The sequence below is a fragment of the Leptodactylus fuscus genome, chromosome 1, assembly GCF_031893055.1.
Source record: "Leptodactylus fuscus isolate aLepFus1 chromosome 1, aLepFus1.hap2, whole genome shotgun sequence".
NCBI lineage: Eukaryota > Metazoa > Chordata > Amphibia > Anura > Leptodactylidae > Leptodactylus > Leptodactylus fuscus.
Window position 1 is genome coordinate 238,578,172 of NC_134265.1, and position 239,613 is coordinate 238,817,784.

A 239,613-nucleotide genomic window follows, 5' to 3' on the forward strand; every position below is an offset into this window, starting at 1 on the left:
CTCAGTGCCAAAATCCACCCTTCCGCTCCCTGTGTGAACGGGGTGATACTTGGGTTCAGGATTTTGGTGACATGACCATGATAACACAGAAAGTCTTTTGAAATCACACAAAAAATGCCAGGGTTTTGCTGCAATTTCTGTAGAACTACATTAGAAACAAAGTGGTTCTGTGCAAACCAGGGCATCTTTTTAGGAATTTGTCACTTCTTGCAGTCAGGAAAGGTAATATTAATATTTTTAGCTATCTAGTTAGGGCTTCGAATGCCTGGGAGATAAATCTAAAGCTGGAAGATAATCTCTGGCTTTGGTTTTCCTTGATCTTCATCGACTAGCACACAATCCCTCCTATGCGGTTTTCCTGCTCTATGAGCTGCTTTCTTGCTTGCTGCTCAATCCTTGTCTCCTGCCTTTCATTCTCCTGGCTCACCTGTTATATAACCTTTGACTCTTCAGATTGTCAGTGTTTTTTGATTTACTAGCCATTTATTTGCTTAAACCCCCTTTCTGACTACTGTTGAGCCTTGCCATTCCATTGTACCATTCTAGTTTATTAGAAAATGCTGGTCATTGTATCTGGTTACTTTATTGTATTCTCTCTGTCTCCCTCCGTTCCTGTTATTTATACACTATGAATACACTGGAAATTTGTCAAGTGTTAGTTATCCTTAAGGAAGGAAATATTACCTTAGAGAGAGATTCCCTAAAGCCTAGACTACTTTCTACGTGTTCTGTAGATCATATTTCAGCCAATTGGCAGGGCATGATTAATGTATCTTGGAGTCCATACTGTATTGGTTGATATAAAATGGGTGTCCCCATCTAATAAATGACCCGCCATCAGACATTGTTGCACATTTTTATACATGTGTTGCCCAAATGCTTTTTAGCGTAGAATCAGATCCAGCCTTTGGTCCTTGATGATTGTTTCATACAACTAACCTCAATAAATAAGAAAGCCAGTGACAAAATACTGTTAACCGGTGTACAAATAATTCAAAGATACAGAGCCTAACTCACACTAATTCTCTAATTACATAAATGCAACTCACTACATACAGGAACATATACGTCTGTACTGTCATTAGTTACATGGAAACACTAGAGATGAGCGAACACTGTTCGAAACGGCCGTTTCGAACAGTACGTACCTGTAGGAATGAATGGAGCCGGCCAGCACGCAGACCTTGCCGGCGGCTGGCCACTTAACCCCCTGTGTGGCTACGTCCATTCATTCCTATTGGTGCATGCTATTCGAAACGGCCGTTTCGAACAGTGTTCGCTCATCTCTAAAACACACACATACTAAAAGTAGGTACAAAGTCATACACACATTTGCATATGGACATATAAAGTTTTGCAAAAGTATTCATCCCCTGGGTGTTTTTTTTTTTTTATTTTTATTTTTCTATTTTGTTGCATTATGACCTGGAATTGAAATGGATTCTTGGGAAGTTTCTACACAACATGACTATCACATTCTTGTGGGGTTTTTTTTGTTTTTTTTTAATATGACACAAACAATAATTAAGACATAAAAATAATATACATAAGTATTCACCCCTGAAAGGCAATACTCAGTGAAGCTACCTTGATATTTTTTTTTTTTCCAAGCAAAACTGTTCCAATTCTTTCAACTTACATGGGTTATGTTGGTGTACAGCAGTCGTCATGTCATTCCACAGATTCTCAATCGGATTGGAGTCTGGACTTTGTCTAAGACTTTGAACAGTTTCCCCTCAACCTTTTTCTCCCACAGCCATTTTGAAAATCTGTTTCACAATCACTGTTTCTCAACATAACAACATTTTTATTCTTCTCATCAAGGAAACATATGAGAGCTCACGTTTTATGGGATAGGTTGTAATTCATAAACTTACCATTTAACGCTCCATATGTTGTACTGGGAAGCTGGAAACAATTCAGAATGGGGTGGAATTAGAGTAACTGCATTTGAGTCACCATATTCTGACAACTGTAATTTTTTATATTTCTGTATACGGGGCTGCATCAGGCATCTGTTTTTGTGTTTTTATTTTTATATCTAATCAAGTGAAAGGGGGTTGGGATTTGAAATATAGACAGGCAGAGTGCTGGGGTCACTGTATATCTGTCCCAGATTCCTGACCTATGTAACCCAGCGATAATAAGGAAATCATGGCTGATTTTCTGACCTTAGAAAAGTCCTGCATTCATGGTCGTATTCCCTGGCAACCGATCAAGACAACAGCTTGTGACTACAAGACATTTAGAGAAAATCGTTAAAACCCTGCAAAATGTTTAATTACTTATATTTGCAAACATGTTTAACTTTTAATTATCTACAAATTATAAAAATGTTATCTTCATGGAAATATCCCTATAACGCTGGGTTCACACCAGAGTTCAATCTCCGTTTTCAGGTTTCCGTCTTCTGTCATGCCGAGTCCGGCCGTGAGTGGCGGTGAGCATTTTATGTGCTCTGCGGCTAAACCTTTTTTTTTTTTTTTAAAACTGGACACAGAGTAATGCATATCTGACTCTGTGTCCGGTTTAAAAAAAAAAAAAAAAAAAAAAACGGTTTCGTCGTGGAGCGCATAAAATGCTCACCGCCGCTCATGGACAGAGACTTTTCAAATGAATGGGCTTGAAACATACCGGCAGGTTTCTGTCTCCTGTCCTGTTTTGTGCAGGAAACAGAAACCTGCAGAATGGAGTACGGCTGCAGATGTGAACGAGCCCTTAGGCTGTATATTATTTTGCTTATCCTGTGCCTGAAGTAAAGGTTTATTTATTTTGCTGATTTTTAAATAAAGCGGTTTTTGCTGCATGATTTGTGTCCCTGTCTCTGACTGGTTGGGTCCACACCACTGCTTCTACTGAGCTTCCTTTCCCATAATATATACACAGTCCAGTCACATTAATGTGACCACCCCCTACTTTTGACGTCAACGTTAAATAACCAATCGCAGAAGGCACATGTCATCAGCCATCTGAGTGCACTCATCATTGTGGAAGGTACGATGGATCAACACAAGTATGCATCTATCCTTGCGGACCATGTTCACCCCTAAATGCGAATTGTTTTTCCTCGGGATGATGGCATCTACCAGCAGGACAATGCGACATGTCATAAAGCTCGCAGTGTACGTGCGTGGTTTGAGGAGCACCAGGATGCGTTTACTGTACTCTCTTGGCCAGCAAATTCTCCGGACTTGAACCCAAATGAGAATCTGTGGGACCACCTCGATCGGGTTGTTTGTGCCATGGATGCTCAACCACGTAACCTAGCGCAGCTGGCGATGGCTGAACATCACAACATCCCCTCTCTTCCTGCACGTCTCGCAGCGGTCTGCTCTGCGAAAGGTGGTTATTCTGGATTTTGACAGGTGGTCACATTAATGTGACTGGACTGTTTATTTTTATTTTTAGATCCCCTAAGGGTCTTGAACCCCAGGTTGTCTGATCACTAGTAAAATGCATAGAGTTCTATTACAGCCTGCCATAAGCCATAGAACTATACTAATGGTAAGTCTGGTAACTTTCAATAGGATCCAGACTGTCATATTAATGGATTGCCCCTCTGAATTTCATTGCAAAGGCTGGCAATCATCACAAACATGAGGCACAAAGATTCCTTGCTCACAGAAGTAATAGGATGAAACACTTTCATAAAATATAACTTTTAATAATAAATAGTTAAAGCAAATACATTCTCAGTACCTTCAATCTAAATATAGATCGTATCAGAACAAAATAGATTACTGATTGCTGTATGGTTCCTGACCAGATGTCCTACTAAATAACACACAGTCACCCTGATACTGCTATGCCACTATGGTGTGTAGCCTAATAAACCTTAAAGAGGACCTTTCATATCCTCATGAAAGTGCTACTATAGTTATGAGCCATCTTTACCTTACCAGTACTTACTATGATCATGCTGGGAATTGTGCTACTTCACTGCTCTATATTATAGGATAGATATAGGATAAGATTTTATATACTACTAGAAAAACGACAGTACCCTTTCCCGGTATATGCCACGGTGGAGGAGATATAGGTGCCGTTATTTTCGGCACTGATATCTCCCCATTGTCATAAGGGCATTCCTCATAGCTCAACGTTATCGCTGGACTGTGAGGAACTCCCCCCCCCGACAGTACTGTAACATAGCCTTGTACTGTCAGAAGGGAATTCCTTACTGTTCTGCGATGACGCTGAGCATTGCCCATTTTTCGGTCACAATGTGACTCCACAGCATGATACAGAAATCTTTGGTTGAGCAATAGGAGTCATGGCCAAAGTTTCCATCTAGCCCTATAGTCTTATGAGTAATATGGAGTGCTCCCCTAATAATTTTACATTGTTTCATGTATCATCTTTACTGTCCAGATTTTGTTGTAACAACTGAATGGGCCCCTTCATTCCATGGGCCCCTGTACAGTCAAAATGGCTGCACATGTGATATGTCCACCCTGTACTGACGACATGTGACAATTTGATTGCACACAGAGGAACTATATTCAACTGTATTATCAGATTACTGAAGTTAATTGGATAGACTAGACTCCTTATTTAAGTTTTTTTTTTTGTGGCGTAACTAAACTCTTGTGGGCCCTGGTGCAAATTTTAACACAGGCCCCCTCCCTACAGCATACTCTTGATAGTGATGGTTACCAGTGCTGCATTAGTATTGAATACTTGAAAGGGATACAACTACAGTACCCACAATTGCTGTTATCAAGATTATAGTAAATGGGCAGGGCATCACCTAGAATGGAAACAATACTGGGAGCTATGTGTTCTGTTAAACGTCTGATCTGTGGGGTCCTAACAAAGAAATCTAAGAGATCAGTGAAGGTCTAACACCCGAGGCTCTTTCTTATCAACTATTTAAGGGAACTGTGGTACTTTTGCAAGTGTTGTGACCCCTTCACTATTTACATTGTACAGTAGCTGTTATATAATGATTGTGTAATGTAATGACAGTCTGTAATAATAGTGCATGGCTACTATAAAACGGGGTGTGATGTAAATAGTGAAGGGGCCCCACACAGTATAATATCTTCCCCACACAGTATAATATCTTCCCCACACAGTATAATATGCTTCATAGTGGCCCCACATAGGACAATATGCTCAGAGTGGCCCCACACAGTATATCTTCCCCTGAGATCCCACACAGTGTAATGCCCGACAGTGTTCCTACAGAGTATAATATGTTCCACAGTGCCCCCCACATGGTATAATATGTTCTATGGTGATCCCCACATGGTATATGTTCTCCACAGTGGCCTCGACACAGTATAATATGTAGGAACGGATCAACGTGATTTAGAGTGCAGCGGCTCGGAACCGACAGCCCAGCCATGCACCCCAGAGCTCACCGCTGTGGCCTGTGAATGGGCCTCAGTGGTCACGTGGGGCACAATCACATTTCCCAGCAGTGACCCCCGGGGTGTGCGACGTCAGTCGCAGCCCGGAAGAGCCCCGAAGAGGATGCTGGGAACCCTCAGAAGCCCAGGAGAGGTAAGTATAAATATTTATTTTAATCAAGTCCCCTGGGTATGCCAGGCCCTTTCCACTAACAGTATGTATAGCGGTTGGGAAACCACGCTTTCCCCGATCACTATCATGGTTCTATGGAGCCCCGGCCATCTCCAGCTCACCACAGGCCCAAAGCCACTCTGGCACCATCAGACGCAACCCCTGCGACTGGGGTCATTACGCCCCTAGCTACAAATGGCTGACTAGGGACATAGCTAAGCTAAGTAATTGTATTGTAAAGTTGACATGCAAATTTGATAGGAGATCAAGTTAGCCAAGAGAGTTTGTTGACACACATTGATTTCATGTTATACATCATAAAAAACTAAAATTGTAATACTGTAAACATTATAGTCGCTGTATAGGTTGAACTGAATGCACAAATAATGAATCATCAATATGCTGCATAGTTCTATCCTTCAGCTCTTTAGCATGCATGTTCTATAGAGATGTCAATGTTAATCTTTCCCTTTTCTAGTTTTCCTCACTCACATGCTGTTGTAAGCGTTACATTATATTTCACATTGTAATCAAAGCTTTCATGCTTTGCAAACTGCAAGCTCCAACATCCCAAGGTATAGAACTGGAGGTTTGCCAAGTCATTTTCTAAATATGGAATTTCAAGCTAGAGGAAAGAAGTATCCTTTTCACTTGTGACATCTAAGCTTGAGTGGTGTTATAAATGATCACTTAGTATACATTATAGCAGTGATTAATGCATGTCTCATCATGTGCTTGCAGTCATATGGGAGACAGCTTTCTACCATATTTTACCATATCTGTCACGCTTTATTTCTCAAACATTCTGTTGAAAGATACAGTATGTGTTTTCATGTATTAATACTGACATATAAATACATTCATGTATTTATCCATATCAGGGCCGTTTTAAGACATTAGTGGGCCCCCACATAATTTAATGTTCCCTCTAGTATCCAAACTCACCTAACCACGTTCCCTCAAAGTTGCTGGCTGAAACCTGAATAGTGGAGGAGGGAGCTGATACTTCAGTGCTCTACCATTGTATTGAACTTTATCTGTGTCCTAACTCACCTAACCCCCTTGAAGTAGAAATTGCTACCTTTCACCCCAAACAGTGGCATGCCACCTGAAAAGTGAGACTGTCTTGCTCCATCTGTGTAAGTTGAGGGAGCACACACTGCTATAGGGTACTGTGATATGGTAAAATTGGGGTAAAAATATTTTAATACCTTGAGGAGGTTCTCTCATGGGATAAAATGTTTTGCAATAGATAGAGAATGGGAAAAAAAAAAGATACTCAGTAGCCAATACCCCACTGATCTTATATCACATTATTACATACTGTACATGTAAATACGTTTCACTGTGTATATGTTCCTATATTTTACAGCTTGGCTTAACTGACCACTGCACCCTGCAGTACTGCTGTGAGATATAGTAACTGTATGAAGAAATGGGGGTCCTCTAGGAAACAGTTATGCTGGGGTACAGTGGACTGACTAGATGCAGGAAGACTCCAGTCAGGGCTAGGGACAATTCTTGCTAGTTTCTGGGGTTTTAGCATTTGTAAATTATGGAGCAATTCTGATTTTGTGAATGTTCTAATATTTTTCACTTGCACTTCTTATTGACTTGAAGACTGGTGTGTTTCTTCAATAAAATCCATTAGATACAAGTTGTGATGATCCTTTGCACTGAGGCTGTGTCACTGTGTACACCCAGCTTTTACAGGCTCTTTCATATTTGATTGACTTGACCAGAAGTGGGACTCCGGAGGAATGCGACAGCAGCTGATGAACCGGTGAAGAACACACTTTGCCAGAGTTGTGTCTGAGTATACACAACACCATTTGGTAAGTGAACATTTGACCCTAATGGAGAAGTGGCATTTACCTACTTTATTGCACATGCATTGTACGGTTTTTTGTTTTTTTTTTTCCTTCTAGGTATCTGGTTAGGGACACAGCAAGCAACATTAAATGACTGCACCACTATACAGAGTGCACTGTTCTTCTAATTACATCCTGGAGAATAGATTTGCATATTTTTTTACCCAGAATCCCTAGCGGAGCAGGAATGACTTGTAAGTCTCGTACTGCCTATGTAGGCAAACACTCTCCCTGATGTGTACGATTATCCCCTGACCCTGGTCTATAGTCTCCCACTCTGCCAAATCAGTATCCCTACGCTATGCTGAGGATGGCCCAATAGGCCGAAACAGCACTGTCCATAGCTGGGAATCTGTCCCTTTTGGGATAGAAATACTAATTTGGCAAATAAATCCTCATCATGATTAAAAATACTTTTTAACTGAGTCAGGCATGATGTTAAGGATGCTGCCCTCTAGAGGGCTGCGTACAAAGTGCACTGTTCTCCTAATTACATCCTGGAGAAAAGATTTGCATATTTTTTACCCAGAATCCCTAGCGGAGCAGGAATGACTTGTAAGTCTCCGTACTGCCTATGTAAGCACTCACTCTCCCTGATGTGTACAATTATCCCCTGCACCACTATACTAATAGAAGTGGGCAGACGAGAACCCATAAAAAGGAGAGTGCAGGCCATCATACATGGTGCTTTGTAGTGAAGGTTTGTACATATGACCACCTGGACCTGATAAACCACAGTGTCTTGGTCTTCTGCAGTGAAACGGCAGAAGCTGTATGCAGAGGAATAGTGCTGCCTTTAGATCAGAAGATTGTGGCATGGCCATGGGCCTGTGTATTACTGTGGAGTAGGTCACCTTCAGAGAACATCATTCAGAGCTGCTATGCTAAGAAGTGAACAAGAGACTCAGTTAGGGAAGATACCACCCCTTACTATGTATATTATATTAGTTACCTACCTTGTCCACACAGTCATCCAAACCTGCTAATAAATAAAGACAAAACACCAGCATTGTTTTCTGGGGCGGGGCCTGACCACGGTCTGTAATGAATGCCTAACCTGTAAGCTCTGTTACGTTCGTCTCCTTATTTACCATATTTCAGTGATCATTTGTACAGAAAATGGGTAAAATCGGACATGACAAGTCTGCTGACCCTCAAGAATCCAGAGGATTACATCAACACCAAGCTGTGATGCAGAAATTTCTCAAAAAACAACTTTTCAACTCACCTGCCTCAGCCCCAAAGATGGCGCCAGATGATACCTCAAGCATCGGGGACACCGGGATAGACTCAGACGGAGATAGCTCACAAATGGACTCAAACTCTGCTCCAATATCCAAAGGCTTCTTGCGTAAAGTCCTCTCACAAGCAATGGCTCCCCTGGTCAGTGAGTTTGCAGAGTTCCGTGCTGAATTGAAAGCCATGAGCCGCAGAGTGGATGCGCTGGAGAATGGACAAAGCGAGGTGCTGAAAGTCACTACCTCAATAGCTGATCGTCTTGACTCCCACTCGGCTCATCTAAACAACACATACCTGGTGATGGAAGATCTTGAAAATAGGAACCGGTGGCGTAACTTCAGGATCAGAGGCTTACCCGAGAAGTATGCACCGGACTCCCTTTTGGACATGGCTACAGCCATCATTTTCACACTCGTGGGCGAGTCCTCCATGGAGAAAAGGTCCATAGAAAAATTCCATCACGCTGTCCGAACTAAACCAGGTCCTGATGAACCACCGAGGGATGTGGTATGTGCACTGCTTTCCTCTTCCCACACATCGGAGTTGCTCAGAGCCGGCAGGGACCGGGCAGATCTCTCTTATAATGGATGCAATATCCAGGTCTTTCAGGACCTGGCACCTTCTACCCTGCAAAAACAAAGAATCTTAAAGCCTCTTTTGGTCTCACCTAGGCCTGGCTCGTTCCCTTCGGTATCTCTATTCTAAAGAACAGGAGGAGATACAATGTCCACCAACCTAAAGATCTAGACCATCTCTGGGAAGTGCTGGAAATCTTCCCTGTGGCCTTACCTTCCTGAATGCCTGTTCAAGAAGACCCAATCTAGATGCCTGTCTTCTCCACTGGAGGTTTGGATTCACCTCACACCCAGGGTAGATTCAAGTCCCCGAAAGGGAGAACAGCGGCTTTGAAACAGCAGGAGGCTGCAACCAATGATCGTTGAAAACACCAACATTGTTGCAGCACTGCTGCATTTCAGCTCTAGGTTACTACAGTCAAATCTGATCAAAGAAGATTGGAGACTCCATTTACTGAAGGACTGATTTAAAGGGTTATTCCCATGAACCTAATCATATCTATATTTGTAGATAATTAAAAATGAAATATTTTTGCCAATATAAGTAGTTAAAAATTCTGCAGTGTTTTAAAGATTTTCTCTAACCATCTTATTGGTGACAGTCTTTTGTCTTGATCAGTTGCCAATGGATATGACCACAAATGTAGAAACTTTATATGGTCTGAGACTTGTCAGAAACCCAGCCATGATTTTCTTATTGTATTATTTAGAGAATATCTTTAAAATTCTGCTAAATGTTTAATTGCTTACATTTGCAAAAATTGTTAACTTTTAATTATCTACAAATTTAAAAATAGTTATGTACATGGAAATACCCCTTTAACTGCCCTAACTCGGATCTGTTTAGGCAGGCTTATGACATGACTAAGGGTCCATTCACATGGAGTTTTTTGGCACTGACTTTGACTCTGAATCTATGTGGGAAAAAAAGCCTCCCACTGACTTCTACTAGTGGAAAAAGGAACCTATTGAAGTCAATGGGAGGCTTTTTTTCCACGTGGATTCTGACACTGATTCAGCGTCAAAATCTGCACCAAAAAACTCTGTGTGAATAGACCCTAACATTTCTTATTCTAAGATCTCCTTCCTACTCTATTCCTTGGAATCTGACTCTTCTATCTAGAAGTTACCCTCTGATCCCTGCACTTAGTATCTGAATAATCCTAAATACCAGATGGTGACGGGCTCATACAACCTCAATTGTATGACCTTATTTATTACCAAGATGGATGGACCACTGTAATAAACAAGCCCTCTTTACTTTTATATCTCCCTATTTCCTTATAGATTGTAAGCTTTCACAAGAATGGCCCTCACTACTCGTTTGCTGTTATTTCCTTGTCACATTGTAATGTCAAACACTGTCTATGTACCCTCTGATTTGCAAAGTGCTGTGGAATATATTGGTGCTATATAAATATGAATATTATGATTATTATTACTATTTCCATTCTGAGCATTACCATCTACGTATAGAACATTTTACAACCATGTTTTGGGTATTGCCGTGTTTAGGAGAAATTTTGCAACAAATTATATTTGCTTTTTATTCTTTAACCGCTTGTGAAACTGAAGAACTTGTGGCCAAAAGGAAAGTTTATTGTAAAAAAAAAAAAAAAAAGTAATTTTTTCATTTTCATGCCCAATGGTAAAACATTCTGTGAAACACCTATAGGGTCAAAATTCTCACTATACATCTGCGCATAAATATAGAACACTGGGTAGGGTTCGGCACTTGGGAAATAAAGCTTAAAGTAGCCAAAAAGACTTGTGGTTACATAAGAAGGTAATAGTGCTATATACACTCGTGGACAAAATTGTTGGCAGCACTCGATTAATAAAAGAAAAACCCACAATGGTCACAGAAATATGCAAAAAAATATTCATATGCTAATTAGGCTTCAACATGCACTCCGGAAGTCTCAGTGAGCACACTCTCTGCTATGTGTGTGTGAGCGCAGGGAGATGAGTCATCAGCAGCAGTGGAGAGGAGTGCTCGCTGATAACTTCCTGTGCACGCTGAAGCCTAATTAGCATATGTATAAAAACGGGCTCATTCAAAAACTACTAAGGTGATTTACACATTAGGTATTCCTGTGTCTGAAAACGCCCGCTCTACAAATCTATAAAAATATTTTTCCCATACGGTAAAAACTGTAGCAGGAAGAAAAAAAATCAAAAGTGCCAAACTGCCATTTATTCACTGTTTTGCCTCTCTAAAAATGTGAAGAAATAGCAATTCCCCAAAATGGTATAACTGAAAAGTACATCTGGTCCCACAAAAAAAGACGCCCGATGCATCCCTGTATACAGAAGTATAAAAAAGTTACAGGTGTCAGAATCTGACTTTTAGAAATTAATTTTTATTTTATTTTTTTTTTTTTTTACACAGTTTTGGATTTTTGTTAAGGGGTTAAAATGTAAATAAAACCATATAAATTTGGTATCTACAGCATTGTACCAAAGCATAGAATACAGGTGACATGTCATTTTGGCTGCCGTAAAAACAAAGCCCGTGAGAAAGTCGCACAAATGCACTTTTTCTTCAAATCCACCCCCTTTTGAAATTTTCTCCAGCTTCCCAGCACATGTTACAGAATAATTAATGGTTGCAACATGAAGAAAAATTTGTCCCGTAAACAATCAGACCTCATATGGTTCTGAGAGCAGAGAAATAAAAATGGTATGGGGTTTGAAAGGAGGGGAGTCAAAAATGAAAAAAGAAAATCAAAAAATGCCTGCGGTGGGAAGGGGTTAAGGCCACCAGAGTGCAATGTAAAAAAAATTGCTCAAATTTCTATGTTATACAAATGCCCCAGTTATAGGTATACAGTCCAAAATTAAATGTACATTGCTGACCTAGAGTTAATTTTAGCATGGATTATTAGAAGGTCGGGTAAAGTTAATCATTCGCTGTATACACAGAGGATATCCCTGCGGACAAATTCTGGTCTAAAAGGATAATGTGATCAGTTCAGTCTGAAATATCTGGAGTGAAGTCAGTGCTTGCTGTGTAACTAGGTTCTGTTCTGCCAGCTGAATGCCAGTAGCATGTGTTAATTTCAGTAAAAAAAGCTGACAGTCAGTGCTGCAGTATTTAGAAATGCTGAGTTAGCTGATACACAAGTCCAAATTGGCAGCTAAAGAGAAAGGGAGGCGTCGAAATTGGCTTTAAACATGCAGAGCTATTATCTCTAAACTTGTTATATTGTTACACAGACAAGAGCTAAACTTTCCCTCTCTCACCGCCCTTTACATCTGTCAGTTTTTCCAGCACAGCTAATATGAACTATAAAAGCAACATTCTGTGCAAAGTAATAACAATGAAAATATACACAGATGAATGTACATGAAAACTCTCTGAACTCCTAGATACATTGGAAATGATGAATAATGAAATGATAAAAAATATTGCCAAAAGCTAATACTATATGTAATAGGCACCACTGAGCACCTACTGGCAGCAGGATGGTGGCAATACCAATTCTCACTGCGCAGAAACTTCCCTCTACAGGTCACGTGTTTGTCAGACAGAGGACAAACACATGATACCTGGCTGCACATGGCAGTTCTCCCCTGTACTGCACGAGCTGAGCTACAGCAGTTCTTCATAGAAGAATACCAGCAACAGTTGAACAGGTCTCCAAAGCTGCAGCCACAAACAGCAAGATTGTGCTGTCACAGCAGATGCACTACCCATCATAACAAGGTCCAGGCTCCCCATTACCAAGTGTTGACTGAAGTGTGCCAGTGTTCCCTGGACTGGCTGACATTTAGGCAGAGGTGTCCCTCTTCTCTCTTTACATTGTTCATATGGTTCTCTTGGCTGGCCTGGCCTCTCTCAACCAGCCCTCCAGAAAAAACAAACCTCGGGCTCTTACAAACTGTCTCTCCATCTTGCTCCCGATGAAGCAGGGGAACAGCCTATAAATAGTGCGTTATCCTCTGCCCTGGGTAGCCTGACATCACAGGGTCACACCATGGTTGATATGATAACAGTGGGAGAATTAGCTCTGACTGCATAGAGTGGCACCAGTATTATGTAGCAACTCCTTGGCGACATCTGGAACATTTTAAATGACTGGTAGGGAACCAAGTGGCTCTATAGTAAAGTATTGCCATGGAAGCCTCAAGAAGGTCATGGCAATCAAACAGCTCCCAAAGTCTCAAAGTGCAAAGCTATTTAGTACAAAAAAATAAACCAGTACATCACCAAATCCCATGCTGCTCAGACTCCCCTTACCCCCTTTCTCGTCAGGGGCATACTAGGCAGCGAGCAAGAAACAGCAAGCTAGCAGCACAATGGTGAGGGCTCCTCTTTGACGGGCAGCATGAGTGGTAGGCCTTCACCCAGCACAGGGGTGCCCAATACGTCGATCGCGATCTATCGGTTGATCGCAAAGGACGTATGGGTCGATCGCGGGATGCAGCCAGGGATCCCCGGTGTCTGCTTGTTCACAGCGCAGGCTGAAAGTTATCTCCGGACACTTGCAGGAGGGGCCGCCGCAGCCCTGACTGTGAACGAGTGTAAGGCCCTTGGACTCGTTTACAGTCAGGGCTGCGGCGGCCCCGGCCTGCCAGTGTCCGGAGATGACTCTCAGCCTGCGCTGTGAACAAGCAGCCCCCCGGCTCCCTTCATCCCTAAGAGCGGGGAGCGCATCATCCCCCGAAGCTGCTGCTGCCCAGCCTGCAAGTGCCCGGAGTGCTTGTTCACAGCGCAGGCTGAGAGTCATCTCCAGATGACTCTCAGCCTGTGCTGTGAACAAGCAGACACCGGGGATCCCTGGGCAGCTGCCTTGCTTCCATGTTGTGGGCATTCTGTGGCTTCCCATCATGCTGAGCGAGAGCTGTTACTAGGCAACCACAGAATGCCGCTGCCTCCTGCTCTCACGCGCCGCCCACCAGCCCCGCCCACCGGCCCCACCCACAAGAAGTGAGTAGTAGATCTTTGGACTTGGTCATGTTATAAAGTAGCTCACATGCTGAAAAAGTGTGAGCACCCCTGACCTAGCAGAACATTGTGGGAACACTTTTGGGAAGGCCCTTACCTGTTCCAGTATGACTGTGACCCAGTACACAAATAAGGAACATAAAGGCATCTTTGATTGATTTTCGTGTCAAAGAACATTCCCTGACCTCAACCCCATCGAACACCTAAGGAATGAACTACAAGAAGATATTGCGCCCTGACTAGGCTACCTCGTAGCCCAAACATTGGGACACCATGTCTCATACTTTCTTAGTTAGAGCCTCCTCCCCTCCAACTGTGTTTACATGGTCCATGCGAGTGAGGGGATACCTGGAGCAACAATGCATTAAAGAGGACCTTTCACCACTTTTGGGCACATGCAGTGTTATATACTGCCAGAAAGCCGACAGTGCGCTGAATTCAGCGCACTGTCGGCTTTCCCGATCTGTGCCAGGTGTAAAGAGCTTACGGTGCCGGTACCATAGTGCTCTATCGTCAGAAGGGCGTTTCTGACAGTCAGTCAGAGACATCCTTCTGCCTCGCGGCGCCTATCGCGCTGTGCTGTGGAGCAGGGAGGAACGCCCCCTCCCTCTGCTCACACAGGTCGTCCATAGACGAGCATTATCAGGAGAGAGAGGGGGCGTTCCTCCCTGCTCCACAGTACAGTGCGATAGGCGCCGCGAGGCAGAAGGACGTCTCTGACTGACTGTCAGAAACGCCCTTCTGACCATAGAGCACTATGGTACCGGCACCGTAAGCTCTTTACACCTGGCACAGATCGGGAAAGCCGACAGTGCGCTGAATTCAGCGCACTGTCGGCTTTCTGGCAGTATATAACACTGCATGTGCCCAAAAGTGGTGAAAGGTCCTCTTTAAGTGGCACACTGTGACTGCAACTGTATGTAAAGTTTACTGCAGGCTCACATTTTAAAGAAGCAACAGTGTGATATATTCAAGAGGTTCTACAGCAGATGTGAAGTGTAAAAATTAATTGCCATGAATTCATAGTAGCTCAGGTTCATCCTATGATTTCTCTGTAAATTAATTCACTATTCATTAGATCAAGTCTTTTTTAGGCTTGTGGGCTTCCTTCATTGCACAAGTTTGGGTGTTTGGTGAGTCAGATATACAAGAAGCTGCTCTGCAGGTTTTAACAAGATGGGACATGTATTAAATGATTGTCACTACCAGCTTCATAATCCACTACTGATTATATTATACATGACTAAGAGCCACAACTACATGGTGAACCTCATAATACTGCCTACTATCCATACAAGCAAAATAGAAATCTGACCTTTCAGCATTCAACTCCCTGAGGCTAAGGCACCACGCACCAAATTGCTGTTTCCACCACAGTCAAAACGCTGAATTTTCGCAATGTGGCACCCTGGCCTTAGGGTAAGGCTTAATTTTGCAGAAAATCTGATTTTTCATTGCAGATTTTGCTGCTTTTAAAGCCAGGAGTGGACTGAGCAGAAGGTAAAAGTATAAGACCTTCCTAGATATTACCAATTCCTTCTTTAGCCACTGCCAGGTTTGCCTCAAAAAAACACAGCAAAATTTATAACAAAAAAAGCATTGCTTTCTGTTGCAGAGTTTTCTGCAGTGTTTTGAGCCAAAGCCAGGAGTGGATTTAGCATAAGGAAGACATATAAGTCCTTCCTTTATATTTCCCATTCCATCTGAAGCCAATCTTGGCTTTGACTTTAAAGGGATTCTACCATTAAAAAATCTTTTTTTCTGTGGCTAACACATCGGAATAGCCTGTAGAAAGGCTATTCGTCTCTTCCCTTTAGATGGGATCTCCGCCGCGCCGTTCCTTAGTAATACCGGTTTTTACCGGTATGTAAATTAGTTCTCTGGCAGCGATGGGGGCGGGCCCCAGCGCTGAAAATGCGGTGAGGGCGTCCCCACCGCTGCCCGAGAACAGGATCCTGCGCTGCCGCTATCTTCTGCTGGATCCTCCCCTTCTTTCTTTGTCTTCGTCGCATGCGCGGCCATAGTTCCGAGCCCGCAATTGCGCGCATTCGCATTCGGCTCTACTAGTGTCAGAGCTGACAGAGGTGAAGCCGCCGAAGAAAGACGAAGAAAGAAGGGGAGGATCCAGCAGAAGATAGAGGCGGCGCAGGATCCTGTTCTCGGGCAGCGGTGGGGACGCCCTCATCGCATTTTCAGCGCTGGGACCTGCCCCCATCGCTGCCAGAGAACTAATTTACATACCGGTAAAAACCGGTATTACGGGGGGGCATGGCTTGGCATGCACGCGGGCGGCAGCTTACCTTAAGAGCTCCGCTCTAGGCTCCGGGACTTGGGCTATTTTCAGTGGCGAAATGGGCAAATCCCGGTCACAGCGCTCCAAGGGGGATTCGTCTGCCCTTCCTCCATCTGCTGGGAAGATTCCAACCTTCTTCACCCCGCGGTCGGGGCGGCGGGGACCCGTTCAGGATGCGGCCTACTGTCCGCCGCCGGCGCCATCTTCCTCATCGGCGCGTGTGCGCCTGCGCGAACTGCCCGGCTCCCTCTCCTCCTCTATGCCGGATCTCCGCTGCCAGGACTCGACCGCTCCGGGGCCTTCCACGCTGCCCGCAGTAGGATCACAGGTACCTGCGGCTGTCTCTCCTGCTCTGGCCCCAGCCGGTTCCTCCTCTGAACCTCCCGTGCTCCGCATGTGTGATGCTCCACAGGGAGCAGCGGCGTCAGCGGCACCACTGCTCTCTGCTCCTGCTTCCCCACCATTTGACCCCAGGTCCACTCCTCGGACCCTTCAGTCCTCACCCCCACATCTCCACCGTTCCATATGGCCTCAGGGGTCCCTGGAGGTAGCATCTGAATGGGGTGCCAGCCCCCATCCTGGACATCACCTCTCCCCACCGGCTGGCCTGGACCTGGTATCCGCTGCTCCTGGCCCTGATTTTCCCTCCGTGGCGGGTTCGCTCCCCCCAGCTGCTGGTGAAGGGGCACCTGGATCTACATCTCCCGCTGTGACCCTCCGTGCGGAGGCCCCTGTTTTTGTATCTCACCTTCCTCCACCTGAAGAGGCTGCTCTGACTCTGCGGAAGTTTCCAGAACTGCAGGCCTTATTAGCCCTAAGCCGGAGGGACATGGACAGTCTTGCTTCTGATTTAAAGAGCACCTGCGTGTGGTCCAAACGGACATTTCTGATTTACAACAACGAGTACAGGTCCTGGAGGATTCACGATCTGCCACTTCCTCCTCTCTCGACTCCATCCAGCAGCAAATGGCGGTTCACTCCGCGCAAATTTGTAATTTGGTCTCTCACATGGATGATATCGAGAACCGCAACCGCCGCAACAATATCCGCATTCGAGGTCTTCCAGAATCAGTTCAAACGGCGGATCTGGTTCCGGTTCTGTCTGGCATCTTTAATTCGCTGTTGGGGCGCCCTCCTGACTCTCACATTGAGATGGACCGTGCTCACCGGGCTCTCCGCCCCCGCAGTGAGGACCCCGGTAAACCAAGAGATGTCATTTGCCGGATTCATTTCTATGCTACCAAGGAAGCAATCATGCATAAGATTAGAGATGTTGGCACAGTGGACTTTGAGGGAGCCTCCCTGTCGATTTACCCGGATCTATCCAGATACACTCTTCGGCAACGCGCAGCCCTGAAGCCTTTCCTCTCCCTCCTCCGGGAACGTAAAATTCCTTACCGCTGGGGTTTTCCATTTTCATTGCAAGTCCGCCGGGGTGACCGACTGCGCTCTCTTGCCCATCCAGATGATCTTCCGAACTTTTTGCGATCCCTGGGTTTGCCACCTTTGCAACTTCCTGACTGGTCTTCTCTGCTTGCTGATCCTAATTGGTCCGGCCCTTTTCGCCTGCAATGGGATGCTGCAGAAGACTTAGGTGACTCCGGCCCCCTGCGTCCTCAAAGGCCTCAACGTCAGCGTAGACCCTCCTCTGTCCGGGGGTCCCAGAAGTGACTATCTACGTTGCACTTTGGTTGTCTGTGACCGGACTCTGTGAGTTTGTTCCATGCCCTGTTTCATTGTGATGACTTTTTCTAGCCTTACCTTTTATATGTTTTTGCCCACACTTATATGTTAATTGCTCCAGTCCTCTAGCCGCTTCCTACTTCTTGTATGTTACTAGTCTGTTCAGATGCCCGTGTGTCGGAGCCAGAGCTGCTCTCTCTCCTGCTTGTGCCTTTCACTCTTCTTTGTGTGTTTCTCTTCTGGTGCTCTGTCTTTGGCCGCGTGGCTTGCCTTCTTTGTCCCCACATAGCTTTGTCCCTGCAGTGCGGGGTCATTTGGAGACTTGTGCTCCTGTCGCCTAGCTTTCCCCCGAGGGTACCCCGCAAGCCCTCTTTTTGTGTTCTTATTCAGTGTTTTGTGTGAGGTCTCTAGCTCTCTTGAGGTCTCTGGTCTTTAGTCTTTGTGTGTTCCTCGTGTAGTTTGGTCTCCCTCCCTTCCCTTCCGTTCTTCCCTTCTGTGTCTTATTTGTTCTTTGTTCCCCCCTAATGTCGGATATAACTGTCTCCTCTTTCAATGTTAAGGGGCTCAATGTCCCTGAAAAGCGTTCGCAAGTTCTATACGATGCCCATAAACGTAGGGTGCAAATTTTATGTTTGCAAGAAACTCACTTCCTGGCTACCTGTACACCCACGATTAAGAATAGATACTATCCGCAATGGTTCCATAGTAGCAGCGCTTCGGGTAAGGTTAAGGGGGTGGCCGTCTTTTTCCATAAAAATCTCCCCGTGAAAATCTTAGATTCCTTAGTGGATAGTGATGCGAGGTACTTATTTCTTATCTGTGAAATTTCAGGTGTTGTTTATACGATTGCTAATATTTACGCTCCCAATGTTGATCAGGTTCCTTTTCTGCTGTCTGCCCTGTCTGCGCTCCAGTCCTTCGCCAGGGGTCACATGATTGTCTGCGGTGATTTTAACCTCCCACTTAACCCTTTGCTAGATACCTCCACGGGTAGGTCCCAGATTTCTTATGGCGCTCTAAATAAGGTTCGGAAGGTGTTGAACGCCTTGCTGTTGTGTGATGTTTGGCGAATCCTCCACCCGACCGACAGAGACTATTCCTTTTTCTCCCATCCTCATGGTTTGTACAGTAGGATTGATTATATCTTCTTTTCTCATAATCTTCTTTCCTCTGTCTCGGCGGCCTCGATTGGTGTTGCCTTCCTCTCTGATCATTCTCCAGTTTCCTGTGTTTTTCGTTCACCTGTTGCCAGCTCGCGGTCTAATACTTGGAGATTGAATGAATCGCTCCTTCTTGATCCGCAGTGTTTGGCGGAGCTGAAGCTTTCTGTCTCTCACTTTGTACAGGATCACTCTAGTGACGTCACCGCCCCATCGATACAGTGGGAGGCGTTGAAATGCGTTCTCCGCGGAGTGCTGATGAAGCATGGTGCGCGTCTAAAGAGAGAGGCTGGTCTGAAGCTTCGCTCTCTCTTGAGCGATCTGGCAATTTTAGAAGCTCAGCACAAGCGTACGCTCCAGCAGGCGACTTTGGCGTCTCTGACTGCTACGCGTCAAGAGATTAGATCTCTTCTTGAACGGAAACATCAGCGGCTTCGTCTATTAGGACAGCGCTCATTTTATGAATGGGGTAACAAAGCGGGCCGCCTGCTAGCGCGGGCAGTTCGGGAGCGCCATGCAGCCCAACATGTCATGGCTCTCAAATCGCCCTCGGGCTCTATCACTCATACCACATCTGCCATTGCCGCGGCCTTTCAGGAGTATTATAGTTCCCTCTATCATTTACCCCCACCGGGTCAGGTCCATCCGGCTCCTGCCACTGGAACCTCTCTTTCTCAATATGTCGCTAGTACTGCCCTTCCGTCTCTGCGTCCAGAGGATGTGGCTGTTCTGGAGACTCCCTTTTCTGCAAGTGAGCTAGAATTGGGTATTGCCTCCCTCCCCGGGGGCAAGAGTCCGGGCCCTGATGGTTATACAGCACGGTTTTTTAAGGTGCTTAAGGCTGACTTGGCGCAGCCGCTCCTGCGCGCGTTTAATTCCTCTACCTCTGGGGTCCCCTTCCCCCCTGCTTTCCTCCAAGCCCATATTACTGTAATACCTAAAGAGGGCAGGGATCATTTGCTCTGTGCTAATTATAGACCAATCTCACTCCTGAATACTGACGCTAAGCTTTATGCCAAATTGATTGCCAATCGCCTGGGCCCGTTCATGGGAGAACTTGTACATCCTGATCAGGTGGAGTTTATCCCTTGTAGGGAGGCCCGGGACAACACCCTGTGGGCCTTCTCTGCAATTCATCAGGCACAGCGCTCTCGAACTCCTATGATGCTGTTGTCTCTCGATGCGGAGAAGGCTTTTGACGGGGTGGACTGGAAGTTTTTAGAGGCTACCTTGACTCAAATAGACCTCGGCCCAGCCATGCTCGCGCGCATTCAGGCTCTCTACAGTTCTCCTATGGCTCGGGTCGGGTGGCATCTCTTCCACTCCTCCCTCCCACACTGTCTCCCTTCTGTATGGTCTCTTGCTGGACGGGGCTGAGGATTCGCTTCCGTCATTTACTGGTGGGTGGGAGAGGGAGTTGGGGGCCTCATTCCCTCCTGATGTGTGGTCTTCGGCATTTCGTGCATGTCATACTTTCTCTATATCATGCAGGGCGCAGGAGACCAATTTTAAGATACTTTCCAGGTGGTATCGAGTTCCAGCCCTCCTGCATGATATTTACCCCTCCACCTCTGATAGGTGCTGGAGATGTCTATCCGACCGCGGCACGATGTCACACGTTTGGTGGGGATGTCCTCTATTACGCCCTTTTTGGACTGGGGTCAGACAGGTTATTCGGCAGGTGACGGGGATTGACTTGGAGGACGACCCAGCCCCGCTTCTTCTTTCCCTGTTCTCCCGGACGTTTTCTAAACCTACCCGTAGACTTCTCGGATTCTTGTTGGTGGCAGCTCGCTCTGTCATTCCCAGGTTATGGAAGTCCACGACCCCTCCCTCGCTCATTTGCTGGCTGAATGAGTTTCTAGCTCTTCGAACGATGGAGACCCTGGTTGCTGAGCTCCGCCAAGATGATACTAAGCATCAGCAGACTTGGCTCCTTTGGAACCATTTTTACTATTCTGCCGACTTCCGTTCCCTCTTCCCTTCTGTGTCCCCTGTGTAGTGTCCCCCTGTGCGTTTTGTCTGTTCAACATGTACCTATTTCCTCTGATACTTGATTTCCAATTGTTCTGAGGTTTTTACATATGCTTTGTTTTTCAGCTCTGCTGCGCCAGAGCGTTTGCCCGTTTTGGTTATTTGTTTCTCTTTATTCGTTTCTCACCTTGTACCCCCCTTTTTCCCTGTCCCCTCCCCCCCCTTCACCCCTACGTTCCGCCTTTATTTGACTCCTTTGTTTTTTTTTATTCCCCCCCCCTTCCCTCCCCCCTTTCCCCCGGTTTTTGTAAAAATTTGTAAAACTTTCAATAAACTTTTAATGTTGAAAAAAAAAACGGTATTACTAAGGAACGGCGCAGCGGAGATCCCATCTAAAGGTAAGAGACGAATAGCCTTTCTAAAGGCTATTCCGACGTGTTAGCCACAGAAAAAAAGCCATAGCCTCTTTTTGATTTTAGTTTTTTACTCCCTACCTTCCCATAACTTTTAAATTTTTCTTTTCACAGAGGGCTTTATTTTTGCAGAACAAATCGTACTTCCTAATGGTACCATATGATGTACTAGAAAAAATTTCAAAAAGGAATAAAATTTGAGAAAAACTGCATTTAACAAATTTCTTACAGGATTGGTTTTTACAGTGTTCACTGTGCAGCCAAAATTACATGTTAGCTGTATTCTGTGGGTTGGCACAATGACAGTGATACCAAATTTATATAGTTTTTAACATTTTAAACACCTCAAAAGATCCAAAACTTTGAAAAAAATAATTAAAAAATCTAATAAAAATATAGGGTTACATAAGGCATTTTTCATGGGACCAGTTAGGCTGCATTCACATGGAGTAAACGCTGGCGTTTTTTGTGTGTTTTTTGCACATAGCGCCGCGTTAACGCCGCGTATACGCCGCGTTAACGCCGGGCAACGCCACCGCTAAATAGCGCGGCGTTAACGCGGCGTATACGCGGCGTTAACGCGACGCTACGCGGCGTAAACGCGGCGCTATGTGCAAAAAACACACAAAAAACGCCAGCGTTTACTCCATGTGAATGCAGCCTTATACTTTCAATTTATAGCATTTTGAGAAATGTCTGATATGTCTGATGTTTTTTATTAAAATTTTTATGGGAGGCACAATGTCCAAAAAAACAGACACGACACTCACCTTCTGGGAAAAAAAAAATTTCATATTTTTTTAATTATTTTTTGGATGCATGGATACCTTTTGTGTGTTTTACTTTATTTATTTTTATGTCTCATCTAAGGAAAGGGGATGATTTGAAGTTTTATTTTTTATACTTTTATTTATTTACAATAAAGATTTTTATTAAATTCAATATTTAATATAACCCACTACTGTCCCGCACTTTAAAGAGGTTGTCCAGTATAATTTTTTTTTCTAATTAATCCAGGTGTCCTCCCAGTACGGCCTAGTCCTGCTGCTCCGCTGTCTTCTTTTGCCAAAAGCCCACACTGGATGTAACGTCCCATTTCGCTTCCCTTAGGCAGCTGATTGGCAGAGGGAACTTCCACTGGAAGAATACAGCGTAGTGGCTTCCGCACATCGCTGGAAGAAGCCGTAGGAGCAGATGAACTGGGAGACGCAGGAGGACCCTGGAGCAACAAGGACAGGGGAGTGTGCTTTTTTTTCACTGCCCCCAGCTTATTTAAACTTTAAAAGGGTTGTCCATTTTTGCCTGGACAACCCTTTTATCAATGGTCCCCATACAGTATAGGGACCAGTGAGGGGGCCACTGTATGGGGGGGACCAGTGTATAGGGTGGGGGGACAGGTAAGTTGGCTACTGGGCTCAATGGGGCCTGTGGCCTACAAGCCTGTGAGCTTTAGAACAGGAAGCCTTCTCCCTGGTTTTGCGATCAGGTTATTAAAACTGGATCGAAAACCGAGGAGAACCTGGCTGCATCCCAGAGATAAGTGGAATGGGGTCTTACCGCACCTCCACTGCCTATTAAATAAGCAGTGGGGGTCCGATAGGGCCCACTAAAGGTACGGGGCCATTCCAACCCTGCATACAATGGATGTGCAGAATCTCCTGTAGCCAAACTGCCATGGAAGGAGAGGGAGTAGACTTCCACATCCTAGGTAAGATGGATTTGACCTCCACTAATAGAATACCAATCAGCTTACATATAGGTTTTTTCAGCTTATGGGGAAAGATAGAAAGAAGAAAAGGGGTTGGTTCATCCTCCAGCTCACCTCCGGTGACGGTCTTAACAAGTCTGTGGATGTCATTTGAGAAAGGGTGCAGTAGAGGGCATTTACACCAGATGTGTAGCATCGTACCCCGATCAGCATTACACCTCCAGCATCAATCTGGATCATTTCATGTAGTATAGAAGGAACTCTGTACCATTATGAAAAAATTATCTAATGGAAAGGAAACCCCAAACTCCCCCTCCCAGACCACTGTTTAAGCCAGCAATGGGTCATATTTTATGTCTTCGAACAAACCATATATAAGTTTGATGGGATGGGGTGGCATAGAGGGGGAAATGCAAAGATGTTCAAATGTTGACAGAGGTCTGTGAAGATTTTTTGATTTTTTTTTTCAGGGAATTATAGAAATAGTGTAATTGCACATGTTGCCAGTAAAAGTTAAGGTTTCTGGAGGATACAGACCAGATTAAGGGAATAAGAAGGATGCGGACAAGGCGGTGAGGGTGAAGTGTTGAAGTGGGTTTTTTTGTGTTGGGCCTCCAGAGTATTAAGAGTCTGGAGAAGTGATATTAATTTCAAACCCACCACCACCTTAGAGGGAGGTTGAAGGTTAATAGAGCATGTGACATGTGTGGTATGGTCAGAGAGAAAAGCACTGCCTATCTTCAATGCGGTAACTTGTGGCAGAAGGGCGTGGGGGAGGAATATAGTGTCCAGTCTGCTGTATGAGTTATGGGCATGTGAGTTAAAGGAGTAATTCTTCATCTCTAAATGCGCCAGACATCACACAGCAGTATGGTGTGTAGGAGCTTGCGAAGCTTATTAAGAGCATTATAGGGGACTTTGGTCTTACCGGAGGTACTTTTATTTTCAGATCCCCTATGAGTCTTGAACACCAGGGCACCTGATCACTAATACAAAACACTGTAACTCTAATGAATTGCAATGCATTGTAAAATACCTAGACTTGTATTAAATGCTGTATAGCACAGCCTGTAATAGCACCCTACTGAAGAAAAGCCTGGAAGCCTTTAATAGGCTCGACTGTCATAGTAATGGATCGCAGCCACTAGATCTCATTCTGGAGGATGGAAATCACAGTGAAAATGGTGGTACCTATGCACTACTGGCAAAATCGTGCCTTGGTCAGGTTTGACTGAGAAATCAGTAGAGTGAATGCCCGCAATCAGCACAATATAGTGGAGACCTGGTGACTATGGTGGCCACTCAGCTCCTGTTGGGAAAGAGTTAAAAAAATGCAACAAAATAAAAACTCAGCAAATTGAGACCTAATTCTCAAATGGCCTGTACAAATAAACTTTAAATGCTGTAAAATGAAAACTTATGAAGTTTTTTGATATACTTAGGGTGTTATTACACAAGATTTGGCAGCCACAGGTAATTCTTTGGCTTTACTGCTAAATGCCAGGCTGTACCTGGACTTGTTTCAAAGTGTAATACCAGCTGTAGCATGGCAAATAGCAGTAATTCATGCTAATAGTCATGTAATAGCACTCTTAAAGATTCCTCACACTTTGGGGTACATACATGAAATAAAGTTTTCTATATTCACTTCAGGACAGCTCATTTATAAAAAATTGTTTAATAATTGGAGGTTCATTCTAATCCCCTAACAGTAAAAGAAATTAAAGTGAGACCACAGCCTGTAGAACCTCCCTACCAAAAGTAAGGTAAACTTGTAACTTCAGGTTTAGACAGGAATGCTTAAAAAAAGATGCATGGAGAATTTCATGTGGCCACATGACAAATCTGGGCTAAAGATATGTCAGCCCTTTCCATGTAGGAGGTAGCCACTTCCCAGGTGGAGGAGCACCAAACCCTTCCAGAGGGGGAAGAGAATAGGAGAAATACACTAATGAAATAAATTGTCTAATCCATCTAGCAACGGAAGAAGTTGAATCTTTAAAGTTAAAGAAACTAAACAATACTAGGAGCTGCGTGATGTAGAAAACAGCTGTTCGGCAGGGTCTTAACAATCAAAAAGATGTATGACATTAGTGGGGATCCAACATCTGAGGCCCTGCTGATCAACTGTTTGACGATACTATGGTGCTTTTGCTCTGTGACTCCTTTGCTATTTACATTGCACAGTATCTGTTTTATAATCACCATGAAATGTTACTATAGCCTGTAGTAATAGTTCTCAGCTGCTATAAAAAGATAATGTGTGATATGACTAGTGAAGGAACCCCACACAGTATAATATGCTCCACAATAGCCCTCCACATAGTATTGTATGCTCCACGGTGGCCCTCATACAGTATTATATGTTCCACAGTGGCCCTCACACAGTATAATGTGCTAGATGTGCTAGACAGTGACCCACACACAGTATAATGTACTCCACAGTGGCCTCCACATAGTATAATGTGATCCACAGTGGACCCACACAGTATAATATGCTCCACGGTGGTCTACACACAGTTTAATATGCTCCACAGTGATCTGACACACAGTATAATATGCTTCACAGTGGCCCCACACACAGAGTATCATATGATCCACAGTGGTCCCCACAAAGTACAATATGCTCCACAGTGGCCCGCAAACAATATAATATGCTCCACGGTGCCCCCCTCAATATAATATGCTCCACAGTGGCCCCCACACAGTATAATGTTCTCCATAGTAGCCCACATATAGTATAATGTGTTCCACAGTGACCCCACGCAGTATAATGTACTCCACAGTAGCCCACACACAGTATAATGTGCTCCACAGTGACCCCATACATTATAATGTGCTCCATAGTGGCCCACACAGTATATAATGTGCTCCACAGTGACTGCACAGAGTATAATATGCTCCACAATGATCGCACACAGTATTGTATGCTCCACAGTGGCCCCACACACAGTATAATATGCTCCCAAGAGGTTCCCTAGAGCCACTTCAGGTGAACCCAATAAATCTTCGGTGATATTGATATACCACAGACCCCAGAGTATAACAAATAGAAGCCCAGGGAAGTTATTATACTCACCTTGCCTTAGCTTTCCTGGGCATCCTCATTACATCCAGCTCTCTTCCGCTTCTTCTTTGGTCCTCTTCTTCCTGCAACTAAGGTCACACGCCTCAGATATCATGCACCTCAGGTGACCTCTGGGACCCAATCACAGGCCCCTGCAGTGATGTCTGGGGCGCATGACCTCAGTCACAGGCTGGAAGAGCCCCAGAGATAATGCTGTGGATTGTCAGAAGCACAGGAGAGGTGAGTGTAAATATTCTTTATTTTTAATCATCTCCCCTGGGCTGGTATCTATCTGAAAGGGACCTGGTGACATTTTTAGGAAGTCTACTGCTTTCTATCTGTTGTTTTGAAAACACATCTTTGACCAAATTCGACTAACAGCATGAGTCTGTATGATGAAGGTAGCTGGGGCTCTTAGTGAAGTGGAGTAGTGTAACAGAAAGCGCAGATGTTGTGGTAAGGATGGATTGCTACTTGTCTTTTTAAAGCAATGGTGAGGCTCTGTTCCAAGTATCATGAAGCTCCTTGAAAGAGGTTGTACAGTTTTGTTTCTGTGCTATGGAAATTAATCTATAAAAGGTTCTCACAAAGTGAATTGAACTTAAAGCTCTTTTTTCAGTGTGGCACCTAATCCTTGTGCAAAATGTGGGATATTTTTCTAAAATAAATTCTATATGGATGTGCATGGTTCAAACAATTCCTCTACAGTGTTTTTGTAATTGCTGCTAACATTTAGGTCTAAACATTTTTGGTTCCTCTTCATTAAGTGGAACATTTATGCTGCTAATGTGTTACGTGAATATTAGTAAAACTATTAGTAAAACTTTACGACGGTCACATGCTGTAGTCACCGATTGTACAATTGTGAAATTAAAGAGGCTGTCCAGGTGATTTAGAGTGTGAGTGAAAGCAACACTCCAATACCCACATACAATATCCAATTTCCTTTGATATCAGAGAGGGAAGGATCAGACACATGGTGAGCATCATAAAAAAAAAGGAAAAAAATGCGATAGGGAATAATTTTTTTCCATACCACCTCACAAAACATGGAATAAAAAGTAATAAAAAGTTATATGTACCCAAAATGTTACTAGAAAAAGTCTAGCTTGTCCCACATAAATAAGCGCTCAACCAGCTTAATTAACAGAAAAATAATAAAAAAAAAAAATCTTATGGGTTATTATTCTACATAATTAGTACCACATAAAAAAAATATATTATATTTTCATCAGCTTTATAAGTAGGATTCAGACAGGATGAATTTCATGAACATAAATGAAAATATTTCGATTCATAGGAAGTAAAAATTTTCATGAAGGAGAAAATTTGAAACACAAAGTATAATACTAGGAGCAGATAAGTCACTCTGCCTGTAATATAAATGAATCATTGGCACAGGCTCTACAATTGGCAGGCCGCAACATGAAACACTGTGTCACATAAATCTTTGTTCACCTCTGCACAATTGTTTTCTGTTGCTCTGCTACACGCACCACCATGAAAATATAAACATGATAAACATGAATGGTGTGAAATGGGCCCGTGGAGTTTCCATGATCTTGCTCTGAATTCTACCAGACAAAATAATACAGCATGCTGCATTATATTCCTGACATTTGTGAATGGACCTGTGATGGAGATCATACAGTTGCCAAAAATGATATTCTCTATATACACTCTACTATTGATTTAAGTTTGTTAAAAGGTTAGGATTGATGTTTCTCAATTTGCATCTTTCTATACAGTGAATAAATAAAAAAGTAAAGTGTACACAAGCTTGTCTATACATGTAGTGGTTTGTGCCAGTGAGTGTCTGAGCAGGAGATCATAAGGAAGCATGTGATGAATGCAAACAGCTGGCTGGTTGTCAACAGGATCCACCCAACTATCTTAGTGAATCTTTTACAAGAAAGGTCCTGTGGAACTTGTCAGGCGAGACCTCTCTGCTATGAAGGGCTCAATCTTTTACATATAATGCATACTTTTTTTCTGACCAGTTTTACAAGCTCAGTCCATGTGAAAGCTACATATGGCTGCTTTTCATTTTCAGATTGGCTGCTGAATATAAGCATATGCACCTAGCATATCCTAGAAAGTCAATCCATGAGAAATTTTGACTCACTATTCCTGACACACATACAAATACCAAGCCCCTGCACACCTTGTAGATTCTTCTCTGGACACTCTCCTCTCTTTTACAATGGCTGTGACATTGTTATCCAATCCACCCTATATCGCAGTCATCCAAAACCTACAGACCATGTGCACCCACATTCTTTATACCTGCTACCTCAGAAACCTACTAAATAACCTGCTGGGCCTCTGCACCCAGCTGTTCAGTTCTTAGCATACCATCCTCCACTGGTCGCTAACTGGTCGCTAACTGGTCACTAGCCAGTGTCGAACTGGGATGACTAGGGACCACCAGTGGAACTGTATGGGGAACAGTGATGGGGATATTGTATTGTGTGGAGATAATGATGAGGACTTGCATCCTGTAGGGGGGATAATAAACTGTATGAGGTGTATTAAAAGGGGTTGTCCAGTCTTAATTTTTTTATGGCCTATCCTTAGGATAGGCCATAGCTACCTGATCAGTAGGGGGCTCACACGGACCCCATCAGCTGTATGGAGCCACTTCCAGCTCTCGTTCTGTACGCAATACAGAGCAAGAAGGAGAAAGCTCCATCCGTTGTATAGCGGCCAGGTGATGTCAGCTCAGCTCCCACTGATATCAATAAGTGCAGAGAAGCAGAGACAGTGCCTAGCCCCTATACAGTGGACAGAGTTTTCAGCTTCTGGCCCCATATTGTGTACAGGACGGCGCCAGAAGTGGCTCCATACAGCTGATTGGTCTGGGGCCTGGGTGTCGGGCCCCCCCTATCGATTAGGTGTATATGGCTTATTCAGAGGATAGACCATAAAAAAATTAAGCCTGGGCAACCCAATTAATATACCCGCCTAATACCCCGCTCTCTACTGTCAGGAGGGAGGTGCCTGTCTGTTCCAGCCCAGGACCACCCACCTGACACTACAGAATCTAAATAGCACATTGGCTTCTGAAATTATCAGCAATGATTACTCAAGAACTGTGGTGACTAGAGAAAAAAATCCAAATGCACTGGGGAATAAATGCACTGGGGAATAAATGCACTGGGGAATAATACTGAAGTATGCAAAGAACTAGAGTTGTGGAGCTGGTGAAAGATTCTCTTTAACACCATTTTTTTCCATTTAGTATAAAAATAATTTGTATAAACAAAATAAAAATGCTACAAATAGATCTTTACAGCGTGTACTGTGTGCAAACTTGGTATTTTATGACACAGCACAGGCTTAACTAACTTCCTTACAACTTTACCTTGAAATAACAGTTAAAACATATGAAGCAATGCTAACAAATAAATGCTTCAGAGATGTGAGGTTCTGTAGAGAATAGAAAAGTATTAACAATGTTATTCCCTTTGGCAGTCGTGGAAGATTATTCTAGAGTTTGCTTTAGTATTGAGTTTCTTTTGTATTTATACGGTATAGCATATCTTTTTTAGGAATAGATTATTTATTGTTGAGTTACTGAGCAAATATTGCAGAATAATTTAATGAATACTTGTCGGTACACTTTGTCCTGCAATACCCAGACATGAAGAGTGTGTGACTGTGACTAAAACAGAAATGTAATTATCAGTCACTCACTTGTACAGCTTCTGGGCAATAAGTTATGATTTAATATGGAAAAGATCTAGATGTGATATGTGAACACAGACCTAGTGTACACACCAGACTTATAAATAGGGATAGCCAGCCAAACCATTACTGCTTACTATATTGTGTGTTTTTTTGTATCTGACATAAGCAATCAATAGTACATTCACAGTACAGGGCTGTCATGAGTACAAAAGTAAAGCAAACAAAAATAAAACAAATAAAAAAGTTTATACTAAGGTTTAGTTCACAGAATCCGGAGCAAAATGCGCCGGCTTTTGCACATCGCACTTTTCAGATTTTTATTTGATTACAATTTTGAAAACCAGGTATCAATTTCATTCCAATTCACAATTATCTGCTACTTTGTGTTGGTCTATCACTTAAAATCCCAATAAAATAAATTTAAGTTTGTGGTTGTAAGGTGACAAAATGTGAAAAAGTTCAAGGGGGATGAATAGTTTTGCAATTCACTGTAAACTTGGAAGTACATGTACATCCTGACATGTGAGCCCCCTGATTGTCGAGAAAGCTCAGGAAATTAAATTAGTATCTTTTAGTAAGTAGAAATACAGAATATATATTGCTATTGGGTTGGGGGGCTATTTGGTGAACATTTTTGTAATATACTTAACCTATCTGACTGGGTTTTTTTTGTTTTTAAACTGCAGTTTTTATTAATTTTTTTACAAAGTGAAATAGGTACAGGAAAATAAACAAGTAAAAAATCAAATAACAAACAGATCAGTAGTTAAAACAAATTAAGGGAGGGAGGAGGGGAGGAGGAAGGGAAGGAGGGATGGAGTCACAGACTACGAAGAGTAAAGTAAGAGTCCCAAGATGATCAGACTGCCTGGAAGGCATCCAAGGTGTGGTTAAGGGAGGCCGTGAGATATTCCATAGCGCGGACATCTTTTACCCTAGCGACAAAGTCCGCTCCTGTGGGAGGTGAGGCCCTCTTCCAATGGAGGGCTATGAGTGTTTTAGCCGCTGTGCATATATACAAAAACAATTTAGAGGTTTGCTTGCCTAGATGGGGGGGGGGGGAGGGGGGATTAAGCAAATAAGTAAAAGGATCAAGCGGGACACCTTGATTAAGAAGAGCGTCAGAGAAAGATTGGACCTCAAGCCAGAAGGGATGAATACCGGAGCAGTCCCAGAAAACATGACATAAGGAGCCAATGATGGTCTGACAGCGCCAGCACAGGGGGGAGATAAGTAGCTTGTATTGGGTCTCACGAAATGAAATACAAGTAGATGACTTGGCTGCATAGGACCAAATAACCTGCCACTGGCTGGGTGAGATCTACCTACCCAGGGCTTCAGCCCATTTAACCATATACCGGTGGGAAACCAGAGACTGCCCCTCAGGAGGGGAGAGAAGTCTATAGATAGTTAAAATGAGACCTGCCATAGAGGTGCCTGCTCAACAGACCTTCTAAAAGGTGGTAGGCGTTGAGACCCCGAGAGAGCCAAACTGGGAGAAACAAAATGCACAATCTTCTGATAATGAAACCACTCTGTGGATGGCAAATGCAGGGTAGAGGTAAAGTAGTCAAAGGGCCTGAGCTCCAAAGTCAGCGGACCGACCAAATCAGCTATGTGAAAAAGGCCCAGTGCACTCCAGGGCCGCACTATAGAAGCTGTGAGCCCCCCAGGGAGAAGCGGGGTATATAGGAAGCAAATCATGGAGGAGCAAGATTAGGATAAAGAGAAGATCTTGGAGCAATCAAGCCAAGTAGCATGTGTAAAGCGAATGGGGCCTAGGAGGGGGACTGAAGGGGAAGGGGGGGGGGGGCGGGACCACAAAAATGAATTGGGATGAATCGGTGCTAACCAGAGCTTTTCAATTTCTACCCATTTCGTGTAGGCCTTTGAAGCAGCCCAAAATGGAATGCAACGTAGGTGAGAGGCCCAGTAGTAGTGCAGGATGTGTGGGATCTGACTGTCTTTTAATATAAAACTGCCTGAAAAGTTCCTGCTTGCAATGCTCTATCTATTACCATCCTACTAATATTATAAACTAGCTTTTACCCGCGACTTCGTCTGCGGTGAGTTGAGTATTGGGCGGACACAGACGTGTGAAACTGTAAAAGTGCTTTAAAAAGTTTGGTGGGCTAGCAAATGTGATTTGATGTGTTATATTGTGTATGTTGTGATACAGACAATGTGATGTGTTATACAGCCTGTGTACAGGAGTATATACTGTATGTATCAGGTACTGTATATAGCAGTGATAGGAGATACATGTAATATATAGTATATACAGCCTGTGTACAGGAGTATATATGTATCAGGTACTGTATATAGCAGTGATAGGAGATACATGTAATATATAGTATATACAGTCTGTGTACAGGAGTATATATGTATCAGGCACTGTATATAGTAGTGATAGGAGACACATGTAATTATATAGTATATACAGCCTGTGTACAGGAGTATATATGGATCAGGTACTGTATATAGCAGTGATAGGAGATACATGTAATATATAGTATATACAGTCTGTGTACAGGAGTATATATGTATCAGGCACTGTATATAGCAGTGATAGGAGATACATGTAATATATAGTATATACAGCCTGTGTACAGGAGTATATATGTATCAGGTACTGTATATAGCAGTGATAGGTAATACATGTAATTATATAGTATATACAGCCTGTGTACAGGAGTATATATGTCTCAGGTACTGTATATAGCAGTGATAGGAGATACATGTAATATATAGTATATACAGTTTGTGTACAGGAGTATATATGTATCAGGCACTGTATATAGCAGTGATAGGAGATTCATGTAATTATATAGTATACTGGAAAAGGAGAGTAAACAGGATGGCACTGCTAAATATACGGATGTGAGTCCTAGTAAGCTGGAGGTATATATGAGGAATAAAACCTTTTGTATTGAGAGCCGTGGGGGTGCTCAACAACCAGAAATAGAGCACTGTGGCAATAACAAAATAGTAGAAAAATTGGAAGGGCACTCACCCACATCGAGGCTCGTCTTTGTAAAAAACTTCTTTATTTGAGGCAATACATATCTAAAAGCAATAAGTGCAGGGAGGGAAGAACAGCATGCAAAGGCAAAAGGCAACAGCCGTTTCGCGCAGCTATGTGCGCTTTCTCAAGCCATAGAATGCAAAAAAGGTAATACATGTAATATATAGTATATACAGCCTGTGTACAGGAGTATATATGTATCAGGCACTGTATATAGCAGTGATAGGAGATACATGTAATTATATAGTATATACAGTCTGTGTACAGGGGTATATATGTATCAGGTACTGTATATAGCAGTGATAGGAGATACATGTAATTATATAGTATATACAGCCTGTGTACAGGAGTATATATGTATCAGGTACTGTATATAGCAGTGATAGGAGATACATGTAATTATATAGTATATACAGCCTGTGTACAGGAGTATATATGTATCAGGTACTGTATATAGCAGTGATAGGAGATACATGTAATTATATAGTATATACAGCCTGTGTACAGGAGTATATATGTATCAGGCACTGTATATAGCAGTGATAGGAGACACATGTAATTATATAGTATATACAGCCTGTGTACAGGAGTATATATGTATCAGGTACTGTATATAGCAGTGATAGGAGATACATGTAATTATATAGTATACACAGCCTGTGTACAGGAGTATATATGTATCAGGTACTGTATATAGCAGTGATAGGAAATACATGTAATTATATAGTAATTATATAGTATATACAGTGATAGGAGATACATGATGCAAGGAGATGGACTTCGCAGCAGTGTTGAAAGGTCCTCTTTAACCTCTTAAAGACTGAGTCAATTTGCATTTTTGCTTGTTTTTTCCTCCCCACCTTCAAGAGCCATCTTTTTTTTTTCAGTCCACAGAGTCACATGATAGCTTATTGTTTGTAGGACAAATTGTATTTTGTAATGACACCATTCAATATTTCAAGCTTTCACTGTGTGATAAAAATGGCATGTTACCTGAATTCTGTGGGTCAGTACGATCACGGCATACTTTTAAAAACTTTTTTTTTCTTCTTTAACTTTTATGTTCAGACCCCATAGGGACCTTGAACCCTAAGGGGTCTGATTGCTCACACTATTCAATGCAAAACTAATGCATTAAAGTGAATAGTAAAATTCATTCACGTCTACTACACGCTGCATAATAGAACTATGGCAATGACAAGCCTGGTAACCTTCATCTGTCATGGCAATCAATCACTCCCTCCGATAACGATTGATGGCAATCGGACAAAGATGGTGATGCCCGTTACGTATGTGCACTTTAGATGCCACATTAGGGTTCGGATTCCGCATCAAAATGCGGGACAAAAAACTCTGTGTGAACCCGGCATAAAAGTGAGTCTGCCACTACACTACACAAAGGCTTGGCAAAAGTTTGGGTGGTGTACATCTTGGTGAGAAATCGTTGATGGCTAGACATACTTCTATGATGCACTGGAAGACACACACAGTGAACAAACTCTGGAAAGCCCATCAGCTCATCCTCTTTATTAACTCTTGTTATTTTACACTATAAATTCGCACTGTTGTTCACTGTGCAGATGAAATATATTTAAATAACATCATACATTTATTCTATGGTCAACATAATTACAAGAATACCAAATGTATGCAGTTTTTTTTATTTTTTTTATTTATTATGTTTATTTGTATAGCATCATTATATTCTGCAGCACTTTACAGACATTGACAGTCACTGTCACATATGGGGATCACAATCTACATCCCCTATCAGTATGTCTTCTGTAAAATGACATGGACTTGCATTCTGTTTTGTACTTCTGCTTGCTTCATGATTGAAGAACCTTTGACATGGACACCCAACTACATCTTAAATGGGGTGTCCTGGATACCTGGAAATTCCTAATCTAAACACCCTCCCCCTGCTACTTTCTAAATAACATAATCAAAGGGGTTGGTCACCTTCAGACCAATATTGAGAGACAAATGTTATGATTTGTTTAATAAAAAGTTGTACAATTTTGCAATGCAATTGCATCTATCAATTCCTCACGGTTTTCTAGATCTCTGCTTGCTGTCATTCATTCTGTTACCTCTAGTGGATAAAACTCTGACTATGGTCATGTGATTTACGGTCCATGGTCATGTGATGAGCACACAGGTGCCGCTCGTTACAGTCACAGCACAGTAATCAGATATCTGCCTGGTAATGAGCTGTGCACCTGTGTGCTCATCACATGACCATGGACAGCAAAAAGTTTATTGGAAAATTGTATAACTTTTTATTGTACAAACCATAACATTTGTCTCTCAATATTGGTCTGAAGGTGACCAACCCCTTTAATCAAAGATGTATATTTACCCATTTCCCTGGACCGCCTCAGGGACATTTTCTGATTATCTGGTGCTGATCCGTTTCCCCATTTCCGGAAACAGATTGTCACTACTACTCCCCCCCCCCGTCTACCCCATAATACAGTACTTACCCTCCACGCCTCTTCTTGAAGGATGGCTTCTCCTTCTTTACTGAATCGGCAGGCGCATGCTCCTCCCCAAGTGCTGCTCTGTTTACTGGTGCCGATAATCCACCTCAACTATACAGCTTCCACATGCGCTATAAAGACCAGAGCAGTGATGGAGAAAAGTGTGTGCCGTCTCACAGGAAGGCAAGTATACTGCATAATTGGGTTGGGGTTGGGCTGAGTAGGTAGGGAAGGGCAGGATAGATAGAAAGACAGGGAAGGAGTGTATGGGAGGGGGGGAGAGAGGAGGTAGAGATAAAGGGAGAGAAAAAGGAGAGGGGGGAGTAAGGAAGGAGGAGTTAGTGAGGAAGTTACATAGCAGGAAGCTGAAGCAAGTAAACAAATGCAGGAGATACCAGGAGCTCCCAGAGACACCCAGAAATTCCTCAAAACAAGGCTAAAGGTATTTGGGTGCATTTATTAACCCATTAATAGCTCTGACAATTTTTTTTTTTTTTTTTTAAAAAAAACATTTTTTGCTTGGAAACCCCCTTTAATCCATTCCTAAAAGTTGCCATTTTCTGACACCCGTAACTTTTTTTTTTATATATTTCTGTGTACGGGGATGCCTAGGGTGTCTTTTTTGGAGGAATATCCATTTTGGAGGATTATCCATTTTGGAGGAATATCTATTTCTTTGATTACTTTTTATCCAAATTTTTATCAGAGGCAAAACAGTGAAAAAAACAGTTTTTATAGATTTATAGATCGGGCATTTTCAAACACAGGGATACCGAATATGTATGTGTTTCACTTTATTAAAATACTTTTATAAGTATTCTAGGGAAAGGAGGGTGATTTGAATTTTTAATACTTTTTTTTTTATATATTTTTTATACTTAATTTTTTTTTTTTTTTGCATTTATCAGACCCCCTTGGTCTTGATCCCTAGGTGGTCTGATCACTTATGCAATGCATTACAATGTTAATTCATTGCAATGCATTGCAAATTACCATCGCTTCTATTGTGGGCTGCAGAGAATAGCCCGCAATAGAAACAAATTACAAGCAGGCCTTGGAGCCTTCAAAAGGCTCCCAGCTATCATGGTAATGGGACGCTGGCCCCGCAACTTGCTCCAGGTACTGGCGATCCCCAGTAAAATGGTGGCGCCGGCAAAATGGCGCCTTGGTCAGTTTTGATCAAGGAGCAGAGGGGGTCAATTGTATTATACAGCAGACATCCGGCAGCTACAAAGTGGTATGACATGTTTCAGATTTGTCTTTTGTTTTAAACAGTTTTCTATGAACATAACTAGATACAGATTCTACATAGTTCATGGATTCTTGAACTTTTTTGTTTGTTTGTTTGTTTTTTGATTGGCCAATGCAGACAAGGACTTTTAGTGGTCACCCTTGCTACCTCTCGTGTCACCCCCTCTACCTCATAGATTGTAAGCTCTTGCAAGCAGGGCCCTCAGCCCCATTGTGTGAACCCCACAATTTGTAAAGTGCTGCAGATTATATTGGCCCTATATGATAAAATGTATTATTATTATTATTATTAGTCTGGGACTTGTCAGAAACTAAACTATGACTTCCACATATCCATACCTCCCAACTTTTGAAGAACCGAAAGAGGGACAAAATGTGCGGCGCGCGTAATTTTAGCCCCACCCACTTTTGTGTTGACTCCGCCCACTCGTTAATTTTTCATGTGCCCGCACACAGTATAATCCTCCTACAGTCACCCGTAAATTATGTCCCCCCTCTATCTCTCCCCCAGTTTCATATACACCCTTCATCTGCCCCCAGTTTCATGTCCCTCTTCCATCTCTGCCCCAGATTCATGTCCCCACATCTCTGCCCCCAGATTCATGTCCCACATCTCTGCCCCCAGATTCATGTCCTCTCCATCTCTGCCCTCAGATTCATGTCCCTCCATCTCTGCCCCCAGATTCATGTCCTCTCCATCTCTGCCCCCAGATTCATGTCCCACATATCTGCCCTCAGATTCATGTCCCTCCATCTCTGCCCCCAGATTCATGTCCCCCATCTCTGCCCCAGATTCATGTCCCCCATCTCTGCCCTCAGATTCATGTCCTCTCCATCTCTGCCCTCAGATTCATGTCCCCCATCTCTGCCCCCAGTTTCATGTCCCTCCATATCTGCCCCCAGATTCATGTCCCCACATCTCTGCCCCCAGATTCATGTCCTCTCCATCTCTGCCCCCAGATTCATGTCCTCTGCATCTCTGCCCCCAGATTCATGTCCTCTCCATCTCTGCCCCCAGATTCATGTCCTCTCCATCTCTGCCCCCAGTGTCATGCCGTCCTCTCCTTCATCTGCCCCCAGATTCACGTTCCACCTCCACATTAAACTTACCTTCTCCTCCGCTCCCTCGCCGCTCTCTGCCCGCCTCTCTCACTGACACATGCGGCTGAAGGAAGGAGCTGACACAGGTCAGCTCCTTGCTTCGCCGCTGCCCGCCTCTCTCCCTGACACATGCGGCTGAAGCTGCTCGCGTGTTCGCTTCGCCGCTGCGTCTCTCTCTCGCTGACACATGCGGCTGAAGCGAGGAGCTGACCTGTGTCAGCTCCTCGCTTCACCGCTGCCGCCGGCTCCTGGCTTGTACATCGCGTCTACAAGCCAGGAGCCGGCGGCAGCAGCGAAGCGCAGAGCTGACACAGGTCAGCTCCTCGCTTCAGCCGCATGTGTCAGCGAGAGAGAGACGCAGCGGCGAAGCGAGCACGCGAGCAGCTTCAGCCGCATGTGTCAGGGAGAGAGGCGGGCAGCGGCGAAGCGAGGAGCTGACCTGTGTCAGCTCCTTGCTTCAGCCGCATATGTGTTCAACTCAGATCTGCGTCCTCTGGACGCAGATCTGAGTTGAAATCGGGACATACCTCCCTCCAACCGGGACCGCGGGACATGTCACCCAAATCGTGACTGTCCCGCGGAAATCGGGACGGTTGGGAGGTATGCATATCAGGCAGGGACACAGAACGGGAAGGTAACCTGGCCATAATAAGTACTGTAAGTCATGGCTGGTTTTCTGGCAGATCATAGAAAGCATTTATGGTCAAGACTCCAAAAGTCAAAATTCTAATTGCAATATTTGTATAAATTGTACATGTGTGTATTGTTTGACTTGCTCAAATGTCTCCAGGAAAAAAAATAAAGTGATATTTCCCAATATCTTGTAATTGTTGTCTCCAAACGGTATGCTCTCTCCATTTTCTCAGATTTTAATTTTATTGTAGTTTGCAAAAAAAAAAGTTAAAGGGGTATTCCCACGTCGCATACTCACCAGTCTTCGTTGCTGTAAAATCTTCTGTCTTCCTGCTTTGTTGCGTCATTGGTGGAGGGGGTTACATATGCAAAGCCAGCGGTGAGATACCGCTGGCCCTGCGTGCACGCTCATAGATGGTGAGACCAGACTAGCCTTCAAAATGCGAATACAGACCCGGCATCCTCTCTATTACAGCGGATGCCGGGTCTGTATTGGCGGCCCCTTCCCCCCAAAGGGTAAACTACCCCCCTCCAGGCTTGCTCCCGTGCACTTAGCCCCTCCTCCCTCCCCCCTCAGAGCAGCAGATACATCACTTGACTTATGACCAGATAAGTCAAGGGATGTGTCAAAAAAAAAAAAAAGAATAAAGTAAGATAGTGGACAAACAAAGCAGTTTTGCTGAAGCAGTGTATTTAGGAAAAGTCTTACATCCACATTAACAAGCAGTATAGATAGGATCCTTGTGATGGGACAACCCCTTTAAACTTCTCCTCGCAGTTCTGCAGCCACCAATACTAATAGCCAGTATTTTCTAGGCACTGCAAAAGGACTGTTGTCAGTCATGCACAAGCTCTAGACTTTAATGTGACTGATCACAATAGCCTCATGCAGGGTAGAAGCTGTGCAGGACTGAGCTAAGTGGGGTGAGGGGTGTAGATGTAGTAGAGCTGTGTGAGGTGAGAAGATAGAAGAGTTGTGTGTGTGAACCAAGATGATCATGGACAGTACACAGCTGAAAAGCAGTACAAAGGATAGTATAGAACTGAACTTTTGTCACATTTGGAAAGAACAATAGTGGGGGGTCCCATGAGTCTCACCCAATAGGGGGTAAAAGTTTTACATTCTAGAGTATTATAGGTCTTTCTATTTCTGGCATGTCATTTACCAGTTGGGGTTCATATGCTGCTGGCTCCTGCCGAGGATGATGCCATCTGCTTCCAGCTCCATACACTGCTCCCAACAGCTGAGGTGTTACTCCACCGTATTTTACAGTCCCTCACATTGTGGGAAAAACTAAGCAGCATGTTAATTTTACCCGAAGAAATGTTTTTCTTCACCAATTAGAAATGTAATGAAGGGTGCATTTTGCCCCAAAGGTCAGTTCACACTGATTTCAATATCTATTCACATGGCCATATTCCTGACTGTAGTCAATGTTGCTGTCAAAGCAACCTCAGTCACATGACCATGACTTTTTCTTTATGTACATTCATTTTCTGTACTGATGCACCGAATAAAAGTCTGAAGGGTCAATATTTATTAGGTTTTCCTTGACAGGTGAACCTGAGCTGCCCCTCCTTAAACACTGGCCACAAACCTTTGGATTACTACTAGAGATGAGCGAACAGTGTTCTATCGAACACATGTTCGATCGGATATCAGGGTGTTCGCCATGTTCGAATCGAATCGAACACCACGTGGTAAAGTGCGCCAAAATTCGATTCCCCTCCCACCTTCCCTGGCGCCTTTTTTGCACCAATAACAGCGCAGGGGAGGTGGGACAGGAACTACGACACCGGGGGCATTGAAAAAAATTGGAAAAAGTCATTGGCTGCCGAAATCAGGTGACCTCCATTTTAGACGAATAGTGGATTTCAAATCCGGGTCATATGAGAATGTGAACTTTGTGACTATGAGACAGGGATAGCTGTACAGGCAGGGATAGCTAGGGATAACCTTTATTTAGGGGGGAATGTTATTAAAAATAACTTTTTGGGGCTCTATCGGGTGTGTAATTGTGATTTTTGTGAGATAAACTTTTTCCCATAGGGATGCATTGGCCAGCGCTGATTGGCCGAATTCCGTACTCTGGCCAATCAGTGCTGGCCAATGCATTCTATTAGCTTGATGAAGCAGAGTGTGCACAAGGGTTCAAGCGCACCCTCGGCTCTGATGTAGCAGAGCCGAGGCTGCACAAGGGTTCAAGCGCACCCTCGGCTCTGATGTAGGAGAGCCGAGGGTGCACTTGAACCCTTGTGCACCCTCAGCTCTGCTACATCAGAGCCGAGGGTGCGCTTGAACCCTTGTGCACACTCTGCTTCATCAAGCTAATAGAATGCATTGGCCAGCGCTGATTGGCCAATGTATTCTATTAGCCTGATGAAGTAGAGCTGAATGTGTGTGCTAAGCACACACATTCAGCTCTACTTCATCGGGCTAATAGAATGCATTGGCCAGCGCTGATTGGCCAGAGTACGGAACTCGACCAATCAGCGCTGGCTCTGCTGGAGGAGGCGGAGTCTAAGATCGCTCCACACCAGTCTCCATTCAGGTCCGACCTTAGACTCCGCCTCCTCCGGCAGAGCCAGCGCTGATTGGCCGAAGGCTGGCCAATGCATTCCTATGCGAATGCAGACTTAGCAGTGCTGAGTCAGTTTTGCTCAACTACACATCTGATGCACACTCGGCACTGCTACATCAGATGTAGCAATCTGATGTAGCAGAGCCGAGGGTGCACTAGAACCCCTGTGCAAACTCAGTTCACGCTAATAGAATGCATTGGCCAGCGCTGATTGGCCAATGCATTCTATTAGCCCGATGAAGTAGAGCTGAATGTGTGTGCTAAGCACACACATTCAGCACTGCTTCATCACGCCAATACAATGCATTAGCCAGTGCTGATTGGCCAGAGTACGGAATTCGGCCAATCAGCGCTGGCTCTGCTGGAGGAGGCGGAGTCTAAGGTCGGACCTGAATGGAGACTGGTGTGGAGCGATCTTAGACTCCGCCTCCTCCAGCAGAGCCAGCGCTGATTGGCCGAATTCCGTACTCTGGCCAATCAGCGCTGGCCAATGCATTCTATTAGCTTGATGAAGCAGAGTGTGCACAAGGGTTCAAGCGCACCCTCGGCTCTGATGTAGCAGAGCTGAGGCTGCACAAGGGTTCAAGCGCACCCTCGGCTCTGATGTAGGAGAGCCGAGGGTGCACTTGAACCCTTGTGCACCCTCAGCTCTGCTACATCAGAGCCGAGGGTGCGCTTGAACCCTTGTGCACACTCTGCTTCATCAAGCTAATAGAATGCATTGGCCAGCGCTGATTGGCCAATGTATTCTATTAGCCTGATGAAGTAGAGCTGCATGTGTGTGCTAAGCACACACATTCAGCTCTACTTCATCGGGCTAATAGAATGCATTGGCCAGCGCTGATTGGCCAGAGTACGGAACTCGACCAATCAGCGCTGGCTCTGCTGGAGGAGGCGGAGTCTAAGATCGCTCCACACCAGTCTCCATTCAGGTCCGACATTAGACTCCGCCTCCTCCAGCAGAGCCAGCGCTGATTGGCCGAATTCCGTACTCTGGCCAATCAGCACTGGCTAATGCATTGTATTGGCGTGATGAAGCAGTGCTGAATGTGTGTGCTTAGCACACACATTCAGCTCTACTTCATCGGGCTAATAGAATGCATTGGCCAATCAGCGCTGGCCAATGCATTCTATTAGCGTGAACTGAGTTTGCACAGGGGTTCTAGTGCACCCTCGGCTCTGCTACATCAGATTGCTACATCTGATGTAGCAGTGCCGAGTGTGCATCAGATGTGTAGTTGAGCAAAACTGACTCAGCACTGCTAAGTCTGCATTCGCATAGGAATGCATTGGCCAGCCTTCGGCCAATCAGCGCTGGCTCTGCCGGAGGAGGCGGAGTCTAAGGTCGGACCTGAATGGAGACTGGTGTGGAGCGATCTTAGACTCCGCCTCCTCCAGCAGAGCCAGCGCTGATTGGCCGAATTCCGTACTCTGGCCAATCAGCGCTGGCCAATGCATTCTATTAGCTTGATGAAGCAGAGTGTGCACAAGGGTTCAAGCGCACCCTCGGCTCTGATGTAGCAGAGCTGAGGCTGCACAAGGGTTCAAGCGCACCCTCGGCTCTGATGTAGGAGAGCCGAGGGTGCACTTGAACCCTTGTGCACCCTCAGCTCTGCTACATCAGAGCCGAGGGTGCGCTTGAACCCTTGTGCACACTCTGCTTCATCAAGCTAATAGAATGCATTGGCCAACGCTGATTGGCCAATGTATTCTATTAGCCTGATGAAGTAGAGCTGAATGTGTGTGCTAAGCACACACATTCAGCTCTACTTCATCGGGCTAATAGAATGCATTGGCCAATCAGCGCTGGCCAATGCATTCTATTAGCGTGAACTGAGTTTGCACAGGGGTTCTAGTGCACCCTCGGCTCTGCTACATCAGATTGCTACATCTGATGTAGCAGTGCCGAGTGTGCATCAGATGTGTAGTTGAGCAAAACTGACTCAGCACTGCTAAGTCTGCATTTGCATAGGAATGCATTGGCCAGCCTTCGGCCAATCAGCGCTGGCTCTGCCGGAGGAGGCGGAGTCTAAGGTCGGACCTGAATGGAGACTGGTGTGGAGCTATCTTAGACTCCGCCTCCTCCAGCAGAGCCAGCGCTGATTGGTCGAGTTCCGTACTCTGGCCAATCAGCACTGGCCAATGCATTTCTATGGGGAAAAGTTAGCTTGCGAAAATCGCAAACTGACAGGGATTTCCATGAAATAAAGTGACTTTTATGCCCCCAGACATGCTTCCCCTGCTGTCCCAGTGTCATTCCAGGGTGTTGGTATCATTTCCTGGGGTGTCATAGTGGACTTGGTGACCCTCCAGACACGAATTTGGGTTTCCCCCTTAACGAGTTTATGTTCCCCATAGACTATAATGGGGTTCGAAACCCATTCGAACACTCGAACAGTGAGCGGCTGTTCGAATCGAATTTCGAACCTCGAACATTTTAGTGTTCGCTCATCTCTAATTACTACTTCTACTGAGGCAACTCTGAGAGGTGGTGACCTGCTGGTATCCCCATAGTTGATTCCAGATCAACTACAGCCAGAGCACCTCTAGAGATGGCAGCTATGGAAGCTGCCATGATGCAGATCCCCTCTGAGTTGTTTGGGGCACAATCAGTGTCGGACTGGGGTGTCTAGGGCCCACCAGTGGAATTATTTCTAGGGGCCCACCATCAGGACCCTGCAGACCAGTGATACTGAGACAGGGCGGCTACAGGTAACATTTCGGGAGCCATGCTGCTCACCCACCATACACTGTGCACCACTTCACTACCTAAACCCACTGCTACACCCTGTAGGGCAAATGAACAGCGCGGCTCCTAGAAATGTTACCATTACCTGCAGCCACACTATCCTGGAAGAGCTGATCTGCAGAGGTCCTGGCTGTTGTATCACCGCAGACGTAATATTGTTGGCCTATCCTAAGGACAGACCATCAATATTCGAAAGGTGGATAAGTCTTTTAAAGATTTGTCCAGGAATTGGAACAACGCATGAGCTGGGCGGGAGGAGTAAAATAAAAAAAATAAGTAAGAAGCATACTCATCTGTCCTTGGCGCTACGTTGTCTGCTGCCAGTGTCTACTCAGTCTCATGCTGCCGCCTCCTTGCTGGGAGTCCTGCACCTCATGTGACTGCTAAGAACAATTAGGTACAGGATTTCCAGAAATTAGGCGCTACCATGAGACTGAACAGACACAGGCAGGGAACAATGGGGTGCTGGGGACAGGTGAGAAGGCTTTTTTTTTTTTTTTTTTTTTTACACCCACCTGGCAGCCGCCACAGTGATCGCTCCAGTTTGTGGACAACCTCTTTAAGCTAAAGCCTCACACTGCAGAAACACAGCGTTTTTGGCTACAGCAGAAAAAAAAAATTATGTGTTTAACAAAACAAGCAAAGTGAGTGAAATATAAGCAAATTGACCTCATCCACACATTGCAGGAAAAAACGACGTGGAAGATGCTGAAAACTCTAAAATGCGTGTTCTTCTAAAAACATGGCCGGTTACTTTCAGCTGCACAATCAGGAGAAAGTGCCGGGAAAATGCATCAAAAGCTCAAAGAAATACACTGTGGAAAAAATACATTGTGCTTCACCGCTATTTTTTTCAGCAGTGCTTTTTAGCTGCGTTTCGCTGTTGGGCCTCATCCTTATTATCTCAATACATTGTGTACTCCACTATAAGGCTAAGGCCCCATGTAGCAAGCCGTAGCAAAAAAAGCGCTGCGGGAAAACCCCCGGCCGCAACAGGTTTCCTCTGAGGACTTTCTGCCTCCATTATACCTATAGGGACACTGCAAGTGATTCTGTAGGTATAAGTAACATGCTGCGATTTCCAAAACCACAACAGTATTGGAAAATGCAGCATTTCCGCTTTGTGTATTTTTCTGCAATGTGTGGATGGGATTGCACACACTATATACCTACACACTCATAGATATACATTCATATACCATATATAAGCCATATATACACTTATATGAATGTATGAATACTATATATACATATACACATTATTATAGCATACTGTATATACACACATATACCTGTATACAAACATACAGTCCTCACACAGTATACAAGTCACATACTTTAACCCTTAAGTACTATCATGGTGTCTATCATAGTGATATGTGTATGGTAGTGGTGTATGATAGACACCATGATAGGACTTAAGGGTTAAACAAATGTGCACATATACATATTAAATATTACATTTTACCAAAAAAAGAGAAATATATACTCACATTTGTGAAGCAGCAGCAGACTCCTCTGTCCCCACACGGTCCGGTCCGATGTAAGAAATGACTCACTGCTGGGAGGGGGAGGGGAAGGAAGTCCCGGCTGCAGAGAGACCGCTTCTAAAAATTGCAGGGAGAGATGCAGCTGCCCCTGGTGTGCTCCCGAGTCCCGATGTATACTTTCCCTATGTTAATAGGGAAAGTATAGCACTGGCAGGAGGCCCCTCTGTGCCAGTGTCGGGGCCCTGGGAAACTGCCGGCAGCCGGCCATCTTTAGTAATTACAGTGCTGCCGGCAGCCTGGGGCCCCAAACTGATAGTCAAGGCATGGGGCCCACCGGGGGATTCACCGGTTCCCCGGCGGGCCAGTCCGACCCTGGGCACAATGTAGAAAAAAATAACCTAAGTACCACACCTATATAATAAGTTCTAGCCTTACCACTTGGTGACACAATAGACATGTACAAAATATCTGATTCTGAACCAGGGAAAACAGCCCAGCCCTGATAAGTGGTTAAAAGGGATGTTAGCCAATATACTCTTCCATAGATTTCTGCTTGCTTCCAGTGGATGATCAGTCCTTGGTCATGTGATGACGCAAGTGTACAGCTTGTCATATCACAGTAACCAGAATAGTCTTGTAAGGAGCCGTGTACTTGTGTCCTTCACATGACAATGGTGCGATTTATATCAATTCAAACCAAATAGATCTACAGGCCAGAAATAAGGGTTAAATACAACATATATAAACCTATCCTAACCTGAAATCTCAACACTAGCAACATTACAACATACAGGAAGAATAACACAACGTCATTGAAATTTGGAAAAATACAAATATACAAATTGCACACGACAAGAACACCCAAATGAAAGCTAACATTGAGTGGATATTATACCGTACAAGTCAAACTGGGCTATATGGTCCAGCAGCCATGGCCATACAATCACAAAATGTACGTTAATAAAGACCTAACCGTATATAAGGAGAATGTAGAAAAGCAGAGCATGAAATCTGAATCTGTACACCAACCATTTTAGGATAACGGCTTTTTCATCAACTGCTTTGTCTGGGAGGTAGCAATCCAGGGTAATGGTCACTAAAATTGCCACTCATCTCACCCCAGACAACAGCAAATTGTTTGAGCTGTATGTGTGCTCACACGGTGGGCAGATGCATCACACGTTGGACCATGTGATTATGTACTGTGGTTTAGTGTGCTGGACATATGCCAAGGTGCACTGTAACCGACACTGAAGAATGCAGGTACGTTATACGTAGTGTCCCAGTGTTCTTCAGCTTTGTGACGAAAGTTTAACCCCTTAGCGACCCTTGACGTAACTGTACGTCATGGGTCGCATGGGGATGTATAGAGCGAGCTCACACGCTGAGCTCGCTCCATACACGGCAGATGCCGGCTGTATCATACAGCCAGGACCTGCCAATAACAGCAGCGGTCGGTGCCCGAGCCGATCGCTGCTGTTAACCCTTTACACACTGCGGTCAAACGCGACCGCAGCGTGTAAACAGCGCCGCCATGTTTCCCCGATCGCCGCCCTCCTGAACGTCACATGAGGGCGGTGATCGGTTGCTATGACAGCCGGAAGCCTATTGAAGGCTTCCAGGCTTGTCTCTGCCCGAGATCTATTAGACGATGCCAGAGGCATCGTCTAATAGAAGTGCTGGGATTCTGCTATTCACTGCAGTACTGTAGTATTGCAGTGAATAGTATGAGCGATCAGACCCCCTAGGTTTCAAGGTACCTAAGGGGTCTGATCATAAATGTAACAGAAGAAAAAAAAAAGTTTTTAAAAGTATTAAAAAAATAAAAAAAATATAAAAGTTCAAATCACCCCCCTTTCCCTAGATTAGCTATAAAAGTAATTAAAGAACATTAAACATAAACATATTAGGTATCCCCGCGCTCCAAAATGCCCGAACTATTAGAATATTAAAACATTTATCCCGTACTGCGAACGGCGTAGCGGCAAAAAAAATAAAAACAGCCAAAAAGCGTTTTTTTCAACACTTTGCCTCCTATAAAAAATTGAATAAAAAGTGATCAAACCATCAGATCTTTCCCCAAATGGTATCAATAGAAATGTCATCTTGTCCCGCATAAAAAGACACCACAACCAGCTCCATACATGGAAATATGAAAAAGTTACAGGTGTTAGAACATGATGACACAAATTTTTTTTTCTATTTTGCAAAGTTTATCATTTTTTTAAAAGTATCAAAACATTTCAAATACTATATAAATTTGGTATCACCGCGTTCGTACTGACACGTAGAACACAGGTAACATGTCATTTGTACCAAACAGTGAACGCTGTAAAAATTAAACCCATAAGAAAATGGCGCAAATGCATTTTTTCTCCAATTGCACCTCATTCTGAATTTTTTTCCAGCTTCCCAGTACATTGCACAGCATATTGAATGATGCCATTACAAAGTACAATTTGTCCCGCAAACAATAAGCCATCATGTGACTCTGTGAACTGAAAAATGAAAAAGTTATGGCTCTTGAAATGTGAGGAGGGAAAAACGAAAATGCAAAACCAAAAAATGGCCTGGTCCTTAAGGGGTTAAAGGGGCTCTATCACTAGGAAAAGTCATTTTTAACTAATCACATCTTTGCATAGCCTTTAGAAAGGCTATTTCACACCTACCTTTAGTATGTAGATTGCCTCAGTGGATTCTGAATAAGTCTGTTTTTATTCATATGCTAATGAGCCTCCAGCCAGCTCAGGAAGTTCTCAGCAGCCTCCTCTCTTCTATTATCTTCTATGTGTGTGAAGCAAACAGGAAGCTGAGTCATCATCATCATCAGCAGCAGCAGCAGCAGTCTCCCATAGAAAACAATAGGAGAGGTGTGCACGATATATCGTGCACCAGTCTAATTAGCATATGAATCAAAATGGACTTATTCAGAAACCACTGAGGCAATCTACATACTATAGGTAGGTGTGAAATAGACTTTCTAAAGGCTATGCAAAGGTGTGATTAGTTAAAAATGACTTTTCCTAGTGATAGAGCCCCTTTAATAGTCCCACAGTGGGGAAATTTCAGTATGTTACAGCAGCATAGTAATACAGATACAGGATAATACACAGCAATATATTACGGAAGTAGACACAGATATGCTGAGAAGAGAAGATACATTAGGAGTCCATAGCAGCTAACGAACAGAAGAAAGAAAGAAGGAAGACTTCATAATCTTAATCATTAGTTTTCTGTTCGGAGTGATCTTCGCTTGGTCTGATGTAGATTATAAAGCCTGATCGCGGTTGGAAGGAAGGACTTGCGATAGCGCTCCTTCTCACACTTGGGGTGAAGCAGTTGGTCACTTACAGTGCTACCAAGTGCCATCAAGGTCTCATACATGGGGTGGGATTTGTTTTCCCGCATGGAGCTCACCACGGACAGTATCCTTCTGTCACCCACCGTTTTGCACTGCCTAGCAGCGGCCAGAACAGAATCATGGGCAGGTGTGTAAAAAAAAACTATTTTCAGCTGCTTATTGCAATAACACAACAAGTAGTCAATAAGGTTCTGTGGTCTCCTTGAGTCACTGCTGTTGTAGAGGTCTTCGCCTCCGTTATTTAGATCTCTTGGCGGACCTGAATGAAAGAGAGCTTGAGGCTAGTGTGAACTTAGCATAACCATGTTAGTATTCCATATATTTACCTGTTGTGTGTACAGAACTACTGTTTATAACTGTAGGGGTTGAGTCTGGAGACATGGAGGTGCTACAATTTAGTCAACACAACGTCAAGATATTGTATTTATGGCTCCTTTTTGCTTTGCCTTTGACCATTATTATACTGTATACGTGTGTGTGTGTGTGTGTGTGTGTGTGTGTGTGTGTGTGTGTGTGTATATATATATAAATATATAACACAATACAATCTGCCAGAAACTTGTGCCTTGTGTAGATGGAAAATGTCCTTTTATTGGAAAAGCAGTACACCACATATTGGTTCTCACAGGAACTTTCCCAAGTGCGAGAACCGATACGTGATGTGCTGCTTTTCCAATAAAAGAACATTTACTGTTTACACAAGTAACTGGCAGATTGAATTGGTTTTTTTTCTATTGGAAACCCTGTTGGCTGTAGAGGGGTTTCTGCCATGCAATTTATGGGACAATGTCCAGATTTGCTGGTGCTGCTACAAATACATATCTATCTATCTATCTATCTATCTATCTATCTATCTATCTAGGATCTGGGGGTGCTGGCTGTTTTGCCCTGACACAGACTCCAAGGTAACAGTCCAAGTGTTGAGTTCTACTCACTTCAAACACACGGTTTATGCAGCACAAAAGAAAACATCACTCAAAACACTGCTAAAGGTTTTAGCACTAACAGACCTTTTTTTAAAATTCATTCTTTGCCCGAAAACCTTTTTAATAGTTTATCAGTTTAATAGACCTAACAATATATAAAGTATCAGTTTTCATAGAAGACAACTAGAGATAGGCGAACTCCCCAAGATTAGTTTAGTTTTAGTTTTGGGTGGCTCGGGTCTCTGCTTCACTTCGGGTCGAACAAGTTTAGGGACTCTTCAGACCCCAGAGGCCCAGTAGAGGTGGCAAAAATATTTTAAAAATTCATACTCACCTTCCGTTACCCTTTTTTGGGCCTCCTCTTGGCATCCGACACTTTCTCTCCACTTCCATGTGATCACTAGTGACTCAAACACAGCCCTCAGTAGTGACTCCAGATGTATGATGTTACCAGTTCCGTACACTGTGAGGAATCGTTCGCCACTGTGAGGAGTCTAATGTGCCACTGTGGGGCATAATAGAGGCTGCAGGGGCCGTTGTGGGGCATAATAGAGGTTGCAGGGGCTGTTGTGGGGCATAATAGAGGTTGCAGGGGCCGCTGTGGGACATATAAATATATATATATATATATATATATATATATATAGGGGTCGGGTGCATGGAGAAGTGAGTCAAAGATGTCTGTGTTGCAAAGTTTACAGAGTCAAGTCACAGCTGGAAGAAGTAGTCATGGCAGTCCAATGGGAAGAGATGGGAAATGTGGGAAGACGTCTCCTGTGAGTAACAAATTATTACTGTACTGTATTCACTGTAATGTTACCACTAGCACCCCCCCCAGCGCCGCACCTCCCATGAGGCGACCTGAAGCGAGCGCTTCAGGCGGTGCTATGCCAGGGCCTCAGGGAGGGCGGCATTTTTGCTAACCTAAGCCAGTCCAGGACAAGCTGTCCTGGACTGGCTTAGCACGGAGCGGTGGTTTGGGGAGGTCACTGGAGTAGCACTGCTCCAGCAGCCTCCCCTCATGCTCAGGCAGAGCGCAGGCAGTCTCCGGGCCTGCTCTCTGCCGGTGAACGGCGCTAAGCCCCGTCCCTTCGAGTCACCACGCCCCCTCCGATAAACCACGCCCCCGATCCGCCCCCTCCCCCGGCGGGGGGAGCTTTCTGTACTTCGCCTCGGGCGGCGAAAGAGGAAGGATCACCCCTGCCCCCCCTCCACCCTCCCGCTTCCCGAGGTGGACGATCAAAAGACGACCAACCCCACCCCCCATATTTAGTCCGGGGGGGGGGGGTGAGGGGCATCATTTCATCGTCCGCCTCGCCTCAGGGAGCAGAGGCTAGGTTCACCACTGAAGGGGAGTGAGAGAGAGAGAAGATTGCAGTAGTCTAGGCTAGAGATGATGCAGACATGAGCCAACATTTTTGTAGACTCGGGTTTGAAGGAATAATAAATGTTTTTGACTTGCAGGAGTAACTGTATTTAAATTTGTAAAGAATAATAAGCTTTTTTTTCTTTATTTATTAATATATTTATCCTTAATATAACGCCCTTTATGGTATACTAAAGTTGTTGTATTTAAAATGGAAAAAAATAAATAAAGAAAAGGAACAAGGTAATAGAAAAGAAAATGAAGATTTTTAGAATGTTCTCAAAACAAGAGATAAAGCAGTTATTTTATTACCATCTATTTATATAAAGCTCCCTAGGGAGGGAGGGATAAGAGAGATGGAAGAGGAAAGTGTGGAGAGGTACACAGAAAAGTACATTATTGAGAAACAAAAAATGTTTTACAGATGACATTTTCAAATATTGACATAATTTATTAATTGTATTTGTAAATATAAATATTTTTTAAATTTTTCAGAGTTTTTTCTAGTATGTAGCTAGTTTATCAGTCAGGGACATAAATATAAATGTAAGCTGCCTACTGTAAGGAAATCATGGATCTTCTGTCCAATCTCTAGCTTAGATATCTATTGATTGGTTCATTCTACTCCTATATTGCAGCTCTTACAGGAAAAATTGCAATTGTTATACAAATATTTTTAGCCATTCTTATTTTACCTGCCCCATCTTATCGACAGCATGTTGGAGAAAAAGGTTCTGGCATATACCATGCACCTCAACGGAGAAAAGCTCCAGCTAAAAAGAAATTCTATGCAATCCATCAGTGATCAAAGTTAATAGTTTATCAGTATGAGGCGGCATTCACACTTGCGCCGTGATTCCGGTGATATTGCAGGAAAAACAGCTTGGGGACAACTTCCATACAGTCATTGTAAAAAACCATTCATTTCAATGGGTTTTTAAAGCAAATCTTTAGTGCCTCTCTGCCGTGAAACCGTTTTTGCACGGACACAAAGTCCTGTATGTCCAACTTTGTGTCCGTGCAAAAATAATAACGGTATATGACCCCAGCCCCACACAGAGTAGCCTCCGATAATCTTTACTCACCTATCCACACTCCTGTCATGGTCACCCTTTGCTGCCAACTCCATGGTGCTTGCGCTGTAGCCGCCGCTTCTACACTTACGACACAATGTTGAAGAATGTTGGGATGTTACACACGGTGTCTTAGCATTCTTGAGTGGTGTGACATAAGTGTAGCAGCAGCAGAGAGTGGCCTGGACAGGTGAGTAAACTTTATCTGCAGCTGCAAGGCGCCCTGAGCTCCCTTCTGACCAACTTCTTAGCTCCACTGCCTACACTTCTAAGTCAGCCACTGAAAGGCCACGCTTGGTGAGTTTTTTTTTTAAAGCGTCCTGTCTTGGGCTGGTTTAGGTTAAATAAATTGTCAAAATTTCATCCCCCTAGGTTGTCACAGATAGTGCTGCCTTACTTCACTTGATTATAGGTAGAGATGAGCGAGTACTGTTCGGATCAGCCAATCCGAACAGCACGCTCAATAGAGATGAATGAATGCACCTGGTACTTCCGCGTTGACGGCGGCCGGCCACTTAACCCCCTGCGTGCCGGCTACGTCCATTCATTTCTATGCGAGCGTGCTGTTCGGATCGGCTGATCCGAACAGTACTCGCTCATCTCTAATTATAGGTGTGCAACACTTATTCACTTCCACGAGCCTGATGACTTGGGGTAACCTTTGATTCTATCCTATCCTTGAGGCTAAGGCCCCACGGGATGAATCTGCAGCGCTAGAGCACTGTGGGAAAAACTGCGGCAGGAACGCATCCCGGTTATTCCTGCAGCACTTTAAGAAAAAAGTTCACAGAGTTTTCCTTCACGGACTTTCAGTTACCATTATATCTACAGGGAAGCCAACGCCGTTTCAGTAGATATAATTGACATGCTGTGATTTCCAAAACCGTGCTGATTTTCGCATGTCCGCGCTGCAGTTTTTACCACAAAGTGGGTATAGGATTCACACAAATCCCATCCACTTTGCAATTAATGTAAAACGCCGCGATTTTTCCAGCAGTGTTTCCGACCGATAGGGTCCCGGCCTAAGGCCTCACATCCAAACCCTCTGCACCTTCTATTGCCTCCAACTGAAGAATATTCATGGAATCTGCCCTTTCTTCACCCCTGAAACCCTCCTACTCTGCTCTCATCTACTGTTTACAAAACCAACCATACATCCCCCATACTCTGGAACTGTATTGTATGTAAACTCTGAACTATACAGCACAATGGAATCATTATAACAAATAGCACATTTCTCTGGAAATCCAGGTTGCAGTTTTCTGTGTTTGCAAGGCGTGCACTGGTGTCAGAACTAGCCTAACAGTGTGAGGCCCATTATTATTATGCACCTTTTGTCACCTGTAATATTATCCACTTGACATTATTACACAGCAGGGCTAAGTCTCCCCCTCTGTGAGGAACCAGCAGAGAGCTGTACAATTACCAGTATATACCAGTGAGCTCCTGGCAACCTCCCCTTGGAAGTCTCCAATGCATTACCCTTCAGTGGAACTATTCCCCAGTGAGCCGAGCACAGCCCTCTCCAGCTGTGAGCAAAACTCCGCTCTCATTGGTCAGCTTCAGGTTCTGCTCCCGCCCCTCCCTACCCATTCTGTCCAATCACATCATGACTCCATTGACAACTCTACAGTGTACGGTGGCTGGAGCCCCTCAAGCGTGTAATGACACACTCGGCCATGCTGCCAATGTATGAGCTAAAGACACCGTAACTGACGTATCATTCGGTTCACTGTCACCCACCCCGTGAAGGGAGCAAGTGGTTTAGCCTAGAGACAGGAATGCGGGCTAGTATCCGCCATTCCTTGGTAACCACGCCCCTTTCGCTGTAGGCGTGTCGGACAGCGTTTGGAGGGCGGGGCTCCAGTGTGGACGAGCGCTGCTGCAGCCAGAGACGTGCAAGTACACGGAGGCTGAGGGAGCGCTGGACTCGCATGCACTGCCACAGCTACCAGAATGTGACTGACCGGAGGAGCGGTGCGAGCGGGCACTAGCTGTGGTACCGTCGCCTAGGTGGGACATAGGCAACACCTCATGGACACTGGACGTCTGGTGTGAGAAACTTCGCTATGGCTGCCCAGTCCAGGTATGGGGCTAGTACTACGTGCTGTGTCAGCTTGTATGTCAGTCTGCCTACGTCACGATAGGTCTGTAATAAGGGCCATTATTTATACGGGCTGGGGTGCTGCCTCTATCTACTGTCTGCATTTTATAGTGGGGGGAGGGGGCGGCTGCAGGAGCCCTATTAATTCGTGTGTGTAATACTTGTCATACGTCAAGTTCTGAAGCTTGAGGTGACAACTAGTCGGTGGATGGCTAGCCTGGGTGTCTGTGGGGCTCTACGTACAAATGACCCCCGGCGGGGGCACTGATAATTAACCCCTTCTGTCCTGGTGGCTTGGCTTTAACCAGGGGCTGTAAAGTTAGCAAACCTTCTGTATAAAAAAAACACAATCTGTGTACAGTGTGAACAAGGCCAGTGTTTACTCATCTCTTATTTTGGCTACTTTACTTTCAATACATCCTTAGACTTGTTGTAACCCTTAAGACATCTACATATCTAACAACTTGTTTTAGGGAAAGCTTTACTTTGCTTGAAAGTCTGTGTGAAGTTTGGAAACCAGCCCTCGGCAATTAGATGTGCCTCATATGTGGCCATGTTGTCCCGTCAGGGGGAGCAGGTTCCAGAAAATAGGCACTGACTCCAGTTCTCCATGACTGGAGAGGGGGGGGGGGGGGGCACTAACTTGTCAAGCATTGGATGATCACTGTTTGCCAGTGCACGGTATACTTCAGATTATATTCTGAGAATTCAATATAATGTATTTTATACACAACTGTGGAGCCCGTAGAGTAGCTAAATCGAAATACAACTTCAGAATATAGAAACTTCCAAAGGGTTTGGATTTAGGGGTATTAGATTAATATTATTTATGGAAAGTGGTAGTCGCGTCACCCCCTCCCCTCCAGTAAATAGTATGAGTGTAGTTTTAAAGGCCCCCTGACAGCTGGAGAGTGGGGCACTGTGCTCCTGACTCCATATATCCAGGCTGTGGTGAGTGAGAGCTTTGCTGACCCAGCAATTACCTATTTGCTGCCTTTTATAGAGCTAGCAGCTCTCAGCCTTTTCTAATGTCACTGGTGACCTCCCCTCCCCCATCCAGTGACCTAGAAACTTTAATGGCCAGTTGAGGTTACCAGAAAAAGTTAGACAGATGGCACATTACCTTGGTCAGTCATGCAGCTTGGGCCTATCCGTCACTCACAAAAACACTTCCAGGAGGCCTACATAGACTGCAGTTCTAGTTACAGCATTGAATACTTATTACTGTTACAATACTTAAGTTGCTGTTTAGAAAAGTGCATTTGCTAGTGTTATTGGAACTGTTCAGCCCGATCTTCCTAGTTCATAAATAGAATAACTATACTACCGTGCAAACTGACTAGATAGTGAGCGTGAGTATATGAAACATATATAGAATATATAGAGGTATTATTAATTCCTGGTCTTTCAAACTTTGCGATAACTCTTCTATTTTATTTAGTGACTGACCACTTTGGACACGTATCTATTAGAAAAATTAGAAATGGGAGAAGATCTGACTTGGTGCCTACGGGGTATTACAGGACGACCTATCATTTGGATACTTTATTAGTATAATAAATGGAGTCTGTCAGTAGGACAATCGCAGTATCTTATAGTGTTCCTTACATACTATCCAAATATACCTTTATCATTCAACATTGCAGGTCCATTATTGAATTAAAAAATAGCTGTTTATGTATATTCAAACTAGGTGAAAGGGGCTTTGGGGCGTTTCTTATCTTCTACTAGCTTTGCTCTGCTCTGTAGATTACCTCTCCTAGCTGCGCCCATCTACTCCTGGGGAAGGGCTATCTATGAAGGGATGGTGGGTAGAGCTGGGCAGCAGTTAGGGGAGGTAACGCAGCACAGGGTGAAGCCTTCAGGAGATAACTGCTCCAAAAGACATTTTCTCCTAATTTGCATAACACTAAAACAGCTATTTTCAACTCCAATGCTGAATAAGCAAGTATACTTAGAAAGTTCCTAAGGTGCACTACAAGGTGCTGGGACTACTCTGAGAATGATTTTCCTGCTGATAAGACTTCCTTTATACTCTTTCCACCATAGCTGATCAGCTGTTCTAAAGAACCGCAATGCACTGGAACTAGCACTACTCTACAAATTGTGTTGCAATCTGGAAGGGAACTGCAAGTTTAGCCCTGTTGTATTGTCATTCGTATTTTTAAAATGGTTGTAAAAAAATAAACTATGTGATATGTAGCTCTCAATTGAACTTGTTGTTTATGGCTGATTGATTTATTTATTTTGAGGAAAGGGGAGGTGGGAAGATCGGCCTGTTGAGTTTTTAATATGTCTGATCATTTCTTGACAAGGGACAGAACTTTAACAGCAACCTCTACTCCCTCTCCAATGAAATGGTTGGGAGAGGAGGGTTTTGTCGTATTTTAAAGGTTTTTTTTTTTTTTTTCGTGGTGGGTGGGAACACTACAGGTTAGTGAAATTTTCTAACAAGTTGTTTATACACTTTGAATTTTTTTTTCCCCATCGGTCACCATTTATACTCTCAAACGGTATCTTGTAACTTAGGTCTGTGAATTGGGGATTACATCAGTATAACTTTTTAGACTCTGTGGTCAAGTTAGTAAAACCCATCAGGCAAATGAATGGACTGGCAGACCTCCAGATAAAGAGCTGTCGACCGCCTGTGTAATGTCCTATTGCGACATATGGACAGGGGTTGCCCTAATGGGCCAGCACTTTCAGGTTGAGAGAGATCAACTGGATCAGAACAGAGTAGACCATATGGGAGAACTGGATCAGAACAGAGTAGACAATGTCTCTTGGGAAAGGTAAGATTCTGGTAAATTACATGGTTAACAAACACGTGAAGCAAATTTTATAACGCTGGTTCTGTTCCAAATATTTGCATAATACAAATGTCTTTATCCTCCTCACCTTACCTTGATATTCCGCTACAGAAACAGGATATACCTTCATCTATGCATAGGTTGCAATGTTAAGAATGTTCTCTTAGCTTCACCATATAAACCTTTCTTAAGTTTGCCATAAGCACATGATATTTGACAACAGATCCTTCTGATTGTCATGCTTCTTAGGTAAACTATGCCAGTCACAAGAACCTCACCTGAAGCCTGGTTTTGGTAAGCAGGCAGGAATGTATTTGTTTCATGTACAGCAGCCTCTCTTTTTCGCATCGGCTTCCTGAATAGCTGAGTATATACTTTAAAATATCGTGGTGTGGCATGTTGTACGGCAACTATATATCTCTCCTGAATTACTTTGTTGATCTTGATCATAAATTGTAATATTTCCATGTCTGATTTCCCATCTTAAGAGTTGCACATTAGACCTGTGTGCATTATTCGGAAGCACTAGAGTGCAGGATTGTATTAGCCCACCCAAGCACTAGAAGGTACTACAGTGAGGTGGACTATAAAGCACAGTACTTAACCCCAAACGTTTAGCAGGTAGCATTCTTATTTACAGCTTATTTCAGAGCCAATCACATTTCACAAGTCTATTGGAAGGAGAGTTGCTGAAATCTCCCGACTAGTATACCTTTTGCAACACAAATTTTGTATAAATCAATAGTACAATTGAATATTAAAAAAAAAAAAAAAAAAAAAAATTGTACTAATTCTTATTCTTATTAGAAATAAATCCTCTTTCCCTTATGGTGAATTGGCATTCACTCTGAATTCACCAATATATTTGAATTGGTTACTAAGTACCGGTGCCCATAGAAACTTGTGAAGAAGGGAGGTATAATGAGAGAGGAGCCAACAGACACCCACTTCTGAGTGAGGGAATTAGAGAGCAGAATCTCAGCATCTTGTCTCCACTCCACTCTATTCCCCTCTACCCGAACATAACATGTCTAGAAAACTCTTAGACTTGGCTCCAGTCTCTTGCTGTCTATGGCTTTGACTATGCTGAAAAGCATATCACTAGAACATACAAAAAATGTGAATTGATGAATTAATGAAATATAATTTCCCATCCCGATGGCCCAAAGGACTTGAAATTCCTAGGTGTTCATATTCCCTCTAACCCAAACCAGATCTTTGATCTGAACTATGCCCTGCTGCTCAAGACGGTCATGGATGATTTTCGTCAATGGTCTGGATTGGCCTTATCCTGGTTCGGATGGATCAACATCCTTAAAATGGATCTCCTGTCCTGCTTTATTTACATTTTTCAAACACTCACTTTGAACATGCCCTGCACTTTCCTTATTAGACTCCAGAAACTTACAGGCTCTTTTATATGGAATAATTCCCACTCCCATCTTAGTAGGACAATCCTCACCCAACCTAAGTTTCTATCTCTGTGGTGCTTGGGAAACATGCAGCTGTTGCCATAGGCTAGATCTGCACCCAGTATAGATAGTAATCCACTTTTGGTAGCAACTTGCATTTAGAGATAGGGTTAATTTGTATAACTAGGGCTCCAGATCATTTTTTTTTTTTGTTAACATCCGTTTAATGGATGCAAAGAAACAGATGAAAACGAATAGGCATCTGTTTACATAGATGTCAATGGTAAAAAAAATTTTTTAAAAAAAATCTGTTTTGGTCTAATTATTTTGAAGGACAGGAAAATATAGTATGACCGCATGTGAACAACCATAGTGTGGTTTAGTGTGCTATTCAGGATTAATTTCTGCCCACGACGATGATTTACACTGTCCTGTGTGTTGGCCGACAGCCTGGTCTGCAAAACTCAGGACAGGTCCTATTCCTGTCTGGTTTTGCCTCTGTTCTCCATGGCTCCTATTCATTGGGTGGTGTGCTGTTCAATCACAGCCGACAGCAAGGACATGATCATGTGTAACCGGCCTATACTATATTTTTATTTACTTTTGTGTCCGTCCAAAAAAAAATGTTGTTTTTTTTAAAAAAACAAAACAAAACATTCTTTGTAAAATAATGGCCATCGATTTGCGTTCCTTTTTTCATCTGTTAAACGGGTGTAAAAACTGATCTGAGCAGAGCCTTACCCTGACTATTTTCATTCAGTGGAATCTTTAACCTTCATATATTAAACATCTACAAAAGCAGAACAGCAAAGAACTATGGATTTTTAGGAAGAGCGTCTCTATTTTTTACTTTTGCTTGTGGTCTAAAATATGGAGGCCAAATCTGGCAATTTTTTCTCCAGACTGCAGACCACATGGACTTCCTGTAGCAAGACCTTGGCAGGCATCCTTGTATTTGCTGCTATGATTTAAAGTTTGTGGTTTGGGCTTATTTAAAGGGTTTAATGTTCATCATTTTGGTGATTTAAATGAAGAGCGATGTAACTCGTAGATCTAAGAAGACATGTGCATCTAGCTAGCCATGTTCAAGGCTAAGGACGGCCTCAGTGAATTGATTATATTTCCAGTGATGTCAGTCTACAAGAGTGGAGAAAAATGACTTGGAGATCTTAGATCCTCAGTGTTAATCTGTGGCTTCATCTCTTCGAAGCTCCAATGTCATTTTCATGCAGTACAAAACCTGTTGATAACCTGGAAATGTATATTTGTCAACCTCCCGGTGAAGAAAATGAGGCTGGTCTTCACAGCGGAGTGCTGTTCATGATCTGTGAAAAAAATGGAGCATACTTTGCTTTTTGAGAGATTGGAAATGTATCTCCAATTTCACCGTCCAGACTCTTGATGGTTATTGGGGCATATTTTTAGTTTTTGCGATTGGTCACTTGTGAAATAATGCCTGATCACAGTAGAGTGATGAAACCTGACTACATGCATCCAACCACTTTTTCCATCCTTTTACATGTTTTTTTTTAAATGACAATCTATTGACTTTTGGTTCATTCAGATGCACAGGCATGTGACAGTGAAAAAAATATATGGTGTGACAGCAGTGTGACCTTGTGTTAGCAAATCTGGAAGGGACGAAGAGCAGGTAAATGATATGTGAAACAATCATATAAGCACTTTCTAAAGCCTAAGCTAATACTTTGCCTTGCATTGGATGAAACAAAGTTGATTTTGGTTCCTGTGTATAGGTATGTTATTTAGGCGCAGTCGTTGTAATCCAGTTGTTCACAAGTTGTCCTTGTGACTGGACTGATGAATATTTATTTGACTTTGTGTGTATCAACTGAATAAGTAGGGAAGGACTAGTAGTGGATGAGCTAGCTAGAGAGACAGGGAGGGGGCGCGAGGAAGGGAGAGAGGTGTGATGGGTTAGTGAGGAAGTTACATAGCAGGAAGCCGAAACAAGTAAACAAATGCAGGGGATACCAGGAGCTTCCAGAGACTCCTAGAAATCACTCAAAACATGGCTAAAGATATATGGGTATATATTAACCCATTAATAGCACTAACAGACATTAAAAAAAAATTGCTTGGGAAACCCCTTTAAGTACAGAATATTAATTATATATACAGTAAACATTCAAAACATTTCAATGCTACCTCTGAAGTATTTGTGATTTCTTGAAGTTCATGTGCTGGAAATAAAAGCAAGTGTCTGTATCTGAGTGATTTTTGACAAGCGCCAAATTTGCAAGGCTAGATGTTTTGTTAAAGCATCTCTTTGTCAGGTTTGAGGGATGTGACAAAAAATTCAAGGTGTTAATGTTGCCTCCACGTTCCTCAAATCTCAATCAAGCATCTTTGTGCTTTGCTGGAAAAACAAAGACTGGTCCATGGAGGTCCCATTTAGTGTCACAGAGCTGAAAGGGATCCTATCATTAAAATGCAATTTTTTGTGGTCTAAATATGTGGTCTTAAGAAAGGCTATTCTCCACACCGCCGTTTGGTATAAATCCTGGTATTCTTTGGTATGAAAATGAGTTCTCTCACAGCACTGGGGGCATCCCCAATGCTGCGAGAGAACTCTCCAGTGCCGCCTCTATTTTATTTTCGAATGGCCTCTTCACGTGTCTTCTTCCGGTGCTTGGGTGAAACTTCTGCGCGCAAGTCGACTCTGCTGTTGGGCCTCGGGCCGACTCTGCATGCCTGCCTGGTGTAAGTGGCCATTTTCTTGTGGCCGCTTACCTTGCTTACTGTGAAGAAAACTCTGCGGGCTTTCTGTGAAAAGCACTGCAGGAAAAAACAACAATGCGTTTTCACCATTGTTTTCTTTTTTTTTTCTCACAGCGCCTTTTTGCTGTGGCTTGCTATGTGCAGTCTTAGGGAGCCTTCACAAGGAGTTACGCTGCGCTCATTCTGAACGTAAAAAGTAGCTCCCATTGACTTGAATGGGAGCCGGCATACGTGTGCTACCCATTGAAATCAATGGGAGGCCTTTTTGGTACTTTTCCCTTATCGAGCCAGCATCGCAGTTCAGCATCAGCATCGGGACATGCTGAACTGCTCATTACTGGCCCAATGCTGGCTGGCACTGGAGCTGTGTATAAAAGAGCAGCGGATCACAGGATGCCAGAGAGGAGTGCCCAGACCCTGCTCTCACTCGCGGTGTGGAGAGGATGGTGGAGCCCGGCCTGGTGTGAGCGGTGTGCCACCGTGACAGATGCTGTGTGCGTGTCACTGCAGCCGCAGCATCAGGGCGTGACGTCTAGAAGTCAACCCAAAGCTGCTCCTTTATACACAGCTCCAGTGCCAGCCAGCATCGGCCCGATAAGGGAAAAGTACTAAAAAGGCCTCCCATTGATTTCAATGGGTAGCGCACGTATGCCGGCTCCCATTCAAGTCAATGGGAGCTGCTTTTTACGCGCTCACTCTGAACGTGTTTTTACGTTCAGAATGAGCGCAGTGTAACTCCGTGTGAAGGCTCCCTTCACCTTAAAGAAAACCTGTCAGGTGCAGTTTCTACTCATAAATGACTCCACCATGTGCAGCATCAAGTAATGACCTTTCGTGTGGTGCCCCTCACTAAGCTTTCTGTTGCTGAAAAGTCAAGTGATAAGCTTTTACAACCTGTTAGCGCTCGTATGCCGGCTCCCATAGAAATGAATGGAGCTGCTTTATACGCCGCTTTTTCTGAACGTGTTTTACGTTCAGAATAAGCTTCAGGAAACGTAGTGTGAATGCACCCTTAGATCAGCACATGCAAATTTTCCTTAACTATTCACAGTGGCAAGTAGCAGCTTCATCTAGTCATTCAGTCGTTCCCCTAACTTTACCCCCTCAGGTCCACTAAACTGATATTGCAGTGTGTGAGGGATTGCCATGATAGCTAGGGGGGCAATCAGTGACCTTGTGGGACAGTAACAAAACTGGAAAAAAAAAAAAAAAAAGTTAAAAAATTTCACCATTTAAAAAAGAATGTAAAGAAATTAAACATATCAGGTGTTGCTGTGTTCAAAGAGTTGTGCATATCAGAAAATGGAGCCAATCAAAACTACAGCTTGTCCCACAAATATAAGCCCTCGCGCAAAAACGTATGCAAAGTTATGGATGTAAGAATATGGTGCCTCCTAGCAAATAGTTCATTTTCTCAAAATGGTGCTTTATTCAGCGATAATGGTAAAATGTAATAAAAGCGATATAAATATAGTATTGCTGTAACAACGATGACCCAATAGCAAAAAAAATGTAATATTTAACAGAGTAAAAAGCATACCCCCCCCCCCCCCCCCCACAAATTACAGAATTACTTATTTTAACACAGACCTTCCGAAAAGCTGTTAAACGCTAATCCAAGCACATGTACCCAAGGCCAACTAAAAGTACAACTCATTAGACAAATGTCGACAGAAAAATATAGAAGTTAAGAATTTTGGAAGGCAGAGATGGAAAATATGAAAAAGTGGGTGAGTTTTCATGTCCAAACTGAGGCAGGATCCCTATACCTTACAGATAGAGATGCAGTTTGGCTACAATGTACTCTACATAAGGGGGGAGTTTTCTTTTATGATCAGGCTATAGTCATGGCTATGTCCTGTGAAGGTTTATTCAGTCAGTTTGATAGAAAAGCCTGACTTTGTACACTTATCTCAGCAGCTCCACTTTTTACTGAACCTGCCAAAGAGTCTCAGAGTGGCATGGAAAATTACTATTCTCTCCAAGTGGAAACTGCTGAAGTAGGCTGGCCCAGCTAAAGTAAAAGACAGGGCATAAAAAGTAAATGTATTGTACTTTGTGTACCCGTAGCATCACATGGTGGCGGGCAGGCTATAGGACGTCATCAGCGATTGGACATTGCCTATCACTATAGACACCAAGCCTGGGTAATGTTAGTTGTAATATAATATATAATGTTACATGTTTTCATCTGCAGATAACTCTCCTTTGGACTAAATAAACAAATCAATAGTCATACATAAGTTTCTGTGTTGTAGGTTGACTTATTCTAAAGGAAATAAAGTATTAGCAAATATCTGTATCAAAGCAAAGCCTATAGTTTATTGCCCCATATGCATATTTGGTGGTCAGTGTGTAACAAATTCTTTGCCAAAAGTCTTGATCAATGTTCTGCGATGACATGAACTGCCACTTAAAGAAACTGCATGTGTAGGGAAACTTAGTCTTAGGCTGCCTTCACACAATGTATTTTTTTGCGCGTTTTTTACACATGTAAAAATGGCATTGAAGTCAATGGGAGCCTGAATTTTACACGTGTATTTTGACAAAATCAGCTCGCGTTTACATCATGTGAAGGCAGCCTTAAACGTCACTAGATTTATTGTAGTGTCTAATGCTGAATAATCTGTTAAATCTGTCTAATCAAACTTCACATCAAGCCATTGTTGGCTTAATGTTCATAAAAAAAATGTTCCAAAATTTTTCAGTTCAAAAAAAAATTTAAATTTAGTTGTTCCTCCCACTCCAGACTTGATGCACTGGAAATGCCTGCTCAACCAATTGCTGAGCAGGTATTTCTAGCCTGTTCCTGTTTTTTGATCAGAGACCAGCAGGGACCTGTTAAGCATTGGAACAGCAGTGGTGTGGAAGATCAGTAAGGTAAACAATGCTTCAAGGATGTTTCAGGAATTTTTATTGGTAAGGCATCTTCAAGATATGGCCTCAATAAAAGATCTGTGTGAGTCTAACACCTGATATCCATACAGATCAGCTGTGCTTATGCAACAGTAATGTAATTACAGCCTTTTCTGTATATTATATATAGCCATAAGTTTGTATTCTACCCCTGCTACAAAGAATTTTGTTTTGCCAGACCCTTATACAGGCCTACTTGCTGGACCCAGCCTTATTGGCTGAGCCAACAAAATTATTAAGCTTGGGTGGTTTCTGGGATGCCATAAGATAAGTGAATTGCTTTTCTCAGTAGAGAGAAGTTCCATAGATTTGTGTACACCTCCCCCTGGGATTGCATGGTGATGGTGGTAAACTCTGTTGCCTTGCAGCATTGAAGATTCTAGGCTCAAATCCAACCAACATCTACAGAGAGCATGACTCCTCATGTTTGCATGGGTTTCTCCAAGCACACACCAAACGCATACTGATAGAGAATTTAGATTGTGAGCCCCAGTGTGGAGCGAGACTAATATAAGTGTTGACATGTTGAACATAAGCATTCTGACTTTCATGGAGTGTTTGACAGATCCTTTAACTCCAATATCAGAAAGCTTGACTTTTCTTTTGTGTTAAATTGATCAGATTCAAAGCATTACAATGAGTATATCATTATAGCAGGTGTTTTTGCTGATTTTATGTACATTACATTGGTAGCATGGATTTTCTCATTGCATTATGTTTTAATTGCTGAATTTTCTCACTCTTGGGAATGTGCTTTGTAACATCTGTTGCTTACATTGCCAAACTGCTAAATTAAGACCTGTCCTTGAGGGAAGGGAAGCATATCCTTGTAAATGGAGCCTGTTTTCTTTAAAACCCTACAAAACCTGCTGTTATGAGCTTATGTTTTGTACTTTTTAGTGAGTTGTGTATGTGGAGAGATCTGTTTTAAAGGGAAGCTGACATGTTAATTTGCTATACTAAGCCACCATCAAACCCTAATGGATCTGTGATTGTGCCCCAAACATTATATATATATATATATATATATATATATATATATATATATATATATATATATATATATATATAATTTTTTTTTTTTTTTTAACCTGTTTTCTCTATATGGTTATTAGCACTACTATTTTGACTGAGCTTCTCCTCTGCTGTATTGAAAGAATTTAGTGATATATGCTTTAGAAGATAGCAATAGTCTACAGCCAACTCGTTGAGGTCTATGAGAGAGTTTTGTAGATGAAAGCCTCATCCACACAGCAGTGCGGCGCTCTTTCATGGCTGAGCATACACATGAGTCTATTGAGGTATCTGTAAAAATGGCCCGATAATTTTTTATTTTTTCTCTCAGATTAACAGTCGTAAATAGATCCATTAAAATCTTGGGAGTGTGTGCTGGCTGTTAATATGGCCAGCTGTGGCCCTAGAATCCAGTTTAGTGAATAAGCCCAAACTCTGTGTGGCATCTATTCAGTAGTGGATGTTGGCCAGTGGTGGTATCTGTAGAGGTGTGAGCTATCATTATCCTACCTGTCTTGCTTGTGATGTAAGTAAAAACTTTTTTTTTTTTTTTTAAGGTGCAATTTTATGTAAGCTAAGGTCACTATATTGGAGTACAAAACCTGATAGAAATAGCAATTAGTGGAGATTGAGTGTTGAAAGATATTGCACCTTAAAAAATAAATAAAACTAGCCTCTGCCCGCAACTTCGTCTGTGTGTTGTTGCTGTTGATGGTTCGCCTGCACCGACGTTTCGGCAGCTCTCAATCAGTACCGTTGCTGAATTTGTTCCTTGCGCCATACCTGTGATTGTTCCGGCATCTCAGCAGCTCGCTGGGTTGCCATATAATGACCGTGTTGTTAGCGTCGATAATCCGCCTGATCCAGTATTTCGGCTGCTCTTATTGCTGCTTGACGTCTAGCTTGCTCAATCCTCCTCAGCTCCGCTTGAGGAGAACTGACTTCTGGCTACCTTCATAGATCTGGGTTTTTTTTTTTTTTTCGAATTTTGTGTCAAATTAATTTTCTTTTTCCTGGCATGTTTAAAATTGGGAAACTGTCAATTTGGATTAAATGGGTTTTTCTATCTGTGTCTCATCATGCTGCCCAGAGGACACAGAACACTTATGGAGATCAGATAATATGCAGATGCATGGCCAGAATGGAATCCGTGTTATCTGTGTTTTTACATGGAGAGATAACAGACCAGGTTTTATTAGCAACCTGCAATTAGCTGATTTTCCTGCAGGCAAGAGTAGTGTAATATAGTATATGAACATAAATTCATAACAGTCGGGAAGCCATGTCATTTACCAGGATAAAAAGTAGCCTATGTGTTAATCCAGGTTACAAACTATCTGTGACAAATTTCATCCAAATCCTTTCAGCCGTTTTTTGCCTGATTTAGCAACAAACACCTAAACTTTCACATTTATAATAAGTGGAATTAAAAAAAAAAAAAGACATGGAAAATTTTAAAATATCAAGAATTTCTTAGTTTCTTATAAAAACATGGTTTAAAAAAAGGCCATTTCCTTTGCTGTCAATTTCCCTTTGCAGAAAGTAATATCCAGTCACTGGCTTCCCCATAAGTTTTAAAGAGGACCTTCCATTTCCTCATGAAAGTACGGTTTTATATAATTCATATTTTATATGATAAATATCAGTGCTCTGGTGCAGGAGATATCGGTTAGTTTCGGCACCAATATCTCCCCACTGTCAGAAAGGCGTTCCTCATACCTCAGTGTCATCTCTGGGCTGTAAGGAGAGCCCCTGCCCGACAGTACTATAACGTAGCAAGGACTTTGTAGATTCTGCGTGGGTTTCCTCCCATGCTTCAAAGACATAAAGGTAGGGGATGTAGATTGTGAGCCCTATATGGGACAGTGAATGTCAATGTCTGTAAAGCGCTGTGGAATATGATGGGGCTATATAAGTAAGCAGACTAAATAATAGCCTTGTACTGAATTCAGCGCACTGTCTGCTTTCTAGTGGTACATAAAACTGCACTTTCATGAGGATATGGAATGTCTTCTTTAAAGGAGTTGTCCAAATTATTTAATAAATTTATCTGTGGTACGGATTGGTGTAAAACAGCGAAACAAGTAATACTTTTAGGACTTCTCTTATTTTTTAGAGTGCTCACCTCTGGTCCTTCCCACCAGTGAGTGGAGCAGTGACTTAGATCACTGCTCCACTCAGTCCAAGTCCAACCTATTACTCTACAGTCAACAACACTGTGTAGGGTTATAGATTGGACTTGATGGACTGATATCTTCATCCAATCTCATCTACTGTGTAACTATGCCACTTCTGCTGCAATCAAGTGCTGTATACAGGCATGTCACAATCACAGTTACAATAGAATAACTTAAATTGTTCCTCTGGTGCCCATATAACTTTAGTAGCTGTTTGCCAAATGCTTTCCTGTCAAATATGGATATGTTTTCGATAGGGAAGAGAATAACCCAATACCAGCCAACTTGGACAGAAACTTAATTTCTTTGGGAGTGAAAAAATTAGAATAAGAAACCCAACTTGCTCAGTCTTCATTTTCAGAACATTTGATGATGAGGAAGAGATGTGACAGCCCTGTACATATTATGCTCCCAGTGCTGCTAAAACGGTCTGGTTTGATTGACTCTTCTCTTGTATATAGCTGCAATTTCTAGTAGTAAGATCACGGTACCAAAACCTCTCTGAACTAGTCTGAAACGCAACTAGATTACAAAAGCATGTAGTGCAGGGTCACAATCCCATATGTGTTAACTAAAGGCATGTTCACTTCTTCATCGGAGGCTTCACTAGGTGCATCCATTGCAGAGTCTGCTAAAGATAGGTGACAAAGTCCTGCATTATAATCAGTAGGGTCTCTTAAGATCTGATGGTGTCCATCATTTAATGGCTATCTTGGGGTTTTCCTTTTTTCTGTTACTATAACTGAACTGAACAGAAAAATGGATATCCAGCACAGATGTGATATTACCCTTAGGTCAAGTTCACATCTGCAGTGATACAAACGGATCAGTTTAAACACCCTAACATAGTCCATAGGAGAATCTGCCAGCAAGTGTTCAAATCCCAGTCTTCATTGTCAAGCGAGGGAAAAAAACAGGCATTTCATGGTAAATGCTGATCATATAGACTGTCTATGTTAATATGTGGATGTTCTGGAGACACTCTTTACATATACAGACATCACATCTGCGCCGGGGAGTCCGTTCTGCAGGTTTCCGTTTCCAGCACAAAACTGGGCAGGAGACGGAAACCTGACGGCATGTTTCAAGCCCATTCATTTGAATGGGGTTGAAAAGTGTCTGGCCGTGCGCACCGGTGAGCGTTTTATGCTCTCTGCAGCGAAACCGTTTTTTTTTTTTATATCCGGACACAGAGTTGGACATGCAGTACTCTGTGTCCGGTTTAAAAAAAAAACTGTTTCGCCGCAGAGAGCATAAAACGCTCACCGGTGCTCATGGCCGGACTCTGCATGACAGGTTTCCTTCTTCTGCATGCAGAAGACGGAAACCTGAGAATGGAGACTACTTGTGATATACGAGAAGCCTGAGTAGTGATGGTAAAAATGCTGTTTTCAGTAAATGCAGCCATATTGGAAGCCTATCAATGAGTCTTTCAGATGTTTTTTCTTTTGGCTGAGGGAGTTATTATAGGCAGCAGTGACGTGTGACCGGTCCATGTGATTAATGAGGAGTCAGCTGTAGCCGTGTAAGCCTCTCAAAGTGGTTACCATGGCAGTATGAAGCTGCATGGTACTCCGAGGCTTGACTGACCACAGACGGCTTCACCCGTGCACGCAAGCACGATCACTCTCATGTGTGACATGAGTCACCATGTGGTGTGCTGTGAAGAGATGTGCTGAAACATATCAACTTTTCTTATTGCTGCTAATATCTGTTTCTTGCGTGGTAAACTATGTATAGGAATTTCACTTCACACTATAGGGTGAACTCACAGCATGTAGCAGAACTCCACTGTTATGTTGTCCTATTACCGTATATACTCGAGTATAAGCCGACCCGAATATAAGCCGACCCCCCTAATTTTACCACAAAAAACTGGGAAAACTTATTGACTCGAGTATAAGCCTAGGGGGGAAATGCAGCAGCTACTGGAAAATTTTCAAAAATTAAAATGGTCGGAGTTTTTGGGTGCAGTAGTTGCTGGGGAAGCGGAGGGGGTGTTTTGGTTGTCTGTCTGCCCCTTCCCTGAGCTTGAGGACTGTTTTTTTTCTCCCCCCACTTGGAATTCAGCCTGGCTGTATATAGGGTATCTGCAGTGTTCCTATTAATCCCTTCCCGACGGAACAGGAGCACTGCAGATACCCTATATTCAGTAGACCGGGCACTGTCAGACACAGGGATACCTAATGTGTATGTGTTTCACAGTCATTTTCTACTTTTATATGTATTCTAGGGAAAGGAGGGATTAAGAGCGTAATTTTTAAATCTTTTTTTTGCACTGTTTTATGGGAGATTCTACACATTGATATTGTGGCTGGTCATAGGCCCCTACCACCCTCCTAAAAAAAAAAAAAAAAAAAAAAAAAAATATTTTTTTTTTTTTTTTTTTTTTTGCTGACTCGAGTATAAGTCAAGGGAGGCTTTTTCAGCACAAAAACTGGGCTGAAAAATTTGGCTTATACTCGAGTATATACAGTATATTATAGACTTTCAGATAATATCTGCCTAAAATGGGCAAAACCCAAAACAGCAAAAAGTGCCCCTAAACCTGAGAATCTGAAATATGAATACGTCCACTAAAATGGGACTACCCTGCAGTAGCCAGCATAGTCATTACTATTAGGCCTACTTCACACGAGCATGGAATAGCGTATTTTGGTCCTGATTTTGACGTGGGAAGCCGCGTCAAAATCGGGACCAAAATACGCCTGCAGTGGCTTCCTGCTCCGGAGAAGGCCCAAAATGAATGTGCCTAGTTCGGAGGGTGCAGCTGCGAGGCGGACACTGCAGCTCAATGAGCCGCGGAATCCGCCTAAAGAGAGGCTGCTCATGGAAAAAGGATCCGTAGCGGTCTCCGTAGACCACCATTGTGAGGGGGCGGATTATGACGTGGTTTCCGCGCCAAAATCCACCCCCTCTGTCCCTGTGTGAACGAGCCCTAAGTCTACAGTGTAAACACTGAAGAGGATCCTGAGTGAGACCCCCACATAACATCAACATCCCCTAAGACCCTCTTTAGGCCATACTTTAATATCCATGTGTGGGTTTTTTTTTTCTTCCCTTCTTGTATGGGAATGGGTCATTGAATAAAGTTTGTGTTACACCTCTGACTGTTGTTCAGCAGGAATATAGATATTGTAGCTGAACTGTTCTTATCTAACCACTACAGATTAACTGTACCCAGCTGCTGTTTCCCTGATAAACTTAAAAAGGCAGCAGGCTTTGATAAGTCCCATTAGCTGATGTTACAGTATTTTAGGGTATTAGGAGTTTGGTTACACTTATTACCGTCCTTTGTTCATCTTTTATGTTTGTGGAGTTTTGGATATTTTGACTGGTCATGTTACTTCATGCTGGGGTGTATGAGGTGACTTACCAAACATGAGTTGGAACATCCTTTTTTACATAAGAGCTTCAAAATAGTCCACTAAAATCCTTTTTTTGTGTCATTTAAATGACAGGCTTTTTTTTTTTTTTGTGAAATCAGGATCTAGATTGAGGAATTTTAGCGATTCCTGGGACAGAATGTATTTGATGCTAACAAATTAATAACTATTAATAAAAAGGTGTAGCTTTAGTAAAGTTGAGTTATCTGGATGTAAGGTGGCCGTACACATTGGATTGATGTTGAACCAATGTCCACTGTTTGAGGTTCTCCCATCTCTTCTATTGGAAATAAGCTGCCATCACTGGTTTACTACATTCTCTCCATTCAGAACATACTGTATGCACACTCTGCAGAGCATGTATTTGTATGGGGGAAGGATTTGGATTGTCATTGATAGCTGCCTAATGTACAGGATATGTCCTTGTATAGTCATTACATGTGAGGATGGACTCCAGCCAAGAAAAATGTAGATGCCTAAGTTGCCCATCAGATTTGTAGGGAGTGGGTTATCCCCCTCCGATGGGTAGCTACTCCCTCGTAGTGCAGAAAACTTAATTTTCCAAACATAGGGGGACTATATGCCATCAAGATGACTAATTTTAAAGGGATTCTACCATTAAAAAACTTTTTTTTCTAGCCTTTAGAAAGGCTATTCATCTCCTACCTTTGGAAGTGATCGCCGCCGCGACGTTCGTTCGAAATACCGGTTTGTACCAGTATGCTAATTAGTTCTCTTGCAGCAATGGGGGCGGGCCCCAGCGCAGGAAATGCGATGGGGGCATCCCCATTGCTGCATCCCCATTGCTGCTCGAAAACAGACTCCAGCGCCGCCTCTGTCTTCTTCTGCATCCTCCCCTTCCTTCTTCGGCTTTCTACAATTGATGACCTATCTTTCAAATAGCACGCTCCCAGAGGAATTAATGGATGCAGCCAGTGCCGTCGTCCGGCCGCTTAACCCCCTGCGCGCCATCTGGGTCCATTCATTCCTATGGGAGCGTGCGATTGGAAACGGCCATTTCAAATAGTAGTCACTAGTTATCAGGATAAGTGCTAAATTAAAAAAAAAAAAACAAAAAAAAACTGCAAGAAATAGCAGAAATAGTATGACAGTGATAGAGGTCTTTTTTTTTTTTTTTTTTTTTTTTTTTTGTGTGCGTGTTTTTGCTTTTTTTGCTATTGACCGTTTCTTCTTCACAGATGATAAATTTCTTACTCTTCTGCTACCATTAACTTTTGTATACAGTTTGGGAATGGAAACCAAGCAAGTGTAATATGATTTTATTAAGCAGAGTGGCAATCTATTACAATTGTTATAGCATGTGTGGATGTAAAACTGTTTTCTGGGATAACTGAAAAACTCACTGGGGCTGGGGTGAGATAAAATTTAAACTCAAAGGTTTAAAAAAATAAATAAATAAATTAGTAATCTACCCTCAGCCCTATTTCTCTTCTGAGTGTATAGGACCGCTTTAACAGGCCAGAGAAAGATTCAAATTCAACAACATGACACGTTTCTGGACTGTAGCACCCCTTTTTCAAGGGTGCTTTATCCCAGAGACGCACCATGTTGTTGGATTTAAATACTTTGTACTCTCAACCTAGATGAGCGTGGATCTTTTTTTTTTTTTCCAGCCTTTAAAAGCAGTTTGAGATTGGTCCTATATTCTCTCTTCTTACACCTCTTGCGGTGATTGTGGATGCTGCTGCTCCTCTGTACCTGGGAACCGTCACTGCACTTTGTTTGGTTTTGTGTGATCTGGTAATGGCCTAGGTGAGGGATCACTCTACAATGTGCCTACTTCTATTGGTGATGTCATTACGGATATGTCACCAGCGCCAAACATGTGACCGTCTGGGCCACTGATTAGCCAGAGCACTCGCCTGAATCCTTGCACTTCTAGTTTGAGCAGACCGAGGAGTGGAGGCACACCAACTCAAACCCCAGCCCACAGTTTTTTCACTTATTTTGCAAAACAACTTTAGACTGAAGCCAATGTTACAGAAACAGATTTTGCTGTGTGTTTTTGAGTCAGACAGGAGTGAATTTCATGGAAATGTCTAAGAGCTTCCTTTACATTTTTCCATTTTTCTTCAAGTCACTCCTGACCGCAGCAAAATCTTCAAAAAAATAAAAAAATGCTGCTTTTCTGCAACCTAGCACATTAGCCTCAAAAAGAGATCTGTAAATTAACTGTTCATATTTTTATTTTCTCAGCAGCTTATACAATGAAGAGAGGAATTTACTCCGCATCAGAGAACGGGAGAGACGAAATCAGGAAGTTCTTCAAGAAAGAGACCCTTTCACTGACAATGCTCCACTTTTTCCAGAACCTTACAAGGTATATTTTCATATGATATAAATGGGTAAATTCATCCAAATACTTAGAGGTCACTTGACAGTCTACTATACCAGATACATAAGTGATTGTTAGGCATATTTTGCAAATGAAACAAACATATTTACCCCCACAGTTACTTAGCAGAGCAGCTGCAGTTTAGTTTGTCGAGAAGTTAAATAGACAGGTTTGCTATTTCCTTTGGGAAATAAAAAGGCTCTAGAGAGTTAGCAAATAAGGGGAAGCTGATGTTGGTAAGATCATACAAGTCTTGAAGGTACTCTGCAATCTCTTTAGTGTCTGGCATTGACAGGTCACCAAATTTTCTTTTCTTTTATTGAACATGTTGACCCTTGATCTTATTGTGTATATTACCATGTTTTAATTGAGAATGCAGCCTGATCTTAAGATCCCATTGGGCATGCGCTGGTTTACTTCTAAACCTCTCAAGTGTAAACTTGATGCAGCCTGTGTATGGTGTAAGAAGTGCTATTGATATAGGAGTTGTCTGTTAGAGCTGTGAATGGTGGATATACACTCAGGGAACTCTTCAGGCTGCAGCTGGGCAAATACCGTATATACTCGAGTATAAGCCGACTATTTTACCACATTTTTCATGCTGAAAAAGCTCTCCTCGGCTTATACACGAGTCAGGGTCCACGGAGCACAGAAAACTGGAAGGGGGAGGTCCTTTAGTGCTACTGCACTGTGATTGGCTTGTCATGAGGTCACATGAATGTGATGTCATCAAAGGTCCTGTAGCTACTGGTATGTAACATCTGCAGATAAGGTTGAGTCTAAATCCTAGTAGCTCCGCCCACACCAGAGTCCGATCACATGGTCATGACATCATCAGAGGTCCTTTAGCACACTAGGGTTTAGCATCTACCCTGCAGATGAGTGGCCAGGATTCATTGTGTCTTATGGAAGATGTCTGTTGTATGGAGGAGAGGAAGCTACAGTAAAGTGGCACACACAGGGACCTTCCTTTAGTTACTCTGCCTATTAATGTCATGCATTTGGGGTTATTAATTTAGTTTCAGTAACTCCCTGTGCCTCACATTAATAACAGTTAACCCCATTATATCCCTCATATTAACCCCTGTGTGCCCCATATAAGGGTTACTAATATGTGAGACACATTTTCCAGCCGGGTCAGTGGGCCCTCTTTTTCCACTGTCTAACCTCAGTTCCTAACTTGTCTCCTTAATAAATGGCTGACTGTTATTGGCTGATAAAAGCATTAAAGCACCTCTAATTCAGGGGGAAAAAAAGATTGTATTCTTATAAAAGTAAATATGCAACAAACTCTGTGTCTAATTATACAATATCAATAATTGTATAATTAAATAATCATATTTTGAAGGCGGAGTTGGTAAGCTGTTACAAACTGCATCCAGAATTGGCCACTAGAAGCTTCATTGCTTCTGACTGACCATGGCTGTCAGCCTTTATGAAGGAGGAGTCTTACGCAGACTGTGGGAACCTAGGAGTCAGTTGGTGGTCTGGCCTTACCAACTCCACAGCCCTGCCATACACCATGATAGTCTCATAATTAGTTGCGCCAAAAAGAATCCTACTTTTGTTGTCTTGGGGGAAAAACTTTTTTTGTTTTTTTGTTTTACAGTTAGTGTTCTATTAACGCTTATTGTTCCTTTTGTCCCCTTAGACAAGCAAAGGAGACGAGTTATCTAGTCGTATACAGAATATGCTTGGTAATTACGAAGAAGTAAAGGAGCTCATTGGTGCAAAATCACATCAGGACCTTATTGGCATCCCAGTTTCTTCGCAGGGACGAACTGATAAACGCCCAACTTACAGTAACACTAGTAGGTCTATGGGTCCTACAAAATCATCAAGTATGTCTTTGGGGTATAGGAATAGACCCCATACAGCTCCTGAGCTGTCTTCTGGGGACCCTGTAAAAGTTCACATCCAAAACCGTAGTCTTCAGAATAACAAAACACTGGAGCAAAGATCTGGAACTGTGTCTGTGGAAAGAAGTGTAAAACAAGGTCATGATCAACGCTCTGCAGAACAGCCCTCCTCACCAGCATCAATCTTGGCCCTTTCCCCACTGCTGTCATCCTTGTCTCCTCCTATTGAGCCCTTGTCCCCATTACATTCCAGCCACCAAATTGATTCCAAGCCACGCAGCGGACAAAGCCATGAAAAATCTTATAGCCGTGCCACCAAGTCCCCAACTCTGACAGACCCAGCTAACAGGGAAGGTTCATCCACTGTTGCCAATGTTGTGCCTTCATCACAAGCTTTCCCAACCTATTTGACTTCAAAAACAAATATGTTGCCTCCAAAGCCCACGGCTTATGTGCGTCCTATGGATGGTCAAGATCAGGCTCCTACTGTTTCTCCAGATCTAAAGCCACTACAAGAGGAGTATAGTGAACAGTCTTATGAAAGTCACATAGATCTGAAACTGAATGCCAAGGACAAGCTTTCCAGAGTGGAAATGGCTTCTGAACATTTAGAGGTAGGTTGTGGCAATTTGTTTCACCATAATCTTTTATTACACAGATTTGCAAATTAGGGTCTGTTCACCCAGTGGAATCTGCTGCTGTCTTTAGGTGGATTCTGCCTCTCAGTGGCAGATTTTGCATTGATTCAGTCTCCCTTTTGTATGGAGACAGAGATCACCGCAGAATGCAGGAAAAAAGAAACATTCTGCTCAGTCTTGATGCAGTTTCTGTGGCTGGTTCAGTTATAGTTCTACGGCTTAAGGGTGAGTTCACACGATGTAACGTGGAGCGCAATCTGGCATGTATACACGTGTCAGCAGTGTATTTCGCACTCAAAAAGATCCCATTCATTTCAATGGGAGTTACGAGCATATACACCGCGTTATTTTGCGCCCGTGATTTTGCGTGATTTTGATATATAGGTTCACATTCATCTGGGCTTAATCAACAGCAAAACTTTCTCTTTACATTTTCCATAGTATGAGCAATAACTGTAACAGTTTGACATTTAGAAACTAGATAAAGACATGTCCCCAGATATTTATCACTAAAATTCAGTATTGTGGTATGTAAAAATGGGACTGTCCTAAAATGTTCATTTATTGGAATCAAGGTAAACTGATCAATTAGGGCTTATTCAGATGAGTGTACGAGCTGTCGCCCATGATAGAACGGCATAGATGGCATCTGTGTGCCGCCAGTGCAGCAGCTATGCTTCTGCTACCACATTCATTGGGGATGGTGATCATGGCTGCAAAATTGGACAAGAATAGAACCTTTCCTGAGTTTTGCAGCAGAGACTGTCAGCCTGCACATTGATCATTGAAATCAAGGTCATGTGCATGGACCAATAAAAATTTATGGATTAGGGTGCTATCCAGGAAAAACCCAGATGGCACACTGTCGTGTACATTCGCCCTTAATGGTGATTTAGGTCATAATTGCCCAGCCCTAAGTAATAGTTATGTCTTGTTTGTTGGTATGTGTGATTTGTCAGTTCAACTAGGGTGTATGGCTGGCTGTCATATATATATATATATAATGAATGAATTTGTGAAAGGATGTGGTTTAAAGGGGCTCTATCAGCAAAATTATGCTGATAGAGCCCCACATATGCGTTAATAGCCTTTGGGTGGGCATGCACGGCATCATATTTAGCCACACCTACATCTTCTTGCTGCGATGTCCTTGGGTCCCATCTTCCTCATCATCTTCTTCTTCCGGCGTCATTGCTTGTAATCCGACGCAGTAGTAGGGGAATTCAGCATACTGAGCATGCTTAGTTCCCCTGCTACTGTTCCCCTGCTTCTCCTCGGATCCTGTCTTCCTCGTCTTCAATCATGCACCAGCGCAGTAGCTGGGGAACTGAGTATACTCGCTACTGTTCCCCTGCTACTGTGCCAGCATGGTATTACAAGCAATGACGCCGGAAGAAGAAGACGAATACATACCAATCAGTTGTACCATTCAGCCTCACATGGAATGCATCAGATTGAACTAGAAGCTGAAGGAGCAGTCCTTTGTATATCAGCATAGGTGAAGTATTGCAGCTCTGATCCTACTTAAAGGGTACCTAGCTTTTCATCAGAAGTTGAAACATCTACAGGGTCTTGCTGGCCAGTCTGTTCTATGACTGTATAAGCCTTCATGTGTGGTGTTCTATCAGTTCTAACTGCTGCTAATATCCCCACTGTGGTTGCAGCACATTTTGCATTTCTCTATGATGCAGGGAGCATGTATAGTAGCAGTTTGCCCTCCCATCTATTATACTACTAATTTTCTTTACATGTTCCCATCAATTACTACTACTGGTTTATTTATATGCAATTCTACCAGAAGTAACTAAAAGTAAAGTATCAAACGGCTGAGAAAATCCCAAGTGGACATAATTTAGTAGGCCACAGTCACTGGACTCCACATTCAGGTTCTGATGCAGCTAAAAAGGTCCTGTTACAGAAAAAGATTTGAACACAATCTGGAAACCTGCTTAATGTCTGACCAACATCCCATCAGCAATAACTCAAGCAGGAAGTCAGAAGTGGATAGACTCTCATTACACTGCAGACTCTTCTCTAAGCAGAACTGGTTTCTGTCTAAGCCTGCAGAGGCTGTGAACAATGACTTGCACTCTCCCCTCTACTTCCTTTGTTGCATCTTGAGCTTATTGAATCCAAAGACTGGACTGTCCCCAGTAAAAGGAGTCAACAGCAAATTAGCAAGAAGGGAGACACTTAGTGGCAAAAACTTTTGCAAGGAATTTCAGGTAATATCCTATCTTTCAGGATTTCTATTCATATTATTTAAGTTGGTGCTGTGTGACTGAGACTGCAGCTGTTATTTTAATTATTTTTACTTGTATAGGACCACAGTGCTTTACAAACTTTGGCGATCACTGTGCTATATAGGGAACGTCTAAATTCATGATTTGTGTAGGTGTTGGAGGAAACCGGAGTACCCAGAAGAATCCCATACAAACACAATGAGAATATACAAACGCCTTGTTCAGATTTGTACCTAGGACTAACCCAGTACTAACCATAATGATGCATATGAAGTGTGCACTTGGGTTATATTTTAATGCTACATGTACAGTGACACCCACACTTATGTGAATGTAAAGTAAACACATTTATCTTCTTATTGAAAATATCCAGGTGAAAATTTTCCCAGTGCGGTCTAAAATGCATGCTAACATTCATATTCTTAACATGCTTCATATAGACATTTCTATCTATCTGACACTAGGGTAGGGTTCACACTACCGTTGAATTCCGTTATGAAGGTGTCCATTTAAAAAAAAAAAAAAAAAAACTATCATAACAGTGGCTAACAGTTACTGTCTGTTATAAGTCCGTTGCCCATATAACAGTTACTGTCTGTTATAAGTCCGTTGCCCATAGACTTCAATATTAAAAAATAAAAAAATGGACACTTGCATGTAGGATTTTTTTTGTATGCCAACGGACTTGGGTGTAAACAGACACTAACGGACACACAATAAAATCCCATTGAAATGAATAGAAATTTTAACGGACTACTGACGAATCAACTAGTGTCCATTGCTGAAATCTTGTAACGGGCAATAGCTATGGACACTGCTGACAGTCACCAACGGCAGTGTGAGCGCCCACTTACCAAATATTGAACCATTAAAGATAGAGAGGTGCAAAAAGCCATAACAAGTCCTGACACAAACTGAAATATATCAGGATTTAGAAACCAATCCCGGCCACTTTGTGCTAGTTATCTAGTTTAACTAATGGCCTATAAAAAGGTCTCTCCATTACTAAGGTGTCACAGAAGAAACTTCTCAAGATTGGTAAAACCAGAGAGCTGTGACCTTATTGTTACAAAACATACTGATGGAATTGGTTATAAACTACTGAAGGTGCCAGTGAGCATTGTTGGGGCTATAATCTGACAGTGGAAAGAACATCATTTCACCATAAACTGGCCATGACCAGCTGCTCCCCACAAGATTTCAGACAGAGGAGTGAAAAGAATTAGAAGTTTTCCAAGAGCCAAGGACTACCTGTGGAGATTTACAGAAAGACCTGGAATCCACAGGTACAATAGTTTCAAAGAAAACAATAAGTAATGTGCTTAACCTTCATGCTCAACACGCAAGACTCCTTTACTGAACAAAAAGCACGTTCAAGTCTGTTCAACAACACGTAGACAAGCCTGTGAAATACTGGAAGAATATAGTCTGCTCAGATGAGACCAAAAATGATCTCTTTGGATGCCATAATACACACCATGTTTGGAGGCCAAAAGACACTATGTATCACTCCAGAAAACACCATTCCGACAGTGAAGTTTGGAGGTGGGAACGTAATGGTACGAGGCTGGTTTTCAGTATACGGCACTGGCAAACTTCGTATAATTGAAGGGAAGGATGAATGGACAAATGTACTGAGATTGTTGATTAAAAAAAAAAAATTAAAAAATCCTCCAACTACCAGGATGATGATGATGATGATGATGATGAAAAAAGGGTGGACATTGCAACAAGACAATGATCCCAAACACACAGCCGAGGAAACTCTCAGTTGGTTTCAGAAAAAAAAAATGTAAGAGGAATGTATTGGCAATTTTAGTATTTTTGTTTTGTTGTACTTTTTTTTTTTTTTTTTGTAATTTTCTGTACATGATTGTGGTCTGCCATTTTGACTGAGCTGCTCATCCTCTGTTACCAGCTATCAGTGATATACTTTACAGCATAGTCATAGTAATTGGCAACAATAATCTAGAGTCAACTCATTGAGGTTTGCACTGTCAGGGAGGGGAGTAGATAATCTGTAACATATTGTATTGTCAGTAATGGATTCAAAGATGGGTGTTATCTATAGAGGTTTTATCTTCTGTTGCAATCCTGTCTCTTGTAAGGCTGGATTTACACGACCGTATTGATTGTACGGTCCGCAAGTTGCTGATCTGCAACATAGACACCGCAGACGTCCGTGTCCTACAGCACTCACCCATAGTTCTATGGGCAAGTCCGTGCAGTGCCGCAATTCACGGCCATTATGGACCTGCTCTATAAATTGCAGACCTCAATTGCGGCCCAGCACACCACGGATAAAATATCCGGTGGTGTAAGAGGCCGCATTGAATATAATGTGTCCGCAATTGAAAACCCTTAATTGTGGGCCATTGGCGGACTTGCATTACAGCCGTGTAAGACCAGCCTAAATGAGAACTCGTTGGTATCTGTTGGGCTATTATTAGGCATGATGATCAGAGTAAAACTTGTAGGATATAGTACCTTTTTGAAAAAGAAATATAGATAATACGTTTGGTTATACACTCACCGGCCACTTTATTAGGTACACCTGTCCAACTGCTCGTTAACACTTAATTTCTAATCAGCCAATCACATGGCGGCAACTCAGTGCATTTCGGCATGTAGACATGGTCAAGACAATCTCCTGCAGTTCAAACCGAGCATCAGTATGGGGAAGAAAGGTGATTTGAGTGCCTTTGAACGTGGCATGGTTGTTGGTGCCAGAAGGGCTGGTCTGAGTATTTCAGAAACTGCTGATCTACTGGGATTTTCACGCACAACCATCTCTAGGGTTTACAGAGAATGGTCCGAAAAAGAAAAAACATCCAGTGAGCGGCAGTTCTGTGGGCGGAAATGCGTTGTTGATGCCAGAGGTCAGAGGAGAATGGCCAGACTGGTTCGAGCTGATAGAAAGGCAACAGTGACTCAAATAGCCACCCGTTACAACCAAGGTAGCCAGAAGAGCATCTCTGAACGCACAGTACGTCGAACTTTGAGGCAGATGGGCTACAGCAGCAGAAGACCACACCGGGTGCCACTCCTTTCAGCTAAGAACAGGAAACTGAGGCTACAATTTGCACAAGCTCATCGAAATTGGACAATTGAAGATTGGAAAAACGTTGCCTGGTCTGATGAGTCTCGATTTCTGCTGCGACATTCGGATGGTAGGGTCAGAATTTGGCGTCAACAACATGAAAGCATGGATCCATCCTGCCTTGTATCAACGGTTCAGGCTGGTGGTGGTGGTGTCATGGTGTGGGGAATATTTTCTTGGCACTCTTTGGGCCCCTTGGTACCAATTGAGCATCGTTGCAACGCCAAAGCTTACCTGAGTATTGTTGCTGACCATGTCCATCCCTTTATGACCACAATGTACCCAACATCTGATGGCTACTTTCAGCAGGATAATGCGCCATGTCATAAAGCTGGAATCATCTCAGACTGGTTTCTTGAACATGACAATGAGTTCACTGTACTCCAATGGCCTCCACAGTCACCAGATCTCAATCCAATAGAGCATCTTTGGGATGTGGTGGAACGGGAGATTCGCATCATGGATGTGCAGCCGACAAATCTGCGGCAACTGTGTGATGCCATCATGTCAATATGGACCAAAATCTCTGAGGAATGCTTCCAGCACCTTGTTGAATCTATGCCACAAAGAATTGAGGCAGTTCTGAAGGCAAAAGGGGGTCCAACCCGTTACTAGCATGGTGTACCTAATAAAGTGGCCGGTGAGTGTATAATTAACCTCAAAACTTAATTTAACAAAATGCAGTGACATTTCTGAGATGACCACCCAAAATTGCATTAAAAATGGTCTTCTAGGATAGTGGTCTTCTCAAAACAGTTGTCAAAACTGAAAATTTACCACGGCCTGGTAAAGGGGTGGTCTTTCAGAAAGGTATCACTATAGATTATTTTCTGGTGACACATTCCCTCCAAATTAGTACACAGGAATAATTCTAACCATTTAATGAAAGATTTATCCATCGGTGTCAATCTAGTGGTAATGACCAATTCCAAATGCATGTGCCATCACTGTCTGTAGGTAATGGCTTCTTCTTACTCCCATCCATTATTGTAGCTTTAATGTAACATGACCTGCACTGGATGCCCTAAGTGAGTCACTCGATAAATTATGAGGTTATTGCAGGTTTTTTTCCTCTCCTGTGACGTTTCCGGTGACTAGTCTGCTTCACTTGATTTCCTTTTCTCAAGACAACACTGGTTCACTGAAATTTCCACATAAATATGACTGAAAAGGAAGGAGGAAGGAACCTATGGACTGGATATTGCACACTTGTACTTCTTTGTGTTTCCTTTGCTATTCAGCTTTTAGCTCCATGGCTGCCGGAATTTGTGTGTAGGTAGAGAATGTTCTTGGAGCATTTTATTGAGCTCATGTCAAGGAAGTCACTGATTCCTTTGTTTCATGAAAGCAGCCCCTAGTGTAAGAATACTATAGATCAGTAGCAGCTGTATCTGCATTCTGTACATATCATTGTTTTTATTGCTCTGTATCTATGATAAAGAGAATTATCCAGCTTTGTGAATAATCTCCATTAAACATATGCTCCCTTTGGTGTATACAGCAACTATGCGGACCTTTATGCCTCCATGGTTACAACTGTGAATGAGCTCTAATTCATTAATAGACCATTTTTACAGAGAACAATTGTTTATAATCTTGTGGCTGTTCGTTTGCGTTGTCGGCTGTAACATCTCTCCAGTTTATTGAAGATTAGCTAAATTGTGCTGACACATGAGCAAAGGCATAAGAATAGATATCATATAGATATAATAATAGACATATTTGTGTTCTGTATGGTAGAAACCGTGATAATACCTACTCTGGTCTGCTTAACTGAAAAGCTGACTGAATTATTTGAGAAGATATGAATATCATCTACAAATACTACAGTGGTTTTTTTTTTTTTTTTAATTGTGCTGTTTGAAATCTGCGCACATTTTATGTAACCATTGTTAGTCATTCCCGCAGAACAATAGGGGGTCAGAGGAAGCGAATGTGACAGTGAACAACTGTGTGTACTCCTAACAACAACTAATACAACAATGATACAAGTAACAATCCAAAGGTTAGAATTGATCCAAAGAGTATAATATCTAAACCCAGTTGGATTTCCTGGATAAAATAGACTGGATTAGTCACTGAGGCCTCCAAATCTGTTCTCCGGCTGTCCAGCAGACTAAAAGCTAATCTAACCATCAGCAGCAGTCTCTGAAATGTTTAATATGTATATGCAGATGTAGCAGAGCTGATTTTGGGAATTATGTCACGCCAAGTGCCATTTGCTGGAGATTTATATATTAAAAAAAAAAAAAAAAAATCTAATTTTCAAGTACCCAACTCCATTCTTTGGCATATGGAAGGAACAATACAGCCGAAGCATATTTTTTTAGCGTCATGTAACATAAAAAAATCAGGTCAAATGGTGTGGGATGATTGAAGAGTGCTATTTGTTGCAAACTGAGAGGGACAGAATCCTTGAACTGAGAAACCGTGGTTTGTCATTCTACCAGATGACTTTATGCCTAGGCCAAGACATCAGCACCGTTCACTGTTGGGAGAATAAAGATGACCTGGTATGCCACATGTTTCTTGTGCTACTGGGCCTAAAGGCGCTACCATGGCCTTTGGCATCTCCAGACTTGTCTTACATCGAACATACCGTATTTTTCGGACTATAAGACGCACCTAGGTTTTAGAGGAGGAAAATAGGGAAAAAAAATTTTGAAGCAAAAACTGGTAAAATATTTAATATATGGGAGTTGTAGTTTTGCAACAGCTGCAAGGCCACATTGACAGGTGACCCTGCAGCTGTACGGGGATGTATAGGGCGTTTTTCTTGCGGGGCCAGCTGTACTTTTTAGTTATACCATTTTGGGGGATATCTATTGCTTAGATCACCTTGTATTGAAAAAAAAAACAGGAGGTGATTTAGAACTTTTATTTATTTCATATTTTTAAAGCTTTTTTTTTTTTTTTACTATTTTATTCCCCCCCGGGGGCTTGAACCTGCGGTCACTTGATCGCAAGTCCCATAGACGGCAATACAACTGTATTGCCGTCTATGGGACATTCTGTCTATTAGTATTACGGCTGGTCATAGAGACCAGCCGCAATACTAATACAGCAGTGACAGGCCCGGGAGCCTCATTAGGCTCCCGGCTGTCACCCGAACAGGTCGGCTCCTGCGATATCGCCGCGCAGGAGCCGGCCTGCAACCTCACAGGTACGGGGCCGGTGGGGACCGGCCCCGGGGGAGAAGGGGCCACGGATACTGACCCGGCATCCGCTGTACTAGAGAGGCGGATGCCGGGGAGGGATAGACGCCGGGGCCTGAGACATCGCTGCCCTGCCCTGCATGAAGCCAGCGGCGGGGGGACGGAGGAGCGGAATAGCATCACTCCTCCCGCTGCTGGCTTCATGCAGGACAGGGCAGCGATGTCTCAGGCCCCGGCACCTGTAATGGCGTCTATCACTTGCCGGCTTCCGCCTCTCTATTACAGCGGGTGCCGGGCAGCCACCTTCAGACTATAAGACGCACCCTTCTTTTCCCCAAAAATTTTGGGGAAAAAAAGTGCGTCTTATAGTCCGAAAAATACGGTATCTGGTACATCATTCGGCATTTGCAAGGGGAGCGGCCAGCAGCCAATCCTGATGGATCTTGTGTCCAAGTGCATTCAGCATGGCATAATATTCCTTAGACAATCGTGAATAGCCTCACTAATGGCATGCCTAGGTGTGTAAGTGCATGAGTTTGTATGTGACGCTCCTACTCGATACTGAATAAATCTGTTTTATTACAATGTCTATCATCCCAGTGCTTTCCTCCATTCCAAGACTTTTCCTTGTTGGCTTTGCAATTTGTGTTGATGTGTAGTATTAGCTGCCACATTGGAAATGCAGTCCAGTCAGTGGGCACCTACAACAAGAGCTACATTGTAGGAAAAGGTAGAGCATAAACCCTCATGTGCTGATCTATACATCTGTGCATTCTTGGTTTAGGGGTTAGGGGCTGTCTTACTCGGTGACACTTTCATGAGTAAATGTTCATACAGCTATAGCTTTCAATCCCACTGGACATGTAAATCCATATTGAGCATCAGTCTAGTTGCTACAATAACTATACCCAAATTGCCCTTCTGATATATGCGCTCCAATTTATTTATTTTTTTTCTACATTTACATATATACACGAGTGCAGGCAGATGTGGAATGTTTCACCCTCAGTTCAACTATGTAAAGTATTCATCTGCTGCAGTGCTGGAAGTGTGTATATATATATATATATATATATATATATATATATATATATATATATATATACAGTCCTATGAAAAAGTTTGGGCACCCCTATTAATCTTAATCATTTTAAGTTCTAAATATTTTGGTGTTTGCAACAGCCATTTCAGTTTGATATATCTAATAACTGATGGACACAGTAATATTTCAGGATTGAAATGAGGTTTATTGTACTAACAGAAAATGTGCAATATGCATTAAACCAAAATTTGACCGGTGCAAAAGTATGGGCACCCTTATCATTTTATTGATTTGAATTCCCCTAACTACTTTTTACTGACTTACTGAAGCACAAAATTGGTTTTGTAACCTCAGTGAGCTTTGAACTTCATAACCAGATGTATCCAATCATAAGAAAAGGTATTTAAGGTGGCCAATTGCAAGTTGATCTCCTATTTGAATCTCCTCTGAAGAGTGGCATCATGGGCTACTCAAAACAACTCTCAAATGATCTGAAAACAAAGATTGTTCAACATAGTTGTTCAGGGGAAGGATACAAAAAGTTGTCTCAGAGATTTAACCTGTCAGTTTCCACTGTGAGGAACATAGTAAGGAAATGGAAGACCACAGGGATAGTTCTTGTTAAGCCCAGAAGTGGCAGGCCAAGAAAAATATCAGAAAGGCAGAGAAGAAGAATGGTGAGAACAGTCAAGGACAATCCACAGACCACCTCCAAAGAGCTGCAGCATCATCTTGCTGCAGATGGTGTCACTGTGCATCGGTCAACTATACAGCGCACTTTGCACAAATAGAAGCTGTATGGGAGAGTGATGAGAAAGAAGCCGTTTCTGCACGTACGCCACAAATAGAGTTGCCTGAGGTATGAAAAAGCACATTTGGACAAGGCAGCTTCATTTTGGAAACAAAAATTGAGTTGTTTGGTTATAAAAAAAAAAAAAAAAAAAAAAAAAAGGCGTTATGCATGGCGTCCAAAAAGAAACAGCATTCCAAGAAAAACACTTGCTACCCACTGTAAAATTTGGTGGAGGTTCCATCATGCTTTGGGGCTGTGTGGCCAATGCCGGCATCGGGAATCTTGTTAAAGTTGAGAGTCGCATGGATTCCACTCAGTATCAGCAGATTCTTGAGAATAATGTTCAAGAATCAGTGACGAAGTTGAAGTTACGCCGGGGATGGATATTTCAGCAAGACAATGATCCAAAACACTGCTCCAAATCCTCAGGCATTCATGCAGAGGAACAATTACAATGTTCTGGAATGGCCATCCCAGTCCCCAGACCTGAATATCATTGAACATCTGTGGGATGATTTGAAGCGGGCTGTCCATGCTCGGCGACCATCTAATTTAACTGAACTTGAATTGTTTGTCCAAAATACCTTTATCCAGGATCCAGGAACTGATTAAAAGCTACAGGAAGCGACTAGAGGCTGTTATCTTTGCAAAAGGAGGATCTACTAAATATTAATGTCACTTTTCTGTTGAGGTGCCCATACTTTTGCACCGGTCAAATTTTGGTTTAATGCATATTGCACATTTTCTGTTAGTACAATAAACCTCATTTCAATCCTGAAATATTACTGTGTCCATCAGTTATTAGATATATCAAACTGAAATGGCTGTTATAAACACCAAAATATTTAGAACTAAAAATGATTAAGATTAATAGGGGTGCCCAAACTTTTTCATAGGACTGTATATATATATATATATATATATATATATATATATATATATATATATATATATATATATATATATATATATATATATAGTGCTCATCTGAATTTGAAATGTTTGACATTCTGTGTTCGTAACCATTTTTTTTTCCCCATGCCCTGATTCCTTCTACCATGTCGGTCCCCTCACCTCCAATGACTACAATGACATGAAGCTAAAATGATTTCCTCTTCCACATAGCTCTTCGGTAATTAAATTTCCAGGCCTATATGTCACTTGCAGCTGTGATTTCATTGTTGGCAGCGCCTATGCTTGGCAACAATCTGAAGCTGAGGCTTGTCTCTTGGATAGACTAGGTGCTGCGCTCCTGCAGCGGAATAGAATAATCCTCAGTGGATAGCTGTGCACTGACTCACGTGGACTTTAACTATGTGGGCCCAACTGCTTTTTATAGACTTTCTCAGATGTTAACTAGTAGATTATTGCACAAGCCAAATCACATCGGCTTCAAGCTTTCCTTTTTTCCTATCTTCAGAGCTATAGTCTTATAAAGTGCAGTATCCTACCACTTAAAGGGGTTGTCCCATCTCAAGGATCCTATCTATACTGCTAGCTTATGTGGATTTAAGATTTTTCCTAAATACATTGCTCAAGCAAAACTGCTTTGGCCGCTATCTGAGATTCTTCACTTCATTGTTAACACTGTGTTTCCATAACCATGGACCTGGGGATGATCTTATCTCTCCGCCCAGGACAAGTGACAAAGCTCCCTGCTCTCAGGAGGGAAAGGGGAGTGGAGTGCTCCATGCAGCTTGTATTTCTGAGCTCTTTATCTATGGCTCTTCCAGTTATCAGTCGGCTAATTTAATTTTGCTGATAAGGGCTGACACATGGAATCCATTAAACACAGACCTAAAAGTCAGTATATTGCAAGCTGACTCATGGTCCTGTAGCATGTAAGTTTGGGATTCTCCTCACCTAACAAATCCAGCTCTGCTACATCAGCTTCATATTGTGCATCTTCCAGTGATGCTGTGCTAATTTATTTACAACCATCCCTCATTACTGACTGCAAACATGCACTGCTATGAAGAGAGCTAGCAGAGCTGGTTTTGTCTTTGAGATAGCAAGTGAAACCCTGCCCACCAATTTACTGAGAAAACCAGAAAGTGAACGGAGCATATAGCCTGCATGGTGGTGAACAGGTGAGTTGGGAATACATTTGGTAGCTGTCATCTTATTTCTTGCTCAGATAAAGACCTATGTTTCATTACTCGCATGAGGCATAATTCGTACAGATCTAATATCTCAAACACTGAATTTCTTTAATTTTTGAAAATCTTCTGTTCACAAAGATTCAGCATAACCCCCCCCAAAAAAGACTTGACTACACCTTTTGCAGTTGGAATAGTCTTCTCTTGTATATTTCAGGGGGCAGCTAAATGGCACCTCATGTGCTTGACCAAGGGAGTCCCAGCAGTTCTCCATTAGCAATTTGTTGGTGTAATACAACCAGTAGTGCCAATAACTATTACAACTGAGCTCCAGCAATTGGCTGCCCCATTCTAGCAGTGTATGTGGTCATTTGGTTTAATGCTGAAATTCTGTGGCTATCTTTATTACAGCTTGATGGATACAGACAAATACCTTTTTAGAACAATTGACAGTTCTGTCCATGTGAACAGTTGCATAGGTGGGCACAAGTGGCCATGGCTCTGTGGTTATAAAGGTTGTGTTGGCACATGTCACAAGGTGTGATATGTACTGTGTATTGTGTTGATCTATACATATCTCTTTTCATTGTGTAGTTGTTGATTTGGATGGTTCTGGAAACCAGATTGCGCAATGACTCTTGATAGGCATAACTGTGCTGCTCCTAAGAGAATTTGTGTGTTGGCGTTGCCCAGGAGGGAATGGGTCCACTATTTAAGGGCCTGTTTCCATGCGTTGAAGGAGTTGTCAAACAGCTAGCATTCTGGTATCTCTGTATAGCTGACATATTTACTTTGTAATGGGTTTGGCTGACCAACTTATTAGAAAGTGTTTGTGTCTGTGCATGTAATGTATCTTTTGTTTATGGTGAACTGTCATTAGAAATCCTTTTATTATGTGTTCATATTGACTAATAATTATTACGACAGTGAGCAGACAAAAATTGTTCTCCCATATCACCTGTCACTAACATTGTCGACCAATGATAGATTACTTTTTTACCTTGACTTTAACAAAGAAATTTTAATCCCATTGTTTTTCTGTAGTTTGAAGTTGGTTGTCCACCAGTGAATTGGCACATATGAACAGGCAAACCAGGTTTAAAGAGGACCTTTAACCATCTCCACTAACTCCAGCTATTTCCATCATTTTAATGGGCACTGCACCACTAATTCCATGTTTTGTCTCTCTCTAGCATCCACCATTCTCCAGCAATAAGTGCTGTTAGTTTTAGGCTCCTGTCTGACACTACCCACCTAATCGTTTTGGTGCCTGATATAGTATTTAGGCTCTGTACTAACAGCATTGGTTCCTCCTGAATGGTGATCCTAGAGATGGTGAAAGGTCCTTCTATCTCCACCCCAGATCTACATTTGACACATTTGTCAACTCATGCCAGAAAGCTAGCATAAATTTCACAAGAAATCTATCTAAGTTCTCACACCATCTGGGGACTTTATTAAAAGGGGTTGTTAGGGATAAATAGAAATCCCTACACTACTCTAAACACCCTCCCCCTCCTGTTTTCTAAATAACATCATTTATCAAAAAATGGATAGTTAGCCATATCCCTTAGGTGGTCCCTGGGGCAGTCCCAGGTACATTTTCTGATTCTCCACTGACTATCAGTTTTCCCATTTCCAGAAACAGTTAGTCACTACTACTCTCCCCCCCCCCACCCCCTTCCCCCAATCCACTCCATTATACTTACCATCCAGGCTGCTTCTGGTGAGACTGCTCGTCCTCCTCCTGTAATGATGCTGTCTGTGTGCGTTCTTCTCCACTGTGTGCGCTGCCAGCAGTAATTCACCTCTACTGAGCTTCCACACATGCGCAGTAGAGGTGGATCATCGCTGCTGAGGAGGAGTACAGAAGCAGTGCAGTAGGAGCTGTCGTGAGTGAAGGGTAAGTGTATAATATGAGTCGGGGATTGGGCTGAGTAGATCGGAAAGGGTAGGATAGTTACAGAGACAGGGAAGGGGGAGTAAGGTGAAAGGAGTTAGTGTGAAAGTGTACATAACCGGAAGCTGAGCATGTAAACAAATCCAGGAGATACCAGGAACTCTCAGAGATGCCAGAAATAACTCAAAACACTGCTAAAGGTATATGGGTGTGATAAGGTCAAAGCCGTGTTTATGACTAATTGACCAATAATCCTGGGTAACTGTCGTCGTCCTAATTAATTAGGCTGAGTGCTAGGTGGTAAAGAAGTCACACCACTCATTATGTTAGTATTAGTTCCTTTCTCAACCAAGAAGCAAATACTGACACACTTTTATTAAAACAAGGTGGGGTCAAATAGTAGCAGAGAAAGGAAGAGAGATGATAACGTAAGTTTTTCATATTCATTCCTGATTGGTATGGTACATCTCAATCAAACAGAAAAAGTTTAAGCAGTTCCATATATAGTCAGCTACTCCCGATCCTGCGTGGTAACCTTGGGGAGCTGTCTTCTGGCAATAAGCCAAGCATTTGTTTTCTTGCACCCACCCTGGATGCAGGCACCATCTTATCATATAAAATGATACCAGTTTCAAGCATAAGCAACTATATCTAGCATTCAGCTTCAAAGGATAACAATGTTTTTCATACATTACATGATTATAACCTTGACAGGTGCATTTATTAACCCATTAGTTGCACTAACACTTTAACCCCCCCCCCCCCCCCCCGAAAACCCCTTTAAGACTGATGTAGGAAACTCTAGTCTTATCACCCCCCCCCCCTTCCCCATTTAGAAGTACTCCAAATAATGGGCATTATATTGTGGTCACTGCTCCCATCCCATATCACTCGTGACTGTAGCTTCAGTGCCATTATTTTTCTTGCTATTAGGTGTATTATGCACTTGGGGTAAGTTTTCTTGGATGCGTCTTTGTTCGACATGCACCTAAGAAATTGGAGTATGCTTGGATAATATTTGTGTCACGATCTGACAAACAGGTTTTTTGTTTAAGGGCTTGGCTGTGGAAATAATGATGGTTCACTGCATGCTGAAGTGATGACGGTGGAAAATTATCTAGATATTCAGCATGCAATGCTGTTTTGGACTAAGGCCCCACGTTGCAGAAATGCAGTTTTGGTTTTTTGTGTTTTGTTCTTTTTTTAACCAAATGCAAGTATAGCTGAAAAAAGAATGGGAAATATAAAGGAAGTAGTTCTACATCTTCCTTCTTCTCAATCCACTCCTGGTTTCTGCTAGATAAGTGCAGGGATTCACAGTAAGGAGCCAAAATTTGTTAAAGGGATCCTATCATCCAGACGACATTTTTTCTAAGTATCACGTCGGAATAGCCTTAAAGGCTATTCTTCTCCTCCTACCTTTCGTTGTCTTCTCCGTGCCGCCGTTTGCCTACAATCCCGGTTCTTGTTGGTATGTAAATTAGCTCTCTCGCAGCACTGGGGGCGGGCCCCAGCGCTCAGACAGCACTGGGGGCATCCCCAATGCTGCGAGAGAACTCTCTGCAGCGCCGTCTCCTCTTCTTCAGCAGAGTCATCTTCAGCCTCTTCTTCCGGCAGTGGCTTGTAACTTCTAAGGCCTCTGGCCTTGGGCAGAGCAGACTGCGCATGCCCATAGGCCACGAGAAAATGGTCGCTTGCATAATATTGTAAGCAGCCATTTTCTCCGGGCCTGTGGGCATGCGCAGTCTGCTCTGCCCAAGGCCTAGAAATAAGAAGACACCGCCGGAAGAAGAGAATGAAGAGGCTGTTCCTGACGAAGATGGAAGCGGTGCTGGAGAGAGTTCTGGGCCGCCCCCAGTGCTGTCTGAGTGCTGGGGCCTGCCCCCAGTGCTGCGAGAGAACTTAATTTACATACCGAGAGAAACCGGGATTTTAGGCAAACGGCGGCACGGAGAACACAACAAAAGGTAGGAAAAGAATAGCCTTTCTTAAGGCTATTCCGACGTGGTACTTAGAAAAAATGTCATCTGAATGATGGGATCCCTTTAAAGTATAATGAAAAATGTATTAGAGACAAATTCTGCCAGAATATAAAATGTCAACACTTTAAGACTCTATTTGTGGCCTCTCCTGTGTCCTGATAAACATGCCAAATCTAAAGTATATTCTAGGTCACTTACCCAGGTCATTCTGCTCACTGTAGAAGGGTGCAGACACAAGATGTGCCGAGTTCCTACTGACATCTCCGGCTGCTAAGTGTGCTGTTCCCATGGCTTCCTAGCAGGTCAGTGTCAGGTCATTGCTAAACCAATAAATTATTCTGTCAGGGGAGGAGGCAGCAGAAAGCGTAGGGAAGGTGCTGGGCACACTGTATGCTTGAAGCCCAAATCCAAATACTAGAACATCCTGCAATACTTGGTTTATCTCATGCAGACTCAGAATTGGTATGTTCTGTTGTTCTTTCTGTGTTTTTGTTGTGGATTCTTTTTTTTTTTTTTCTTTGTGTATATTTATCTTATCGAACATCAACCACTTCTAAAATGTTGGAGCCAGGTAATGTATGCATTTGTCAGACTGGTTTATTGTTTTGCCACTTACAGTGATGTTATCTTGCTCTAAACGTCTATGGATTTGCAGTACATTAAAAAACCTTTAGAAACCTTTTCTAAACTAGAAAAATCCATAGTGCAGTTAATTTGCTTGTAAGGCCCTGTTCACATCTGCACATAGGTTTCTGTCCGAAGAGTCCACTTGGAAATTTAGTCAACATAAGAAAGCGGTTACCAAAGGAAAACTGTGGACCCCATAGACTATAATGGAGTCCGTGTGGTCTCTGCATAAAAACGTGGAGAGAAAAGTGCTGCTTGCAGGACTTTTCTCTCCACATTTTTCATGCAGGGAGGGGAATGGAATGGCCTAAGAGATAAGATAATCCTTTAATAGCACCACGGTGGGGAAATTTCAGTATGTTACAGCATAGTAATACAGATACAGGATAATACATAGTAATAAATTACGGAAGTAGACACACATAAGCCAAGAAGAGAAAATCTAATAGGAATCCATAGCAGCTAAGGAAGAGAAGCAAGAAGGAAGACTTCAGAATCATTTAGTTTTCTGTGCGGCCTAGTTCACATCTGCGTTCGGTATTCCGGTCGGGAAGCCCGCTTGGAACACTGAACGCAGATGTGAACCAGGCCTAAGACCTTTAGAAAAAATGTGTTGGGCTAATCTCAGGAGATTAGTCTTGTGAAGTTAGCCTGGCCGTTTCGTTCAGATCGAACAAATCCGAACTCCAACTGCTATTATACTTTGGAATTGAGATCTGCTTGGGAATTTTCTAGGCATGCTCTGTGTAGGGAGAAGGGGGTAGATAAGCCATGACATCCATTGTCAACTGACATCTATTGCATTGATGGGTGTTATTGGTGTTAATATGCCATCTTGTATCACTTGACTCAATTGTCGGTCTTCCATCCTGTCTCCCCTAACAGCCATGGTTGAAATGCTTAAACGTTTTTGCTGAATGTGCAGCCTTGAGATAACTTCAAGGCTGAAGATAATATTTTCAGGGCGCTTAGCCATGTTCCTGGGTGTGTGGCCACAGTGTCCTTGTATGAAATTCTGCTTGTTGCTGTGAAGGCCGCACCTGGTGGCTAGCGCATTTCCACATGTTTTTATGTTTAATATAAATTTAGCTTATGCATATTAATCTTGTAATGTTGGGGCCCTCTGTCAGAGAACTGTGGATGTCTTGTATGGTGGTAAGAACCAGTTCTTATTAAAAATGTTTTATGAGATTTCCAAGGTCTACATAGTAGGGTGAGCTAATATGGTCAGATGCTAAGATGGCAGATACCAAAATTACAAACGCCCTCCCCACGATGTCGTCTTCCGTCCTGGGTTTCAATAATCTAGGCATGCGCAGTCGGCTCTGCCATCAGGCCTCGGGCAGAGCCGACTGCGCATGCCCACGCCACAAGAAAATGGCCGCTTACACAGTAAGCTGGTGTGAGTGGCCATTTTCTTGTGGCCGTGGGGCATGCACAGTCTACTATTCCTGATGACAGAGCCGACTGCGCATGCCTGGAAGATTGAAACCCAGGACGAAAGAAGTCGCAGGGAGAGGCTGTTCCAGGAGAGAGGTCGCGCTGGAGAGTTATCTCGTAGCATTGGGGACGCCCCCAGTGCTGCGAGAACTCATTTGCATACCGAAGAAAACCCAGATTTCTACCGGATGGTGGCACGGAGAAGACATCACTGCCATCTGTACAGTCTCCCCCTCTCCTTCTGTCTCTACCCCCTTCCCTCATAGATTGTAAGCCCTCGCGGGCAGGGCCCTCTACCCCACTGTGCCAGTCGGTCATTGTTAGTATTACATCTACCTGTATATTCTGTGTATTGTATGTAACCCCCAAATGTAAAGCACAATGGAATTAATGGTGCTATATAAATAAATAAATAATAATAATAATAAAGGTAGGAGAAGAATAGCCTTTCTTAAGGCCATTCCTACGTGTTAGTCAGAAAAAAGGGTATCCAATGATAGGATCCCTTTAATACAACTTTATACACAGTGAAAGAGCATGTGTCTCTAGAATATATATATCTTATATAGTTTTATTGGCGCAACAGGAAAGTACTTCCTAAAACTTAAAATGTTGTGTCCGATCTGAAGGAGCCTTATATTTAAGAAAGTGGCTTCCTGCTTGACTATTGACCATGCTATATTTGCAGAGTGGGACTATTTTCTTAATTCTACACTGGCGTGCCTGTTTGGTTTTCTACTTTGTCTCCAAGTGGCGGAGTGTAGCCAGCACCTTCAGTAAACATACTGTACTACCACAACAGCTGACATATAGTGCCCTATCTATACAGCTGCAACAGGATGGGTTGTCCTCCTGCAGTGGTAATAAACTGATAAGACATTAGTTTATGGTCATAAATGCACAAGCAGCAAGCAAAAGGTAATCCTGGGTGGTTGCAATTGTTTAATGAAAAGAATATTTATTACCTTAGAATAGGTAATAAATATGTGATCCTTGGAGGTCTGACACCCAGTAGTTTGGTAGTTTGGACTGGTCAAGCGAAATGAAATCTGTCCAGTCTGTTTTCTCTGAAAGAGGTTTTAGTTTCAAAGGTATTTATGGTAATAGTCCATGAATATTCAATACAAGGATGCGATAAGAGGAATACAGAACACTGTAACAAGGATAACAGTGAGACATAAAATAAAACAAGACAATAAGTAAAAATGACATTGGGAAACAATAGCGAACATGAGAACACTGCAATAGAAAGAACCAAGAGACTAGTGATAAAGCGACCCTGCTTAAAGGGATTCTACCATTAAAAAAAACTTTTTTTTCTAGGTAACACATCGGAATAGCCTCTAGAAAGGCTATTCGTCTCCTACCTTTGGAAGTGCTCTCCGCCGCGCCATTCGTTCGAAATACCGGTTTGTACCGGTATGCTAATTAGTTCTCTCGTAGCGATGGGGGCGGGCCCCAGTGCAGGAAATGCGATGGGGTTGTCCCCATTGCTGCTCGAAGACCGACTCCAGCGCCGCCTCTATCTTCTTCTGCATCCTCCCCTTCCTGCTTCGGCTTGACGTCAGATGCCTGCGCAGTACGCTCTGTTCGGCGAACTTGCGGTGTCGGCACTATGGCCGCGGGCATGCGCAATACGTTTGGCGAAGTTCGCCGAACAGAGCGTACTGCGCAGGCGTCCGACGTCAAGCCGAAGAAGGAAGGGGAGGATGCAGAAGAAGATAGAGGCGGCGCTGGAGTCTGTTTTCGAGCAGCAATGGGGACGCCCCCATCGCATCTCCTGCACTGGGGGACGCCCCCATCGCTGCGAGAGAACTAATTAGCATACCAGTACAAACTGGTATTTCGAACAAACGACGCAGCAGAGAGCACTTCCAAAGGTAGGAGATGAATAGCCTTTCTAAAGGCTATTCCGACGTGTTACCTAGAAAAAAAAGTTTTTTAATGGTAGAATCCCTTTAAGGGCTATAAAAAAAAAAAAAAAAAAAAAATAGAAATCCCACTTAATAGGAAAGAGCAGATTTAAGTTGGAGGTAATATGGAAGCCCTGGTATATCGGACCGATTGATCCCAGGATCACAAATTTTATCAGAGTGAGCGGGCATCCGCAGTTTTTATTTTATTTTTTTTAAAGATGCATTATGGTATCCACACCGTATCACATGAATCAGTGAGAGGAATGGCTTCCTCCAGTTGTAGGCAATATGGAAACGTGCTGCCATAAGGATGTACTGGAGCAGCTTATGTGGGGCAGATTTAAAACTGGCTGGCTTAAAGAGGACCTTTCATGACCTCAGGCACACATGTTTTTATATACTGCTAGAAAGCAGACAGTACACTGAATTCACTGCACTGTCAGCTTTACCGATATGTGCGCTGGGACTGGAGATATCCTTGAAATTATAACGGCAATGATCTCTGTCCACTGTCAGAAGGGCGTTCTTGACAGTCTAGCTGGGCTGTGAGGAACGCTCCTCCTGACAGTACTCGGGGGCAGAGATTGGTGCCGAAACTAACAGCACTGATTTTATCCAGCTCCGGGGCACATAATGGGAAAGCCAACAGTGCGCTTTCTAGCGGTATATAAAACCGCATGTGCCTGAGGACATGAAAGGTCCTCTTTAGAGATGAGCGAGTACTGTTCGGATCAGCCGATCCGAACAGCATGCTCCATAGAAATGAATGGATGCACCTGGTACTTCCGCTTTGACGGCGGCCGGCCGCTTAACCCCTCGCGTGCCGTCTACGTCCATTCATTTCTATGCGAGCGTGCTGTTCAGATCGGCTGATCCGAACAGTACTCTCTCCTCTTTAAGGCTTAAAATGAACATTGGGGGAGATAATGGAAATGTTTGTCCAAATGACCACTGTGCTATGAACAGCTGACCAGAAACAGTGGGCATGCAGGCAGGTCCACCAGATATGGAGAGTAGTGCTTTAGGTATTGCAACTTCTAAAACATAGAGGTGAGACCATAGGATAAAAGCTATGCAGTCTATGGGGCACCAAATAGGTCCAAATGAATTTTCAGAGAGGAATCATAAGAGTGACCTGCCAACTACCCTTGCTGATGGACGTGCTGTAGTGATTCAGTGGGCTGGAGTTAATGTTGAATATTTGCCTTCTTGCCCCAGATGCCATGATCGCTATTGATCCAGGGGTTAATCGGCTGGAATCGAAGTATCTTCTAACTGCAGCAGTGACAGCATAATAGTGCGCATCTAAAGAGTTGCATAGGTTAATGCCTAGATATGGTAGGAATTTATCCCTTGTTTTGCGGTGCCTTGAGGGACATTGCAATGTAATATTTCAGACTTGGATGTGTTAAGTTTAAGGCCAGATAGCTGTGTGAAGCGGGAGAGACTGTTGCATGTTTTGAAGAAAATAGCTATACATATAGATCCACCTAATCTTATACTGTATCGAATGTCTTTTGATTAGTTTTAGGCTCTATTTACATCTGTAGGGTCTCTTGAAACTAGTTTGTCATTCGCTGCATCAAGGAGTTACAAATCACCGCCATACCCCTTCATTATACCGCAATGAAACATAGTAAAAGTTCAGTCTGGTTGTGGCCAAAATCACCTTAACATGTCACCTCCTGCAAAAAGTTGTCACTTCACAGCACTACAAGATTATCATAATGTGTTACATGAGTTTAATTCTGATTTAAAAATATGTAACGTTTCCCCTTAGATATTTCATAGTCATGTAACACTGTCCGGGTGGTGAGAAATAGACCTGAGTTGGATATACAAATGGCACAAGCTGGCAGAGTGTTTTAGCCTCCTCTGCCGCTTCAGTAGTATCAAATACGTATGTATATACTAGTAGGGTTATATGTTATACTTTCTGCTTAGAGGTGTGTGTGTGTGTGTGTTTTTTTCCCCTCATTATCTAGCTGAATTGTTTGGCTGCTGGCTGGAAGCAAGCAGGTGTTTTCTTCCTGCACTGTGCAGTTACTAAGGAGGTCCCATGGGCACTGCAGCTTTCATCACCTCCTGCCCCTCCCCGGCTAAACGCTCACTCACTTAATAAAATTCAAAGAAGCTTCCGAGCTGACCTTGGGGGCATTTCAGAAAAATGGGTGTGTTTAGGTGTGCGTTGTGCACGCTCACCATGTCGTCTTCATACTAGTCAGCGAGCTGCCAGAGGGACAGATGTTGCCAATTTCAAATATACAGAGGGGAAGGCAAATATTGCTAAGCAACCATTTACTTGAGAGAGCATTTTTAGGAGCGCAGCCAAGGGAGTTATGCCTGGGAGCTCAGCGAGCCTTCTCATGGCCCTGCCTGTGCGAGGGAAGAGATTAAAAGTTCTTTCCTGTGAAAGCTACCGTGGAGCCGCCAGGAGAAAGGCTAACCTGTTGACACTTATTAGGACTGACAAGTGGGCTGCTGTGGAGACGCACAAAGCTTTTGGCCATGTAGGAGGGATGTGAGACATGTTCACAGAGGTAAGGTCTTCTTTCTGACTGCTCAGATGTCACACACACACACTGCTTGCGTTTCAACACAAGGATCTCTCTTCCTGGCTCGAAGGTCCTGTAAATAGACTTCTGTTGCCTTTGCCTTGCTCCTGTGGGTGAAACATATGGTAATAAAGGCTGGTTTAGAAGCAAATAGCGTGATTTTGATGTTTTGCTTGTCACTCCTCCCATGCACAGGGATTACTGGCTACAAACTCTTTGTGTTTTATTACATTTGGTGGCTGAGCATAAACAAAAGTCACAAGCAAGCGTGTACCAGAGTATGTACGGTCTATGGGGACTGTGACTGTTGTCTGACTTCAGTACCCTTCTATGTACATGAGTGGTTAGATTTGTTACCTGTGCACGAATGGAGTCGGGGCAGTGTGTCTGCATTTATGGATATTTATATCTTGTATGACATATCTGCGTTTTGTAAAAAATAAATAAATAAAAAGTCCACAGAGAGTACAAGTCCCTCTTATAGTAATCTCCAGAGTAGCAAAGCACTGAGAGCAATTATCAACATGTGCTTCACAATGGCTGCTAAGCTGTACCAGCAGGCACCTGGTGTAGAGTCCCCGACTTCTTCATGGCACATCTTGTGTTTTCAGTAGAAAATCACTGCATCATATATCATCGTACTACTGACCAGTGATTTCTGACTTGCCCATAGGGTTTGTGTGTTCTGAATTGTGTCTTTAAAGAGAAGCGGTCAGCAGCTTGCGTAATATTAAATGAGAGGTTTCTACATAACACATAATTGCTATGACGTATTTGCTGCCCTGATGCTTTCATGTGCGTTCAATGTTTGGATGTGTGACATTTTCAACTTAGGCGGTGCTACATTTTTACACTTATAGTGTAACCAATCTGAGAGATGGCTGGAGGCTTATATTTCTATTGTAAACTGTTTTCATGTTTACACTGATTCTGTTCTATAATTTTTCTGTGATGCCTCAATAAAAGCTGTTTTTGGTTAAAAAAAAAACAAAAAAAAAAACTACTAGTGTGAGCAGTATGGTCATTTGTGACATATAAGACATGTTAACAAGGGTTAAGCAGTTAGCATGTTAAATAGAAATGGCGCTTTAGTATTTGGAAAAACTCATAAAATCCACAGAAAGAGCTTTTCCATTATTTTACTGCGTGTGGTTCAGTTTTATATTGTACTCTCTTTTGAACATCCCAAATGGTTTTGCCAAAAAGTCTGAGTCACTCCTGCAAGGCTTGTATACCTGTTGTGTGGAAGAGTAAGAGAAGCGCTCGCATCAGCCTGTGAATCGCGTGTTTCTGCACCACACCTCCATTTACCACACATTTAAGAAGCATAGCATACATTTGTTTCCATGGGAAAGTGTTACCCCAGTGACTTCTTAGTAAACCTGTGAGACTGCTGCATTAGCTATGTGGAAGAGGACATGTACGCCGATCACTGTAATGTAGAACTATTCTGAACAATGAAACCATTACTTGTTAGTAAAAGGAAAAAACCTAAGGGATCACTTTTCCTTCAATAGTCTGAGGGTCTTGCCAGTTATAGGATTTAGGTAGGAACATTTTAGCTCCTTGGGCAGCTAATATATTCCTGACACTTATTCTTTTTATTGGATTCTGCTAAGCAATAGCTTTTGTTTCCTCTTCAGGTTGACGCTTCATGAAAAAAATATACTGTGTGTAGGAATTTATGCGCACTGCGCTTTTTTTGTAATATCAACTGAATCCTATATAGACATAGAGGGACTGGGAAAGTGCCAGCCACTGGAAATTCTACCTTTCTGAGATGGCTCATCAATAACAATATTTAAAGGGGCTCGATCAGCAAAATTATGCCGTGTGAGCCCCACATATGCCTGAAAAGCCTTTTTAAAGGTTATACCGCTAATGGTATTTTAAAAGCGACCCCCCCACACACACACACACACACACACGTGCACGGTATCGCTCCCTCTGGAGCGCTACTTCGCACGCTTCGGCGCCATTTTTGTCAATGGAAGTTCGCAACCATACTACGCATGTGCAGTACACTCGAATAGTTCTAAGGGGAACTGAGCATGATCAGTTCCCCTTAGAACTACAACAAAAATGGTGCCGACAGAAGACAGAAACCTGGCAGACAGTGTCTGGCTGTGAGCGTTTTATGCTCTCTGTGGCGAAACCAGTTTTTTTTAACTGGACACAAAGTCCTGCATGTCCGACTTTGTGTCTGGTTAAAAAAAAACAGTTGAGCCACAGAGAGCACAAAACGCTCACCCGCGCTCACGGCTGGACACTATCCAAACCCATTCAAATGAATGGGTTTGAAAACTGACTGCAGGTTTCAGTCTCCTGTCCAGTTTCTCGGGCAGGAAACACAAACCTGCAAATTGGAGACCGGGCGCAGATGTGAACCTGCCCATACAGTTTGGAATCTTTTTTTTTTTTGTACCAAACCACTTTTCTCTTAAAACTGTTTGCAAGCGGACAGATACCAGACACATATGTGAACCCAGCCTTAGTTCTCTAGATACTTGGCTTATGGAGTCTGTTCAGCCATGCAGAAAAATACAATTCAAGTTTTTATTTATGACTGTGCATCTGTGAATTTGCTTTTATTAATAGAGGACCCACCATCTCTCCCAACATGTGTTTTAGTAATTTTGCAGCATCTTTTCTTTAGAAGTTTGTATTTTGCCGTTTCTTTGACATTCCTCCGTAGAAATTTATGAATAAATTGAAAACTGGGTATTGCACCCTACACACAATACAGTGAAGGCCACACACAATGAAAACCAGGGCTATGCAGGCCAGCTTTGGGTGGAGAATGAAAAAATATCTACCATCTCAACTCTAGACATCTTCAACATCTTCAAAATAGTTTATTCATTATTTTATATTAAACAGTTACCATAGTTTGTTGTATACTTACTTTTACATCAAGTCAGTCACCTAGATTTTTGGAGAAGTAAAGCAGCTTTGCTGCATCTGCCCTGATCCAAACACTGCTGAGTGTTGTAGAAATTTCACATTTGAAATTTATACAAACTACCCCAAATGTTGTTTTTTTTTTTTTTCTTCACCTTCCTCCTTATGGCTCTTCAATCATTGGGCTATTGTGTTTTTTTTTTTTTTTGTGTTTTAACTCATGACGCTAGGTTCACACACTCCTATTTTTTGGGTCCATCAGAAACACCGATGCAGGTGTTAACATAGCCCTACATTGCAGTTTATTTACTTGGCATGTGAATAAGATTTTTTTAATCCCCATCCGCTATGCTGCAGCTGTAAATCGTTGCAGGTTATGTTCCTCTCCTGTAATTATTTTACACATTGTGTCCCTAGCCTTGCACTGTCCAGGCAGTGCTACCAGGATTTTACTACTTAGACGCACCTTTTTGGGATGGAGGAATGGTATCATCCAGTCAACAGTGTAACATATTTCCTGTAAATAGAGCATTTCATAGTGCCCAGGTTATTTTGAGGGGGACTGGCTGGTTATTATGCAGGTGAGCTAGGGCACTTCAAAAGTCTTACATTTTGGATCTGTTTGGAGGAAAAAAATTAATATCCTTTAAAATAAAAAATGAATTTGTGGGCGTGCATACTGTGTAAACAAAATACACAACTTTTTTACAATTATTATTATTTTAATTATACCCCAGCGCTCTAGTCAGTTTATGATGTGAATAGCGCTGCCATCCGTGAGTGTATAACGCCTACTCCACTGATAAGGCGATTCTGATAACATGCACTAATCAAAAACTGGACTAAAACTACAATATTTCTTATGTGCATAGATGACACGCAAAATTCTGAATTTTTTTTTTAAAAAAGCAATGTTCTACCTAAAATGGTGGTTAAAAAGAATGTCACCAAAAATGAAATTTAAGTTTCACACCACTTTGTAAGATTTAGCTTCCTGCCTTCCTTACCTTTCCTATAAGTGAGTGGGTTACACGTATGCATGCAGATACACACCAGCCAGTCAATCAGTGGTGAAAAAGTTGCTGCTTTCAGAATATAGCGATTCAGAGAAACTCTTGGATTGTCAAAGTTTTATTGTGTGTTCACCAGCACATTCACGCAGGGAAGTTTTCTGTAAAGAGCATACAAAGGTTACAAATGTTCCCAATATTCAGCCAAAGCGGCAGCCCCATCTAATAGTACTGTAAAGAGGGTTTTCCAATCCGTAGGGTAGTAAATCAGTCTTGTATACAGTGTTGGCCAAAAGCATTGGCACCCCTGCAATTCTGTCAGATAATACTCATTTTCTTCCAGAAAATGATTGCAATCACAAATTCTTTGGTATTAATATCTTCATTTAATTTGTCTTCAATGGAAAACCACAAAAAGAATTGTCAAAAAGCCAAATTGGATATAATTCCACACCAAACGTAAAAAAGGGGATGGACAAAAGTATTGGCACTGTTTGAAAAATCATGTGATGCTTATCTAATTTGTGTAATTAACAGCACCTGTTACTTACCTGAGGCACCTAACAGGTGGTGGCAATAACTAAATCACACTTGCAGCCATTTAAATGGATTAAAGTTGACTCAACCTCTGTCCTGTGTCCTTGTGTGTACCATGTTCTCTGGTCAGATGAGACAAAAGTAGAGTTTTTTGGGAAAAGGCATCAACATAGAGTTTACAGGAAAAAAAAAGAAGCCTTCAAAGAAAAGAACGCAGTCCCTACAGTCAAACATGGCGGAGGTTCCCTGATGTTTTGGGGTTGCTTTGCTGCCTCTGGCACTGGACTGCTTGGCCGTGTGCATGGCATTATGAAGTCTGAAGACTACCAACAAATTTTGCAGCATAATGTAGGGCCCAGTGTGAGAAAGCTGGGTCTCCCTCAGAGGTCATGGGTCTTCCAGCAGGACAATGACCCAAAACGCACTTCAAAAAGCACTAGAAAATGGTTTGAGAGAAAGCACTGGAGACTTCTAAAGTGGCCAGCAATGAGTCCAGACCTGAATCCCATTGGAGAGATCTCAAAATGGCAGTTTGGAGAAGGCACCCTTCACATCTCAGGGACCTGGAGCAGTTTGGCAAAGAAGAATGGTCTAAAATTCCAGCAGAGCATTGTAAAGAAACTCATTGATGGTTACCGGAAGCGGTTGTTCGCAGTTATTTTGTCTAAAGGTTGTGCTACCAAGTATTAGGCTGAGGGTGCCAATACTTTTGTCTGGCCCATTTTTGGAGTTTTGTGTAAAATGATCAATGATTTGACTTTTTTTTTTTTCGTTCTCTTTTGTGTTTTTTCATTGCAAGCAAAATAAATGAAGATATTAATACCAGAGTTTGTGCTTGCAATATTATCTGACAGAATTGCAGGGGTGCCAATACTTTTGGCCAACACTGTAAATGTTATTAGTTTTGGTGCTTGATATGCTATGTAAAGGGAGTGTCAGCACAAAATTGATATATAAACTAATAACAGTACCTTGTAGGTCTGCCATGGTGGTCCGGTCTTGCTGCTCCGTTTTTGTTTTTTTTTTGTTTTATGTTGGAAGTCCTTGTCAGCTGTGACATCCCATGTCCCTCTCCTTAGACTGCTGATTGACCTTAGCGGTGACTTCTGATGGGGACTTTTTCTGGAAGAAAGCATGAGAGCTGCAGTCCAGGACTGCATTGGGAGACACCGTAGCAACAGAGACCACCTCTCCCAACCTTTAATAAAAAAAAATAAAAAATAAAAAAAATAAAAGTGCTAGACAACCCTCTTAAGCAGGGGTGGGCAATTAATTTTCCCATGGGGCCACATGAGAAATTGTAACGGTTCTAGAGGGCCATGTGCACAGCGGCAAATTTAGCTCGACCCACTTCTCCGCTGACTCCGCCCATTCTCAATCATTTTTCCATGTGTCCCACAAAGTAAAATCCTCCTACAGTCACCCTAACATTATACACCCCCCACATTATAACGTTTCCCTCCAAATGTCCCACAGTATTAAGTCCCTCTCCTGGTGCCCCAGTATAAACTAGCGGGGACATTAAACTGGGGCAGCTGGAGGGAGACATTAAACTGGTGGCGACTAGAGGCAGATATGTCCCCCTCCAACTACCCCCCATGGTTTAATATCCTACTCCAGCTGCCCCAGTTTAATGTCACCCTCCATCTGTCCCCTAGTTTAATGTCCTCTCTCCGTGTGCATTCAGTTTAACTGCATCTGCCTCTAGTTCCCCCCTCTTGCTCACACATGATGTCTCTTCTCTCTTTATCATCCAGCAGCCTCCATTGCCAGGAGCTTGCATCAAGCACACAGTCCCGTGTGGCTCCGCCCACTAACGAATCATAGCCTATCCTGGTGATAGGCTGTGATAACATCATCACAGGTCCTTGAAAAAAACCTCAACTAGCTATGCGGGCCAGATAGAAGCAGAGGGCTTGATGTGGCCCGCAGGCCGCACATTGCCCAGGTCTGCTCTTAAGGGACATTGCTTCCCTTTTATGGGCTTCACTATCTGCTGCTGCTCAGCTCCACCTCTACATCTCTCTCCGTGGCTTCAGCATACAGTACTAACTGTACTGTACATGTCTAATGACATAGTGCATCCAGAAGTGAAGGAATATGGCTTACTTCATCTATTTTGCATCTATATTAAACTGATCTGCTAAATGAATGTTAAAAACAGTGTGAGTGGCGTCGAGAGATTAACCCCTTTGTGCTTTCAGGTTGTCAGAGGTGAGCTGAGTTCACTTGCCTAAGCACTCGATAACACAACTCTAAGTGTATGAAGTATTTGAGCTTGTGCACTTTGCAGAACAGAGTAATGCTGAGCATATATTTGAAGGGCAGATCTGATAACACTTTATAGTGATAGGGTTCTGTTTAAACCAAAGGAACATTCTAGTCTTTTGAAATAAAAAGTGAAGAGCACTAAAGCTATTTCTTTTGGCAGATCCATCCCCTTTCCACTTGCAAAACTGGCAGTGACTATCTCTTGTTAACACTTAGCAGGGTAGCTTACTGATATGCAAAAGACCTAAAAATCAAATACTACACCCCCATGAAGGTTTTTTTTTTTCATGATGGAAATGTAAACACGACCTTGTATATTATGGAAACAGCCCAAAAAGGATCATTTTGCACTTTGCCCTGAAGGTGAATCAACAAGAACTTGGAACAAAACAAACTCGTTTCTACGTAACATTTTAAAGAGAGACACTGGAAAAACTTCAGCTGCATCAGATCAATTGATAATGGAATAATCTGACTTTCCAATACAATTTGTAATTTTTGTTTTTTTCCAGTAGCAATGGTGGGGGATATGTAGAAGATTAGTTTATTCATTATTATACACTAAGGTAATGAGTATACTCTGTAGCTTACTTTTAGAAAGGTGGCACCACACCCCTTACAGATTTGTGAGATCCAGTATGAATAGGGAAAGATATCCTATCCCAGTAAAGGAGCAGATTGTGATTTATCTACACCCTGAAAATCTGGATATCGTATAACGCTGCTTATAATTTAAGTGTACTGTAAAATAGGTAATAGCTCTTCAATAGAGGCTGGTCAAATGCTTACCTGGACGACAGCTATTTCTCCCTCCCCCATACAGAAGCCTTTCAATGTGTCCAAAATGAGGCATAACTCCCTCCAACATGCTTGATTTCTTCTTTTTCAGAGGATCTGTGAAAAATGGATGTTAGACGGGTGCAAATCGACCTGTTGCACTCCTATAAATATGGATTTGGCGAGTAAAGAACGTCCAAACTTGGTCAAGTGTGGATATCTGCAGTGAGGTCAAAGGGTATCTTGGTTAGCTTAAAGGGCTCCCATAGAGAATTTGAATAGTTACACCCGGGCTTTTAGGCAGTAAACCCAGGGTTTCTGGGTTCCTAGTCACGTGATTGGAAGCAACACCTGATTCCCGCTTCCTCCCTTCTCTATTGGGTAAACCTTCATTCATACAATGGACAGTTGTGCTATATCTAATGTCGATATCTAACTTCAAAGGGATTCTCATGACGCTAACTCCTGTCCATATGCCTTGTTATGGACCATATGTAGTGATGTATAGTATTGTAAATACTTTTATTTGTACGTTTTCGGTAGTGACGTATCACCCACTATATTTTCTCTTTGTCTAAGAGCCTGCGTAACAAAAATGGGGAGTTGCCATTTTTCGTTAAGATTTTGTTGCATTTGATTTTCTATATGAAATAGTGAAAAAGTTAGTGGTTCCCCAGCTAAAATTAAGATTCTTTTTTCAAAAACAGAGACTTTCTTAAACTCTTATCCTGCAAGATTTATATGAGAGCTTATACAAAATCTCATTCACTGCAGGCACTGTAAAAAGCTGCATTATTCTGCTATGCAAGTCCTTAACTGCTAGGGTCTTTACATGTTTAGAGTTTTGCATGAGTGAATTAAAGAGGAAAGAGCCATCTATCCTTCATACTTCCGGGTTTTGTTTTGTTTTTTGAGCCATACCAGCTTTTGGCTACAAGATCTGCATACAACCCTAAAGTATTTATAATCAATCTGAATATCTTTTTGTTTTGAGTCGGAGATGAAGTAGCAGAGGGGCAAAACGCACTTCAGTGTGCAAGGTGGAGGTCGCTGCCTAGTTGTTGCGTTATGGCTGTATACATCAATCTGAAGTTCATACAGACCATTTCAACCACACTGGTCATTTATTGGGTAAAATCTTCTAATCCAACCAATGACAGACTGTCATGTGGTTTATTTGAGCCAAAGTCAGGTGGATTTAAAGGGGCTCCAACAGCAAAATAAGCAAAATTATGCTGATAGAGCCCCACACATGCGTGAATAGCCTTTAAAAAGGCCATTCAGGCACCGCTAAAGTTATATTAAACTACCCCCCCCCCAGTTTTTAAAATAAAACCCTAAAAAAGAATATGATCAACTTACCCATCGTGCACGGTGGGCAGACATTCAGGGTCCGCCGTCTTCTTCAGCCATGCCTCCTCTTCCAGCGATGTCCTCGGGTCCCGTCTAACTAGCTAACTGACATTGTTAAAAAATGGCGCGGGTGCATGCACAGTAGCATGCTGCTACTGCGCATGTGCCTGCGCCATTTTTTATCAATGTCAGTTCATGAGTTAGACGGGACCCGAGGACATCGCTGGAAGAGGAGGCGTGACTGAAGAAGACGGCGGACCCTGAATGCCTGCCCACCGTGCACGATGGGTAAGTTGATCATATTCTGTAAGGGTTTTATTTTAAAACTGGGGGGGGGGGGGTAGTTTAATATAACTTCAGCGGTGCCTGAATGGCCTTTTTAAAGGCTATTCACATATGTGTTGGGCCCCTTTAAAAGAAATGGACATCTCCTTACTGAATCCACTCCTGGTTTTGACCACTCCAAATGGCACCAACTCAAAGCAACAAAAAACTCAGTGGGGTAGTTCATTCATGCCTTGTGCGCCCGTTTTCTGTTGTACAAGGCATGAAAAGTGTTGTTTTTTTTTTGTTGTGTTTTTTTGTGCAAGTTGGCTTTGTGCATAAAAAAATTAGGGTCCCCCCCCCTTTTTAGAATTTTTGTGCCACCGTTGCCATTTTACTGGAGTGTTTGTAGTGAGCAGTTCAAAAGAAGTCAATGATACCTGAAATTCAAATTTCAGGTAGGTGCATGGCCTGATGGAGAATTTATCTCGATTTATGAGGAAGTGTGCCCCTTGACATAAATGTGCTGTACACTTTGCTCGTGCAGGACATGTGGTGTTGAATGTGCCAGTCTTTATAAATTGGCTCCAGTTGGGTATCTCAAGCCTTACTGTAGATTTGGGAACACAAAGTCCTGGAAGGAAGGCTGCAGAGACGCATCTCAAAATCAAGTAGTTGTTTTTCCAGTCCTGTGTCGGCTTTTGCATCCTTCATCTTTCCACATCAGTTTCAGTGAATTAGATGAGAAAGTGGAGTAAAGCGTTAGGTAATTACATGCAATTATCTGCAGATGTTCACTGTATGCCCATGGGGTTTATCTCAGGTGGAAAACATAGCAGCTACAGCAGAATAATGGTGAGAGAAACTACTGCCTGATCCATCCAAAGCTTGTACAGAAATGCCTAGTCAAGGAATGCTTAAGACCAGAAGTGACCTTCTTAATGCTTTACAAATAATGGCAACCTAGACTTTGCTTACTTATGAAGCCCCATCATATTCTGCAACACTTCACAGCACTGTCCTAGTAGAGCACACAATCTAAATGCCCTATCAGTATGTCTTTAGAGTGTGGATGGAAACCTACAAATGCAATATAGTCCAATAGGGAGAGTCTGAATAAAAATTTCTTTGCGGGGAAGAGAGATCAAACAATCTCTTATGACGTTCTATCGAACATCTGCCAAAGTAACACGTGGACTGAAAATATGAGAGAAAAGGCAGGAAAGGAGAGCAGCCTAGGCAAGGACAAATACTGTATGAAACGTTTTTACAAGTGTCAGGTTTTGAAAGGGAAAGTGTTTAAAGACAGGTATTTTCTGGAACATCCAAAACTGGACAAACTAGTGTTTGCTTGAGAAGATGTAATGCTACATGTACCTCGTATACTACATCATTTGCATTGTTAAAAGATGGATACAGTAAATGTTTTAAATGTATCCATGTTTTACATACAGATTTTCTTGTGATTTCACTCTGTCGTGAATCTGGGACATAAACTGACATGGATTTAAGATCTGCATCAGAGGCTAATTTCCACTGTAGGTGTGTTGTGTGTGGTTTTCTCTTTTTTTTCCTCCATTTGGGTGAGATTAGTAGTCTAATTTAATATTCTACAGACTTCCCACCTTCCCACCTGTTAATCTGGATGGGAAATACGTAGTGGATCCATCCCAACTGAATATACTTTTTTTTTTTTTTTATAACTTATTCACTTTTATACATTTACTTTTTCCTTTTTCCACTGCTAGAAAGGAAGCATTAAAGGGAATGTAGCATAGTCAGTCTATTTTTAGGCTTAGCGGCCAAAGTGAGAATTACAAGGTGTGGCACAATAATAATAATATACTTCTTCATTATAATATTTTTTTAATATAGTTGGTGACAGAAAATGTAAACAAAAAAAAAGTATTACTATGGTAAACTTGGTTAAAAATTTAGGTAACTTAACAAAAGCCCCACATTGCATTAACGTATAGTTTGTTTTTTTGTTTTGTTTTACTTTTACTGTGTTTTGTTTGAACCAAAGTCGGGACTGGATTTAATACACTGTCTACCAATAAGTATTTGGTCACCTTTGGTCCAAGCAGCACGAGCGGCAATTACAGCCTCAAGCCTCCGGGGCATGCTTTCCATAAGCCCTTGTATGACGGCTAGTGGTATTTTATTCCATTCGGCTTGGATAAGAAAAGTTCTTTCACTGATTTTGGACAGTTGCTGCAGCCCTTAGTTCGGCGATCCAGCTCGTCCCAGAGGTGCTCAATAGGGTTCAAGTCTGGGCAGGCCAGTTCAGTCAGTTAACCTGATTGTCACTGTACCAAGCCATGGTAGACCTCGCTACATTACAGCTGGCGTTGTCATCCTGGAAGTAACATTGGTCTGACCCATAGAACCCCCATAATGTAGGAAGCACACTGTTATCTAGAATAGTGAAATATTCATCGGCATTGAGTTTACCGTGCACTGGGACCAAGGGTAGCAGTCAATACAAGGAGAAACACCCCCAGACCATCAATCCACCTCCGCCAAACTTTACTGGGTGTCCAAATGCTTATTGGTAGACAGTGAAGAAGGATAAGAACTAAGTTCTTCCTTTTTTCTTTTTTTTCTCAATTCTTTTCAAGTCACTCCTGACAAAAACTGCAGCAAAATCTGCAACAAAAAAAACACAGCTTTTCCTAAACGTGGGGCTTCAACATCGAGAGTTTTCAGATATTTAGATTTTTGTAGACTTTTTCAAAAAATTAAACATTTTTACAAATGTAAGTGAAACTTTGCAGAGTTTTAAAGATTTTCTCTAAACATCTTAGTGGTCATAGGTCTTACCAATGGATATGACCATAAAAGCGGCAACTTTCTATGGTCTAGTACTTTTTAGAAACCCTGTTGTATTTTTTTTTTTTTTTTTTGACATGTATAGTTGTACATCCACAAGATAATTTTCCCACAATCAGCAAATTATGGCTAAGTCTCTGACAAATGCCATACCTTAGAAAGCTCTTGCATTTATGGTTGTATCCATTGGCATCTGATCAAGGCTGACTGCTAAGATGATTTGAGAAAAATCTTCAAAGCCCTGCAAAATATTTTACTATTTTTGCAAAAAATGTTCATGGGAATGTTCATGGGAAAACCCCTTTTAAGGACAGACCATCAATTTTAGATCAGTTTGGGTTTTACTTAGATGACGCTGGGTTCACACCTGCGTTTGGGGTCTCCGTTCTATGGTTTCCGTCTTCTGCATGCCAGAAGACGGAAACCATAGACCGGGTCCGGCCGTGCGCAGCGGTGAGCGTTTTAGGCTCTCCGCCGCGAAACCGGATTTTTTTTATCCGGATACAGAGTACTGCATGTCCGACTCTGTGTCCGGATTATAAAACCCGGTTTCGCGGCGGAGAGCCTAAAACGCTCACCGCCGCGCACGGCCGGACATCTCTCTCACCCATTCAAATGAATGGGTGAGAGAGACTCCTGCAGGTTTCCGTATCCTGCCTGTGTTTTAGGCAGGAAACGGAAACCTAAGTACGGAGTGCCGGGCCGCAGATGTGAACGAGCCCTGAGCTGGAGCATGCAGCTTCTGAAATTGTTTAGGGCTAGTTCACACAGAGTTTTTGGCAGTTGATTTTGATGCGGAATCCGCCTCAAAATCCGCTGCCAAAAACTGCTTCCATTAACTTCAATGGGAGCCGGTGCTAGCGGAAAAAAGAAGCGACGTGCCCCTTCTTCCCGCGGATTCTGTGACTGACTCGTCCACGGTGCGAGACTCCTTCCCGATTAGGCCCATTCTTTCGGGTCTAATCCGGAGCAGAATGCCGCTGCACTGCATAGGCATTATGTTATGGCTAGCTGTGCAGTATGTTTACACGCGGAATCCATTTTCTGCCGTGTGAACATACCCTTACAGGGCAGGTGTTACACTTCTCACTTTCTGTACTTTTAGTAGCAGTGATTATTGGTACTGCAGCCATGTCCCATTCATCTCTATTAAACAACCCTGTAGTGCACATAACCATTACTACTAAAAGTTTGGCAAGCGATCAGCCCCTTGAAGGTTAACAATTCTGGAAGATGTACAAATGATCACTGGGGTGTTTAGTCGGATAACAAGGGATGGTGCTGTCAAAAATGATCTAATAATAATAATATATATTGTAAGACTTACGTTAATCATATTTTAAGAATTCTTAATAGCTTTATTTTTAATTTTCCATGTCACGATCTATATTTAAAAAAAAGAACTGTAATTTTCACTCTACCACTATGCCTAGACTAACTTACTAGTTTGTAGGGATTTTCATTGCAGCAATCTTCTCACTTTACTTTGTTCAAAACCCATACCATAATGATAGAGGATCACACCTTTACAGCTAACACCCTCAGAGATCCTTATTTGCATCCACTACTGAGAATAGATGCTACAGCTTACCTGCTCCTCTTCCCTACACAGAAAACTCTTTGACCTATTGGCGGCACTCAAACATACATTACACTCCTGTTGGTACTCCGCACGTAGGTACTCCAGTTTCCTGTGTAGATGGTTTAGTTGGTTCTTAGACAATGTACAGGTTTCTCTGACACACGAGTCAGTGTTGTGGCTCTTAAATCTCACGTGGCTTGTGTGTGAAAGAGGACATCATCTGTTGGGCAACCTCATTACCTATGTCTCCACAAGCCATGGTGCTATAATTCCTGTATCCCTAGAGAATATAGGTTCAGTGTAGGTGTATGGCAGATAAAGGATGGTAAAGCCTGATGGGCTATTTGAATGTTTATGCGCTTTGTGTGCTTTGCACTTCACACTTTTTTCTTCCAGTGTCTCTTGCCTTTAGGACATAAAGTACAGCAGTTTTGTTTGATCCCATGTAAAAGTGTTTCTGTGCATTCTGTAAATAACTTATCCTTTGTTGTGTGACATTGATGCCTTTGGTTCCAATTCTTGATGTGGCATAAACAGCAGTTTTTGGAGTTGAATTTACCACTGGAAATCTAAGTCACAAAAACTGTTAATGCAAATGACATAACCAACAGCCCAAAATACACTACTGCATACTAATTCACATTTCATCCCAGGTCATTCATATAGATAGAGATATATCAAGTGCCTTTCCTTCAATGTAGATGTTGCAATCTGATTTTCATCTTTTTCCTGATGTTTTTTTCTTGTTTTGTTTCAGACCTTCACTAATGAAGCCCATTGTGTTGAAGACATTTTGAAGGTATGTACGTCACAAATACTTGATTGTAATGTATATGTGGCTGCTGTAGCCAGAGAGTACATGCTAGAAAGAAGTTGAACAATATACATAAAGTGAATTTGATTATTAATCGGCAGGATTATGTATTATATATGTATGCTTATGTGTGTGTATATATAACACACGTCATTAAATGCCAGTAATCCACTGGCATGTGATGTAAATAACACCTGGCACCTGACAAGGGGTAGGATATATTGGGCATCAAGTGAGCGGTCAATTATGGAAAAAGTGTGCAATGGTTAGTGGCTACTATTAGTGGCTCAAGAAAAGATGTCTGATGAATAGACAAACAGGTCATTTTCACCCATTGATGGACTATTGGAGTAACACAATTGGTCTAACTGCACATAAGAGCTACTCAGGCACATATTGCTGGGAATGTTAATGCATCGCCAAAAAGTGCCTACAATGGGAATGTAAGCATCAGAAGTGGACCATGCAACAATATAAGGAGGAGGCTTGGTCTGATGATTTGTGTTTTCGTTTACATCAGTTGGGTATGTACATCACCTTCCTGGGGAAGAAAAGATACCAGACTGCACTATGGAAAGAATGCGGACTGATGGAAGCAACGTGGTATTCTGGGCAATGTTTTTCTGAGAAACCTTGAATCCCAGCATTCATATTAATATTGCTTTGATACATGCCACTTATCTAAACATTCAGACCAAGTAGACCTCCCCATGGCCATCGTATTTTTGAAAATCAAAAGCTTATTTTAGCAGGCTGCTCCCTGTGACACTAAAATTCTTCAAGAATGTTTTCAAAATATGTTCAAGCTGTTTACATGTCTTTCAAAGGGGGTATCCACTTTCTAATATTGATGGTTTAATTTTAGGTCAGGTCATCGATATTGGATCTGCAAGGGTCTGACACCTGGGACCCCTGCAGATCAGCTACCGTGGGACAGCGTGGCTTGGTAATATTTACACTGGTGTACAAAATGTAACGGCAGCTTTAGGTACTGCCGCAGTATTCCATACACTCCCATCCAATACCATCCCATGCAGTTCTTCAGTACCTAATGCCAGCCTTGCTACACTTTGAACAGCATGTTGGCAGTGCAGATCCCGGCATGTAAACATTTACGGGAGCCAATCTGTCCTGGAGTAACTACACTGCAGGGCATCCTATTGTCACTGATCTTATATTGATGATCTAACTTAAAGGAATTGTCCAGTTTCAGGCCAATGTTATTGTTTGTACAATAAGTTGTACAGTTTTCCAATATACCTTCTGTATCCATTTCTAAATGAGTCCACAGTCATGTGATATACAACTCGTTACCAGGCAGATGTCTGATTACTGTGCTGTGACTGTAACGAGCTATGCACCTGTGTGTCCATCATATGACCATGGACTGATTTCTAGCCACTGGGAGTAAGCCTAATGAATGACAGAAAGCTAGAAAAAATCTAGAAAACTGGGAGGAATCGATACAGAATGTATAATGGAAAATTGTATAACTTTTTATTATATAAACTATAACATTGGTGTCTTAATATTGGTCTGAAAGTGGACAAAGACTTTAGGAATAGGCCATCAAATTTAGAAAGTGGATGAGCTCTTTCACCCTGTACACAGTTTTGGATGAGTCCTGCTCTGGGCTTGAGTAAATTGCATTACAATTCATCCCGAGCAGGATACATTCAGGGACACTGTCACTTTAAACATTTCTAACTCCAGACCTGTGGGGCCGAGAATCTTGGTCCTATTTTAGCGTGATCACTGGTTAAAGGGCTGCATATACATTCAGTTTCACTTTCACCAGTGTGCAGTAGATCATACACAGATCACTACAGGGGAGGATGTACCTGTACTTTTGTTCATATCAGGACCCCCTTCTTCCCACATTAATAACATTTCTGTTTAACCCCTCTATATGCTCTGGTCAATACTGACCACAGCACCTAACTTGTTTTACAGTAAAATAGACCCCCCCTTTGTTAATGGGAGAGGGGACGGAATGGTACTACTATATCAGCAACAACACCTAAAATAAATTTAGTATGTTATTCTGCATGATAAACACCATAAACTTTAAAATGCAGATGCCAGAATTGATGTCTGTTCTTCTCACCTCTCAAAAATGAAAAGTAATACAAACTGATGAAAAAGTCTCATATGGCCATAAAATACAAGGTCTTGTAAAGCTACATTGATAGAAAATGTAAAAAGTTATGAAAGGGGGAATGCACAGAAGGGTAAAATGTGTTAATCGCTAAATGGATATAAATGTACATAAGGCATTGGAGTGGTGTCAGTAATATTGAGCCATGAACTCAAAGACGTCAGTGACCTTTTTGGGAGGGTTTTTAGATTTTAGATGTGACCGTTAGGGGGTTGAAGGACCTGCTGCTAATGTCTTGGTGCCAGGTACCACAGGTTATCAAAGGTATAGCCTAGGACAGGGCTGTTTTGGTTGCACGAGGTGGCTATACAGTATGTACAGTCCTATGAAAAAGTTTGGGCACCCCTATTAATCTTAATCATTTTTAGTTCTAAATATTTTGGTGTTTGCAGCAGCCATTTCAGTTTGATATATCTAATAACTGATGGACACAGTAATATTTCAGGATTGAAATGAGGTTGATTGTACTAACAGAAAATGTGCAATATGCATTAAACCAAAATTTGACCGGTGCAAAAGTATGGGCACCTCAACAGAAAAGTGACATTAATATTTAGTAGATCCTCCTTTTGCAAAGATAACAGCCTCTAGTCGCTTCCTGTAGCTTTTAATCAGTTCCTGGATAAAGGTATTTTGGACAAACAATTCAAGTTCAGTTAAGTTAGATGGTCCCCGAGCATGGACAGCCCGCTTCCAATCATCCCACAGATGTTCAATGATATTCAGGTCTGGGGACTGGGATGGCCATTCCAGAACATTGTAATTGTTCCTCTGCATGAATGCCTGAGTCGATTTGGAGCAGTGTTTTGGATCGTCTTGCTGAAATATCCATCCCCGGCGTAACTTCAACTTCGTCACTGATTCTTGAACATTATTCTCAAGAATCTACTGATACTGAGTGGAATCCATGCGACCCTCAACTTTAACAAGATTCCCGATGCCGGCATTGGCCACACAGCCCCAAAGCATGATGGAACCTCCACCAAATTTTACAGTGGGTAGCAAGTGTTTTTCTTGGAATGCTGTTTCTTTTTGGACGCCATGCATAACGCCTTTTTTTTATAACCAAACAACTCAATCTTTGTTTCCAAAATGAAGCTGGCTTGTCCCAATGTGCTTTTGCATACCTCAGGCAACTCTATTTGTGGCGTACGTGCAGAAACGGCTTCTTTCTCATCACTCTCCCATACAGCTTCTCCTTGTGCAAAGTGCGCTGTATTGCTGACTGATGCACAGTGACACCATCTGCAGCAAGATGATGCTGCAGCTCTTTGGAGGTGGTCTGTGGATTGTCCTTGACTGTTCTCACCATTCTTCTTCTCTGTCTTTCTGATATTTTTCTTGGCCTGCCACTTCTGGGCTTAACAAGAACTGTCCCTGTGGTCTTCCATTTCCTTACTATGTTCCTCACAGTGGAAACTGACAGGTTAAATCTCTGAGACAACGTTTTGTATCCTTCCCCTGAACAACTATGTTGAACAATCTTTGTTTTCAGATCATTTGAGAGCGGGCTGTCCATGTTCGGCGACCATCAAACTTAACTGAACTTGAATTGTTTTGTAGAAAGAAATGGTCCAAAATACCTTCATCCAGGATCCAGGAACTGATTAAAAGCTACAGGAAGCGACTAGAGGCTGTTATCTTTGCAAAAGGAGGATGTACTAAATATTAATGTCACTTTTCTGTTGAGGTGCCCACATTTTTGCACCGGTCAAATTTTGGTTTAATGCATATTGCGCATTTTCTGTTAGTACAATAAACCTCATTTCAATCCTGAAATATTACTGTGTCCATCAGTTATTAGATATATCAAACTGAAATGGCTGTTGCAAACACCAAAATATTTAGAACTAAAAATGATTAAGAGTAATAGGGGTGCCCAAACTTTTTCATAGGACTGTATATCTGTAGTATGACAGATGGAGCCAATACCATCTCAAGAAGACTTCTGTTCTATAGAACTTTTAAGTGTAAAGTGCAGATTTGAGATCAAATTGTAGAGTTAAATAGGATCTGTCATTGCATCAAACTTTGCATAGAAGTATAGTACAGGCACTTATAAAACTTTATAAAAATACCTGTTTCTGTTCTTCTCAGGCTGTTTCCCTTCTCGTCCCCTCTCAGCTAAATTTATTTTCACTCTTAAAATTTTGCTAAATACTTCTCAAGAGCGACTGCAGGTGACATAACTCAGATTACACATGTAATCTATAAGAAGGTGAAGTAAGGGGCAAGAAGTGGATGAGATAAGACAGGTTTTAGGCCTCATGCACCGTCAGTGTGCTAGCTGTGCTTTTTACCAATTCTTTTTTTATGGCCCCGTACACAAGAACATGTATTTTCACTGACCCATGTATGAGGCAGTGAACAAAACGGTCCATTTTGCGGCCTGTGCTCACTGACCTCGATGAATGGGGATGTGGAGGCACAAGTGGCACACGTGAATGTCGTCCATGTTCTATTCAATCACAAGCCGATGTCATGCACACAGTTTGATGCTAGGGATAAACAAAAGCTTTTTTTAATGACAACTACAGTACTTTATTCATAGCATACATGTAAGTATTTCTCTCTATATATCCCACCTGTTACTGGGGGTGTTTCTGAGTGAAAGAGACAGGGCAAATTGGAGCAGATTCTTCTAATCTTCTTTGTGCAATGTACAGTGCCTACAAGTAGTATTCAACCCCCTGCAGATTTAGCAGGTTTGCTAAGATGCAAATAAGTTAGAGACTTCAAACAAGAGCAGGATTTATTAACAGATGCATAAATCTTACAAACCAAAAAGTTATGTTGCTCAGTTAAATTTTAATAAATTTTAAACATAAAAGTGTGGGTCAATTATTATTCAACCCCTAGGTTTAATATTTTATGGAATAACCCTTGTTTGCAATTACAGCTAATAATTGTCTTTTATAAGACCTGATCAGGCCGGCACAGGTCTCTGGAGTTATCTTGGCCCACTCCTCCATGCAGATCTTCTCCAAGTTATCTAGGTTCTTTGGGTGTCTCATGTGGACTTTAATCTTGAGCTCCTTCCACAAGTTTTCAATTGGGTTAAGGTCAGGAGACTGACTAGGCCACTGCAACACCTAGATTTTTTCCCTCTTGAACCAGGCCTTGGTTTTCTTGGCTGTGTGCTTTGGGTCGTTGTCTTGTTGGAAGATGAAATGATGACCCATCTTAAGATCCTTGATGGAGGAGCGGAGGTTCTTGGCCAAAATCTCCAGATAGGCCGTGCTTTCCATCTTCCCATGGATGTGGACCAGATGGCCAGGCCCCTTGGCTGAGAAGCAGCCCCACAGCATGATGCTGCCACCACCATGCTTGACTGTAGGGATGGTATTCTTGGGGTCGTATGCAGTACCATCCAGTCTCCAAAATCACGTGTGTGGTTGGCACCAAAGATCTCGATCTTGGTCTCATCAGACCAGAGAACCTTGAACCAGTCTGTCTCAGAGTCCTCCAAGTGATCATGAGCAAACTGTAGATGAGCCTTGAGATGACGCTTTGAAAGTAAAGGTACCTTACGGGCTCGTCTGGAACGGAGACCATTGCGGTGGAGTACGTTACTTATGGTATTGACTGAAACCAATGTCCCCACTGCCATGAGATCTTCCCGGAGCTCCTTCCTTGTTGTCCTTGGGTTAGCCTTGACTCTTCGGAAAAGCCTGGCCTCGGCACAGGAGGAAACTTTCAAAGGCTGTCCAGGCCGTGGAAGGCTAACAGTAGTTCCATAAGCCTTCCACTTCCGGATGATGCTCCCAACAGTGGAGACAGGTAGGCCCAACTCCTTGGAAAGGGTTTTGTACCCCTTGCCAGCCTTGTGACCCTCCACGATCTTGTCTCTGATGGCCTTGGAATGCTCCTTTGTCTTTCCCATGTTGACCATGTATGAGTGCTGTTCACAAGTTTGGGGAGGGTCTTAAATAGTCAGAAAAGGCTGGAAAAAAAAGATAATTAATCCAAACATGTAAAGCTCATTGTTCTTTGTGCCTGAACTACTTCTTAATACTTTAGGGGAACCAAACAGAATTCTGGTGGTTTGAGGGGTTGAATAATAAATGACCCTCTGAATAAACTTTTCACAATTTAAAAAAAAAATTAAACAAAGAAATAACATTCTTTTTTGCTGCAGTGCATTTCACACTTCCAGGCTGATCTACAGTCCAAATGTCACAATGCCAAGTTAATTCAGAATGTGTAAACCTGCTAAATCTGCAGGGGGTTGAATACTACTTGTAGGCACTGTATGGCAGCTATCCTCCACCCACTAGCTCAGAGAGAACTGCAAAACTTCCAATATACTGTAGCATGTAGAGGGGTTAACTCCTGAAAACTCTATTGAAATGACAGGGATACTTTAAAAACGCAAACTGTTCTTAGTGTTTAATTATTGCTGTATTTAATTTCAATAGCAGTTATCACATTTTGTCTTATTTTTTGTTAGTTATTTGTGACAAAACTAAGTTTTAAACCTTTCATGTCCGTAGATTGGGTATGATATTGCAACATATGATTTATTTTGGTGCTAATTTTGTAGTATAGCACTTATGTTTTTGGAATCCTGAACACCCTCTTCAGCCCCTTTTCAGTTTTTCTGATGCGATTACATAGACACCAAGTTTGTATAGCTTTTACAGTTTTCTGATTACAAAGTAAAACCTTTTTTTCTAATGAAAATATTTTCTTTTTTGCATCATTTTCCTTACAAAAAAATCAATTTCCAGGCAGAAAAGCCGCATACGGACACCGGCGGTCACCTTTAAAAACTCATTGAAATGAATTGGTTTTAAAGCTGACTGCCGGCAAGCAGTCTCCTGTCCAGGTTCCCCCGGGACTTAGGACGGAAACCCCAGGGTGGACAGCGGCGGTACTGGGAACCCAACCTTAGTGATTTTGTACTCACTTAGTAAGAAGTGATTGAGACAATGTTGGAATGTTTTCTTATGTGGCATTGATCACAAATTAATGAAATTAATGTCTAGTAAAGTGTGACTGTGACCCTTTTATAGGTATGCATTTTATGAATTAACTCTCTAAGGATCTGAACATTTTTTTTTTTTTTTATCCTATTTAGGAAATGACCCATTCATGGCCTCCACCATTAACAGGTATCCATACACCAAGCACTGCTGAGCCCTCCAAATTTCAATTTCCCAATAAGGTTTGTATGTTAATTGTAACATTTGTAGTTTTCAGATTTTTATTTATTTTTTTGCTTAATCAATCTTTAGGTGCATCAAAGTTACTCAATATTTTGTCAGTTCACAAAATGGCAACCCACACTATCATAATCACAATGTCTAGAAATGGCTATCAAGGTTCCTGTCACATGTTCTTAAAAATGAATGTTCTATATTTTGCTATTGAGTCCTTGATATTCATATCTGTTTCTGGCTTCATCCTCCCACATGGTTGACTGCTAGCTTTCACTCTATGGACAGTATATGGAGAAGGTTGTCAATCAGGTGAGGCAGCCCACCACTCATGAATACAAGGGTGCTCCGTGCTGGGGTAACATGGTGGCTCTGTGGTTAGCACTGCATCCTTGCAGCGCTGGAGTCCTGAGTTTGAATCCTGCCAGGAACAACATCTGCAAGGAGTTTGTATGTTCTCCCCGTGTTTGTGTGCATTTCCTCCCATTCTACAAAGACATGCCGATAGGGAAATGTACATTGTGAGTCCTATATGAGGCTTACATTTTACATTAAAAAAAAAAAAAAAAGCTCCATGTTCTGTGCCTACCACATCTGACTTGGTGATTTCATGAAATCTACTAAAAAAAAAAATAAAAAAAATTGAATTATTGAATCAGCATCTCGATCAATAGAAATGTTTTTACAACTATTTTTAGTGCCTTATCTAGTCCTCAAAATCAATGATTATTTTTTGAGTTTTTCAAATCATATACAGTACTACCAGTGATTTATATGACATATTTTTATTCCAGCCAGTCATTAATTTGAAGTATTAGCTCAGCTGATTTTGAATTTATGTAGATACCGTGAGTGCTAAACAGGGGCACAATGCTGTGTATAGGGTGTGATGATGCTGTGGGATATTCTGATTTCACCATCTATGTCCAAAATTGCTATGGAAAAAAATAGAATTTGTAGAATTGTGGAAATGGAAGTACGTTTTGTTTTTTGTTTTTTTACAGATATTTAATACCAATGTAAGTGTTTACAGCTTCAAGTAGTTTAAGCTGCTGACCTAGCTCTAGGATGAAAATGGTTACAATGACTCTCTTATTTGGAAGACTTATTTAGTGCCAAAAATCCACAATGGAATGGTTTTCCTTCAATTCTATAAAACGATCCAATCCAATTTTTAATGCTGAATATGTATTTGGCATATGGAGTTATATGATGGTGACTGTTATTGTGTATTAGCCCTTAGATGTTGTTGCATTATAACAAATTCTTCTTGTGCTGTAACTAAAACAACTTTCTTTTTATTTTTTTTTTCTGCTGCACACCAGGAAAGTCAACACACTCAGTCTGTCAAAGTGAATCAACGTGAGTGATCTAGGTATTTAGGTATTAATGCATGTGGGTGCGGAATAGGAGATATTCATATCTATAGTCAAATACAAGATGCCTAGAAATTGGACACTGATGTATTTTGTTTGAATTGTACCCATTTGTTGTTTATGGCCGTTCATTGTCTATTTATCTCCTGACTGTAAGTGTGAGTAGGTTCTCTGTTCCCTATTTTATCCCTAGATAAAATGACTTAAGTGAGAAAACCATGTTTATGCTTCTTACTTTATGCAACCAGAATATATATAATGAAGCTTTACTGTAAATTACATCTAAAATTCCATAAAGGAACATGATATACATCATTTAACTAAATGGCACAGAGAAAGCTAAACATGTTTTACTGTGAAAATCCATGCGGCAAAGAGACCCCACAGTAGATATTTGCAATATGCAAGTACCTGTTCACTTTTACGTCATAGTCAGGACAAAGACTTTTCTTAGTGCGGGACAAGGCATACCATCTGATACTGCACACAGACCAGTTGTGTCAATCGCTGGTATTTCTTTCACAGTCTTTAGAGGCTGGGGTTTATGGCTATGTAACACACCTGTGAGGTGGTTAGTCTTCTGAAGATAATTAACTCCTTGTTGCCTGTGCCAGTTAACCCCTTTTGGGCCTTGTAAAACATCCAGTGTACCAGAGAGCCATATGATTGTGCATTTAACTTTGCAGAATATCTCCATGATGTATCAGTATGGCCACAAATTCTGGCAACCACAGGACTGACATATTGCCCTCAAACTTGCACTATCATTAAACACTGCAGGCGGCTGATGATTTAGCCTTAAGCCTAGTTTCACACAGTTGTGGAAGAAAACTGTTGTGAAAAATGGTGGCATGCTTGTGCTATGAACCAGAAATGATATATTCACTATGCCACTAACAACTGCTTTAAGAACATAGAAATGGTTTAGAAGCAATGGTGGTAATAGACTCCTCTTAAGCTGTACTTGACATTAATACATACTGAAAGCAGCAGTATAGATTAATGTCATACAATTGAAGTAATAGGAGCAGTGTTGCAATTCCCCAGAACCAGCACTAGTCAGTGGACAGGACTGCTGTGCTGCTCCTATTACTTGAATAGGGGCTGCATTGCACATAGCGCCCATCCGCTTTCAGCACCGAGAGGCTACTAGAATAAATGATCTGTGCAGGGTCCAGGGTGGATAGGTCCACAGTATGAAAGTTTTATTTGGTCCTCAAAACCCTTTTAATTTCCAGTGTGATGAGTTATAGAATAGAGGTGTTTTAATACATAACAAATATAAAGCAAAGAAAGTGCAAAATACATGAAGATTGGAAAAGCACATAACTAAGGGGTTGTCTGAGATTAGATCTGCTGCCACTTCATTGCTTACCTCAATGCATAGTCAGTCTACAGTCACCTACATGCAGTCTACTAAGCAACAGTGCAGGTTATTTCAGTTTCATCCCATTCAACAGATTTTGATGGCTTATCTGAACAACAAACCATTAATGTAATTCTGAAAAGCCCCTTTAATGCCCTGTTCACATCCCCATCATCATTTCTGGTTTGCTGGTCCAAGGGGCTGTCCGGGATAAAATGGAATTCCTGCAATCTAAGCGCCCTCCTCCCACCTACTTTCTAAATGACGTACTTTAGCAAAAATGTATAGTCACGCATATCCCTGGGGTGATCCTGTGACACCCCCTCCTTTTCTCCAAGGCACATTTTCTGATTATCCAGAAACTGAATATCACCATTACTCCCCCTATCACTCCTCCACATTATACTGACGCCTTCCTCTCCAGACTTCCCTTCTGGGACGACTCCTCTTCTTTGACTCCACTGGCGCACGTGCAGGCAGGGACATCCCACTCCTATGCAGTACTACTGTGCACTACTTTTTTGTTTTTGGTTTTTCTCGAAAATATGAGAGATTCTGCAAAAGCAGCTACAAATAAAGCCTCCATGTGAACAGAACCTGAAGTCTGCAGCTTTTGTTTAGTATTTTGGGAGAGTATGTTTTTGCTGATGTTTTGTTGGATAGCTTCTAGTATTTCTACAATTCAGAATAGGCCTCTGTCTATATTTGTATTAACCGGTAACACTTTGTAAATAGTTACATACTGCAAAAGTTTCCACAGTAGGATTAAAAGGTTATTTGAGTGTTTCTTTTCTTTCTAGTCTGTTCAGTCTCCTACGGTAAAAGTTACTCATTATTTATTCCTTTTACAGGACACTATGACAACTTTTCAAAAGTTTTTCCAAGCCCACAAAAGGGATCATCGTAAGTCAATCTGAGTAATGTTTTTGCAATGATAGTCATTTTCCCAATATGTAATTAAGGCTTTGGTAAATCCAAGGATCTGTATTTACAGAAGGCTAAAGAAAGGATATACACTTAGAAGATATTCAGTGACTAGAAATTTGAGCTACTTGGAGTTTCAATTTCCATATACTGTCATAATAGGTGTAACTTATAGCTCCTGGGCCCCATTTCGAAACTTGTAATGGGACCTCTACCTAACTTGTGCTTTTTAGAATAGTAGTATATTTTATGTGACCAAGGCCTTCGGAGCTCCCTTAGGATCCAGCTTCTAGTGAGAAGACTGCTACCACTGCACTCCTTATAGCTATGCCCCTGACTGTTATAAAATATCTACATTTCTTATCATTCTGCTCGGTTTAATTTTTATTGCAGTGTTAATATATTACTCATTTACCAAACTGCTGCACTGTTATATTATCAGATAAATGTATTCTGCAACGTTTTGCTTTAATAATTTAGTCTTGAAGGTTTTATAAACTACAAAATTAAGACTTTAATGTGAAACTGATAGTTTTGGATTAGATTGATTATTTTTTTTTTTTTTTTTTTTTAAATCCATTTATAACCCCCATTAATGAGAAGTCACAATAATTTACAGTGGCCTTCATCCTATCTAACCCTAACCAACACTGAGAATGAGGAATCCCAAATTGCCACTCTTTAGGCTGGTCTTACACGACCGTATTGAATGTATAGTCCGCAAGTTGCTGATCAGCAACATAGACTCCGCAGACATCCGTGTCCTGCTGCACTCGACCATCGAGTTCTATGGGCGAGTCCGTGCAGTGCTGCATTTCACAACCTTATGGACATGTTCTATAAATTGCGGACCACGGTTGCGGCCGGGCCACACAACAGATAAAATATCCGGTGGTGTAAGAGGCTGCATTGAATATAATGTGTCCGCAAATGGTCTACAATTGAAAACCCTCAATTGCGGACCATTTGCGGACTTACATTACGGCTGTGTAAGACCAGCCTTACTAGCAGGATGAGCAGGCCCTGTCTCTCTCTCTCTATACAGATGAGCTTGATGCTTATTTCTCTGTCCAAAGGTGCTCTACATGCTCATCCTGTGCTCCAGGCTAAATATAGTGGGCTTAAAGGCCCTTGTTCTTTCCAGCACTGGTAGTCACGGAGGTCAGACCCGCACCTCACTCTTAGAGATATGTCTCTTTAGGAGGTTATTTAATTAAGGGTTGGCATTGTAAACTTTTTGCATAACTTGGGCTCAATGGCAGCAAATGTAACATTTAACACATTGTAATCTTTTAGTTACCTTTTATTTTAATTCATTTTCAGTTGATACTTTGTTGTTAAGAGAATAAATCTGTTGCATGGACACTGTCAGCAAGTAGGCTAGCTGCTCCTGACAATAAAAATAAATCTCATAAAATCAGCTTAAGCTTTGTGAGTATATTGCCAACAACTTGTTTACAATAATTGTCTAGTGATGATTAAAATGAACTAAAATGAAAAATAAGCAGATAAACACAATTAAATCCTGTACAAATATCAGACCTGTATTCTCAGGAGAACTGTAGGGAGAATTAAGACCATACAGTGTGTTTGGAGCAGGTTAGTGATTGCATATTTGCCAGCAGCAAACCTGCTGTGATCAAAAGTAGCAGCGCTGTGGATGAAAAGTAAACAAATCCGGCTACAAGCTGCAGCACAAAGTGACTTGCGCTGCAGGTTTTAAACTGTAGAGAAACTCCAGATTTTCCATGTGGAAATTCTGCAACATGTTTGCATTGTGTGGCCTTAGGTTACGTTCATATGACCATAATTCATGGCCATGTGATGTCGTGTGGATTTTTTTTTTTTTTTTTTTTGTAATGGACATCACACAGCAGCATTAAGTTCAGTAAATTGAGGCTTTTCACACGGCTGTTATGTTGATGGTCTGTTGTAACGGACTGTCAAAATATAGGTCTTGTCCTTTTTTGTCTGAAATGTATGTGGGAATCTGTGAAAACAGGTGCAAGATGGCCGTGAAAAATGAAAGTTTTTCTCGATCATCTTGCACCTCGGTTGTGTGAATTTAGCCCTAAGGTATGTTAATATAGGAGTATTCTGCTAATTATTCTTATGCCAAAACGAGTGTGGAATTTTCAAAGAAAGAAAGCATTTGTTTCTCCTGTTGGTGTGACTCCCTTCTGGTTTTAACCTAAAAATACTTATGCAAAAAGCACAATACTGTGCCTTGTGAGGTCTAAAGCTGTTAATGACTTAAAGGGGTTTTCTGCAGGCAAGGGTGAACCTAGCCTCTCTACTGCTGGAGGTGAACTATAAAAAGGTTTCACCCCCCTCCAAAAAATAAACTCAACCTGGAGATCTTGGTTGTGCAATAGAGGCCCCCATCTGCAGATCAAAGTCCCTTTATTTGGCCCCCACATAATATAACACCCTTTTTGTTTTTTGGACTCCCACATGGTATATCAAATAAGTGTGTTATAGCAGATATAATTGTGTACATGTTCTTGTAGGATAGCCACCCAACCAAGATGTCGGTAATTGCTAGGCAAACTAGTTTCCTGCAGAATACACTAACTTGAAGTATGTTTTGGCTTTATTCTCATTCAACAGGTCCCTATTTAAACAGTAGTAGACAATATGCACATTCTTTACTACTTGTGCAATATAAGTTTATTTGTGGGTCTTCTAATCTACAATAAAACTTCTTTTTGGATTTAGCATGTTGGAAGATGACCTCCAGATCAGCGACAGTGAAGACAGTGGTGATGATGATGATGAGGAGGAAGAGGTAAGTCAAAAACATCAAGAATTGCCTTATAAATTTATATAAAAAATATGAATATTAAAATTATATTTAACGTTCAAGATATTAGTTTGCCATCAGTGAAAGACATCATTTTTGTTACCTTCAGAGGCAGCAAACCTTTACAAACAGTCCTGCTCTCAGCCTGATACCTGCTTTAAAAAAAAAAAAAAAAAAAAAAAACTTCTATTTGCTAAAATTGCAATTTCATGTGAGCGTACAAATCTATTTAGACTATTTTATTCATTCTGCAGTTTTTACTTCTCTGTTGTGTTTTACGAATTGAAACCAAATTGTGAAATTTCCTTTTTTTTTTTTTTTTTTTAATATAAATCTTTTTCATGTCTGATAGTAGATTTTGTAGTCTGTTTTCTGTACATGTTTATAGGGACTACTATCATGAGTTTCTGCTAATAGCCTTTAGGGAGATGCTTTACGAACAGCTACATGGTTCATTAGGCCGGGTTCACATGGGGGGGTTTTGGACCAGATTTTGACACGGAGGCTGCCTCAGAATCTGGACCAAAAAAGGGCTATCCGCGACTGGATTCCGATTCAGTGCATCGGCATCCATTTGCAGCATTTCGCTCCAGATTAGGCCCAAATGAATGGACCTATTTGGGAGGGAATGTTGCGCCGTGGGAAAAGGAACCCATTGAATTCAATGGGAGGCGGGTTTTTTGAGCCAGATTCCACGTCAAAATGCGGACCAAAACCCCCCCGTGTGAACCCAGCCTTAAAGTCTGTGGGAGAGGTTTCTAGACATGCCCTGTTACCAGTGCAGAGGCCACTGTACTGAATAGAAGTAGTGTCTTTCACCTGTTGTTAAAAGTGGTCTCCATATATAGATGACACCTGTCATTGTAATCCTGCCTATGTAGAGAATTAGGTGACTGATGCAAATAAATCTCCTAGAGAAATGAGTGTCAGCCTAACTGCATCTCCCCCAATCCCCACCCTCAAAAAAAAAAAAAAAAAAAAAAAAAAAATTGGTGAAAAATTTAGTTTTTTGGTTTTTTAAAAAAAGTTTTGTTTTTTTTGTGTGTAGGTCACTGAAAAACCACTTTCTTCTTCCGCTCCATCAAGGTACTGCATGTATTTTCTATCATAAAAATATACACTTTGCCATGCACATACTAATGTATTACTCTCACTTAGTTTTTCTTGAAAGTTTGTGACAATACGCAGTGGGGTAGATTTGACTATGGAAAAGGTACAGAAAGTCGCATGCAATTTACATTGTGTGCATGAAATGAAGGAGAACTGTGCTTAGTAAGGGGCCGCTCATAACACCGAAATGAAGACAAACCTGAGCCGCACTTCTGCCTTAAATTCCTTTCCATTTTCCAGCTGTCCGATGTGGTTTAGCTGTCCTAGCCAGAGTGGTTTCATGCACTACAGGTGTCCGAATCCATGAAAAACATGGATGGGCCTGCTGCAAACACTTTAATATCAGAGCCCAAGTCTTTAAACTGATAGGAATAGTACCTGCATTGAATTTTTTGTCTCTGGTTTACTGCCCACACATGCAGTTTTTTTAAAAAAAAAACAACAACAACAAAAAAAACACAGCATGTTCATGGGTCCATAGAAATGAATAGGTGCAATTGGTGGATTGGTTGGAGTCCAATGGGGCATGGACAGGGTTAGATGCATGGCGTATGTTACACCACAAATGTTGTCCCTCTTTCTGTTCCTTTTAAGTTAGGAACTTTTTCATATAAGAACATGCATTAATTTGAATCACTCTGGTTCCTAACTCTTAGGTTTCATAAGACCTAAAATATAAATTTGTTGCACTCGTAATAATTCATCTCTGGAGTCGTCTTTCACATGTGCTCAGTGTGGAAATGCTGTCATGGACCTTGTCATGTTTCTTCTTGGCTCCTTGGCAGTATGGAGATTAAATACCTTTTAACATGCTGTACCAGACAGTGACTCATGTGTCTGCGATGGAACAGTTACCCCCAGCAATACCTCCAATATGGAATGTTTAGTTATAGCAGATGTTCACGGTGTTCATTACTGCTCTGAATGAGACAGTAGGTTTTGGGTTTTGTTTTTTTTAATATTTTGTTTAACATCAAGTGGGTCTTAAATTTAATAGACAGGGTTGTATTGGTAAGGGTTAAATGGAATATGTAGGATTTTGATAGAAAAGATAAAAACAGTGATAATGCTGACTTTCATTATTAGTTGTTATAGGCAATTTCAGGTGAAACAAGTTAACTTATGTTATACGACGGTATTGCGCTTAAATCCACAGTCAGTCTGTGAGAAAACTGCATTAATAAGCCTGGACTACAAAACGCCCAAGATTAGGAACTGTCATGAGTCTTGCCACTGGGCTTGTGTCCCTCACACAGATCTGTCATAATTCACAGTCATGTATGAAGCCATATGAAAAGAATAGGTCGGCATAACCTAGCCTAGCACACTGGCAAAGCACACGACCGTGTGCATGGAGCCTTAATAGCTAGTTTGTCAATAAATGCTGTCCTTGTTTATAAGCACAGGATATCAAGTGATTATTGAACAAAACTTTTACCAGTTCAGATCCTTTTGTGTTATATACCATATAGCTATGTATAAGGCATGTGTATATCATCTGAAGGTGTTATATTTGTCTCATTTGTTCGTCAGTGTTGTGCAGTCTCATGTGGACAGTGTGGCCTCAGCACATTCCAGCGGCATGGAAACGGAAGGAAGCGAGACAGACAGCTCTTCAGATTCAGAAAGTGACAGTGGCTCGAGTGACAGTGAAGTACCACCACCACAGAGGTCTCCTAGTCCATTGGTAATACTCTAGGTTTAGTTATGTCTACTAATATGCATACCCTTCAAGGCATTGTCTGATGAATATACGCCTTGTTAAAAAGAAAGTAGTCGCTGTAGGTTTGACTTCTTGAACTCTGTGATCGGTTATCACTGGAACCTTACCATGGTTTTTCCTGGGACAATATCTAAGATGTTATTACCTGTTGTTTACTAGTACTCTAACTTCTGCTTTACTTTAAAATATGCTATTTTTCTTAGACTTAGAACTAAAATACTCTTTAGAGGGAAATGGTCGTCAGCGTTAGGTGCCCCCTAACCAGCAACATGTCTCATGTTAACATGTCAGTCCCATTCTTTGTGCCTCTCAGCAGCATATTTACTTTGTCTATAGGAGCTGAGCTCCAAGCACATTTTTACCAGCTCCCAACACATGCGCAATGAAAAGATGTGTACTGTCCACTGCTTTATCAGCATCCTGTGCATGCACCAAGGGCGGTCATAGATCTGTCTGACGCTGCTCTCTGGCAGAATAAATGTTATAAAAACTAATGGCTGAATGGCACCTCAAATGGGACTGAGGTTACCAGGTTTGTATTCCTAAAACTCCAGTAGCATAATAACTTCCATTTAAAGGGGTGTTCACATCAAGAAGTTTTCCTCTATACTAGAGGAGATCTGAGATATGAGCTAACTTGCAGATCAGTAGGCATCCGCCACTCAGTCCCTCTCCAATCAGGAGAACAGTGGGGTTTTGGCTGCTGTTCTGAATGGATTCTTCAAGATGGCTGGGCTAAACTCTATTCAGTTCAACAGGAGTCTTGGAGATGGTAGAGCGCTGTACTTTGGCTATTTCCAGTGCTCCCATTGAAATGAATGGAACTTCTTAAGCTATGAATACCCCTTTTTAACTTTTTAAAATTTAAACTCTGCATTTTTACTCCCATTGAACTGTGCCTTAACAATTGACACAGTTTATCCTGCATACTGAATGCCATAAAAACAAAAATCTGGCAAAATAATAGTTTTTTTTGTTTTACCTCCTTAAAATAAATATATATAAATAAAATTTGATCAGTAATTCCTGTGTACATCATATTGTAAACTGAAATTTAAAAAAAATGTAAATTTTGTACAGTCATAATCTTAATAACCGGGGCCACATGGTGGCCCAGTGGTTAGCATTGTAGCCTTGCAGCACTGGAGTCCTGGTGTTCAAATCCTGCCAAGGGCAAAAAACCATCTGCAAGGAGTTTGTATGTTCTCCCCGTGCTTGCATGGATTTCCATCCCATATTCCAAAGACATACTGATAGGGAAAAATGTACATTGTGAGCTCTATGTAGGGCTCACAATCTACATTTACAAAAAAAAAAAAAAAAAAGTCATAATCTTAATAACCTGCAGAATAAAGTTAGCATGTCATTTACACCACATAATTAACACAATAGAAAGAAGTCCCCAAAAGACTATGGCAAAATGTTTTTCCCCGCCTCTTTATGATTATGAATAGATTTGCAGAGAACAAAAGGGGTTTATGTCATATTTATCTGCTCAATCTTTATTTAGTGACAGGCTACTTCTGCAGACAGGACACAGTAGGGAGGCTCCTGCTCTGGACATTGGCCTTTAAGTCATGGCTGGGGAAGGGGGTGGTTGGACAATGGCTGAATCTCTGGGACACATGAATTATGTTTTTTTTTATTTTTAACTTAATTCAACATAGGACCTATATGCCCTTTTGATATTGAGTATGATGATTTGCTGCTTCTATTGCAGCACGACTCTTCATCTACTGGAATTTGGCAGTTGGGGAACTTCTTGGTCAAGCCTGCACCTCTAGCTGAGAACCATAATAATGTTGGAGGTAATGAACAAGAAAGCCATTGGGAGAGTAAGGAACATGACTGCCTTTCACCACCTCCCCATGAATCTCCAAAAACTGAACCTCAACACAAACCTGCTCTTTGGACTTCTCAGGAAGACATCCCGAACAAATCCACCTTTCCAGATTCCCCCATAGCCAATGAAACTGTTACTCCCAGGCATACTGTTGGTATAAAACATCCTCGAAGGCCTGTGAAGGCTTCCTTTCAAGAGGAGCCAAAAGGTGGTCTTACTGTGGAAAGTGAGCCTGCTCCATACAGGCCCAGAGATCAGCCCTCCAAAGAAAAGCCAACTGTGAAAACGAAAATTAAAACCAAATCAAATGAATACAAGGAACCAAATGCAAGCATTGCACATCCAAATGAAAAAAAGAAGCACAAGAGCTCTCATCACAGTGGTAGCACCAAAAAGTGTCCAAGTACTCAGACAGACAAACATCAGAGTGCCCCTGCCCACCAGCTAACCTCTCCTAGCCGAAAGGTGCACACTGAAAGCAAAACCAAGCACAGGACTAACACATCTCATCCAGCTGTTGTTGTGCGTGAGGACTGTCACAGGGACAAAGTGTTATTACCCATAGGGGACAGATTGCTTCCACCAGTGAAGAGCAGTCATAAATCTATAGCTCTGGTTGTCAAAATCGAATTGGCACTGCTTTCTAGAATCCCCGGAGCATCTGGTAAAATAAGTGAGTCCAAGAGTAAGAAGGTGAACCGTCACAATGCTCATCACAAGGAGAGGTCTGAGAAGACCCACAATCATAGCAAGGAGCACAAGAAGAGAAAGGTAATGATGCTACCTGTACACAGCATCTATTTAATCTACAGAATATGTCACCAATATCAGGGAGCAACTCTGTGTATGTGGTGAATTAAGAGTGTGAGTTCTCTGGCTGTTGTGTGAGCAGTGTGGAAGTCTTTCTTGCCAAGGATGCTTTATACATAGTTCTTGCTTCTGCCACATTTTACCAGAGAGAGGTGAAGATTTAGAGCTGTGGAAAGTTTTCGATACAGTTATAGTAACTTTTGCTAAACTCTTTACCAAAAGTTTTATTTTTTTTATCTTCACTCATAGCAAGTTTATGCATAATCTGTACAACATATTTACGTACTGCTTACTGTATTTGTTATCCACTTACATCTGCTTACAGAAAATAAGACTAGGTGCTGAGAATTGCATCTAAGGTAAATGCAGGAAGAGAGGAACTTGTGTTTCCTTCTTTCAAAAACAAATTGTTTCCAGGACTGGCAAACATGGCGACAACATACCCGACTGTTTAAGGTTATTATGGATGGCATAATCATCCAGAGCTGTAGTCACCGTTCTGTTAGCGACAGGAGTCATTTGGCAGTTTATTAACTGGAGTACTCATGCTGAAGTTTTACATCACTGACCGCTGCAAGTCTAGTACTGTACTAGTCGGCAATTTCATGATAATCCATAATGGAATTATTTACTGGATTAGCAGGATTTGTTATGTCCCATGTTAAAGCAATACTAGGATTGTCAAATAGAACAGTCAGCTATGTATCTGCAGTTGTAGAGGAAAGGCTGTACATCACAAATAAGACCAAAGCAAAGATTTCAGTGGGATAAATGACTGGTTATGCTCTTCGTTAACATGCTGCCTTCAGATTACGCTGCATCTTCCATGTGACTGGCTCCCTGTAAGCACAGATTCAATTCGGTGTCAAGGTTGAAGCAGAAACTATAGTGTATATGTTCAGTTGTTGTGGATTTTTACTACAAGTAAACAGATTTTCTGTAATCCCGCTCACATGGTGCAAAGAAATCCGTGAAGATTGTAGGGCATGCTGTTCATTTTCCAATCCTCAGTATGTCATGGATTTTCTCCACACAAATTTGCTGAGGATTTCTAGCTTTCAGTCACATCTAATCCTATCATTACTTATATAAACGTCTTACCAATGAAATGTTTGAGTATTTTGTGTCCACCAGTTGGCTTTTATTTCCTTTGGTAAATAACATTCTGCATCAAATATTTTTTTTAGTATGACAGTTTCATTGTGTGTTTACTGAAATTCCTCTCCACAAGTATTTGAATATGCTTGAGAGAATATAGAAATGGCATTTCCGATTTTCATAATTTAATTTTTATGAAATTATATTCTTTGTAAGATGTTCTTAACACAGTCTTCCAATCCAGTTCCCTAACTCCAGATGTCCAAGAGTTGATTTTGATGACCTTAGAACAGGGGTCTCAAACTCAATTTACACGGGGGCCGCTGGAGGTAGAGTCTGGGTGAGGCTGGGCCGCATCAGGTTTTCCACAAGCTATGCTCGGCGCAGCAAATTTAGCTCCGCCCAATTTTATGATGACTCCACCCATTCTTATTCATTTTTCATGTGCCCCCACACAGTATAATCCTCCTACAGTCACCCGTACACTATATGTCCCCACATTATAATGTTCCCTTCCAACTGCCCCACAGTAATAGGTCCCTCTCCTGGTGCCCCAGTTTAAACTCAGGGAAACTAGAGGGGGATATGAGACTGGGGCAGCTGGAGGGGGACATTAAACAGTGGGAGTAGTTGGAGGGGGGCAATAAATTAATGGCAGCTAAAGTGGGACATTAAACTGGGGGCAACTAGAGGGGGACATTAAACTCAGGAGGCTAGAAGCAGACATGAAACTGTAGGGGTAGGTGGACGGTGACGATAAACTGGGGACAACTAGAGGTAGACAGGTCCCCTCCAGCTACTCCCACGGTTTAATGCCCCCTCCAGGTGTCCCCAGTTTAAGTGCCCCCCTTCATCTACCCTCAGTTTCATCTCCCCCACCATTTCTCCCCCAGTTTGATATCCCCCTTCATTTGCTCCATTTTATGTCCCCCCTCCATCTGTCCCCAGTTTTGTCTACCCTCCATCTGCCCCCAGTTTCATATTCCCCTCCATCTGCCCCAATTTCAGATACCCCCTTCATCTACCCCCATTTTCATGTCCCCCTTCCATCTGTGACCCCAGGTTCATGTCCCCCCTCCATCTCTGCCCCTAGGTTACTGACACACACACACTGACACACACATACACTCCATCTCACATTCCTCTCAGTACTACATCTCTTCATCTTTCGGCCGACACACTAAGACACGCCTACAATAGTCAGGTGACGTCTGACGTCACACACAGGTCCTTGAGTCTTAAACTTCAGCAGTATTAGCTTTTCACTGATCACCTATCACTTTTATTTCTGTTATAACAGTGGAAAGCTAGTGTACTGCTGAAGTTTAAGACTCAAGGACCTGTGTGTGATGTCAGACATCACGTGACTATTGGAGGCGTGTCTTAGTGTGCCGGCCGAAAGATGACTATAGCAGGACATTCAGGGAGCTGCGCGGGGGCCGCAAACTTTCGTCCCGAGGGCCGCAGTTGGCCCGCGGGCCGCAAGTTTGAGACCCCTGCCTTAGAATAAGTCATTAGAATTTGGTCAATGATCACCCAACACTCTGCACCACTACCGGTAGTGATCAGCTATTTATAGCATTGTGTATAGAGGTGGAAGCAGACTGCTCCACACACCATGCAGTGGTCATGCTGTACTATAGCAACACAACTACCACTCAAATGAACCATGGCTTTGGCTGTTGCATGCTGAACTGTGCAAATATCTGATCACCGCTACCGATCTGATGTGATGACCTATCTTTTCAGAACCAGTCTATTAAGATGTATTCTGAAGGGGCACAATTTTCCCATCCTTTGACATATTGAGACACTTATCTGAAGAAGTAATAGAAAGCTTTGTCAGATTTTTTTTTTTTTTTTCTTTTTGCCCATTGCATATATTTTTTTTAAATAAACGAATCACTTTTCAGATTAGTTGGCAATGTTAGAGATGAGCAAGTACTATTCGAAACTCCCGTTTCGAATAGCACGTACCCATAGGAATGAATGGACCCAGCTGGCACGTGGGGGTTAAGCGGCCGGCCGCCTCCATTCATTTCTATGGGTGCGTGCTATTCGAAACGGCCGTTTCAAATAGTACTCACTCATCTCTAGTTGGCATTAAAAATTTCAGTCTGTCTTGTGCAGCTTGCAGGTGTTGCTATACACTGCAAGCTGCCCTGTTTTGTTCTCAGCAAAATCAATCATAGTAGACCTCAGACAAACTGGACATTCCCTCTCCCCTTTTGCAAACAAGCCTATGCTAGGCACGCTATGCTATCTGCAGTTCAGTGTTCTATCATTGTGCAGAAGCACAGACCATTCTTTTTACCAGAAATAGCGTCTTGTGGGAAATCCACACAAAAGGGTCTTATATGGGCCAACAGAAGAAGTGTCAGAGCATGTGCAGAGAGCTGTGTGCTGCTGGCACCTAAAGCACATGTTTATGCAAACTAGGCAGTGAAAGTTGAAGAAGGAAGGGGAGAGAGTTGAGCACAAGCAGTGCAGGTGAAATGAGAGAAGAGATCATGTAACTCTGGACATAGAAGAAGTTGTAAATTGAAAGTGTTGCTTTTTGAGACATGAGGTTGAGGGTTTGTTTTATTTTTTTCTTTCATGCACAAATGTATCCATAGCGTTTTAAAATCTCATTCCTACAGAACTGCTCCACAAGATCAGATTTTGTTTACAATAAGTGAAGGAATTCTTTCATTATTCTCTGCCAGTAGGTTGGTTGCCCAGTCTCCACTACTATCCCCTTAATGTTGGTTACTTGGTTACTAAATCTAAGGCAGGGTTCACACTACAGTTGGATTCTGTTATGAAGGTCTCAGTTTGAGAAAAAAAAGACATAAGTCCTTCATGTAGGATTTTTTTTTTTTTTTTTTTTGTCTACTGGAAAAAAACGGACTTGGAATGGAAGTTTTAATGGATTTCTGAGTGTCCGTTGCTAAAATCTTGTAACGGACAATAGCTACGGACACTGCTGATGGTCACCAACGGTAGTGTGAACGCCCCCTTAACTTTTTACTGCAGACATTTGCTGTCTAAGGTTGTTAAATATTGGTACTATGGATACGTTACCCTCTTAATAGGTCCTGGGTATGAAACATGGTGTAGGCAACAAGGGAATATCACATAATTCTGTTCTTTAAAGGGGTTTTCTGGGCAAAATATATTTTTCAAAAAAGGTCAGTTAGTACTATTAATGGGTTAATAAGTGCAACCAGATAGCATTGTTTTGAGTGATTTCTGGATTTCTCTGGGAAATCCTGGCATCTTCTGCATTTGTTTACTTGGTTAGCTTGTTTAGTTGGTTAACTATCATGATGCATTGCGCTTTATTCAGAGCTGACTCGCAATACATCCCTCTCTCACTCTCTCTCCTTCCTTTTCCTCCTAGCTAGCCCACCCACTACTAGGCCTTTCCAACTAAGTCAGCCCCCTCCCACAAAATCATACTTACCTGTCTTCCTGTCCAGATCTTCTGGGCATGGGTGATCACTTTCTTCTGTGGGGCCAGCTCCTCCTCTTCTGCTGGTTCCTGGATAGAGCTGGACTGCCAGCATGCATTGTAGCCAGCACGCCGACTCTATTGCACAGGGGTGTACAGCTGGCAAAGGTGAAGCAGAAGAGGAGCCCGGCCCCACAGAAGGAAGTGATATCCCTGCCCAGAAGATCCAAATAGGAGGACAGGTAAGTATGATAGGGGGATGGGTAGTATAGGTGACATTCCGTTTCTGGGAAATGGAATTTCACCAGAAAATCTGAAAATGCGCCGGTGATCTAGGTAAATATACTTTTTTTTTTTTTGTAAACAAAGTAAGTTAGAAGGTAGGTTCAGGCTGTGTGTGCCAAATTAGTATTATCACTAAAAGACATTGGTTGATTTCCATTTATTTACTTTTGTGCCTTCTTGTGGTTTTAGAATCGGGGACTCACTTTTTTTTTTCCCCCTCCATTCACAGGTGGAAGACGGTGAGAAAAATGTAACACACAAAAAGTTAAAGCTGTCAAATGAGACCAAGGCTTCTACTGCCCACAAAGAATCATCCACGAAAAAGTGAGTTTGAGGCACTAAGTCTTCCTTTACTGCCGTGTTTCAGAAAATAAGCGGCTTTCTCCTCTCTCAGGACACATGCAACAGTTGAGAATCGTGTTGACTGAACTTTCTGAAACCTGTGCATGCCTGCATTAGTTCAAAATTATTATTAAATCTGTTCTATTATCTCATGTACTATTATTAAGTTTATAGTACAGGAGAGGTTGGTAATTTTTTGCTGAAGATCATCTGATCATCTGGTGGTTTGCACTTACGGTACCTTAAACTGTCCCATTTTTCAGACTCTACTCATTTTAAATGGTAACCTAGATATATAAAATCTTTTATTTTCTGCTTTCGATAAATTTACTTTAAATCCATTATTCCCACAGGGTGCCTAAAACATCTTCTGAGGAGATCTGTAAGGAACATCAGCAGCAGAAAGCCTCATCTCCCACACATCACACACATAAGAAACCTGAGAAGGTGGTACAGAAAAGGAGACCTAGCGAGAGCAGCACCTGTAGCCAGCAGTCCACCACAAGCAGCAGTAAAAGCAGTAAAGAACTTTCTACTCACAAACAAAGGAAGGTGGAAGAAAAGCATACCCAAATTTCAAAGAGCAACAAGGTTTGTGTAATGGATCAAATCGCAGTCATCTGCCACTGTGGGATTTTGCAGCTGCAACTACTATCTGGTATATTTTGCTGATGTTGACAAGTGTTAAATGTACATATGCTGGGCAGGAGTGCTGATGTCTCCGAGAAGGTTTCAAATGATATGTTAAGCTTGACTGATGTGTGACCTACACTACTTAGCTGTTCATTCTTGTCTGATATAGATAAATAGCAGACGTGCAAAGATGAAACCCCCAAAATGCACAGCCATATTTTAATATAAGGCATAGGTACATACTGCTTTAGAGAGAATATTGTCTGCATTACTTCAACTTGACTGAAACCACATCAGTTATTTTCTGAAAAATAGATAAACTGTACACTTCAAAGTTTGTTGGCATTTTTTTTTTTTGCTCCAGTACTTGAAATATATACTGACGTACTTTTATATAACCATTTCTGTAACAGATTAGTATCTATAACTTGTGGTACAATCCAGAGAGGGCAGGTTCAGATCTGCGCCTCTGTTTCCGCTTTCAGTTTCCATCTTCAGCTGACAGGAGGCGGAGACTGTGTCCACCTGTGAGCGCCCGTGAGCGTTTTGTGCTCTCCGCGGCAAACAGTTTTTTTTTTTTTTTTTTTTTTCCTTTAACCAGACAAGTCCTGCATGTCCGACTTTGTGTCCAGTTACAAAAAAAATTAAAAAATTTTCGCCGCGGTGATTATAAAACACTCATGGGCGGACACTTTACAAACCCATCCAAATGAATGGGTTTGAAAAATGACTGCCAGTTTCTGTCTCCTGTCCAGTTTCTTGGGCAGAAGATGGAAACTGAAAGCGGAGGCCGGGGTGCAGATGTGAATCCGCCCTGAGGATGGATTCACACAGCAGGATATTTTGCAGACTTTTCTGTGTCCACCATATTCATCACACTTGTTGTGAAAACAATCCCATTCAGATGAAAGAAACTGATTTTCGGTTATAGAAATGTCCTCAAAATCTACCACATGTGAATTCACTTTTAAACTGGCCATAAACATTATATGTGTTTCAGCCGAACTGGACAATTTTGATGCATGTAATGTGTATGGGTACCTCCAATCTCCCCCAACTGCAGGTTTCAGGGGAGAAGTGGATTGAGCAGCTGGATGTCAACTGCCTGTTTTTTTTTTCTTGAGTTGGATAAGTTCTTGGGATATGTATAGCTATAGCCCCATATAAATATCCCAAAACCTATATGATTTTCAACCAGTCATCTCTCTGCATACCTAGTGTCATATGAAAGATTAGAATCTTCTCTTTCATTATACCAATCAAATCTCTACCCTTTTAAAATGCCAAAGCCTAGATATGGCCATCTGAAGTGATCCTCTCCAACCTCATCTTCACTTTGTCACATAGCCCTTTACTCTGTACACAATGAGAAGCAAGGGAAAGAGTGAAATGCAGGATTTTACAGAAAGGAGGCAAAATTTATATAGAAGTATATTACAAAATGTATTAATGACACAAACACTGCCAGAAAACCAAAAGTTGTCCTGAAGTTTAGTGACACTTTAAATAGTTGTTTAAGACTTTCATAGAATTGTGTGTGTAGATAGTTGATCTGGTATTTCATAGCTTGATAAGAAATTGTAATACACCTTATAGTGCTAGTACTTTTATTACAACAGTTATGGACTAAATTTCTGAAAATTTCCAGGGTTCTACAGAAAATAACACAAACCCTTTCCCAGTGCCTTCTTTGCCAAATGGTAATGCCAAGCCAACAAGACCTCTGCTGAAGTTTGAAGAAAAGTACGTGTTGTATTCTTACTTGGTTAAATATCCCTGAGAATACTGTTGTGTCCTGAAAGGTTTATTGTGAATTGTACTTTTCTGAAAAATGCCTCCTCTTCTCTGACTTTTCAGGTTACATTCACCAGAACATTATATGAAGGAGGCCAAAAAACTGAAGCATAAAGCTGATGCTATGGTAAGTGCTTCTTCTGTGGTTGGGTGTTTTAACGTGTACGCTGTATGTGAGGCTACATATGGCGCCAGTGATTTACTGCCAAGATTAATGGATTCATCATAGCACAGTGTTGATATTTAAGTGACAAAATTTAGTGATCATACTACAGAATGTATAGTCTCAAAGCTTCCACATTTATTCAACCTACTCCTACATTTTTCACAAATCCAGTTAAAATGGTGGCAATTAGTATTTCTGACAACCATAAATATGCATGATTTGCTAAGAAATTGAAGAGACCCTTTTGGTTGGGACTGGAACTGGGGAGCATGAGAAGGAGTGCATTGTCTCTTGTTTTTTCATAGATCTTTGATTACTGACCAAATTGACTCAATAGGGGAACTTATCAACACTGAATTAAAAAAAAAAAAAAAAAAATCTTTGTTGCCCATAGCAAACAATTTCAGCAGAACTTTTTATTTAGAGATATTTCACAAATACGCCCCACTGTGCCTACAAACCCAATAGGCGGGGTACTTTCTTCAAATGGTAAAAAAAAAAACCAGTAAGGGTGCATTCACACGGAGTAAAGAGGCGCTGATTCTGCCACGATAACTCATGGCAGAATCAGCGCTGATAAAAAGTCTCCCATTGAGTTCAATGGGTTTAGTCTGCTGCGCGGAACACATCAAAACCAATGTGTTAAAAAGCCTCCCATTGATTTCAATGTGTTACGTGGGGAAGATGGAACCCTTTGAACTCAATGGAAGTCTTTTTATCAGCGCTGATTCTGCCCTGAGTTATCCTGGCAGAATCAGCGTCACTTTACCCTCACTTTAGTATTAGGGAGCCTTCACATGGAGTAAACGCGTGTGTATTTTTGCAAAATACATGTGTAAAAATAAGACTCCCATTGACTTCAACGACATTTTACAGGCGTATTTTTACACGTGTAAAAAATATCATTAAAGTGAATGGGAGTCTTATTTTTACACGTGTATTTTGCAAAAATACACACGCGTTTACTCCGTGTGAAGGCTCCCTTAATGTGAGCAAAGATGCTGTTCTGTCATCTGCAGAAGCCAGACCATGGTTTTAATCTGCCCAGTTTTTTTTTTTTATCTTTGTAGATGGACATGTTAAGGCGGTTTTCAAAGTTCATGCAAATGCAATGGTTGCTTTTTCATATATTACTTTAAAGGATGCCTTTTACAGGCTTTTCTTGAAAAATAAGATATGTGGCGATTTGTCGATCTTGTGCTAAAAATTGTAACTGTAGTCACAAAGTACAGACACAGAGCAGTAAAGTATAGAGGGGTTCAGACCACTGAGTCATAGCCATTTGTGGATCTTTTGACGTTTACCCAAAGAATTACACCACCACTTTTGTGATGAAAAGTTGTTGCCTAGAAGTGCTTTCATGACCATAGAATGTCTATCATATGCATGATTGAAGCAAGCAAAGGTGTCTTTACACTGTTTATCTAAAATACTTCCAAAAATGTACCCAGTGTGAGACTCCTTCACATGCCTTTTCTGGAAGGTTACTAACATGTTCATCGCTCTATCTATCCTATGTAATACATGCATATACATTAATACATTTGGGATTTGGATGTAGTCTGCTTTCTTCCATGACTAATGCAGTGAGAATGTTCCCCTCACAAGCTGTTTGTGTGGTATAGGTGCTGTTTGCCATGTGTTTCCTGGCAGCCTGCCCGTTTCACTGTTTACATTCCTGTGAGAAATTAGCCAATCCCCGACATCAGTTCCCTATTAACTGTATAGTTTGTGCTATGTATTAGGAACTATAGCCTGACCCTATGGAACTTTGAATTCTAAGAAGCGGATTGTAACTGCAGTTTAAGTTTTAGTGAAAATACTACTTGTTCCAAAGTATACTTATAGGACACTGATGAGATTTCCTTGAATGCCTTGCTACATGGGTTGTTAATAGGAGGTATCGATCACATATTTTCAACCAAGCCTGTCTTATGGGCCTACAACTTCCTAATAGCTTCATTGATTATTTACAGAAAAAGACTCTTATTGATCTTGTTAACGCAGTGAACCCAAGAAACCCACAAATAATACATATAGTTTGTAGTCACACATACTTAAAAGACTTGTTGGCGGTTGAGAGTTTCCTGTTACAATCCAGAATAATAACCTACAGATTGCCCCAAAGTTTCTGGGTTAAGTTTACCCTTTCATTTATGTCACCTAGATGCTTTATTGCTTTCTTTCCAATTCTCATTGTAGTCTGACAAGATTGGGAAATCTTTCAACTACCTGGATGCTGCCATGTTTTTCATTGAGTGTGGTATTGCAATGGAAGCAGATGTACAGGCGCCAAAGTCTGCCTACACTATGTTTGCTGAAACCGTTGATCTCATAAAGTAAGTAAATATGTCTCAAGTTTAGGCTAATAAACCATACCTACATCTGTCATGTACTGGGGGTATATGGCTACATTTCTGCAGTGCTACTGTCTGGCATGACAGTTTATTTATATAGGATATTGTAGCTGAAAAGGCATTACTGCTATCCTGAAATGGCACCACTGAGGAAGCATTTATTCTAATACTGTGCTGGCATCAGTAATAGTTACACACATATACAGTCCATTAGAGGAGTGGGAGCCCACAGTTGCTCTGTTCTGGAGCCAGGAGATGTGAGGTTAGGGGGAAAGGCAGTGTTTCCTTCCCCCTCCCTACTTTGTTGTCTCAACATCAATTTAGTAATATGCTTTGCAGCCTAGTCATGATGCTAGGCAGCAATAGACTGAAGTCAACTAATTGAGAGGGTTTTTTTTTTTTTTTTCTTTTGACATGCTCAGTTCAGGGACGGGGAGTAGATAAACTGCAACACTATCTGTTGTATCTAGTGGATGCAATGATGAGTCAATGTTGCTATCTTCTATTGTAATACTGCCTGCCTTGTCTGTGATGTAAATGAGATGATTGCTGCAAAGAAGACACCCTAAGGCCGGGGCCCCACTGGGCGTAAACACCGCGTTTTGCCCGCGGCGGAAACGCTGCAGGAAAAATCACAGCGCTTTACAGTGCAAGCAAAGGGGATGGGATTCATGCGAAGCCGTTACGGATTTGCAAATCGCAGCATGTCAATTATATCTGCGGAAACGCTGGAGGCTTTCCCGTAGATTATAATGTTAAGAGAAAGTCCGCAGAGGAAAACTCTTTCTCTTAAAGCGCTGCGGAAAGAACCGCAATGCGATCACAAAGCGGTTCTTCCCGCAGCGCTTTAGTGCTGCGTATATGGCCCGTGGGGCCTTAGCCTAAAGAACAGTTTATTATTATGCTTAGTGACCAGAGTGAAAATTGCAAGATGTAGTACTTTTGTAAAATATATATATATATATATATATATATATATATATATATATATATATATATATATATATAATGTGTGTGTGTGTGTGTGTATTTTTCAAGGAAAAACTTAAACAAATTTTTAAGTTTTTTTTTAATTTTTTTTAAATATAAGACCAAAAATGAATTTTTGGTCACAATTTCCTTTAAGCCTCATGTTGCCATCTTTCATATCCCATAGGTTTATTATGAAGTTAAAGAACTTCTCTGATAGTTTAGCCCCTGCTTATGAAAAATCATTTGCTGTTTTATGGTAAGTATGTAATATTATGAATATTTATATTTTTACATTGTGAGAGCTTGATGTGACTGCTAAATGCCAACCTTTTTATTTTCTTTCTTTTTGACATATAGTATGCGTTGCCAGTCCGTTCTCTACATGGCAATGTTTCGCTACAAAAAAGACACTGCGTTAAAGTATTCCCGCACTCTTGGGGAACACTTCAAGGTAAAATACTTTCATTCTAAACAAAAAATTTTTTTAATAATGTTTTGGTGCAAAATTGTTATTGCAACTTGCTGTGTATTTTATTTCATGTATTTTTTCATGTTTTTTTAATACTAGAGTTCATCCAGAGCTGCTCAGGCACCTTCCCCATGTATTGCAAGGTAAGTGAAGCTTTTTTAACTTAACTTAGATTTCTAATACTTCATAAGATGGTCCATCTGGTCATTTACATAAGCTCTGTGGTCCATTAGCCCACCACTTGCTCATCTATCTTCCCTTAGAAGCATCTCTGCAATTCCAGAGCAACTCTGTTATGCATTTCCCACAGATATTGATATATAATATGACAATGTGGGGTATTAGTCAGCTCCTGGGATTGTGTTGGTTGCGATGGTTGAAGATTTTCAACTCTACACAGATATCAGGTTTCAGATTAACCTTACACAGATTTTTTTATTCATGCACTGAAATACATTGTTAAACTACTTGTGCAAGACCAAAAAAATAACATGCAGTGTCCCTTGCTATCAGAGCACCTGAAAAACCATAATTAGAGATGAGCGAACACTGTTCGGATCAGCCGATCCGAACAGCACACTCCCATAGAAATGAATGGAAGCACCTGTGACACCGGCCGGCCGCCGGCAAAGTCAGCGTCACAGGTGCTTCCATTCATTTCTATGGGAGCGTGCTGTTTGGATCGGCTGATCCGAAGAGTGTTCGCTCATCTCTAACCATAACCCATACCAGAAAGCTTGGTATGGCTCTTGTTCTCCAGAGTGTAAGCTCTGCCTTGATAGGCTTAGGGTAAGTTCACACGGGGTTTTTTGGTCCGGAACCTGAGGCGGAGGCAGTCTCAGGTTCCGGACCAAAATACGGGTAGCTGTGACTGGATGCCGGTGCAGTGCATCGGCATTCAGTTGCGCACTCCGCTCCGGATTAGGCCCAAATGAATGCGCCTAGTCAGGAGGGAGTGTCTTCACTCGGATGTCGCGAGGCGAATCCGCCTGAAAGAATGAGCATGTCGCTTCTTTTTCTGGGAGCCGGAACAAACAGCTCCTGGAAAAAAAAGCTGACCAGTCATTGATTTCAATGGGAGCTGTCATTTTGGTCAGGATTTTGAGATGGATACAGCCCCAAAATCCTGACCAAAATACCCTGTGTGAACTTACCCCAAGACAGTTTTCTGGAGAGACCCTATATTGTGACTGGTAATTGGCTTCATTACACCAGCTCAAAAGCATTATTCCATTAGTGAACAGAAAACCTGCCTATTTTTGTACAACTCTATCAATCCTGACCCTATTCTTGGTTTCACAATGGCTTTTGCATTGTTATATTTTTGTCTAATGTAGACTACACTTACTTGTGTTAAGCTGATAGGTTATCATTTCTAAAATTAAGAAGTTCTTGCCTGGTCTACAGTATTTAGGGTAACAAAGGAGACACACTGATTTAGTAATCCTATGTAACATATAGACTGTGGAAGCATAGGTTAGACAGTCTAAAGTGCACCCTTGCTCAGTGATAATTTCATGCACCTTTAGATTGTCTGGTCTAATTTTACAACTCTAATAAGTTATCCAACTTTGCACACTTTTTGGGCTTTTTCATGTTACTTTGTCATTAAATCTCTTTTTATGTGTGTTTAAAAAAGAAAAATGTAAAACACACAAATATGGTTGAAAGCATGTGCGCCAGGATTTTGGTGGAAACCCAGAATTCTGATACCTTTTAGTTTTTGAATTTAGAAATGACTAGTTACATGGTAATCACGGTGGGTCCCAGCAGTGAGACTCCAGTGACCTCACAGTATGTTTTTTTTTGTAATGGAATAGATCAATTGAGTTGTTGATGTCTAAACTGGATAACTTTTTTTTTTTTTCTTCTTCTTCTTGTAGAAGTACTGGTACGCCTTCTCCTATGTCCCCAACACCTTCACCTGCCAGCTCTGGTGGATCTCAGCCAGGGTCCATTGCCAGCAATAGTGGAGGACAGAATCCTTCAGTCACCATCCCCCAGATGATACACCAGATAGCTTCATCTTATGTCAATATCACTTCCTACTTCCTCTATGCCTATGACATATGGGAACAAGCTGATGTGCTTGCAAAGAAAAATAAAGGTACAATGTAGTTTTAAAAGTGTATGTGACCAATATAGGAGAAGTATACATGTTAGCCATCCTACTTGATGATATTTTAGTTTATATTCTTAAAGGGATTCTCTAAGGCTTTGTAAAGACTTAGGATATCTCATTAATGAGATTGGTGCGGGTCCAGCACCACCACAGATCAGATCAATGTTTTCTGCACTGTTCAGCAACCATGCACAGTGCAAAGATCCTCCTTCTTCCGGCTCTGTACACCCACCCCGTGCTGGATGCCAGACTTGCACAGATCTCATACTGATGACCTATCCTAAGGACTGATCATTTATGTCAAGCCTTTGAGAAGTTTCCAAGGGATCACTTTACCCCAGATAAAGCTCATCCCAAATAATCATATACTTTTTTTTTTTTTTTTTTTAATAGCTCCAGTTCTGACATTTTTTTCTACATGTTTGAATGTTATTGGAAACCTTTATAGCCATGTATATAAACGCACTGAACAACTTGTATCTGGTGGATCTAAGGCAAGTTTATCCTTTTAAACAGAGTTGCACATCCTACCTAAAATAAGTGCAGCTTGTGACTCTCCTAGTTTACATAAGTCTGTATAAACATTTACTTTCTCACACACATTTACTTTCTCATCAGATGGCATATACTGTATAGGTGTATACATGCTTTTCATCACCATTGCATGTTCTCACGCTGTCTTCTGTGTTTCAGATTTTTTTGCAGATCTCAGTGCAATGGTCTGTCCCCTGGCGCTAAACAGCACTATGACTGAACTGGTACACTACACTAGACAGGGTTTACAGTGGCTGAGGCTCGAACTAAATATGACTTAAAATGTGCGGGGGGCACTTACCCTCTGAACTTTTTGCACTTTGAAAAGCCTGGAGTTTGCGATTGGATTCATGAATTCTAGGAATATAAAGATAATATATATATAAATATATGTATATCTATATGGCTCCTGGGTTATGGTATGACTGGAAGCCTGCTGAACATTGCCTGAATTGATGGCATCAAGTCATGTGTGAAGACTAAGAAGACAGTGCAAAAAAAATATTACATTTTATATTTTTGATGACAAAAAAGTGCAATGTGGTATTGAAAAGGTCAGATTCTTCAGTGGTCATTACACATTTCTTAAGAAAACCAGCATGAGAAGAGATGTCTTCTGGAAGATTTTCATCCTCCGCAGCTCAGCAGCCAACCTATGCAGAACAAAAACTGGAACTTGCCAAACAAGCTGGCTCCCTCCTGCCCTAAAATCTGAATAGGTGAAGAAGGAAGTGGTTGCCCCTAATCTGTACAGAGTCTATAGTTATAAAGCAGAGAATAACATATGACAGCACCTATCCTGCATTTCTACATTCAAAGCTTTGTGCCTTAATCCGACTTCTAAGTGTCCTACTGGTTCTGTCATATCTTATTCTAAAGCGAAAAACTAAATTGCACATTCTTATTTTATCATTTACCTCTGCTGGTTCTAGCACTATCAGGATTATGAATGACATGACTGAACTTACATGTTGGAGTTCATTTAAATACAACCATAAGTTTTATCATTTCTACCATGCTTTAATATGGAGGCTGGCTAATCGGCCAAAAGGACAGGTTCCTCTTTTGTAATTTACTGCCAATTTGCAAGTAGTCAGCACTATTACATCTACTCTATGGCCAATTGCAAGTTAGAGGAGTACAATAATAAAACCCTGCAGGAAAGCTGAGAGAGAGGTTTATGTGACACTGCTTTTTGCAGGCCTGACCTTTAGGAGTTGTTCACACTACTGTTATAAATGTCCGTTGTGCTGATCTGTCATAGGCAATAGAGTGATGGATGCACACAGAGCCCCATCTGTATGGCTTCCACTTTCATTCAATCTAATTTGAAAACATCATGGGTGCTTTCTTTTGTCCTGTATGTTTGCTTTTGTAATGGAACAGAAAGTCCTGCATGTAGAACTTTTTCTTCTGTCAGAAAAGTAACATGGTAGGAAAAAAGCTTTGATCATATTTTTTTACACTAGAGTGAATGGGGATGGACAGTGCTCAGTCTGCATCAGTTACATTGCTCTTAATGTCTGTTGCTCTCATCCTATAATGGCCCCTTCATTGGCACTTGAAGGGGTAGTGCCACAATGGGTATTGATTACCTCTCCATATATTGGTCTACAAACGTCATCCCCAACTCTTTCATTAACATGTTTATTCATGTACTTCTTATGATCTTATGTAAGATTTGCATGTTGCCGTTATCATGACAGGAAAACAAAATGAGCAAGTTAGAATCCAAAATATCACTAGAGTCTAGCTGTCACCATGAACAGTGCCTTAAACGTCTATGACCAGGTTTAGTCATTTACTTTGCATTATTAGATTTATAAATGAATGATGCATCCACCTAAATGGCAGCCTCTGCACTTCACCAATAAGTTTGTTTTGTTTTTTTTTAAACATTAAATGGGTTTCTACACAGATTATTTTAAAAAATTGAGCTTCCCTACCTGCTGTTACATAATCACAAACAATAACATTCCTATGGCTATGTTCACATCTGGGTCAGAGCTTCTATTGCAGACTTTCGCAGTTTCTGCTGAAAATTGGTGGAGGAAAATATCCTCCGTACAGGTTTGTTTTAAAACAGACACCAGATTGGCTCTATGTGTAATCGTTATTCTAGTGGTCTGCCTCTCTGTTGTTCTCCTCTTCCAATGGACCATAACAACAGAGGCAGTGCCAGTGTGAACATAGCGCAAGTACAGCAAACATACATATACATACATATAATCTGTATCCCTGCACTACTATATACCAATACAGAACCCTTAACTAGTTGGTGCTGTGTATATGGGGTTAGCTTTACTGCAGCAGGTAAACATTTCCTCTTGTATCATATACACTGCTATGTAGTGATTGTATATATTGTGGCTACTAAGTTTCTAATAGAGCTCATTATATGGCTAGCTGAATTTATTGAAATCACCAATACACATGTATTGTGAGTGGACAGTTTTAGTTAACACTCCCTTTGTAATGAGCTAAGATTGATATATGGTAATGGAAATGGTATTGACTTGTGAGACAGAGAGGCCTGTGATCACTCCTGATTTGTCTTAAGAAATGCTTGTAAACCACGTAAAATAACTTCTTGTGGATTGTGGTATTTATAGAAATTGTCAGAGAGGTGTGTCCCTTCCCATCAATAATTGGACTGTATCAGCATGTCCAACTAGGAACAGCCAGATGTCACCTTAGGAGACATAACAGGAGTTCCATAGTACTTGTGATGGTCCCATATATGTAGAACCTGCTTTATGTCACTTAGCCGTTTGCCGTAAATCCACAACCCATGGCAAGAGACATTCTCAGACTACAGCTCTTTATGTGTCTTGACCGAAAGCCTGGTCTCCTATAATTGAAGGCACCATCGTAATATAATAATCTACTTGTCCTAAACACCTCTTGAGTTGCTCTTGGAGTGCTTCTTGAGTGTAAAACCACATTCTTAATTAAAACTCTGCAGACAGATGACGAGTTTCGACAGAGGAATGTAATGATCCTGAAACTCTTCCAAGCTGCATTGAAGTTTATCAGGACAAACCCTAATTAGACACTTAATGGAGAAAATAGCTCAGTGTCATTTCATTACAGCACGCCAAGGAAATGCTCTAAAATATTTTAACTCTTTGTTCTCAGGTTCCTTGTCAGTCTGAAGCTCATTTAGGCTGAGGCCCCAGAATGTGGAAACGCAGCTTTTTATTGCAGATTTTGCTGCGTTTTTTTGAGCCAAACCTAGGAGTGGCTATAAAAGAAATGAGAAATATATAGGAAGTTCTTATACTTTTACCTTCTACTCAATCCACTCCTGGCTTTGGCTCAAAAAACCGCAACAAAATCTGCAACAAAAAAGCTGCATTTCCGCAACGTGGTGTCTTCGCCTTAGTCAGTATTTTTGCAGGCAAGTTATTGACTGCAACAATGGTAGCTTTGTTCCATCTTTCTGTAAAAGCTATACATAGTATAGTTTTAGTTACAAACAACTTTGCATAAACTTATAGTATGAGTGAATATAAGAAGCTTTATATAAGATATATTACGAATGTTTTATTTTCCTTTTCAGGCTTTTACTTTCAACATGTAAGTCTATGAAGAGTGGAGGGGGTGAAAGAGGCTGTTGGAAGGGACACTCAAATTGCTGCTGCTACACTCTGCTGCTCTGAGCTATTTTAACACTGTTATCTTGTAGATAAGAGGCTACAGGTGCACAGAGATAAATTAACCAGTTGGCAGCAGCCTCCTATTCACCCCTCTGTTCTTTGTAGAATTGCGTGTGTGAGGCTGGCTACGGAGATAAAATCTTAAGTAAATAGCTTGAAGATAAAGAGAAGGAAAACAGGTGAAGATCTCCTTGATGAGATATATTCACATGCATTCATTTATGAAAAGTTGTTTAAAGCTCACGTTATATTAATAAAGTTCCCTTCAATCGGCTATCAGAATAGTTTTTCCATTATAGAAATATTGTTTTAGTGTAAATTGAGACCTCCTGTGGTTTCCCCATTCTTCACTGGTGGGAAATATGAATTTTCTGCTTTCCAGCATGTGTACTATGGTATCACTTCTATGTGTAAATGTAACAGTTCTTACAATATAAGCGCCTCAAGGAATTGCTGTTTATGTGGAGTGTAGGTTATGTGTAGATGGCAGACTGATGCGCACTGAAGTATATTCATGTGGAACTGTGGAAATACATTAGATGACTTTACTTTTAACCTCATATAAAATGAAGTTAACCAGCAATGTTATTATGATCCGTCATCATCTGGACTATATGAGACCAGTCTCTACCAGTATCAGTGAGCATATTGTTCAGTGTATTACAGGCTTTAACTCTTTACCATCCTTCACTCTCCTACATTAGCATGAAAATCTATTTTTTTTTAAATTGATGTAAGTGCCATGTGATCTGCATTTTTGTGACTAGCTGCAGTGCAATGCACCGACCCATTATATATATCCATGCTGCCCGTGGTGTTGCTGATGAACTATAGTAGTTCTGATTTAAAATATTTCCGATGCTGGGAATAGTTGCTTAGGCCAATATACAGTATCAGTGGTGGAAGTGTATATCAGTTGCCAGAAACTACAGGGAAAATGTATCATCCTCACATACTATACACTCAACGAAGACATTGCAATTTAGGCAAACTTGCTAAACATTTTGCATCTTGTGTAAAGTATAAAGTTTATTGGTGATGTGTTATGTTTGCTTTTAACACTTGATACATATTGAGCAAAACAAACCCCTTATGAAATAGTTTACATAATGTAAACAGGTTTTTAGGTATTGGAAGTTCTGTGATGCATCATTCATTTCTTTTTGTGTGTGTAATATATCTTGTTTCCTCCAGGTGGCACTGTTGCCCTGTATGTGGAACAATGGGCTGCATAGTTCCAAGTCAATAGCAGCAATGCCACCTGCAGATGAAATAAAGTAATGCACCCCAAAATGATTGAACAGTGGCATAACAATGTGACTTATAAATTGCTAATAACTTATAAATGTTTGGGACCACAGGCACTAAGTTCTGATATTTTCCAACAGGTTTTATTTTTATTCAGTTGAACACTTAAAGCACGCACAGTCTGTCACACTACAGATCATGGAACAGCTGTAGTGACTTAAGGACTGGCACTGGTTCATGATACTTGGCAGACTTTGTAGCTTTAACTGGCTGTTTTGTTTTGTATGCATTCATTACAACATTGCTGCCAATTGGCGATGGCAGTGCCTAGTAAGACTCCTAGGGGAAAAAATAAAAAACTCATTAGTGCAATTGTGAAATGACTTGTGTTTGGCAACTTTCTTTATTTCTTAAGGAAATTATGAAAAAAAAAAATCGTTTGAAGTTGCCACAGCATAAGTCTTTTGCAATTCCATGTAGTGATCTCGTTCATGAAATTCTGTCATGTTTCCAGAGCCATAGTGCCACACTACACACTACATTTCAGTATGTCACTCAATGGTATCTGCTAAGTGACTGTTCTCCTTATGAGAGGGGCAGGGTGTCCTGGCCCTTCATTTCCTATACCAATGTGTGCAATGCCAAGATGTGCAAAGAACCATGGCTAGAGGTAATTGGTGCATTTTAACTACTTCTGGAATAAATCTGCGTTCTGGAGCTTCTGTGAATATTCTATAGCTGCCTTGTACAGTTCCTTAGGGCGAGAGAGACTGGACAGATCTGTGATTTTGTTTATTATGTTACCTTTTATTTAAAGAAGAAAGTCTATGCGAAATCTCTTTCCAAAGAAGCTGTGCCACTCCTATTTTGTTAATTATATTGTTGACGATGAGAATAATTTGCTGTAAAGAACATGAAAATGATTTATTCTTTTTTTTGGCAAAAGATGTCAGGAATTAAGCTGTAAATAAAATATCAAATACATTATGTTTTTGGCTTTGTTTTGTTTTGTTTTACATAGTGCTTTATTGAAGGCTTCCGGGCATGTCATTGCATTACTTCTATTACAGGCTGCTCTAGTACAGTTTGTCCCACAAACATTAAGCCCTCCTATGGTTCTGTGAATGGAAAAATAACAAAGTTATGGTTTTGGAAGGCAGTCAAAAGCGAAAAGAAAAAAAAAAAAGTGACAGGAAGGGGTTAAAATATGACACAAGCTAGCAGCCAAACCAAGACTGTGGAGTCCTTTCACATACCCCCTCCATTGTACCTCCCCCAACATATGAAATGAAGACAGGCATAAATTATCTTTTTTTTTTTTTTCCCCCCATCAGTGTGTCTTTTTAGAATGGGAGGAAATCCACGCAAATACGGGGAGAACATACAAACTCCTTGCAGATGTTCCTGGTGGGATTCGAACCAAGGACTCCAGGGCTGCAGTGCTAACTACTGAGCCACCATGTTGCCCCTTGCGTAAATTACTTTTTAAGTGGGCAAAGGTCGGCCACAGCTTTATTTATTTGCAAATAACGTAACCGTAACTAGCAACAACTTGTTGCCATAGCAACCAAAGATCAGGAGCAGATGGCCCAGCACAGTCATGTGGAAGGCTGCCCTATTTTCTTTTCAGCACCACCACAGAGGAGACTGTGTACCCCTACACCGGGCTCCAACCCACACCAAAAGAAATAGGGCTTGCTCCACATTGCCTTGGAGCCCAGACAGGAATATGTCCAACCCAATGTCATTGAGATGTACTTCGTCAGGCCTCAATAACCGGCTATTGTCACCTTCTAATTGCTTATGGCGAACTATCACCTCCCCCTGGACCTAACAAATCGGGACATCCTGGCATTAAACCGATCTCCTGCAACTTTCCACAGACTCCGGATCCCTGGAACCTTGCTAGCATACTCTAGGGATAATTTCGGACCACACCAGGACTATCTTGGGGGGGTGGGGGGATCCTTTCTAGGTCAGAAGACATGACTGCGAGCATCTCCGCCTTGCACACGAAACAAATGTCATTCCTGCCGGTGTAAATTACAAAAATGACTTGGCCAGTCACTCCTCTGCTAAGGTCGACAGCTTCTGGCAGTATCTGGGATCATCTTAATCCACGGATTCCCCGCCACACCACTTCAATCTGTTGGAAGCCAAAGCTGCTACCCCTGGTCTGTTCTCTGCCCTCTGGGCCACCCAATAAATATAAGTGGCCCACCACGCACACCACTGAGTCCCGCCGATCTGCGAGAGAGAAAAAGGAGAAGGGGAGACCAACTCGGGTCGAATATATCCGGCATAACAACCTGATTTCCACCTGCCAATATGTTTTACATCATCCTACAGCAGGCCCACGCACACGGCTTCCGCAGTGGCCCCTCTCCTAAAGGAATGAGTACTGTATTCCTTAGCTGGTAAACCAAGGTGACCCAAACCCCGTTTTAACAAAACTTCAAACTGGTAGCGAGTTAGCGAAGAACCATCCTGGTGAGCTAGGAAAGAGATGGAATTCGGCTTAACCGCCATATATCAGGTCAACATACGAACCAGAAACGTCTGCTTGCCGTATCAGTCTTAGACCGACGGACCCGTGTGCAAACAGAGCCTTCAGCCAACAGAACATCACCCGCCAGCAGAACATCACCTGCCAACAGACCACCCTTCTTATCCTTAGAAGGGACACCAGCTCCCTGACTCACAGAGCCCCGTAAAAAGCCAAGCAGCATGACATAGTGAAAAACTCAGCCTTGAACGGGACCCAGCAGAACAAGGAGGATGCACGCACTAATCTGGACAAAACTTCATGGGTAATAGGGAGTCTAAGTATATACTCCCTATGCCAGCCCTTAAGGGTTTGGCGTATACAAAAATACTGCATAACGTCTTCTAACCCAGCCAGTTTTAAAAAAAAAAAAAAAAAAAACACACCCCAGACAGGCGCCTCTGAGTGATGGGCACCGACAGACCCATCCCACGGAGCCGATCCATGTACGCGACTGTTAAGCTATGCAGAAAGGATCGGTTGTTCCATAGAAAAACCCCTTCTGCCTACGCACACCATTCTCCCCAGGCCTTACGCTGTCCTGTCCAGGTTGACGGGGTGACTGACTCTTGAATCAGGGGCATTAGAAAGTCTCCACCAAATCCCATTAAGCGGGTGGGCATGAGATGCCCTCCTCCGCAGCCCCTGGCAGCAACTGCTGGACCACCTGCCAACGAAAACGTGATAAAGCATTAGCCAACATATTTTCCACCCCTGGAATATGACTAGCCCGGAACCAGATGCTGTTTATTCTCCAGGCACTTTAAGAAGATGAAGTCAAATTATTAATACGATGCACTATGCTCATATTATCTGTCCAGAACCGTACCTGCCGATCTTGAAGCTGCTCCCCCCCATAGATCAACCGCCACCACTATGGGGAACAGCTTTAAGGCTGGGTTCACACGATGTATTTTGGCTCGTAATGTGGCACGTAGATGGCGTGGGAGCTCATCAGTGATTTCAATGTGAGCGTGGATAGTATACGTGGCGCTATGACCCTGGATCAACGTGTCCTTCAAATCTAGAGTCCATAACCTGTAATATTTTTCTCTTCAAGAAAGGCATCCAGGCCGACTTTGAACTTGTTTAATGAATCCGCCATCACCACTTCCTGGGGCAGAGAGTTCCATAGTCTCGCTGTTCTTACTGTGAAGAATCCCCTTCTATATTTCTGGTGAAACCTTCTCTCCTCCATACGTAGAGGATGTCCTCTTGTCACTGTCACTGGTCTAGGAGTAAAAATATCCTTAGAAAGTTCTTTGTATTGTCCCTTCATGTATTTGTACATTGTTATTAGATCTCCCCGTAGACGTCTTTTCTCTAAACTGAATAACCCCAAGTTTGTTAATCTATCGTTGTACTCCAGTCCACCCATTCCCCTAATCATTTTGGTTGCCCGTCTTTGCACTTTTCAAGTTCACTTATGTCTTTCTTGTAAATCGGGGCCCAAAATTGCGCACAATATTCTAATTGTGGCCGTACCAGTGATTTGTATAGAGGCATAACTATGTCCTTGTCATGAGAATCTAGACCTCTTTTGATGCATCCCATAATTTTATTTGCCTTGGCAGCAGCTGCCTGACACTGGTCATTAAAGGTAAGCTTGCTGTCCACCAAAATCCCTAAGTCTTTTTCATTGACAGTCTTACCCAGTAATTTACTATTAAGTACATAATCATACATTTTATTACATCGACCAAAGTGCATTACCTTACATTTGCCAACATTAAACTTCATTTGCCAAGTCTCCGCCCATGCTTCCAGTTTCCTTAGATCCCCTTGTAATATTCTACTATCCTCCTCATTATTGATTACCCTACAAAGTTTAGTATCATCTGCAAATATAGACACCCTGCTTTGTAAACCCTCTACCAGGTCATTAATAAAGATATTAAACAAGAGAGGACCTAATACTGACCCCTGCAGCACCCCACTGGTGACTGTGGCCCAGTCTGAATATTTACCATTAACAAGTACCCTCTGTTTCCTATCAGTGAGCCAGTTGCTAACCCAAATGCATATGTTTTCCCCCAGTCCCAACATTCTCATTTTGCATACCAACCGTTTATGTGGAACAGTATCAAAAGCCTTTGAAAAGTCCAAGTACACCACGTCCACTGTATTAACCATGTCCATATACACCACGTCCACTGCCAGGACCGGTTTTAGACAAAATGGGGCCCTGGGCAAAATTAAAAGTGGGGCCCCACTTGTACATACAACATAGTCAAATTCTGTTAATTCGATGTGCTGCAGTGCCTATCATAAAGTTTGTTGTTTTTTTTTGTCTAGGCAAACTAGTTGCTTCTGTACCTTATCTTTAACCCCTTCCCGACATGCGCCGTAATATTATGGCGCATGTCGGGTCTGTAACTATGGCGACCGCCCGAGAGCCGGGCGGCCACCATAGCCGCCGGGTGTCTACTGCTTTAAGCAGTAGACAACCGGCTCTAATGCCTCCGATCGGTCCCCGGACCGATCGGAGGCATTAACCCCTCCGGCGCCGCGGTCAAAGGCGCCGGAGGCGCCATTTTCCCGGCGGCGCATGGGCGCCGCCATTTTGGCCAGGATCGCCGGCTCCTGGAGCATGCTCCAGGGCTGACGTCCCGTTGCCATGACAGCCGGGAGCCTTGTACAGGCTCCCAGGCTTGTCTGCAAATCCTCTCTTTTGCAGGCTGGTCTATGCAGCCTGCAAAAGAAAGGATGCTTTTTTTCAATGCATTAGCATTGTAATGCATTGCATTAGTGATCAGACCCCCTGGGGTTCAACACCCCTAGGGGGTCTAATAAAAGCAAAAAAAAAAAAAAAAGTTAAAAAAAATATAAAAAAATATAAAAAGAATTAAAAGTTCAAATCACCCCCCTTTCCCTAGAACACATATAAAAGTAGTTAAAAACTGTGAAACATATACATGTTAGGTATCCCCGCGTCCGAAATCGCCCGCTCTACAAATCTATAAAAATATTTTTCCTGTTCGGTAAACGCCGTAGCGGGAAAAATAGTCGAAAGTGCCAAACCGCCATTTTTTCACTGTTTTGATTCTGATAAAAATTTGAATAAAAAGTGATCAAAGCAATAACATTTCCCGAAAATGGTAGAACTAAAAAGTACACCCAGCCCTGCAAAAAAAGACGCCCTATGCATCCCCGTACACTTACGTATAAAAAAAGTTACGGCCGTCGGAATATGGCGACTTTTAGAAAAAAAAAATTTTAACACAGTTTTGGAATTTTTTTTAGGGGTCAAAATGTAAATAAAACCATATAAATTTGGTATCCCTGGAACCGTACCGAAACACAGAATATAGGGGACATGTCATTTTGGCTGCACAGTGAACGCCGTAAAACCAAAGCCCATAAGAAAGTCGCAGAAATGCATTTTTTCCTCAAATCCACCCCATTCTGAATTTTTTTCCTGCTTTCCAGTACATTATATAGAATAATTAATGGTGGCATCATGAAGAAAAATTTGTCCCGCAAAAATTAAGACCTCATATGGCTCTGGGAGCGGAGAAATAAAAAAGTTATGGGGTTTAGAAGGAGGGGAGTCAAAAACAAAAATCAAAAAATGCCATCGGCGGGAAGGGGTTAAACCTCAAGTGCAAAAGCAACAAGGCACATGCTCTTCCTCACACTAAAAAATATTTATATACATACAAAGTTATCAAATAGGACCGCTATACCAGGACTAAATACTGTCACGTCACCCACTGACCGCTATACCAGGACTAAATACCATCATGTCAGCCACTGACCGCTATACCAAGACTAAATGCTGTCACGTCACCCGCTGACCACTATACCAGGACTAAATACTGTCACGTCAGCCACTGACCAATATACTAGGGCTAAATATGGTCACATCACCCGCTGACTGCTATACCAAGACTAAATTCTGTCACATCAGCCACTGACCGCTATACAAGGATTAAATAAGATAAGATAAGATAAGATATTCCTTTAATAGTCCCACATTGGGGAAATTTCAGTGATACAGTTTCATAGATGGTACAGTAGTATATAACAAGAGAGAAACACATAGAAGCTCATGGCAGATAGAGAAATCCTAGGAATCATAGCAACTAAAAAAGAAAGAAACACAGACACACTGCAGGATCATTTAGTTCTCTGTGCAGATTGATGTTAATAATAATAATTATAATAATAATAATACAGCCGACTTGGTTGTAGGACACGAGGAGGGGGGTCACAGCATGTGGATATAACAAGCAGAAATTTTTGCAGAGGTGGGGGACATATGCAGCTATCATGATAACATGTGGCAGTTCCTTTGGTAGGTGGTGAGATCTCCTGCTCACAGCTGATAGTTCGGTATCTTGCATCAGCACTATTGTCCTTTTAACCACAAAAAATGCCCCAAATGTCCTTCATCACAAGCCGTCCTCCTCCTCCTTACCATAGTGTTCTACTGCCCCAAGGAAGTCAGAGACCATCCAGGTAGACATGGTGCTGCTCTCTTGCCAAGCTTCCATAACTCCTGGGGTAGGTGGGTGATGGTTCCCAGGTTGTAACAGTGTCCCACGTGTCCACAGTAATAGAAAGAAATACCAGTCAGCTGTAGCATCTTCACACATCAGTAATAGATGCCAGAAATCATCTCCTTGAATGAAGAAGTCCGCATTTCCATGTAGGTTTCTCTTCCATGCCGCATGTTGAGCCATGCTGTCCTAGCTGAGGGGATGGTAACAGGCACATGTGGAAACCAGCTGAACTAGGTCTTGAGCCCATGCTTTACAATGGAAACAAAAGGAACAAAAAACTCCACAGGGTCTTCCATTCGATTTATAGTTGCTAAATTCATAGTGCTAGATTGCTTGGTTACCGGATTCTTGAAGATAGAGAAAAAAGAGTGAAAAAGGAAAGAAAAGTTTGCTCCCAGCTTGGAGCACTGCATCAAGGCAGCCAGCCGCTCAGGGGGCGGCGCCAAAAAAAAAAAAAAAATACTGTCACATCACATACTGACTGCTATACCGGGACTAAATACTGTCACGTCACCCACTGACCGTTATACCAGCACTAAATACTGTCACGTCACCCACTGACTGCTATACCAGGACTAAATACTGTCACATCAGCCACTGACCAATATACTAGGACTAAATACATTCACTTCACCCGCTGACTGCTATACCAGGACTAAATACTGTCATGTCACCCTCTGATTTCTATACCAGGACTACATATTGTCTTCTCTGTCGTCAAACAGCAGCACAAGTGGGGTATTCTGCCCCTGTGTGCTGGTAGGACAGATGGAATTTTTAATTCATTAACCAGCACAACCTGACCCTATAAGAGGGCACAAGGACCTCCCACCCAGGGCTGGCTCCAGGTTTTTATGGGCCCTTGGGCGACAGAGCCTTAGTGGGCCCCCTTGTAAAGGAGGCGGGGGAGTCGAGACACTGTGCGTCGCAGATGAAGCAAGTGACGTCATGCAGGAGTGTGGCGTCACCAACGCCATACCTCCCAATTTTTAAAGAGAAGAGGAGCGCCGCGGCAAATTTGGCTCCACCCACTTTTGTTGATTCTACCCATTCTCATTCATTTATTATGTGCTCCCACACAGTACAATCCTCCTACAGTCACCCGTAAATTATATGCCCCCCCCTCCATCTCTCCCCCAGTTTCATATACACCCTTCCTTTGCCCCCAGTTTCATGTCCCCCCCTCCATCTCTGTCCCCAGTTTCATCACGTTCTCCCCCTTCATCTGCTCACAGTTTCATGTCCCCCGTCTCTGCCCCAGTGTCATGCTGTTCTCTCCCCACCCCCTTCATCTGCCCCAGTGTCATGCGTTCCCCCCTCCCCTTCATTTGCCCCCCAGTTTCATTGGACCCCCTCCATCTTTGTCCCCAGTTTCATGCCGTTCTCTCCCCACCACCTTCATGTTCTCCAGTGTCATGCCGTTCCCCCCCTCCCCTTCTTTTGCCCCCCAGTTTCATGGGCCCCCTTATGTTCCACCTTTATATTTAATACAAAACAAACACTTATACTCACCTTCCATCACTCACCTTCCATCGATCCCCCGACGCTCCTCTCTCCAGTCACATACGCGATTAAAGCAGGAGCTGTGAGTTCAGCTCCTGCTTAGCTGCGGCCCGGCTTGCGTGTGTAGGTGTGATGACGTCATCGCGCCTACACACGCAAGCCGGGCGGAGCTTTAAAGTAGGAGCTGAACTCACAGCTCCTGCTTTAATCGCGTATGTATTCCAGCTCATCGGCGGACGGACGCCGATGAGCTGAAATCGTGACAGGCAAGTGCCGGGGGGCCCCCAGAGGCTCTGTGGGCCCCGGCACTTGCCCGACTATGCCGTGCGCTGACGCCGGCCCTGCTCCCACCTGTGTGTTTTTTTCTGTCCTGTGATGGTGGGACAGGTGGAGGAGGCCTGTGTGGTCTCCTGTATGGTTTGGAAGAAGGTGTTTGCAAACCTTCTCTTCCTTTCCTTTTTTCTTTCTTTCAGAGAAATATTGAGGATTATATTGCAGTCATATTTTCAGTGCTGCAGTTTGATTCATTGCCAGCAGTAAGGTAAGCTGAATCCTCTTTCAGCTTTTCCTTTTGTTTTAGTGCAGCTTGCACTAATATCTATTACTGTGGTTGTTCTGTCAACTCCTGTTATGTTGTGTTTGTCAGTGCCTGTGCACACTTACCTAGGCTGCAGTTGCAGCGGTGGACATTGTGGGCAGCTTTCAGCTGTTCTCTGTGTTTAGTGCAGAAACTAAAGCACTAAATGTCTATTGCTATGGCAGTCTGTCAACTCCCTTGCTGTTGTGTTTGTCAGTGCCTGTACACACTTACCTGGTCTGCAGTCACAGCTGGGGGTGAGGAGAGTTTCTCTTCCCTCATCAGGCTCTGTGGTCTCGCTCGGCTGTTAAGCTGAGCCGCTGCCACTGCCTTAAATCGCAGCTAGTGTGAACAGCAGCCAGGCTTATGTCAGTGAGGATCACTGATTTCCAGCAACTCTCACAGCCCCAGGCGGGGTATGCTGAAGGTGCTCAAGGGAAGACTATTCTTGATAGTGAGCTCCCTTGGTGGCGAGCGGCGGTTTTCTTTTTCTTCTACCACCATTATTAAAATCCTCTGGCGAGGGTTTGTTTTAAGTTTGAGGGCCTGATGCAGTGGCAGGCCACGCCCCCTCCGGCCCTGGATCTGTTTAAGGGGCAGTTTGCACTGGAGCACTGCCGTACTAGTTTCCGGTGGGCCTACCTAGTTTTTTTCTCTAGGTCGGGTACCTGTAGCTGGCTATAGCTTACAGACATATCTGGGAAATTGCATTTGTAACCACCCTAGGTGGTGAGAATGGGTGCCTGTGTATTCTCACAGAAGTGTATTAGCGCTGAAGTGTCTCAGCCCCATAAAATAGAAGGTCTTGGTTTACCTGTGGTCCAGAGTTGAGTGGGATCCACGTAGGTCTTCTACCCCTCCTCCGGGTGACCACAGAAGACGGGTGTCTTCCTCCAAGTGGAGGTATATGGCTGCGCTCTCTGCAAAATACCTCTTCCTGACAGCAGGAAGAGTTCTCTTTAGCCTGACATTCAGGAAAAATAAACAAAAAAAAAACCGTATGGGGGTTTTATATCTGCATTGATACCGCTGCCGCTCCTGCTGAGGTAAAAGAATTCAGGGAGGATTCTCAAGGATATAGGGGTTCTACATCCCATATCTCCAAAACATAAGAAATTGCGCACGCATAGGCACTTATCCCTTCCATCTCTGGAGCATCTACGCGTGAGTGATCAGACCATCTCAGCTGATGACGAAGCTCCAGTACCAGCAGACCTATATTCCCCAGGGGAAAGAAGGCTGTTGAAGTCCATCCTGTTAGGCGACCAAGGATGTTGATGGGGAAGCCTACCCCTCCACCTCTGGGGGGCAGGCTCCTTTCCAAGTGGACGTAGCTTTGGCCAAGCTGATGGAGACCAAGTGGAAACATGTGGAGAGAGAGCTCATCTTAATTCCAGTCCCTATTTCTGAACAGAGGACTGTCAGAGGTCGAGACCCTGTACCCCATAGCCTCATCACAGCTAGATCCTTTGGGTCCACCTCCTAAGGTGGATTTAGCAGTTGCGGAGCTCTCTCGATGCACGGTGGTCCCTCTGGATGATGGTTCCAACTTACAAGACCTTCTGGACCAACATGTGTGGGACCCTGAGAGAATGCTATTTCCGCGGCCTCAGCTTCGGCCTTTGTGGCCATAGCCTCCACTACTGTAGCGGATAGCTTATGTTCCCCGTCTGCCCAGCTAGAACGGGTTATTGATTCCGGGGTCCCTAAGGACGACATAAAGTCCTCAATGTCCTCCCTGTTTATGGCTGCTGACTTCATGGGCGAAGCCTCCCGTCAACAATTGATAGTAGCCTCTATGAACATGGCTCTATCCACCGCGACAAGGAGACCTCTCTGACTAAAGCCCTGGAGGGCTGTAATCTCATCAAAATTTGCGCTATGTGCTACCGTTTGAGCCAAGAAGACTCTTGGACGCAGACTGAACGATCTGATGGAGGGTCTCGCGGACATTAAGGGCAAGTCCCTGCCCCAAGCCTCCAGAGGCACACGGGAGGCCTCTGGTAGAGGGCGTGGATCTACTGGCCCCAGTTCCCAGTCACAGAGGTGCTCAAAATTTCGCCTGAGAGGCCTGGACGTAGACGCCCTTAGGAGGATCCAAGATTCCGTTCACAGAGGCATTACCAGTTTGCCGACCTACCCTTCGGCACTTCTTCTGCTCCTCACACCTTCGCTAAGGTGATGGCTCCCGTTGTTGCCGCCCTCAGACTTCAAGGTCTGTTCGTAGTTCCCTATTTGACGACTGGCTCATAAAAGCTCAGTCAGCACCAGTCCTCCAATAACGTCCACAGATAGCCATCTCCTTCCTTCAGAGGCTATGCTGGCTAATCATTTGGGAGAAATCTGAGGTAGTATCATCCACCTTGAAGAAGGTTCCAGGGTTAGACTCAGTGGCTCTGCAGATCTCATTATCCACCCCAAGGAGGCTGAAGACAGAGGCGGACGCCCGTTTCCTAACAAATGCGGCGTGTATCCATCAGAACCAGGAGAGTCCTAGGCCTAATGTCACCCTCAGCCAGGGCGACCCCTTAGGCTTTATGGCATTCCGATCCGCTCCAGCCGGAAATGTTGCAGACCTGGAACGGGTCTCTAGGAGGACTCCTGAAGAGGATCTGCCTTTCTCCCAGTACCTGTCTTTCCCTCAGAAGGTGAATACTCCTGAAAGACAGAAGGTCCTTAGTCCAACCAGTATTGGACTCTGTTGACAACAGATGCATCCCAGTCGGGATGGGGAGCCCATGTGGACGTGAGGACTGTGCAAGGTTGTTGGAGCAGCCCGGAAGTAGGATCTTCCAACCAGAGGGAACTCAAGGTGGTATGCCTGGCATTGCTGCACTTCACCCCATATTCTCAAGGGGAAGGCTGTCAGAGGCCGGTCGGACATGACCACAGTGTTGTGCCTGAACAAACAGGGACGAACCAGGTCCAAAGCTCTCCTGAAAGAAACGAATCTGGGCGGATAAGAGTCTGACCCATTTATCCACTGTTCACATCAAGGACTCCCTGAACATAGTGGCAGATCGGTTGATTCGAGGTATTGCCATATCAGGAGAATGGTCCCTCAATCCGGAGGTGTTCCAACAAATTGCCCAGAAATGGGGCCTTACAGAAGTTGACCTCATGGCAACCCGACTCAACGCCAAGGTGGAGAAGTTCTGCTCTCTGTACCAGGAGAACGATCCCTTGGCAGTGGATGCCCTGTCCATCCCATGGAGGTTCAGGCTGGTTTACATATTCCCTCCAATACCCATCATACCAGAGTACTGATGGAAATAAGACAGGACCAAGTCCAGGCGACTGCCACAATACGATTCTGGCCCAAGAGGACTTGGTTCGCCCAGCTCATAGGCATGAGTCATGGCATATATTGGAGGCTTCCCCCTCTCCCAGACCTGGTCACTCAAGGAGGTCAGAGATGCCAGGTTCTGAGGAGATTCAACCTGACAGCCTGAAGGTTGACCAGTCCCTTTTAAGTCATAGCGGGCTGTCAGAGGCCGTCCTGAGAACTATCTCCTGCGCCAGAGCGGAATCCACAAATAGGAGCTACCGCAGAGTCTGGAATGTCTTCAGAACCTGGGGGTTGGAGCATGGCATAGGAGTGACCGACCCCTCTGTGGAATCAATACTGGAGCTCCGCCAGGACGGCCTAGACAAAGGGCTATCTCCAGCAACCTTGAAGGTACAGGTAGCTGCTTTGTCCGCCAATCTGAGGAGGCGTTTATCTCAACACCCCTTAGTGAAAGGGTTCCTTAGGGGTGCAACGAGAATTAGACCTTCGGTGTCAGCCCCCGTTCCCCAATGGGACCTTGGGATCATGTTGGCGGCTTTATGTGACCCACCGTTTGAGCCACTGGAGGAAGTGGATTTAAAGCTGGTAGCATTTAAAGAAGCTTTTGCTGACGATGACCTCAGCTAAGAGGGTTGGGGAGCTCCAGGCCCTGTCATCAGAGGAGCCTTACGCCTCCTTTTTCAGTGACAGGGTTCAACTCTGTTTTTTTGCCAGGGTTTATACCCAAGGTACCCTCTTTGGCAAACCTGAACCAACTCATTTCGTTACCAACCTTTGCACCGGAGCCTTCCTCCCCGGAGGAAGTTAGGCTGCACTCCTTAGACCTGGGCAGATGTCTCCGGATCTACCTCGACCAGACCCTGCCTTTTAGGAGGTCAGTAAAACCTCCTGATCAATCTAGCCGGGAGGTTTAGAGGTCAGAAGGCCTCAAAGGCCTCTATTTTCTGTTGGATGAGTGGGGCCATCAAGATGGCCTTATCAACTCGGAGTTTGTCCCCTCCTGAGTGCCTAACGGCGCATTCGACCCGGGCGGTGTCTTCATCTTGGGCGGAGAGGTCGGCAGTTCCATTAGAGCACATCTGTGCGGCCGCCTCTTGGTCCTCTAACCTCACCTTTGTAAGGCATTACCGCCTAAACTCCTGGGCGTCTGTCGCGACGGCTTTGGGCGGTCAATCCTGACCTCTATGGGCCGTGGAAACCCTCCCTTAGTGGGGGGATTACTTGCTACCTCCCCACTTGTGCTGCTGTTTGACGACAGGGAAGCTTAGATTATAAAGGATAATCTGTTTTCCCTTAGTCATAACAGAAGCACAAGGCTCCCTCCCTATTACTTTTTGTAAATTATTGTTATGTGTGTTGTATAGATTATGTACTCTTGTATTAATACGCAGGTGGGAGGTCCTTGTGCCCTCTTATAGGGCCAGGTTGTGGCTGGTTAATGAATTAAAAATTCGATCTGTCCTACCAGCACACAGGGGCAGAATACCCCACTTGTGCTGCTGTTATGACTAAGGGAAAACAGATTATCCTTTATAATCTAAGCATGTCACCTCCTGACCGCTATTTTCAGCGTTGATTTCAATGGGTGGGCCGCTAGCATTTTTTCCACTAGCAGAACTTTCTGCTAGCAGAACCCATTGAATTCAATGGGAGGCACCGTAAATATTGTATGAAACTACCCCCCCCCCCCCCCGTTTTAAAATAATACCCCAAAAAAGAATGTGATCTACTTACCGAACTTGCACGCTGGGCGGGCATTTAGGGTGTGCCGTCTTCTTCATCCACGCCTCTTCTTCCTCCGATGTCCTTGGGTCCCGTCCTCCTCCGGTGCTCGCGAACGGACATTGATAAAAAAAAATGACCTGGGCGCATGTGCAGTAGCATGCGGCTTCTACTACGGCTACTGCGCATGCGCCCAGGCCATTTTTTTTTTTTATCAATGTCCGTTCGCGAGCGCCGGAGGAGGACGGGACCCAAGGACATCGGAGGAAGAAGAGGCGTGGATAAAGAAGACGGCGCACCCTAAATGCCCGCCCAGCGTGCAAGTTCGGTAAATAGATCACATTCTTTTTTGGGGTATTATTTTAAAACGGGGGGGGTAGTTTAATATAACTTTTACGGTGCCTGAATAGCCTTTTTAAAGGCTATTCACGCATATGTGGGGCTCTATCAGCATGATTTTACTGATAGAGCCCCTTTAAAGGGATACTATCTTTTAAACACAATTTTTTCTCCCTAACATTTCAGAATAGCCTTAAGGCTATTCGTCTCCTACCTTTCCTTTTTTTCTCCACCCCGCCATTCACCTGCAATCCTGGCCCTCAAACAGCACTGGAGGCGCCCCTCAGAGACAAGTCCCATCCAACCCAAGGGAGATGATGGTAGTGAGGTTCACTCTATTCCATTTACAGTAATACATATCTGACTGAAGCAGGACTGCTTCTCCTGCTAACTCCTCCATTGTTTATTACATAAACAGAGGGGGACCAGGAACTTGCTTCTCTTGAATGTTTGAGTGATCTATTGAACAAGAAGGCAGATTGGCTCAGCAGGAACCCTGGAATAAGGACATCATTTTTAATTGTTATGTCTTGGAAAACAAATACCTGCCAGACCAAATAGGGGCTCATTCTTCACACATTGCCTTTATCTCATGGACTGAATGGAATTATGTTGGCTTTGAACAAATAGCCAGAGCAGCCACATGGTTTTCATCTTCCACATTTGTCAATCACTAGAGGCTGATCGTTGCTGCTGTTAGACCCTGCTTGAATGCCAAGGGGTTCCTGTTCCATGTTTTCTGGGAATGTCCCCCTGTTGGGCTTTTCTAGGAAGTGGTTAGCCCTGTATTTTGATATCCCCCTTGATCCTAAAATGTATCTTGTTAAGGAAAAGTAGTATGTATCTCCAGCAGGAAAAGTAGTATCAAACTAATGGCAGTAGCTCACAGGCCTGCTTCTACACTTTCAGAAGATACCTGCCCTATTCTGTGTTGCAGCTCCATTTTCATGAAATTTAGAGTTTTAGCTGAATGGGTTTCCTATCCTGCTGGGACTTTGCGCTCTTCTCTAGATAATCACTGTAACTGCCATTCATTGCTTGAGTCACATCCTTCGATTTTGTCTGCTGTTAGGGGTAGTTATGGTGAAACCCCAGCCGAAGAAGAAAAGCCCCTAAAGCTCTTTTTAGCTAATTTGCATAAAAATAAAATGTGGATAATGAAAATTGATTTGCAATGAAGAATAAGAAAGGAGTCTTTGGAAAGTGTAGAAGCCGTTCTACAAGGTTCTGTCATTAGTTTGTCAACGTTCCTGCTGACAGACTCTTTAACGTCCCACATATTCCTCTTGAGGAACAAGCCCTTAAACTAATCTTATACATAATAACAGCTGCTCGCTGCCTTATAGCTTGGTGCTGGAAAGGTGCTACTACACCCTCTACCACAGATTTCTGCAAAAGAATTAAGGATGATGGGAGCCTTGGACACTTGACTACTCTTATCTGAAAAGATAAGGACAAGTCTAGCGCCTCTGGGATATTTTAAGCACATCTCAAAACTTGTAATTCTTTTGCCCCTCAGCTTGAGCCTAGACCAACCTTTATAGACCCCATTCAGTTTCCCCCTTGCCTATGTTTCTGTTTATTATTGTTGTTTAGTTCTGTCCCTGTTTCTTTTTTTTCTATGTAGCTTATTATTTTTCTATTTCTAGCTTCATTTTTTTCTATTGACGACCACTCATAGGGCCTCAGGGATGAGACCCAATCGGCAGTCTCTAACTGCAGTCAGAAGCACCAAAGAGAACAGGGAGTCACTTCAGAGTGAAGGAGAGGTGAGTAAAATATATATATATTTTTTTTTTATTGTTTGTTGATCACCTCTCCTGGGCCTCTGCTTATTATATTCTGGTGTCTCTTCAGAGTATAATAGCAGTTTCACTGTGACCGTGTCTGAACAAAACAGCCACCTTCTCAGAGACTCGGGCTGCCATGTCATACATGGCAGGGGTTACCCTAAGGGTCCGTTCACACGGATGAAAACGGTGTGGAATTTCAGCACTGAAACTATGGAGGCTTTTTTTTTTTCCAGCACTGAACTTCCACACCAAATTCCTCACCATTTTCCTGTGTGTGAATGGACCTCTAAGGGGTATGATGACTGAAAAATAATAAAAAAAAAAACAACAAAACTAGAGATGAGCGAACACTAAAATGTTCGAGGTTCGAAATTCGATTCGAACAGCCGCTCACTGTTCGAGTGTTCGAATGGGTTTCGAACCCCATTATAGTCTATGGGGAACATAAACTCGTTAAGGGGGAAACCCAAATTCGTGTCTGGAGGGTCACCAAGTCCACTATGACACCACAGGAAATGATACCAACACCCTGGAATGACACTGGGACAGCAGGGGAAGCATGTCTGGGGGCATAAAAGTCACTTTATTTCATGGAAATCCCTGTCAGTTTGCGATTTTCGCAAGCTAACTTTTCCCCATAGAAATGCATTGGCCAGTGCTGATTGGCCAGAGTACGGAACTCGACCAATCAGCGCTGGCTCTGCTGGAGGAGGCGGAGTCTAAGATCGCTCCACACCAGTCTCCATTCAGGTCCGACCTTAGACTCCGCCTCCTCCGGCAGAGCCAGCGCTGATTGGCCGAAGGCTGGCCAATGCATTCCTATGCGAATGCAGAGACTTAGCAGTGCTGAGTCAGTTTTGCTCAACTACACATCTGATGCACACTCGGCACTGCTACATCAGATGTAGCAATCTGATGTAGCAGAGCCGAGGGTGCACTAGAACCCCTGTGCAAACTCAGTTCACGCTAATAGAATGCATTGGCCAGCGCTGATTGGCCAATGCATTCTATTAGCCCGATGAAGTAGAGCTGAATGTGTGTGTTAAGCACACACATTCAGCACTGCTTCATCACGCCAATACAATGCATTAGCCAGTGCTGATTGGCCAGAGTACGGAATTCGGCCAATCAGCGCTGGCTCTGCTGGAGGAGGCGGAGTCTAAGGTCGGACCTGAATGGAGACTGGTGTGGAGCGATCTTAGACTCCGCCTCCTCCAGCAGAGCCAGCGCTGATTGGCCGAATTCCGTACTCTGGCCAATCAGCGCTGGCCAATGCATTCTATTAGCCCGATGAAGTAGAGCTGAATGTGTGTGCTTAGCACACACATTCAGCTCTACTTCATCGGGCTAATAGAATGCATTGGCCAATCAGCGCTGGCCAATGCATTCTATTAGCTTGATGAAGCAGAGTGTGCACAAGGGTTCAAGCGCACCCTCGGCTCTGATGTAGCAGAGCCGAGGGTGCACAAGGGTTCAAGTGCACCCTCGGCTCTCCTACATCAGAGCCGAGGGTGCGCTTGAACCCTTGTGCAGCCTCAGCTCTGCTACATCAGAGCCGAGGGTGCGCTTGAACCCTTGTGCACACTCTGCTTCATCAAGCTAATAGAATGCATTGGCCAGCACTGATTGGCCAGAGTACGGAATTCGGCCAATCAGCGCTGGCCAATGCATCCCTATGGTAAAAAGTTTATCTCACAAAAATCACAATTACACACCCGATAGAGCCCCAAAAAGTTATTTTTAATAACATTCCCCCCTAAATAAAGGTTATCCCTAGCTATCCCTGCCTGTACAGCTATCCCTGTCTCATAGTCACAAAGTTCACATTCTCATATGACCCGGATTTGAAATCCACTATTCGTCTAAAATGGAGGTCACCTGATTTCGGCAGCCAATGACTTTTTCCAATTTTTTTCAATGCCCCCAGTGTCGTAGTTCCTGTCCCACCTCCCCTGCGCTGTTATTGGTGCAAAAAAGGCGCCAGGGAAGGTGGGAGGGGAATCGAATTTTGGCGCACTTTACCACGCGGTGTTCGATTCGATTCGAACATGGCGAACACCCTGATATCCGATCGAACATGTGTTCGATAGAACACTGTTCGCTCATCTCTAAACAAAACCATTTTGTAAAGTTATAAATATGTCAGCATGATCATACAAACCTGCAGAAAACCACATTTTGGCTGCACAGTGAACATTGTAAAATCGAGACCTATAGAAATAACTGCACTTGTACCATTTCCTTATCACACACACCGTTCTGAATTTTTTTCCCCCCAGCTTCTCAGTACATAATATGGAATATTAAAATGTGCCATTATGAATTACAATTTCTCCAGCAAAATGTAAGCCCTTAGACAATCCTGTGACCAGAAAAATAAAGTTGATGGCTTTAGGCAGTTTAAAAAAAAAAAAAAAAAAAAAAAAGCCAGCTACCACATGAGAGGTTTTAGTGATTAATCTGTGGTATGGTTTCTAAAATTAAGCGGCCGCACTATTCTAATCCTTTACAGCCAATTTTAACTTTAAGTGAGTTTCAAAACCCACGAACCATTCATTAGATCAATTTCTTATTCTTTACAGGTTTTTTGTTTTGTTTTTTGACAATTTTGTCCCATTCTGAAATGCGCCATAAATTAAAGTGATACCAACAAACTGGAAACAATTTTTAATGTCAATTCTGAAAACTAAACTGTCATTAATTCACAACAAAATATTTCAATAAATATACTTTTATATATACACACATAAAAAGGTCAATGCAAACTATATACAGACACAGCAAAATCTGTGAAGCCTCTATGCAAAAGACATTTGGCACTTCAACAAATAAATTAATAGTTAGGTTTTGTAAGTAGTATGAAAAGGAAAATAGATTTGTAGTATTGCCCAGTGGTTACAGATCACAGAATAGGTGGAGGTATACTACGAGTACAACCTTTATGTAATCTCTGGACACCACTATATACAGACAAGGTTCCTAGTACACAAATCACATGTTAAGTGATGCTGAGAGAAATCCAGTTTTGTTGGTCACATACAATCTACCACGTTGCTTGAGCCTTGGCCAATATCCCGGATTTGGTTACTCAGGCAAGCACAAACAGCAACTCCTGCTCCGGCCCTGCAGTGAGCCACGGACCCAACAAGCTCCCATCTATTGAATAATGGAAAGAACAGTGTTACTCAACCAGAAGTCACAGGAAAAGAAATAAAGGAAGTTATAAAAGAGGAATGAGAGACAGAGAAGACAATGAATGGACTAATGGGATCCCCAAAAATAACCAAAGCAGCCTGCTCAGGTATTTTGGAAAGAGTCACAGACCTGAATAGAGAGACTCTGTGCATGTGCAGCCATCTTTCCATTCTAAATGACACAAGATGGGGGTCAGGGGGGGGAGTCCAAGAGAGATGCATTCCCCATAGGTGATTTCGCTGACAGTACACAGGATTAAAGGAATTAAACATCATTTCATATTTTAGTGAAATATAATGTGGAAAGAATAAATGTTGTATGTAAAAAAGACTTAATACATCAATTATTCTTACTAATCTTAGCCTGGATCGCAGTGTGGACAATGCAAACAGACTGCGATTATGTGTCTGAAAAGAGCAATAGATGCCTAGAGGAACTAGAAATCAACCCCCGATGATAACACAGGAGTTTGGAAACACCTAGAGTCCATAATTATGGTGGTAGAGCAGGGGTCTGCAACCCCCAGCACTTGGCACGTGAGGCATAATAATGTGGTATTGCAGCCCATGTCCATGTGGGGGCAGCGCTTAGACAAAATTGCCCAGTGGTTTCTCTCTGACCAAACACAGTCGAAATGAAACTGATATTATTATACTGTGGGGTCTAAAGAGACCCCACAGCATAACAAGTGGAGGCCCATAGGAGGTGATCAAACATTAAAAAAACAACATTACTCACCTCTCCTGAGTGGCTACCTGTTCTCTTCAGCTCTTATGTCGGAGACTGCTGATTAGGTCTCAGGGGTCATTTTGGTGTCATTATATATCTTGATGCCAATGTAACTCCCGTAAAGTGATGAAGGGATTCGGTAGTCGCTCAGGAGAGGGGAGTAACTTTTTTTTTTTAAATGTCTCCACTTATTATACTCTGGGATCTGAAGAGACCACACAGAATAGTAATAGCTAGTGAATGGCAAACATCAAAAATTTTGGGTTTGGCTGATCCTGAAACATTTGAAAGATATGCTGGGACACTAAACCGTTTGGAGGGGCCACTATGGGCCATTATACCGTACCATGTGACCAGTGGCGGCTATAACTACATTCAGATACATAGTGCATCACCACCCTAAGGCTGCTGTCACCCGGTGCTCCTGGACACATACATTTACCATTAATTGGGGGCTGCACATGTACATTTATTGCTTCTAAGCTGCACCCAAGGCAATGGCAGTAAACACATTTGTCCAGAAGAATCTCATGGCAGCACTTCTGTGTTATGGTTTATCGTATACGACTTTAGTATAGGGATCATCAGCATTAAAATTATTATGCAGTACTCTGAGTACCTCATGATTTTGTTGTTTGTTTGTTAGTTTTTTTTATTTAAATTGGCATGTCGTCCAGTTAGGATAGGCCACCAGTGGAAGGAATTGCTACGGAGACAGAGAGGGGGTATTGGGGGGAGTGCGAGAGCCTACAACTACCAGAATGCATTGCAGAAGGAAGCTACACACCATGTAAACAAATACAGAAGATGCTAGGCCTTTCCAGAGATATCCAGAAATCACTGCTAAAGTTATATGGGTGCACTTATTAACCCATTAATAACACAAAGGGTGTAACATTATTTCATATCATAGTGAGATTTTCAATAAAAGTCCTGTATAGTGTCAGGGAAATCATTCTACTGAAGGACAGCTTATTAGAATTTTTCAGTCATTCCCCAGAGGTGGGAGCCATATCAATCTCATATTTGGGAATACCGCTTTATGGCATATTTATCTGATACATTCAAGTATGAAACCTTTCTCCCATTCTAATAGGTTTCATGTAGGTATTAAAGGACTGAGAGGCCTCATGTTAGTCCCAATTGGAATCCAAACCAGTACAGGGCTAGAGTACATGCAGGTTACTAACAAATTAAAAAAACAGCCCCTTAAAGGGGTTCTATCACTGGGAAAAGTCATTTTTAACTAATCACACCTTTGCATAGGCTTTAGAAAGTCTATTCCACACTTACCTTTAGTATGTAGATTGCCTCAGTGGTGTCTGAATAAGTCCATTTTTATTAATATGCTAATGAGCCTCCAGCCAGCTCAGGAAGTTCCCAGCAGCCTCCTCTCTTCTATTATCTCCTATTTGTGTGAGGCAAACAGGAAGCTGAGTCATCATGAGCAGCAGCCTCCATAGGAAACAACAGGAGAGGAGTGCACAATATATCATGCACTAGTCTAATTAGCATATGAATAAAAACGGACTTATTCAGAAACCACTGAGGCAATCTACATACTAAAGGTAAGTGTGAAATAGCATTTCTAAAGGCTATGCAAAGGTGTGATTAGTTAAAAATGACTTTTCCTAGTGATAGAGCCCCTTTAAAAGCCATTCATGAACGGAAAGGGGTTGGTTGGGATTAGTTAAACAGATCTACTTTAGTTCATAAAGTAAATGGGGCTGACCTACAATACCACACAAAACCTGTGGACAAGGGTGAAATGGTTTTCTAATTTGCCAAGATGGGAATATAACTGGGCTGCACTGCTCAGTCGGGCTCTACAAGCAATTTTACAAAATGGCAATAACCCTTTAAGTTTACATTAAAGAGATACATAACCATATAAATGCCACTGTACACAATTACCTATTCATAATTGGGTCATAAGACTCCACCGTATTCAAATAAGCGTTTCCATTATGGCCACCAACAGCATATATTTTGCCCATTAAAGTTGCTATGCCAACGCCACCCCTTGGGGTAGTTAGCTCTGCAACATATTCCCACTTGTTGGTACAGGGGTCATATCTTTCTACTGAACTCAAGGGAGAATTGTCATCAAATCCACCTGTAGAGAAAAGCAAAAGAAGGTCACCAAGAGCAGCATCAACTAGATAAATGTTAAACATCCGGGCATTGTTTGACTTAAATATGGAGGAATTTTGAGGAAAAATCTGTCTCAAAATCAGCTGCAAAATCCTTGTGAAAGGCCCCACGTTGAGGATACTCAGCTTTTTTTGGTTGCGGATTTTGCAGCAGTTTTGTGAGCCAAAGCCAGGAGTGGAATGGGCAGAAGGAAGAAGCATATGATCTTCCTATAGACTTCCCATTCTTGGCTTTAGTTAAGAAAAATGAGGCAAAATCTGCAACAAAAGAAAGCTGCCTAATGGTTTTGTCCAGCTTTTTGTTATTGATGCCTGTCATAGAAGATAGACCATCAACATCAAATCTGTGGAGGTTGATCAGCAGTTCACAGGAGGTGCTAGCACCAGAAATACACAGTGGGCAGAGCTGGAAGCAGACAGGATAAGGGGATAAGCATCTGATCACTGGGGGTCCAACTGCCAAGACTCAAGTGATCACAGTAATGGGATCCTTCCATAACTCATGTGAATTCTGCAATTCAGCTGGCTTTCCTTTGCACACGGAGCACATCGCACAGTGATCAGCCGGCTGCAATGATTTTTGGGCATGCCTTATTTTCAGGGGGGGGTGCCTTATATTAGGCAATTCAACAGAAATTCCTTGCATGCCTTACTTTCGAGGGGTTTCCTACTTTTGGGGAAACACGGTAGGACACTCAGGAAACCCCACTCCCATGATCCCTAGGGGTTGCATTGGTAGAACCCTAGATATCACTTATCCCTTATTCTCTAACCCAATTATCCATTATACTTTCTGCAATCTCTGCTTGCTGTCATTCTATTACTTCCAGTGGATACTATACATAAAATCAGTCCATGGTCATGTGATGGACACTCATGTGCGCAGCTCATTACCATGCAGATGTCCGATTATTGTGCTGTGACTGCAACAAGCCATTCACCAGTGTATTCATCACATGACCACGGGTAGATTTTTCTATAGTGAAGGAAATATTTTATGTTTCTAAGGAAGGGCAAAAAGCAAACATTTCGAAAATTACAAGGACTTGATACACAAAAGGTTTGGGAAAATTACATAACTTTTCTTTGGGCATATAAGTGTTATATGTTGTACAAACTAGAATACACGTTTGATGTGAACATTCAGAAACTACGTAATATATTGCTCAAGAAGACAATGGAGATGCTAGTACCTGCACTGTTAGCTTGTTATTATTCACTAATATATGCAGAGAGTTCAGAAAAAAAATGAAACAAAACAACTTACCCACAACATATAAGCAGCCATGAAGTTCACTAACGCCATTACCAGCCCTTCGCTGACCCATCTCCTTCACATCTACCCATTTGTCCAGATGTGGGTCATACCTTTCCACACTTGAGAGGGAAGCAACGCCATCATTTCCCCCCACTGCATAGACATGATTCTAAACACAAAAGTCAGTTACACTTTATGGTTATTGATCTCTCTGGAATGCAATTAATTAATTAATTAGTTAATTTATATATTTAAAGTAGAGATAGTTTATTACAATTATTTGCTCTGGTTCCTAAGCCAAAACCATTGGTTGTCCCAGTGGAAATCAGTCATAATTTGTTACAAGTGCTGGGCTACACAAGAAGAGGTGGACTACAAGCTGAACAACAATGGAATCATCAAAACCAAACACGATATGTACACACATCTATATGCCCAGAAGTACTTGGAAGTATCACTAAGTAAAAATTCCTTATTGTCATTTTCATTGCTTGAAATGAGGCTCTTTCAAAGACCTGTTTACATGCATCCTAAATGGTTTTATACTGGAGTTTTTGGGATCCTTCAAATTACACATCATCATTAGTATTACAATGTAGATGTGGCATTGTGCACACTGCATGAATCCTCAGTGGGAAACTGAAAATATTTCATACAACTGCAAAAGCCATTAGCCTCACTCTCAAGTGGGTGTATGTCTGGGCATTAGACAAGGAAATACAGATACTTAAGTAGATATCAGGTCTTGCGCTTGCAACAGAAAACACTGAAAGCGGAAGAGGAAGTGGTAGGGGAACAATAAAGATTGTTCCTTTGCCTCCTTTTTCGTAATGGTCCATGTAACCAATCTCTTAAATAATAGAACATGTCATTTCTCTGGATATTTTCTATGAAGGATCCATGAAAATTGATTACACTAGGGTCACACTAGCGCCGGGCTCTCTCCATCGTGGAACCCAAACGATGGAGCTCTGGACCGCTACAACTGTGGTTACACACTGAGCCCTGTGGATCCCAATATAGTCAGACCTGAAAGATGGAAAACAAGCGCTAGTGTGAACCTAGCCTTAGTCATGAAAATGGTCATGGATTAGCAGGCAACTTGCTACTCTATTCATCTGTCAGAGATAGCCAAGTTATTTACTCCCACTTTTCCTTAAAGATTAAAATTACTGTAACATATATGCACAACCTGCTACTTCATTCATATAGAGATCGCAGGTCTCCCATTCTCATAATCAGTGGGGGACCCAGCAGTCAGACCTCCACTAATCAGCAAATTATCACCTTTGCATAAACCTGGAACCTTTAAAAAAGGTTCACAAGTCCTTCAAAGTTTTTAGAATATATGTTTACTAAAACTCCATTGACCTACTCATTGCACATCAATAAATAAGGCTCAACTTTTTTTTTCCTTCCCTATCAGTATGTCTTTGGAGTGTGGGAGAACCCAAAGGAAACCCACGCAAACACAGGGAGAACATACAAACTCCTTGCAGATGTTGTCATTGGTTGGATTCAAGCCCAGGACTCCAGCACTGCAAGGCTGCAGTGCTAATCACTGAGCCACCGCACCGCATAAAGGCTCAACTTTTCTGGTTTATAAGCCACTGTATAATTTTATTAAAGTGTGTTATATTAGTTATTTGCCTATACACATACCACCAGAGCAACAGATCCAACACCTCCACGAGGGGTGATCATCGGAGCCACAGCAGTCCAGCGGTCAGCATCCACATCATATCTCTCCACATCATTAAAGCAGGTGTTATCATCCAGTCCTCCAATAGCATATATTGGGCCACCAAGTGATGACAGAGCAATACCTCTCCTATAAAAAAAAATAATAAAAAATACATTTGAATATTAAAAAGATTTCTCCTGTTTCCTCTATATTTGAATTCCATTTATTCCCTTACAGCTGAATGTAGGGGCACCTCTATGACCCTGGCTTAGTTCAGATGAAGGTACCAGAGTCTGGTTATCTCTCTCTCTATGATATATAGTGTCAGGGCTGGGCAATTAATTGAAAAGAAAGTGAACACCAACCAGGATAATCAAAGTGATTTTGTTCACGGCGGTTATTACAGTTTGGTTATTACATTGGCAAAGCTCTACCTGTAGTTTTGTTTGAATCAGAGCTGCTATTATACTCAGAGTCACCAGAGTATAACAAGCAGAGGCCCAAGGCAGGCAAACAAACGTTACTGACCTCTCCTGGGCTCCAGCATGACTCTCCATTGTCCTTGGCGCTTCTGACTGACATCAGAACCACTGAGGACTGAGACTGGGCCTCAGCTGATTACGGGGCATCATGATTCATAGACTGAAGCATCGCATGTGTGACTGATGTGACTGCCGAGACTAAATCACAGGTCTCACCGGTCCTTGACGTTTATCAGAGGCGCTGAAGAAAGTAGGGAGTAACACTTTTATTCATGTTTGTTTACCTCCCCTATGCCTCCACTAATTCTCTTCAACCCCAGAGTATAACAGCAGTTATGGCTTGGCGGGGTTTGGTTCCTTCAACACACTCATACCAAAAGGGAGGAGACCTAAATAATTACCATTAATCATAATTAAGATGAAATCCCTGGTCATATTTGCCCAGCCCTAATTTTTATATATATATATTCATTAGTATGTGTATGTATTTATACCTGTATGTGTTTGAAAATATAATTACTTTAGTCTCCCATCTGCCTAAGGCTATTCTTATTGGAATGGAGAATCGTTCCGAATGTTACTTGCCCTTCACCTACTGATCAAATACGTACAACAAAGAACCTCAAATTTATATAGGTACCATATATACTTGAGTATAAGCCAAGTTTTTTAGCACAGTTTTTGTGCTGAAAAAGCCCCCCCCCCCCCCCTCGGCTTATACTCGAGTCAAGCAAAAAAAAAAAAAAAAAAATTTTTTTTTTTTTTTTTTTTTTTTTTTTTTTTGGGGGGGGGGGGGGGAATCTATAACCAACTGCAATAGTAATGTATAGAATCTCCCATAAAATATTGAAAAAGTACATATATAATAAAAAATAGAATGAAAGTTGTAAATCACTCCTTTCCCTAGAATACATACAAAAGTATTAAATGACTGTGAAACAAATACACATTAGGTATCCCTGTGTCTGAAAGTGCCTGGTCTACTGACTATAGGGTATCTGCAGTGCTCCTGTTCTGTCGTAAAGAGGTTAATAGGAGCACTGCAGATACCCTATATTCAGCCAGGCTGAAGTCCAAGTGGGGGAAAAACCCCAGTCCTCAAGCTCAGGGAAGGGGCAGACAGACAAACAAAACACCCCCGACCCTTCCCCAGCACCCAGCAACTACTACACTCAAAAACACCAGCCATTTTAATTTTTTCAATTTTCCAGTAGCTGCTGCATTCCCCTCCCCCCCCCCCCAGGCTTATACTCGAGTCAATAAGTTTTCCCAGTTTTTTGTGGTAAAATTAGGGGGGGTCGGCTTATATTCGGGTTGGCTTATACTCAAGTATATACAGTAAGTAAAAATGCCATACTGCTATTGCCTATTAACTATTTTTTATATTGTGGTGTGTGCAGAGTGATGCTGCATTTACTGTATTTATATCAGACACAGCAGCTTGCACATGTTCACACTAGGATGTACTGTGAGTTTTCAGTTTTATTCACACATACACACTTTAGATAGAGCAAGTGTGTTTACACTTAACAGAATCTGTTCCCATGATACAACACTTCTCCATACAGCTGTGTTCATATACAGAGTTTTAGCTCAAAATCCACATACATTTTTAAAACCTGCAAATTAATTTGTAAAAAAAAAACATTTTTGGGCTTTTTCAAAAATAAAAAATACACACGCACCATTTGAACACAGTTTGAACAGGACCCTGCATGGTGGATCAAGCATTCACATCTATGGCAGGGAAAGCATGTTGCTGGTTTCCTTCACTTTCTCTAAGAATCTACCATGCTGCCAGTTAGTCAGTCCATAAAACCCTCACCCCGTCTGCCTGTCCCTGCCACTTCCACAAATATATATAAAAAAACAACAACAACAACAAAAAACCACCCCCTTGAGCGAAAAAACAAAACAACTACTTACCGGTATGTACTTATCTGATATCTATATAGAAGCTGGCCATTTTATACCAAGACAGGACAGACATGTTAATACAGCCATCATCACAGTGTCAAACTACTGCCCCCCCCCTGCGTAGCCACTGTGTGAGTGTGTGTGTGGGGGGGGAAGGAGCAGTGGTCACAGAATTGCAGCTGTTAAAGGGGCTCTATCATTGGATAAAGTCATTTTTTAGATAAGCACATACATGCATAGCCTTTAGAAAGGCTATTCCACACATACCTTTTGTATGTAAATCGCCTCAGTGGTTTTTGAATGAGCCCGCTTTTATTCATATGCTAATTAGATTCTTGGTGCACCCTGGAAGTCTCATCGTGCACCCTCTGCGCTATTCTTTCCTATGTCTGCTGTTGTTGATGATGACTCAGCTTCCTGTTTGCACAATCAGATAGGTGAGAGGAGTGCTGCTGGGAACTTCCTGTGCTGGCTGGAAGCTCATTATCATATGAATAAAAACGGGCTCATTCAAAAACCACTGAGGTGATTTACATACAAAAGGTAGGTGTGAAATAGCCTAAGAAATCATTAGAGTAAGATTCCTTTGAGGATCTTTAAAATTAACACACACATTTTATTGTGAAGGATTATGGAGCAATGGAAACACCAAAGGAGTCTGCATTGTTGCCTAGATGAGGAGGCACCAAGCTTTTTTGGCATGTAACTGGCTGTGCACCAAAATGATTGCTCTCTAAAGGAAGTCAATGTTCTCCTTGATAGTTGTCAACCCTTTGCCTAAAACAAATGGCTTATTCACAAAGCTGTGAATTCAGTAGGCCAAACCACCAGCTACTAATTTTCCACAGCCCGACTTGGACTCCTTCGTAATGGCTGATTGTCGGCCATGGTCAGTCAAAAGCAGTAAAATCCTCAAAGTTATTAAAAATCTAGTGATTGAATTCCCATGAAAGTAAATATGCAAACTCTGCATCTAATTATACTCTGACTCCACCCAAATTTGGTCATAACTCAGACCTGCTTATTCATAAAGCATAAATGCAGCTATATTATGGCATCATACCTTGTCCCCTCCGTAGGTCTATAAAGCCTAAACTAGCACCATGATAGGAATCCATGATACTGATACCCTGTTTCCCCAAAAATAAGACGGTGTCTTATATTAATTTTTGCCCCCAAAGATGCGCCATGTCTTATTTTTAGGGGGTGTCTTATTTTTTTCAAAGAAGAATTCACATATATTGCTAAATATAAAAATTAACATTTATTAAATACTGTACAGTATAAAAATATTTTTATAGATTTGTAGAGCAGGCGATTTTGGACACAGGGATACCTAACATGTACGGTATGTGTTTCACAGTATTTACATACTTTTATATGTGTTCTAGGGAAATGGGTTGATTTGAATTTTTAATACTTTTATTATATATAGAGATGAGCGAACACTAAAATGTTCGAGGTTCGAAATTCGATTCGAACAGCCGCTCACTGTTCGAGTGTTCGAATGGGTTTCGAACCCCATTATAGTCTATGGGGAACATAAACTCGTTAAGGGGGAAACCCAAATTCGTGTCTGGAGGGTCACCAAGTCCACTATGACACCCCAGGAAATGATACCAACACCCTGGAATGACACTGGGACAGCAGGGGAAGCATGTCTGGGGGCATAAAAGTCACTTTATTTCATGGAAATCCCTGTCAGTTTGCGATTTTCGCAAGCTAACTTTTCCCCATAGAAATGCATTGGCCAGTGCTGATTGGCCAGAGTACGGAACTCGACCAATCAGCGCTGGCTCTGCTGGAGGAGGCGGAGTCTAAGATAGCTCCACACCAGTCTCCATTCAGGTCCGACCTTAGACTCCGCCTCCTCCGGCAGAGCCAGCGCTGATTGGCCGAAGGCTGGCCAATGCATTCCTATGCGAATGCAGACTTAGCAGTGCTGAGTCAGTTTTGCTCAACTACACATCTGATGCACACTCGGCACTGCTACATCAGATGTAGCAATCTGATGTAGCAGAGCCGAGGGTGCACTAGAACCCCTGTGCAAACTCAGTTCACGCTAATAGAATGCATTGGCCAGCGCTGATTGGCCAATGCATTCTATTAGCCCGATGAAGTAGAGCTGAATGTGTGTGCTAAGCACACACATTCAGCACTGCTTCATCAAGCCAATACAATGCATTAGCCAGTGCTGATTGGCCAGAGTACGGAATTCGGCCAATCAGCGCTGGCCAATGCATTCTATTAGCCCGATGAAGTAGAGCTGAATGTGTGTGCTAAGCACACACATTCAGCACTGCTTCATCAAGCCAATACAATGCATTAGCCAGTGCTGATTGGCCAGAGTACGGAATTCGGCCAATCAGCGCTGGCTCTGCTGGAGGAGGCGGAGTCTAAGGTCGGACCTGAATGGAGACTGGTGTGGAGCGATCTTAGACTCCGCCTCCTCCAGCAGAGCCAGCGCTGATTGGTCGAGTTCCGTACTCTGGCCAATCAGCGCTGGCCAATGCATTCTATTAGCCCGATGAAGTAGAGCTGAATGTGTGTGCTAAGCACACACATTCAGCACTGCTTCATCAAGCCAATACAATGCATTAGCCAGTGCTGATTGGCCAGAGTACGGAATTCGGCCAATCAGCGCTGGCCAATGCATTCTATTAGCCCGATGAAGTAGAGCTGAATGTGTGTGCTAAGCACACACATTCAGCACTGCTTCATCAAGCCAATACAATGCATTAGCCAGTGCTGATTGGCCAGAGTACGGAATTCGGCCAATCAGCGCTGGCTCTGCTGGAGGAGGCGGAGTCTAAGATCGCTCCACACCAGTCTCCATTCAGGTCCGACCTTAGACTCCGCCTCCTCCGGCAGAGCCAGCGCTGATTGGCCGAAGGCTGGCCAATGCATTCCTATGCGAATGCAGACTTAGCAGTGCTGAGTCAGTTTTGCTCAACTACACATCTGATGCACACTCGGCACTGCTACATCAGATGTAGCAATCTGATGTAGCAGAGCCGAGGGTGCACTAGAACCCCTGTGCAAACTCAGTTCACGCTAATAGAATGCATTGGCCAGCGCTGATTGGCCAATGCATTCTATTAGCCCGATGAAGTAGAGCTGAATGTGTGTGCTAAGCACACACATTCAGCACTGCTTCATCAAGCCAATACAATGCATTAGCCAGTGCTGATTGGCCAGAGTACGGAATTCGGCCAATCAGCGCTGGCCAATGCATTCTATTAGCCCGATGAAGTAGAGCTGAATGTGTGTGCTAAGCACACACATTCAGCACTGCTTCATCAAGCCAATACAATGCATTAGCCAGTGCTGATTGGCCAGAGTACGGAATTCGGCCAATCAGCGCTGGCTCTGCTGGAGGAGGCGGAGTCTAAGGTCGGACCTGAATGGAGACTGGTGTGGAGCGATCTTAGACTCCGCCTCCTCCAGCAGAGCCAGCGCTGATTGGTCGAGTTCCGTACTCTGGCCAATCAGCGCTGGCCAATGCATTCTATTAGCCCGATGAAGTAGAGCTGAATGTGTGTGCTTAGCACACACATTCAGCTCTACTTCATCAGGCTAATAGAATACATTGGCCAATCAGCGCTGGCCAATGCATTCTATTAGCTTGATGAAGCAGAGTGTGCACAAGGGTTCAAGCGCACCCTCGGCTCTGATGTAGCAGAGCTGAGGGTGCACAAGGGTTCAAGTGCACCCTCGGCTCTCCTACATCAGAGCCGAGGGTGCGCTTGAACCCTTGTGCAGCCTCGGCTCTGCTACATCAGAGCCGAGGGTGCGCTTGAACCCTTGTGCACACTCTGCTTCATCAAGCTAATAGAATGCATTGGCCAGCACTGATTGGCCAGAGTACGGAATTCGGCCAATCAGCGCTGGCCAATGCATCCCTATGGGAAAAAGTTTATCTCACAAAAATCACAATTACACACCCGATAGAGCCCCAAAAAGTTATTTTTAATAACATTCCCCCCTAAATAAAGGTTATCCCTAGCTATCCCTGCCTGTACAGCTATCCCTGTCTCATAGTCACAAAGTTCACATTCTCATATGACCCGGATTTGAAATCCACTATTCGTCTAAAATGGAGGTCACCTGATTTCGGCAGCCAATGACTTTTTCCAATTTTTTTCAATGCCCCCAGTGTCGTAGTTCCTGTCCCACCTCCCCTGCGCTGTTATTGGTGCAAAAAAGGCGCCAGGGAAGGTGGGAGGGGAATCGAATTTTGGCGCACTTTACCACGTGGTGTTCGATTCGATTCGAACATGGCGAACACCCTGATATCCGATCGAACATGTGTTCGATAGAACACTGTTCGCTCATCTCTAATTATATATATATATTCTTTTTTTTTTTTTTTTTGCATTTATTAACCCCCTGTAATACATTACAGACAGGCAACCTGCCTTCAAAAGAAATGATGATTTTTTTGCAATGCACTTGCAAAGGTCTGATCACTAATGCAATGCATTGCATTAGTGATCAGACCTTTGCAATTGCATTGCATTGCAAAAAAATCATTTCTTTTGCAGGCTGCATAGAGCAGCCTGCAAAAGAAAAGCGCTACAGACAGGCCGGGGAGCCTTTACAAGGCTCCCGGCTGTCATGCCAACGTGACGTCGGCCCTGGAGCATGCTCCAGGTGCCGGCGATCACCGGCGCCAGAAGGGTTAATGCCCACGGTCGGTGTGGGCACCGACCGGAGGCATTAGCGCTGGATGTCTGCTGACACCAGGCGGCTATGGCGGCCGCCCGACTCCCGGGTGGCCGCCATAGTTAAACACCCAGCAGGATGCCGGGTGTTTAACTATGGCGACCACCCGGGAGTCGGGCGGCCGCCATAGCCGCCTGGTGTCTGTTGGTGTCAGCAGACATCCAGCGCTAATGCCTCCGGTCGGTGCCCACACACGCTCCCATAGAAATGAATGGAAGCGCCCGGCACGCCGATTAACCCCCCGCTTGCCGGCTACTTCCATTCATTTCTATTCACTACGTCTTACTTTCGGGGGAGCGCCTTATATTAGGCAAGGCAGCAAAATGTCTACCATGCCTTACTTTCGGGGTACGTCCTATTTTCGTGGAAACATGGTAGTTTGAGTCAAATGCTGCTACAATCAATGATTGACTGCATTGGTCAAACGTCCCTGTGCAGGTACACCATCCCAACAGCAAGAAGTAGAGACCACTGGGGAACTAGGCAGCATTGGAATGGGGGTGTCAGGGAATCGGAGAGGTAAATGCGCTGTTCTTCTATTTCTGTCCACCATTCTGAGACAATTTAAAAATAATTTTTATGCGCTGGACATCGCCTTAAGATAAGGCATTAGGACATTAAATGTTCCATATTCTGCATGACAGCTTTATTGGTACAAATTGAAAGCATAAGCAGTTTGACAGGACACCGTAGGTAACAACTAGATGCACAAAGATCTAATAAGGGACAGGTTCCCCTCCTTGGCAAAGTTAGAAAAGCACAGTACAAAATCAATACAAGAACAACCGCTTTACTGTACACGATAACCTAGTTTTATTCCTCAATTTACTGTAATGAACCTCAATGAACAATTATCCCAAGGCAGGAATGCCAAGGGCAGCGAATCTACCGAACGTGCTGAATATGCATTGCAAATTGTGAACAAAGCTTAAGAATGTTTCTATTCTGCCACTCAACAAATCGGTTTGCAAGAGGTCTCGGAAGGGCAGAGTGAAAAAGCTCCTTTGTTCAGCTTGCTAACAAACACTGGCAATGTGAACAATAAGAATACACAATTGTTGCCCTCGAAACTTGTATTTACAGTCAATTGGTGAGATTTGCTAACGTAAAAGGATAAAAGTTAGAAATGCTTAATTCTGTCTGCTGAACACTGACTCACCCCCATTACTAAAAGTTATATCTAGATTTCAAGACCATGATGCATTGCATATGTAAAGTGAAAATAAGTACGTCAAAGTAATCTACATTGAAAGTGGACCATCTTTGTAAATATATTGCAGTACTTATCCTGTACAGATTATACAATTGATCATCGCTTGCGGCCGGAGGAGAAAGCTTGTATGGAACATATCAGACACTGAGCAGGGACAACAGCGATTCCAGATTCTAATGAAAACCATAATTGTGCTTTATTGTGAATTAATTACCATAAATGAATGTGATTAATTGTCCAGCCCTAGATAAAGGTAAAATAAATAATCATTTCAATATGACACTACCTTTTTGTATTCATTGATGCCTTCATCATCCACTTATTTGTAAAGGGGTCAAATACCTCCATGCTACCCAAATGTTCATTTCCATCATGCCCACCAACAGCATACACCTTCCCTGAAAGATACACCAAAACAAAACAAAAAACGAATAATTAAAAAAAAAAGTATATGTACATACTGTATAATTCAGACTATAAGTGAGAAAAAAAAATCTGGCTAAAAATCCTTATATCATCTAGTGCTTAGTTTTGCATGCCTAATAGTTCGCAACACTCTAAGAGCTCTGTGCCTGATCATTATCAGGAATGTAATGGCTACAAGAAGGGTGTTCTTGACAATCTACCTGGGCTGTGAGGAACGCTCCTCCTGACAGTACTGTCCGTAGCTCTGTACTGTCAGAGGGGGCGTTCCTTTCCGCCTAACCATGATGCTAACGGGAGAGGAGCACCCCCCCCTCCCCGACTTTACTTGTCCATAGATTAGTACTGGGGGGCACTCTTCACAGCTTAGCGTCATGGCTGGGCAGTAGGGAATACAACCTCTGACAGTACAGAGCTATGGACAGTACTGTCAGGAGGGGCCTTCCTCACAGCCCAGCTAGACCGTCAAAAATGCCCTTCTGACAGTGGGCACAGATTGGTAACGGCACCAACAACTCTTACCCCGGGGTACATAACGGGAAAGCCGACGGAACACTGAATTCAGCACAATGTCGGCTTTCTAGCAGTATATAAAACTGCATGTGCCTGAAAGGTCCTGTTTAAGCACCCTTCACACTGTGATTTGTCATAAATGAATTTAATTAGGAAACCCCCTGATTATAAAAGAAGTTGTCCTGTTTTGTTTTTGTTTTTTTATTTTCTACAGTCAGGATACATCCATCCAGATATTTCCCACATTAAATTTTCTGGGAGTCCACGGCAAAATGCACTGCATGCTGTAAGCATGTTTATTATGGATTTCATCATATGGATAGCAACAAGTGAAATTTACAAAAAGAACTGACATGCTGCAGACACAAAATCCACACTGAATTTTTTTTCAGCACTATGTGGAAGTAATTTGTCTTATCTATCTTTCTACTACTATCACACACTGTGGATTTTCTGCCTGAAACTTCAGATGGAAAAATATGCAGCATATCCACCACATGTGCAAATACCCATAGCGTTCCTTTAAAGCGTAACTAAACTTGATTTTCTGTCAATATTTGTGTCATTGATAAATTTTGGATCCTTTTGGAGGATTTCTGTGAAATCCTGCATTCTTTCCCTGGCTTCTTTATTAAGAGCTATGTGATTTCTCCACGCGGCTAGCCACAATGGGCCTAAATGGGAGTGAGCATCGTGCCACGGACGACGGGGGAAGATAGGGCTAGCTGAAAAAAATATATATATACATCCTTAGCAGGAAAAAAAGCGAGCAGATCTCATTGAAGTGAATGGGAGCCTTTTTTGCAGGCAGATTTTAAGGCGGATTCTGCGTCAAAACCCACCTGCAAAAAACTCAGTGTGAACAGACCCTTACTGTGCTTGATAGCATAGGGTTGTGTAAGATGTAGAGAATATCAGCGTGGGCGAGGGTCATTTCAAACAGTTATATCTGAGACATTGTAAAATGTACAAACTTGTTTTTGGGGTCATATGAAAGAGAATATTTGGATATTTATATCATAATATATTATGCAGCTGCAAATAAATATCCTAATCCCAACTGTGATGTGAACTAGTGATATCTCTGGAAAAATTATAGATAGCAGTCCAACCTAAGTGTCATATGTGTCTGAAAGTAGCGGCACCCACCACAAGGGTCCCGCGAACTGCGGTTATGACCGCACACCGTTACCAAGGTGTCTAAACCTAAAACCTGAACTTAATAGGCAGGGATCGTGAAGTCTCCTGATGAGTTTTACAGCAAACGAAACGCGTAGAGACTGAGATTAGACTTCTTGTACTGCTAGGAGTTAATAGCTGCTGACTATCTAGGCAGTGACTCTATATACCGGTCAGGTGCCCTTTCACCTAGGGACAGCGTTACAATAAAAAGGGAGAGTTGTCTCTGAACACTGTAAGAGGCAATTTCCCAGGGACTAGATGTCCTGCTGTCATATAGGTGTTTATGAATCGCTTATTCAGTAACAGGTTTAACCCCATAGTGCTCTTTATGGTCCAGCACTGGGACTCTTAAAGTATGATTAGTATTTCACCAAACAGCACTAGTGGAGTTTCTGGTTTGATTGGTGCTCTCTTTTATAGGGAATAACACTTAATTTTAGGATATTTTTAATATATCAATAAAAGTTATATTTTACTCTTTCATTTGGGAGGGACACTAAATTGGTTTTGTTTATACTTTAAGTCACCTCTGATCCTATATAGTGAATAATTTATAATAAAGTATATTACAAAATGTATTAAAGACACAAACACTGCCAGAAAGTCAAAAGTTGTCCGAAAGTTTAGTTATGTGTTAAACGTCTACAATAACTTCCTTATAGGTCAGCAATATTCCCCTAAAATAGTGACACACACACAGCTAGATTTGTAAGGTTCTTAATCATTATATTACAATGGGTTTTATACACAGGAGGTTCTTTGATCTCATACATTATCATTCACTCAATATTATCAGTAGATACAGTTGTAGAGTTTGCTAGTTCCCTTTAACATTTGTAGAATAAGCAGCAACATAGTAAAATGGATGGAAGACTGACCTCCTACAGAGATTACACCCACGTGTCTTCTGCGACTGTTCATTTCAGGTCCAAAGAACCAGCTGTTTTTGCTAACAGAGTAGCATTCAATACTGCGAAACGGGTCACCTGAACCTCCACGTCCTCCCACACAAAACAGAACACCTGACAGTGGGCACACAGAGGAGTAGAAGAATATATTAAATGGTACGCTATAAAGTAACAGTTTTTACACGACCATTATTCATGAGAGCATTTGCTTTTGTCATCTATATATTCAAACACATTTCAAATCCTTAAATAACTTATATACACTCACCGGCCACTTTATTAGGTACACCTGTCCAACTGCTCGTTAACACTTAATTTCTAATCAGCCAATGACATGGCGGCAACTCAGTGCATTTAGGCATGTAGACATGGTCAAGACAATCTCCTGCAGTTCAAACCGAGCATCAGTATGGGGAAGAAAGGTGATTTGAGTGCCTTTGAACGTGGCATGGTTGTTGGTGCCAGAAGGGCTGGTCTGAGTATTTCAGAAACTGCTGATCTACTGGGATTTTCACGCACAACCATCTCTAGGGTTTACAGAGAATGGTCCGAAAAAGAAAAAACATCCAGTGAGCGGCAGTTCTGTGGGCGGAAATGCGTTGTTGATGCCAGAGGTCAGAGGAGAATGGCCAGACTGGTTCGAGCTGATAGAAAGGCAACAGTGACTCAAATAGCCACCCGTTACAACCAAGGTAGCCAGAAGAGCATCTCTGAACGCACAGTACGTCGAACTTTGAGGCAGATGGGCTACAGCAGCAGAAGACCACACCGGGTGCCACTCCTTTCAGCTAAGAACAGGAAACTGAGGCTACAATTTGCACAAGCTCATCGAAATTGGACAATTGAAGATTGGAAAAACGTTGCCTGGTCTGATGAGTCTCGATTTCTGCTGCGACATTCGGATGGTAGGGTCAGAATTTGGCGTCAACAACATGAAAGCATGGATCCATCCTGCCTTGTATCAACGGTTCAGGCTGGTGGTGGTGGTGTCATGGTGTGGGGAATATTTTCTTGGCACTCTTTGGGCCCCTTGGTACCAATTGAGCATTGTTGCAACGCCAAAGCCTACCTGAGTATTGTTGCTGACCATGTCCATCCCTTTATGACCACAATGTACCCAACATCTGATGGCTACTTTCAGCAGGATAATGCGCCATGTCATAAAGCTGGAATCATCTCAGACTGGTTTCTTGAACATGACAATGAGTTCACTGTACTCCAATGGCCTCCACAGTCACCAGATCTCAATCCAATAGAGCATCTTTGGGATGTGGTGGAACGGGAGATTCGCATCATGGATGTGCAGCCGACAAATCTGCGGCAACTGTGTGATGCCATCATGTCAATATGGACCAAAATCTCTGAGGAATGCTTCCAGCACCTTGTTGAATCTATGCCACGAAGAATTGAGGCAAAAGGGGGTCCAACCCGTTACTAGCATGGTGTACCTAATAAAGTGGCCGGTGAGTGTATTGTGATAATTAACCCTTAAAGTGGCCCATGACACATTACTTGTACTGTATATGATGGTATAATCAAGATCCTTCTTCAGACTCATACATAACATTTCTAACTTCTGATAGCACTGGCTCATATTGAAGAGATTTGTTCTGCTGAAGGTCACTTTGACAATGCAGATACAACTGCCCCCTTATGACAAACAGCAACACGTCTGTTCCCTAAAATGACTGAGATAATCAGTTTTACTGGCAGTGGACTTGTTTACAGGCAGCTGTACATGGATTCTGTAGATCTGCACAGCTCAGAATTTTCTACTGCTAATACATGCAAAGTCTCATATAATGCTGCCGAGACCTGGGATACAACTACATAACTAATCCATCTACGATTGTCAACAGACATAATAATTAGAAAACAACTCAAGGCTTTAGATGGTCAATAACACAACAATATCCATGCTTGCAGTTACCAGCAGTCTGTTTTCTGGGGGTTGTGCGGATAGTATATTCAAAATCAGGAACAGCTCTGCTGGTCAAGTGCAGGTGGTAATTCCTTGCTTCATCCAGAAGATCTCTGCATTTCAAGTCTTGTCTGATGATGTCTTCTTTGGCCACAACTGACATGAGGAATTCAATGGGCAAGAGAGGCAATCGAACCTAATGGACAGAGGGTTGTAGAATTAACCTTATATACTAATTAAGATGGAAGCAGATACAGAGCATTGATTCTTTATCTCTACATTCTTAATATGTTGCAAATCAAGTCACCTAACAACCTAATGAAGTAATACCTGAGACAGGATCTCATTCAGCCATACTTCATGGTACTGCGGATTAGCACGGAGCCACTTTATAGCTGCAGTGTAGACTTGCTTCTCACTCTCAATGTTAAGATCTCCAGAAGATAGTAGCTTGTAAAGGTGCTGAGGGGACATACTAACAAAATCTTCACACTCCACCACCTCTGGAAAATGGTCACATGCATAGCGGTCAGCCATGTCCATCAAGTCCACACGATTGTGGCTTTCTGCAAAAGCTCTGACAGCCAGGCAGTTAGAGGGGTGGAAATGTAACTTCATATATTCACAACAAGCCTTGGCCACCAGTTCCACTTGAAGGATGCAGGCTGCATACAGGAGGGGTTGAACGTTATCAACAGTGAGAGTGACTCGTGACGAATATGCAAACTTTACCAAGTCTTCAATGGCATCACCATCAAAGTCGCGTATCTCAATGAGTGTCTGTTTTGCCTCTGCCATATCAGACAGGAACATGGCACGAAAATATGGTATCACACAAGCCAACACAAGTTTGTGGCATGGGATCAGCTTAGAACCAACCTATATAAACACAAAATAAACCATAGAAACTATATTACCATATACAGTATATGTACAAATGTTAAAAATATATTATGCACATAAAGTGGATGACATACCAACTAATAACTTCTCTAAACCTTACTTTGCTGTGCCATATCCAATACCTGTTGGGTGAAGGCTGAGAACACTTAGTAATGTTGACTCAAAGTGAACTGGAAACAGCATAATAAAATAATCATTCCAAGAAGAGTCATCACTTCTAATTGGAAAAGTTCAGAAGATTTAGAAGTCAAACCTAAAATTATCCAAGTCAAAGAAATAGAATTAAATTGCGCTGTATAGACACACCTGCCTGGGAAAACATTAAAGAAAAATGGACTCCTTGGAAACTAGAAATTTTTCATAAAAATGTATGAGATAATGTGGACCAACCTCCCATACCTTCTTTCATGTGCGGAACCCAACATCCTTTCATCACCACTCCAATTCCACCATATCATTTTGTAACTATAACTTTATTACCACCCCTAAAAGAAACTGACTGCTACTTTTGTTATATAATTTACCTTAAGGCTTCCTCTTTAGTTATTATTATAACCATTACTGATTCTCATCCTCACCTGATTTCCTATTACCTTTATCATACCTCATCACTATAAATTTTCCAACCCTCCCACCTGATTTTTCAAAAAATAAAAATAAAAAAAATGTAACCATCACTTGCTTCATTATGATCGATACATTTTTAAATATTATGGATTGCATCAATTTAATAAATATGATTTCCAAAAATAAATAAATAAAATAAATGGGCCAATTCAGCTGGTAAGTGGAGGCAGTGCTTAAAGAGGACCTTTCATCAGATCGGGCACATGCAGTTTTATATACTGCTGGAAAGCTGACAGTGCGCTGAATTCAGCGAACTATCAGCTTTCCCGATCTGTGCCCGGTGTAAAGCGCTATCGGTCCTGGTACCGTAGCGCTTTACAGTCAGAAGGGCGTTTCTGACACTTAGCCAGGGACGCCCTTCTGCCCAGCAGCGCCTATCGCGCTGTACTGTGGAGCGGGGAGGAACTCCCCCCTCCCTCTCCTGATAATACTCGTCTATGGACGAGCTGTTTGAGCAGAGGAGGGGGCGTTCCTCCCCGCTCACACTCTACAGCGCGATAGGCGCTGCTGGGCAGAAGGGCGTCCCTGGCTAACAGTCAGAAACGCCCTTCTGACTGTAAAGCGCTACGGTCCTGGGATCGATAGCGCTTTACACCGGGCACAGATCAGGAAAGCCGATAGTGCGCTGAATTCAGCGCACTGTCAGCTTTCCAGCAGTATATAAAACTGCATGTGCCCGATCTGATGAAAGATCCTCTTTAACTCCCTAGAATCCTAGTTCAGAAGTTTGGTACAGAATCTGGTTAACGTATAGACATCTGCTAGATCCCCACTTGTATCTTGTGTTATGGCAAATTCTTTACTTGATTTGCTTCAAATGGTTATTACAAGGTTAAAAAAGGCTCTGTTGAATTTCAGGCCTTTTGAGCAATTGTTATGCTCATATTAAACTTAGAACAAGTTGCGTTATTAAAAGTTTACCAGTTCACTGAGCAAGAATGTTCACACATAACTAAGCAGAGTAGTATTTTCATCTGGAATGGAGTTCTCACTTACACAAGGCATTACAATATTCAGTGGTTTTAAAAACCATATCAACTGGGGGGAATCTAATATTCCTTCTGCGATAGAAAACTGGCGTAGAGGGATGATACTGAGGTTATTATTTAGTGGAAGGCCCTTTCACGCGCCTCACTCCCGCCAAATTCTGTGTGAGTCTTGCGGGGATCAGGGTGGGTCAAGGCAGGATGCCTCAAACTGGCTGATTTACTAAAACTCGCGCAAATAGAAATCTATGTCAATTTCTACCTGGCATAGAGTTCCATTCTGGTGCTGGAACTTCCAACTGATTTATGAAGAACCGGTCACTAGATTAGAAGGTCCCTAAACCATCACCATGTCCTTATGCTGCAGGAGGTTTAAGAGTCTGATCCTTTAGAATTTGCCACAGACAAGTCCCAGACTGGTTGACTAGTTGCCTTTGGGTATGTTCACATGGAGGAAAAGGTTGCGGAAACCTTTTCTGCCGTGTGAACATTCTACGGGGCTTGCCGCGACTGAATGCCAATGCAGCATTGGCATTCAGTCGCGACATCCCGCTCCTGTGTAGGCCTGAATGAATGGGCCTACACTGGAGCGTGTCTCATGCCATGGAAGCCGTGGCTGAGTCAACTGCAAAATGTGCGACAAGAAGGGTCATCTCGCTTCTTTTTTCCAAAACTAGGTAGCGGAAAAAAGAAGCGAGCGGCTCCCACTGAAGTCAATGGGAGCAATTTTGGCAGCGGATTTTGAGGTGGATTCCACGCCAAAAACTATTCATTTTGGCTGGAGCAGTTAACTCAAACAAGTCCACAGATCCTGGTTGATTTAGGCACACTGTAAGCCCTCATTCACACTTGTGCATTTAATTGGTATTTGATTAGCATGTGAAGTATTAGGCCCGCACATGGAATGGTTTTAAAAACTATAGTAAATGCAAAACGCTGATCAAATACACAAGTGTGAACGATGGCCAAAACTAGACACACTGTCTGTGATCTACTTCAACTCACCCATAACATGTCTATTTCAATGGGGCGAAGAAAAAAAAAAAAAAGACACCAAAGACAGCTATGTTTGTCCAGTCTTGCCCCCCCCCCTCCAAAAAAAGGTGCCATCAGAACAGTATACAGATTAGAGTGAGGACTTCTTAAAAACGTCAAGAAGACGCTGTATTTAAGCTGTAGATTAGATATTTGTGGCACCTTCAGAAACATGCTGATGTATGGGACACCTTTTTAAAGAAAAGGACAGTACCTTAAGTGTAATGTCACACAGCTCTCCCACTTCATAGAAATGGAGAAGCGAGCTGTGAAAATCCTTCCAAGCCTCATTAGCTTCAAAGACAAAGGAGCCATCACCCTCAGTGTCACTTGTGAAGGACTTGTCCTGGTGGAGCTTCCTTCTCCCCTTCGCTTGCGGTTGCTTGGGTTGTCCAGGGAGCATAGATTCCGATGCCATCAGAAGTGTAAAAAAGGCTCGGCAACCACAGAGACTTCATATCAATGAACATGGTCAACAAATGCAGCCATCTTGATCTGTCAAATAAAGAAATAACCCTTGAGCTTTCAGGGCAAAGTTAATACCGTACATCTCAAAATGCTTTTTAAATAATAGCCACAAAAATCCACAGTATTGTAATAAAAGAGAGTATCCTCCCAGAAAGTCAGCACTAGCCAAGCCTTGTGTAAACGGTAGCAAAGAAATGCATGCAGGGTCATACTGTCCACAGAAACTAATCAGGATCCATGTTTCACCTCTCCAAATTTCTAAAACTTGGAGTTTGATTGGATATGTTTACTTGAGGCTATATTGATACTTGTTCCATAGCAATAAATAGATTTGCATTTCATTGTCAATCTTCCAGCCAGCAGTAGTCATTATGCAGCAGAGGGCTAATAGCAGGAGTAGGCAGCAAAAACCTGCTCGCCGACTTCTTGTTATTGAAATGACAAGAACAATTATCCTGTATCTATGGAAACCCTCAGTATATGTAATATATCATTAGCACTCCATAATGAGCACTGCTTATGACTTTCCATGTATATCTACATCTGCGGATGGAGTATCCTGTTACATGATAAAAGGCTTGTCTTCACTTAAGTGATCATTGTCGGCATGGACACGTTAAAAATCAAATCCAGTCATCTAGGAAACCCTTCAATATGTTTAGGCCTGTCAGGGCATATAACCTGGGCTAGTGTAGCAACAGCAACTGAATGGGAACAACTAGTTGGACAACAAAGAGCTGTTCAGATGAAAATTGCTTATTCTTATTATGATCGACATATTGAGGGTCTTATGCAATGTTGCCCAAAAACATCAGAGGACCCCTGTGCAAGAACAGAATATGCTCTCCATCAATTCATCACGGAGAACCCCTTTATGTATCACTGACAATTCACCACTAATTGACAGCCCTGAGACTCAATATTGTGTTCTTACATTGGGCACCCTCTACCTACTGGGCCCCTGTACAAATACAACCCTGGTCCTACCAATGATGAAGTCATGAAGGTATTCAGTACCACAGGCTCTCCACCTTCTCACGTGCAGAGGCCCCCTAGAATAGTTGATAGTGGAGAGTTCTGCTTCTGACTAGATGCCCCCCCCCCTCCCGATCAGTTGGTATGACTGGGGGGGGGGGGGGGTACATTTGTAGCTATAACATTGACAGTGAAAAATTACATAAGCACATAAAGCACAGATGCCACGCCAGTAATTTTTCAGAGTAACAATACTAGACTGCCGCCACCATCGTAGGGAAGAGCTTGCACACACAGTGGATTATATGTGATCAGTTACTACACCCTAAATTACTAAAGAAGGGTGTATTCACATATGTACAGCCCTATTATTAGTTTCCCTCCGATGTGGTGCACACAAGCTGGAGGGAAACGGATTCAAGAACGAATCCCACAGTTTTCTACGGGATCAGTTCCGACACAAGTGAAGGAAGTGTATGTGTGTGTATATAATGCCCCGTTGGTATAATGCCCCATTGGTCCCCACATACAGTGTAATGCAATATTGGTGCAACATGTACAGTACAATGCCACGTTTGTTAGTGCCCTATGCACAGTATAATGCCACGTCTGTTAGTTCCCCCTGCACGGTATAATACCACATTAGTTGCCCTACACGCACAGTATAATGCCTCTGTCTAATTTGCCCCTGTCTGGGGTACATCTTATTTTGTCCGAAAAATACCGTGAATACTGGATCTGTTTAGCTGAGATTTTAACTTGACGGTGGATCCTTGTCAATGGACCTTTACTAAAAGTAATTATTTTTGGGTTTTTTAGACCTTCACTAAACCCCTACTCTATTGGTTCTGCAGCCCATCATGCGTTGTGGAACATTACGGTAAAAACTGATGGTAAAAATTTGTAAAAAGGCCTAATAACAACTGATGTATTTTCTCATCAGTTGTAATGACCACGGGACAAAAAAAGGATACTGATGCAACTGATATAAGTGAATGCACCCTAAATATAGTGTTCAGAGTCACACCTTAAAATGACAGGGAATAAAAAAAACCTGGTCTAATTAATATAAAGCACCCAATGAACAGTGTGAAAGGGAAGCTCTACTATAATCATAATAAAAACCATTTCCCACTATTGAAATCATTATTTTGGATTAGTCTCTTAGCCATGATATTTGCAGTTCATCTTCCTAAACATGTTCTGATCACGAACTAGAAGTAGATAATGGTGACAGCTTCAGATCTTCATAGCCACTTGGCTAGGGCTGATGACCCATATGGCACCATCCTGGCTGGTGACAGAATCCAGATTGTGTACTAATGTATCACAGTCAGTCACTATTTTATGTTATTGTAAGGCAGTGCTGGCAATGGACTTGACCCAAGTGCTTGATGCCAGGGGTACCAGGCAAGCCACTCTGACTCAGAAAGGGTATTCAGATACTAGGTTATGATTGCACACCCACAAGCAAATCCCTGAATACAGGTACCAGTACTAGAACACACAATCCAAACTTAATGTAGACCTATGTGTACAGTGATGTCCCCCTTTAATAATGAACCTGTGGAATACATACTAGTATACATGGCACTACAGGCCTCTCATATACCATACACAGAAGTGACAGCAGAGCTTTGCCCCATCATAACAGGATGTCTACAAGTAGATGGCTAGCTCTAGTAGTCAGCTGCCATGTAAACACATCCGCTTCTATGTTACTACAGCACACTGCCATGGCAACACTGTGATTAACCCTTCCACCACCACCCCCTGAAGCACACGTACAAGAAGCAGCAGCACTCACCTTTCTGAGCCGGTCTCTCACCCTGAGAAGTGACGGACGAGCAGCCTCTTCAGGATTCAGCAGCTGCTTCTACTTTCCAGGACCTCCTTCCCTTGTGCAACCTCAGTACGCACGCGCAGATCTCTCCACCCGCCCATAACAATGATTGGAGTCCATCTTTGTTGTGTGCAGCGACCAGTAAACCGGCCGTAAAGGGGATATGTGTAGTACGACAATGCAAGAAGCAACTGCTGTGCTAAACGCTTGTATAGTAGAGATTACATGGGATTAAAAGGAAGCTGGTTGGCCGTAGCGAGCAGTCAGGGAACTGGACACTGATTTTATAATATATATATATATATATATTATAAAATCAGTGTCCAGTCCCCTGATTGCTCGCTACGGCCAACCAGCTTCCTTTTAATCCCATGTAATCTCTACTATACAAGCGTTTAGCACAGCAGTTGCTTCTCAATATATCACTAGACAGTACAGTCTATCTATCTATCCAACACTGCCCACTACTTCTTAGAAGTATAACACATAACAGTGGGGACATATTACTACATTACCCCAAAACGGCTGCAGTTTTAAGATGTAGTCATAGTCATTGGCTGTGCGGTTGTAACGTTTCATCTGCAAAAAATGCAGGGCCAGTAACCCAATCGCAAAACCACTACAATAGGGTCTCATACGTCCCAATTTTCAATGGATGGAAAGAGGGACAAAATGTGCGGCGCAGTATGCGCGTTGTGGCAAATTCAGCTCCACCCAGCCACTTCTACATTGACTTCGCCCATTCTCATCAATTTTTCTTTGTGCCCCTACAGTATAATCCTCCTACAGTCACCTGTACATTATATGCCCTCACATTATAATGTTCCCCTCCAATTGCCCCACAGTATTAAGTCCCTCTCCACCTGCCCCAGTTTAAAGTGGCAGAAACTAGAGGTGGACATTAAACTGGGGCAGTTTGAGGGTGACATTAAACAGTGATTAAACTCGGGGAAACTAGAGGCAGACATGTCAAGCTCCCCCCCCCCCCCCCCCCGTGGTTTAATGTCCTCCTCCAGTTGCCCCTAGTTTAATGTCATCCTCCATCTGTCCCCAAGTTTAATGTCCACTCCTCGATCTGTCCCTAGTTTAATGTCTCTCCCCCTCCATCTATTCCCATTTAAATGTCCCCTCTCCACCAATTTAATCTCCTCCTTTCATCTGTCACCATCTTAATGCCCCCTTCCTCTGCCCCCAGTTTATTGACCCCCTTTATCTGCCAACAGCTTAATCATATGAAGGCAGAGTATCCTTTGAGTATCATCTCTGCTGACCCACCTCCCTCCCCTTCATGAACCCCAAATCTATTTTTTTCTTCCCCTGCTCTCCATATTTGATAACTTGACTTGAGAACTGCATTGTGTTATTTTGAATCTCAGCTTGCCCCTAGTGTTTGATATAGTTTATTTATTGTACCTACACACTTCCTGTATTAGAAATCCGTATTATGTTGTCTTTTGATGTAATTTGTTTGCATTTATATCCCTGACCACAACTTGGCCAAAAGGTATTTAAAAGAGCAGCAACTGGGGGGCGTGGCCTAACCATGGCGGAGTAAAGACGCTCACTCTCTGAGCTCCGCTTCCCTGGATCCCCGGGCCACCTGTCACTTACCTCCAACCGGCTCCTTTTTCCCTTCTGGATGGGGAGGAATAGACGTGGACCGGCCAGGTCCTCTTTTCAGCGGTCTCATCGGCTGCAGGGCTCCAGCGGCTGTTCGGCGCTCCGGGTACCACGCTGAACGGCTCTTCCAAAATGGCGCCGGCCTCCTCCTCTCCGGACCCGGCAGCGCTCGCGGGCAGGCATGGAAGCCCTGTCCTGGCTGGCTCCTCAGGCACAGCATGCCCTCCAGATCGTTCCGTGGCTTCCCTGAAACCCAGCACGGAGCGTGCCTCTCCAGGGGACTCACAGGGAGACCTGCAGACTTCCTCCATGGTGCTGCCACGTGCGCTCACAGGTACTCCCCCCTCCCCCCCTGCATCTACTTCTAGGCTGGATATGGACTGGCCTTCCCTGCCTTCCTCCCCTGCGGCCATGCCTTCTCCTAAGGCTCACAGCACTCCGGAGCCCCGGCAGCAGCCTTCCCAACCTCACTCTGTACTTGGGGCACGGGGCACCCTGGATATCCCCCTCCTGTGGCCTCCCAGTGGACCTCCATCTTCCTCAGGACCTCAGGGTCCCTCTGCTGCTCCTCCTGGTAATGCTGCTCCAGGCCCCGACATCTCCCTGGCTTCTCCTCTGCTGCTCCCTGGTGTCGAGGTGACCCCCCTGGGTGACGCGTTGGGGGAATTGCATCGTCTCAGTGCTGCTCTTGGCTCTATTCCCACCAAGGCTGACATGGAAGCGTATGTTTTGAGACTGGAACGGTCATACAAGGCCGAACTGTCTGCAGTGTCCTCCTCTGTGAAGCGCTTGGAGCACCGCGTGGCGGCAGTTGAGACTTCTGCCTCGGCTAATTCTGCTCAGCTCTCTGTCCAGGACTCTGTGCTTCAAGCGCACTCCCGGCAACTACAACGTTTATCTGATACTATTGATGACTTGGAGAATCGAAACAGACGGAACAATATCCGTGTACGGGGTCTCCCAGAGTCTGTGGACCATAAGCAATTGAATGAGACTTTGCGTTCTGTATTTAACTCACTGCTGGGTGAACCTGTGGACTCCCCCTTGGAACTTGATCGTGCCCATCGGGCACTGGGACCGCGGGCCCCTAGTTCTGATTTGCCTAGAGATGTGATATGCCGTGTACACCGTTATCAGCTGAAAGAGGCTATTATGCGCAAGGCCAGGGATTCTGAGCAGATTTTGTACCAAGATCATCCCTTGTCGCTTCTTCCTGACCTCTCCAGGCTCACCTTGGCCAAACGTCGTGCTCTGGATGTTCTGATTCAACACCGTATCCCGTATTCCTGGGGGTTCCCGTTTCGTCTGCAAGTCCGCAAAGATGGCCGTCTGCTTTCTCTTCATCACCCTGACGAGATCCCTTCTTTTATGCTGGCTCTCGGCCTACCTCCCGTAGATGTCCCCGGCTGGCCTTCCTCTTCAGGTGCTCCTCCTGCGCTCCCTCCGGCAGGAGTTCGATGCAAGTCCCGCCAGCGCAGACGATCCCGTTCCCTTGCCTCTGCTGGTGCCGCTGCAGTTCAGGACAATCCTCCACCTTGATTTTGACTTGGCTGGTCTATGTTACTTATTGCATTTTTTTTTTTTCAGTTTCCTCTTTTTTATCCGGTTGGATTTCTCTTTGTCATGTGACTGTTGTTGTGTTATTTGGCCCGGGGTCTCCGGGTAGGGGCGGTGCCGTTCTGTTTAGGCTCGTCTCCCACCGGGGTCCTCGCGCTACTCAGTAGTGCGATTGTGGTGCTTTTTTTTGTCACCCTTCCCCACCTTTTCTAGGGAGGCTCCTCCTCCCCCACTTAGTGGTTTGTTTGTTTTTTTTTCTCTTGTTTGTGTTTGTTCCCTCGTTCATTTTCGTTCTTCTGTTTCTTTGTTTTTGTCTAGTTTTGTCCTTGTCCTCCATTTCCCTCCTGTGTCTTTCCCTGTTCTTTGTGTTCCCCTCTGAGCGACTCAGGTATGGCTTCTGTTACTCTTTGTTCTTTTAACGCTAGGGGCCTTAATGTCCCCCAAAAACGTAACCAAATCCTCTATCATTTCCACAAATCCCGCTCTCATATTTTGATTTTACAGGAGACCCACTTCCGGCAGGGCCACATCCCTGACATTCGTAGCAGATACTATCCCTTGTGGTACCACAGCGCCAACCCGTCCTCCAAATCCAAGGGTGTCTCTATTGCCTTTCACCGTTCCCTTCAATTTGAGGTGTTGGACTCGATTCTTGATCCGGAGGGCAGGTATGTCTTTTTGAAATTGCGTATTGGTGGCTCTTTGGTCACAGTAGCAGGGTGCTATCTCCCTAATCAGCAGCAGATGGTCTACTGTAGGTCCCTGTTGCGTAAACTAGCCGACTTTAGTGAGGGGGTGGTTCTTTTAGGGGGTGACTTTAACTTTGTACTTGACCCGACTGTTGATTCTTCCCCCCCTCGTACAATCTGCGCTCCTGCCCAGCTCAGGAGGCTTCGTTCTTCCCTCCACTCCCACCGTTTAGTTGACGTCTGGCGAATCCTTCATCCGCAGGGTCGCGACTTTACGTACCACTCCCCTGCTCACGGGTCTTACGGCCGTCTTGATTTTTTTCTGATTAGCCACCATGCCCTCTCCTGGTCGCCGGCAGTACGGATCGGGTCAGTTCTATGGTCGGATCATGCTCCAGTGTTTCTGTCTCTCTCGATTCCGGGCCTTGCCCCTCGTCCGTTCACATGGCGCCTTAACGACGGCCTCCTTCAGGATGCGACGTGTCGCTCTGCCATCGAGCCCACTATTCGAGAGTTCGAGGCGTCGCACGCTCAGGACCCGACCCCTCTTCCGACTCGTTGGGAGGCATTTAAATGCGTTCTTCGGGGCGTTCTTATACAAAATGGCTCGCGCCTTAAGAAGGAACGTTCAGCCTGGATTTCTTCCACGCTGGCTCGTATTCACCGACTAGAGGAAGAACATAAGCGGACTTTGGCCCCCTCAACCTTCACCGAACTTCTTAACGTGAGGGAAGAGCTTCGCTCTTTCCTGGATGAGGCGTCCGCCCGACAGAGGGATAGGATGAGAAGTCGTTTCTACGAATTTGCCGATAAAAGCGGGCGCCCGCTTGCTCGACGTCTCCACCCCCGTTCTTCGGCGTCCTATATCCCTTGTATTCGGAACGGGGCCGCCCACACCGTACACGACCCGGTTGCTATTGCGGATGTTTTTCGTGACTTTTATCGTGATTTGTATAACCTTAGGGGTCGTTATGCCGACCTGGACCCGGAGCTGGCTTTGAGTAAGATACGGGAATATGTTTCCGCTACGCCTCTCCCTATTCTTACCGCTGATGTTAGTTCCTCTCTCGACTCTCCGTTTACTGAAGAGGAGGTAACAGAGGTCCTTCGGTCGACTCCGTTGGGTAAATCTCCGGGTCCGGACGGCTTTACCCCTCGCTTCTACAAATCTTTTCGGGAACTACTAACCCCTTTCTTGCTTTGTGTTTTTAATAGCGTGGATGCTGACGCGCCTTTTCCTCGCCAATCCCTCTCTGCCTTGGTTACGGTTTTACCAAAGCCCGGTAAAGATCCTAGTTGTTGCGCCAACTACCGTCCGATATCTCTGCTTAATATTGATATCAAACTCTACGCCAAGCTGCTCGCAAACCGTCTTTCTCCCTTGATGCCCCATTTGGTCCATACGGACCAAGTTGGATTCATCCCGGGCCGTGAGGCTAGGGACAATGTTTGTAAGACCCTTCTCGTTACTGGTGCGGCGCGCTCTAGCCATACTCCCATGTGTCTGTTATCCGTTGACGCCGAGAAAGCGTTTGACCGCGTTCACTGGGGCTTTCTTCGTGCGACCCTGGAGCAGATAGGGATAGGATCGGGGTTCTTGCAGAAAGTCCTTTCCTTGTACGGGGATGTGTCGGCGAGGGTGCGCTCCAATGGCCTTTTGTCTGATTCCTTTCCGGTGCGCAATGGTACTCGTCAGGGCTGCCCTCTGTCCCCTCTCTTATACGCTCTGGTAATGGAGCACCTGGCGGTTGCTTTGCGCGCTCGGTCGGATGTCCTAGGCCCCTTGGTAGGTGGCGCCCAGATTCGGTTGGCTCTTTATGCCGACGATTTGCTTCTGTATGTTACTCAACCCCGCGTCTCTTTTCCGGCTATTTTGGACGAGTTTTGTCGTTTTGGCGACGTCTCTAATTTTAAGGTCAACCTGACGAAAAGTGAGGCCCTTAACGTGTCGCTTCCGCAATCAGAGGTGACGCATCTTGCTGCGAGCTTCCCCTTTAAATGGCAATCTCGCTCTATTACATATTTGGGGGTTCAGGTTCCTTCCGATCCATCCGATCTGGTTGCCCTGAACTACCTTCCTCTGCTTGAAAGAACTAAGGCAGACCTGAGGACATACGGGTCCCTTGGCTTGTCTTGGTTTGGCCATATTAATGCCCTGAAAATGGATGTGCTCCCTAGGTTCCTTTACCTGTTCCAAACTCTTCCAATCCCGGTTCCTCGGCGTTATTTTATGACTTTGCAGTCAATGTTCGGTAGGTTTGTTTGGGGACCCTCCCGCAGCAGGCTTAAGTTTCGTTCTCTTACTCGTCGTAGGGTTTGTGGGGGAGCGGGCCTTCCTGATCCTTTCTTGTATTACCGCTCTGCGGTCTTGCTCCGTCTTTTCGACTGGCGGTTCAGGGCCTCTGACAAGCAGTGGGTCTCAATAGAGGCGGCACTTCTGTTTGCTCCCCTTGCTTCCTTACCATGGATTCCCCCTCACTTCCGGCCCTCTCCTGCCTTCCCTTCCTTGCTCTCCTCACACTTCCTAGCAACCTGGGATAGGGTTCGTCAGTTGTCGTCTTTGGCTAGGGTCCCTGGTTCCCTGACTCCTCTTTTTCGGAATGCCATGTTCCCTCCTGCTCAGTCGGCCCGTCGCTTTCTTTGCTGGTCTGTTGACGATGACATTAGGCTCGGCTCTATCGCGGGGTCCTCCCCACTCCCGTCCCTCGAACAACTTAGTGCTTCTTCTCCGGGGTTGTCCCTTTCCTGGTTGGAGTATAACCAGCTCTCAACCTTTTTCCCGCAGGTTTTCCTTGCCGCCGGTTCTTGCTGCTGCTCCGACCGTTTTAGAGGCAGTATTGCGCCGGCAGGAGGCGCCCCCTGGTGCTCTTTCGCTTTTTTACGACGTTCTATTGACTGCCGCTACCCCAGGTCTTCCCCCCTTTACTAGAGCTTGGGATTCTGATTTAGGTCTGCACCTGTCTGCTGCTGATTGGGCTCGCTCTTTCCTATTTGTACATAAACTGCCGCTGCCATGTAGCGCTCAAGAGAAGAACTTCAAACTTCTGTCTCGATGGTACCGCTGCCCGACCCTCTTGCATCGTATCTACCCCTCCGTCCCAAACGTGTGCTGGCGCTGTGGTTCTGCAGTGGGATCCTTCTTCCACATCTGGTGGGAATGCAGTAAGATCCAGGTATTCTGGTCTTCGGTCTTTTCTGTCTACTCAAAGGTTAGTGGTCGTTTTATATCTCCCTCTCCTCAAGTGGCTCTCCTCTCCTTGATTCCTGGGAAAATCTCCAAGGTCAAAGGCGACTTGTTACGCCATTTTCTCACGGCCGCTAGGACGGTTATACCCAGACATTGGCGGAGCCCCGTGGTGCCTTCCCTAGTAGAGTGGCTACAGGAGCTCCTTCTCATCAGGCGGATGGAGGCTCTGGTTGCTGAGGACTCTGCGGATTCCTCTAAATTTGAAGCCCTCTGGCGGCCGTGGATCATATTTCAGGAAACCCCGGAGTTCGCTTCCCTGTTTGGCCTCTGACTGCGCTCCATCTTTTTTCCAGCTTTTGCCTGCCCTGGTCCCTCTTCCCTTCGTGTCCTGTCTTCCCTCTGCTGGTTCCTTTTTATTTTGTACCCTGCTCTCCTCTTGTCCCTCCTTGTGTTCTCTTTATTTGTCTTAGTTTTTCATGTCCCTGCGCTTGAGGGTCTTTGTGTATATTGTTGGTTTGGTCGCTGTTGGCCTTTGGCCTTTGCTCTGCTTTTATTTTGACCTCTGCCTCTCATGCGCATGTTATGTTTTACTTTGTTTTAAAAATTTTCAATAAAATTTGATTACACCTAAAAGAGCAGCAACTAATAAACAGTTCAACAAGAGATAAATTGAATCCAGTATTTTTACATTCATCAATATGCAAAAGTTGTTTTTTTCCTTCAAATTGACAGGAAAGAAAACATCCTTGTAGCCAATGAACAATAACTTTTTCATTATTTTATGTAATTTATATTTACATGATGAATACATTTTATTATTAAAATATTTATACATATTTATACAGAACAGTGTAATAAATAAAAATATGTTTCAATACATGTGCAACAAGAAAAATAAAGTGTGATGCTGTAAAATGGTTTCATAAAGCTCTGTTCATACTGTTATTTTTTTTTCTATTTAGGGGGCGTTCACACTATCGTCTGTGTCCGACAGGTAGTGTCCGCTCCTAGTGTCCGTTCAAAATCTGGCACGGACATTAGGAGCGGACACTAGCTGTGTCCGTGACACCTGTCATTTATTTAAATGGCGCTCCTAATGTCCGTGCAAGATTTTGAACAGACACTACGAGCGGACACTACCTGTTGGACACAGACGGTAGTGTGAACGCCCCCATAGGCTAATTTCAACATCTGTGCTGTTAGAGACTCTGCTACAGAAACCGACAAAAATCAGCCGAGAGAAAAGTCCTGGTGTCCGTGTGTAACTACTGAATTAGCAGTCCGACTCTCCATTGTTTGGGTACCCTGACGGACCCAGTAAGAGAGCCCAGTACAGATGTGAAGCTAACCTAAGGTTTCTGTTGCTGTTTGACGTAAATAAGTCACATGAATCTATTCATTACAAAATGCATTACGATGGATCTATCATGGCTCCATTAAAACTGAACAAAGTCAGAGTTCATGTTGAAATAAAGATGACATTTTTCTTAAGTTTTTTTATATTTAACTGAGACATCTCCAGTTTGTTTTTCATGATGAAAATGAGCTCTACACATAAAAAATGCATTCCAAACATAAAAACCTACCAGTTGTCCTTGAAGGCATTTTGTACCTTTGGTAGAATATTTTTTTGATTGCGCTACTGGAGTACTGGCTATACGAATACACATATTGCGACTTCTCAGGAGCCATGACCCAGCATCGTTTTGTGGGTAGGAGCACTCCTATAGGCGTCATACTGGCAAAAGCACCTTATAATCCACCTTTTAGATGGAAGCTACCAAATAAACATTTTTTGAGCTTTAGTTCAAGTCATCCCAGGATAATATTGAAAAGTATATAGGTAGAACATTGCTGACAATCCGCTCCTCTGCCAGTGTAAAATCTTAATGGGAGAATAATACTGGAAGATGTTTATAGTATAACACATTGTCTATTTCATCTTGCTACGGGAAGAGTTACACCCCGCACTTCTCTCTTATCCAGTTGCGAAAATATGTGACCTTAGTGTACACCCCAGGCTTCATAGGTAAAGCACAACGATCGCCAAAACTAACAATTCCTATGAGTGACCACCTGTTATTGGACTGTAGGGTAACTAAAGGTCCTCCAGAGTCACCCTAGAAAGAAAAAGAACATTGTTTTTAATATTATTAGACCTGAGCAATGGAATGGATTTTCAACAAACTACTTGTCATTAGGTCTTAGTTCTCAAACAGTCAAAGGGGTTGTACTATCAGAGATAACTACTTTCAAACTACTATCAGGTATTTGCCAAGTATCCTCGTTCCCCTGGTTAATGTTACTAGAGAGAGTAGTTGTCAGTCGCTGCAGAGAAAATAGATTGTTACATGGCAGTCATTCAGAAGCCATAATACAAGGATGGCTTGATATCTTTTATATAGCACTCCTCTTTTGTAGATCAGAACCCCTTTAATATTTTTATTAGGGAAGTCTTACACTGACCTTTGTAGATATGGCACATAACAGAGTCTGTACAGCAGCACAAAGGTTGTGCAACTTTTTAATGGGGAGCTGTACAGGTTCTGTGGGTAATATAACTAATGTCACATGCATTGTCTGGTGTTCTCCATGAAATATCTTCAAATCATGACCTGCTATTGGACCTTGTGCTATTCACAACCATATTATATGTCAAAGTTTGGTACAGTGTCAGTGAATACGTTTAAACAAATCACATTTGCCTAATGTGTTAAAAAATGCGGCAGATTCTAGACATGCTGCGGCCACGATGGGTAAAATATATGGCTAATTCTACAAGGAAATCTGAATATAATACATGGATTTCGTTGTGGATTTTTACATGGCTATCAGGGCTGGTTCAGTAGCATGTTGCTTATGTGATGTGACCTCTGTAGAGATGGGAATAACTGTTTCCCATACAATCTCCTATAGTTGGACTTTATAGGAACAGCTATGTATCTGATCTGTGGGGGTTTAACACCCAGGCCCTGCACATGTCTGCTGATCCAGCTGCCTCCAGTCACTGGAAAATACAGTAGTGGACAGGGAACAAAAGCAGACTGTACTTATAGCGCCACCACTATACAGTGAACAGGGCTGTAACTGCTCCTATTACTTCAATAGCAGCAGACTATTTTCACTTCCTGTCTGCTGTTTTAGCTTCTGGCACTTGGAGAAAGCCAAAACAATGGATCTGGCAGGGTCTGGGTGTCGGACCCGATCAGATCAGGTACTGATGACTTTAGATAGGTCGTCAGTATCAAAAATGCATTTGGAGCCAAAAAACTCTTTAAGGCTGGGGCCTCACTGGCTGGAAACGCTACAGTAAAAATCGTGACGTTTTACAGTACTTGCAAAGTGGATGGGAATCCCATGCCCACTTTGCAGAAAAAAAACACAGAGCGGACACGCTGTGATTTCCTAAACCGCTGCGGTTTTCACAATCGGAGCATGTCAATTATATCTACGGAAACGCCAGTGGCTTTCCCATAGATATAATTGTAACAGAAAGTCCGCGGGGGAAAACTCAGTGGACTTTCCGTTGAAAGCGCTGCAGGAAGAACCACTAAGGTCTAGTGGGGCCTTAGCCTAAGACTAAGTACCCACATAGCCAAAAAAACGCTGCGGAAAAGATTGTGGCGGAAATGCATTGCAGTTTTTTCCACAGCATTTTTCACAGAAAGTGTGCAGCGTTTTCCCCTGCAGACTTATTGTTCCTGTTATACCTATACAGAAAACGCCCCGCTTTCCGGCGCAGCAAAAAATGCCTTGTTATACATTATCTGCAAAGTGAATGGATTTCTGGCTAATCTCAGCCACACTTTGAAGAAAAAAAATCTGCATTGGAAATGCTGCAATTTAAAAAACATGCATGTTTTTATAAACTGTAACATGTCAATTATACCTATGGAAACGCTGGAATCTTCTGTATGGGTATAATAGAGGCAGATTTTCTGCAGCGTTTTGGCTGCATGGGGTCTTCATCTATGTTTTCTTCTCATTAAATTTCCTTCTTCTATCAAATGCACTAGCTATGGTGCTTCTCAATAGACTATAATTGTCTAATGCAGAGTTTTCAGATTCACAAACTTCAGGTTTACAGCAAACATACCTGACATGAATCAATTTTTCCTTCCGTGTATCCAGCACATATCATTGAAGGTTTTATAAGATAATCATACATCTGGTAACTGCTGCATAAAGCCGAACTGATGATTTTCAGTTCAGCCTGTTGTAGGACTGAGGATAAACTCCCTTTAAAGAAAAGAAACATTATGGATTACATTCATCATAAATTTCATTTTCTCTCAGACTTACAAGTTTTTTTTTCTAACCTCCAAATGTAAGTGTTCCCCATCCAGTAACGTAACATGAGGAGTTGTCAGGAACGAAATCTAGTTCATCTGGTAAACATGCTGACTGGATATAGGGCGTAAAGGTTATTGGATTTGCTAAATGGAGAAGTGCAATATCATTTACATATACTCCGCTAATGTAATTCTCATGAATGATGATATTTTGGAGTTTCAACTCATATCCAGTGCTTAAAGAAATTGTTCCTAAGACGACTGTCCAAGAACTCACATTGCTGCTCCTGTGGAAAAATAATAGTACTATTTAGCACTTTTTTCATGGCTGATTTACTAAAGAAGAGTAAACAGTTGTTCATTGGCTCTGGCATAAATAGTCACATATACTGAACTCACAAAAGTCCCAGTCTCCATCTAATTTTGCACACAACAGGGAAAATCTAGTAGAATGCAATTTTTTCATGTGGATAGGCAATAACTTGCTTTGAAAGCATAACCTATTTAAGGCTAAGGCCCTATGTAGATTTAAAAAAAAAAATTCTGCACCATTTTTATTTTTTTATGTAGATTGTGAGCCCCACATCACAATGTACTTTTTTTTCCCTATCAGTATGTCTTTGTAGAATGGGAGCAAATCCACGCAAACACAGGGAGAACATACAAACTCCTTGCAGATGTTGTTCCTGGCAGGATTCAAACCCAATGCTGCAAGGCTACAGTGTTAACCACTGAGCCACCGTGTTGCCCTGACCATTTTTAGTTTTTGTTGGCTAGGTTCACCCTTGCGTTCAGGGGACCTGAATAGGGGAGAGCCCGTGAACTAAACAATGGTTACCCACTGACACCCGCAGACCCTATAAAGACTATAATGGGGTCCACTAGGTTTTATACTGAAACTTCTGTGCAGGACTTTTCTCTCCGACTATTTCTGGCAGAATCTGCTGCAAAGTCTCCTACGTAGACTGCAACGCAGATTTGAAAGTAGCCTAAAATTGACAGTGACAGCACTTAAAATTGACAGTGACAATGCAGCTCTTCCATCCCATGGGGCCCCAGCCTAAAAGAGTTTGTTACAGAAATTGCTATGACCATCCTGTTAACATTAATGAAACCTGCAGGAAGCCATGCATATTCTGCAGAAATAGCTCCACTTAGATTAATGGAACTGGTTTTTATTTAGAGAAGTTTCTTCAATATATCTACATATAAGAACTCTACCCTAAACTCCTTCCTAGTGACTTGGCGTGGCTATGAAGAGGGCAGGGGGCAGATTTATAGTCTACTATGTTAGACATCATACTGAGTAGTTAAATAATAATGGACAGTATGTTCTAGGAATCATCTGATCTTTAACTTACGAAGAAAAACAGTGCGCAGCAGTCACCAGCCAGGAATTGCTAATGAGTGAGGCTCCGCATCTATGAGACCCATTGAAGCGTAGACTGGCCTGCCAGGGCCATGAACCCACAGCGGCTGCTGATCCTCCTACAATTTTGCTTATTGCTGCTGGGCCTCCAATACCACAATCTGTAAAAAATAAACAAAAATTTTTTATTTTTTTTATGCGCAAGCTCATATAGTAGAGTACATACAATTCTAAATCCATAATACATAATGATTTAAAAAAAAAAAAAAAAAATGAAAATTTTCATACACTTTACAATGAATTGTCAGACATCATCAAGCTAGAACAGGGGTAGGCAACCTTTGGCACTCCAGCTGTTGTAAAACTACAACTCCCAGCATGCATACTTGCTCTGCTGTTCTTGGAAATCCCATGGAAGTGAATGGAGCATGTTGGGAGTTGTAGTTTCACTGCAGCTGGAGTGCTGAAGGTTGCTGAACCCTGAGCTATAATGTTAGTGTACTGTATATAGCCCTACTGTAAGGCTGGGTTCACATCTGCGTCAGAATCTCCAATGGAGCTTCATTGCAGAAATTGTTGAAAATTGTTGTGGATAAAAATCCTGCACAGAGGACTTTTTTCTCTGCTGCTTTCAGTTTTAAATCGGAGGACACCAGGTGGACCCCATTGTAGCAAATGGGGCTCACCACTGTCTGTGTGTAACCGCTGTTGTAGTGTTCCGGCTCTCCGTCATTCAGGTACTATTGTGAACCCAGCATAAATAGGTAATCAATAAGTATTTCTGTTCACTGACTGCAAGGAAAGATCTTAAGTTGAATGAATAAGCTTCATGCAGTACAGGAAAATAATTAAATTTGCAAATTAAAATGTCATATGGTTGATTTGTGAATATATCCCTTGTCAATATATTCCTCAGTGTCTCAATGAACAGCTGGAGAGTGATTTTCATTTTGATGAAGTTGGGTCTATTCTGAGCAGTATGCTGAGTTCTATGGGTAGCTACGGGGGGTCTTTGGAAGAACTGGAGGCAGCACCTGAATAGTATTTTTAAAGGTTATTCAGGCATATGCTTAGCTCAAAATCTGTTTTCTGAATGATAGAGCCGCTTTAATCTAGCTCTGCCAAAAAGGTTAGTAAACTTTTGTAATTGGACTTGGCAGTCTAATGTAATACTCACCTGATTTACCTCCTGAATTGGTGCTAGTGCTGGTGTTACTGGAATTACCGAAAACTGAAATTCAAATGATTGAGAAAATGTTAGATAATGAGATCTGTGCAAAGTCGTGGCACATATATATATATATATATATATATATATATATATATATATATATATATATATATATATATATACTGTATATGTATGTATGTTATGGAGTCCTACGGTTTCTATACAATGCAAGTCTATTATGCAGTCACGCGATGCATCTATAATACAGAAAGTATTTGGGTAACAAAGTTGCAGTTTTACTGATGAACACAAGGTGGCAGTGCAATATAGTTTTTTTTTTATATAATATTTTGCTATTGTAAAATTATTATTTTTTTAAATCGTATGTCTCACTGTGTGTGGTATAGACTGTGCAGTAATTATAGATGGAAGGAAAGATTGACTACATACAAAAAAGTTTTGCTTGTATTACTTTACAGCATAAATCTTTCCTATCTTGTATGAAATGCTATGATTGTCCTCTCAACCACAGTAGAAGACCTGAGTACAAATTGCATTGACCAAAACTTTTGAACCACTATGTGTATACTATGTACGGCTGCAACATTTTCTGTACTGATTTCAACAATGGTGCTACTGATAGTTGTGGTGAGGAAAACTGCGAAATTTAAAGATAAGAAAAGTGGTTTAAGTTTTAAGACTGAGGCCGCACATTGCACAGCTTTTTTTGTTGCAGATTTTGCAGCGTTTTTGAGATAAGCTCTTCCTAGATATTTCCAATTCCTTTTGTAGCCATTCTTGGCTTTGGCTCCAGAAAAACTGCCGCATAATCTGCAACAAATAAAGTTGCGTTTCCACAATGTGGGCTCTCAACCTAAAGCTTTCTGTGCACAGGCTCCAACTTATGTTCAATGAGTGCATACAAGTAATAGTTTCTGCTAAAATAAGAACACTTTGTCAACTCATTAACTGTTTAGGGATAGTTTTAGATTAAAGTGGTTCTCCAAAAAAAACAAAGAATTGTATGAAATGTCCGTCAAGCACGTACATTACAGTGTACAGAGCCGGAAGTAGATAGACCCAGTCCCTGTATATCATTAATATTACTCATCTCCCATTGACTTTTGTATTCCACTACTTATGGAAAAGTGGAAAACATATTCACGTAGGTCAGGTTACAATTTTAAGCAGCCACTGACTTTATGATAAATGCAACCAATATCTAATTGAATTATTATACATTACATTAGTGTCTATTAGGCTAGGTTCACACCTGTGTTGGGCTCTTAGGGACCTGAACAACAGAGAGCCCATCTGCTAAAATAGCGGTTACCTGAAGACATGTGTGGACCACATAGACTATAATGGTCCATCAGATTATAGGTCAGTGACGGCACACTTTTTAGAGACCGAGTGCACAAACTACAACCCAAAAGCCACTCATTCAGCACAATGTGCCAACACGGATCCACAATTTCAGACAATCAAGAACCCGCAAAGTATCCTTGTGCAGGTGAGGCTTTACCAAGCTTTCAATTATACAAACAACTTTGTACTGCATTTGGTATCATTTTGAACAATTAATGTTCACTATTTACATCGCACAGATATGTTTTATAGTGAACGTGCAATGTTATCAGGATGTGTAATAATATCACATGTCTGGTATAAAACAGATACTGTGTGATATAAATAGTAAAGGGCCCCCACTCAGTACAATCTGCTCCACAGTGACCCCCTTATAGTACATTTTCCTCCACAGTGGTCCTCACACAGTACAATCTGCTCCAAAGTGGCCCCCAGACAGTACAATCTGCTCCACAGTGGCCCCCACACAATACAATCTGCTCCACAGTGGTCCTCACACAGTACAACCTGCTCCACAGTGGTCCTCACACAGTACAACCTGCTCCACAGTGGCCCCCACACAATACAATCTGCTCCACAGTGGTTCTCACACAGTACAACCTGCTCCACAGTGGTCCTCACACAGTACAACCTGCTCCACAGTGGTCCTCACACAGTACAATCTGCTCCAAAGTGGCCCCCACACAGTACAATCTGCTCCAAAGTGGCCCCCACACAGTACAAACTGCTCCACAGTGGCCCCCAACCAGTTCAATTTGATCTACAGTGGCCCCCACACAGTATAATCTGTTCCACAGATGGGTACCCACAGAGAGGACTTTTAGTGCCACCTCTGGCACCCGTGCCATAGGTTTGCCATCACGGTTATAGGTCATACTCTATTTTTGTCCATGTTCATGGATCCCCCCCCCCCCCCCCCATAAACTGCAATGCATAAAGAATCTGTGAAAATGGGCATCTCTTGGGTGCAAAACAGCCATGGACATTTTCACCAATGGTCGGGTGAATGTAGGCTTAGTCCTATTGTTGTATAGTGGTATCTATTAAATGTCACACTGCTGCAACATTATATCAACTGTGTTAAGAGAAGGAGAGGTGAGGTTATAATATCATAACAAAATGAAATATGAATTAGAGGAGGGTTAATAGTGACTCATAATGAATTGTTAGTAGTGTATTCTTATACACACCTGTAAAGGTCTGAACAGGAATCTGAGTAGTTGCAGTAGGTGCAGCACTGCCTGACACTGAAAAAAGCAACAAAATGAAAATAAAAGTCATATTTTTTAAATAACATGTAATGGTCATTGTCACATTCTATACTATTTGTTTTACTTTCGAGTAAATATGTTAGGTGATAGTGTATGTGTAAGCACTTATTTTATGGATTAGTACAAGTTATTTTAATTTGTGATATTAAAGGGGTTGTCCTGTTATGGACACTTATATATACCTCCCAAATTTCAAAGGAGAGGGAGACAGAATGTCCGGCGTGCTGTGTGGCAAATTTAGCTTCACCCACTTCCACTTTGACTTCACACATTTTCATCCATTTCTCTTTATGTCCCCACAAGGGATAACACCCCTACAGTCACCACAACAGGATATGCTCCCACATTATAATGTCCCCCTCCAATTGCCCCTATAGTCTCTTCAGACCCCCCCGAGTATAATGATCAGAGGCCCAGGAGAGGTGAGGAAACATAAAAACCAGTGTTACTCACCTCTCCAGCGCAGCTTCATGCTGTCTTTGGCCTCTGCAGTGACATCACAGACGTCACGTGGGTCAGGCCAGTGTCTTAATGCATATTGACACCAGAATAACCTGCGTCTATGACATCATTGAAGAGGACCAAAAACAGCAGGGAGTTCCGATCATTGTACTCTAGGGTATGAAAAGAAAAGGGCAGCACATATGGCAAACAAGCACAGTCTGTACACACAAAACAGACATATAACATAACTAGCTTTTACCTGCGACTTCGTCTGCGGTGATTTGAGAATTGGGCGGACACAGACGTGTGAAACTGTAAAAGTGCTTTAAAAAGTTTGGTGGGCTAGCAAATGTGATGTGATGTGTTATATTGTGTATGTCGTGATACAGATAATGTGATGTGTTGTATTGTGTATGTCGTGATACAATGTGATGTGTTGTATTGTGTATGTCGTTATACAGACAATGTGATGTGTTGTATTGTGTATGTCGTGATACAGACAATGTGATGTGTTGTATTGTGTATGTCGTGATACAGACAATGTGATGTGTTGTATTGTGTATGTCATGATACAGACAATGTGATGTGTTGTATTGTGTCAGACAATGTGATGTGTTGTATTGTGTCTGACAATGTGATGTGTTGTATTGTGTCAGACAATGTGATGTGTTGTATTGTGTATGTTGTGATACAGACAATGTGATGTGTTGTATTGTGTCAGACAATGTGATGTGTTGTATTGTGTCAGACAATGTGATGTGTTGTATTGTGTATGTCATGATACAGATAATGTGATGTGTTATATAGTGGAAAGCTATATGTAAATGTGAGTGAGTAGAGTGAGGGCTACTCCTGAGGTGACAGTAAGGAGTGTGCAGGCAGGTTGAGGCAGGAAATGCCAGGCAGTGTGTGTGAGTCTATAGCTGGGGCTAGGAGTCCTGCTTTTGTGAGTCTCCTGCTAGGAAGCCATGTTGTTTAGTGGCACCAAAAGTAGCCTGTGACTCAATCCTAAGGAAAAACTATGTTTGTGGAAAATTGCACGCAAATCCGTCCAGGCGTTTTAGCGTGATTGAGGAACAAACATCCAAACTCACAAACATCCAAACATCCAAACACACAAACTTTCACACTTATAATATTAGTAGGATGTACATAATGTAAATATCACACTATAATCCTGGCTCTAAAAAAACATTATGTTCATACAGTTATAACTGCTCACTGCATCCCAGGGCTAACCTCTAACAAGTTGAATCTGCCAAAAACAAATCCCTGTCCCTTGGCCGTGCTGCAAATTTGTTGTGCTGTATCGTACTTGATACTGAATAAATCAAGATATTTGGAATATTTTATTTGTATTTTATACATTTTGCATATGATTAGCATGTCTATTGATCCTGTCATTTCCATAAATCCAAGACTTCAAGTATATTGGAAAATTGCTACAACTCAACCAGCACTCTGGGGTTGTGGAAGTACAGCCATAAACCTGGACAGAAATAGGACCTGTCCTGAGTCCCAGACCATCAGCCCGTACACTGATCCGTGTAATACACAGTCATGTGTATGGGCCAACAGAAATGAATGGGTCAGTGTGTTATCCGGAAAAACCCGGATAAAACGCTGATCTAGCCCACGGTCGTGTGCAAAGGGCCATACTCTAAGCTGTATTCATTGAGGTTTTCCTATTTTTCTTTTGGTATGTTTATTTTATAACTGTACCATAATTATATAATAATTATAATAATTCAGCACTTTTTATGATAATATATAGGAATTTAACTATACAAACTTTCCAATTAACTAACTGCAACAAGTACCGGTAGTTTTATTGAAATAAGGTTAAAAAAATGTAAGATTTGACTTACTATTGTAAAGACTCTGTGCCACATCAGCAGTAATTTCTAAAAGTGAAAATACAACATGCTATGTAAACCACTAAGAAAAAAGAAATATATATATACAATATAATATATTGGAAAACTTAGAATAAACTCAATTAGTGCTCTATTAAAACTATTGCTCATTGAAGGGGAGATGGAAGTATTTCTAAAGGGATCCAGGTAGTATTTCATGTCTAAAAACAGAATATCAATTATGTGCATTGTTGTAATCTCTATCAAATGAGAGAGACTTGAAACTTTTTGAGCTGTTATCATTAATCATCAACACTCACAATCAGATTGTTAAAAATTCACAATATGTCTGAGGTGCCTATGTACATATTTTCATCAAGTCTGTCCATGAGGTCTCCTTCTTTTATCCCAAATATGATATGCATTTTATTGACTACTTGCCTGTAAGTTGAAGTGAATTCTTGTCAATGTTGAATTTTGAGGTATTTTTTAGGTTTTGAGAGAGTACAGTGAGAACTGATGTATTTTTCTTGCCAGCTTTATCAAAATTGAACAATGAGAGAAATCCAGGTATTACACTTCCAGGACTACAAAAGAACAGGAAAATGAACATTAATATGAGCAGTTGTTTACTTTGAAATAATAAAGTGCAGTACACGGTTTCTCATCTCAAGGTGGACAGAAACAAGTTGTCTATGGATAGGGCACGAAGGATCATGGTAGGAATGGATGGGATCTAAGAGGACATGGTTGGTGTTGACACAAAACATTTCCTGTGGTGTGCTATGTTCACTACCACACTAATCCTCCTCTATGCACTTTGAGGTTGGGAGGTAAGTGGTGGTGATGGAGGACGCCTACTTCTGAAACCTATGCAATGAGCCTACCAATGTGTTAAAACAGCCATGTAGTTTGATATTTTTGTGGGTATAAGAATTTGGTCAAAAATAGCCCATTCAAGTTTGAGTTCTACTTATGGACTCACATGATCTGTCACAATCTTTTGTAAAAATTTTGTAAAAATTTCTTTTAATCCCACAGTCACAAATTAATTCTCACATTGCATTATTTTGGATATCTAACATGTATGGTAAAAAACAGTATGAGAGTTATGAATGGGTAATAGTGTAAGCTGTACCTTAAGCTAATAACCTGCGATCCGATGTACTGACGTTTCAGCTCTGAATTATTAAATGCTGCATTAACCTGTAAATAATAAAAGTGTATGTCGATTAATTACTATCAACATCAGTTTAGGGAGTAACCAATTATTGGACATAATTAGAGATGAACGAATACCGTTCGATTTAGTAGATATTCGATCAAATTTTAAGGTATTCGACATATTCGATTCCAATCGAATACCACGTGGTAAACGCAGTAAAAATTTGTATGCCTTCCCTGGCACTTTTTTGCACCAATAACTGTGCAGGGAAGGTGGCACAGGAAGCAGGAAAATGTAGGCATCAAAAAAAAAATTGTATTGAGGGTGAGAAAGATTGTAGCTTCTGCTAGGGAGGAAAACATTAATCAACAGCTCTTTTCAGAGCTACACTGCAGGAACAGTGTACACATACACTGAACCTGCCAATGATGTGTCAGGGTAGCATCAAGGGACGGGGGCGGGCACATGGACATCCAGCTGGGGTTCCAGTCCACAGTCCAGGTACTGGAGATGGGCTGCCAGCAGTGCCCCTCGTCAGTAGCACAAGGGAGCGAGGACGTGAACGTGGAGATCCAGCTAGGGATCCAGTCCACAGTTCCAGCTACTGGAGAGGAGCTGCCATCAGTGCCCCTCTTCAGTAGTACAAGGGAACGAGGATGAGGAAATCCAGCTGGGGATCCAGGCCGCAGTAGCTTGACTCCAATTTTATACTGGAAAGGGGCAGCCAGCAGTGACACAACATCAAGCGGGGTGCAGGGTGTAGTGCTGACGAAGCCCGAGCACCAAGAACCTATACTAGGGTGGATAGCAGATATTGTGGACCCGCAACCAGCATGTCCCGTCCACAGTACTGACGAGACACGGTTCCATGTGTCTTTGCCAGCACACAAGTTCCTTGTCCTCCTTCTCCAACACCACCACCTTCACCGTAAATAAGTAGTTAAAAAACCCCATTAATGTTTTAGGGCTCCCCCCAAGGGCCTGAAAAATAATTTTTTAGGGCTCCCCCAAGGGCCTGAAAATTAATGTTTTAGGGCTCCCTCAAGGGCCTGAAAATTAAACTTTTAGGGCTCACCCCCAACGGCCTGAAATCTAATTTTTTAGGGTTCACCCCAAGTGCCACAAACTAAAACTCTGCTGGTTAAAGGCTTAATTCACCCAAAGGGCCTAAAACACTGCTGGTTAAAGGCTTAATTCACCCAAAGGGCCTAAAACACTGCTGGTTAAAGACTCTACTCACCCCAAGGGCCAAAAATAAAACACTGCTGGTTAAAGGCTCTACTCACCCTAAGGGCCAAAAAATAAAACACTGCTGGCGCAAGGCACTACTCACCCCAAGGGCCAAAAAGTAAAACACTGCTGGTGCAAAGCTCTACTCACCACAAGGGCCAAAAAGTAAAACACTGCTGGCGCAAGGCACTACTCACCCCAAGGGCCAAAAACTAAAACTCTTCTGTTTAAAGGCTCAATTCACCCAAAGGGCCAAAAACTATGCTGGTTAGAGGCTCAGTTCACTTAAAGGGCAAACAACTCTGCTGGTGCAAGGCTGAACTAACTTAAAGGGCCTAAAACTATGCTGGTAAGAGGCTGAAGTCACCTCAAGGGCCTCAATCTCTGCTGGTAGCTCAGCTTAAGGGCCTCTAACTTAATTTGGAAGGGCTCACATGAAGGGCCAGAAAATTTTTGGAGGTCTCACCACATCACACAAACACATAAACAATGACAGTTAAGGGTGGGGGGCTGTTGGATTTCCCATTGCCTATGCCATCTGTGGTTGTCATGGGCAACATGATTTAACCACTTCCGGACCGCCCATAGACTATATACGTCCGGGAAGTGTTTGCCTAGTTCTTTTTTTGTTTAATCAGATTTTATTGAGTTTTTACAGTAAAATTACAGTAATTCACTGGGAAAGCTAAATCAAACATCAGTAAATGAAGTACAACAATAAAGCAAACAAAGATATCAACATATCATCAGTCATCACAAATTGTAATAAATCAAGGACATATAAGAATACAAAAACAAAACAACCAAAGACAACGAAAACTAGCATAAGACCTGAAACAAAAGCAACAGAAGAAGAGGCATAGATGAGTGGAAGTCTTATTGAGGTGGGAGGGAGCATCTCTTCCACCACCTCGACCAAATTTTCATATATTTGTCATGCTTCCCTTCTTTCCAACTGACTAATTCTTCAAAACGAGCCAGTTGATGCATTTTTTTCAAACCACAGCTGAATCGTCGGGGGTAAACTATTTAGCCAAAAAAGTGGAATCAAGGACTTCGCTACTCCAGTCATATGCAACCATAAATCACGCTTGTCGCCTTTAAGTGAGTCATAGGGGCCCGTCAGTAAGACAGTGTCTGGGAACAGAATAGTGGATATGTTCAAAATTCTGTTCACCTGTGATTCTACCTCATGCCAAAAGGGCCTTATCAAGTCACAATTCCACCATACATGTGTGTTTGCCTAGTTCTGACAGAACGTACCTGTACATCCAGTCAGAACACAGTAGCTGCACGGAGATCGTGCAGATACTGAAGGTGGGAGTCGGCTGTAACTTCAGCCGGAGCTCCCAGAGAGATGGCAGGGAAGGTTTATTACCTCCCCTGCCATCTCGATCGCTGTGTATACAGCAATCAATGAGCGCTGTATACACAGCTATGGACGCTGCCATGATTCAACCGCCCTCTGACCTGGCGGTCACGTGATCCGCCGGGAGCAGAGTCTTTCAAGAGCTGCTGGGTCCTACAGGACCCAGATCAGCTCAGTAAGCTGTATATACAGCGTGCAGGAGGCTGTATTTCTCCTGCAACTGGGGTTAAATGTAGCAGCCTCAGTTATAGGGGAAATCAGCCTCCAGTACAAAAAAAAAAAAAAAAAGTGATCAGATGTCCCCAAAGGTCTCTTATCACCTTATGGAGACACAATCTGAAAAAAAAATATATATATAATAAAAAAAGTTTTAAAAAAAATGTAAATAAAATAATAATAATAAAAAAATAATACGCTAATAAAACGCCGTTATTAAAGGTTCTAGCCCCACCCCCGATGACACCATACAAAATAAAAATTACCGTAACGGAGAAGAAAAACTATATTATAAAGTTTTTCAGTGACACTTTGTGTTATTAAATAAAAAATAAATAAATAAATTGAAAACCAGACACAATTTCCCTCCTATTTTGTTAATATTTTCCCGGATATAGAAAAATTAAAAAACATTCAAAAATAAAAACAACATAAAAATAAAGCCCTATGTGTCCCCGAAAAAAGACGCAAAAATTAGTTGACTGAGACATACGAGAAAAATGTTACAGACCTCAAAACCGCACATACAAAATAAACCTAAAAGGTGTCTGGTCCTGGACCACAAATTGGCCCGGTACTGAGGTGGTTAAAGGGGTGCATGCTAATGTTTCTTTAGCTTTAAATGTGTGTTTCTGTCCATTCTATTGTGGAGGAAAGAAGGTTTCCAAGTATTTTTTTAACTTTCATAGAGGTTCTATTGAGTTTGTACAGTGTCTAGTTGATAGGCTGTGATAGTGGGGTAATACTGGGACTTGGGCGTGTTAGATCCCCCCAGGCATGCTTCCCCTGCTGTCCCAGTTGCATTCCAGAGGTGTTGGCATCATTTCCTGGGGCGTGATAGTGGACTTGGTGACTCTCCTTAGTCGAATAGTGGTTTCCCCTGAAATTAAGCATTTTTTCCCCATAGACTATAATGGGATTCAATATTCGGTCAAATAGTCGAATGTCGAGGGGCTACTCGAATTGAATAATGAATATCAAATATATTTCACTACTCGCTCATCTCTAGACATAATCATTATTATACAGGATATATATGTTATGTTGTTGCCATGCTGTAAATGGTACAAATCCCGAAATATGGCTTCCTGATTACTTATTATAAATTATTACAATTATCATCAATTATGAGAAATTTGTTAAAATTCTATATATACAGTATATATATGTTTTTCTTCAAGAAACAGCATCACTCTTGTTTGTCGATCGGGTGTGTCAGGTGTTGCGATTCACCTGAGCTAAAATATCAAGCACACACCATGTACAAGAGAGGTTTCTGGGAAAAATAATATTGATTTCTAATGCTGGACAACTTAATGAAACAACAAAACAAGGATAAGTCTGTACACAGAACCAGCCATGTGGGATGTGAAATGACATTGTAGGAATATTAAATGTCTTACAAACTCTTTAATCGGAGCAGCCAGTGCCTGGAATGGAAGGCTACCTCTATGACCATACTGATCTGTGTAGTTTACATTTAAGATTCGGAAAGAGCCATTGTAGTAAATATAGCTGGTGCTCGGCAACTCCTTGGTTGAACCTATAAGCAAAAACATTATATTAAAAACAAAATTATGGTACACGGTTACATTTTTGATAAAATTTCAGCACCATGTCTTTTGCCACAAAAACAGTGAAATGAACTAGGTTATGGAGCCCATAACATACTATACTTATATATATATATATATATATATATATATATATATATATATATATATATATATATATATATATATCAGTTATTGTTAATATTATTACTATGATTATTATATGTAAGTTTGATATATAGTGCTATATGTATAGTGGACATTATCAAGTATTATTACTAATATGATTATAATGATTGTTACTTTTATAGCTGTACCTAGTACTAACCATGTATATAATATAATGTAGTTAAAGAGGACCTTTTACCACCTTCAGCAACTCATCTTCTTTGTTTTTTTCTTTAGTAGGCACCGTTTCGGTGATTCCGGCACATTTTGAATCCACATTTCTAGCCTCCACCCTTCCTGAATAATCACTCCTGTTACATTTGGTAGCTGATATAAGTATTAGGCTTTCTACTTTCAAGTGGGTGATCTCACACAGGAGCAAGCAGGTGGGTAAGATTCTGAGCTCTCTAACACTGTCCAATCAGAGGTGGAGAGTGTCAGATCCCAGAACGACCCCCTCTTATCTGCACTAGCCCCAAACCCACTTGATAACACAGAGTCTAATTAGCATACCAAGCACAGAAACTAACTGCACTGCACTGATTTCTCAGGAATGGTGGGAGCTAGAGAAAAAAAATCCAGCTGAGCTGTTATCAGTGGAGCAGCAAGTATTGTACAAAACATTATCAAAACCTTTATATGATTTTATCTTCCTCTTTCATACTTCTGCTGTATTCGTTTTATTTTCGGGCAGAATGCCCTTTATCCTTTAAAATATAATTTATTTCACATTTTGTTGATTATTTCCATACTGATCTCTTGTGAGTACAATACAAAGTTGTTTAGATGTTGCATCTTTTCCAACAATCAAAAATCTTTTGGACAGACAGATTTTTAACAATCTAGCGAAGTGCCTATATTAAAGTAGGATAGATAGTTTTACCTACAGTGCAGACCTGCCAATATGTAAGTCTTTAGTATTTATAAATCTTGAGCGAGGAATACTGAGAAATATGATCTCTAAAACCTCCAGCATTTTGCGTATATAACTTTTTGCAGGCTGTAACCTAGGATCAGTGCAAGATATGAAAAGCAATGGAGTCAGTAAGATTTGCAGATTGATAATCTTCTTAAGCCATAACCCATGGAGGACAGCTATAACTGGACAATAGGGTGTTTACCATGAAGAAAGCTGAATATGTCTTACCATGCATTGTAACAATTACAATTGTGGCAGTCACAGCGGCAATAATGGCCAATAGCATTATAATGCTGAGAACAGCTATTACTGCTTTCGTTCGGCATATATACAATTTCATTTGTAGATCGAACTTGTGTTATCTAAATGAAAAGAAACAATTGTAAAATAGAAAAATCATAGCAGTTAATTCTAAATATTTCTAAGGGGGCGTTCACACTACCGTCAGTGTCCGACAGTTAGTGTCCGCTCTTAGTGTCCGTTCAAAATCTCGCACGGACATTAGGAGCGGACACTAGCTGTGTCCGTGACACTTGTCATTCACTTAAATGGCGATCGGGTGCGTTCTTTTGCACTCCATGCTCTTCCTTCATTGTCTGCATGTAAAGATGTCCGACTTTTCAAGTGGACAGAAAAAACCTACATGTTAGATTTTTCTGTCCGTTTGAAAAGTCGGACATCTTTACATGCGGACAATGAAGGAAGGGCACGGAGTGCAAAAGAACGCACCGTGTCCGCTCCTAATGTCCGTGCGAGATTTTGAACGGACACTAGGAGCGGACACTACCTGTCAGACACTGACGGTAGTGTGAACGCCCCCTAACATGTCCACCAGATAGGTCAATGACATTCTACTATCTGAATGGAGAGGCGGTGAACCCCATTTGCCAATTTTCAGGATAACCCGGTTCTCCCAATAGGTCAAGATATACAGCATTTCTTAAAAGACAGAAGATTCCTTTTAATGGCTATTTTATGTTTATATTGCATATGTATCTGGAAAGTAATAATTACCCTTATTTACATCTCCTTATTTACATTGTTACATACTATACCTCTCATAAATATATAAATTCTGTTCTAAATATGTCTAGAGACAAGGTAAGTTGAGATTAGGCCAGGTCCTATGTCTCTGCCTATTCCATTCACACCATGTACCTAGAAGGAAATGATAAAGTGCTGATGTGCTGATATTTGGTACTTGCCTCCAAAACTGAAACTTTCCTAGGGTATTTCCTCTGATCTTTTGGAGTGGCCTAGAATAAAGTGAATAAGTTTAGTCTAGATCACTTCTTCTTCTTCATGTTGTTATTATGTATTGTCTTTTTAATTTATCCCTGCTAAGCGTATTTTATTGTTTGCCATTGTTCCAGGTAGCCAGGAGCACATGTAGAAGTCACAGGATCTAAAATAAGGCCAAAGGCAGCACCTCTTTTTCAGGACGTGACTGGCACATAAAGTGCCTGTGTCACCAATGAAATAAAAGTCTTGTGGTTGTGAAAACATTTTGCCGGGCCCAGGAGATTTGTCGGAGGAAGAACTGAGGAAGACCTATGATATTGTACAAATGACGGATGCAGACGTAAGGTACCAATTCAGTAATAAATAGAACTCCAAAATGAGTGTTAAAATAGAAATACTCGAGGGAATTCATCAATGCCTCTATGCCAGTTTTCTAGTGTAAATGTGTGATAATGAAATGTATCTTTAGCGCAATGCCCTTTCTTGTACTGAACATGCACCACATCCCCTGTTCTGCATCTCACTCAGTACTTTCTGTGACTGTGGATGGAGTAGACCAGGTGGGAACTTGTGCAACAATGTGTAGCACAGAACCCTTCTATTCATGTGTAACTTCAAGCTACCAGGCCCTAATACAATATCTGTAATGCAGCCCCTAAATACTATGTGCCATTAAGAATAGTGGTATATTTTGTGTGGCAAATTGATGTCTGGAGTTCACATCAGCTTCCAGGGCCCAACAGCGACCGCAAACTCTGAACCCCTTTGCTTCTATTTCTATAGCTGCAGTAACAGTTTCCTTGTTTCACCATCATTATTGTCAATTTCCCTTCTTACCACAATAGTGCCCTCCACAGTGTACCCTCACCATGCATACTTCCCAACCATCCTGGATTCTGCGGGACATTCACAGACTCAGTGTCCTGTCCCATGGTCTCGGTCGGCGGGAGGTATGTCCCGGTTTCAACTCAGATCTGCGTCTGGAGGACGCAGATCTGAGTTGAATATATACACGAATTGAATACATCAACTAGCCGCTGCGCTTTGGCTAGTGGATGTGTAGGCGCAATGTGATGACGTCACATCGCGCCTAGAACTCTGTTAGTGAAGCTGCGAGGGAGCATTGGAAGGGTGGGTATCAGTGTTTTTTTGTGTTAAACATTGAGGTGGAACATAATGAAGGGGGGGGGGGGAGAATGGCATGAAACTGTGGCAGATGGGGGGAAAATGGCATGAAACTGTGGCAGATGGGGGGGAGAACGGCATGAAACTGGGCAGAGATGGGGGACATGAAACTGGGGGAAGAGATGGGAGGGACATGACACTGGGGACGGAGATGGGGGGACATGAAACTGGGGACATAGATGGAGGGGGACATGAAACTGGGAGCAGATGAAGGGGGTATATGAAACTGGGGGAGAGATGGAGGGGGGACATATAATTTACGGGTGACCGTAGGAGGATTATACTGTGTGGGGGTACATGAAAAATGAATGAGAATGGGCGGAGTCAATATAAAAGTGGGTGGAGCTAAATTTTCCGCGGCGCGTTGTGCACTGCACGTTTTATCCCTCTTTCAGTTCTTCAAAAGTTGTGAGGTATGATTATGGAAAACTGTACCCCACCAACCATATCATAGCAGAACTGACAGTCAGTGTCTCCCACTTCTAACTAGTGCCAGGCATACAATTTTCTTTATAACAGATAGATTTTCCCCACATAGTGTGAGTCACATTATTCTACTGCTAAACAGTCACAACCCTTTAGTTTTAACACAAATCTTTAATGGGGAAATTTAACCCAAATCATTTCAATGTGGTGCAGGAGATTACAAAATACCAAATAGTGAAATATATCACTTTCCTAATCTGTTTTCAGGAACAAATCTTTAACTTTTTCCTAGAGATTATAAATAGTCGATGACTACAATCACATGGAAAGACTTGGTCATTACAAAGTTCTATGGATAAATTAATATCAGTCGTATCATTTTGTATTACTGCTATACCAAAAAAGAACCATGAGCTTCACTGCGAAAGTGAGAACTTTGATGATAATGTCACTGAAACCTGGTTGTTAGTCCACCAAACATACTGTTATAGCTTAGACCAGATAACACAGATAGTAGTGATTATTTCCAGAGAGAGAGACAATCTCTAGCCTTGGTTGATATAATCAGGAGGGCTACAATAAGTTTCTCTGTAAAAGCTTATTATGGTCATATGTAACCGTCTGTCGACAATAATCCAAGCGAAGTCAATACAATATGATAAAAAGTATATCAACATAAATAGGCTAAAGTCAAACATTTCCATTAATCATATAAAGAAAATGAGTGATAGTACAGAACTGGCTCATTAACATAATCTACAACTTGTTATTATTAGCTTTCTATAGCACCGCAGGCAGAATAATTTCATTAAAAAGATTGACAGAATCAAAATATGATCACAATATTATATGCTGTTTATATGAATTTCCATAGGTAAAATGAAATGACAATAGGTTGCAAATTATGTTGCATTGTATATATTCACAGTCAGTATTGGCAATAGGTCATTATGAAATTATACTATTTCTAACAGATACGGCACCATATTACAAAGATGAAGAGAGAGAGAGAGAGAGAGAGAGAGAGAGAGAGAGAGAAGACCCCATTGAATAAAAGTATTCATTACATTCAGGAGGTTCATGATCTATAAAGGTTTGTCCCAGGTTATGTAGCATTATTGAGTGATTAAGAAATAATGCAGCTAGTCCCAAACTTGTCGTCTTACCCTCCAACTAATGGAAAGATGAACCTTGGTCACTATGTGAGTTCTTACCTTACAGACTGTTCCTTGTCAACTGCACTTGGTGGCTCAGGCACTGAATGGCTAGTCCTAGGCGCTGGGGGCTTTGACAGTAGCTGTGAAGACCTCCTGATTTGAATAAAACTTGTTTGGCAGGCTGAGGTCTCCAACTTTAAGACCAGCAATGAACACAAAAAGGAAGTAGCACAAGATCTAATGAAGTGTGTTGTGTTGGTCACCTATGCTAAGGGTAACTTACTTCCTGGAGTCAATATGCTGTAGGTAAATACAATGCATCCCAAAATCACATGGCACCTTACCACATTCCGATACAATATACTGTAGATTGATGGGATTCCAAGGTTAATGAGTTTCTATGGCTAGATTCACATCGGTGCCTGACTCCATCACTCGGGTCCGCCAGGGCTCCCAAATGACAGAGAACCGGACCGCTGAACCCCAGTAATGAGGATCACTGAGTATCCATTGTTTTCATACTGAAAATGGTGGAGAGAAAAGTCCTCTGTCCGCCGATTTCTGGCGGTTTCTGTAGCGAGTCTTTGGCACAGATGTGAACTTAGCTTTAAGGATGCAAACAATACAGGGATCTGCAAAATTAGGCTAGGTTGGCATCACTATTTTACTATACTACTCATGCATCCATTTAAAATAAAAACAAACATATGGCAAAATTTGGATGCTATGTTACTATACTTTTTGAACATTAAAAACTGTTAGTCTAAGGCCCGATGTAGTGTCCGGCAGCAGAAACTGGGGTGGCATGCATAGAGGTTTTTCCCGCAGCACTTGCCACAGGAAGTCCTCATAGGTTTCCCCTGCAGACTTTCTGCTTCCATTATACCTATAGGGAAATATACATCAATTGACATATTGTGATGTCCAAAACCGTAGTGGTTTTGAAAATCGCAGCATGTACGCTGTGTGTATTTTTCCGCAAAGTGGGGATGAGATTTGCTCTACTTTGCTGTGACTGTAAAAAGCCATGTTTTTTTTTTCTGCGGTATTTATGTGACAGGCAAGTCACAGAGTTTATGCCACGTGAGACCCGGGCATTAAATTATTGCCTTTCCACGGCATGCGTTTGCACCCATTTTTTTGGCATATGTTTGTTGTAAATGGATGCATGAGTAGCATAGTAAGAGCTAGAGATGAGCGAACACTGTTCGGAACAGCCGTTCTGAACAGCATGCTCACAGCACGCTCTCTACATCGGGCTGAAGAGATCCAAGTAGATTGAAACAGCTGTCCTCGATTGAGAGACTATACCTGGTAATAATCCCAGCGTCATTGCAAAACAAAGGCCTCTTGGAAGGTTGGGCATGATGCTAAAGGGAGCAGCCATTATTGGGTTATTTCACTGGAATCCTGTCATAAGACAGGCTTGCACATTCCAGTGAGCGCCCTCTATTGGTTTGCAACACTGAGGCAGCAACTGTCTTCCTAATTACATCATGGAAGGCAAATTTGCATATTCTTCCCATAGTTCCTTGCAAAGTGGAGTGCTAAAGGCTTAACAAGTCTCCACACACCTATATGGTGGTCTCTCTCTAAGGAGTGACAATATCCCCTTAACCATGTGTATTATACGTAGAGAGAGCTCTGTCCTTATGACAATACACACATTAAGGTTTTTAGTTTTGTTTTGTTTTTTGTTTTTTTTTACTGCTCCTAGTATGGACCCTTTGTTACAACCCTCCATGTCTGGACTTCAGTCTCATATTATTTGTTGTAAGTGCATGGCTTTCTATTGTCTGGATGCAGGGACGATAGGCCTCCAGTATATGACTCCTGACAGTAGCAAAAAATGTTGGCTGCCAGTTTCATCTGAAGCTCAGAGCTGGCTGCTTACATCTATGACTTTGACTTTATCTGATTTATCTGATTGGTTGAGAAGTCTGAATGTACGTTTTAACCTTTTTTTATTGGATTGGATTGAATCCAGACAATCAAATAAAAAAAGAAAATAATAATCATAATGCATATTTTCTATATGTTAGGTCTTATTCAACTGGCCACAAGGTAGGTTTTTACACTGATTTGTCATGTTTTGCCACAAGATCTCGTGATGCAAAAGCCTTTTTTTTGGAACCTCTCAAAGTCTAAGGGAAGAAGCTGTGTGGCCACTAGGTTCACTTCTCCACTGCAACCCAGCCCACTTTAGCTTCTGTGGAGGTGGATGTAATTAGTTGTAGGATTCTTGGACAACACTCTGGTGAAATCCCAGTTGGAAGCCAGAGCAAATTGAGTCTTCCTTAATTTAGCATGAGAGACCATAGTTCTCGACTTGCTTAAGGCCTTCTGGCATGGCAGGTTGGGGAAAGTTCGGGGGCCTTTCTCTTTTAAGAGAAAGCTTATGATGGACCTTTTTTATGTAGATTGTGAGCCCCATATAGGGATCACAATGTACGTTTTGTTTTTTTTCCTATCAGTATGTCTTTGTAGAATGGGAGGAAATCCACACAAACACAGGGAGAACATACAAACCCTTTGCAGATGTTGTTCCTAGCAGGATTCGAACCCAGGACTCCAGTGCTGCAAGGCTGTAGTGCTAACCACTGAACTACCATGTTGCCCCTATGATGGACCATATTCTTGTGGGCATTTTTTAGTGTGGTACTCACTTTTTTGGCACATGGGTGATACAAGGTGCCATCTCTGATCTTCTAAAAACCATAATTAATAATGCACTTTATGGTCGTCTGAATAAAGCTTTATCATTTTCCTCACTTTAATTTGGTGCTAAACAGTTGATAAAACAGCATTGTGACTAATATTGTTGACAATGGCTAACCAAGTATCAAAACTATTCCCTCAGGATCAATGTCAAAGGTGGTTACAAGGGAGCATGCTACTTATGATTCTTCAAGTCACATTTAGTTAATCTGTTTTTCTTTAACAGGCTGAGTTTCCTCAGTGAGACAACTACATATAACTGAAATCTGGGAAATTATCACATTTTTAGATTTCTACTAGTAGTACCTGGAAGAAACCCAGGCCAACACAGGCAGAACATACAAACTATTTGCAGATTCGAAGCTAGGACTCCAGCAATGCAAAACTACAGTGCCAACTACTCTACCAGTTTTCATATATCGCCCTAATCCTATTATCCTATCCTACCCTACTAATATTATAAATGTGAAAGTTTGGTTGTTTGTGTGTTTGGATGTTCGTTCCTCGATCACGCAAAAACTGCTGAATTGATTTGGATGAAATTTGGGACGTAGATAATTTGTAACCTGGATTAATACATAAGCTACTTTTTATCCTGGTCAAATGACATGGCTTCACAACTGTTATAAATTTATGTTCATATACTATTTAAGGGCCCCTTCACATGGAGGATACACTGGCTGATTTTGAATGTGTAAACGTTCCGAATCAGCAGCGTTTAAAGCAGGTCCCATTGCTTTCTATGGGAGCCGGCATACGTGCACTCCCCATAGAAATGAATGGGCTGCTTTTTTCCCTATTGGTTGCACCGAGATTGTGCAATGGCACCAGGCTACGTGTCATAGAGCTGGGGAGGAATATCATAAAGGTCACTATTCTTACCGCAACCGCTAAAGGAGGCAACATGTTGATCCCCTGCCAATTAATGCCAATTATCCCAAGGCTGCAATTTCCCCTAAAGTTGGCATTTACAATGACCAGTAATAAGTCCCCGGGCCATACACTGAAAGTGGCAGAAATTCATTTGGGCACGCCTTGCTTCTCACATGGTCAGCTTTATGTCAGTTGCTCAAGAGTATTGAGTGCCCAAAACTTACACATAATGGTAGAAAATAATAAATCATACAACATCGTCTATAGAAGTATGTTAACTTAACATATGTGTGCAAAAAAAATAAAACGATATAAATTTTGCGATTACCATATACCATATCAAATACCTAATCACTTAGATGCTAAACTGCAGCTATTTGTCCCTGTTACAGCGTAAGCGATATGACGGGTGAATTTTTTTAGCCCATTCATTTTTTTATTACTTACACATTTTTCATTTCTCTCTGGACCCAATTCTGAAGTCCACGCAGATAAAGTTGAAGGCAGAAGCTAGTAGCTACCGTATATAAATACGTGCCATAGAGTGCACCATACATCGACATTTCAAGTGCCTATGGCTGTATAATACAGTGTTACAGCGACTCCAGGTGTCTTCATACTAGCTTCATACACAAAGTTCCGCCATGTTAATAAGGAGTAGCAGTGAATGCAGTATTTTAGATAACCATATATGCTTAGCTTATTTAATGTCATTAAAGAGGTTGTTATTATAAGCTGCTAACAAAAATAATACTCTTTCAAATCTGGTGAAAATGAACAATCTCTACAGAACATATGCTGCATTTGTATAGCATGTTTTATGTGCATTATATATAAAGCGATATTGCTTGATCTGTATAGCAGCTTATACAAGTCAAACATTTGGTTTTAACATGTTTCTCCTATGAAAGTCACGTGTCTAACAGCCACACTGAAAAACCACGGTAACTTGTAACACCACTTCTTTTCTGTACTGCTAGGTCTATCAATACCTGAACAGTCTCACAAATTTCTATTGTTGACTTTTCTACATTACCCCAGCAATTCAAAGAACTTTGAGATAATATCTTACGATTGTCTTTGCTTAATATAATGCCCTATAGTTAAAATATATCAAACTATTGTTCTTATGAACAGTTCTTATCAGTACTTATTGTGAAACAAATATTTCCATAAATCCAGACATTCTTGACAACTTATTAGCAGAGCGCAGCTTTTTAAGAATTCTGTGTATACATAACGATTGGTTTCACTCTTTAGTATGGCAGTAAATGTTCACTATTTGTTTCCATTATATTGAGTGCTACCTTGTACACCTGGGATTTATACCTCCAGAAAGCTTAGCACCTTGCATTGTGTGAAATGGTAGTTTCAGTTTCATAGTCTGCAGGGAGGAAATTGGTCATGGTGGAGAGGTATGTGCATGACAAAGGATGGCCTAACAGGATACACATATATCCTTTAATCAGTAAAAATGCTAATGTGCAAGTGATATATAGTGACCTGTGAAGTTGGCAGCCCCAGTCAGACATAGAGGCAGGTATTATAAAGTAATAGCAGTCACAGAAGAGATGACACCACCTTACCTAGTTAGTAATACACATTAATTGTATGCTTGATATGACTACACAAAATGTCCTTTTATTGTCACATTTACTCCTCTGAAATAAATAGACATTTTTCCAAATAGCTGATCGTTCATTGATGGATTAGGTCCATACTTACATCATAAGTTCCATTTCTACAGGATTTTATGAAGCAATTGTAACAGAAAACTGTAATTGTAATGCATTGTAACAGAAAACTGCAGGACCAACAGAGACCTGATGGAATGGAACAACAACATTAGTGTAAGCAGATTCTCATCTTAACAAGTTATGTCCTATCCATAGGATAGGAGATAACTTTCAGACCAGTGGGAGTCCACCTGCTGAGATCACCAGTGATCAGGAGGACAGGGGAATTTTGTTCTAAACTAGTTCTTATGACCCTACCTCTTCCAATTAACTCACTGGGGCAGATGTATGAAGACTGATGTTACTAATAACAGTCTTCATAGCCCCCAGAGCTAATGGAGAGAGCACCTTATATATGACCAGGCCCATGCTTCCTCATAAATGAAGCGCACCCTCCACCAGGCTGTGTGCCAGCCGGTAGCTAGCTTCAGATTTCAAGTGTAAATGATGGTAAATCTGGCACCTCTTCACCACATCCCTGCTGCAGAGTTCTACATTATTGTAAATGAAATGGGTCTGGTTATTTATGACAAAGTGGTCTGTGAGATAGGATTACTCTTGGGACTGCCCTTATGATGGGGATTAGGGTGAGTGTATTGTGTTAACTATTGCCTATACTAGTAAGACAGTTACTGTTGGGTATTCTTTCTATTCTCTTATCACTATATGGAACATAGTGTAGTACACTTTAAACAGTTATGGGATACATAGTTTTCCCCTAAAACGTACTTCGGTATACTATGTTTGGTATTGTGAATTAGTTGTACACTGTCCTCTGGTTTAAGTTTTATGGATATTAATTGAAAGTTAAGTTTTAGCATAAGTTCACAGTTTCTGCTTCGGGAACCTATAGAAGGGACTTAGCTTGAAGTAGAAGGCTTTGTCTACTATATAGCTGCCATATAGCTGCAGTTCTGCTACCATTCACGATATTGAAAGTTGTTGCTTGCGAGTTCATTGTTATGTGCAGGATAATGCACTGAAAATACACAATTTCAACCCTTTTTGCCAAGGTAGTATTATAAATATATTTAAATTTATGGGGTAGTGTTGTGGTATTTGCGGGGAAGTGTTTGTGTAGTGTGTGTCTAGAGTGGTCTGGTGTTTGTGTGGTGTTGTGCTTGTGTGTTGGTGTATGTCTGCTGTATGTGTGATGTTTATACGGTGTTTGTGACATGTTTGTGTGTTGTGTGTGGTGGTGCGGCCCCTTTAGCAACTACTCTGTGGCGCTGTTGCTATAATCCATCCCTGTCAGTCACAGCTGTTGTTTTCCCCTCAGCGCTTTCACTTTCATTTTTCCCATGAAAAGTATAGGGCCTAACTTTGGGGGCTCCAATCTCATGACGGGGGGACACTAGCGAGATGTAACAGGCGCAGTATTCTGCTCCTGTGCGTGCAGAGGGGGCATGCCAAATTTCATTCAAAACGGGCGAGAACTGTGGATTTGTATAGAGCAGACTACTACAGATTTTGAGTTTTATATAGATAGATAGATAGATAGATAGATAGATAGATAGATAGATAGATAGATACAATATTTCATAGAGGTGCAGTAGCCCCAAGCATACTTTTAATGGGTCTCTTAAGGAATGTTTTTAAAAATTCTATGAAACTCTTGGGTAACCCCTTTAACCAAAGGGGCACAAGAGAGCTTTGGAAGGAAAATGACAACGATAGATGGTAGTCATTAGAGATGAGCGAACGGCGTTCGATCGAATTGATATTCAATCGAATATCAGGCCGTTCAAGGTATTCGATTCCAACCGAATACCACGAGGCAAATGCACTAAAAATTCATATCCCCTCCCACCTTCCCTGGCGCTTTTTTTTGCATCAATAACTGTGCAGGGGAGGTGGGACAGGAACTACGACAACGGGGAGGCATAAAAAAAAAAAATCGGAAAAAAGTAATTGGCTGGCTAAATCAGGTTACCTCCAATTTATACGAATAGTGGATTTCAGATTCGGTTCATAAGAGACTGTGAACAATGTGACTGTGAGACAGGGATAGATGTACAGGCAGGGTTAGCTAGGGATTACCTTTATTTAGGGGGGACTGTTACTCACCCAGCTCTCTGGGGCTCTATCTCGTCGGGATCCCTGTCAGCTTGCAATATGCGGGAGCTGACTTTTTCCCATAGGAATGCATTGACCAGCGTCGATTGGCCGAATGCCATACAGAGTACAGCTGGTTCTGCCGGAGGCTCGTCTGTGAGGAGGCGGAGTCTAAGATCAGTCTACAGCAGTCTCCATTGTGGTCTGATCTTAGACTCCACCTCCTCCAGCAGAACCAGCGTTGATTGGCCGAATGCTGTACTCTGTATGGCATTCGGCCAATCAACGCTGGTCAATGCATTCCTATGGGAAAAAGTCAGCTCTCGCAAACCGCAAGCTGACAGGGATCCCGACGAGATAGTGACGTAATACAGGTACTTGGGCATGATGTAGCAGAACTGAGTGTGCGCTGCGCTCTGCTACACCAGAGATGTAGCAGAGCTGAGTGTGCACTGAGCTCTGCTACACTCGAGATGTGTGTGACAGGAGGAGTAGATGGAGGGATAGTTGGGTGTAGTGCAGACCTGTGTGTGACAGGAGGAGTAGATGGAGGGATGGTTGGGTGTAGTGCAAAGCTGTGTGTGACAGGAGGAGTAGATGGAGGGATGGTTGGGTGTAGTGCAGAGCTGTGTGTGACAGGAGGAGTAGATGGAGGGATGGTTGGGTGTAGTGCAAAGCTGTGTATGGCAGGAGGAGTAGATGGAGGGATGGTTGGGTGTAGTGCAAAGCTGTGTGTGTGACAGGAGGAGTAGATGGAGGGATGGTTGGGTGTAGTGCAAAGCTGTGTGTGGCAGGAGGAGTAGATGGAGGGATGGTTGGGTGCAGTGCAGAGCTGTGTGTGTGACAGGAGGAGTAGATGGAGGGATGGTTGGGTGTAACAGAGCTCAGCTCACGGCTCTCTACTGAGATCGGACCACAATGGAGACTACTGTGGACCGATCTTAGACTCCGCCTCCTCACAAACCAACGAGCCTCCGGCAGAACCAGCGTTGATTGGCCGAATGCTGTACTCTGTATGGCATTCGGCCAATCAATGCTGGTCATTGCATTCCTATGGGAAAAATTCAGCTCCCGCATATTGCAAGCTGACAGGGATCCCGACGAGATAGTGGAGTAATACAGGTACTTGGGCATGTTAGATGCCCCTAGCCATGCTTCCCCTGCTGTCCCAGTTGCATTGCAGAGGTGTTGGCATCATTTGCTGGGGTGTCATAGTGGACTTGGTGACTCTCCTGAGTCGAAGTGTGGCTTTCCCTGAAACGAAACATTTTTCCCCATAGATTATAATGGGGTTCGATATTCGTTCGAATAGTTGAATATTGAGGGGCTATTCGAAACGAATATTGAATCGAATATTTCACTGTTCGCTCATCTCTAGTAGTCATCTTTTCTATAGAACTGTATTAGCCCTCTGGTAGTCACTGGCTACATGTGGTTTTCTGGCTAATTTAACTGTTCTCAAAAAGATAACTCCTACACCTTACAGATCTCACCATCTCCATTATAACTCCACTTATACAGTACACATGATAGCATGTATAACACAGCCACTGCTTTTTAATATAAACGTGATAAACAGTCTTAATCTTTTATGGCATTTTTCATATAGAGAATTATCTTCCAGTAGGATAAGCAGACACTTGTATACAGCCTACAGAGGGTTGCAGTAGGGATTGGGAGACCACCAGTAATTCAGATGACTTATTGGGTGGCTCCTTCATTCACAGCAAGTGTCACCCAGTAACCAGCTTGTGTTAATGTGAAGCTCCTGCATTCACTGTATTGGCAATGCTTGTGTTAAATCAAACATTGGCATCGCACCTGCACTAGTGTTGACAACTGCTACATCTGTATATGATACAAACAACTAAGGCCCGGTTCACATCTGATTTTGGGTTTCCATTCGGGGAGTCCGCACGGGGACTCCCTGAACGAAAACCTATACACATAATAAAGCGGTTACCTAAATGTTTTGTGTGGAAACTGAGCGGAAACCACACGGACCCCATTATAGTCTATGGGGTCCACGAGTTTCCTTAGGTAACCGCTTTTTTATGTATATAGGTTTCCATTTGGGGGGGGCCTAAGACCAAGTTTACATCTTTGCTGGAGTCTCTGTTGGATGCTCCATCGCAGGAATCACCGACTATTACAGAGAGAAAAATCCTGCATGGATGACTGTTTTCTCCACCACTTTATGGTGCACACCTGGCAGATACCCGGTGGACCCCCATTATAGCCAATGCAGTCCGCCGGTCTCCATGTGTAACCACTGTTTCAGCGGTCCAGCTCGCTGTCGTTTGGGTCTGCTGGAGACCATAGCACAGATGTCAGCTTAGCCTAAGGGAGTGTCAGAGCTTCAGTGAGCCTATGTTTAAACTATGAGTTCACACAGCTTATTTTGAAGCTGTTTTGCAAGCTTTTCTTCCTTAAAAACAGTTCAAAATGCCTGAAAATACTCCCTTTGATTTCAGTGGACATTTGCTTTCTTTTTTTCACCACTATTGTTTCCCGTAGCTGAAAATGGAAGCATCAAGTCAAATATTGAGGCAAAAAAATGCTCCAAGATCCATTGAAATCAATGTGGACATGGTTAAAGTGGCCCTGTGGGGCAGGTGGGATTGCTTCTTCTACTAAGGGAATCTTATTGCCTGTAGGAGAACACTACTGACTGTGAGGTAGGGAAAAAAATGCTGCATACCGTAAATTTAATTAAAAAAGGGCTTTTTTCCAAGGTCAAAAGGACGCATTTTAATTTACATATATTTAAAATTTTGCACGCACATCTTTATTTTGCCAGTGCACTAGTTTTAGTGTAAACTGAAAAAATGGTATGACTATTAATAATAAAACATTACCTAGAGACACAGCCATGCTACAAATCACCTAGAGACAGGCAGCCATGTAAATACTAACACACGAGGAGGCAGTAATAATGAAGGTTTGTTTCCACCATTATTCATATTTAGTTATCTCATGGATGTTTTCTGTGCGCCAATGTAACCCAATTTCTAACTACGTACCAGGGGTTCACATGAAGCATCAAATGACCAACGTCATCTTTAATCCTTAAAGGGGTTGGCCACTTTCAGACCAATATTGACAAACAAATGTACAATAAAAAGATATACAATTTTCCAATATACTTTCTGTATCAATTCCTTACGGTTTTCTAGATTTCGGCTTGCTGTCATTCATTCTGTTACTTCTAGAGGATAAAACTCTGACCATGGTCATCTGATTTATGGTCCATGGTCATGTGATGAGCAGTGCTTTTCTTTTGCAGGCTACTCTATGCTACTCTATGCAACCTCTATGCAAAATGAAGATTTATTGCAATGTATTGCAATGCATTAGCATTGTAATGCATTGCATTAGTGATCAGACCCCCTGGGGTTCAAGACCCCTAGAGGGTCTAACAAATGCAAAAAAAAAATAAAAAATAAAAAAAAGTAGAAAATAAAAAAAAAATTAAAGTATTAAAAATTCTAATCACCCCCTTTCCCTAGAACGCATATAAAAGTAGTTAAATACTGTGAAACACCTACATATTAGGTATCCCTGTGTCCGATAACACCTGCTCTACAAATCTATAAAAATATTTTTCCTGTTCGGTAAACGCCGTAGCGGAAAAAAAGGTCAAAAGTGCCAAACCGCCATTTTTTCACTGTTTTGCCTCTGACAAAAATTTGAATAAAAAATGATCAAAGCAATAGACATTCCAAAAATAGTAGAACTAAAAATTACACCCGGCCCCGCAAAAAAAGACACCGTATACATCCCCGTATACGCAAGTATAAAAAAGGGACGGGGTTAAGAAATTAACTGCCAGGATTGGTGCTTTGTTTGTCCCCAGCAGTAGTGGTAGGAGCATTGCCAGCAATATAATGGTCATATCATGATGAAAACAAATGTCATAGCAAACCATGACATAACGGCTGTTGATAAAATACACCATGGGACTAGTACAGATTAAATCACATTATCAGCTACCTCTGTATCACCAAAAGCTCAGATTTTCCCCATCTGTTTTACATGCTGCAATCAGATCAGGTAGCGTATACCGCCACGTAGGGTTGGTAAGTATTTATACATCCATACTTCAACGTAACTAGGTTTGTGATACAAGTCACTATTAACAGATATCTTCATCTCAAATGTAAAAACATGCAAGTAGATAAAACTCATACATAACACGGAAGAACAATAGAGTTTGTTAAATGGGAAACATTTAATAGTGTAGTACAAAAGTGGACCAAGATATTATATGTACATAAGAAAAGCAGCGACCACTTCATGATATGGCTAGTGAGATAGTGCTGGAGGACATTTCAGCTTCTATTCAATACAGGTAATCTTGAAATAATGGAAGACAACTGGCAGAGACAGTCACACAAAGAAACAGTTACTTTGTAGTTATCTAGAGTTACTTTTCCATATTAGAGTCAGTTCATGCTACAATACCTCTAAAACAACAGATAGTATTTACTACGGTGGCATCAACAGTACATTATAAAGCATATATTGGTAACAGTAACAGAATATTAATAAGTTTACAACACTGTGGAAATTGATATACATGATAATAAAAACAGCTAAAATATTGACATAAAAATGTACACTGACTCAATGTAATGTGCCATAAACAATCCTGTATAACAGGAATACATCTTACAAGTAAAACAGTCCATTTGTGATCAAGTTCTGGTCTGAAAGTGCTCTTTATAAGAAGAAAGATAACCTTCTACTTAAAATTGACAGGAAACAGCTACAAAGGGAGGACAGACATTGACAATATTTATGTCTTTCCTTTACTGTACCCACTACCTTGGAATGAGGCATTTCAAAGAATTTGGGATAGGAATTCTTTGATGATCGATGTCCAGCCATCTCCTGTTTTTCAGGGTATTTCATACATGGATACCTTCTTGGTTATCTCTTTTACTGAAGAAAATAGGCAGCTATGTGTTTCTGGAATATAACATTTCTTCTATTGATGTCTTCCTGTTAGAAGAGATAGGCAAACCTCTTCAGAGTCAATTCGGATGTGGATGGCTCTGGACTAAGATTTGTTTCAGGTCAAACAAATTGGCTTAAAAGAGTGTAGAACATTCCTAGGAATCTATCTATACTATTTCTTACTCAAAAAGGCAAACTGCGTCAAAGTGAAACGTGACATATATGTCTATAGGAAGAAGTATGGTAAGCAATGGATACAAACTCTGGCTTTATCCATTCGCTGCTCTGACATTTGCTTTTATGCATTTTAACATTTAAAACACACCGTAAAGAATTTTTCCCTTCTCCACCTATTATCTGGAAAAGCACTGGATAGGTTTTGATCTTCAAATGTCATAACTATAATATACATGCCAAACAATGTTAACCTTGTAGCATCACAGGCCTGTATTGTTCCTGATCCAGTTGCGCAAATATGTGATCCTAGAGTAAACACCAGGATTATTTGGTAAGGCACATCCCTCTCCAAAGCTGACAATTCCAATAAGCACCCACTTGCCGTTATTTTGTGTGGTTACCAGCGGACCTCCAGAATCCCCCTTGATTGGAGAAAGTGTAAGAAACAACATATTAACATAAAAATACATGAAACATTGTGGCGAAACAATCAGAAGCGATGTCCAATATAGAAACCAACAGGTCTATAGATTTTCATTAATCCTATGTTTGCCTCAGTACAGTATGAATAGCCATAACTTACCTGACATGCATCAACTTTACCCTCAATGTATCCAGCACATATCATGGATGGATGTATTATATTTCTATATGCCTGAAAACTACCACATAAATCTGAGTTTATTATCTTTACTTCAGCTTCTTGGAGAGTTGGTGATGTTAGACCTGTAAAAGAAGAATACGTTTTATGTTGCTTCAGGGCAATTCTTGGTTGTGGGAATACTGAAATAAATTCTCAAAAACTACCGGTAAGTACTGTATTTTATTGATGTGTATCTCTCATAAACAGAGTCTACACTGTCTACCAATAAGTATTTGGACACCCAGTAAAGTTCTGTGGTCTGGGGGTGTTTCTCCTGGTATTGACTGGGACCCTTGGTCCCCGTTCATGGTAAACTCAACGCTGACGCCTACTGCACTACAGTATTTTAGATAACCAATGTTACTTCCAAGATGACAATGCCAGCTGTCATGTAGTGAGGTCTA

General features: G+C 42.4%; 3 protein-coding genes across 4 annotated transcripts; 1 reads left to right on the forward strand and 2 right to left on the reverse strand.

Moving 5' to 3' along the window:
* The first annotated feature begins 53,893 nt into the window (after positions 1-53,893).
* Positions 53,894-152,165, forward strand: AFF1 (ALF transcription elongation factor 1). 2 transcript variants are annotated; one of them, XM_075284620.1, is made up of 21 exons: positions 53,894-54,276; positions 72,966-73,089; positions 74,756-75,577; positions 112,738-112,779; positions 120,033-120,119; positions 121,437-121,473; positions 123,705-123,756; positions 126,496-126,565; positions 127,629-127,666; positions 129,224-129,377; positions 131,134-132,027; positions 137,115-137,209; positions 137,581-137,818; positions 139,509-139,603; positions 139,718-139,781; positions 142,023-142,159; positions 143,334-143,405; positions 143,507-143,600; positions 143,718-143,761; positions 145,502-145,725; positions 146,434-152,165. In XM_075284620.1, exons 1-21 carry the CDS (start codon positions 54,260-54,262, stop codon positions 146,553-146,555), a joined length of 3,522 nt encoding a protein of 1,173 aa, XP_075140721.1. In that variant the 5' UTR covers positions 53,894-54,259; the 3' UTR covers positions 146,556-152,165. The 2 variants fall into 2 exon arrangements, with proteins under 2 accessions (XP_075140721.1, XP_075140729.1); XM_075284628.1 differs by having other exon boundaries at positions 72,969-73,089.
* A 17,990-nt stretch (positions 152,166-170,155) lies between these two features.
* KLHL8 (kelch like family member 8) lies at positions 170,156-196,644 on the reverse strand. The gene is made up of 10 exons (XM_075284764.1): positions 196,559-196,644; positions 193,523-193,803; positions 190,088-190,636; positions 189,767-189,953; positions 187,807-187,950; positions 185,097-185,208; positions 176,452-176,620; positions 174,799-174,958; positions 173,293-173,494; positions 170,156-170,610 (listed from the first exon to the last, which is right to left on the reverse strand). Exons 2-10 carry the CDS (start codon positions 193,724-193,726, stop codon positions 170,487-170,489), a joined length of 1,851 nt encoding a protein of 616 aa, XP_075140865.1. The 5' UTR covers positions 193,727-193,803; positions 196,559-196,644; the 3' UTR covers positions 170,156-170,486.
* An 8,871-nt stretch (positions 196,645-205,515) lies between these two features.
* Positions 205,516-230,257, reverse strand: LOC142195291 (transmembrane protease serine 11C-like). The gene is made up of 11 exons (XM_075264938.1): positions 230,243-230,257; positions 226,518-226,524; positions 222,267-222,350; positions 220,802-220,941; positions 216,557-216,624; positions 215,860-216,005; positions 215,431-215,466; positions 209,301-209,469; positions 207,967-208,226; positions 207,744-207,886; positions 205,516-205,767 (listed from the first exon to the last, which is right to left on the reverse strand). Exons 1-11 carry the CDS (start codon positions 230,255-230,257, stop codon positions 205,606-205,608), a joined length of 1,230 nt encoding a protein of 409 aa, XP_075121039.1. The 3' UTR covers positions 205,516-205,605.
* Positions 230,258-239,613: the final 9,356 nt, after the last annotated feature.

Bases quoted from the DNA above. Each gene is read 5' to 3' on its own strand.
- AFF1 (XM_075284620.1), top strand. The intron at 121,474-123,704 runs GTGAGTGATCTA...TTCCTTTTACAG, and splicing joins GTCTGTCAAAGTGAATCAAC to GACACTATGACAACTTTTCA. The intron at 137,210-137,580 runs GTGAGTTTGAGG...TTATTCCCACAG, and splicing joins AAAGAATCATCCACGAAAAA to GGTGCCTAAAACATCTTCTG.
- LOC142195291 (XM_075264938.1), bottom strand. The intron at 216,006-216,556 runs GTACAGCTTACA...GTTCTTTTGTAG, and splicing joins TCGCAGGTTATTAGCTTAAG to TCCTGGAAGTGTAATACCTG. The intron at 209,470-215,430 runs GTAAGTCAAATC...TATTTTTTACAG, and splicing joins GGCACAGAGTCTTTACAATA to ATTGTGGTATTGGAGGCCCA.
- KLHL8 (XM_075284764.1), bottom strand. From the start codon at position 193,726: ATGGCATCGGAATCTATGCTCCCTGGACAACCCAAGCAACCGCAAGCG. The intron at 176,621-185,096 runs GTAGTGTCATAT...TTTTTTTTATAG, and splicing joins GCATCAATGAATACAAAAAG to GAGAGGTATTGCTCTGTCAT. The intron at 173,495-174,798 runs GTAAGTTGTTTT...TTTTCTCTACAG, and splicing joins TGGCTGCTTATATGTTGTGG to GTGGATTTGATGACAATTCT.